This window comes from Geotrypetes seraphini, chromosome 8 (assembly GCF_902459505.1).
Source record: "Geotrypetes seraphini chromosome 8, aGeoSer1.1, whole genome shotgun sequence".
In the NCBI taxonomy this organism is placed as follows: domain Eukaryota; kingdom Metazoa; phylum Chordata; class Amphibia; order Gymnophiona; family Dermophiidae; genus Geotrypetes; species Geotrypetes seraphini.
Genome location: NC_047091.1, coordinates 61,484,042 through 61,772,399, shown reverse-complemented (window position 1 = coordinate 61,772,399; position 288,358 = coordinate 61,484,042). Strand labels below are relative to the sequence as shown.

The following is a 288,358-nucleotide window of genomic DNA, read 5'->3' as shown; positions in this document are numbered from 1 at the left end:
CCAATGAGTGTTCTAAGCCTCCTCTGGTGTTCCAGCTGCCTCACCAGGGACTTCAAGCCTCATTCTGGTGCTCCAATTGCTTCTTTCAGTGCATTCCAAGCCTCATTCTGGAGTTATCAGAGATTTTGACTACACTTCCAACTAATCCCATGGCAATTCCTTCCAAACCGGCGGGAATCCTGCAGGTTCTGTGCGATTCCCACAATCTCTATTCCAGTGCAGCTCTCTAATCCAGATTCACAGGACAGGCTCGATCCAGGCCTGGTTTTACCCCAGTTCATGCTGGGACTTGTAGTCTTGCTTTGTTTAGGGAATGCAATGGGGAAATCAGAACTACAAGCCCCTGCATGAAATGAGGTAAACCCTGGACTGGATCAACCTTGTTCTGTGAATCCGAATCCAGGTGGCAGCTTTCGCTAGAGGCCTTTATGTTCACTGCAAACTGTTCCTTGCCGTGCCATAGAATAGAAGCTGAGTGGGCATGACTAGGTATGGGGAAAACTGGCTTGTCTGCTGAATTTCTTTATGACCATGAGAGGGTCATTTTATCTTCTCAGGCCTCTGTTAACATAACAGTAGATGGATGATTCCATGCAGCAGAATGTCTTTTTCTTTCCCTCTCCCCTTTGGAAATTGCCTCAATCACGGAAATAGTTTGGGGAAATAAGTTTGATACAGAATAAATACTTTTACTTAAGAAACATTTACTTTAAGATATTAGTACCTGTTGACTTTTATTTAATTGAACAATGGAGATGTCTTAAGTTTTATCTGCTTAGTTTTTTGACTGGTAAGGATTTTATTACATCAGTGTATAAAATAGAAAAAAAACACACCTTACAGTTAAAAATAAGGACTCTCTTTGGCAGAGAGAAGAGAGTAAAAACAAAGCACTAAACAACAACAACAAAATAACCCAGCAAATAAATAAGTACAAGAGGTCTCCTCAGAAGGAGGAGAGGGGCCAGCTGTCCAGTCTGGCCCCGCCTTCAGCCTTGTTTAAAGCTCAATGAACAAGGAAAAGATCCGAGGCAGTAGGGCTCAGTTTTGGGTTCACATTTACACTTACAAGCCCCTATAAGCTTTACTTTTCCTATTGGACTTTCTCTTCCTTCTGTTTTCTTACTGCCCCCCCAACCCCTTTTCTATGGTTCGTTAGCTGCTTTTGTTCATTTATAATTAGTTCTGCCTCTCTGCACCCCAGCCCTTCCTTTGCTGCCAGCACATTAGGGTTTTTGTCATTGTTCCGATTCTGACAGGTGTGTAATTGGATGATTAATGTGGCTTCATTACCCTCTAATTGAACCAGTGATGTTCCAGCAGCTTGCCGCAGCGTCTCGTAAAGTTAGCACGTCTCCCTCTACCCGAGTCAGTGCATCTCTCTCTGCTCCTGCCGCCCTAGCCTTGCTTGTAGGGTTGTAGCTCTCGCTTGGTTTCTGCCACCCGGTGGGGATAAACCACGTCTCTTTGCATCTTCTATCCAAGCTGCTGTTTTAAAGAAACTGAAGCAGGTTGTAGGAAAAGCTGATGGGCCAATCCTCCGCAGTCCGGTCCTTTAACAAGTCGGTGGAAACAAGAGAAATCCACAAGAAAAGCATATTGTTCACCGTAGAGGGTCCAAAAGGTCACGGAAAAGCAACTTTGCCCATTTAATTGAAAGTTCAAGAAAACATTTCTTGTAAATTATTGATTAGATTGCCGTGCCAAGGCGTAATTCATTCCTAGAGTGAAAGGACATTTAGGGCCTGATTCTGTATATAGCGCCCAAAATATCGGTGCCAGCTAGAACGGTGCTTAGCGTGAATGTACAGCGCCATATGCATGTGGTAGCGCCTAAGATTATGTACTGACCGCTTTATGTACTGTTAAAAAAAACAAACTGTTTGTGGACGCTTATTTGTAGAGCCAATCCAGCTCAGGTTAAATTTGCTCCTTATGGAATAAGTGTTTTCTGTATTGGTTTTTGGAATTCACAAGCAGGCAGTTTTTGATCATCTATGTTGTGAATAGATTGTTGTAGGATTTTCTAGGCTGTGAATTGGTTGTTTGCTGAGAGTGAGTGAAGTCTTTTGTTTTAGGGCTAGATTCACAAAGCAAACCGATCGTGTACTGATCGGTTTGCGACCCCTTTACTATTAAATTTCCATCTGGCCTGATTCACTTACCTCTCCTGCGATCCGCTTCGAATCCGTGCATGCAAATGAGGTGAAACAAATGCAAAGTAGGCTGGGACGCGATTCACAACACCAAATTTCCGATACGACTGGGCTGGCCGATCACCTGAAGAAGCAACTGCTGGGGACTAGTCGAAAACGTCTTTCCGACTGGAAGCCCTGCTCTCTGCCCTGCAATCTCTCCTGCCTGCTCGCCCCGAATGCTGCCCTGCTCTGCCTCGATCTTCCCTGAATCTCTCCTGCCGCATCGCCGTTCTCCTGCCCTTCCCTGAAGCTCTCCTGCCGCATCGCCGTTCTCCTGCCCTTCCTCGCCCAGCAAGCCCACGGTTTTAACCCGCGGGTTTAAAGCGGGTTAAAACCACGAGGTCGCAGGGCTAAAAACTAACCAAAAAAAGTTTTCAAGTTAAAAAAAAAAAGGTCTCGGCTCAGACGGGCACACAAAGACCATCTATAGAACGATCTATAGAACCATCTATAGAACGATCCGTGCAGGCAGATGGGGGCGTTCCTCCGATTGCTCCCATCTGCATATTTTTCGTTCCTGAATTCATTGGACCTGCCCGGATTGGACCCGGATCGGGGCCCGATCGGGCAGGTTAGTGAATCCCAGCCTTAGTTAGGCGTGAATGTAAGTTAGTTAATTTAAAGTTTTGTGTTTATAATTATGTATGCAAACTGCTTAGATCATAGGCAGTATATAAATTTCTAAAATAAATAAATAATAACTAGTAGTAGTAGATTGTACAAGGTACGTGCATCTTTTATAGAATCTCGCTACGTGCCAGTGTGTCACATGACTTTTAGGTGCACTCATTTAGGCCATGGAAAGCCAGGCCTAAATCCCTGTGCCTAAATTGTGCATGCATCAGGCATATTGTATAACAGTGTGCCTAACTTTCAGAAATGCCCATGATCTACCTATGCCCCTCTCTTGACCATGCCCCCTTTTCAAATTCACACACTAGAGCTGCCACATACTTTTTATAGAATCGTGAATTCCGAGTTGTGTGTGTAACTTTCAATTATTTACTTAATCGATTTTCTATACTGTTCTCCCAGGGGAGCTCAGAATGGTTTATATGAATTTATTCAGGTATTCAAGCATTTTTCCCTCTGCCCTGGCAGGCTCACAGTCTATCTAATGGGGGGGATTAAGTGGCTTGCCCAGGCTCACAAGGAGCAGTGTGGGTTTGAACCCACAACCTCAGGGTGCTGAGGCTATAGCTTTAACTCCTGTGCCACGCTCTCCCCCTAATGCCAATTAGCATCCATTATTGATTTATTTAATTCATTTTCTATCCTGTTTTCTCCAAATTGCTCAGAACGGGTTACAGGTTAGGTTACGAGGATATGCCAACTCTTAGTGCCGATTAGGCCTGTTAAATAATTAAGCTGTGTGTCAAATTGGCTGTACTCACTGATTTGTGCGCACAATGTAAGGTGCCATATACAGAATTTTGAAGTTTGAGGGTCATTTATTTTAAAGGGAAACATATTTTATGTGGTAAAATACCTTCATGCACTTTGGAGTATTTTATTTATTTATTTATTTATTTAAAATATTTCTTAACTGCTCAATCCTATAGTTCTAGGCGGTGTACAAAAATTCAACATCCATAAAACACAACACATAAAGAATAAAAAGGGCCTACAATCTTCCTATCATAGCAATATCAGCAAAAATACTCCAACCCCCCAAAAAACTATTTTGCAAAAGCCTGAGGAATAAAAAGTAGTTTTAGGGCTCCTTTTACGAAGGTGCGCTAGCGTTTATAGCGCACGCTGTAGTGCGCACTAGCTGAAAAAATCCCGCCTGCTCAAGAGGAGGCGGTAGCGGCTAGCGCGCATTTAGGCCCTAACGTGCCTTTGTAAGAGGAGCCCTTAGTTTTAGTCATCTACACGTGGCTGTAAATGCCCTCATAAAACACCGACTGGTACAAAAATGCATGATTTGAAATGATGGTGCTTACTTTGGAGTGGAGCGTGCAAGCACACACGGGGAAAAAGATTCACATCCATTTCCTCTCTGAGCATGAAACCTAGGCACACAGGATTTTCTTCTCTCATGGCCAGAATTTATGGAGGTGGTGAGAGAATGATTGGGGAGGCTGAGGGGAGAAACATCGGCAGGTTGCTGAGAAAGGAACTGGGTAACAATTTCTCTGGTTTTATTCTTGCACTCACTTCCATCATATTAAGTCAAGTATTAGCACTGGGTTTATCAAGTAATGTTAGCTTTGCCCCCCCCCCCACCTCCCTTTACTCTGGCCCCTCCTGAATCCTTCTCATCCATTAGTGTGTATTAGCTCAGAAGCATAAATCAACCCAAGCTGCATTCCATCACAAGCTGCATGCTTCTATACTGAGTTATTTACAGTTTGTTGCTGGTATAAATCTTGAAAAATCCTATAAAAGTAAATACAGAAAGGAGGCAGCTCATGAAGGCTTTTTTTTTTCCCCTTCTTCTTTTTCTCTCAATGTTCCACCTTCATTTTCAGAGCTGTAAATTAGGTTTTCTCTAACTAAATGAATTGGCACGAAAAGGGAAAACTCGGTGACTTTCCAGAGTGTTCTCAATGAGAGGCTCTGGCGAAGAAGTCGGCCTCGAAATTCAAGAGTTAAGGAGGACTTTGAAGGTAAGGTCAGAATTTAGGAACCTCCAGCAATGGAATCTGATACTGTATCCTTTCCAAAATTCTGTTTTTTCCCCCCATAATACAGAGCAATGGCAATACTAAGCTCAGCATAAAACATGAGGAAACTTTTCATAGGGCAATCAGAACTAAGGGGAGAATTTATCAATGTGGGCTTCCTTTAGGGTGGGTTATGAGATGGATGACAGGAGCCTATGGGAGACTTATACAGGCTGTGAGACCTATTCCTATATTTTCCTATAGTCACGGGCTTGTGCAAACTGGTTTCAGTTCAGATGCTGAGATGCTAATGTGTGGCATGTGAGTGTGTAGATTTCTTGCTGTGAAGAGTTTCTCAAGGACACTAACCAGTGCTGGAAAAGACAATGAACAGTGCTGAAAGGAAAATGCAAGTCATCAAAAACGCTCCATCCGGGAACCTAAGAACTGATAACGTGATGCTGTACCCGTGTGAAGAATGGAAACTTCAATAAAAAGAAAGTTCTAGATGCTATGCCTGTCCAGGGCCCTCCAGGGAAGAATGGAGGTGTGGACTAGGAGAGGGAGTTAGATAGGCATTTGGATTATCCAATAGGGTGGTACATAATAGCCAGGGGAAGGTCTTACTAGAAAGAGATACTTTTTGTATAAAAACCCCCATGCTCTGGCAGTCTCTTTACAGAAACTACGCCATTCTTGCAGAAAGATGCCGGCACTGTTGGTATGGGGTATTTTCTCTCCATTGTATATGTCCAAACTGATTTATTTTATAATACTAATTACTAGAATAATAAAAAGTTATCTGTTTTGGAATATACAAATTAACATTTTTGGTTTTTATTTTTATATTTGGGGTTTTTTTTCTCTTCATCACGTCGGACACTCCCAATGAAGAAAAGTTAGCAGCCTTTCACTCCAGTTATTAGAAACATGATGGCAGATATGGCCAGATGGCCTACCCAGTTTGCCTTTCCACACCATCCATTATTTCCTCTTCTCCCTAAGAAATCCTATATGCTTGTCACACACTATCTTGAAGTCAGATGCTGTCTTAATCTCTACCACCTCCATTGGGAGACCATTACATTCATCTACTACCCTTTCTGTAAAAAAAAGCCACTCATTAGATTACTCCTGAGCTTTTCACCTCTTAACTTCATCCTATGCCTTCTCATTCCAGAGTTTTCCTTCATTTGAAAAGGATTCACTTCCTGTTCATTAATGCCAGGAAGATAAGGTATTTAAATATCTCTATCATGTACCCTCTCTCTCTCGCGTTTCTGCCAGAGGTCTCTAAGTCTGTTCCCATAAACTTTATGATAACCAATTTTGTAAAAGCCCTCTGGACAAGCTCCATCCTATTTCTATCTTTTTGAAGGTGCAGTCTCCAGAATTGCACACAGTATTCCAGATGGGACCTCTCCAGAGATTTATTATACCATGACATTATCACCTCCTTTTTTCTACTGTCCATTCCTCTCTCTATGCAACCAAGCATCCTCCTGGCTTTGACCGTCACCTTTTCTACCTGTTTTCCCACCTTAAGATCATCAGATATTTTTATTGTTAACCTCAGTTATTAGTAAGGTCTCCTTAAAAAAAAAAAAAAAAAATCTTTATTAATTTTCAAAACTAATACAAAGTGCCAGGAATTATATAGACATTAATTATCAACGTAAGCACTTAAATTCCAACAATAACAATGCAGAAGAAAAATATCCATCCCCTCCCATCCATCAATTTAATCAAGAATAAACAAAAAAGATTTCCCCCCCTCCACCCGCCCCATCCTGGATATGTATAAGTAAGGTCTCCTTGAACAAAATGGGACCTGTACTATAATAGCATGAGTTAGTTATAAAATAATCACTGGACAACAAATTTTTCCAAACGTTTTGCTTCCTTAAATCAAATTGGTGATTATGATAGACCCCTTCAAAATAAACATAAATATAATTTCCCACTGACTGTATCACGTAGAAAATTTGAGAAACATGATGGTATCTTTAATTGACTAGAAAATGCTTTAATGTGCAGTTTCTGATATGCTGTGAAAGTTTGCCATGGCTAAAAGTATTTTCCTACTTAGTATCTGGTGCATCTTGTTGCTGTGTCCAACAATAGTAATAGAAACATCCTATCGCTTCCTTTCTCTAAGAGATCTCAAGTGCCTATCCATGCCTTCTTGAATTCAGACACAGTCTCTGTCTCTATCACTTCCACCGGGAGACTGTTCCACACATTTACCATCCTTTCTGTAAAAAAGTTTTTCTTCAATTACCCCTGAGCCTATCACCTCTTAACTTCATCGTATGCCCTCTCATTACAGAGCTTCCTTTCAAATGAAAGAGACTCAACTCATGTGTATTTATATCACGTAGGTATTTAAACGTCTCTATCATATCTTCCATCTCCCGCCTTTCCTCCTAAGTATACAGATTGAGATCTTTAAGTCTGTCCCCATATGCCTTATGACAAAGACCACACACCAATTTAGTAGCCTTCCTCTGGACCGACTCCATCTTTTTTATATCTTTTTGAACGTGTGGCCTCCAGAATTGTATACAATATTCTAAATGAGGTCTCACCAAAGACTTATACAGAGGCATCAGTTCCTCTTTTTCCTACTGGCCATACCTCTCCCTATGTACCCTAGCATCCTTCTAGCTTTCGCCGTCAACTTTTCAACCTGTTTGGCCACTTTAAGATCATCACATACAATCACACTTAAGTCCCGCTCTTCTGTCATGCACATAAGTTCTTCACCCCCCTAAACTGTACTGTTCCCTCAGGTTTTTGCAGTCCAAATGTATGATCTTGTATTTCTTAGCATTAAATTTTAGCTGCCAAATTTCAGACCATTCTTCAAGCTTCATGTTATTCACACCTCCTGATTGTCTACTCTATTGCAGATTTTGGTATCATCTGCAAAGAGGCAAATCTTACACGACAGCCCTGCAGCAATATCGTTTATAAAAATGTTAAAAAGAACAGGTCCAAGAACAGAACCTTGAGGCACACCACTGGTAACATCTCTTGCCTCAGAACGATCTCCATTGATCTGTCACCTTCCACTCAAACAGTTCTTGACCCAGCCCGTCGCTTTGGGACCCATTCCTAGGGCACTCAGTTTATTTATTAGATGTCTGTCTGGAACGCTGTCAAAGGTTTTGCTAAAATCTAAATACACCACATCTAGCACACTCCCTCTATCCAATTTTCTGGTCACCCAGTCAAAGAAACTGATCTGATTTGTATGACAAGACCTACCTCTAGTGAATCCATGTTGCCTCCAGTCCTGTAATCCACAGGATTCCAGAAACTTCTCCATTCTCTGTTTTAAAAGCGTTTCCATTAATTTGCTTACCACAGAAGTCAGACTTACCGGCCTGTAATTCCTTACTTCTTCCTTACTTCCATTTTTGTGGAGATGGACCGCATCCACCCACCTCCAGTCCACTCCCCACTCTACAGACTCATTGAAAAGGTCAGTTAGGATGGAAGGAGTGAGATACCTGACTATGGGTGGTGGGGGTGGGGGGGGAGAGAGAGAGACCCCTACAAAGGGAGAGAAAGAGCCATAGAGACTCATAAAGAGAGAGACCCATGGGAAGAGAGAGAGAGAGAGAGAGAGAGAGAGGGAAGGAAGGAGAAAGATAAGCCATGGAGAGAGGGAGAGAGAAAGAGAAACCCATGGAGAGAAAGGGAGGGAGAGAGAGAGGTCCATGCAGGGAAGGAGATTCACAGAGAGAGAGAGTGAGAAAAAGACCCATGGAGGGAGAAAGAGAGATAGGCCCATGGGGGGGGGGGGAGAAATCTAGAGACCCACAGATAGAGAGGGAGGGAGAGAGAGAGATACCCAACCAGGGAGGGAGGGGGGAGAGAGACCCAAACAGGGAGAGAGAGACTCAATCAGAGAGAAGGGGAGAGAGAAAGAGACAACCAACAGGGAGAGAAAGACCCATACAGGGAGAGAACGAAAGAGTGAGAGACCCAGCCAGGGAGAGAGAGAGTGTGTGAGAGAGACAAACCTGACTGCGGAGGGAGGGAGCTAGGGAGGGAGAGAATGGGAGAGAGAGAGAGGGAGAGACAGACCTGACTGAAGAGGGAGAGAGAGAAAGAAACCTGACTGTGGTGGGAGAGAGAGTCCACACATTCACCAAGGTGATGGTGGTGGTAGCAACACATCTCCACAGGACAGGTTTACAAGTGCATTCATATTTGGATGACTGGCTGATCAGAGCTCTGTTGTTATTGAAAGGGGAACAAACAGTGACTCAAGTGGACCAGGTCTTGCAGAGCCTTGACTGGATAGTGAATTTTTGAAAGAGCCAACTAGTTCCATCCCAATAACTGGGAAAACTACTCAACAGGGCACAAGGCTGAGTCTATCTTCCAGAAGTATGTAGACAGAAGCTTTTCTCTCAGATAACAGACATGATGGTCAAGTCAGCTTCATCTGCTTGGCACTATCTCCAAGTACTAGGTTCCATGGAAGCCACTATAGATGTAGTCCCTTGGGTGGAAGCTCACATGCTTCCTCTCCAGACACATTACTATCGTAGTGGCCCCACAGATGGACTCCCTTCAAATGACTCTTTTGTGAACTCTGGAATTCCACCGCCATATGAATTGGTGGCTTTGTCTACAATCATTATTCATAGATGATGCTCAAAACAGATGTCAATTTGTTCAGCTGGGGAGGCCATTGCAACAGAAGCCCAGTCCATGGGTGGTGGTCCCAGAGAAATTGGTCCATCAACAGACTAGAGTTTTGGGACATTTGCTTGGTGTTACAGAAGTTGGAAAAGAGTTTGGAAGGACAGGCGGTCTGAGTCTTCTTGGACAATGCTACAATGGTGCGTATGTCAGTCATCAAGGAGGCACCAAGAGCACATAGCTGAACCTGGAAGCCCACTTATTGTTCCGGTAGGCAGAGCTACACTTACAGGTGATTTCTGCAGCACAAGTTGCAGGAGTGGACAATGTCCAGATTATCCCAGCAGGCAGACCTTAGACCCAAGAGAATGGATGTTATCTGCAGCAGCGTTCAAGTCCATTGTGCTTTGATGGGTTTGGCTAACTTTCAATGACTATGGTGAGGAACAAGAAGGCAGACCGTTTCTTCAGTTGAAGATCTGAGCCTGGAAGTGAAGTCCTAGGTACCCTAGTCCCACCATGGTCACAGAGTGGACTCTTGTACATGTTTCCCCCATGGCCCATGATAGGGTGAATTCTTCACAGAATATTAAACCACCCAGGGAGAGTGGTCCTTATAGCCCTGGATTGGCCACACAGGCCATAGTACGTGGATCTAGTACATCTTAAGAGGGACCAGGGTTCTCACACTGCAGGTACAGTCTGATCTTCAGTCTCAAGGCCCAGTGGTCATGGAAGATCTGAATCACTTTGGGCTTACAGCATGGTTCATGAGTGCACGGCATTAGAGTGCAAAGGTAGTCATTGCTACTCTGCAGAGCAAAGAAGCCTACAACGGTTTCTGCTTACTCTAAGACATGGGAGATATTTCAACACTGGTGCATGAAAGAAAAGGTAGAACTATTTAATGCTCTGATCGTGGTGGTGCTAACTTTCTTCCAAGCAGGTCTCGGCAAAGGCCTCACAGTGGCATCACTCAGGGTCCAAGTGGCAGGCCTCTCGTGCTTTAGAGCCTGTGGATGCAAAGCTTCCCTGGCTTCTCCTTCAAACATAGCCAGATTCCTAAAGGGGGCACTAAGGCACAAAGCAGCAGTAAAACAACCGTTTCCGTCGTGGAACCTTAATGTGGCCTCAAGCTCCATGAGCCTATTCAAGAGGAGTCTTTGTTGGATCATACTATCAAGGCCATTTTCCTCATAGCCATTATGTTAGTGAGACGAGTTGCAGAGTTGCATTCCTTGTCATGCAGGGAGCCCTTCCTCAAGATCAGTGAGGTGGGAGTTTCCTTGTTCATGGTCCCATCCTTTTTGCCGAAAATTGTTTTGATGTTTCATATCAATCAAGAGGTAAGATTATCAGTGTTCCAGACCATAGGGTCAAAGAAAAAGGATCAGATTCTGAGAAAGCTGAATGTGAGGAGAGTCCTCCTACGTTATCCTTATAGCCTATGAATCTTATTGTAATTTCAATGAATGCTCAGAATTCTTTTTGTAAACCGTAATGAATCCTTGCTGAAAATTGTGGGGTATAAGAAACTGTATGGTATGGTATGGCTATTAAGAGGTCACCAATGAGTTCCGACTGTTGGACCATCTATTTGTGTACACCAGTCAGGCTAGACGTGGGAGACTTGCATCTAAGGCTACCATTTCAAGATGGATATGGATGGCCATCTTGCCACCATACATTACTTGTGGCAAGCAATCCCTGGTCTCCTTAAAAGCACATTCCACAAGAAGCAAAGCCTCTTTGTGGGCGGAAGATGGACAATTTCACTCGGGGAGATTTGTAAGGCAGTGACTGGTCCACTCTGCAAATGTTCTCCAAGTTCTACAGAGTGGATGTGGCAGCACTGGAGGACATCATCTTTGGGTCCTCAGTGTTACGAGTAAGCACTGAGGACCCATCCTAGATTTCTGGAACTGCTTTTGTATGTCCCTACTGTCCAGAATGACACACCTATTACACTAGAAAAGAGATTAGGTTCTTACCTTGCTAATATCTTTTCTAGCAGATAGGTGTGTCATTCTGGAACACCGCCCGGTCAGTTATTTACTCTGCCTGCCTACTGTCTCAGTCAGGAAGGTTGAGTCAAAACTGATATTTCAATGTCAGTCAAACCTCAAGAGTATGACGAATGATTTATTACTATATACACATTTTGAGCTCCATAAATGTTTCTGATTGGTATTCTTCAATTGTTCGATTGTTCCACTAAAATGTTTAACATGTTGTTATACTTTACAAGCAGAACAGATCTATAGTTCAGGGAGGTCTCCCCATACCCCTCATTCTTATGTGTTCCTATATAGGTCTATTGCCTACTTTGGTACAAACTGAAGGGGGCAGCAGAGCCCTCTGAAGGAGGAGAAGCTGAAACCTGGAATGGATTCCTTCTGCATAGCTTGCAAGCATGAAGAATACATTACTGTCCAGAATAACACACCTATCTACTAGAAAAGATATTAGCAAGTTAAGAACCTAATCTCTTATTATTTTTGTATGCATTTTGAAAAATTTATACAAACAATATTAAGAGAAATTAAAGAAATGATTCATATTTTCTATCAAGCAAATAATACAATCATGAGTTAATAAAGAAAAATAACCCAGAATTTTTATTTGTTTTGCCTTTGAAGAATATTTTCGAAGCTTCTTTGAACTTTCTAAAGGGAGAATCAGCTCTTTACTTCCCTACTGCTTCCCTTAAAATGTTCCATTTGATTTTATTCAATCTCTGGGCCCCATGAGTTCATTTCACTCCAGTGAGGCCCACTGTTATTCAACTATGGCAGTTATTTTTTGTTACAATCAAGTTTCATTTTGCTTTGACTGTTTCCCTGACAATAGCCCTGAAAAAATCAACAAGCTAGTGGCTTCAAATGGTGCCATGACTGCTGTCTCCAAATTTACTGACTTTGCATTTATAGACAGGGTCCAGAAAACGATGGTCCTGATTCAAAAAATGTCACCTAGGGCCATCAATGTTTTAAGGCTTAAACTGCAGCATACTTTCAAATCAGGTTCAAAGTCTGTTTGATCCATCAGGATTGAAGGGCTTGGAAGCTATGCTGAAAGCCCAGAAGGATTCATTGGAGTTGAAGCACAAGAGCAAGACCATGAGCAAGGAACCCTTCCACTTGAAGAGCCACACAGAGTTGTTGACATTGGGTAAAATCTCAAAGGATATGGATCTTGGCACTGTGTGAAGGCAGTGAAGCATTAGATCCAATCTCTACTGGCAGTGGTGTGGTGGGGGTGGGGGCAGACCACCCCAGGCGCTGTCTTGGTGGAAGCCCCTCCATGCCACACTTGCACCCTCCCTTCCCCTGTATCTCTTTAAATCTTCACAACTTTTCCAGCCTGCTGCTCGCACCGGCCTGGCTCACCTCTGAAATCACTTCTGGGTCGCGGGGCTAGGAAGTGATGTCAGAGAGCTAGCCAACGCTGGCGTGAGCAGCATGCCGGAGAAGTGAAGATTTAAAGAGGTCCGGGCGAAGGGCGGGTGCAAGTGTGGTGGGGGTGCGGGAGGGGGGTGCCTAGAGGAACTCTTCTACCCTATTCATAAAATGGTCAAGACTTCTCTGCTTTGCAGGAGGAGCTGCAGTTTGGGCTTCTTCATTACCTCAGTGATTCTCAAAAAGGGGTAGCTGTGACCACACATCAGCTCTTGAATCAATAGTCCCATCAAACTGCTGTAAGTTATGCAGGAGTCCTTTGGTAACATTTCTGCCAGTAGGGGGAAGTTCTACAATATTTTACTTTCAAGTGTGAGGGACAAGCATGCCTAGTGAGTGAGTTCCATGCTGTACCACCACCCTGTGGCCAGGTGGTTTCAAAATCCCAACACTGCTACCAAATGTGAACAGGCTGACCAGTCATCACCTGTCACATCATCACTCCCAGGCTCCTCTGGTCTTTTTCTTTCCTCCTTCCAGTTCTTCTACACAGACATCACTGACACAATTCTAAAAACACGACCAGGTTCATCCAAATGCTTCCCTGGTCTCTCTGGCTGCCAAAGATTGCTCCAGCCTCAGCAAGTTCTTCTAGTTACCACCAGTTATTTCTTATCACTCTAGTCAGTACCAGTCATCCCTGGATATTGAAGACCCTAGGCCTTCACAGACAGACCACTCAATTCTCTTTATGCTGATACAAATAATATGAGTTTTAATAATCAATTAGCAATAGCTTACAGAAACAAATCACACAGCATACAGAATGATAGAGCATACACCAGGCTGGCCAGACTGATGGAGAACTTCCCATGAGTTCTGAATCCTTGGTTCAAGGAGCTTTCTTTTATATGATTCTGGCAGCTCTGGCCCACGTTGGTGCATGTTACATTTCACACTTTCATTGGTTAATCATATTTATTATTTCATATATTAAGCTATGGATTGGTTAATGTAATTGAGTGATTCTGTACCACGCCTTTTCTCATAAGCTTCTCCCTTACTTCCCCGTAAATGTCCTTTTAATATACCAAGTTCCTCTTTTGAGCACCTGGGCCTAATGGTTTTCCGGCTCTGTGGTTGGATTTTTTGTACACTTCTGTCCGTGGTTCGTCTTTCTTCTGGTGAAACTTTCATAAAGTTATCATGCTACTTCTATTTTTCATCAGAATTGTTTTTCTTTATATCTATACCCTCTGTTTCTAAGAAAAAGTAGAAGTGCCTTTCAAAGTTCACAGTGTCTTTCAGAGTTGACAATTTCTAGTCAGAGAGGCCATTTTGCTTTTTGAGCAAGCATTTTAGGTCTTAGCTGTACTGGCCTTGCTTTGGCCTGCTACTGCTGTGACAGGGAAATTCTCGGGGGTCTTCACCTGAGCTTACAGGACTTTTCCTCCCCCTCCTCAATATTCTGGTATCCAGCCCCTTTTGGTCACCATCGGTCCTCACTCTTGGGCCACTGCGGGTCACTGTGGTTGCCGGCCTCCTGGGATAGGCAAGTCAAGGAATGGAAGAGTAGCCTAACGATTAGAGCAGTGGGATGAGAAGCAGGGAAGTCCATTTCAAATCCATCAACAGCCCCTTACGATTTTGGGCAAGTCACTTAACCCTCCATTGCCTCTCTCTGAGGGAAAGAAAAATATTTACTAAGCCTGAATGTAGCTTTGCTTGAACTACAATGGAAAAACGTGTGAACCGATTCCAAAATCCCTTCTCCAATGTCATTTTCAATTGAGATTTACTGTTAAACAATGTCTGATGTAAACTTTTCAACTTTGCAGCTGCATTTTTCAGTTCCCTTTTGAAAGTTAAGTGTGAATGCAGCAGTTTTCCTTAGGGTCCTCTTCCAGGTAATAATTCATACATGGTCACTTTTGCCAAGTGGCCCTACCACAGTTACCTCTCATACCAAATCTTGTGTTCCACTAACAGGCCTAAACTACCTCCCCCCCTTCTCATTGACTCCAGAGCAGCTGTTTCACAAAACAGTCATTTATTTCATCTATAAACTTAGCTCCTTAACAGGTTGTGAACTATTTTTAACGGTCCAATACCAGTTTAACTGAAATCTCTCATTATTATTGTGTCACCACATTTTTTAGTATTCCTGATTATTATTAATATTTAATATCTATTTGTTCCTTATGGCCAGGCAGCACTGTTCCCTCTAAGCTGAGTGGGAGTCCAACAATTGCATTGCTGCCAGTGGGGGGTTGATGCTTCAATATTGACAGGGACAGGTAGGTTCCCTGAGGTCCTGCAGAAGTTGGCCATTCCCTTACTATTGAAAATATGGTAGAGAAACAGCACCCTCGCTGGCAGAGCTGTAAGTGAGAGGACTGCTGCTCAGCTTAGAGGAAGCAATGCTAGGCAGATGGAAGAATACCCTCACTGATATACTTTTGTCCAGCAAATGTGGAATTTCTATCCATAAAGATTCCATTTTATTTCCTGCATAAACTTACATTATTTACAGTATATGAGTATTTATGGATAGCTAATATGCCCCAGAATGAGTTCAATGTGATTTACAATTTAGAAGAGCCTGCTCTGGTCATGTCCAGGATTTACATTATTTCACTGGGGTTCATGACAGATATTTTGGTTTGTGTTTGTGTAGGCCAGTGTCTCTCAAACCGTGTGCCACAGCACCTTGGTGTGCCCCAAAGAGATTCCGGGTGTGTCATGAGAGATTCCAGAATTTTACTTTATTTTTAAAAATTCTCTTCATAAGTATACACTAGAATAGATGATATGTAGGCAAGAGTTTGTCAATGTTAAGAGTGTCTGTGTGCGTAAGGACACAACTTCCCAGACAAGTATCATTCTTTGACGTAAATGGTCCTTGAAAACTAACGGCAAGCAATTTTATTTTTATTTTGTATGCAGTAGTTATCCTAACTTGAGCAACAATGCAATCAAGGCTTTGTTACCGTTTGGATCTTCTTATCTTTGAGAACAGGGATGTTCAGCTCTGACAGAAATTAAATTGAAAAAAAAAAAAAAAAAGAACGAATGCAGATGGTGGATGATGAAATGTGTGTTTGCTTGTTGACTATCGAGCAGCGTTTTGAGTTAATTTGCACTCAAAAACAAGCACATCTATCGCATCGATTAGCAATTCTATTCTATCTACTTTAGTTTCACTATTGTTACAATTGCCCAAACATAGTTTAAAGAACTTTAAATAAATAACTCTCAAATTTAAATTTTTGTTGGTTTTGCAATTTTATCTGTTCAGCCAGAGCAACCGTATTCTAATCATTGATCCTCTACCACCTCTGTAAATCTTTGAGTGTGCAAAATTGCAAATCTGTGCTTTGGGCAGTGGCGTACCAAGGGGGGGCGGTGCGCTCCGGGTGCCAGCCCTAAGGGGGTGCTCCCGGCCTTGCCGTTCAGTCCCCCCCCACCCCCGAAGGACCGCTCGCCCCACTGACCTTCCTGCACCACCTGTGAAGCAGCCCGCAGCAGGATCGCAAAGTCAGCGTCAGCGATCCCTGCGCTGCTTAGGCGCTGCTTCCTGCGCCGCGATCCCGCCCCTCCTCTGATGTCAGAGGAGGGGCGGGACCGTGGCGCAGGAAGCAGCGCAGGGATCGCTGACGCTGACTTCGCGATCCTGCTGCGGCTGCTTCATAGGTGGTGCGGGGAGGCCAGGGGGGCGAGCGGTCCTTCGGGGTGGGTCGGGGCATCAGGCCTTCAGGGTGGGGCGGGCGGGCAGGCAGGCAGGCTTTCAAGGGGGAGGGGGTGAGAGGCAGGCAGGCAGGCCTTCAAGGGGGGACAGGCCTTCGGGGGGGTGCAGGCCTTCAAGGGGGGGCAGGCAGGCCTTCAGGGGGGGTGCAGGCCTTCGGGGGGGGTGTAGGCCTTTGGGGGGGTGCAGACCTTCAAGGGGGTGCAGGCCTTCAAGGGGGGGGACAGGCCTTCAAGGGGGGAAAGGCAGGCAGGCCTTCAAGGGGGGGAAAGGCAGGCAGGCAGGCCTTCAAGGGGGGACAGGCCTTCAAGGGGGGACAGGCCTACAAGGGGGGGACAGGCCCTCAAGGGGGTGGGACAGGCCTTCAAGGGGGGGACAGGTCTTCGGGGGGGTGCAGACCTTCAAGGGAGTGCAGGCCTTCGGGGGGGGGTGCAGGCCTTCAAGGGGGGACAGGCCTTCAAGGGGGGGAAAGGCAGGCAGGCAGGCCTTCAAGGGGGGACAGGCCTACAAGGGGGAGAAGCTACAAGGGGGTGGGACAGGCCTTCAAGTGGGGGACAGGCCTTCGGGGGGGGTGCAGACCTTCAAGGGAGTGCAGGCCTTCGGGGGGGGTGCAGGCCTTCAAGGGGGTGCAGGCCTTCAAGGGGGGACAGGCCTTCAAGGGGGGGAAAGGCAGGCAGGCAGGCCTTCAAGGGGGGACAGGCCTACAAGGGGGGGAGAAGCTACAAGGGGGTGGGACAGGCCTTCAAGTGGGGGACAGGCCTTCGGGGGGGTGCAGGCCTTCGGGGGGTGCAGACCTTCAAGGGGGGGGACAGGCAGGCAGGCCTTCAGGGGGGGCAGGCCTACAAGGGGATGGGACAGGCCTTCAAGGGGGGTGCAGGCCTTCAAGGGGGGACAGGCAGACCTTTAAGGGGGGACAGGCCTTTGGGGGGACCATGATTTAGAAGTACACGGAGGGAAGGGGGTATTCAAAGAGACGTGCATATGCCAAACTTTGGGGGGGGGGAAGAAATAATGGGTCTGAAAATAGAGGAGAGGGAGAGAGATGATGGACCATGGGATTTAGGGAGGGAATGAACCGAAAGGGAGAGAAATTGGACACAAGGGATGGTGTGGAGGAGGGATAGAGATACTGGATAGGAGGGTAATTAGGAAAAGGAAGGGAGAGATGGTGGACTCTGGGGTGGTGGGGAAGGAGGGAGAGATGCCGGATGAAAGGGTATTTAAGAAAAGGTGGATCTGTGGAGGGAGATGAAAAAAAGGAAAGATACCAGACTTCCTGGGAAGGGAAGGGAAATGGAAAGGGAGGACAGAGTTGGCAGATGGATGGTTAGCATGCAGAAAGAAGGAGACCCTGGCAAGCAAGTTATCAGAAGAAAACCAGAGCCTTGGACCAACAAGATTTGAAATATAACCAGACAACAAAAGGTAGAAAAATTAATTTTATTTTCTGTTTTGTGATTATAATATGTCAGATTTGAAATGTGTATCCTGCCAGAGCTGATGTTGGACTGCAAACGTGAGCTAGGATTTAACAGAGAGAGGAAAAGTCCTTTTTGTTTTTTATTTTATTTACACCACAGCGCCAGTGTGGTTAGGAGAAGCCAAAGGGGGTGAAAAAGCTATAAAACCCACCAGGAGTTTTGAAAAAAATCACCCAACTGGGCAGGAAAATCGAATTGAAAAACCAATTCAATAGGGCTGAATCGAATCAAAAAATTTTTTCCTGTATTAGTTTGCGCTACTGTCTTAGACTTTAGGACCTGGGATTGGGGAGAGATGGCATCCTCAGTACTTTATAATGCAAGTGAAACGAGGATTTGGTCAGACTTTTGAAGGGTCTGCAGAAAAAAAATATTGTATAGGCCAGGGACATGAGACAGCAGGAAATGGGAACTTTTCTTCCTTCTATTTTTGTGAATGGAAAGGCTGAGGATGTCAGAGAGTTCAGTTAAAATATGTGCTTTATAAGAAAATATAATAATGTGTTTTATAAAGTTTATAGCATAGCTGGCCTACCCAGTGAGGTGTTCCTAGTGGTGATGGTGGCAGTGTGTCAATGTGTTGAGAGGAAGAGGTGGTCTGGGAAATTCTGCTGAGCAAACTCCGGGCCCATTTCCACCCCCCAGTTAGTCCACTCCACTCAACTAGTTCACACACTGAGTGGGTCTTTGGGTGTTGTTTTGGGATCTCTTCCAGTGGTTTATCTCCTTTTGGTCCAAGGAAGGAAACTTTGTTATCCTTAGCATTGACCTACAGAATATGTTTGTAACAGCGCTGCTTGTGTGGCATTAGGCTATGTAGTGATCGAAAGAAAAAAACAGACCTTTGCACATTTTTGCACTATATGGTGGGTGTATGAGGAGATTCACATTTCCTGCACAGCTAAGTCCATGTGAAGTTACCTTGTGCTGTATTTGACATCTAGCAAGGTCTCTGTTTGAAAGGAAAGATCTAAACTTAAAAATGAAGTGGCCAGAAGTTATGGTAAAAGCAGATGGTGTAGCTGGTTTTAAGAAAGATTTGGACAAATTCCTGGAGGAAAAGTCCATAATCTGTTATTAAGACATGGGGGAAGTGTCTGCTTGCCCTGGATCGGTAGCATGGAATGTTGCTACTCTTTGGGTTTTGACCAGGTATTAGTGTCCTGGATTGGCTACCATGAGAATGGGCTACTGGGCATGATGGACCATTGGTCTGACCCAGTTAGGCTATTCTTATGTTATGTTCTCATCTGTAGGGGCCTTTGTTTTCACTTCTTATTTTAATGTACAGTGGTGCCTCGCATAACGGACGCCTCGCACAGCGAACGCTGCGCATAACGATCTTTTTGTCTTGCTCCCTATAACGAACTTCGTTTCACACAACGAAGTCGCCCGAGGGGCCCGGGGGGGGGCGGAACTACTCTCGCCGCTTCCTAATGTGAGCCGGGAACAGCAGCACCCTCCTGTCTGAATGCAGTGTTCCATCATCTCCCTCCACCTTACCTTAGATGCCGAGTTTTCCGGCTTTCTTTTTCGGCCAGCCACACACTTTCAAAGAGCAGCACATGCGCGCATGCTCTGTTGTTCAATCTTCTCCTCTGACGCAACCGGAAACCGGAAGTTGCAGGAGAGGAGAACATTGATCAACTCCAGCAGCTGCGCATGCACAGCTTTTTGAAAGCGTGCGGCTGGGTGAAAAAGAAAGCTGGCAAACTCTGCATATAAGGTGAGGTGGAGGGAGGGAAATGTAGGGCTGCAGAACGAATTATTTTGTTTTACATGTATTCTTATGGGAAAACAGGGCTGCAGAACGAATTATTTTGTTTTACATGTATTCTTATGGGAAAACGCGTTTCACACAACGAACGTTTCACATAACAAACTTGCTCCTGGAACGGATTAAGTTCGTTGTGTGAGGCACCACTGTATTTTTTTTCTGGGAACTTATCAGTGTTTTTTATAATGGGAACAAAAATGGAAGAGAATTAATGTGTGTGGGATGAGGGGGTAACTAATTTCTTCAGCTAAATAATTCAATCCACTTCAAACAGACATAGGAGAACTCACGCACCATTCACACACCCTCCAACCAAAAACGTCAAAAGAAAAAAACCGTTCGACAACCTCCTAGCCATTCGAGCTGCAACACTCGACCCCCAACTCTACAACCAATTGACATCGACCACAGACTGCAAAACCTTCAAAAAGAAATAAAAACCCTTCTATTCAAAAAACACATAAAACCGAACTAACACAATCAGAACTGTCCCAAGCATCACCTGCAACTACTCCATATGTACTTCTGATGTCATGACAATTCAGACATAATTTATGTTATGTTATGTTTGGAATATAAGAAAATTTTCACTGCCTGTTTCTATTCTGACCATTTATTCTGTTTCATGGTCATTACAAAAAATATTTTTTTACATAGGGGGGGTGTCAAAAAATGATGGGCCCCGGGTGCCACATACCCTAGGTACGCCACTGGCTTTGAGTGTGCATAATTAATTAAGTAATCTGTTGAATAAATTTTTTTATTTTTCTACATGCTTTTTCAATACTTTTTAATATATAAAAATGATAATCATTGCCAGCTGTCAAGGCCACTTATCTTATATTGGTGATTCTTACGGGCCCGTTTTGCCTCGCTTCTTCAGAGAATCAATCCAAAAGGCAAAAACTGGAACTATCCCAGTCTCCCTATATCATTGCAGTCAAATGCAGAGGAGAGAATCCACTTGTGTACGTTTAAGAACTTATTATATGAACTTTAAAATACTCTTCTCAGAGGATTTAAAAACACTGTCTCCTGCATGACTGCTGACGCATAATGGCAGCTCTCAGTGTCAACAGTCATACAGCATTTTTAAAATGGCCATTTTCAACTTTGCCTAACTACGTTAGCTGTGACTTTTGGAGAACGAGTAGCGATAGCAGAACTGGATCAAGAGGAAGGGGGTGTTAATCCCTCGAAACGGAGCCCCATTGGACGGATCTATCATATGCAGGTTACATAAATTTACTGCGGATTTTCTCTGGAGAAGTTAAGTACTACGCTCATTTTTTCTGTCCAGCTTGTGATTTTGTTTAGCTTTGATGAACTTTGGCTGCTGTATACCCTCGGGTGGGGGGCAGAAACAGCGTGCCAAATTATTTTCTTTTGTTATATTATTGTTTATTTAGTTTTTCACTTTTAGCACACTGGTTTGTGCACTAGTAATCACAAATTGCACATTTGGGGATGTCCTAGGATGTTTCACACGTAATATTGGGTTGGGTGTATGATTGTGATAGCTGTGCATTAGGGGCGGTGTTTCCCTGTTGCGGGCTGTGGGACTGAGGACTCCCCCGTTTACACAAAAAATTTATTAGGTGTGTTGGTCAGGGCTTTCTCTCCCCCTCACTCGTTTTGGGTCAGGGGAGACATTTTTTCTTCCTTTGTCTATTATTACAGTACTCCTCTATTGGGTTCTTGTTAAAAAAACTACCCAATATTCAGCATCAGTACCCAGATAACTATCTGGGCATGTTAAATAAGGATAGCAAAATAACAGAATATTTGTAGTATCTGGATAACTTCCAACAGCCACTCTATGCCTGGATATTCAACACCGGACTTTAGGCCCCATCTAGTGCTGTATAGTCAGGTATAATGTTAAACACTGCAGTCTACATGTTAAAGCAGGGGTAGGGAACTCCGGTCCTCGAGAGCCGTATTCCAGTCGGGTTTTCAGGATTTCGACAATGAATATGCATGAGATCTATTTGCATGCACTGCTTTCAATGCATATTCATTGGGGAAATCCTGAAAACCCGACTGGAATACGGCTCTCGAGGACCGGAGTTCCCTACCCCTGTGTTAAAGCAATGCTGACTGTAGAATTTAAAGATCAGGGAGGGGGAGAGACGGTTCTTCTTACTAGACTGAATAAGTTGACTATTGCTTGAGATTGCAGGACGACTCTTTGGATCTTCTGAGAGTTGGTGTTTGACTTGCCCTCTTTGGGAAATGTAATTCAGAGGGTGTTCGCTTGGCAACTAGTGGACTATTTAGAGAGAAACTGGATCTTCAACATTAAGGTGGGCTTCTGCCATTTTAACAGTCCTGAGACTTTGTTGCTGGCTGATGATAGGCCTTGGATAAGGGTTTGAGTTGTGTATTGGCATTATTGGATGTGTCGGCTGCTTTTTACACAATCAATCACCATATTTTGCTGAAGAGATTAGCTACAGCTGGTATTGGTGGCAATGTGCTGTGATGGTTTCATAGTAACATAGCAGAAAAAGACTCGAATGGTCCATCCAGTCTGCCCAACCTGATTGAATTTAAATTTTTTCTTCTTAGCTATTTCTGGGCAAGAATCCAAAGCTCTACCCGGTACTATGCTTGGGTTCCAACTGCCGAAATCTCCGTTAAAACCTACTCCATCCCATCTAAACCTCCCAGCCATTGAAGCCCTCTCCAGCCCATCCTCCCCCAAACTGCCATATACAGACACAGACCGTGCAAGTCTGCCCAGTACTGGCCTTAGTTCAATATTTAATATTATTTTCTGATTTAATATTATTTTCGGATTCTAGATCCTCTATGATCATCCCACGCTTCTTTGAACTCAGTCACCGTTTTCCTCTCCACCACCTCTCTTGGGAGCGCATTCCAGGCATCCACCACTCTCTCCGTAAAGTAGAATTTCCTAACATTGCTCTTGAATCTACCACCCCTCAACCTCAAATTATGTCCTCTGGTTTTACCATTTTCCTTTCTCTGGAAAAGATTTTGTTTTACGTTAATACCCTTCAAGTATTTGAACGTCTGAATCATATCTCCCCTGTCCCTCCTTTCCTCTAGGGCAGGGGTGCCCACACTTTTTGGGCTTGCGAGCTACTTTTAAAATGACCAAGTCTTTGGAAATTCCTGAAAATTCCTTACCTCCTCTTACAAGAGTGTATTACTTACCTGCTAAGCCCCAATTCAAAGAAGAAAACATGGAGGAACCCCGGGAGAGGTCATTGGACATTTCAGCAATATTGGAACAATCAGATAGAGAGTTGGCGGTTCCAGCTACTCTCTTGTTGTCTGTGGCTTTGGCTCCAGACAAGGATTGGATATTAAAACTTTTCTTTAAAAATAGGTCTAAAGACTTCCTGGGGCAACATATTCAGATTTTCCCTGATGTCTCCAGAGAGACTCAAAAAAGAAGGAAAGAATTTTTAATTTTAAAACCTGGAGTGACTCAAATAGGGGGTAGTTTTTTCTTGAGATATCCATGTAAATGTGTAGTTAGATATTTATCATTGAAATATATATTTACAGAGCCATCTCAATTGATTAGTTTTCTCTCAATGAAACGTCTTGAAAAAGGAATAACAACGTAATAACGCCTATGAGAAATTAGTTCCCCGCACTTTAGTTAGACAAGGATTTTTCTTGCTTAATTAATTTGAAGTATATAAGTTCTGCTCTTAATAATGGATCCAATAATATTGAGGACTAGTGTGAGAACAGCTAGATTGGTATTTCCTTGTAGCAAATATTAATTTTGGAATTATAGTTTAATATGTAGTTTGATCTCACTTTTCTGTACAAGATGTATATGCTTGGTAATATTGTAAAATGTTATAAATAAAAAAAAAAAAAAAATGACCAAGTCAAAATGATCTACCAACAATAAAATTTTAAAAAAACACAACGCACACTGTATGCATAGAATTGTTAATTATCATTCCTATTCCGGGGGTTTTTCAAAGAGGTCAAAGCAGATGACTCTATGCACTGTCACCTCAGTAACAACCATACAAAAATAGACAAATACCCACCCCCTCCCTTTTTACTAAACCACAATAGCAGTTTTTAGCGCAGGGAGTTGCGCTGAATGCCCAGCGCTGCTTTCGACGCTCATAGGCTCCCTGCACTAAAAACCGCCATTGCGGTTTAGTAAAAGGGGACCATATTGTAAAATATAGAGAGCAGATATAAATTCAGACACATTTTGATCACTAAATTTAAAATAAAATCATTTTTCCTACCTTGTCTGGTGATTTCATGAGTCTCTGGTTGCACTTTCTTCTTCTGACTGTGCATCCAATTTTTCTTCCCTTCTTTTAGCCTGTATGCTTCCTCTCCTCCTGACCTCATTCCCCCCCCAACATTTTCTTCCTCTCTCCCTACCCTCTCTTTCTTTCTCTCTTCATGCCCCCTTTCTTTTTTCTGTTTCTCTTCTTTCCTTCTGTCTCCCTGCCTGCCCTCTTTCTCCCTCCCTGCCCTCCCCCAAGCCACTGCCACTGCCGCTGCCATGGGATAACAGGCCCCCAAAGCCGCCCGCCGCCGGCCAAGCACTCCTTGCTTCGGGCCCACCAGCATTCCTCTCCCCGACGTCAATTCTGCCGTCGGAGAGGAAGTGCCGCTGGCCAGAACTTCCTCTCTGACGGCAGAATTGACGTCGGGGAGAGGAAGGCTGATTGGCCCAGGATCGACCTATTGGGAGAAATGCTGCCAGGTCCTGCCTTTGAGGAAACAGAAAGTAGGCAGGACCTGGCAGCAAGAAGAGCAAATCACAAGCTTCACTGACCTGTCTCCCACTTTAGCCCGCGAATGGGGCTCTAACATGTGCATGCCGGCTTCCCTTCTCTCCTCCCCCCCCCCCGGACATAACTTCTGGTTTCAGAGGGAAGAGAAGGGAAGCCGGTACAAGCACACGTTAGCCCCCAGAGCATAAGTTCTTCAAGCCGTTTTTTTTTTTTTAAAATGTTGAGCAGCGGAGGCAGCAGCAGAATTCAGGAGCAGGCCAGTCAGGAGTGGAAAAAAGAGAAGGGAAGAAGGGAACCCGCTCTGCGATCGACTGGGGTCGCCTGAGCGAGCGACCTGTCGATCGCGATCGACGAGTTGGGCACCCCTGCTCTAGGGTATACATATTCAGGGCTTCCAGTCTCTCCTCATATTATTTTCGTCGCCCTCCTCTGGACCGCTTCAAGTCTTCATACTTCCTTCGCCAGATATGGTCTCCAAAACTGAACACAATACTCCAAGTGGGGCCTTACCAATGACCTGTACAGGGGCATCTATCAGGCCAAGGGCAGGTAGTGAAGTTGAAAGGGCTGATCTCTTTGATTTAGCTTCTGGATTTGGTAAGCCACAGGGGTCCGTTTGTCCCCTTACCTATTGAACTTGCATTTGGTGCCCATGTGCAGGACTCTGTATGCAATAGGACTTCATTTCTATGTGTATATAGATTATAAGGTCTTTGTCTCCATGGCCTCTTGGTGGCGTTTGAATTGTATTTGTATTTATTTATTTATACCCCGCCTTTCCCAAGGCGGGTCACAATAGAGTACATACACAAACAGAATCACAATCAGTACAACCAATCGAACATGAATAAAACATAATAGTGATAATGTAACGCCTCCTAAAATTACAAAAAGGCTACCAGTGCCTCACATCAAAAAAAACTATAAATCAAGTCCTATATTTCATCTTACAGAAGAGGTATTTCTTCAACATTTTCTTAAAAGTACTCAAACATGTTTGCTGTCATAAATATCCCGGAAGCTTATTCCACTGCCGAGGACCCACACATGAAAATATGCTAGCTCTAGACACAGCTAGCCGCATCTGTTTCACTATCGGAATATTTATTTATTTATTTCGATTTTTATGCCGTCCTCCCAGTAGCTCAGAATGGCCTACAAGCAAACATTCACGGTGGAATATATTTGGACAGTACAAAGATTATACAGTAGTTCAAGTACGGAGATTATACAGCAATTTAAATACAGGTTAAGAAAGGACTATACAGTAATTTAAGTAGAGGTTCAGGATGGAGGTGGAGGGGAGAAGGAAGGGGGAGTTTAAGGGGTAGATCGCAGTTGTCATTTTAGTTGAAGAGGAGGGTCATTACTGCTTTCCGGAAGGAATATGTAGGTCATCGTGAGTCACCAAGTGCAACATGCGCTGTGGTTCGTATGGCATAATGCTATCCAACAAATGTTTTGGTGCCTTATTGTGTATACAAAGATGCACCATGACCAGTAATGGCCAGTAATTTATAAAGGATTTGATGATCTAATTTTAACCAATACAAAGATATATAGCATTCTGTCACATGATCACTCTTTCTTAATCGAAACAGAGTTCGAACAATCGCATTCTGGGCTACCTGAAGCGCACTCAGTGCTGATGCAGATAGACCCAGAAGCACAAATCGCAGTAGTCTAAGCATGATAATACCACACTCTGCAAAACAGTCCTAAACTTACAGGCTGACAAATATGGGCGCAAACTGTTCAACAGATGCAATTTAAAAAATACCTTTTTTTACCACTGCACATGCATGCCCCCGATCGTCAGACAAGAATCTAGTAAAACCCCTAAGTATTTTACCTCCATGGATACTGCAACAGTAGTGCCTAATAGGTCGATTTTATCAGGAAGAGCATATCCCAATGAACGAACAAAATGTATAACCTTCGTTTTCTGAACACTCAATTTCAATCTGTTACCATTCATCCAATGATTAATCTCTGCCATTAGATTAGACAAATCTCTGCCATGAGTTGGTGTATGATGACTACTGTATCTGGATTCAAGAAAGTGTGGGACAAGCGCATATGATCCATAAGGGAAAGGAAATGATAGCAGATGGTATGGATGAACAGACTTGATAGGACATATGTTTATGCCATCATTTCCTATATTTCTGTGTTTCTGTGATAAAGTGCAACACAAAACCAAAACAAAAAGGGAGACCTAATGATCCACAGAAAAAAACAATCCAAAGATAAAAACAACAGACTGTGGATATCTATGATATCCAGATTTTGTTTGCTATGCCAAGGAAATGACTGATGTCATTGGGTTTGTTAATGATAGGCTAACACAGTTGCCTGTTTGTCTTCAGGAGTTGTGACTTAAGCTGAATGTGTGGAAAACAGAGATTTTGTGGTTGACTGATAATGGGGAGGTGATCTGGAGTCCATGGATAGGAGTGGTCCTGGGACCTTTAAGGGGTCATAACCTTGATGATTCAATAGATTCTAGGCCATGTGGCCAGGGTAGTACAAGGTACTTTTTTGACATATGGATGGATTTGCCAGCTGCAACCTTAGCTCACAGAAGCCAACCTGATATTGGTGATTACAGCATTACATTCTTCATAATGCTGCTAGCGGGGTTGCTTCAGTGTGATATTCATTGCCTTCAGCTAGTGTAGACCACGGCGGCAAAGCTTTACCTGGGCACTGGGAGTAGGGTTACCAAATGGCTCCAGAAAAAGGAGGATGGATTAAGATATCCGGGTTTTACTTCCATTGCAAGCAATGGAAATAAGGAGGACAGATAAAGACATCTGGGGTTTATTTCCATTGAAAGAAATGGAAGTAAAACCCGGATATCTTAATCCGTCTTCCTTTTTCTGGAGCCATATGGTAACCCTACTTGGAAGGACAGATCATGCTACTCCTTTGGCTGCTGATTCAGTTTCAGTAATAGAGCCTGGACTAAGAATGCCATCAGTATAACGTTCTTTTGTTGACCTTTAAAATTTTGCTTGGCACAGTGCCCAGTTAATTTTCTAGCAAGATTTTCCTTTATGCATAGGACCCAACATTTTAAAATGATTGGGGGTGCTAAACCCAAGGGAAATTACCCCTCGCTGGACACAGTCAAATAGTTTGCTTGATATTGGGGGTGCTCAAGAACCCACAGCACCCACAGAGTCGGCTCCTATGCCCATATATGCCCAGTAGGGCGTTACTTACCAAAGTGAGAGGCAGTTGAATGTTCCTGGGGTAAAGATGATGTGGAAGAGCTGCCATCGTGATGATATTCATAGTCCAGGCTCCATTACTATGGAATGCAATCCTAGCTGTGCTAAGAGGTGAGCAGGAGGAGATGGCTAAGAGGTCCAAGAAAAGTGGTATGTTATATTGTTTCAATTGCTCTATTTCAAAGACTCAACATGCACGTGTTTCAACCTATCCAGCCTGCCTCTGGAGTCTATGAATAGTTATTTATTTAAACATTTATATACCATTTATAGTCTAAGTGGTTTACATTCAGATACTCAAGCAATTTTCCCTATCTGTCCTGGCAGGCTCACACTCTATCTAATGTACCTGGGGCAATGGGGGATTGAGTGACTTGCCCAGGGTCACAAGGAGCAGTGTGGGATTTGAACCCACAACCTCAGGGTGCTGAGGCTGTGGCTCTAACCACTGCACCACACACTATAATGAATACATATCTAATTAAAAACATATCCATAACATTCCAGTTTTTTATTCTTATTATTCTTTATTTTTGTCAACTTTCATCTGGGTTGGGGGGATTAGTTTAGGGGTTACTTTATTTCTTTAATAAAATGTTTGAACATAATAATGAGGGTAGGGAAGAGGGGAGGAGGGAATGGGGGATTGGAAAGGGGGGGAGTGGGATTGGGAACGTTTTAAGGTTTGAGATGGATAATATTGAAATATATTTTGGAGGAATACTAGAAATCTATATGAAATTATTTTGGTGAATTTAATTGTTATGAGAATATTATGTATTATATTTCTGTATATTTGTATACTTGTTTAATTCCTTCAACAAAATGTTACAAATTAAAAATATATCCATAGTCAATCATAAAAAAATATAAAAGTAATAACAAAACAGGTGATAAACATAAAATAAAATGAATATATCTAACTCACAAAAACGCATCATACTAAAAACCATTAAATAATAAAACCATTAAGACAAGAATCAATATAACTTATACATAAAACAAATGAACATAATGAAAAAGCATAAGCTAATAAAAATACCTATGAAATTTAGCATAGAAATTATAATATCCTAACCAAAATATAAAAACAAATATCTGTCACATAAAATGTCTGAAACATACCTTGCAGAGTCTAATCGAATCTAATTTAGTCTTCAGTTTATATACTGGTTCATCTCTTGTCAGAGCTCGACTCGGTTTACAAGAAGTCAAGAGACTAGAATATACCTAAAATAAGGAGAAATAAAAGATAATAAAAGCACAATATGTCTCAAGATAAACCACAATTCATACACAAAGACACTGTAAAGATTAATACAAATAACTATATATGTCAATCCCAACCATTGAGTAAATGTAAGTGTGTAATTCACCCGCTGCAGTGTGAAGCTTTGGTGATTTCATAAAACAGTAAATAGGTGTAATTATGACACTCGCGTAAGGAGGACAAAAATAACAAGTTGTTACGTATCCTAGGAGCCACCACGGGAGCGGACTGCTAGGCACGATGGACCACTGGTCTGACCCAGCAGTGGCAATTCTTATGTTCTTATGAATGTCAACTGCCCTTTCTTTTTTTTTTTTTTAAATCATGTTTATTGAGGTCAACCAGAGTAACAAAGGGCATACAAGAAATATAGAGGCAAACCAGAGCTGCTGTGAACAGTGCAATACAATATAATCAACCGCACCATCAGAGAACACAGTAATGGTGTAAGACTACAGTATGTGCATTCAAAAGACAAAAGAACCACAAAAGAGCCAAAAAAAGCCAAAATCAAAACAATGAGGAACCTATTACCCCGCCCCCCCTAGAGTACATCAAAAAGAACTGGTATAATAGCCAATAAATGTGTAGGGCTACACAGTGGCGTACCTAGGGTATGTGGCACCCGGGGCCCATCATTTTTTGACACATCCCCCCCCCCCACCCTCCATGTAAAAAATATTTTTTGTAATAACCATGAAACGGTATAAATGGTCAGAATAGAAACAGGGAGTGAAAATTTTCTTTTATTGAACCTTATATATGTAACCATTATTCCAAACATACCATAACATAACATAAATTATGTCTGAATTGTCATGACATCAGAAGTACGTATGGAGTAGTTGCAGGTGATGCTTGGGACAGTTCTGATTGTGTTAGTTCGGTTTTATGTGTTTTTTGAATAGAAGGGTTTTTATTTCTTTTTTGAAGTCTGTGATCGAGGTCAATAGGTTGTAGAGTTGGGGGTCGAGTGTTAGGAGGTTGTCGAAGTTTTTTTCTTTTGACGTTTTTGGTTGGAGGGTGTGTGAATGGTGTGCGAGTTCTCCTATGTCTGGTTGAGGTGGATTTAATTATTTAGCTGAAGAAATTAGTTACCCCCCCCATTCCACACACATTAATTCTCTTCCATTTTTGTTCCCATTATAAAAAACACTGATAAGTTCCCAGAAAAAAAATACATTAAAATAAGAAGTGAAAACAAAGGCCCCTACAGATGAGAACATAACATAAGAATAGCCTAACTGGGTCAGACCAATGGTCCATCATGCCCAGTAACCCATTCTCATGGAAGCCAATCCAGGACACTAGTACCTGGTCAAAACCCAAAGAGTAGCAACATTCCATGCTACCGATCCAGGGCAAGCAGACACTTCCCCCATGTCTTAATAACAGACTATGGACTTTTCCTCCAGGAATTTGTCCAAATCTTTCTTAAAACCAGCTAAGCTATCTGCTTTTACCATAACTTCTGGCCACTTCATTTTTAAGCTTAGATCTTTCCTTCCAAACAGAGACCTTGCTAGATGTCAAATACAACACAAGGGAACTTCACACGGACTTAGCTGTGCAGGAAATGTGAATCTCCTCATACACCCACCTATAGTGCAAAAATGTGCAAAGGTCTGTTTTTTTTCTTTCGATCACTAGATAGCCTAATGCCACACAAGCAGCACTGTTACAAAAGGTCAATGCTAAGGTTAACAAAGTTTCCTTCCTTGGACCACAAGGAGATACTGACAAACCACAGGAAGAGATCCCAAAACAACTACCTAGGCACAATACCCAAAGACCCACTCAGTGTGTGAACCAGTTGAGTGGAGTGGACTAACTGGGGGGTGGAAATGGGCCCGGAGTTTGCTCAGGAGAATTTCCCAGACCACCTCTTCCTCTCAACACATTGACACACTGCCACCACCACCACCACCACTAGGAACACCTCACTGGGTAGGCCAGCAATGCTTATAAACTTTATAAAACACATTATTATATTTTTTTTATAAAGCACATATTTTAACTGAACTCTCTGACATCCTCAGCCTTTCCATTCACAAAAATAGAAGGAAGAAAAGTTCCCTTTTCCTGCTGTCTCATGTCCCCGGCCTATACTATATTTTTCTTCTACAGACCCTTCAAAAGTCTGACCAAATCCTCATTTCACTTGCATTATAAAGTACTGAGGATGCCATCTCTCCCCAATCCCAGGTCCTAAAGTCTGAGACAGTAGCGCAAACTGCCTGATTCATGAAGAAAAATTTTGATTCAGCCTATTTAATTGGTTTTTCGATTCGATTTCCTGGTGGGTTTTATAACTTTTTCACCCCCTTTGGCCTCTCCTAACCACACTGGCGCTGTGGTGTAAATAAAATAAAGAAACAAAAGGACTTTTCCTCTCTCTGTTAAATCCTAGCTCACGTTTGCGGTCTAACACCAGCTCTGGCAGGATACACATTTCAAATCTGACATATTGTAATCACAAAACAGAAAATAAAATTAGTTTTTCTACCTTTTTGTTGTCTGGTTATTTTTCAGATCTTGTTGGTCCAAGGCTCTGGTTGTCTTCTGAAAACTTGCTTGCCAGGGTCTCCTTCTTTCTCCGTGCTAACCATCCATCTGCCATCTCTGTCCTCCCCTTCCATTTCCCTTCCCTCCCCCGGATGTCTGGCATCTTTCCTTTTTTTGTCTCCCTCCACAGATCCACCTTTTCTTAACTACCCTTTCATCCGGCATCTCTCCCTCCTTCCCCACCACCCCAAAGTCCACCATCTCTCCCTTTCTTTTCCTAATTACCCTCCTATCCAGTATCTCTATCCCTCCTCCACACCATCCCTTGTGTCCAATTTCTCTCCCTTTCTGTTCCTTCCCTCCCTAAATCCCATGTTCCATCATCTCTCTCGCTCTCCTCTATTTTCAGACCCATTATTTCTTCCCCCCCAAAGTCTGGCATATGCACATCTCTTTGAACACCCCCTTCCCTCTGTGTACTTCTACACCAGGGTCCCCCCCAAAGGCCTGTCCCCCCCTTGAAGGCCTGCACCCCCCTTGAAGGCCTGCACCCCCCCGAAGGCCTGCACCCCCCTTGAAGGCCTGCACCCCCTTGAAGGCCTGTCCTCCCCTTGAAGGCCTGTCCCACCCCCTTGTAGGCCTGTCCTCCCCTTAAAGGCCTGCCTGTCCCCCCCTTGAAGGCCTGCCTGCCTGTCCCCACCAAAAGCCTGTCTCCCTCCATGAAGGCATGTCTACCTCCCTTGAAGGCCTGCACCCCCCGAAGGCTTCATCCCCCCAGAAGGCCTGCACCCCCTGAAGGTTGCACCCCCCAGAAGGCCTGCATCCCCTTGAAGGCCTGTCCCCCCCTTGAAGGCCTGTCCCACCCCCTGTCCCCCCCTTAAAGGCCTGCCTGCCTGTCCCCCCCTTGAAGGCCTGCCTGCCTGTCCCCCCCCTGAAAGCCTGTCTCCCCCCATGAAGGCTTGTTCCTCCCCTTGAAGGCCTGCACCCCCCCCGAAGGCTGCACCCCTCCAGAAGGCCTGCACCTCCCCGAAGGCCTGCACCCCTCCCGAAGGCTGCACCCCTCCAGAAGGCCTGCACCTCCCCGAAGGCCTGCACCTCCTTGAAGGCATGTCCCCCCCTTGAAGGCCTGTTCCACCCCCTGTCCCCCCCCTTAAAGGCCTGCCTGCCTGTCCCCCCCCCAAAAAAAAGCCTGTTTCCCCCCAAAAAGCCTGTCTCCCCCCCATGAAGGCTTGTCCCCCCCTTTAAGGCCTGCATCTCCCCCTGAAGGCCTGCCTGCCCGCCCCACCCCGAAGGACCGCTCGCCCCCCCCCTCCCGCCCCCCATCCAGACGTCCGGTTCTTCCCCTCTGGCCTCCCCGCACCATTAAGAGTAGAAGCAGCCTGCAGCAAGATCGCGATGTCAGCGATCTTGAGCTGCTTGTGCTGTCCTCCGCCGCGGACCCGCCCCCTCCTCTGACGTCAGTGGAGGGGGCGGGACTGCGGCGGAGGACAGCATGAAGCAGCGCAAGATCGCTGACATCGCGATCTTGCTGCAGGCTGATTCGGTACTCTTAATGGTGTGGGGAGGCCAGAGAGGAAGAGCCAGATGTCGGGGGGGGGGGGTAACAGACACCGGAGCACCCCCTCAGGGCTCGCACCAGGGGCGGAGCGCCCCTCCCGCCCCCACCCTTGGTACGCCACTGGGGCTACAGAGCAGAACAAGCTTCTCAGGCTAGGAGAAAGGATGAAACACGGAGCTGCAGACATCTCCCATCCTCTCATAACATCCCAACCCTAAGAACAGCCCATGTCCCCCGTTTTACCCCCATGAATTTTTTATTTTAAAAACGTAATGCCTATCCCAAAGAATCCCCTTCTGAAGAGACAGCACCCACACCAATCGTCACAAACCAATCATACAGTCATTCATGCACCTCACATCCTCCCCAAACAAGCACCCCCTCCCTACCTCCCCTCCTCATGGCGAGAGACTAGAGGCAACTGCAAGAACACTCTCCATAAAGCCAGGTTTGCCTGAACCTCTGGACTGGTAGAATGTTTATGATAGCAAACCGTGCTAGCTCGGACATCTGATTGAGCCAGCAGGCCAAGGGAATAGCCCCCCTCTAATGACCATGTTCATGCCTGAATCACTGAAAAAAAGCTGTAGAGCCAGGAGAGTTATTTTTAGGCACAGTATTAAGTGCACATACACTGTGATTATCATAAGGATAGCCTTATTGGAACAGACCAATGGTCCATATAGCCCAGTATCCCGTCTTCACAGAGGCCAATCCAAGTCACAGGTACCTGACCAAAACCCAAATAGTAGGAGCATTCCATGCCACCGATTCAGGGTAAGCAGTGGCTTCTCTTATGTCTGTCTCAACAGCAGATTATGGACTTTTCCTCCAGGAACTTGTCCAAACCTTTTTTTAAAACCAACTACATTAACTGCTCTTACCACATCCAGAGCTTAACTATTCTCTGAGTGAAAAAATATTTCCTCCTATTGGATTGAAAAGTATTACTCTGTAACTTCATTGAATGTCCCCTAGTCTTTGTAAATCTTGATGCAGTAAAAAAATTGAATCCACTTGTACCCGTTCTACACCACTCAGGATTTTGTAGCCTTCAACCATATCTCCCCTCAGCCATCTCTTCCAAACTGAAGAGCCCTAACTTCTTTAGTCTTTCCTCGTTTGAGAGGAGTTCCATCTCCTTTATCATCTTGGTCGCTCTTCTTTGAACCTTTTCTAGTGCTGCGATATCTTTTTTGAGATAAGGGGACCAGAACTGAATGCAATACTCAAGGTGAGGTTGCACTATTGAGCAATACAGAGGCATTATAACATTCTTTACCTCCCCCCCCCCCCCTTTTACAAAACTGTAGTGGTAACAGCTCTTATGCTCTTAGGAATTCTATGAGCGTCAGAGCTGTTATTGCCGTGGCCGGCACTAAAAACCATGCTACATTTTGTAAAAGTGTGTGTGTGTGTGTGTGGGGGGGGGGGAAGGTTAGTCTTGTTTACCATCCATTTTCTAATAATACCTAGCGTCTTGTTTGCTTTTTTGGCCGCCACTGCATATTGGGTGGAAGGTTTCAGTGTATTGTCCACGATGCCATCCAGATCTTTTTCTTGAGTGCTGACCCCCATGGTAGACCCATAGGATCTGGTAACTATGATTTGGATTATTCTTCCCAATGTGCATCACTTTGCATTTGTCCACATTAAATTTCATCTGCCGTTTGGATGCCCAGTCTTCCAATTTCCTAAGGTCTTCCTGCAGTTTTTCACAGTCCATATGCGTTTTAACAACTTTGAACAGTTCAGTGTTAACTGCAAATTTAATCACCTCACTTGTAGTTCCAATATTGCGAATGCAAAGAACACTATAAATTAATCTTTTAAACCAACGTTGATGAGGAATTAGGGTAGGAATGTCAAAATGTCCTAAATTTAGTTGGGAATGATTTGAGTTCATTGGAACTCAACCATTTCTTTGTTTTCCTTTAAAATTTATTTGAAATAAGCAATATGTCTCCCCTTTTTAGTGGGCTTGTAAAGGATTGTTTTTTGGTTTTTTTTTTTGTATTATTTCTTGAATTGAAAATTTGTATGGAAACCTTTTTTTCCTTGATATCTTTATGATATTGTAAAAGTATTAAACTCAATAATAAAAAAAAACCAACGTGAGTTATCAATATATTGTGAGCTACCCCCCAAGATCACTGCCTATTCAAAGTGTTTGAAAAGACCGCACTTTATCAATAATATGCTGAGCAAAATGGGAAAGTGAAATCAAAGTAGACTCTGGCTGTGTGGAAGAGTAAGTTCATTGAACCATTTGCCGCTCGAATGACCCATCACATCAGTTGTAAAAATGTGTAAAAAATTTTTATAAACCAACTCACACATGGCCATATGAAGTCATATTTAACAAACGTATATATCCAGAGCAAGGTTTGGATAGGTTTGGATAGAGGACAAAGGGATTGAGGGGTACAGATAGGAGTAGAGGTAGGTTATAAGGATAGGATTAGAGGATTAGAGGTAAGTTACAAAATTAGTCTGGGACCACTGTTCAGGCGATAGGCCTGATGGGCCGCCGCGTGGGCGGACCGCTGGGCAGGATGGACCTCTGGTCTGTCCCAGCGGAGGCACCTTCTTATGTTCTTAAGTGTTTAATTTCCGCAGCATACAGCGAACAAAACACTGAATCCTATAGATACTATAGATCCTATAAATACTGTCCACATGACAATGGCATCTGAAACCGAATGACGCCTATCTTAGCTGGACCAATCACTGCTCCTGTTTGCTGCATTTCAAAATCAAAAACTGGATAAGAGCTTGCAAATAAAGATATAAAAAGGTAGTTAAAACAAATAAAATATATATTTATGCAACAATATATACCTTTAGAAACTTAGAGCTCCTAAATAGATTTGCATGTGCTGCCTCCTTGGTCTGCAAGTCTATCTCATGCATATTCATTATAGATATCCTGAAAACCTGACTGGCTGGATGTGCCTCAAGTACTGGGTTGAGAAGCATGACTATGTAAGCTATAGATATAAACAAATGAATAAATGAAAAACGATAAAATCAACACCATACAAGTGTTATACAATATAAAATTTACTGGAACATAATTAAAATAAATACTGTAGTCCAATTATCAAACCAAAAAAGCATGATAAAATTACATCTTAGAAAATGCCAATGTGTTTTTAGTTTCTTATAGTGTGTCAACAAATTATGTTCTTGATGAAATCTCAGGACCATTTCAATATATTAAGGCCCATATTCTCTATAGAGCGCCGATATTGGCGGCCGCCAATCGTGTGTCAATCACGCAACGGTGCTCTATAGAGAATTGCACTTCTGCGAAAGATAGGCCACAGAAATGTAGGCCAGCGTTTTCCAGGCCTACATTTCCGGCACGTCTCTGTGCCATTCATTGCATCTGTGTAGGCACTTAGGGCTCCTTTCACTAAGGTGCGCTAGCGTTTTTAGCGCACACAGGAAATTACCGCGCGCTACGCTTCTAGAACTAATGCCAGCTCAATGCTGGTGTTAAGGTCTAGGGTGCAGCAATGTAACACGCGTTATTCCACGCGTTAAAGCCCTAGCGCACCTTAGTAAAAGGAGCCCTTAGGCCCAAATTCTGTAACCAGTGCCTAAAGTTAGGCACCTATTTCGGAGGCGCCCAACTAGAAAGACGCCTATAAGAACATAAGAACATAAGAAGTTGCCTCCACTGGGTCAGACCAGAGGTCCATCTCGCCCAGTGGTCCGCACCCGCGGCGGCCCATCAGGTCCACGACCTGTGAAGTGGTTTCTGAACACCTCTACAACCTACCTCAAGTTCTATCTGTACCCCTCTATCCCCTTATCCTCCAGGAACCTATCCAAACCCTCCTTGAACCCTTGTACAGAGTTCTGGCCTATCACATCCTCTGGAAGTGCGTTCCATGTGTCCACCACCCTCTGGGTAAAAAAGAACTTCCTAGCATTTGTTCTAAACCTGTCCCCTTTCAATTTCTTCGAGTGACCCCTAGTGTTTGTGGCTCCCCACAGTTTGAAGAATCTGTCCTTATTTACTTTCTCTATGCCCTTTAGGATTTTGAAGGTTTCTATCATATCCCCTCTAAGTCTCCTCTTCTCCAGGGAGAACAGACCCAGCATTTTTAACCTGTCAGCGTATGAAAAATTTTCCATACCTTTTATCAGTTTAGTCGCCCTCCTCTGCACTCTCTCGAGTACCGCCATGTCCTTCTTGTGGTACGGCGCCCAGTACTGCACACAGTACTCCAGGTGCGGGCGCACCATTGCGCGATATAGCGGCATGATGACTTCTTTCGTCCTGGTTGTGATACCCTTTTTGATGATGCCCAGCATTCTGTTTGCTTTTTTTGAGGCTGTCGCACACTGCGCCGATGGTTTCAGTGATGTGTCTACCATCACCCCCAGGTCCCTTTCAAGGTTACTCACCCCTAGTAGTGTTCCCCCCATTTTGTAGCTGAACATCGGGTTCTTTTTCCCTACATGCATGACCTTGCATTTCTGTACGTTAAAACTCATTTGCCACTTGTTTGCCCAGTCTTCCAGTCTCGTTAGGTCCCTTTGCAGGTCTTCACAGTCTTCCGTGTTTCTAACCCTGCTGCAGAGTTTGGTGTCATCAGCAAATTTGATAACCTCACATTTTGTCCCCGTCTCCAGATCGTTTATAAATATATTGAACAGTAGAGGTCCCAGCACCGATCCCTGCGGAACTCTGCTCGTGACCCATTGCCAGTCTGAGTATTGGCCTTTTATTCCAACCCTCTGTTTCCTGCCTGCCAACCAGTGTTTGATCCATCGGTAGATATCCCCTTGCACCCCGTGATTCCACAGCTTTTTATGTAGCCGTTCGTGAGGTACCTTGTTGAAGGCTTTTTGGAAGTCAAGGTAAATGATGTCTATGGATTCCCCCTTATCCATCTGGCTGTTTATTCCCTCAAAGAAGTGCAGCAAGTTCGTGAGGCACGACCTTCCCTTGCAGAAGCCATGCTGGCTCGCCTTCAGTTGTCCATTGTTTTCTATGTGTTCGCAGATTGCATCCTTTACCATTGCTTCCATCATCTTTCCCGGAACCGAGGTCAAGCTCACAGGCCTGTAGTTTCCCGGGTCACCCCTTGATCCCTTCTTGAAGATGGGCGTGACATTTGCTATTTTCCAGTCTTCTGGGATCTCCCCAGTTTTTAGGGAGAGGTTACATATTTGTTGAAGTGTCTCTGCTATTTCGTTTCTCAGTTCTTTTAGTACCCTTGGGTGGATGCCGTCCGGGCCTGGAGATTTGTCGCTCTTTAGTCTGTCTATCTGTCTGAGGACATCCTCTTTACTTACCTCTAGTTGAATCAGTCTTTCGTCGTGTTCTCCGTTTATAAACACCTCGGGTTCTGGGATATTGGATGTGTCCTCTCTGGTGAAGACAGACGAGAAGAAATTGTTTAACCTGTCAGCTATCTCTTTTTCTTCCTTTATCGCTCCTTTCCTGTCTCCATCATCCAGTGGTCCCACTTCATCTCTGGCTGATTGTTTCCCTTTCACATACCTGAAGAAGGGTTTGAAGTTTCTTGCTTCTCCTGCCAGTCTTTCCTCATATTCTCTCTTTGCTTTCTTGACCTCTTGATGGCATTTTTTCTGGTGTCTTTTGTGTTCTTCCTGGTTTTCCTTTGTTGGTTCCTTTTTCCATTTCTTGAAGGATGATTTATTGTCGCTTATCGCCTTTTTAACTGCAGTTGTTATCCATGCTGGGTTTCTAGTTCGATTTTTTTTGCACCCTTTCCTAAACCTTGGGACGTACAGGTCTTGTGCCTCGAGCACTGTGCCTTTAAGCAGTGTCCAGGCTTCCTTTACGGTCTTCACCTTCCCTGAGCTGTTTCTGAGCTTTTTCCCTACCATTTTCCTCATGTCCTTGTAGTTTCCTTTTCTGAAGTTAAGTGCTGTCGTTGTGGTTCTTTTCACCTTTGGTGTTCCCATGTTTAATTTGTACTGGATCATGTTGTGATCGCTGTTCCCTAATGGTGCTAGTACTTCCTTTGCGGGTCCCTTTAGCCCGTTGAGGATTAGGTCTAGAGTGGCCTCCCCTCGCGTTGGTTCCGTGACTAGCTGCTCCATGAAACAGTCCCTTATCACCTCTAGGAATTTAGTTTCTCTCGTGCAATTTGAGTGTCCAATGTCCCAGTCTATTCCCGGATAGTTGAAGTCTCCCATAACCACCACCCTTCCACTTTTGCACTCCTGCCTCAGTTCGGCCTCCAGGTCCAGGTCGTTAGCTTCTGGCTGTCCTGGTGGGCGATAGTACAGTCCCAATTTGATGTCAGCTCCTTCCCCTCCTGTCAGTTTAACCCATAGTGACTCCAAACTGTCTGCCCTTGTTGTTTCTGTTCTGGATGAAGGAATGGAGTCCTTTATATACAGGGCTATTCCTCCCCCCTTCTTGTGTGCCCTGTCCCTCCTGTAGAGTTTGTACCCTTGCAGGGCCACGTCCCATTTGTTGTCCTCTGACCACCATGTCTCTGTGATTCCTATTATGTCTAGGTCCTTGTTTCTGGCTATAACTTCTAGCTCCCCCATTTTAGTCCTTAGGCTCCTAGCATTTGTGTATAGGCAATTTAAGTCCCAGTTTGTTACCTTTTCTTTAGGATCTACTCTTGATTTGTTGCTCCTGCTGGTCTCCTCACGGGCTGCCTGTGGTGTGTCTAACCCGTCCTCTGCCCGTTTCATAGTTCTTTGATAGCCCTCTGGTTTCGTCTGTTTCCTCCTAGTCGTGCTTATTTGCTCTAATTTCCTCTCAGGTCCCTGTACTGCATCTTTGGTTTTATGTCCAAAAAGTGTCCATTTTATCTCTGGTCCGCAAACGCCATTTCCTGTTTCAGTATCCTTGCTTGATACTGTGGCCCGGTGTGTCGAGGTCAGATCGACTATCGGCTTTCCCCTCGTCAGTTTAAAGTCATGTCTATGCAGGTCTGGATGTTACGTGCCAGCATCCTCGTCCCAGCCGTGCTCAAATGCAGTCCGTCTCTCCTGTAGAGCTTGTTTTTCCCCATGAAGGTTGACCAGTTTCGTACAAAGAGGAAACCCTCCTCCTCACACCATCGTCTCAGCCATCCATTTGTTGCTTGCAGCTCGGTCTGCCTCCTCGCATCTGCCCTTGGTACTGGCAGGATCTCAGAAAAGGCTATCTTCCCTGTCCTCAGCTTCAGCTTCCTCCCCAGGATCTTAAACTGCTCGGTCAGTGTAGTCATGTTGAAATTCCTTCTGCTGACGTCATTTGTTCCGACGTGGACAATCACTGCTGTTTCCTCCGTCTCAGCTCCCTCCATGATTCTCTCGATTCTGTCGGAGATGTCCTTTGTCCTCGCCCCTGGGAGACATGTCACTAGGCGATCCGCTCTGCCCCCTGCTATGTGACTGTCCACCTCTCTCAGGATTGAGTCTCCCACAACGATAGCAGATTTTCCTTTTCTCAGCTTCCTCCTGGGTCTCAGGTCTGTGTCGATGATTGGGTCCTCCAATCCTTCCTCCTCCTGAGTGGTTCCTCCGCAAGGTTCCTCTCCCTCAGCTCCTGGTGGGTCCTGTCGGCTCTTGGTGGCTCCTGGCGGGTCCTGTCCTCCATCCGTTTGTTCCCTTCTGAAGATCGGGTGATCCTGTGTCTCTACCATCCTGCAGGCCTCTTCGATGAATCTCTCGAGCTCTCTGACCTGTTCGTTGATGTGGATTTCTCTGGTGGTGTCTTCAGTTGGTTCAAAATCCCTTGGTTCCTCTATGGAGCGGAGTCCCTCTAGCTCCTGCACTTTGATCTGCAGTCTCCCGACCTCCTTCCTTAGGCTAGCCAGTTCCTGACATCGACCGCATATGTAGGCCTGCCTCCCGGAAGGGAGGTAGTCATACATGTGACAATCAATGCAGTATACTGGAAAGCTTCGCTGGCCTTCTGCTGCCTCCATTTTTCCTTCCTTGTGAATTTAAGTTGGTGCGCTGGAGTACGCCCGACGTGTATCTAGGTGGAGAGGTAGAGAGATAAGAAATAGTAAGTATAGAAGAAAGGGTAAGAAAATTTTATTTTATTTTATTTATTTTTTTTTTTTAGTTATTTAAGAAGATTGAAGATGGATTTTGCTGCTGAGCAGCCTGGACGCCTGGTTCCTTCTCTCGGCTCCTTCGCGAAGGCGGCCCTCGCTAAGGCGAGCACCTTTGCCGCTCGCCTTCGCCGCGCGCCGAACGGCCGCGCGCCGTTGGCTCTCCCTCTTTTAAGGGGGAGCCCGGGCTCCGAAGCGACCTCTGACGCGGTGGGGGTGGGCGGAGCTCTCTCTCGCCGCTGCCCCAGTTAGTTTCTGCCCCTCCTCGCTGGCTGTCTAACCCTGCTCTGCGTCCCGGCTTTCTCACCTCAGCTCTCCGATCCTACCTGCTTCTCCTGCTTCTCCTACAAGCAAGCAAAGACAAGGAGAAAAGGTTTGAACGCCGCCGCGGTCTGCCTCGTGGTCCTGGCTATCTAAATTGAATAACAATCTCAATTAAGCTTTTTAATCAGCACTAATTGAAACCTAGGCGCCTATTAAGAAAGCGCGATTCTGTAACAAGGCGCCTCTAAAAATTTAGGCAGCCTTCAAAAAAATAGGCGCTATGCATGGTAGGCGTGGGCATGGCTACGGGTTAGGCGCCTTGTTACAGAATCACTGCTCCTAAGCGTGCTTAAGCGCTCGCATGGGCACCTACGTTTTAGGTGTGCCTAGAGCTGGCCTATTTATTGGGCGCCTCCAAAATAGGTGCCGCTCAGCGTAGTTCGCTAAACAGCATCCAACTGTGCTTGAATCGCGCTGAACGGTGCCTATATCGGCACCTACATTTTGGGCGCTTCTTATAGAATTTGCCCTTTAAGGCTGCCTAATGGCATGCCCATAGTGGCGTTTGGTGGCCTATGTAGGTGCGATTCTGGCGTGTATTATTTAGGCAGCAGTAGGTGCTTTAATGGTGCCATTTTAAATGGCAATTATTACTTAACTTAAGCGCCAATAGGGGGCCTACCGCTTCCTAAATAGAGGCACTGTTTCTAGAATTTGGCTCTTAGTGAATATTTGTGCTCTTTTCTGGGCATGTGATATCCCCCAAAACTCTCTTTAGTGTCTCTAGGTGGGGTTTGCAGTGATCAGAATTAGAGAATGACACGGTGACAAAATTTATCACTGTCCACGTCCCCGCGGATAACCGTGGGAAACCATCTTCATGTCATTCTTTAAGGAGAGAGGGAAGAATCAGAGTATGAATGGCCACAACCACTGACCCTCAAGCTTTGCTTTGAAGAATGCTGGTGTAGAAGGACTGAGGTTGAAACAGACACTACAGAATGACAGTCTCTGGTATCCAGAGCAGATATTGTGATGTCATAATGCCTCATTCCACCAGTGCCTAAGAGCCAATCACATCAGTGATGTCACAATGGCTTCATTATCCTTGGCTCACATAAGAATCAGAGTATGAATGGCCACAACCACTGATCCGCAAGCTTTGCTTTGAAGAATGCTGGTGTAGAAGGACTGAGGCTGAAATAGACACTAGAAAATGACATGGAATTATTTCCCGCGGTTATCCGCGGGGACGGGGACGGTGATGAATTTTGTCACTGTGTCATTCTCTAATCAGAATCTGCCTGCTAGCTTTCCTTTCTTCCTCTTCCCCTTAAGGAAAATCAGCTGGTTTCCCTCCTGCAATGGTCAGCAGTTGTGGTAGAAGGGAGTACTAGATGGGTGTTTTTCCCTTTGCTCTTTTTATCCCTTAACAGTGGTAATGTTGCTTAGAGATCGTTCGCTTTGGACTAAAAAGAATGTTTGTAAGGCATAATCCGGAAGGTAATGGGGAGAGGCGGATAGGGAGGGCTGTGAGGGGAGGGGGGGTTGGGGGTTTGACTGGCAACCGTCAGCTAATGATAAATGACTTAATAACCCTTTTTTTTTTCTATATGTATGTTGTAACAGCAGAGTCCCCACTGCCTAATTCTGCTGCCTCGGCATCAGTCATCAATCATGCTGGGTGACAGGCGGCTGATCGCTGTACAGCAGGCATTGAATCATGACCCAACAACCAGGCGCGTATGTCCAATAAATGAATGCAGTCGGGATAAGAAGCCATCTGTGTCATTTGTTATAACTCTACCCAGCCAGCAAGACAAAAAAACATATAGAAGGGAGAGAGATAGTTAAAGATTAAGAGCAGAGGGCTAGTTTTTAGGTTGTTAGTACTCAGGTCCGACCTCTCTTTGAAGAAGACCTCGGTACCCACGCTCTGTGCATTGAGTAGGCTCTCAGGTTGGCGAGAAGAAGGAAAGGGGAGAATTTTGTTAAGAAAATCCCTGAGTACACCCAGCTGAGAGTGGTCCAGAGCACAGTGCCTTTCTACCGAGTTGAAAACATTTGACAGAGCAAACAAAAGAACTGTAATCCAACTGACACGTTATATTCTATACCAGTGTTTTTCAACCTTTTTACACCTATGGACCGGCAGAAATAAAAGAATTATTCTGTGGACTGGCATCGGTCCGTGGACCGGCGGTTGAGGAACACTGGGCTAAGTCGTGGGCCAGACCCCGCCCATCTCTACCCAATGTCCACTCCAGACCCCGCCCCCCATAATAGTACTAATTGCACCTTGCACGTCCCTTGCCTCATCTGGAAACCTTACCTCTGACGTTGCAACGTCAGAGAGAAGGCTTCCGGTTCAGGCGCAGGATGCCCGTAGGAGTCACTGCCCGTGGCTTTGTGCACTGAATCAGTTAGGAAGAGGGAGCTGGCTCGAAGATAACACCGCATCGATTGCACCGTGGACCGGCGGTTGAAGAACACTGTTTTGGGCCCGATGCATGTGCTGGCCCTGTGGACCGGCAGGAAATTTCTGTGGACTGGCACTGGTCCATGGACCAGTGGTTGAAGAACACTGTTCTATACTATACTACAGAGGACATTCTAGAAGCCAGTGGCATAGCTGGGACTCAGTGGGTCCTGGTTGGGAGGACTGAAATGAGCCCCCCACCACATATGCGTGCCCACTGGGTCCAGCGCTGCTCGGGTCTGGCAACTCCACCCATGCTCAACTACTTACGCACCTGCTGGGTCACCCACAGCACAGAGACAGTGCCAAAGGCTGCCTCTCTAGCCAGTGGGACCTTTCCTCTGCTGTCTCAGCCACAAGAAGTTAAAAAAAATGTCCAAAAATCAGGTGGAGAAAATGTCCATTTTTGAATCCACAAGATGTCTATCTTTTTTTTTTTTTTTTTTAAGAAAATGGCCCTGTTAGATGTTTTGTCCTGCTAGACGTCTAATATTTTTGCTATTATTGAAATAAAAAAAAATAAATAAAAAAGAAGTCCAAATTAAAAACATCCCAAACAATCCATAGGAGGAGCTAACAATTTTAATGGACTGGCCACACAGACATACCAGTGGGGCACCCTAGGGCAGTGTTTCTCAACTCGGTCCTGGTGTACCCCCTTGCCAGTCAGGTTTTCAGGATATCCACAATGAATATGCATAAACTTGATTTGCATAAACTTGATTTGCATGCACTGTTTCCATTATATGCTAATTTATTTCATAAATATTCATCGTGCATATCCTGAAAATCTGACTGGCAAGGGGGTATTCCATGATCGAGCTGAGAAGCACTGCCCTAGGGAACACTGATGTGAACTTCACATTAAGGTGCCAGGTACACATCTCACCATTGTAAGTAGACGTGACTGCTATACCTGATCGCGTCTACTCTAACCCGATTCTGTAACCGGCGTCTGTAAACATGGACGCTGGTTACAGAATTGGGGTTAGTGTAGGCCCAATTCTGTATAGGTCGCCCCTCCTGGGAGTCCTATACAGAATAAGAACATAAGAAATGCCTCTACTGGGTCAGACCTGAGGTCCATCGTGCCCAGCAGTCCGCTCACGCGGTCAGGGCCGCCATCAGAAATTTCTGGGCCCCTTACTGAGCAATCCTATTGCCCCCCCCCCCCCCCCGACGTCCCCTCCCCCTTCTTCCATGGGCCGAATACACACATACTTTTCTGCTAATGCTCCACCTAAGCCAGTCCCTTAAAATCTTCTCACGTCCATTGGGTGATTTGGTATAGAGGAGATATTCATAAAAAGAACGTCCGTCAAGAACTTTACTCATAGACTGTGCCATTTGCTTTAAATCATCTTCCATCATTAATCCAAATTGCACAATTCTTTCTCTGTCTTTGTCCTGAATGGCATCTGGCCACATTGCTGGATCCTTCCAGTCAACAAATTTATGAGCAGGCGCGGAGAACGCATTTTTAAACAAATGTAGTTTATCCTTGTACTCCTTATGTAATTTTAATCATCTATGGATATGTTTGTGTTTATTGTTCAAATGGTTTTATTTATTTTCCCAAATTTATTTTTGTTATACGCATTGAAAATATTTGATATTGCGTTTAAATCAAAATCTCAATAAACTTGAAACGAGTGCCCGTGAGATTGTGGAAGGGTTAAATACTCAAAACTTAGAAGAATAACAATTTACTTAAAGTTTTTGCTACGCCAGCTTTCTGGTATCTTTACATACAGTGGCGTACGTAGCATATGTAACACCCGGGGCCCATCATTTTTTGGCACCCCCCCCCCCATCTGTAAGAAAAACATGATTTTTAGTAACAAGCCACACGTCACACATGAGTACCTAGGAAAAGGCAGCATCTTACATATTGCAGTGAGCAGTACATCAATACACCCATTGTAAAACTAAACAAGCCAGACCAGCACAGATCAATCCTACACCGTCAATCCTAACAGAAAACCATGTCTTTCGAACACACAGAACACAGAAAACACCTTCGCCTAGTATGGAATATGTCATTACAAACTAACCCCTCACTCTTTTACAAAACTGTAGTGTGGATTTTAGCCACAGTGGTAACAGCCTTGGCGCTCATAGAATTCTGAGCATCAGAGCTACTACCACCACGGCTGGCGCTAAAAAACGCTCCACAGTTTTGTAAAAGGGGGATAAAATAGAAATACACAGTTTCAACGCTCTAGCTCAGAGGTGCCCAAACTTTTTGAGCTTGTGAGCTACTTTAAAATGACCAAGTCAAAATGATCTACCAACAATAAAATTAAAAAACACAAAGCATACTATACGCTGAGCAAATGTTAATTATCATTCCTATTCTGGGTTTTTTTCAAAGAGGTCAAGGCAGATGACTCTATGCATTGTCACCTCAGTAACAACCATACAGAAATAGACAAATATACCCCCCCATCCTTTTTATTAAACCACAATAGCAGTTTTTAGCGCAGGGAGCTGCGCTGAATGCCCAGCGCTGCTCTTGACGCTCATAGGCTCCCTGCGCTAAAAACCACTATTGCGGTTTAGTAAAAGGGGACCATATTGTAAAATATAGACAGCAGATATAAATTCAGAACTGTGCATAGTAAGTGAAGGGAAGTTTTCATCTCTGGGAATTTACCCAGTTAACTATTAAGTTATTTGGGCAAATTCCTTTGAAAACTGTGGTAATACTGCCTCCACTTTGCTAAATTTAAAATAAAATCATTTTTCCTACCTTATTGTCTGGTTTTTTCATGAGTCTCTGGTTGCACTTTCTTCTTCTGACTGTGCATCCAATCTTTCTTCCCTTCTTTCAGCCTGTATGCTTCCTCTCCTCCACACCTCATTCCCTCCCCCAACTTTTTCTTCCTCTCTTCATGCCCCCTTTCTTTTTTTCTGTTTCTCTTCTTTCCTTCTGTTTCCCTGCCTGCCCCCTTTCTTTCTTTCTCCCTGCCGTTCCCCAAGCCACTGCCACTGCCATCGGGGAACAGGACCCACCAATGGATAACAGGCCCCAAAGCCGACGCCAACGTCGACGCATGCTCTCCCTGCTTCGGGCCGATCAGTCTTCCTCTCCCCGACGTCAATTCTGCCGTCGGAGAGGAAGTTCCGCCCAGCCAGGCAGCGATTGGCTGGCCCAAACTTCCTCTCCGACTGCAGAATTGACGTCGGGGAGAGGAAGACTGATCGGCCCGATAGATTAAATCGCCAAGACAAAGTAAGTCCTGGGTGATCGACTCACTTTGCCTTGGCGAGCTACTGGCGCCCCTGCCTTAGAACACTGCCTAGGACCCTGCGGGAGCCCGGGCCCCCTGTCAGCTCCGGGCCCCTGAATGCAGGACTGGTAGTACTGCCCTGATGGCGGCCCTGCACGCGGTGGCCCAACAGGCCTCAGTGTCTAACTTGATTATTGCTGTAAAATGTCCAAGTGCTAAGCCCGCCTAATCCCACCCAAAACACACCTCTAACATGCCCTCTTAAGATTTAGACACACTGGAGACAAAACAACTAGAAAGACGTCTAAAAAAAAATCAGTTTTGAAAATGCCCACTTGGACATTTTGATTAGTACGACATCCAAGTGCCGGTTTATACCACCTTTTTTGAAAATGAGTCCCGTGGATGGGCATAATCAAAAGGGACATTTAAGTCCGTTTACGTCCATCTCATAAGTCGTCCAAAGTTAAAAAGAGCCTAAGACACATTTTCGAAAGATACGTCCAACTTTTTGTTACTTTCGAAAATCGTCTAATTATACGTCCTGCCGATCTGATCGTCCAAGCCACTAAATTGTCCATCTTTATACCACATTTCCGTCCAACTTTCCGTCTAAGTCCAAAACACCTAGAACAAGCCCTGTTGGACGTGGGAGGGGTCTGCAAAGTGATGGACTGAACACCCAGACATGCCACCTAAATAGTGGGGTACCTTACAATGCACTGCTGTGAACTTCACAAAAAGGGTACCATGGCTTCTCCTCACTACAGCTCCCTTATAGGTGATGGTGAGCCCCCCAAACCACCTCCAGAGTCCCCTAGACCCACTTATCTACCACCCCAATAGCCCTTATGGCTGCAGGAGCCACTTATATGCCAGTATAAAAGGGTTTTGGGGGTGTATAGGGCAGTTCACATGTTTTAAGTGTCAATGCAGTGATTACAGGGGCTTATGAGCATGGGTCCTCCTCTCCATAAGTCCCTAACCCAAGATGACTTAAGCTGCCTCTGGGCTGGACGACTAGGCTTTCCTATGCCAGGCGGTCAGGTGATGATGGTCTGGAGGCTGAAATTTAAAGTTGTGAATAAAATGTTTATGGGGGTGTGGGGGGGTGTTGGTGATCACTGGGGTAGTGTGTGGGGGGTCTGTGTTATGTGTTTGCAGTGCTTATCTGGTGACTTTAGGTGGGTTTTTGTGACTTAGACCATGTTTTACATGGTCTAAGTCACAACGTCCAAGTTCTGTTGATCTTGGGCTGTATAACTTTCGGTTATACATGCTGTACAACTAAGTCTAAGCCAGCCCATGTCCCGCTCAACTCCCACCCTCGACATGCCTCCCAAAATGTCCCATTTAGCTTTGGACGTTGAGTGGCACTATGAAGGCCTAAGTCGTTTAGAAATACATCCAAAACCCGTTTTTATTTTCGGCGCTTGGACGTTTTTGAGAAATGTTCGTCCAAGTGCCGACTTAGGCCGGTTTTTGGAAGTTTGTCTCTTTCGATTATGAGCCCCATAGTCTTTTGGGAGTTCTTGAAAACTTTTTTTATTTTCTAGGTTTGTTTTATGATAGCTTGTTCATTGATTGCATGTTTAAAAAATCTGGTATGCTCATTATCTTTTAATTGTAATCCACATTGAACTTAGTTTTAGGTATTTGCAGAATAGAAGAATAAAGTGTTACATTTCGTTATGTTATGGCTTCCAGAACCATCTTCTTTCACTTCTTATGTTGCTGGCATTAGTATGCAGCAAGACAGTTGTCTTCTTCCCAGCGCTGTTTAAGATCCTATCTAGGATCGATGCAGCGGGTCCACCACCTTCACACCAGCCAGGCAAGTTACCAAATAATCTTCATGCTCACTAGCCACCCAGCTATCTACATTCCTAATGATTGAATTGACAACCTCTATGACCAAGAAAACTCTTCCCTCTTGAGCATACAGCCCTGGAGATCACTTCCTCCTGCATCAAAGCCTATTTTGCATCTGGGACATGCTCTAAATAGATATATTGACCAGCAGGAAGAATACAAAGCTATCTCTTTACTGTTTTGCACAGGATATTCCAGCCATAGACTAGACTTGGCATCTCTGACATTCTTTCAACCCATTCTGATGATAGCAAAACCATGCACAGATATACTTTATTTTTTTTTCAATTTTAGTACAATTGTTTGCACAAAAGCAACCATCAAAAGTAGATACATATAAAGAATATTAAAAGTTGATTCTAGTCCACATTAAAATTCTGAAAGGATTTCAAAGGAGGTCAGTTGCAGTGATTCTCATAGACCTGTAGTGGCTTCACCAGAACTGGTTTCTTCTCATAAGGGCTGTCCATGGAGGCTCAAGGTTTTTCATCTTTATGCGTCCCTGCCTTAACTCCTTGACTCTGATGAGCAACGCTTGAGACTGTCACCTGCAATTCAAGACAGTTTAGTGGCAGCAAGAAAACCTAACACAAGATTGTCATATGCTTTCAGATGGAAGAGGTTTCCATCCTAGTTCTATACAAGTAGTCAAGACACTTTTTGGTATCCTCTAAATACTTCAATACCATACTTAAATACCGTTACCATTTCGACCAGCTGGGACCACAGATGTCCTCTACTGGAGTGCATCTCAGTGTACTTTCAGCATATTGTATCCTGACAGATTGAGCTCCCGTTTTCCAATATCCCATTGTTTCTAAATGAATGAAAGGCCTTCTCCATATTAATCCATCGATCTAGAAAAGTCTCCAGTCCTGTGGGACCTGTATGCCATACATTTATCTCATATAAAACTGCCATTTGAGCTAAGGAAATGCTGATCCCTGAAGAATCTAGCATGGAAAGATCTTTTCCTGCTATTAGTCACTTTGACAAGAGGGATGAGTGAACTTCAAGCATTGGTCATATGAGGAAGTGCTGAAATGTTCTCAGCCCAACCAACCAACTTCCTAAATTCTGAGCTGAAAAGAATGTTATCTTATGTTGTTAAGTGCCAATTTGCAGAAACGAAATTCTATGTTTTTACATTATTTCAGATCATTGATTGAACCTTATCCATGTCATTCTCTTCTTAGTTGGGCTGAGAACTTTTCAACAGCCCCTCATATGAGCCTGATATACAATTTCATCATAGTAAGGAAGTCTACAAATCTACCGTAAGCTCCTGTCAAAAGTAGTCACACCTTTTTATATTAATAAGGAAATGATAGTACTTAGCTTCTATCTTAAAACTCACAAGCACAAGAAGTATGAAAAGACTCTTCATACTCTAGACTATAAATGGACATGTGTTATCTTAAAGAAAAAGAATCTGTTTGAAAATCTACATAACTGTTCATCTTCTTCGACTGCAGCAGACTTGATAGTCCAATAGCAAAGGAGCTTACTGTAGAAGTGACATGTGTCTATCATGCGTAGACGTCTAAGTTCTGATTTTGCAAAACTGGGATTTGAATGCCTAAAACTGAAGAATGCCCAAGTAGCAAGGGGGCACTGTCTAGTTGTATCTGTGGATGTTATTTCCTCATTTCAGAAGTGACATGAATGTCTATGTCCCAAAAGATGAATATCAAGAGATAGACTTGCTACCTGATTTCAGAACAATGATTTTATTGAGTAGCACTCAACTGGAGGGGTTAAGGGATGATACCTTCTTCATTCCCCAGTGGATTGTGTTTTCACTTCCCTCTCCCTACTCCAGAAAGCTAAACTGGCAAGCAATACTGGGCTCTGTGACATCTTTGGAAGCAAAATAGACTTCTAGGGAACAGTTAACATTTTGCTGACTGCTACTGGCATTATTCACGGATATTCAATGACAGGTCATGTCCAGGCTTCAGCACTGAATATCCGGTTTATGCAGAGCCAGCTAACATAGAGCCAGCTAAATCGATATTCAGAACTTAAGTGGCTATGGGGTTAGTATATAAAGATAGGCCAGACTGGATCCTCCCAATGAGGTGGAATCTGAGTCTGGGAGGGAGGGTACAGTGCTTTTGCCTTGGCTGCTGACATGCCTGGTGGGTGTAAATGTGGAGCCTGCATGGGCCCATGTCTTAATAATACTGCCAGCTCTTATTGCTCTTTCTGTGATGGGACAGAGCTAAGTTTGGCCCCAGTGGGTCCTGATAACCTCTCAGAAGGGGATTATTGTGGCACTGCCAAACCTTCTCCTGGCCTGACTATGTCAGTTGCGGTTCCTGTAGCTTTGGTAAGAATGGCAGCCAACTAGCTCCCATCCTGCCAAAGTGTGACATGGAGAGAGGAGAGGAGCATATTTAAGGTGAGGGGGCAAGAGTTCAGGTGGAGCCCTTGAATGAGGACTTCCATCTTGAAGGGCCTTCAGAGACTGCCCAAGGCCTTTCCACTTCATAGAGCCCTTTCCCAAAAGGTCTTGAAGAGTTGGAGCTGCTGGAAGGTATTTTCCAAGGCATGAACCTCTTGGGCCTGCTATCAGATGAGTTGCTGGACAAATTGTCCTTTCTCCCACAGGTATACATGCTGATCATGGCAGTGCCAAGAAGGTGACTATTCTGTCAAAAGAGGCCCTGTGCTGAAGGATGCTGATGACAAGATGGTGGAGCAGCATCTCGAGCTGGTCTGCCTCTGTATGTGGATAGTACATGACTTGTGCTGTCTTGTGTTGTGCTTAGCGGTTGCTGGACACCTCAGGCATGGCTCGCTTAGAGTCAGGGACTACCTTTCTGGCAGATGTGCTTTATGATCTTGTCTGCTTATGCTTGGTGGTGTCCATGATAGTAGCTTGTAGGAGGCTGTGGTTGTGTCATTAGGCTGTGATGCAATCTCGAAGGTGTGTTTAAGCAGTCCTTTAAGCAGGAGGGAGGGACACTCCTCCCTTCTCTGTATGGCTTTGATCCCTCCCTAGGCTCCCAAAATCCACATCTTTTCTCATTTCCTCCCATTCCTTCTCCCTCTTCTCTCCAAGATAGCCCAGGGGAGTTTAAGAGGCTGGTTCTGTGTATGGGAACAGGTTATGATTGAGGTTGAGAAGGAAGGGTACTAGATGAGTTGTTGGGTTTATTTTTACCACTGCTTGAAGGTCTAATTGTAAAGTATCTGAATACGTGTGGGAAAGAGCAGTATATTTCATGATAAATGGAAATGGACCAAATCAACTTACACTTACAGGCCACGTGAAGTCCTCCTGTTTCTGGGTTCTATGCTTAAGGCAGGGCCTGTATGCATGCAATTGTTCAATTTACATGATCACTCACATTCTGTTGCTATAACCAGAACCAGAACATGCCGTTTAACCCATGCTTTATCAGAAAGGAAGTCTGTGGGGAGGAGGGCAACCTGGGAAGAGAGGGAAAAAGACCATGGATGGAGGTCCAGGAGGAAGGCATAAAATGTGATGCTAGGGTCCACCTTGGGGGTCAGCGCCCAAGGAAAAAAAATCTGAGGGTCATTGTAAACAATATACTGAAACATTTTGCCCAATGTGCGGTGGCGTCCAAAAAGGCAAACATGATGCTAGGAATTATTAGAAAAGGGATGGTAAAGAAAACTAAATGTTATAATGCCTCTGTAACGCTCCATGGTGTGACCTCAGCTTGAGTATTGTGTTCATTTCTGGTCGCCTTATCTCAAGAAAGATATAGTTGAACTAGAAAAGGTTCAAAAAAGAGCGACCAAGATGATAAAGGGGATGGAACTCCTCTCGAATGAGGAAAGACTAAAGGATGCTGGGCTAGATAGACCATTAGTCTGATGGTCTGACCACGTAAGGCTATCTTATGTTCTTTATTTGAATGAGGGCCCCCAAGTTTCTGTTTCCTTAAGGTCCAACATACGTAGTGTTAATTCAACCCTACTAATTGGAAAATACCACTGAGTTTGCCTGGAGGGGGGTAAAAATAATAATAATAATAATAATTTATTTTCTTATATACCGCCCCACCAGCAGTTCTGGGCGGTTCACAACAGTATGACTGAACATTTCAGTTAGTAATACAATTTCAAAAAAACAACTATCATAACTACTACATAGTTAAATACATAATTAGATAAAAATACATTTAAAATATAAAACATAATAAAAAGTACATTTGAAATGCAGAACCTAAAAAGTCTCAACAATCTTGTTTATCGAATAGATATGTTTTCAATAATTTCCTAAATATAGGATAAGAATTGGCTTGAACAGTCAACGGAATCATCCAGGAGTTCATCTTCCCCGCCCGATATTCTAATGTCCTGTCCAAAAAAGTCTTGTAACGGCAGGCCCTTGGGGTAGGGATGAGGAACATACCTGAATTTCTGGTAAATTTTAATGAAGTGAACAATTTCAAATAAAATACCAAATAAGAAGGTAATAAACCAAAAAGAGCCTTATAACAGATACACCCAAATTTAAAAAGCACTCTGGCCTCAAAAGGCAGCCAATGTAATCTAGCATAAAAAGGACTAACATGATCATACTTCTTGAAACCAAAAATCAAACGAACTGCTGTATTCTGAACTAATTGTAGTCTTAATAAAATCTTTTTGGGAAGCCCCATATAAACAATGTTACAATAATCCAAAGTGGACAATACTGTAGACTGAACCAACAACTGAAAGGACTCTAGATCGAAATACTTCTTGATGGTCCTCAATTTCCACAAAATAGCATTACTTTTTATAATTAATGAATCCGTATGCTTCTTAAAAGTTAAACTACGATCTAGAATTATTCCCAGGAGATAAGATGAAAGCCCTCTCTTTACTTTCTGCCCTAGATCTCTTTATCAGACTTGCAAAGCCTATTGATTTAGTGGGAAAGCAAGTAGGGTTGAGTGTGATAGATGATATACATTGTATTGGAATTTCGGCTGCAGCTCTTTCTCAGTTTACTGAGATTATGGTTCCTTAAGTAACCTCTATTGTAAAAAAAAGAGATCTGCAAACCCTGTGTTCATCTTTGGCAATTAGACAACTGGCTGAGTCGGTGATTGTTTCTATCACTGAAATTGTGAATGCTTCTTTGTGTGAGGGAGATTTTCCTGATGTATTAAAGATAGTCACAATGAAACCTGCAGTCTAGGAGTTATAGGCCTATTTCTACGTTACCTATGGTTGGGAAGGTGATAGAAAAAGTAGTGAGACAATTTGAAGACTTTCTGGAACTGTCTGGGAATTTGAATCACTGCCATCATGGTTTTTGAAAGAGACATAAGTTGGAAACATTGTTTCTTTCTACTATTGATGAAATTAGAAGGGGAATTGATGGAGATACAAATTATTGGCCCCCTTTTATGAAGCTGCATTAGGGATTTTTATCACCGGCCACTATGGTAAAAGCTCCAACAATCATAGAATTCATATGAGCATCAGAGCTTTTACTGCAGCGGTCTGCAATTTAAAAAAAACAAACCAACCTTATGCAGCTTGATAAAAGGGACCTTAATTTTGAGTGAGGTGTTTGAAGAGCTAAAAGTAGCATATCCTATGTATGCAGCTGGATAACTTTTTTCGTTCTGGTTGTAATACCCTGCTTGATTATACCTAGCATTCTATTCGCTCTCTTAGTGGCTGCTGCACACTGTGCCGTTGGCTTCATTGTCATGTCCACCATTACCCCCAAGTCCCTTTCTTGGGTACTTTCATTCAATAACATACCTCCCATCGTATAGTTGTACCTCGGGTTCCTGCTACCCACATGCAATACTTTACATTTCTCAACGTTGAACTTCATCTGCCATCTCGTCGTCCATTCCCCTAGTTTGTTCAAGTCCCTTTGCAATTCTTCGCAGTCCTCTTTAGTCCGAGCTCTACTAAATCGTTTGGTGTCGTCCGCAAATTTTATTATCTCACACTGGGTAAGACTTGGGTATTTTGCAGCGATAATTTATCCTGAGCTAGAACTGGTTTAGAAGCATCTAAGTGACAAAAAGGTACCCAAACTGACCAGATGACCTCTGGAGGAATTAAGTAATGACTCCCCCCCACACTCTCCCAGTGGTCACTAACCTCCTCACCCCCCCAAAAAAAAAACAATCTGAATGAAACAGTACATACCTGTCTCAAGCACAACAGCATCTGGTATGGGAAAGGATAGTAGAGCATCACACAGGTATCTTAAGTAGCCTTGTGGATGAGTTAATGAGTCATAGAGAGGATGACCCAGGCCCATAAGACACTGTTTCTAACCAGTACATTTATGGTGGAAACTATGAGGCCACAGAAACATCCAAGTTGAAAACGTCCAAATTGAGACCATTTGGACATGGGAGGGGCCAACATTATAATGGACTGGCCACATAGACATCCCAATAGAGCAGTGGGTCACCTTAGAGGGTGCCAGATATACATCTCACCATAATCCCCTTATAACTTCCCAAACTCCCTCCTAACCTACTTTACCCACCTATCTACCAACCCCAAAAGCCCTTATGGCTGCAGGTGGCACTTATATGGCAGTATAGTAGGATTTTGGTGGGCTTGGGTGGACTCACACTTTTCACCATAAATGTAGTGGTTAGAGTATCCTTTGGGCCTGGATCATCCTCTCTATGGCTACTTAAGACACCTTCGTGATGCTCTACTAACCAATCCAATCCTTACATTTATTTACCGAATCATCCCCAGATACTGGGGCTTGATTCGGTTTACATTATTGTTATAAAGCAAGGAACAGGACAGAAAAGGAGTCCAAGTTTATTGGCACTCAAAATACTAATTTAGTGTAATTATGTGCTCATCTAAGGCCTGCTGAAAAAGAAGAGTTTTCATGGCTTTCCTAAATAGATGAAGAGAGGTAACAGATCTGATTTCATAAGAAAGTGTAATATTCTCCATTTTTTCACTCTTCTCTTCGCCTCTTTCTCTCTCTTCCCTCTTCTCTCCTTTTCTCTTTCTTCCTTCTTTGCCTCCTCCTCAGGTTTTCTGTGGTCCTTCTGGACTCTTTGGTCTTTCAATATGTTTCTCTATGAGATGATTTGTATGGAATTCTTTTGGAAGTCTGATTGGTTCAGTTGAACCTTGCAGTTCATTTGTTACTTGTTGCCTTTTTTCCATTTGTTTTCCCATTTGGGCTCTTTGTGTTATGACTTTGAAAACTCAATAAAAATATTTGAAATCAAATAGTCGCAAAAATGTATGTAAAAGAACGGGAAATATATCCCATGGCCTTAACGCCTCTAACAGAAGGAAATGAGAGTTTCAGTGTTTGAGATAATCTTGATCCTGTAGGTTGTAGAGAATTAAATGAAACACCAACCGACGGTGTAAAAGTACAGTGTATCATTTTAAAAATTATGCTAGCGCATTTGAATTCAATTCTTTTTTTTTTTTAACTTTCTTTATTAATATTTTGAACTTGACAATGTATACATTTGAAAAATAAAAAAAAAACTGTATGAAAATACATTATTAACATCAGAATTATTACAATAAAGATTTTAAATCCCTTCTTAACCTATAACAGTAATGATGTATATTATACTATCAATATTATAAAATATTATGAAATTTATTCCTCTAAATAAATAATGCACCCCCCACCCCCCAACCCACCCTGGATGTGCAAAGGAATCTAACATAAAGAAAAAGGAATCACTTTAATTATAATGTGACAAAATTAGTTAATGGACCCCAAATCCCTTTAAAGGATTTAACAAACCCTAGACGTTCTGCTATAATCTTTTCATATTTCATATTTCATATTCAACCAGTGAAGTGCCCTCAACAAAGGTGAGACGTGTTCAAACTTTCTTTTTCCAAAAATCTGTTTGGCTGCCGTATTTTGGACCAGTTGCAACCTTTTCAAACTAACTTTACTTAAACCAGTGTACAAAGAGTGACAGTAGTCCAACTGAGCCAATATTATAGCCTGCACTAATGTAGCAAAGTGATGTTGATTAAAAAAAAAGTGCCGAACCCTTCTCAATATATGAAGACTAAAAAAACATTTAAAAAAAAAAATAAGTTGTTAACCTGAGATTGTAAAGAAAGTGAAGAGTCAACCATAAAGCCCAGAATTTTAGAAGAAAACTAATCTTTTCCATACCAGAGGCTGCAGTTCTAGAGACAGATATGTAGTGTTTTGTTCATATTTTTGAGGGGTGTCAGTCCACCCAAATCCTACTATACTCACTCGAGGAACGCAGAGAGAGGGGAGACATAACATAAGAACATAAGAACATAAGCGTTGCCTCTGCCGGGTCAGACCAGGGGTCCATCGTGCCCGGCAGTCCGCTCCCGCGGCGGCCCCCCCAGGTCCATGACCTGAAAGTGTTCCCTACCTAACTTAAAATACCCATACCCTGTTCACTCAATGTCCTGTAAGGTAAATCTCTATCTGTACCCTGTTATCCCTTTCGCTTCCAGGAAGTCGTCCAGTCCCTTTTTGAACCCCAGAATTGTACTCTGTCCTATCACCTCTCCGGGAAGCGCGTTCCAGGTGTCCACCACCCTCTGAGTGAAGAAGAACCTCCTTGCATTTGTTATGAATCTGTCTCCTCTCAGTTTTTCTGAATGACCTCTTGTTTTAGTTGTCCCTGCTAGTCTAAAAAATCTGTCCCTCTCCACCTTCTCTATGCCTTTCATGATTTTATAGGTTTCTATCATGTCCCCTCTCAGTCTCCGCTTCTCCAGGGTAAAGAGCCCCAGCCTGTCCAACCGTTCGGCATATGAAAGGTTCTCCATACCCTTTATCATCCTCGTTGCCCTCCTCTGGACCCTCTCGAGTATTGCCATGTCCTTTTTGAGGTATGGTGACCAGTATTGGACGCAGTATTCCAGATGTGGGCGCACCATTGCTCGATACAGTGGCAGGATAACTTCTTTTGTTCTGGTAGTGATACCTTTTTTGATAATGCCCAGCATTCTGTTCGCTTTTTTTGAGGCCGCTGCACATTGCGCCGCCTGCTTCATTGTGTTATCCACCAATACCCCCAGATCTTTTTCTTGGCTTCCTTCCCCGAGTACCCTCCCTCCCATCGTATAGCTGTACATGTAGTTCCCCTTCCCTATGTGCAAGACCTTACATTTCTCCACATTGAAGCTCATCTGCCATTTTTTTGCCCACTCACTCAGTTTGTTCAGGTCGCTCTGCAGTTCTTTGCATTCTTCAACTGTTCCGGCCCTGCTGGAGAGTTTTGTGTCATCCGCGAATTTGATAACTTCGCACTTTGTCCCCGTTTCTAGATCATTAATAAATATATTGAACAGCAATGGTCCCAGCACTGACCCTTGCGGAACACCACTTGTGACCCCTATCCAGTCAGAGTAGTGCCCCTTTACTCCTACCCTCTGTTTCCTGTCCGCCAGCCAATTTTTGATCCATCTGTACACGTTTCCTTCCACCCCGTGACTCCACAGCTTCTTCAGTAAGCGTTCATGGGGCACCTTGTCAAAGGCTTTTTGGAAATCCAGATATATAATGTCTACCGGGTCACCTTGGTCCAATTGCTTACTTATCCCCTCAAAGAAATGCAGTAGATTTGTCTGGCATGATCGGCCTTTACAGAAACCATGCTGACTCGATCTCATCAGATTATTTTTTTCTATATGCTCGTTGATACCTTCCCTGATCATTGATTCGACCATCTTCCCCGGAACAGAGGTTAAACTCACCGGTCTGTAGTTTCCCGGGTCGCCTCTCGATCCTTTTTTGAAGATCGGTGTAACATTCGCTATCCTCCAGTCCTCCGGGATTACCCCTGTTCTCAAGGACAGGTTGCAAATATGCTGCAGTAATTCTGCTGTTTCGTCTCTAAGCTCTTTTAGTATTCTCGGGTGGATCCCGTCTGGGCCCGGAGCTTTGTCCGTTCTTAATCTATCTATCTGCCTGAGAACGTCTTCGAGGCTTACCTCCATGCATGATAGTTTCCCCTCCTGATCTCCCCTGAAGATTTTTTCCGGTTCTGGCACACTGGATGTGTCCTCTATTGTAAAGACCGACGAGAAGAACTTGTTTAGCCTACCAGCCACCTCTTTTTCCTCTTTCACCACTCCCTTCCGGTCACCCTCGTCCAGGGGCCCCACCTCCTCCCTCGCTGGCTGTTTCCCTTTCACATATCGGAAAAATGGTTTGAAATTTTTTGCTTCCTTGGCTAGTCTCTCCTCATACTCTTTCTTGGCTTTCCTGACTACTCGGTGACATTCTTTTTGTTGCTTCCTGTGCTCTCTCCAGTTTCCTTCAGTTTTGTCCTTTTTCCACTTCCGAAATGATTTTTTCTTGTCTCCTATCACTTTCTTTACTTCACTGGTTATCCATGCAGGGTCCTTTGTCTGATTTTTCTTGGAACCTTTCCTAAATCTTGGTATATATAGGTTTTGTGCCTTGTTTACTGTGTCCTTGAATAGGGACCAGGCTTGCTCCACAGTCCGCGTTTCCTTGGAGCTGTTTCTGAGCTTTTTTCTCACCATTTGTCTCATGGCATCATAGTTCAAGTATCTCACGGGCCGCATCGAAGTGGAAGAAGATATCTTCCTTCTCAAGGGTCCCACGGCAACCAGGGAGCACCCGTGGAAAATCAGGGGAGGGAAACTGCACAGTGACACCAGGAAATTCTTTTTCACTGAAAGAATGGTTGACCGCTGGAATAGTCTTCCACTTCAGGTCACTAAGGCCAGCAGCGTGCCTGATTTTAAGGCCAAATGGGATAGACACGTGGGATCTATTCACTGAGTTAGGTGGGGGAGGGTCATTGTGGTGGGCAGACTAGATGTGCCGTGGCCCTTATCTGCCGTCTATTTCTATGTTTCTATACTTCCATATAACCATAAAGGCTATTGGGATGGAGGACAGGTGGGTATAGTAGGTTTGGGAGGAATTTTGATGGATCACCATAAATTGTAAGGGGGTTATGGTGAGATGTAAAATGCACAGCAGTGCCTTCTCAGGTGCCCCACTGCTCTACTGGGATATCTATGTATCCAGTCTTTTACAAAGCTGGCCCCTCCCATGGCTAAATGGTGCTGATGTGGACATTTCTAATGTGGATGTTTTTGTGGTCGAAAATGGCAAATAAAGTTAGACGTTCTGGCAGCCTAGATGTTTTGGCAGCCAAAACGTCCAGGTAGGGGATTTTCAAAAAATAAATTATTTGGATGTCCCATTTGAAAATGGCTGTTTCTCCACCTCTGACTTTGGACATTTTGCGGGAAATGTCAAAGTCGGACTTAGGCATCCTATTGAAAATAGCCCTCTTAGTCTTATAGGCGAGATACAAAATGTGAAAATAAAATAAATTCAACAGGAGACTCTCACTTTTGTGGGTCATCTCCCGCCCTTCCATTGGGGAGCCAAGAACTCTTGCTGAGCAGCTTTCTCCTCCCTCAGCAGCAGATACACATGGTCTCGCCACAAATGTTTCAAAATCTCATGGCCCGTGGCAGCAGGAGATGATGTTATATTAAGGTGTCTCCTATTGCTGGAGAGGGAGGCGGCTTGTTGGTGCTGCAGCAATGGAATTGGGGTGTGCCAGGGGAGGAGCCAGGAGGCGGGGTAGGACAGAGTGGGTTGGGGCTGAGGCATGTCCTAAAATCTTCCTCTCAAAAATTGGGCCTCCTTGGCCACTCTACTGAATTTCTAATGCCAACCAGTGGATTATAGACAAGGTTAACTACTGTACTATAATGTATTAAATGAAGATGTGCAAAATAATATTGTCTCACAGCATGCCAAAGTTAGTGTTTCTACAGTTATACTGCACTAAAATGTCTTAAATCCAGAGCATTTGCACCTGAATGCTACACCAGTGTGCCACATCCAGTCTATTTCTACTGGAATATGGCATTTTAGTTACTCAAATCCAGGATGTTACCTATGGAATTTAGAGATGTGGTTTCCACTTCACCCCATGTCAACTAAACAACCTCATCTAGTCTTGGTTTTACTCCATTCAGTGCATGGATTTACAATTCTGATTTTCTCATTAATTTCATTATGTAAATCAGAATTTCAAATCCATACTTGCAATGGGGCAAAACCAGGGATATTTAGTTAGCCTGGGGTGAGATGGTAACCCTATAGTTCAGTGTCTCTCAAACTTTTTTTTTAGCTCTGGCATACTAAACGGAGCAAATGTTTTTCATGGCACATTATAGTTGAAATTATAAAATTGAAAACCCAACAAAATTAAATTTGAGAGTTATTTATGTAAAGTTCTTTTAGCTATGCATGGGTAATTGAAACAAGTTTCAAGTTTATTAAATTTTACTATACCGACTATCAGCAAGTATCTAAAGTAGATAGAATAGAATTGCTAATCAATGCGATAAATGAGCTTGTTTTTGAGTGCAAATTGACTCAAAATGCGGCTCAATAATCGACAAGCAAACTTGCATTTCATCAACCACCATCTGCAGTCGTTCTCTTTTTTTCAATTTCTAAGTTAGGTTTGTAGGGTCATGAAATGATTAACTGTTGTTTAAAATATTGCTCTGGCCTACATAGCTGAAAACAGTGTACAATCTACTGACCTCATCTGCCTAAAATGTATGTCCCTACCTTACCACATTGTAAGCTAAATAGATTAGAGTTTGAGCCCTACCCTCCTGTACATGTAACATTTAGAACTGTAAGATTTAGATAAGCAGAGAAATGAGCTAGTTTCCTATAGGACTATAAGTTGTATCCCTGAACCTATCATAAGTGCTGGCTTAGGACCAATAATAATTGTAGAAAAGTTATAGAAGTAACAAATGAAAATTGTAGTTTTTGCCTATATTAGTTTGCGTATGCTTAGTGAAAAGGGCATAAAAGTCCATGCATTTCCTGATTCTAACACTCCAGTAGGCAGGCTGTTAACTGCACTAGAGTCCAGCATGCTGTAATAAACCTCTTGTACTTTCTTCACGCCTCTGACTTTGTGTGTCCAATGTGACCTTTCAGGTTAACTACGGTAATGCATAAAAAATAAAATTAAAATTACTTGCCATTAGTTGTCAAGGACAAGAACAAGAATGATGCTTCTCTGGCTGATTGTATCCTTATGTACACAGACACTCATAACATTGACAAACTCTTGCATATGCGACGAACATGTCATCTATTCTAGCGTATACTTATGAAGAGAATTTTTTTTTAAATAGAGTAAAATTCTGGAATCTCTTGTGGCACACCTGAAATCTCATCAGGGCACACCACTGTGCTGTGGCGCACAGTTTGAGAGACACTGCTATAGCATATGATAGTGTGCCAAATACAGGGCATTCACCACTGATACACCAAGCTGTCTTAGAACCAGCCAGAGTAGAACTATTTCTCTGTTACCCTTTCTGCCTCTAGAACAGGGGTGTCCAAGTCCCTCCTCGAGGGCCGCAATCCAGTTGGGTTTTCAGGATTTCCCCAAATGAATATGCATGGGATCTATTAGCATACAACGAAAGCAGTGCATGCAAATAGATGTCATGCATATTCATTGGGGAGATCCTGAAAACCCGACTGCATTGCGGCCCTCAAGGAGGGATTTTGACACCCCTGCTCTAGAATTAAGGGCTCTTTTTACAAAGGTGCGCTAAGCGTTGTAGCGTGCGTTAAATCTACGTGTGCGCTAAATGCTAACACGTGCGTTTTAGTCTATGGATGCGTTAGCGTTTAGCGCTCGCTAAAATAGCTAATGCGCCTTTGTAAGACAGGGTCTAAGTGTCTCCTGACATTGACTCTGAAGTTATCATTAGCTTTCCTTGCCCTATTGCATTTTATAAGTATAGGCCACAATGGGCCTCCGTGAGGGATTCACTGGCAGAAGATGAAGAGAATGCCTGAACGCATTATGAGGAAGTTCTTCTGCCCTCCTCCTTTTCCCTCAAACCACAGATGAACAGGAGTCATATTGATGTTTCTGCAGATCCAGCAGAATCCTGCCTGGCTGGGCGGAGAGAGGCCAGTGCCACAGGAAGGCAGCCTCACTGGAAGATGAATCACAGCGATGCGAGTGTTGTGAAACCAGAGGCAGGTGACAGATTGGCCACAGGTGAAAGATGTAGCTCAGGGAGCCATTAGGCTGCCTTTCCTCGGCTCCTCTTTAAAACTGCACTGAAAAATAGCAATAAATCTTGCATCGGACGGCCTTGCCCCGAGAGCACTGTTATCTACCTTTTCCAATCAAGGGCCTGATGCCCGATGAGTAATCAGTTTTCACTGGGTCTCAGATTAATTTTCTTTTGCTTTTTTTCCTCCCTCTGCGCTTCTATTTCATTTGCCGGTGTAACAGTCACCGCAGTCCCCTGTCTCCCCTCCTTCCCATCCATTTTTGCGTTCAGTAGTTGCTCCTGTTCTGCAGCTTTCTACTTTCTGCTTTTCTGCAAGCACCTTGTGAAAATTTGTTGTTTTTTTTACATTGGTTCCTCAGTAGATGGGGAGCTCTGTAGTTATGTTATGTGCAATCTTATATCCTGCCAAATCCTCATTAATTAGAGTTCTAGGCAGGTTACAGGCAGCATGTGATTACATGGAATTTCATATAGAGTTAAATGCTGCAAAGAATTATACATGCTACATAAAGTTATCCAACTGTTATCAAATTATCCATATAGTCTGAGGTAATGTATCATAAATAGCAGATGATCGTTAACATTGTCTTTGTTTTGGGTGATTTGTATTCAGTGACATAGTAAGTGGGGGGGGGGGGGTGGACCGCTCTGGGCACCATTGTGGTGGGGGCGCCAGCACCTCTAGCTTTTCACTGGCGTGAGCAGCAGCTCCAACCTACCACATGCGCCAGCCTCGGCACTCCCCTCTAAGGTTACTTCTGGGACCCGCGACTAGAAAGTGACATTGGAGGGAGAGCCGATGCTGGTGTGGGCAGCAAGTTAGAGATGCTGCTTGTGCCGGGGAAGTTAAACAGGTGCGGGGGAAGGGAAGGGGAGCGTGCACAGCGGGGGGGGGGGGGGGTGAGCAGCTGAAGGCAGAGAAGAGGGTGAGGGGGTGGGGGCGCCACCGTCCTGGGCACCTCCCACCTTCGCTACGCTAGTGCTTGTTATTAGTCTGAGTCTCTTTGGATCCTTGGTAGGGATTTCTTTTTTTTATTATTATTTTTCATTTATAAGATTTTCAATTTTACATAAAAGCATTGCTTTTGTTACTTGCTACAGATCTAGAAATTACATTCAACATAACATATAAAGGAAACATTAACTCACTCTTATTTAGTCCACAAAAATGAGGATCAGGAAAAGAAATAAACTTCCAATCAGAAATAACAAAAATTAACTTAAGGTCACGGCATTAGATTCCCGCACTACAGCCAGATGGTAGGTCATACATCACTAGTCATGGTTACCCGCCTTTCTTTTGATCCAATAAATTCTAAGAACATAAGAAGCGCCATCCCCGGATCAGACCTTCGGTCCATCAAGTCCGGTGATCCGCACACGCGGAGGCCCTGTCAGGTGTACACCTGGCGTAATTTTTAGTCACCCATATCCTTCTATGTCTCTCGTAAGGAGATGTGCATCTAGTTTGCTTTTGAATCCTAGGACGGTTGATTCTGCAATAATCTCCTCTGGGAGAGCATTCCAGGTGTCAACCACTCTCTGAGTGAAGCAGAACTTCCTGATATTAGTCCTGAACTTGTCCCCCCTTTGCTTCATTTCGTGTCCTCTTGTCCGTGTCAAATTGGACAATGTAAATAGTTTTTTCTGTTCTATTTTGTCGATTCCTTTCAGTATTTTGAAGGTCTCGATCATATCCCCTCGCAGTCTCCTTTTCTCAAGGGAGAACAATCCCAGTCTCTTAAGTCGATCCTCGTATTCCATATTCTCCATACCTTTTACTAGTTTTGTTGCTCGTCTCTGCACCCTCTCCAGCAGTTTTATATCCTTCTTTAGGTAGGGACACCAATGTTGGACACAGTATTCCAAGTGGGGTCTCACCATTGATCTATAAAGCGGCATTATGACCTTCTCCGATCTACTCGTGATTCCCTTCTTTATCATGCCTAACATTCTATTTGCTTTCTTTGCCGCTGCCGCACATTGTGCTGATGGTTTCAGGGTTCTATCTATCAGTACACCCAGGTCCTTTTCTTGTTCGCTCTTACCTAGAGTTGCAGCTGACATTCTATACTCGTGTTCCTTATTCTTACTGCCTAAATGCATCACTTTGCATTTCTCCACATTAAACTTCATCTGCCATTTCTCCGCCCATTTCTCTAACTGACCCAAATTTCTCTGGAGTTCCTCGCTATCCTTTTGCAATCTGATTGCCCGGCATAGCTTAGTGTCGTCTGCAAACTTGATGATCTCGCTGGATGTTCCTTCTTCTAGGTCATTTATATAGATATTAAATAAGATCGGCCCAAGTACCGAGCCCTGGGGTACACCGCTAGTCACTTTCTCCCAGTCGGAGAACTTCCCATTTATGCCCACTCTCTGTTTCCTGTTCTCCAGCCATTTGCCTATCCATCTTTGTATATCCCCCTCTATTCCATGGCTTTGTAGTTTCCTGAGAAGTCTTTTGTGTGGAACTTTGTCGAACGCTTTCTGAAAGTCTAAGTATATTATGTCCACCGGTTCTCCACTATCAATTTGTTCATTCACGGTCTCAAAAAATTGAAGTAAATTCATTAAACATGATTTCCCTTTCCTGAAGCCATGTTGACTTGCTTTTATCAAGTCGTGTGTATCTAAATGCTGGACGATGCTATCTTTAATCAGTGCTTCAACCATCTTTCCAGGGACAGACGTAAGGCTCACAGGTCTGTAGTTGCCCAGTTCTCCTCTCGATCCTTTTTTGAAAATTGGCGTGACGTTCGCTATCTTCCAGTCGTCCGGTATCTGTCCAGTTCTAATTGTCAGGTTGGCAAGTTTTTGCAACAACTCTCCGATTTCAACCTTCAATTCTTTTAAGACTCTCGGGTGAATTCCATCCGGTCCAGGGGATTTGTCACTTTTAAGTTTGTCGATCTGGTAGTATACCTGGTCCAAGTCCACTTCTACTGTGGTGAGGCTGTCCTCTATTACTCCATTGAACACTTCCACTGCATCTGGTATTGTTGCGGTGTCCTCCTTTGTAAGGACGGACGCAAAGAAGGAATTTAGTCTGTCTGCAATTTGTTTGTCTTCCTTGATGTACCCTTTTCTTCCCTGGTCGTCCAGCGGTCCCACCGCCTCTTTTGCGGGTTTTTTCCCTTTTACGTATTTAAAGAATGGCTTGAAGTTTTTGGCCTCTTGCGCTATTTTCTCCTCATAGTCCTTTTTGGCATCCCTCACTGCCTTGTGGCATTTCTTCTGAGCATCTTTATGTTTGTTCCAAGCTTCGGTCGTTTTCGTGCGTTTCCATTTATTGAAAGAGTCCTTCTTATCTTTTATGGCTTCCTTCACCTGTCTGGTAAGCCATGCCGGTTCTCCTTTGCCTTTAGTTCTCCTTTCTTTGGAAATCCGCGGAATGTAGAGATTTTGTGCTTCTGTGATAGTGTTTTGATTTTGTCCTTCTTCTTTTTGAGCCGTTGTTTTACCATGGCTCTCATGTGATCGTATTTTCCCTTTTTAAAGTTTAAGGTCGTGGTTAAGGTTGTGGTATGTTTCCCTTTCCCGATGTCAAGTTTAAAGTTGATCATGTTGTGATCGCTCGTCCCCAGCGGGACCGTAACTTCTACTTCTTTTGTCGGTCCCTTGAGGCCATTTAGGACCAAGTCCAAGGTGGCATTGCCTCTTGTCGGCTCCCTTACCATTTGTTCCAGGAAGCAATCCCCTAGCGCCTCCAGGAACTTGGCCTCCTTGCCGCAGTTGGAGGTTCCCAGGTTACAGTCTATCCCTGGGAAATTGAAGTCTCCCAAGATTATTACATTGTCAGTCTTGCATTCTTGTTTGATTTCCTCTATCATTTCTGAGTCAGTTTCCTCCGTCTGCCCTGGGGGTCGATAGTACAGGCCAATTTTTGTGTCTGCGCCATTTTGTCTAGGAATCCTGATCCAGAGGGACTCTGGTTTCTCTTTCTTTTCTGGCGTAGCCACTCCAACAGATTCGACTCCTTCCTGAACATATAGGGCAATGCCTCCACCTTTCTGCCCTACTCAATCTCTTCTGTATAGTTTGTATCCTTGTAGTACTGTGTCCCATTTGTTTTCTTCATTCCACCGTGTTTCTGTTATGCCAATGATATCCAGTTCATCGTGTCTTGCTATTGTCTCTAATTCTCCCATTTTGCTATTGTCTCTAATTCTCCCATTTAAGTTGTTTAGGCTGAAAGAAAAGAAAATTCTTATCTTGCCCTGATAGGGACTTCTTATAGAGCTATGTTTTTCGATTTTTGAAAAAACAGTGTATGCAGTATACTGTGGTTGTGTGAATGCCATGCCGGCAGATTTACGAGAAGAACCATCCTTGGAACGTTTCAAAACAAAACTGAAAACATTTTTCTTTAAAGACGCTTTCGAGCTTTAATGCAGCACCTTTCCTCTTAGCTTCTCTCCTCTTATGATTAATACTTACAGAAGGGTCCCATCCAATTGTTCTTCCTATTATTGTCTCTCTTTCCTATAAGCTATGCAGTTCTACCCCTTTACCTTAATGTACCAGTATGTCTTATAGTCCATGTCCCCAAGATTTTACTTTTTATTGTAGACTCATTTGTATTCTGCTTAGAAATACGATAGGCGGAATATAAAATTTTTAATAAAACTTGAAACTTGGAAGCGAGTTCCATACTTTTGCTGTTTGGTAGTTGAATGATTTGCTGTGAGATGTCTTGTATTTTATATCGTTCAGAGTTGGGAATGTTGGTCTGCAGATCTACCTAATAGTTCAGTAAATAGGGGAAGCGATTAGGGGCATCACCATTTAATGTTTTAAATGCTACACTGCAAAGTTTGAATTCTGTTTAATAGCATGCAGGGTGTAAAGTTCAAAAACCAGGAACCACATAGAATAATTACAAAGCAGTAATTAGGGTTACCATATGGCTCCAGAAAAAGGAGGACGGATTGAGACATCCGGGTTTTACTTAATTGGAAGTAAAACCTGGATATCTCAATCCGTCCTCCTTTTTCTGGAGCCATATGGTAACCCTAGTGGTAATGAATGGGCTGGATGGGACCTTGTGGTCATTATCTGCCATTATGTTCTATGCTTTTATGTGCACGATCTGTAGTTTGTAGTAGATAACATTCTCTGCTTTCCTCATGCTTTATTTATATTAAAAAAATCTAAATAGCACTTTACTACACCCATTTCATTCAAAGTGACATATGAAGACGAAACCATATAAAATCAACTGCATTAAATCGACTATTTAAAAATATGCTACAAGTTTGGGACAGTTTGTCCCATGGCGCCCGAAGTGCTCTTTTGAATTTCTGACGCTGGAGTGCTTGGAGGGGTGGGGGTGGGGGGTTCTGGGTGGGTTTTCGAGGTGGGTTGGTGTTTGGATTCCTGGTTGGGATCATTTCTCTCCGCGCAGACACCACACGGTAGACTCTTTCATCGTGTGTTTTGGTTTGTTTCTGGTTGTATCTGTTTCCAGAGTATGGTATACAGTGGTGCCTCACACAACGAACTTAATTCGTTCCAGGAGCAAGTTTGTTATGCGAAAAGTTCGTTATGTGAAACGCGTTTTCCCATAACAATACATGTTAAAAAAAATAATTCGTTCTGCAGCATAAAATATGCTAAGATGACATAAAAAAAGATAAATTTGTCAAAATGGTGAAAATGGTGGTCTTGCTGAGGCCAAACTCTTTGACGAGGTCACACTGTTTTACCCCACATTCACTCCTTCTAATTATTTCCCGTTTCATTTCAACAGAAATCACCTTCCTGCTTTTTTTAGAAGCCATGATATATAAAAAATATTGAGTTTATCTTAAAAGGACGACTGTATACAGTGAGAGAGGGCAGTTAAGCGCAGTGACTAACGACTGCCTGCAGTGCCTGCGCGGAAGGATGCAATACATCGGCAGCTCGGGCGACTTCGTTGTGTGAAACGAAGTTCGTTGTGTGAAACGAAGTTCGTTGTGTGAAACGAAGTTCGTTGTGTGAAGTTCGTTGTGTGAAGTTCGTTGTGTGAAACGAAGTTCGATGTGTGAATCAAGACATGAAGTTCGTTGTGTGCAGCGTTCGTTGTGCAAGGCGTTCGTTATGCGAGGCACCACTGTACTTTCTTTTGTATTTTTGCTTTTAAAATAAAAATAAAAACTTGAAAAAAAAAAAAAATACTGGGAAATAATGGGTCAATACTGGAAAAAAAATATATATATGCTACAAGAATGAATCAAGTTACCCATCTTACACCAGAATGACAACATGATATGGCTCTGAGATCTTGTAGGCATGTGTGACATTAGCCAAATGTCATCAAATGCTTTAGCAGGATGTTGCACACAGCGAACCCTGTTAATTGCATCTGGTAGAGAAAAGATACTGAGAAAGAAGTCTAAAGGACAATCAGAAGCTGGGGCGCATCAGACCAATATGCAAATGGAGATAAAACGTTCATTGGCAGCTGGTCAATGTATAAGGTGAAATTCATTCATGCCTGTTAATTTCCTTTCCTTGAGTCCTGCTAGACCAGTCCAGACCGATGGATTGTGTTCCCTTACCAGCAGATGGAGGTGGTTATACTGAACTATTCCAGAGACATCACTGGTATAAGAGCTGGCACAGCCTGGAACCTTTCAGTTTGCTACTGCCAACGCAGAACAGGATAAAATCTTCTGTAGGCCAAATTCCATGTCATTTGAATATCTGATTTCAGCAGGTCCAACAAGACTAGAAGATATTACATGTTTTAATCCTCAAGACTGAATCTAACCCCTTCTTTTACTAAGGTGCGCTAAGCGATTAGCGAGCGCAAATTGATTTAGCAGGAGGGAGGGCACACAGGAGATGTGTGGAGCTGACTTGTGGTGGCAGAGAAATAGCGGTGATGTCAGGTAGTGGCACAGTGTCAGGGAGAAGCAGAGCTGAGCTGTGGTGTCAGGAGGGAGGGGTAGACAGGAGACAAAGCAGAGTGGCGGAGTAGCCTGATGGTTTGTGTAGTGGACTGAGAACCTAGAGAACTGGGTTCAGTTCCCACTGTAACGTAATGGTTAGTGCAGTGGACTTGGGAGCTGGGTTTGATTCCCACTGCAGCTCCTTATGACCCCAGGCAAGTCACTTAATCCTTTATTGCCCCAGGTACAGAACTTAGATTGCGAGCCCTCTAGGGATAGAGAAGAAGTACCTGCATATAGTACATTTCCCCCTCCATATTCGTGGTAGTTAGGGGCAGAGCCGGCCCGCGAATATTACAAAAACGCAAATAATATTTGGGCCGGTTCTGCCCCTAATCCCCGCTTCTCCTGACTATTTTAAGCCCTGAAAGCCTCCTCTTAAGCCTTACCTGGTGGTCTAGCGGGTTTTCAGGCAGGAGCGATCTTCCCACGCTCCTGCCCCATGCAGATCGCTCACAGGAAATGGTTGCCTTGAGCTCCCGTATTCTCTCGAGCCATTTCCTGTGAGCGATCTGCAAGAGCATGGGAAGATTGCTCCTGCCCCGAAAACCCACTAAACCACCAGGTAAGGCTTAAGAGGAGGGGTGGGGGGAGCTTACAGGGCTTAAAATAGCAAAAAAAGTAAAAGGAATTTTAGGTTTAAAATCGCGAATAAGTGAATCCATAGATACGGAAACCGCAAATATGGAGAGGGAAGTGTATATGTAAACTGCTTTGATTGTACCCACAGAAAGGTGGTATATCAAATCCATGACTCTTTACCTATAGTAATCCACCTTGCAGCCTTGAGTTAAGAGTGGAATATAAGAATAGTAAAATCTGAGAATTTGTCTAGCCTCGAGATGGTTCATAGTTCTGAATATATTGTGTGACTCATCTTTGTTAAGTAATAAATTCATCTTCATTTTTACAAGGTCTTCAGAAGTGCCAGTATTAGCCAAGTGGTTTCAATGGTTAAAATACTTGTGTGGCACTGGCCTCCTCGTTAGACCCGTTTATTTAATTTTATCAATTTTTGTTTCCTTTTGCCAATTTTTCTTTTCACAAAGTGCTCTATATTAAATCAAATTGATTAAATAGCTGTATATAAAAGCTAAAAACTTATCTTATCGGGAAGGGACCTGTAATTCCGACATGTTTCGCCCGAAGGCTGTATCAAGAAAAGTCTCCCCTTCTGTATTTACTCTGCACCATCCCGATCTAAAGACCTTGTAAAAATGAAGATGAATTTATTACTAGTCATATGATACTGTTTGGGGGTTAAGGAATGAAGTGATTCCAGCATCTTAAAGTTGGCTGCAAGATAATACTCATCTTTGTTAAGAACATAAGAATAGCCTTACTGGGTCAGACTAATTGTTCATCTAGCCCAGTATCCCGTCTTCATGGAGGCCAATCCAAGTCACAAGTACCCAACAAAAGCCCAAATAGTAGCAGCATTCTATGCCACCGATCCAGGGCAAGGAGTGGCTTCTCCCATGTCTGTCTCAACAGCAGTTTATGGACTTTTCCTCCAGGAACTTGTCCAAACCTTGTTCTGAATATATTGTGTGACGACTTTGTTTATGGAGGCTTTTACTTGAGTAGGCTGGGCTACTAATTATACACATTTTTGATTTGTTTGTTTTGTTTATTTGTATATTTTGTAAGTTATATGATAATTGTGTTTGCATTTTGTAAACTGCTTAGGTTTAAGCAGGTTAGAAAACATTTGTAGATTTGATTTTGTGATGCTCTTTGTTATTTTTAAGAACTGTATATTTTCATGGTTTTGATATGTCCTTGTTAGATGTTTTATTTTGTTTTAAATTATGTATGTTCAAGTTTATCAAGTTTATTATGTAATTTGATTAATCGCCTAATCTACATTCTAGGCGATATACAAACAATAACGAGTGAATAAAAACTTGGGGTAGTTATTACATAGACAAATAAAATTACATAATTACAAAAACTTACAATCATGAAACATTAGGAAAACTATGTTTAAAGGGTTACATTCTGTATCAAATTTTATATTTCAGGATTACAACAATAGGGAGGGAATAAAAGCACAAATAAGAAAATAAAAGGTTAAGAAGGAATATAAAGTTATTTATTAATTAAAAGCATCATTGAAAAAGAAACTTTTAAGCTTAGTCTTGAAATTAACTAAGTTCTTTTCTTCTCTTATATAAATAGGAAGATTATTCCAGGATTGTGGGGCGGTCACTGAAAAAATAGTAAGCCGTCTAGTGTTAATAACTTTCAATGAAGGAATAGCCAATAGATGTTGATCCTGAGATCTAAGTGTTCTTGTAGTTATATAAGGAATTAGAACTCTAAAAATAAAAGCTGGGGTTTGAGACATTATTGATTTGAACGTAAGCAAACATATTTTATATAAAATGCGATGTGCAACAGGAAGCCAGTGGGATTCTTTAAGTAAAGGAGTGACGTGGTCGAATTTCTTTGCTTTATGAATTATTTTTATGGAAGCGTTTTGTATGATTTGAAGGCGTCTGATTTCTTTTTGGGATATGCCCATGAACAAAGCATTGCAATAATCTAGTTTGGAAATGATTAGGGAATGTATTAGGATATTTAAAGATTTTGCGCATAGGAATTTTGCAACAGAACGAATTTGACGCAATCTAAAAAAGGTAGATTTAACCACACATGTTTGTTTGTAATCCACCTTGAGTAAAGGCGAAATATAAATAATAAATTTATCTATTCAATTTTCTATACCATTCTCCCAGGAGAGCTCAGAACAGTTTATTAGTTTATTCAGGTACTCAAGCATTTTTCCCTGTCTGTCCCAGTAGCTCACAATCTATCTAATGTACCTGGGGCAATGGGGGGGATTAAGTGACTTGCCCAGGGTCACAAGGAGCAGCGTAGGTTTGAACCCACAACCCCAGGGTGCTGAGGCTGTAGCTTTAACCACTGCACCACACTCTTTATAGGATTCCCTGAGGGGGAGCCATGAAGTTGATGGATGCAAGAGAGAGCATTGATTGCTATCAGTGAAAATTAAGGAACAGTCTCCTACAAGAGGTGGTGGAGACAGAGACTGTGTCTGAATTCAAGAGGGCCTAGTATAGGCACGAGGGATCTCTCAGAGAGAGAAAGAGATAATGGTTACTGCGGATGGGCAGACTAGATGGACAATTTGGCCTTTATCTGCCTTCATGTGTCTATGTTTCTATAACAATAATGCTCTATGACCTCACAATGCCGGTGTAAAGAGTCTTAGCCAATAGGGAAAGGAGGAGATAATGGATGCTGCGGATGGGCCATTTGGCCTTTATTTGCCTTCATGTGTCTATGTTTCTATAACAATAATGCTCTATGACCTCACTATGCCGGTGTAAAGAGTCTTAGCCAATAGGGAAAGGAGGAGATAATGGATGCTCCGGATGGGCCATTTGGCCTTTATCTGCCTTCATGTGTCTATGTTTCTATAACAATAATGCTCTATGACCTTACAACGCTGGTGTAAAGAGTTTTAGCCAATAGGGAAAGAAGGAGATAGTGGATGCTGCGGATGGGCCATTTGGCCTTTATCTGCCCTTGTACATCAATATACTTTTCGTAACGCTCATAGTATGGAAACTTTATTGATGACCACCTTGGATGAACTCCACATTGGATTTGATCAAGATTGGATTTGATGGTCTTTCTAGATAACACTGCTACATTTTATACATTGAATCATGAAATTTTGGTTAGTCGGCTTTTTGAATGTGGGCTTCGAGGTACAGTGCTGCAGTGGTTTGACTCGTTTTTGAAGGGTAGGATGGAGGAAGTAAATGTGTGTGTGTGGGGGGGGAAGCCTCTCTAGATGCAGAGAAATGAATACAGTTGTTCCACTAGATTCTGCACTTTCTGCAGTATTATTTAATCTGCATCTTCTTTCTCTGTGTAAAGTGATGAACAGCAAGGCATCTCATATCAGGGTTATGATGGCGATTTACAATTTGTCTTTCTGATTGACGTTTGAATGATGTTTTGGAGGTTATTCAGAATTGGTTAACAGCAAATAAGTCGATGTTGAATGCTGCCAAAACCAAACTCATGATTGTATCAAAGAACGCAGAACTGAAATGCATTTTTCCACTGAAGTCAAATATCTTGGGTGATATTAGATCCTCAGTTGTCTTTCTGCTCTCATGTGCAAAATATACTGTAATCAGAAAGGTTTATATTAAGTTGTGAATGCTCAATAAGTTACAAATGTATTTATCAAAGTTTGAATTCAAACAAATGGTTCAATCTATTGCCCTAATGGGCTTAGATTATTATAACATCATAGTTTTGGGTATTTCATCATTCTGTGTCTAAACTCTGCAGGTGGCTCAGAATTCAGTAATCCGTCTGTTGTGTGGGATTCATTAATTTGAGCATGTAGATGCATATTATATCTCAACTAGTCTTTAAGCCCGTTACATTAACGGGTGCTAGAATAGATGTATGTGTCTGTCTTTCTTTCTTTCTTTTTCTCTCCTTGGCCACTTTCTATCTGTCTGTCTTTCTTTCTGTCCACCAACACCCCTTGCCTGCACCCCCTGTCCAGCAGTAGCCCTTCTCCCTTCCTTTTACCTCCCCCATGTCCTGCAGCACCCCTTCCCTGCTCCCCTTGTGCAGCAGCAGCCCTCCCTTCGTTTTAAGTCTTCCCCTGTCCAGCAGCACCCCTTCACTGCTCCCCCTGTCCAGCAGCAGCCCGTCTCCCTTCTTTTACCTCCCCCCTGTCTAGCAGCACCTCTCTTTTACCTCCCCCCATCTAGCAGCACCTCTTCCCTGCTCCCCCTGTCCAGCAGTAGGCCTCTCTTCCTGTTACCTCCCCCCCCTGTCTAACAATACCGCTTCCCTGCTCCCCCTGCCAAGCAGTAGGCCTCCCTTCCTGTTACCTCTCCCTCCTGTTCAGCAGCACCTCTTCCCTGCTCCCCCTGTCCAGCATCTGGCTTCCTGGTCATGCGTGTCTGCCCTCCTCTTAAAAACAGCCTGGTGAGGATTGCGGCCGGCTGTAGTGAACCTTGCAGGCCGCTCTCCACATCGGTAGCATGTTCCCTCTGATGTGATCCCCTGCGTCAGAGGGAACATGCTACCGAGGTGCAGAGTGGCCTGCGAGGTTTGCTACAGCCAGCCGCGATCCTCAATAGGCTGTTTAGAAGAGGAGGGAAGACAGAAGAGCAGCAGCGGGCCTTACAGTGCTCCCTGGTTGCTGTGGAGAGGTCTGCCGCTGCCTGGAGGAGCTGAAGAGCAGGGAGGCCCGCGCTTTACAGATTCTCTGCCAGCCACTGGCACAGCTAAGCGCGCATGCGCACTCCTGCCGGCCAGGGACCTACGGATCATGGATCACGCAGGTAGGAGTGCGCATGCGCACTTAGCGTTTTATTATTATAGATGTAGTGGCTGACAGTGGAATATTGGGTTAGGTACAAACTATTGTTGATGGTGTATTTGAGTTTGAATCAATTATAGCCTGTATATCTGCAGGACTGTATTGTGACAAATGTTCCATCTAGGTTACTGCGTTCTACCGGTCATTTTGGCCTGGTTATTCCATCTTATAAAATTTTTCAGCACGAGACATTAAGGAAAAGTGTTTTTTCTTGCGCTGGACCAATGAAATGGAACAAGTTTCCAGTGTATCTCCGACAGCAGAAAGATTTGTGCCAATTTAAGAAACTGTTGAAGTGATGTCTTTTAGGCCAGATGAAATATGCCTCTTAAGGTTGAGGACATTTGTGGTTTTGACTGGTTATCAGCTCACCTTCCTTCTGGAAAATCAATCATGATTAATTTTTTTTTTTTGTTAATGTCTGTTACAATGACAGTTTTGTGGTATGTGTATTTTTAAATTATGCATGTAATGTTGCAATCCGTTTTGTATAAAGGTGGAATATAAATAATAAACTATTTCCTCTACTTGCCACTCCTTAACGCTGGCTCTGCACTGGAAACCTTGATTACTTCCAGTGTAACAGTGCCTCATAGCTGATAAAGATGGTCTTCCATACAGTGGCATAGTAAGGGAGGAAGGGCAGACCACCCTGGGTGCCATCTTGGTGGGAGCGCTGGCACCTCTCCACCCCCCCCCCTTCCCCATGCCTCGCTTTCACTCTCTCTTCCCTGCTCCCATAACTCTTTAAATCTTCGCTAGCACAAGCAACTACTCTGGCTTGCTGCTCGTGCCGACCTGGCTTCCTCTGAAAACCCTTCCAGGTCGTGGGGCCAGGAACTGACATCAGAGGGACAATAAACACCGGTACGAGCAGCAAGCCGGAGAAACTGCTTGTGCTGATATAGATTTAGAGAGGTACAGGAATGGGAAGGGAGGGTATGAATGTGGCGAAGAAGGAGCTGGGGGGGGGGGGTCATAGAGGAGGGGTGCCACCACCCTCGACACTCCTATCTTCGCTACACCACTCGCTCTTCCTTCATCCAATCTTGTTGAGACCAATTACTATGTATTTGCTGCATCCTCCTTACTTCTTAATTGTTTCTTTTGCATGCCTTTGTCCTTAGCCAGGTGCAATGACTGGGACTTCTTTTGCAAACTATCAATGCTGCAGTCTTCTTGCTTGGCAATCTGCCTTGCCACATGCTGTTCTGTTTGTTGTCTGTGACCTACTGTTCCTTATGCACCTGTGACTTGCTGGGATTTTCCTAGCCCTGGCCTTTCCCAGATATCCCACACAAAACAGAGCCAGGCAACATAGTATCTCTGTCGAGTTCAAGAAGTGGATTAGCAGCCCAGCCCTGGCTGGAAAAGGTTAACGCTCTGTGTTATGTTTAGTTAAACCCGCTGTAATTTTTTTTTTTTTTTTTCCTGCATGACATTTTGTAAAATGATTACACAGCGGGGGTAATCATGTGCCTGTGATTGAATCAGGGTCGGGCACTGGAGACTAACTCCATGGCTAGTAGCCTGGCTCAACTCCCCTCATTAATCACTGTCAGGGGGATTATTGCATTAGAGACTGTTGTTTGCGCTTGCTCCACCTGCTCCATGTGCATAGGGTCCTGGCCACTGCTGCTGCTTTTTATTTGTTCCTCCTGATGAAAAAAAAATACTTTCTGCCTCTGCCAAATCCCCCGTCTCTGTTTCCCAACACATTTCGGAGTCTTTTTCATTTCTTTCCAGTTGGTTTCCAAAGCTCATGTTTGATTGAAGCCCCGTCTCCCGTCCTTCTTTGCGCAAGCCCACCTCTGCCGGTCTGTGAGTTGACACATTCGCACGTGGGAGAGAACATACGTTACTCTGCTCCATATGAAACACTTCACAGGTTTTTGCAAAGCTTGCAGGAGTGTCTTCCTTCACAGTTTTAACCCAGCTCATTGATTTCTGTAGTTGACAGAGGGGTCTCGGGATCATAGTGTCCAATCTCAAGGTGGCAAAACAATGTGTCAAGTTAATAGCCAAAGTCGGAAGTATGCTGGGCTGTACAGAGGGAACCATAACTGGCAGAAGGTAGGAGGTGATAATGCCCCTGTACAAGCCATTGGGGAGGCCCTACTTAGACTACCATGTTTAGTTTTAGAGGCCATATGTCACTAAGGTTATAAGACTTGAAGTGATTGTTGCAGTTGTCTGGGTCTTGCCATCTCTTGAGTATGTGGAGCTGACATTTTGGCCATTGTGCTATGGCTTTCTTCAGAATATGCTGTGAGGTCTGCAGTTTGCCTTTTTATATATAGTGGGTTCTCAAACCTTATTGGCTGAGGTTTGAGGTGGGTGGATTTCTCCGGAAGGAAGGAAACTTTGGCCGAAAATTGAGGCAAGGAAGTCCATTAGCCACAAATTTAAATTTTGATGGGAACGTTTGTTGGTCAAAAATTTGAAGTTTGGCATACTAACCAAATTTCCTGCCACAATTTTTCCTTGTATTCTCCATCCTTCCTGAGGAAACCACCCCCTCAAACTCCAGCTAATTAGAATTGAGAATGTGCTATGAAAGGGAAAGTGATATTAACAAGTGATTTCAATATGCCAGATGTTGATTGGACATGCAAAATCGCAAACTTGCACAAAGATATCAAAATAATGTAAATCAAAGTCAGACCTCCACTATATATATATGTTCAAATCACAATAGTTCCTCAGAATGCCACACACCATCCGGTGATCACTAGGTGCTAACTGAGGTTCATAGGCAAGTTGGCGAAAGACAAAGGCGCGCGCCGACAACTGAGCGCAAGATGGAGGCGCGCGCCGAAGAAAATTACAGTTTTTAGGGGCTCAGACGGGGGTTTTTGTTGGGGAGCCCCCCCCAGTTTACTTAATAGAGATCACGCCGGCGTTGTGAGGGGCTTGGGGGGTTGTAACCCTGCACATTTTACTGTAAACTTAACTTTTTCCCTAAAAACAGGGAAAAAGTGAAGTTTTCAGTAAAATGTGGGGGGTTACAACCCCCCCCACAACGCCCCCACAATACGGCGCGATCTCTATTAAGTAAAGTGGGGTTTCCCCCACACACCCCCGTCGGAGCCCCTAAAAACAGTAATTTTCTTCGGAGCGTGCCTCCGCGCTGCGCTCAATTGTTTGCGCGCGCCTTTGTCCTGGCGCACTTTTGACCTGACACCAGACATACTCTCCTCATTCATAAGTACCAGGTCTACTGTGGCCCCACTCCACATGGGAACCGTTCCATTACCAGCTGCTGAAACATATCTCCTTTCTTCTAGAGGACCCCGAAACAGGTATGCCCCAATCAACATCTCACAATAGTTCCTCAGAATGCCACACAATAAAGTAGTGTGGTAGCCGTCCTCACTGGAACATTTTTTTGTGAATATTGAACTAATGTGCAATTTCTTGTTATGTCTTGTAATAAGTTCTAAAAATTTATAAAGTGTCAGTGCATTATTTATAAAGCATAACGGTCTCTATAGTTCTATTTAGTGCATAGTAAATAACTTAGCTTTAAACCGGGTCTGCCTCATTTCCCGCCTTTTATTTAGGAGCTTCAACCCTGCCATTTTTTGCCATTTCTAATGGTATTCTTCAATGAACTTAGGTGTCAGTAGGGCGCCTGCCAGTACCTAAATCTGTGCACCAAATTTTAGAATTTCCCCCAATGTTACTACTACTACTGCTACTTATCATTTCTATAGTGTTTCCAGTCGCACATAGCACAGTACATTACATTAACTATGAAGAGACAATCCCTGCTCGATAGAGCTTGCAATCTAATCCGACAGCTCAATTGGGGTAGGGATCTAGAGAAGGAGTGACAAAACAGATATGGGTACTTTATAAGTGGGTTGGTGCAATGGCATAGCAAGGGGATGTAGGGGTGCGGTCCCTCCTCTCTGTCCCCCGCTCGCTCGCTCGCCCCCCTGCTTACCCCTCTCCTTGCTGCGCGCGTCCCTTGCCTTCCCCTGTACATTTTTGGCACTCTCTCTGACCTCACTTCCGGGACCTGCGCCTAGGAAGTGACGTCAAAGGGAGGGGCCGACACTGACATGGGCAGCATTCTGCTCACGCCATAAAAGTTTAAAAAAGATATGGGGAAAGAGAAGGGGGCGCGAGCCACAGCAGGGGGAGGGGGGCGCCACTCGCCCTTACCACGCCAGTGAGTTGGCGTTAGGAGTTAAAAGTAGCATTGAAAAAGTGGGCTTCTAGACTGGATATGAACACGGCCAGAAACGGAGCTTGATGTACCGACTCAGGCAGTCTATTCCAGGCATATGGTGCAGCAAAGCAGAGTCTAGAGTTGGCAGTAGAGGAGAAGGGTACATTTAGGAGAAACTTACCTGATGAGTGGAGTTCCCAGGAAGAGGGAGGGGAGTATAGGGGGAGATGAGAGAGAAGAGATCCTGAAGAGCCTCAGAGTGATTCACTTGCAATTCAACAAGAGGAGTTCATTTAGACCAAAACTAGTGTGACCACATGGCTCCAGAAAAAAGGGGACGGATTGAGACCAGTGGCGTACCAAGGGGGGCGAGAGGGGCTGTCCGCCCCGGGTGCCAGCCCTGAGGGGGTGCTCCCGGCCTTGCCGTTCAGTCCCTCCCCCCACCCCCGAAGGACCGCTCGCACCACTGACCTTCCCGCACCACCTGTGAAGCAGCGCCACCATTTTAGCCCCAGACACAGCAGATTTAGGTTTTGGTGTCTTCGCAGATTTTACCGGCATCCCAGGTGCCAGCAAGCTCGCAGATCTCAGGGCAGTACTCACAGTCCTAATAAAGGGTCCGGAGCAAACGAAGGTCACCAGACCGCATTATGTAGGAAGTTAAGCGGATTTTAGGGGGCTCAGGATCGGAGAGCTCAGGGAGACACGTCCTACCCAGGCAAACGCATCACATGACCACGATTCTTCCTCTTGATAAAGGGGCTGAACTGCTTGGGCGCTGCTTCCTGTGCCGCAGTCCCGCCCCTCCTCTGACGTCAGAGGAGGGGCGGGACCGCGGCGCAGGAAGCAGCGCCTAAGAAGCACAGGGATCGCGTTGCGATCCTGCTGCGGCTGCTTCATAGGTGGTGCAGGAAGGTCAGTGGGGCGAACGGTCCTTCGGGAGTGGTGGGGGGGACTGAACGGCAAGGCCGGGAGCATAGGTAGTGCTGCTTCATAGGTGGTGCGAGGAGGCCAGTGGGGCGAGCGGTCCTTCGGGGTGGGGCGGGCGGGCAGGCAGGCAGGCTTTCAAGGGGGAGGGGGGTGACAGGCAGGCAGGCAGGCAGGCCTTCAAGGGGGGGGACAGGCAGGCCTTCAAGGGGGGAGGCAGGCCTTCAAGGGGGGGGACAGGCCTTCGGGGGGGTGTGCAGACCTTCAAGAGGGAGGGACAGACCTTCAAGGGGGGGCAGGCAGGCCTTCAAGGGGGGGCAGGCAGCCTTCAAGGGGGGGACAGGTCTACAAGGGGGTTGGACAGGCCTACAAGGGGGTGGGACAGGCCTTCGGGGGGGTGCAGGCCTTCAGGGGGGTGCAGGACTTCGAGGGGTGCAGACCTTCAAGGGGGTGTAGGCCTTCAAGGGGGGGACAGGCCTTCAAGGGGGGGACAGGCCTTCAAGGGGGGGGACAGGCAGGCAGGCCTTCAAGGGGGGGACAGGCCTACAAGGGGGGGACAGGCCTACCAGGGGGTGGAACAGGCCTTCAAGGGGGGTGCAGGCCTTCAGGGGGGGTGCAGACCTTCAAGGGGATGCAGGCCTTCAAGGGGGGGACAGGCCTTCGGGGGGGTGCAGGCCTTCGGGGGGGTGCAGGCCTTTGGGGGGTGCAGACCTTCAAGGAGGTGCAGGCCTTCAAGGGGGGGACAGGCCTTCAAGGGGGGACAGGCAGGCAGGCCTACAAGGGGGGACAGGCCTACAAGGGGGAGACAGGCAGGCAGGCCTTCAAGGGGGGGGCAGGCCTACAAGGGGGTGGGACAGGCCTTCAAGGGGGGTGCAAGCCTTTAAGGGGGGACAGGCCTTTGGGGGGGACCCTGGTTTAGATGTACACGGAGGGAAGGGGGTGTTCAAAGAGACATGCATATGCCAAACTTTGGGGGGGGGGGGAGGAAGAAATAATGGGTCTGAAAATAGAGGAGAGGGAGAGAGATGATGGACCATGGTATTTAGGGAGGGAAGGAACAGAAAGGGAGGGAAATTGGACACAAGGGATGGTGTGGAGGAGTGATAGAGATACTGGATAGGAGGGTAATTGGGAAAAGAAAGGGAGAGATGGTGGACTCTGGGGTGGTGGGGAAGGAGGGAGAGATGCCAGATGAAAGGTTAGTTAAGAAAAGGTGGATCTGTGGAGGGAGATGAAAAAAAGGAAAGATACCAGACTTCCTGGGGAGGGAAAGGAAATGGAAAGGGAGGACAGAGTTGGCAGATGGATGGTTAGCATGCAGAAAGAAGAAAGAAGGAGACCCTGGCAAGCAAGTTATCAGAATAAAATCAGAGCCTTGGACCAACAAGATTTGAAATATAACCAGACAACAAAAGGTAGAAAAATTAATTTTATTTTCTGTTTTGTGATTATAATATGTCAGATTTGAAATGTGTATCCTGCCAGAGCTGGTGTTGGACTGCAAACGTGAGCTAGGATTTAACAGAGAGAGGAAAAGTCCTTTTTGTTTCTTTATTTTATTTACACCACAGCGCCAGTGCGGTTAGGAGAAGCCAAAGGGGGTGAAAAAGCTATAAAACCCACCAGGAGTTTTGAAAAAAATCACCCAACTGGGCAGGAAAATCGAATTGAAAATCCAATTCAATAGGCTGAATCGAATCAAAATTTTTTTTCCTGAATCTGGCAGCATTAGTTTGCGCTACTGTCTTAGACTTTAGGACCTGGGATTGGGTAGAGATTGCATCCTCAGTACTTTATAATGCAAGTGAAACGAGGATTTGGTCAGACTTTTGAAGGGTCTGCAGAAAAAAAATATTGTATAGGCCGGGGACATGAGACAGCAGGAAATGGGAACTTTTCTTCCTTCTATTTTTGTGAATGGAAAGGCTGAGGATGTCAGAGAGTTCAGTTAAAATATGTGCTTTATAAGAAAATATAATAACGTGTTTTATAAAGTTTATAGCATAGCTGGCCTACCCAGTGAGGTGTTCCTAGTGGTGGTGGTGGTGGTGGCAGTGTGTCAATGTGTTGAGAGGAAGAGGTGGTCTGGGAAATTCTGCTGAGCAAACTCCGGGCCCATTTCCACCCCCCAGTTAGTCCACTCCACTCAACTGGTTCACACACTGAGTGGGTCTTTGGGTGTTATTTTGGGATCTCTTCTAGTGGTTTATCAGTATCTCCTGGTCCAAGGAACGAAACTTTGTTATCCTTAGCATTGATCTACAGAATATGTTTGTAACAGTGCTGCTTGTGTGGCATTAGGCTATGTAGTGATCGAAAGAAAAAAACAGACCTTTGCACATTTATGCACTATATGGTGGGTGTATGAGGAGATTCACATTTCCTGCACAGCTAAGTCCATGTGAAGTTACCTTGTGCTGTATTTGACATCTAGCAAGGTCTCTGTTTGAAAGGAAAGATCTAAACTTAAAAATGAAGTGGCCAGAAGTTATGGTAAAAGCAGATAGTGTAGCTGGTTTTAAGAAAGATTTGGACAAATTCCTGGAGGAAAAGTCCATAATCTGTTATTAAGACATGGGGAAAGTGTCTGCTTGCCCTGGATCGGTAGCATGGAATGTTGCTACTCTTTGGGTTTTGACCAGGTATTAGTGTCCTGGATTGGCTACCATGAGAATGGGCTACTGGGCATGATGGACCATTGGTCTGACCCAGTTAGGCTATTCTTATGTTATGTTCTCATCTGTAGGGGCCTTTGTTTTCACTTCTTATTTTAATGTATTTTTTTTCTGGGAACTTATCAATGTTTTTTATAATGGGAACAAAAATGGAAGAGAATTAATGTGTGTGGGATGAGGGGGTAACTAATTTCTTCAGCTAAATGATTCAATCCACTTCAAACAGACATAGGAGAACTCACGCACCATTCACACACCCTCCAACCAAAAACGTCAAAAGAAAAAAACTGTTCGACAACCTCCTAGCCATTCGAGCTGCAACACTCGACCCCCAACCCTACAACCAATTGACATCGACCACATACTGCAAAACCTTCAAAAAGAAATAAAAACCCTTCTATTCAAAAAACACATAAAACCGAACTAACACAATCAGAACTGTCCCAAGCATCACCTGCAACTACTCCATATGTACTTCTGATGTCATGACAATTCAGACATAATTTATGTTATGTTATGTTTGGAATATAAGAAAATTTTCACTGCCTGTTTCTATTCTGACCATTTATTCCGTTTCATGGTCATTACAAAAAATATTTTTTTACATGGGGGGGGGGGGTGTCAAAAAACGATGGGCCCCGGGTGCCACATACCCTAGGTACGCCACTGATTGAGACATCCGGGTTTTACTTCCATTGAAAGCAACCAAGATGTCTCAATCTGTTCTCCTTACTTCCATTGCTTTCAATGGAAGTAAAACCCGGATGTCTCAATCCGTCCCCTTTTTTCTGGAGCCATATGGTCACAATAAGTCCAAAACATATCTAATCAGTCCTTATTACTAGTTTTTGCCTTCACAGAGTCACATGTGGCAACTGGCAATTTACCAGTGAAACTATAGCTATGATGCAATTCGACAGACTAGATTTCTCTCTATGTACCTCAATATATCAGCGTGGAATTTTTGTACCCTAGTTTTGACTGACATAAAATCATTTGAATGCCATAGTGAAAGGAAATTTCCTGTAAGAGAATATAGTAGCATCAATAAGCTATATTATGTTAAGTAAGCATTCAGTCAGAATAGCATGGAAATCTTACAGCCAATGATGTGAAGCTTTACTAAGACTAGCAATGAATATAAATGCTTTTGCCTTATATGCTAAGCATTTTCCATAGACAGAAAATGGGAGAAAACCCTTTTCTTCATAGGCTTCTTTAATGGTGCCATTTGTTTCAACCCTCCCCACCCCTAACTTGGCACCCCACCAATGGACGAGCTTTCTCATTACGAACAAAGTGGCCTTCTTTTCTTGTTTGGTCAAGTCCAATTAAGCAAGTTTTTCTTTTAGCATGAGCATGCCAGAGCCGACGTTTGTCTGTATGTGTATGCTGACCTTTCCTGCAGTGTATTTATATTGTCTGAGCTTGGAGGGCAAATGTATAGGTACTAACAAAACACACCAGGCTTTGGCGCAAAAGAGGAATAGTCTTTGTGACTGTTGTGAGGGAAAGTTAGCTGGGGTCTTGTCGGATGGTCAAAGAACATCTTGTAAATACTTAGTCTGTAGACCTGTATTCATTTGCTTCCAGTCAGAAATTCATGGCTTAATCAGTTCAAAACTGTTTATTTGAAGCCTTCTAGTGTCCATGCAAATGTTAATCTGTTCCATGCTCTGATGAATATTGATGCCACTGATAGAGTTTGAAACAGCAGGCAACACTGTTTATGCCCTCCCCCCCTCCCCCCCCACCCCCAGTAATGTAGCCAGACTTGATATTTTGAGTGGGTCTTCCCAAACTACCCCCACCACATAATTTATCCTGCATCTTGCCTCCTCTTCTTCTGCCCCTGGAACTAGCATTTGCCATCCCCCTCCTGCGACCTAGCGACTCCCCACCCCCAATGTACTCAGTTCCTGGGTGATGGAGCAACCTGCATCTGCTACTCACACCAACTCTCAGGCTTCTCGCTGCTGTGTCCCACCACAGAGAAACAAGGAAGTAACATCAGTGAGGGCGGGGCATGAATGACAGAAGTAACTCTGTGGGGTTGGCGCGGGAAGCAAATACATATCGCTTCTCCGGCCTGCAAAGTTGACAAGGGTTGGGAAGGAGGAGGTTTGGAAAGAGGGGGGAATTGCTGGGCTGTGCGCCAGTGAATGGGGGCACATGCCAGATCCAGGCGTGGGAGAAAAGTGGCCACTAAGTTTCAAGTTTAGTAAAATTTTTTATACCGCCTAATCAAACTTCAAGGCGGTTTACAAAGGTAAAATACATCCAAAATACATAAAATACAAAATCAAATGAAAATGTCATAACTAAAAAAATATATATATATGCTGTATATATATATATATCAGTGGTCTCAAACTCAAACCCTTTGCAGGGCCACATTTTGGATTTGTAGGTACTTGGAGGGCCTCAGCAAAAAATAGTTAATGTCTTATTAAAGAAATGACAATTTTGCATAAGGTAAAATCTCTATAGTTTAGAAATCTTTCCTTTTGGCTAAGTCTTAATAATAATATTGCAATTTATAGCTAAAGAGACATATGATCAAGCAACTGTTTTATTTTACTTTAGTGATTATGATAAATATACCGAGGGCCTCAAAATAGGACCTGGTGGGCCGCATGTGGCCCCCGGGCCGCAAGTTTGAGACCACTGATATATATATATATCTACATGACAGAGACAATAGGGAAGAGGAAAGAACTACAATGTATAGAGGAAAAGGAGGGAGAAGGAAGGAACGTAAGGGAGGGAAGGCATAACAACCAACAGTCGTTCAGAATAAAGTGCATTGAGAAACGATTAAAACGTCCTAAAAAGGACGATTATAGTCCAAAGGCATCTTTGAACAAGAATGTTTTTAAGTTGGAGGAACCAATTCCATCGTTTAATTTTATTTGAGGTTTGGGAGGTTCGTACATGTCCTAGACGAACTCGTCTCTTTTTTTAAAATTTGGGACCCATCTTTCCTCTAGAGCACAAAGTATGATTCTTAGGGCTCTTTTTACGAAGCTGCGGTAGCGGCTTCAGCGCGCGCAACTTTTCATCGTGCGCTAACCCCTGCGCTAGCCAAAAAACTACCGTGTCTTCGTAAAATGAGCCCTTAATGTTTTATATTGAAGCTTTGGAAACTTTCATTGCATTTCAACACCTGGTAGTTTGTGTCACCTTTCATTCTGGGGGAGGGGAGGGAATGGGAGGGATAATAGTAATTTATATGGAAATACTTGAATTATATATTTGCTTAATTCATTCATTACAATATTATAATTGAAATAAAAACAATGGTGGGTAGGAAGGGGGGAAAGGGAGGGGATGGGAATAGGGGAAAGGTATAGAGGTATGAAATAGGTAATAGTTTATTCAAGTTTCAAGTTTATTCATTATTTGATCAATCGCCTATCAATAATTACTAAGCGATGTACATAAAATATTAATATTGGGTAAACAAGAACAAAATTGAATAAAAAGATAAAAACTTTAAACATAGACAAAATACAACGGGAAACATTAGGATGGAAGGGAAAGAACTACATTTTCTGATAGAAAAGGAAGAACAATTAAGGGTAATATACAAAAGGTAAGGGAAAACAAGTTAGTTTATTGGGAGTAGAATACATAATTAAGCAGAATGGATTACTGCTATAAAGAGCAATTGGCTTTTCAATTAAACATCGAAAGCATCTTTAAAAAGAAAGCTCTTGAGTTGGCTTTTAAATTTATCAAAGTTTTTCTCCTGTCGTAAGTATAGCGGGAGGGAGTTCCAAGTTTGTGGTGCTGTAACTGTAAAAATGAATTGCCTTTGTGTATTGATCATTTTAAGGGTAGGAATAACCAATAAAAGTTGTTCGTTTGATCTTAAAGTTTTTTGAGAGGAGTATGGAATTAAAACTTTGTAAATAAATGAAGGGGTTTTATATAGCAATGATTTAAAGGTGAGTAAAGATAATTTATAAAGAATGCGGTGTGCCACAGGGAGCCAATGTGCTTTTAGAAGTAACGGGGTGACATGATCAAACTTTTTTGCCCCCGTAATTAATTTGATGGAAGTGTTTTGGATAATTTGTAATCTTCTGATTTCTTTTTGGGCCATTCCTTTAAATAAAGCATTGCAATAGTCGATTTTTGAGATAATTAATGAATTAATTAGTATATTTAAATATATGGAAATATATGGAAATATATTTTGGAGGAATGATAGAAATCTGTATGAAAAATTAGTATTGTGATATAATTGCAATGAATATCTTATTGTATTATATTATTGTATACTTATTTGATTCCTTCAATAAAAAGTTATAAATTAAGCTGATCTTAAAGGTATTTAAAGATGTCTCCTCTTACTGAATTGGCTTAAGTGGGCTTTAGCTGAGAATGGATAGGCCTGGGCCCACCTAGACCCACTTGTAGCTAGGCCACTGCCCCTCTCCCCCCAATCTTCACCTTCCTATCTCCAGGGATCCTGCTTCCAAAGCAGCAAAAAAATGAATAAATAAACTTTTAAAAAAAGAGCTAAAATTTATAAGTACAGCAGGGCATTTGAAGATCAGCTACATCTCTGGTGGTTATACCAGCATTATCAACTGGCCCCCTTTTTTCAAGATGGGCAAAGTCAGTTCTGGTTTTGCCCCATTGCATTTATGAACGTGTAGTTCCTGTTATCTTAGTCAGAACTAAACTGAGGGCGACAAGGAAGTTTAATAGTAAGATTGAATCAGCTGTGACTGAACAAATGGTATCCAGGGTTGGGTTACCATATGGCTTTAGAAAAAGGAGGACGGATTGAGACATCCAGGTTTTACTTCCATTACGTTCAGTGGAAGTAAAATACGGATGTCTCAATCCATCCTTCTTTTTCTGGAGCCATATGGTAACCCTAGTGCAGGGGTAGGTAATTCATGACCTCGAGAGCCGGAGCCAGGTCAGGTTTTCAGGATATCCACAATGAATATGTATGAGATGGATTTGCATGCACGGCCTCCTTGAGATGCAGATCTATCTCATGCATATTTATTGTGGATATCCTGAAAACCTGACCCAACTCCGGCTCTCGAGGGCCGGAATTGCCTACCCCTGCCCTAGTGACTCAACTCGTCACACACTATCTTACGCTCAATGATTTACATTTATTAATTGGCAAAGAGGGCCTCATTTTAATCAATTAGGATGTAGAATTTGTGTTTAGCTATGGTGTGACCTTGCAGATCACAGTCCCTTAACAGAAAATCGCAGCCCATGCCAGAGAGGCTATGGTGATATCGCTGTGTCAGCCAGTGGCTAGTGGCCATGAAGAGAAAGCCTGGCTAACAGAGACCTTCCACTTTCTCCATAGGTTTATCAGAATATTATTCCCTTTAGCTCTGCTGCAGCTGAAACAGCTGCTTTTCTGTTCTATTAATAGAATCTAGGTTCTGCACTGCTGACTTTGAATCCCACCCCCATACCACTGCTTCTCAGTCTGGCACCCAGCCCAGGAAAATTTGATAGCTACATTAACAAGTGTATATAACTAAAAGTATATGTGTGTATTTTACTCTGATGGAATCTCTATGTGTGCATGGCGTGGGTGTATTTATTTGTAAAATTTGGTATACAGTACCACAGTGTCTCAGGAGTATCAATGCAATCCACAGTAGTCCTAAGAAAAACTGGAACAGACACTGCCAAAACAAACCAAAAATGGGATACTATAGGAAGGGCATAGCACAACAATTATAGCCAGTTGCAATAAACAAAATAGTACCAATACTGAAAACAGAAAGTAATAAACAATAATAACCCAGAAAAGGCTCTTTTAAAAAGCTATCGGCCTATTTTACAAAAGCCACGTTAACGGCTGCTGTTCGGCAACAGCCCCGAAGCCCTTTAAATCTCTATGGGCTTCGGGCCGTCAGCGCAGCCGCTAGCGCAGCTTTCTAAAAGAGGCCGTATGTCTTTATTGAGGATTTGAATCTAATATAAGAAGGGTCAGCTTGCAGGGAAATGGGCAGTTGATTCCATAAATACGAGAGCTGAAGATCTAAACTAAACCTTAACGCTTATATATTGCATCTTCTCTATAGAGATGGAGCTCGGCACGGTTTACAAGAGTTTTAAAGAAAGGAAAATACAATAAGAATTGGTGATTATATAGGGAGCAGCGGAATTTACATTTTCAGATGTTTTTTCGAAATAATTGGAAGGAGAGGATTCACATATCAATTTCCTAAAAGAGGGAACAAAAGGAGATTGGCATCTAAAGATCATAAAATTCTTGTAGATTGGTATGGTATACAATTAAATAAATATAATGGTGACTGGTATAAAAGGACTTGTGTTCTAGAGCAGTGTTCTTCAACCACCGGTGCACAGAAATTTCCTGTCGGTCCACAGGTCCAGCACGTGCATCAGGCCCAAAACAGTGTTCTTCAACCGCCGGTCCACGGTGCGATCGATGCGGTGTTATCTTCGAGCCGGCTCCCTCTTCCTCATTGATTCAGTGCACAAAGCCATGGGCAGTGGCTCCTACGGGTATCCTGTGCCTGAACTGGAAGCCTTCTCTATGACGTTGCAACGTCAGAGGGAAGGCCTCCAGATGAGGCATGGGACGTGCAAGGTGAAATTAGTGCTATTATGGGGGGCGGGGTCTGGGGTGGAGATTGGGTAGAGATGGGCGGGGCCTGGCCCACGACTTTGCCCCATGTTCTTCAACCGCAGACCGATGCCGGTCCACAGAATAATTCTTTTATTTCTGCCGGTCCATAGGTGTAAAAAGGTTGAAAAACACTGTTCTAGAGAATGACACGGGGACACATTTTTCCCCATCCCCGCAAATTTTGTCGTTGTCCCTGTCCTTGCCCCATTCCTGTAAGCTCTGCCTTAACTGCACAAGCCTCAAACACATGATTTTAAAGCGTTCGAGGCTTGTACAGATGAGGACGGAACTTAGGCATTGGTGGAATGAGGCATTATGACATCACAGTCTGAGCTCTAGAATGTTGCTACTTATGATTTTAAATCGTTTGAGACTTGTGCAGATGAGGGCGGAGCTTGTAGGAATGGGGAAGGGACAGGAAAAGAACTCGCTGGGATGGGATGGGAAAATGAGTTCCCATGGGGACAGGGAAAAATTTGTCCCTGTGTTATTCTCTATTGTGTACCAAAAGGAGAATCTTATACTAGATTCTACTGGCAACTGGAAGCCAATAAGGGAGCCACATGGTTGGAATGGTTAACCATATAAAGGAATTTAATTGCTGTATTCTGGAGAGGCTGTAATAGTCAAATAGTATTTTGGGGAAGACCAGAAAAAAAATTACAATAATTCAGATGAATCATAACTAATAAATGTACAGATATATACAACAGTATACTGTACCTCCAAGTTTCCAAGTTTATTCAACATTTCATATACCACATTGGCAAAACATTTATGCGGCTTACATAAAGTGAAAATATTTAAAACTAAATTAAAATGAAATAAAATCAGAAAACAGAACTACATAATCAACAGTAAGGTAAGTAAAGGAAAAGGTTTCTAACTGACTATGTTGCAGAAGAGTTTTTTTTAACTACCAAGACCGCCATGTAAAGAACTTTCCTTTTAGGGAAGGAGAATCCCGCCTCCACTAATCCCCACTGATCTCCCAGTAATAGCATGCCTTAGTCCCACGGGATAGCGCATTTCACTATCTTCTCCAAGAAAGGAAGAATTGCAGCCATAATTCTGTAGAGGGGTATCCCAGAAAATGATGAATGAGAGTATTGGGAGATCTATGACCCTTGGCGCAGAGATCCACCGCCCAAGGCGGTGTGACCATGTCACACCATTACTGCAAAAAGCTCACTGGTTGCCAGTAACATATAGGATTACATATAAAATAGCTCTTCTAGTCTTTAAAACTATACAAACCAACGCTCCGGCATTTATAGATAGGCTTTTGATTCCACAGAGCTCTTCGAAAGTTCTTCGATCTACTTCACAGTCTACCCTTAATGTTCCTTCCTTGAAAATTATCGGAACACGCCGTGCTTCTATTTTTTCCGTAACTGCTCCAATGATTTGGAATTCTCTTCCTTTATATATAAGACTCGAACAAGATTTGCAGAAATTTAAGAGTAGTTTAAAGTGCCTTCTTTTTAAAGAAGCCTTTAACTGAAAATATAATGTCCAACCTAGATGTAATATCTTACGATTTCAGCCATTTTCAAATTAAGATTTTAATAGCTTTCTTATTCGACCCCACCTCCACCAACAAGCCTTTTCTTCTTACCCTCCTTATGTACTTCCCTTTTATGTACTTTTTCTTCAAAATTGTATTTCCTCCCCTCTTTCCTATTGTTTCCCGTGGCTTTAAAAAGCAAATCCCCCAAGTAAGTCTGGTAACGAATTATGTATATGTGATTTCTTTATAATCATATTTTTACCTTTTGTACAACGCTTTGTAATTTGATAAAGCGTTTAATCAAATAATATGAATAAACTTGAATAAAATAAACTTGAAGGCAGGGAGGGTGGAACATCAGTGTTATGTGGGTTTTTGGAAAGATGTCATGTTACTTTGCAGGGTCAAACATAAGTCTCCCTGATCCTCCTGGGCCTTTAAGGGTTGTATGTATGGGGTGGTGTGCATGTGGTGAGTCTGTTGGGTTTTGGGTGGTGAGTTCGAGAAATGCGAAGGTGCATTGCGGATGTGGGGGGGGGGGTCCAATATAGAAATTGGTTAATTGTAACTGGATTGTAGTTTGGCGCCGTAGATTCTTCTTGCAAACTGGCTGTTTCTTTCTTGTGGTTCATATCTGTATCGAGTATTTCACTTTTGTACTGTTGGCTGATTGTACACTCTATGTTGCAATTGATAATATATAAAATTGGGCCTTTATTGTAACTCTATAGTGACTTCTTCACCTGCAGCACATATCACATTGTATATACTCAATCTCTAAGCAGTATTCATTTTTTGATTGTATGGACTTTCGGACTGCATCCAGGCATAAGACTGCTGGTTGCTAAACTCTTCGTGAGCCCAATTTTTATTGAAGTTTATAAAAAGTAAAGCTACTGAAGAAAGTGTTTATATTTATATATTTTTTTTCATTTTTATCTTTTAGACTTTTTAAATTTATGAGTTTTTCTCTCTAATGTTGTTAATAGAAGAACTTCACTTAGCTTAGTAGTGATCAGTTCTTTATTCACCCCTCCCGACATGCATGCTTCAACAAGGAAACTTTTCTTCAGGGTCGAGGTAAACGTACGTGGGAGCTTGTAACAAAAACCCCCCCAGAACAACTGATTATGCGCTCCAGGTTTCAGATTAATCCTCACAAGGCTTTTAAATCGTTCAGGATTGGATTCCATTCGAATATGATTTGGAAGAGCATTCCAGAGTTGTAGATCCTTAACTGAAAAAAAATACGGTCTCGGATAGATGCGTATGCAATATGTCTGTTAGATAGAACTGTAAAAAGATTCTGCTGAAGAGAGCAAGGCATATGAGATTGTGAATACAGGATTAGATAGTTTTCTTTTTTTAAAATTAATCTTTACTCATTTTTAAAGCTCACAATAAGTGTAACATATAATACAATCATTTATACTTTAACATCACTTAATATATCGTCAAATTCTAACTCGCATCAAATAACCCCCTCTCTTATACCCAACAGTTATTTATAAGCAAAAGAAATCATAACATATTCCCCCCCCCACCCCACCCTGGACGTGTATGAACAAAAGGGAAAAAATTAATATTTATTCTATGCAGTAATTTCAATCTTTACAGTATCTTGTTAATGGCTCCCAAATAACCTGAAATTTTTTAAAATTTCCCTGCTGCATGGCAATTATCCTTTCCATTTTGAATATGTGACGCAAAGAGTTCCACCAAAAGCTATAATTCAGCCTCTCCCAATTTTTCCAGTTATTCGTAATCTGCTGTATGGAAACCCCTGTCATAATGAGTAGAAGCTTATTGTTATTAGAGGATATTTGGCTTTTAGCCCTCATTGACATACCAAACAATATGGTGTCATAGGATAATGCCACTGGATTATCTAACAAATTATTTATTTGACCCCATATCGATTTCCAAAAAGAAAGTATTAATAGACGATAGAATAACAAATGACCTAATGTCCCAGCTTCAAGATGACAGCATCTATTAGATTTAGAGCTATCTAACTTCTGTAACCGAACCGAGGTCCAAAATGCTCTATGTAACAGAAAAAAAAACCAATTAGAGAGTTTTCAATATAAGAAGAAGATCAATTAAGTCGTGTTTTGAAAACTAAAAGTAAGATCTTATATGTTAAATGATATTTGATGGGCACTCTCTAAAGTTAAAAGGGGAAAGATTCCATACAAATGTAAGGAAGTTCTTCTTCACCCAGAGAGTGGTAGAAATCTGGAACGCTCTTCCAGAGGTTGTTATAGAGGAAAGAACCCTCCAGGGGTTAGATAAGTTCCTGCTGAACCAGAACGTATGCAGGTAGGGCTATACTCAAATAGGGCACTGGTCTTTGACCAAGGGCCGCCGCGTGCGTGGACTTCTGGGCACGATGGACCACTGGTTGACTCAGCAGCGGCAATTCTTATGGGCAACCAGTGAGCTGATTTCAATAATGGGGCAACATGGTCAAATTTCTTTTTCTTCCAACCTCAACCAGTATGAACGCTGAACTGATACATTTGCTTATGTGGGTGTACGTATATGTGTGATTGCCCTGTCTAGCTGATTCTATAAATGGCGCCTAAGACCTAGGCGCCAAGGAACGTGGTGCATAGTACCTGTCAATCTTCAGTTAGGCACTGTTTATAGAATAGCGTCTACTACCAGCTAAAGTAGACTTAGGTGCCGGCACCTGAACCTTAGGCCTATTTATGCCAGGGTTTTCTTGACCTAAATACCGGCACCTAAGCTCACTTTAGGTTCCTACATGGAAAACACGCCCACGATCTACCTCTAACCATGCCTACTTTCTGGTAGGCGCCTTGGGCTGGGCACCTATCCGAAAGTGGTAGACGTCCACCAAGTTTGGCACCTACCACCTAATTAATTTTAATGTAAACCAATTATAAAGTGCTAATTGCTTGTTATCAGCGCTGATTCATCTTTTAAAAAAATTAACCCCCTCCCCCTTTTTATGAAGCCGTGTCAGGCTTTTTTTTATCGCCAGCTGCGGTGGTCCAGATTTTACAAGAGTAAAATCTGATAGCCATAAATATGCGTTCAGTTTTCCCCAGGCAGTTCTGTATGCAGTTGATGTGTTATCCAGATGATGGACGCCTGAGGATGGCTTTTAGTGCCGAAACACAGACTGTTTTGGGTCCCAACATTTCATGTCGTTTACAATGGAGGGCAGTTTACCAGCCTTTCCTGGATTTAAAAACAAACTCTTTTTTTTTTTTTTTAACATTTTCCTGTAATCATCCAGGTACTGTGTGCTTTTTTGTTCCACTGTTCTCTACATCCCTTGTGCTGTGGAATTTTTGTTTCCCCCTTTTTTTGTTTCATAGGGACACGTAGTTTCCATGCGTATAAAGAACTGAGAAATACTGAAATCCAATCATCCAACATTTTGCTAAAAAGCGAGAGTGCATGTCATTGAGAATCTGTCTGTCTGTCTGTCTATTCGGAAGTGAATGTTTGTGCATGTGGAAACCTAGGCTTATGAAGAACAGGAAAGCGAGGGAGCTGTCAGCAATGGAAAGAGCCATGGGGTATTGGGAGCCCAGGCCCCACTACATGAAGAGTGGAGGAAGTGGCAGCCAGAGACAGCAGCTGTTGCAGGGTGCTAGGGAGGGCAGGCCCAACCATCTGAATATTATAGGAAATGCCAGGAGCAGTGAAGGCCAGGTTTGCCACCTGAAAAATTTTAGGAACCAGCAGAAGCTGAATGGTTTTTAATACTGCACAAGTTATTCACTTGGATACTGGTTGTGTGAGATGAAATTAAAAAAAAAAAAAAAAACCCCAAAAAACAATCATATGAAGGAGCTACAGGATGAAGCAGGTGATGAAGAAGGAGAAAAAGGCAGGGAGTAAAAAATATATTGGAAGGGGAACATGGAGGGTCCAAAGAAGAGAGGGACAGGATGGAAATATTGGACAAAACAAGAGGTTTTAGGAAGGGAGAAGAGGGAATGTATGGCAACCTACACCAGTATTTCCCAATTGGTCCTGGAATACCCCCTTGCCAGTCAGATTTTCAGAATGCCCACAATGAATATGCATGAAAGAGATTTGCAAATAACGGAAGCACTATATGCAAATCAATTTCATGCATATTGATTGTGGATATCCTGAAAACCTGACTGGCAAGAGGATACTTCATCTTGTGAAACACTGCTCTGCATGCTACACCCAATCCTCTTCATCCAGGAACACTTCCCAGTTTTTCCAGTGCTTCCACATTCTTCTTGCATATCATCCATCTGGATCAGTAGCATTAGTTGAACTTGAGGGTTCACTTCAGAAGATGGGGGAGTAACTACAAGGGTACCCTTTGCTGCTGAGGTTATTTGTGCACAAAAAAACCCAATTCAGCTTTAAAGTGGAGTCACATTGCCTGAGAATTCCCTTGGAGCAGGGAAAAGAGAAATAAAAAGAGAGACAGAGGTTTATGCAGTGAAAGAGAAATCATAGCAACATAGTAAATGACAGCCGATAAAAGACCAAAGTGGCCTATCCAGTCTGCCCAGTACAGATTTGTCCTTTTGCTAAGTTGTGCATTTAAAATTTCTGATGAATATGATGAATTTTAATTTAATGACTATTTTATTGTATTATATTATTGTATATTTACTGATTTCTTCAATAAAATGTTATAAATGAAAATTTCTGAACAGAAACTAACACCATCTCCCCTTGTGCCCATGTCTTCCACATAATTTCTCCACCCTCTTCTCATATCAGTTACAGCCATGGCCTCCCCATGTTTTTAGAAGCCCAGATGCAATTACACGACTGCTGTCTTAAGATCGTAACGGCTGTGTTGTGGATTATCTCCATGAGTTTGGGAGTTCTGATATAATCTGCTGTTTAGGGTTGTAACTGCTGTGCCATCTTCTTGCCATTGTGGACTCTCTGTGCTTATACGCACCGTACTTTTGTGAAGCCTTCAATTGCACTTATCACGTTTTGTTTTTGATTACCACATAATAAATATATTTATGTCACACTGATTTAAATAACATATTGCCAAACCACACTTTCTGTGAACAAATCACACTACACAACTGTTTTCTTTATAAAATAGCTCAACGGGAATGCCCCATTGGGCCAGAAAACCTGGACTGGAGCAAAGCCTTTTCAGTTTCAGTTCCTTTCAACACCACATTGTCCTCTTTTTAAAATTATCACATGTTCTCTTCCTGTATTGCAAATTGTTACCACAGTCTCATGTTGCTCAACCATAATGATTATAGTTTGTGCTTTCTGATGTCACCATTGGACTCTACAATCATGTTGTTCAGTCGGCCCAACACAGGGCTGCGTTTCGCTGGATCAACGTCTTCAGGAGCCACGATTGCTTCAGGCTTTCACTGAGTTATTTCACCTCTTATCATAGTTCATTCTATCATATAACAACAGCAGCAGCATGCGGTTCAAAACCTCCTTAGCAACTCTCTCCTCCTCTGGTAATAAAAAAACAAAACATGATAAGTGCAATCGAAGGCTTCTTGAAGTTAGTAGGTATTCATTGTTGAGTTAGCTGAAGCCATTTTAAGTGATTTAAAGCCCTTGTTGTACTAATTGGTACTTTTGTGAAGGGGACAGATAAACAGGCAAAAATAAGGAGACAGAATTGAGGGTAAGAGGTTGAGCGACAGATGAGTAGGAAGGAAGCAGGAGGTGCTGATGGAGAACTGGATTCAGGTACAGTTACTTAGACCCTGTGCCCTCTGCAAAATAGTCTGATAAGCAAGCGAGCTAGCTGAGGTAATGTGCCAGCTCCTCCTTGCATCTGGACCACCTGCCCGTACCAGTCCATGCTCTGTCATTTTCAGAACCTGTGACCTTTCAGATTGGCATGCGTTACAAGAAGCGTCAACAGCTTGCAGTTGTGTCGAGGGCGGTCAAACTGGCTGGCTGTGCCGATCAAGAAGAAAGTAAATAAAAGCTAGTAGGCATTCGACTCTTGGTGTCAAAGCCAGCATCCATGCCAGTGCAAACAAAACTGATCCTGTGCTTGGGTCCTGTGAAGCACCCCAATGTATCGCAATTAAAAATAGAAAAAAAATTCCATCAGCTGGAGTGTGCACGAGAACAGGATGTCTGCTGCTGCTTAGGGGGTCACAGAGCTGTTAGGCCACGATTCTATATAAAGCACCAGCGGTCAAGCGCCTAGATCGGTGCGCCTAGCCGATCTAGGTGCCTGACTTAAATGGTCCAATTGTTGCTATTAATTGAACAGTACCATTAAAAACCAATCCCCACTCTGCCACCAAAGGAATCAGAATGAATTGAGGAGGTAATCAGAACAATGGAAGACCGGATGATGAAACATAAACTGAAATTACATAAACCCTGAAAAAACCAAGTTCTTTCTCGCAAACCCCTCAAACCTGAACGAGGAAAACATCATGATTAGGGGTAGCACCCTACTGCTACAGTCCACCATTAAAATTCTGGGAATGATGCTCGATCACAAGATGATCATGGAAACCCAAGTGGCTGCTGTAGTTGGCAAAGCCTTTGCAGCACTCTGGAAACTGCAATCCATTTGACTGTACTTGGACACCCTTCCCTTCCAAATCCTATGTCAAGCCCTAATTCCTCAGCCTGCTAGACCACTGTAATCTTATCTATCTCGCATACCCCAGAAACGCTACAATAGACTTCGAACAATTGAGAACACAGCTGTGCATCTTATCTTTGGACTAAGGAAAACCGACCATGTCATACCTTACTATAACAACTTGCACTGGCTCCCTATTGAGGCCCACTCACTGTTCAAACTGGGCTGCCTCATGTATAAAGCACTGTATGGCCTCCCATCAAACTACATGATGGAAGTATGTGAGTTCACCTCCCCGACCTGCCTTTTGCGATCCAACTCCATTTTTTCCTACCCCTCTCTGCAAGGAAGACCTAAAAGAGCTTACATCCCAGAACTGTTATCCCACCAAGCAGTTCACTTAAGCCGGGAATTACTCCCCATCATAGGGATCTCATCATCATAGTTGGATTTTAGGCAAAGACTAAAAACATATCTGTTCAATAAGCTTCTAGCAGAACACTAAAACATGTGCTGCCTTCGTATGTCAATCACGCTCTTCCCCAATGCTCCACTTGCAGATATATCAAATACTTACCATGTCCTACCCTCCCCCCTTTTTTTGTTACCTGTATTTGGGGATCTCTATCTATAACTCTAACTGTAACTCAGGCTGTTTACTTATTTGGTCTTTGTGTATTAATTACCATGATTGTATCTGACGCTGATTCTGTCTTGCCTCTAGGCTGTTTGTAGTTGTACCCTCCCTGATTAAATAATTTGTGTTAACTGCATCGAACTTCATGGTGTATCGCTGTATATAAATAAAATTTTATGTTTAAAAAATTAATTTTCAGGTAGGCGCCATGTAGGTGTCTACACTGAGGTGTTAACCCAAAAAGTAGGCATGGTTAGGGGTGAGGATTATATTAGGTGCTGGTAGGCACCTACCTTGGGTGCTGGTATTATAGGCTAAGAAAACCCTGGCCTAATATACTAGCTCTAAGCCATTGATGCCTACTAGCATCTAACTCGAGTTAGGCGTCACTAGGTGTGATTCTATAAATGATGCCTAACTTTGAATGACATCTCTCAATAAGTACTGGATTTGTAAAGTGTTAATATATTTTTTTAGTTCAAAAAGACGCCTCAGCCCCACCTCTCCACCACTGTAATAATTTTATACTGTGGGAAGTTTGTTGTGGCACTTCATCATTGGCTGTCAATTTGATTTCTTTTATGTTCATTTAGTTTTTCATTTTGTGCTGTTAATAAATATATTTCTTTTGCAATAAATACGTGTAAAAAGCTGTTCAATACTTATCTCAGCCAAACCCTGACTCCCGGGTTTGGCTGAGATAAGTATTGAACAGCTTTTTACACGTATTTATTGCAAAAGAAATATATTTATTAACAGCACAAAATGAAAAACTAAATGAACATAAAAGAAATCAAATTGACAGCCAATGATGAAGTGCCACAACAAACTTCCCACAGTATAAAATTATTACAGTGGTGGAGAGGTGGGGCTGAGGCGTCTTTTTAAACTAAAAAAATATATTAACACTTTACAAATCCAGTACTTATTGAGAGAAGTTATTATGAACATCTGGATTTGAAGATTATTGCCATTTAATATTGTAATTAACTTTGAATGACAGGCAGTAGATACCATTTCCTTAGGTGCCGTTTATGGAATCAGGCCCTTAACGTCCAAGTTTTAGGAACCATATTGGCCCTCAAAAACCCAGAATTCTTGGTAAGCTGTGGGGCATTCATACTAAAGAGCAGGGGTAGGGCACTCCAGTCCTTGAGAGCCGTATTCCAGTCAGGTTTTCAGGATTTCCCCAATGAATATGCATGAGATCTATTTGCATGCACTGCTTTCAATGCATATTCATTGGGGAAATCCTGAAAACCCGACTGGAATACGGCTCTCGAGGACTGGAGTTCCCTACCCCTGCTATAGAGATTGCACAAAGTGTCATGGCTCAGTTGTTGACCGGAATGTCACGATGTGAGCGTGTGACTCCAGTTTTAAAATTCTTCAATGGCTGCCAATCGAGGTGCGAATCAAATTTAAGATTTTGTGCCTTATCTTTAAAGTAATCTTACCTTTAACTATGGCTACTGCTTTTCATCATAGACCACTGCAATCTAAGGTCCTCAGATAGATTATTGCTTGACATGCCTTCTTTCAAGCACATTAGATTGGTTTTTTTTATTGTGGTGCTATGTTACCATGTTTTCCTGAAAATAAGCCCTAGTGTGTTTTTTGGACCCAAAATTAATATGACACTGTCTTATTTTCGGGGATGTCTTATATTTTTCATATACAATACTCATCTCTCCCTTCCTCTCCTCTACCCCAATTCTTCCTCTTTCCTTTCATCCCCCCCATCATATGCAGCATCATTCCTCCCCTCTCACCAATCCCCTTGTGTAGCAGAACCCCACTGACCCTCCCACCCTGAGACTGACATGCCTCCACTCCGAGGCCTCCTAAAGCAGCAGGGGTGGGAGTTGCTGAGTCGACGAGTCTCATTTTTTCAGCAAATCAGGCAGCACTAGTTTCAGGGATGGAGTCATGGAGTGTTGGGGACATTCGGGGGAGGGGGTGTCTTCGGGGGTCGATCTTAACTAGGGCTTATTTTGGGGTAGGGCTTTTATTAGGAGCATCATTAAAAATCATGCTAGGGCTTATTTTCGGGATAGGTCTTATTTTCGGGGAAAATGGTATATGTTGAAGGTGCCCGACTGTGGAACTCTCTTCCATTAGACTAACGTACTAATACAGGATTGTTACAGTTTAGGAAACAGTTTAAAACATACTTTTTTGAACAAGCTTATACGATATGAGATGTGTATTATTCTGGATCAGCAAACTTGAGATATGTTTTTGTTAGATCAGAGAATTTGAGTCATGTCAAATTAGGATTGAATTAAATGATATAGTTTTGTGTTTACTATTATTTTGTCTCTGTATTGTTACTATTGAGATATTATGTATGTTTTATCTTGGAACCCACCTAGAACAATTGGATGATATAGGTAATAAATATTTACAATAAAACAATACAATACAATGTCTTATATACCACAATTCTCTACAAGGAATCAACGTGATTTACAATAAGAGTTAGATCAAGTTCTTGAAGTTACATTTTTAAGCCCGACCTTGTGGTTCTTAGGGGGAAGAGGTGAAGGGTGGGAGTGGTTATTGAGAGAAGAGATATGTTTTAATTTTTTTTTTTTTCCTGAAGTCAAGGTAAGTGGTGGGTTATCTTAGGTATGTTGGCAGTTTGTTCCAGATAAGAGGTCCTTAGTATTCAAAAGTAGCCTTAAACATCTTTTGCCAAACTTGTTGAGGTGATGGGAAGGATAGTTTGAAGCGCTGCGATTCTTGTGAATTGAAGAAGGAGTGAATATAAGAACATAAGAATTGACGCTGCTGGGTCAGACCAGTGGTCCATCGTGTCCATCAGTCCGCTCCCATGGTGGCCCCCAGATCAAAGAGCAGTGCTCTAAATGAGTCCAGCCTCACCTGCGAACGTTCCAGTTCAGCAGGAACTTGTCTAATTTTGTCTTGAATCCCTGGAGGGTGTTTTCCCCTATAACAGACTCCGGAAGAGCGTTCCAGTTTTCTACCACTCTCTGGGTGAAGAAGAATTTCCTTACATTTGTATGGAATCTATCCCCTTTCAACTTTAGATAGTGTCCCCTCGTTCTCCCTACCTTGGAGAGGGTGAACAACCTGTCTTTATCTACTAAGTCTATTCCCTTCAGTATCTTGAATGTTTCGATTATGTCCCCTTTCAGTCTCCTCTTTTCAAGGGAGAAGTGGCCCAATTTCTCTAATCTCTCACTGTATGGCAACTCCTCCAGCCCCTTAACCATTTTAGTTGCTCTTCTCTGGACCCTTTCAAGTAGTACCTTGTCCTTCTTCATGTACGGTGATCAGTGCTGGATGCAGTATTTCAGGTGAGGGCGTACCATGGCCCGGTATAGCGGCATGATAACCTTCTCCGATCTGTTCATGATCCCCTTCTTAATCATTCCTAGCATCCTATTTGCCCTTTTTGTCGCCCAATTTCGCAGATGGCTTCATCGACCTGTCGACCAGCACTCCCAAGTCTCTTTCCTGGGGGGGGTCTCTCCAAATAACGCCCCGGACATCCTGTATTCGTGTATAAGATTTTTGTTACCAACATGCATCACCTTACACTTATCCACGTTGAACCTTATTTGCCATGTCGCAGCCCATTTCTCAAATGTGTTTATGTCACGCTGCAGATCTTCGCAATCCTCCTGCGTCTTCACTACTCTGAATAACTTAGTATCGTCTGCAAATTTAATCACCTCACTCATCGTACCAATGCCCAGGTCATTTGTAAAGATGTTGAAGAGCTTGGGTCCAAGCACCGAGCCCTGCGGCACCCCACTGGTAATGCTCTTCCATTTACCTCCCCTCTCGTTTCCTATGCTCCAGCCAGTTTTTAATCCACATGAGTATTTCACCCTCGATTCCATGGCTCGCAATTTTTCGAAGTAGTCGTTCATGTGGAACCTTGTCGAAAGCCTTCTGAAAATCTAGATATACAGTGTCGACTGGGTCACCCTTGTCTATCTGCCTGTTTACTCCCTCGAAGAAGTGCAGCAAGTTCGTCAAGCAAGATCTTCTTATGCTGAAGCCATGTGGGACTAATATCATAGGTTAGTCTCTCCAAGTTCTCACCATAGATTGCTTTATGAACCATGCAGACTATCTTGAATTGGATTCACTTTTTCATTGGTAGCCAGTGCAATTGTTCTAATAGCGGACTTGCCCTCTTGTTCTGATTCTTCCCTATAATTAGCCTGGCAGTTGTATTGTGTAATAGTTATAGTCTCTTGCATTCTTTTTCTGTAATGCCACAATAGTCTAGGTTGATATTAGGACAGATTGTGCTTCTGTCCTGAAACTGGCTTGGGTTAGGACCGGTCTTATTGTTCTCAGCTGTCTCATCGTAAAGAAGATTCTTTTCACTAGGGAGGTGATGTGTGTATTGAAGGTTAAAGTAAATAAATAAAATTAAGAATGTTCCATAGCTGCTGTTGTACATAAGCTTTCAGGGCCACCTAAATCCCCTCCCTAGATGTTTTCCTATCATTCCCATCAGTAGGAGATCTAAACCTTCACCTCGAAGACCACTCCTCCAACCAAGTAGAAAACCTCCTCTCATTTCTCAAAGCTCTTTCCTACCAGATTCCAGACTCCCAAGCTACATACAAAAGATTTCATCAACTAGATACAGTAGCCTACATGACCCAACAATCTATCGCACATGAAATCTACATCTCCAGTGGGGCATGGCATCGCTCCTTCTGGTCAGACCACTACATGCACACCTTCAACATAAACGACATAAGGCAAAACAAAAACAAGAAACCCAAAGATCGACCTACAAAACATTCCAAATTATTGACCCCCCCTGCCCCCACACACACATTCTGGTCCAAAACAGATTCCATGATCAAAGATTGCAATCCCAAAGAATTTATACCTCAATGGCGCTCGCTAAGGGAAGCATTTCTACATGAATTGGCCCCAGTACACACAAAGCATAGAATCAGCAGGTGAGCAGACAAGTAGTTCGACAATTAACTACTCCTACTCAAAAGGCAATGCAGACAACTCGAAAGAAAATGGAGAAAGAAGAACCAGGAGCACACAAAAACAGCATGGAGAAGCCTGATCAAACAATATAGGTTAAACTAAAGGAGAAACGAAAAGCGTTCTACTCCAAACAGATAGAGCTGGAAGTCCAAGACACAAAAAAACTATTCAAACTAAAAAGAGAGCTCACAGACACCAAACCATACTTGGCCACCACCGAAAGCCATCCCCCTCAGTCACCTAACTAGCAGAATTCTTCAAAAACAAGATCACAATTGCCAGGACCGCCTTCAATGGCACCTCAAGTCTCCTGGACGAGGTAACACTATGCCCTTCTGAAGTAGAGTCAGTTGCAGCAGACAAGACATGGACCGACTTTCCAACAATACAATGGTCAGATCTAAACCGACTCTACAAAAAATATAGCCAAGCAGCATGCAACCTCAACAACTGCCCTTCTAAAAACCTCCACTCCAAAATTCCGAATGCACCTCATGTAATGGGTACAATCACTGCTCACAGAAGGCCAATTCCCACAGGAACTCAGCGAGATTATCATCACCCCAATCATGAAAGACCTAAAGGGCGCAATAGAGCTCCCTTCCAACTACAGATCCATAACCTCAATTCCAATTTATGTCAAACTAATGGAAGGCCTAGTGGCTCAATACCTCACAAACTACCTAGAAGACCACAACCTACTTCACCCTTCACAATCTGGGTTCAGGACCAACTACAGTACAAAAACACTACTAGGATCTCTCCTGGACACAGCTGGACAGCACCTTAGCAAAGGCAAGAGGATGCTAGTCATACAATTTGATCTGTCCGCAGCATTTGACCTGGTAGGTCATGCCATCCTATTACAAATACTGGAAGCTACAGGAATCATGGGTAGGGTACACACATGGTTCCAGGGATTCCTGTAATCTAGAACCTACCAAGTCAAGATAAACAGAGAAAAATCAGAATCCTGGTCTAACCCCTGTGGTGAACCACAAGGGTCATCACTATCTCCAATGCTTTTCAACCTCTACTTTGCCTCCCTTAGTACCAGCCTGGACCATTTAGGCATTACACAGCTACACAGCTACACAGATGACATCACCATTCTTCTTCCTTAGGATCATCTAACTCCAATCATAACAGAAAATTTGCTAAAGACAATAGAAACAGTTGAAAAATGGATGAAAAACCACAAGCTAAAGCTGAACACAGACAAATTTCCTACTGCTCGAAAAAGACAAAACTCCAATCATAACAGAAATAGAAGTAAATTCCATCAAATACCCCATTCAATCCACCCTAAACCTACATAAGATGATGATAGACAGATGCTGTACCAAGCAACTTCAAATCAACAAAACCATAGAAAAATCATTCGCAGTCATGCTCAACCTGAAGCAAATTTGAATATTCTTTGACAGGGAACAATTGCAACTCCTAGTCCAATCCCTAGTCCTGGGTCTACTAGATTAGACTACTGTAATATCATTTACCTACCATGCCCTGTAGGTACAAAACATAGCCTTCAGACATATCTACTCACTAAGCAGATATGACTACATCTCTATTGTATACCTAGACTCACATTGGCTTCCAATGTAAGCATGAATATTATTCAAATTCTACTGTCTACCGTACTATTAAAAAATGGAGCTGCCCCCACCTACCTGAATGATCACCTCATCTGGAACAACTCAACAAGGCTAAGAAGGACTCAGACTCCATTTATTTACCCCCCTATCAAATCACACTGTGCAAGAAGATGCACAATGGCCTACTAGCAACTCAGGCAGCAAGACTTGATCACCACCTATCCAACTTACTGATAACAATGCTTGATTGCAAAACCCTCTGAAGGGAAATAAAAACCTTGCTATTCAAAAAATTTGTCAAGGCAAACTAATGCAGTACCTAACCCTGTATCTCTCCTGATAATGTCCAGGTTACATCTTTTGTAATCCGCCTAGAACTGCAAGGTGAAGGTGGAATATAAGTCACTAATGTAATGTAATCGGACCTCAGCATTTTATGCTGATAAGAATTGGTGCTGTGAGTTCTTAGGGGGACAGAATAGCTGCTTTTAGGTGGAAGACCCTGGTGCTGACCAGGAAGATGGGCACCTGTGTTGGGGATCAAATTTGAAAGGCACTCAAAATTTGGAGTTCCTACTGCTGCTGTCTATTTTCCAAGGGAAATTGACCTGATCTTTAGCACATGGGTGCAGTAATCTTAAATTTTGCCCTGAACACAGCATAGTATACCTGGAAAGTGCAAAGGGGTTGTTGAAGAGACTACAGACAGTACAGAATACTGCAGTTAGGGTGATCTTTTCGATCTCTATGACAGAATTACATCATATATTATCAAGTTACATTGTTTACCAATACACGCAAGGATAAATTTTAAGCTCTGTGTGACAGTTTTTAATATTTTATATGGTCAACGACTAGGATTTACCCGGACACATCCTCTTTATAGAGGCTTTTCAAAACCCGGCACTTTGTCCGGGTTTTGAAAAGCTTCCAGCTCGGGACATCGTTGAGAGGGTGTCTGCACTTGCGCGGATGCAAGGTGGCGATGTCATCACGTAACAGCCGTGCATGCGCAGACGCCCTTCCGACGCGGCTCCGAGCACTTTTTATGGGGTGAGGCTGGGGCAGAACGGGGCGTGATGTGGGCGGAATGGGGCAGGGCTGGGTGGAACTGGGCGGGCCTGGTAGGGGGCCATGGGTTTGGGTTTTACTAGCATAAAATCTGGTGACCCTGTCAAGGACCATCATATCTGCTGGAATTAGTCTCCTCATGTCTAGGTAGATCAGGACATGCTTTTTTGGAAGCAGTTTTATTTTCAGTTTCCCTCCGCAAAACAAATTAGCTCATTTATGCAACAGAATGCATATTTTTTTTATTATCAGGCACCTCTAATCTGGAAAAATTTACCGTTTTTAATTAGACCAAGGGCTCCTTTTACTAAGATGCGTTAGGGCATTAATGTGCGCAGAATTGCTGCACGCGCTAGACCTTAATGCCAGCATCAAGCTGGCGTTAGTTCTAGCCACATAGCGCGCGGTGTAGCGTGCAGTAATATCCTGCGTGGGCTAAAAACGCTAGCGCACCTTAGTAAAAGGAGCCCCAGGAGTTCATTATGCGGTTTTTTAAAGAAGCTTTTAAAACCATTTTTATTTAATAAATTTCTGTCTTGAAATTGATTATGATTCATGTTTATTATGCAACCTGGACTCTTTCCAACTATTCCGAAGACACCTGAAAACTTAGCTATTTTCTAAAATGTAAATTTCCGCTTCCCCCTACCACCAACTCCCACTGTACTTCCCTTTTAATATTTGTAAACCGTGTCAAGCTCTATATTTATAGAGAAGATGTGCTATATAAGTTTAGAGGGGCATAATCAAAAGGGACGTCTAAGTCCGTTTACGTCCATCTCGCAGGTCGTCCAAAGTTAAAAAGAGCCTAAGACACATTTTCAAAAGATACGTCCAACTTTTTTTGACTTTCGAAAATCGTCTAATTATACGTCCTGCCGATCTGATCGTCCAAGCCACTAAATCATCCATCTTTATACCACATTACCGTCCAACTTTCCGTCCAAGTCCAAAACGCCTAGAACAAGCCCTGTTGGACGTGGGAGGGGTCTGCAAAGTGATGGACTACACACCCAGACATGCCACCTAAATAGTGGGGTATCTTACAGGGCACTGCTGTGAACGTCACAAAAAGGGTGCCATGGCTTCCCCTCACTACAGCTCCTTTACAGGTTATGATGAGCCCCCCAAACCACCTCCAGAATCCCCTAGACTCACCTATCTACCATCCCTATAGCCCATATGGCTTCAGGAGCCACTTATATGCCAGTACAAAAGGGTTTTGTGGGTGTATAGGGCAGTGCACACGTTTCAGTATCAATGCAGTGATTACAGGGGCTTATGGGCATGGGTCCTCCGCTCTATGGGTCTCTAACCCACCCCCAATACGACTTAAGCTGCCTCTGGGCTGAACGACTAGGCTTTCCTATGCCAGGCATCCAGGTGATGAAGGTCTGGAGGCTGAAATTTAAAGTTGTGAATAAAATTTTTATGGGGGTGGGGGGCGGTTGGTGATCACTGGGGTAGTGTGTGGGGGTCTGTGTTATGTGTTTGCAGTGCTTATCTGGTGAGTTTAGGTGGGTGACTTAGACCATGTTTTAGATGGTCTAAGTCACAACGTCCAAGTTCCGTTGATCGTCGGGTGTATAACTTTCGGTTATACATGCTGTATGACTAAGTCTAAGCCAGCCCACGTCCTGCCCAACTCCCACCCTCGACACGCCTCCCGACACGCCCCATTTAGCTTTGGACGTTGAGCGGCACTATGAAGGCCTAGGTCATTTAGAAATACGTCCAAAACCCGGTTTTATTATCGGTGCTTGGACGTTTTTGAGAAATGTTCGTCCAAGTACCAACTGAGGCCGATTTTTGGATGTTTTTCTCTTTCGATTATGAGCCCCTTAAGGTTTAGTTTAGTTTATTTTAAGTTATATGGCAGTATACTATGGGGTTCTTTTACTAAGGCACGCTAGCCATTTTGACGCGCGTTAAATATTAGTGCATGCCAAACGCTAACGTGTCCATTACACGCTAATATTTAGCATGCGCTAAAACAGCTAGCGTGTCATAGTAAAAGAACCCCTATGTTTAACTGGGTCTGTTTCCAGTAGTTGAATAACATAACATAACAATATACTTGTATACTGCAGCTACCTCTCAGTTCCGTGCGGTTAACTGGACCTCAATAGTGAGCCACAATCCATTAGCTGAAATATTTATCAAACAAATATGTCTTCTTGTGACAGACTATAGGAAAATTATTCAAAAGGAAGGCAAAAGATGTCCCTCTTGGTATCCAGAGTGAGGTAGAGCCCTGGCTCATATTCACGGCTGTGAAGCAGGGCACCGCTAAGAACTGAAGAGAAATTCCTTTAAAAGATAACATAAGAAATCCCAATTGAGACAAATGCTTCTTTCTCCTGTGTTTATACTTTTGAGGCTCCAGTGGGGTCAGAAATGAAAGGGGAAATTAATATCCCAGATAACTAGCTGTGGGGCAGTCTTAATGACTGACCTCCGGGTGACCTAGGAGTCAGTGCACTGCAATTAATGTGGTCATCACAAGCCCTGATTCCATCCCTGCAGCCAAAACCAAAGCTCAGCCAGATTTCAGCTCTGACCATCAGTTGTTTTCACCCCTACAGCTAGTTCCTCCCTGCCACAAAGAATGAAGCAGTGGCGTACCAAGGTGTGTGTGTGTGTGGGGGGGGGGGGGAAGATCCGCTCCGAGTGCACGCTTCAAGGGGGTGCACAACCGGCCGGGTCTGGAACCTCCTGCGCTGCTCAAAACAGCATTTCAGCGCGGCTGCCGTACATATTTCAGAGAAGAGTCGGCAGCCGCGCTGAAGTACAGCAAGGTCCCGTGATGACTACTGCTGCCTCTGCTCAGGAAAAGATAAGTGACATTGGAGGAGGGTGGACCGGCAGCTGCAGTCACGCGGGACCTTGCCGCAACTCCCTGCGTCTGCTGGCCCAGTCCCCCTCACTTACCTCTTCCGGAGCAGAGGCAGCAGAAGTAGTCATCGCAGGACCTTGCTGATTTGGATGAAAAGGAGCATAGCATGGTGGTGGAAGGAAAAAAAGGGGGGCCGGGTGGTAAGGAAGGATGTGGAGGGTGAGAAAAGGGGTCAGGGTGGTATGGAAGGTTGTGGAGGGTGAGAAAGGGGGTCAGGGTGGTATGGAAGCATGGTGAAAGGTGAGAAAGGGGGTCAGGGTGTTATGAAGCGTGGTGGAGGGAGAGAGAAGGCAGATGCTGATGGAATTGCCGAGAAAGGGGAAAGAGACATATGGGGAAGGATACTGCATGGAATTGGATTGCTGGGAGAGAAAGGGGGCGGATGCTGATGGAATTGCAGGGAAAGAGACATGCGGGGGAAGGATACTGCATGGAATTGGATTGCTGGGAGAGAAAGGGGCAGATGCTGATGGAAGTGGGGGGAAGGGAGAGGAGAGAATGAAATGCCAGACCATGGGGGTGTGGGAGAGGGAAGGGGAGGAGAGGAGAGAAACGCCAGACCATTGGAGGAGGGAAGGGAAGAAGATGGATGCCAGAACAATGGAGGTGAAAGGAGAGATGGAAGGGGGAGACATAAAGTTTCTGGAAGGGGCATAGGAGAGAAGATGCCATATAGAAGGGGCAGAGAGAGGGTAGACAGGGGATGAAAGGAAGAGAGTGATAAGAAGATGAGGAAAGCAGAAACCAGAGAAGACAAGGTAGAAAAAAATTATATTTATTTATTTATGGTTTTTTGGGTTTTTTTGCTTTAGGGGAGATGCATTGCTGTTTCTGTGGTGTTGCATTGTATGCAGAGTCCAGTTTCTTGGTGCTTCAGTTTAACCTTTGTCTACGTATTTTTATTCTATCTCCCCATTTACAAAATTGTAGAGCGTTTTTTAGTGTTGACATCTGAGCTGTTACCACCATGGCTAAAAACTACACTACAGTTTTGTAAAAGGGGGAGGGGTTCGTTTGTGATTACATACTAGGCGAAGGTGTTTTCTGTGTTCTGTGTGTTTGAAAAGACATGGTTTTCTGTTAGGATTGACTGTGTAAGATTGATCTGTAGTAGTCTGGCTTGTTTAGTTTTACAATGGGTGTATTGATGTACTTCTCACTGCAATATGTAAGATGCTGCCTTTTCCTAGGTACACTCTTGTGTGATGTGTGGATTGTTACTAAAAATCATGTTTTTCATACAGATGGGGGGGGTGTAAAAAAAAATGATGGGCCCCGGGTGTCACATATGCTAGACCCGTGGTAGGGTTATCAGATTTTCGGGAGCGAAAATCTGGGCCCATGGCCCTGCCACCAGTCCCACCCCATTCCTCCTGAGTCATAGTAGCATAGCGAGGGAGGTTGACACCCAGGGTGGTGGCATCTGGCATTGCTACTTGGGCGCACTTCCCACTCTTCCCTGACGCATGGACACTCCCCCACTCTTCCCTGTTGCTTGGGCGCCTCCCACCCTCACATATTTCTTTAAATGTTCTCCAGTTCAAACAGCATCTTCTACCTGCTGCTCCTGTCAGCGTCGGCTCTCTTCTGATGTCACATCCTGGTCCCACGACCAGGACGTGACATCAGAAGTAAGCCGAGGATGGCGTTCGCAGCAGGTGGAAGATACTACTCGCACTGGCGAACATTTAAAGAGGTACGTGGGGACGGAGAGGAGGCGTGGCGCCGGTAAACCCCATGAAGACAGTGCCTGGGGCAGTCCGCATCCCCCGCACACTACACTACTGCATAAACCATAAGTAGACCTGCTTTTTCATTTCAATACAAAGACTCAATTATTCATATACATCAATCAACATACACACGCACGTAGGCCTGTGCACTCAGAAGTACACACAAACACCTGCATTCAGACATATACCCCTCTTTACTTGTACACACACACTCACTCTCAGATACATCTACTGTAAATACATCTATTGCAAATACATACGTGTGTACAGGTGTACATGTACACATGGAGGGGCATAATCAAAAGATACATCAAAGTCCGTTTTGTGCCTAAATCGCTAGTCGCCCAAGGTCAGCAGTGTCTAAAGTCCATGCCTGAAAAATACGTCCAAAATATTTCTTTTTTTTGAAAATCGTCTAATTATACGTCCAGCCATTTGATCGGCCAGACCGCTATCTTTATACCCCATTCTCGTCCAAAAATTTGTCCAATTAAAAAGTGCTTAGAACCAGACCTTTTGGACGTGGGAGGGGCCAGCAAAGTGATGGACTGGACACCCAGACATGGCAACACAGTAGTGGGGCACCTTACAGGGCACTGCTGCAAACTTCACAAAAAGGGTGCCATATAAACATCTCACCACAACTCCCTTATAGGTCATGGTGACTCCCCCCCAAACCTACTATAGCCACCTGCCTACCACCCCAATAGCCCTTATGGCTGCAGGTGCCACCTGTATGGCAGTACAGTAGGGTTTTGGGGGTGCACATTTTTCACCATGAATGCAGTGGTTAGTGGCTTATGGGCTGGTCATCCTCTCTATGGTTCACTAGCCCACTCCTCAGACTACTTAAGACACCTCTGTGCTTCTCTATGCCAGGTGCTGATGTTCTGGAGGCAGATATGTAAAGTTTTTTTTAATGATTTTTATGGTGGGGGGATCAGTGATCACTGGGGGAGTGTGTGGGGGTCAGTACCACGTCTCTACAGTCTGGTCACTTTGGATACTTTCTGGGCAATTAGACCTGGTTTTCAATCGCCTAAGTTGCTACGTATAAGTTATGTCTAGGCAACCTCAATTTTCAGTTATACTTGCAGTACGACTAAGTCTAGGTCAGCTCACGCCCAAATCCCGCCCTCACCACTCCTCCTAAAACGATCCTTTTAGCTCTGGGCATTCAGCAGCACTGAGAAGGCCAAAGTCGTTTTTAGATACATCTAAAACCCGATTCAATTACGGCACTTGGGCAACTTGTCTTACTGATCGTCCAAGTGCCGATTTAGGCCGGATTTTAGATGTATTTCCGTTTCAATTATGAGCCCCATACTGTATAGGATGAGGCAAAAAAAAAAAAAAAAAAAGTAAAATAAAAGTAATCCTCTTCTGTTTTTTCAGCAACCGCTTTGAATTTCAATGAGAAATTTTATGTACATTATTTAGTCATCATCCGCTATAATAAAACCCTTAGCGCGCATGCGCACTTCAAACTCTGTGGGTCCGTGATCCGTGGCACCGTGCCTGCACATGCGCAGTACACCGCTGAGCGCTGGCAGTTGGCTGCTGGGGTTGATGTGCTACATGCTGTAGGGGGCGTACGTATGTGCGTGCATGCATGCGTGTGTAGCGGGTGGGGGGAGTGGAGAGGAGGTTTCTGCTCTTCCAGTCTGCCTGCCACGTTATAGTGGGTGTGGTGTCCCCCTTCTTACTCGCACTGACATGAAAGAAGAGGCGATGAAAGGTAAAAAAACGGTGGTTTCTCTATCGGGGCGCACAGACAGAGTATGGGAACATGACCGTGGCTCTTCGGCGTTGTGAGGGGTGGTGCTGGATAGGGGGGAGGTAAAAAGAAGGGAGAAGGGCTACTGCTGGACAGGGGGAGCAGGGAAGGGGTGCTGCTGGACAGGGGGGAGGTAAAAGGAAGGGAGAAGGGCTACTGCTGGATAGGGAGAGCAGGGAAGGGGTGCTGCTGGACAGGGGGGGAGAGACAGAAAGAAAGAAAGAAAGCAAAGAAAGAAAGACAGACAAACAGCGGGCAGGGAGAGATTCAGAAAGAAAGACATACAGAAAGAAAGAAAGACAGACAAACAGCGGGCAGGGAGAGATTCAGAAAGAAAGACATACAGAAAGAAAGAAAGAAATGCCTAAGTCTACATATCTATTCTAGCACCTATTAATGTAACGGGCTAAAAAACTAATAGTTACATATTACTATTAAATAACATTACCTCCCTCCCACACACATTTACAAAACTGCAAAATGTTTTTTAGCGCTAGCTGGCTTGCTGAATGTTCTGTGCTGCTCCCGATGCTCATAGAGTTCCTATTAGCATAGGGAGCAGCGCAGAACATTCAGCATGCTGACCTGTGCTAAAAACTGTTTTCGCTGTTTTGTTAAAAGGGGGGGAGGGGTTAATGATCTTAACTAGGTTGATATTACTGACATTTTAGCGTTACTACCTTGCAATTTTTGCATGTTGAAAATGTTTGAGCTAAAACACAGTAGAATAATGTCATTCAAATGAGACAATTAACGTAGGCCTCTTTTTACAAAGTCACGGTAGTGATTTCCAGTCTGGCAAATGCCATAGGAATTACATGGACTTTGTCGCATTTGTCGCGGAGGAATTGCTTCGTAAAAGGAGCTCCTAGTGTCAGAATTTTGCAGTCTGTAAAAGCTGATAGGGCCAGATTCTGTATAGCATGCTTACATTAGGCACCGGTAGGACACCTAACTTCGGAATCTAGGCTCAACTCTTTTTTTTTTTTGGCTTAATTGGCGTGGTAATTGACTGTGCCAGTTTTCAGCCAATCAAAAAAATTAAATAAGCAATTAAGAGTTTGGTGCCGAACTCTTGGGACTCCTAGCAATGCCAAACGATGCCTACTTGAAAAGTAGACATCGCTAGGCATCCAAGATAGGCCAAGTGAAACCTGGCCTAATATACCGACGCCTACCTCTAGGATGCTTAGTGATACCTAAGCACGCCTAAGCGCCACTAGGCAGGATTCTATAGTGGTTGATTGACAACTGTGCTGAGCGGCACCTACAATGTAGGCATGATTAGGTGCTGTTTATAGAATCTGGCCCAGTGTAGGGTTACCAGATTTTCCGGAACGAAAATCTGGACTCATGGCTCCGCCCCCAGGACCACTCAGTTCTGCCCAAGTCATACCCCATTCCGCACCCCACCAGCCCCGTTTTCTCAACCTGTTCACTTCTAGGGAGGTCATCTGCGCATGCGCTGGTGTGACAGGCATGCGTAGATGCCATCCTGAAGTCACTCCTAAACCCAAAGTGCCAGGTTTTGAAAAGCTGTCTGGATGCCCGGACATGTCCTCTAAAAAGAGGACATGTCTGGGGAAATCCGTACGTCTAGTAACCCTAGCCCAGAGTTTCTACACTTATCAATGGATCCCAGTGGCAAAGTGTAGCAAGCTGTCCCATATCATCTGCAGTACTTCAGATAATGGCAATTTCACAGTGCCATTTGAATATTTTTGAATGCTTGAAAATCACTGGGCGGTCACGCTAAAAAGTCTGTCACTTCACCCTGCTCATAGATAATCTTATTCTTCACGTTGCAATTCCAAGTGCTGAAAAAACAGCAAGAAACTCTAGTGTTACTTTGTTTTTGACTTACCTTGTATATTCCAAGAGATGGAGCCTGTGCGCCTGGGTATTAGTCTTTCAAGTGTGACCCAAGACAGATTGTGACAGAAGAGCTGGAGGGGAGGGGGCACTGGAAGGCTCATGATCATTAGATAATTATTGTAAGGTCAACAGAAGGCATCAGAACCTACAATGAATATCCCTTCCTGTCTCTTCCCCATCTCTCGTCTCCCACAAACAGTTGGGTTCACAATAGAGAATTTTCAAATTTTTATCATTTAAAAAAAAAAAACAGAAAACAAGACAAACAACAACCAAAAAAAAATGTACAAGTTAACTTAGTTCCCATTCTGAGTGACAACATAAAAAAAGTTTCTATGTTTTTCAGTTCATATGTTCAACAGATCCACACAATATTTAGAGATTTTCAGGTGCTTTTAAACTTGGTCCATTCAACAAATACCAGGAAAGAAAGGGGTTTCCTTCCTGTTTTAAATACCACCAGGAAACAAGATCTTGTATCAGTCTGGGTGCAAAATTCAAGCCCCATATTTGCCAAAGTCCAGCTTTTCATTAATATGATTTCCAACTTTTTATTATTAAAATTCTCCCCCTAGTTCCAGGTTGGCATGATGCTTCTCTTCTGAACAGGTCAAGTCATAAAATTCCTCTATTATTTTTTAAATTTTTAGCCATGAAACTTTATGCTGGCACCGATTTCCCCCACAGAAGTGCGTACAGCTTTGCCACAACCATGGCCAGGGATTGGTGCTGGTGAATAGGGGAAGGAGGGAAGGGTGAGATTTGGTAGGGTGGGAGAGCTCCTTTTAATGCACGTGAATATATAGGGCTCCCTTAGTCATGATGTTCTCTTTGGGGGCCTGTGCCATTGTGGGTTGATGGGGGATGGCCCAGTTGGTAACGTCACAGCAGAACTCTGGGCGTGCCTGGCCAGGTCCGTGTGCAGGGATGGTCCTTGTCGCAGTCCAGCAGGGTCCAGGGGCATTTCAGGGGGACATGTACCGAGGCTGCACAATCCCATGCCCACAGCCCCGATGGGGTACTCTCCTGACACTGCTTGGAAGACTGAAAGACAGTATATGGAGGGGGGGGGGGGGGGAAAAAACAACCCATTAGTGAATTCATTGCTATAATTCTGCAGAATTCCATATCCTATTAAAAAAACTCAGCTGTGGAAATGATGTGAAAATATTGAAAAAAATATTATTAATACCATATCAAGAGCCCAGTATATTTCACTGGGGGGCTAACAAACAGGTCGTTTCCACCCCGGGTGAAAACGCAGGAACACAGGAGAATAAACTAGATTTAACAAATTTTCTTGATAATTCATTGGAAATAATAACAGAAAGGACAACTTTAATTGTGACATTTGCCTTGGAATTTGACCGAGACTTAATTCTACGTACCTTTTTCAGACACATAAATTACAATTTTCTTGGCTCAACTGTTAGACTTTTCCCTGATATTTCTAAGGAGACGCAGAAAAGAAGAAAGGACTTTTTGGTTTACAGACCCAAGGCTATAGCCTTAGGTGCATCTTTTAATTTGAAATTCCCTTCTAAATGCTGTATCTCACTTGGAGGGAAAAATTTCCTTTTTTTTGAGCCAAAACAACCATTGGAGTTTATTGTGGCTAAGGAGGGAGGGGGGGGGGGGTAGTTACTGGCTCAATAGCTGTACCATTAATCTAAACTGGCTGTCTGGGGTTAATATCTTGTCTCCTAATCTGTCCTAGTAAGATCTTGTATACTTTTTATTTTTCTTTCTTTGTTCTTGGATCCTTAAAATTGTTGACTAAATAGTAAGAATTTTTCCTTTTCTCTCTTCAGCCTTTTGAAAGACTGTAATTGCTAGTATCCAAATCTGTATGCAGGTGTATCTACTTGTCTATGCTTATTATAATTTCATTAATAATAAAATTTAACAAACCAGTGGCTTCAGCCATCCGTATTGGCTTTTTGAAGCAACGTGAACAGCATGCGTCTTTAGTCAGAGGTCGCAGTGAATAAAAGCAGCAATGCCCCTATCATTTCCTCCTCATCAGAAATCTATATGGCTAATGCCCTTCTTCCAGTTCTATCCTGAATCTAGACAAAATGTTTATCCTTTATTTGGTATCTTGATATTTGGCCCTTCTAAAGTGTACAATTAAAATCACTGGAGAAAAGAAATATAATCTTCAATATAGGACAGTAGAATAAAGGCAAGTCAAAGAAAAAATTAAAATACTAGATTACTATCAGATTAGTTTCTAACCCCTCCCCCCCTCCTTTTATGAAGCCACTTTAGGCTTTTTTTTTTTTATTGCGGGCTGCGGCGGTAAAAGCTCTGACGCTCATAGAATTCCTATGAGCGTCGGAGCTAATACTGCCGTGGCCGGCGATAAAAAAAAAAAAGCCTAACGCGGCTTCAAAAAAGGAGGGGGGAGGGACTCTAAGTTAGTATCAGATCAGTATCTCAGATTAACGTCTGCCTGCCGGGTATGGTGCATCCTCCACCGCAGGATGATCCACCGCTCCTGGAAATGCACAGGAAAACAGGAACACGTTGTAAGCATGGATTTAAATTTAGGAAATGAGGGAAAATTCTATAAACAGCGCCCTAATCGAGGATGCCTAATTGAATTCCACGAGGAACTTGTTTTGAATTGGTTTAATTGGCGTGGTAATTGACTGCGCCATTAAAAACTGACTTAAAACATTTTAAACAATGAATTTGTTTTGTGTGGAATGCCGTGTGGCACCCAGCGATGCCTAAATTGAGGTGCCTGGTGACACTTAATGAAACCTACTTGAAAAGTAGGTGTGGTTAGGGGGCGGAGAATAGGTGTGCTTGACTTAGGCATCGCTAGACATCTGTGTTAGGCACTAGTAAATTAGGCCAGGAACCCCTCCCACCCAAAAAAAATCATCCCATTCTGTCAGCACTGCCAGCTAACACTACAAGCTTGTAGGGCCCGCAGAGTGAAGACCGCCCCCTCCCCCCGACATTGATCGGAGCTCATGTCTCCTGCCGGCCACCAACACGGATTGCAGTCCAGAAGCCCCACTATCCCCCAGCCAAGATCGGAGGCTGAGACCCTAAAGAGGATGCCACCCCTGCTGCATCCTACGCAGTCCAGAAGTCCCACTATCCCCCAGCCAGGATCGGAGGCTGAGACCCTAAAGAGGATGCCACCCCCCCTGTATCCTATGCTGTCCAGAAGTCTCACTGTCCCCCAGCCAGGATCGGAGGCTGAGACCCTAAAGAGGATGCCACCCCCCCTGTATCCTATGCAGTCCAGAAGTCTCACTGTCCCCCAGCCAGGATCAGAGGCTGAGACCCTACAGAGGATGCCACCCTCCTGCATCCTACGCAGTCCAGAAGTCCCACTGTCCCCCAGCCAGGATCGGAGCCCTGGGACCCTGCAGAAAATGCCGCCCCCCTACATCCTGCCATTGAGAGTGTTCAGCCAAGCAGCAGAGGGGGATGACTCGGCATGGCTGTTTCAGCGCAGCTGCAATGAAATGACCCGCGATGAACTGGTCGCAATGAATTGTGGTTAAGGGTGGATTTGGGGCATGGCTTGACATAGGCAATGGTAAGCACCTAGCTTAAGTGCACTCATTTAGGTCAAGAAAACCCTGGCATAAATGGAGTGCGCCTAAGGTTTCAATGCCTACTGGTGCTCAAGACTGCTTAGGTGCAATTCTATAAATGGTACCAGGTGGATGATTGACAAATTGTGCTCCTCGGTGCCTAGACGTTAGGTGCAATGTATGTAATCAGGGCCTAAGTTTGCGCTAATCAGTTAGAACAGGGGTAGGGAACTCCGGTCCTCGAGAGCTGCATTCCAGTCGGGTTTTCAGGATTTCCCCAATGAATATGCATTGAAAGCAGTGCATGCAAATAGATCTCATGCATATTCATTGGGGAAATCCTGAAAACCTGACTGGAATACGGCTCTCGAGGACCAGAGTTCTCTACCCCTGAGTTAGAACATGATAATGTGGCTGTTCTAACTGATTCGCGCTGTCATTCTCCCCCTCCCCCCCCCCCCGACATACTCCCTACAAGAAAAATTAAGAAACATTTTCTAGTGCGCAGTTGGCATGTGCATAGTGGGCTTTCCGCCGCAGGAACCTCAGCACGTCTTGCAGTAAGCCCTTTTAAGTCGCAGTAAGCGAGCACCAGCGCTTACTACAGCTTAGTAAAAGGAGCCCTCTATCAGCTAGGAGAAAAATGCGCCTCTCATATTTTAATATTTTGCGTGGAACAGAAGGGAATGCATTTCTGTTTCAAATCTCCTGGCTCTTGCGGAGCCTTTTGAGCTTTCCATTAACGTTTTTATTTGCATATTTCTCATTTGTGACTGCTTATTTTGTATTGATGTAGGTCTGTCTTCAATATAGGACAGTGGAACAAAGACCCCGCACCGTGCCTTGAAATGAACAGGAAAATAAGAACATTTTCAACATGGATTTAAATTTAGGAAATGAAGGTTCACTGCGGAGTTCGAGAGAGAGAAAGTTTCAAAGAGAGGGGGGAGATACAGAAGAAAGCTTTTTGTCTCGTGGAAGCAAATTGAGCCAAATGAACTAAGGGAAGAGAGAGACGATCCATTGGCATTTTAGTCTCTCCCACATCCCCTTCTGTAAAACAACATTCAATGGGGGGGGAGGGGCAAGGTGGGAGCAGAACACGGAGTCACTACAGCCAAGGCTACGCCCTGAGTTTTGCATTAAAGAATCAGCTATTGTAACGCCGAGAAAAAGTGTCTTTAAAGGAGGAATGGGAGATGCGGGGAGGGCCAGAGGTGCCCGGAGGAAAGAGCCTGAAACCTGTTTGTGAGGCGGCAGCAGAGTTTCCAATGCAGTTTCAGGTATGGGACCGCTGAAGGCTGGCCGACCTGTGCCTAATAGCTCGCTGGCAGCGAGGAAATCCACGCACTCGGGCAGTCAGTCTGATTGGACACGCCGACGCTGACTGCGTACTTAACCGAACCGCTCTCGATTAGTGCTTCCAAGGGGTTCCAGACCCCTCATCTGTGGCTAATGTTCAGCACTCGCTCCCATTGATTTACTAATTTACAGCTGTTCATGCTCCTTAGCCACAGCTTAGGGGACTCTGGTGAGCCAAGCTTAGAGTGTATCTGACATGCGTAGCTAAGCAGCACTGCTTCCCTGACCTTCCTGAGATGAAGAGGGGTCTACAATCAGCTCCCATAATTCCCCACGGGCTGGGACTGCAGAGTCAAGGGATACGCACGACATTAGCCTTTCTGAAATGTTTCTGTGTAACATATCGTAGGATAGATGACAGACTTATATGTAGATAGTATTTCTCTTCAGAAACCACAGACACACAGATCTCGCAAACATTCTCTTTCTCCCTTTATTGTTTCCTAACCTTTTCAAACCCAAGGCACGCCCACAATAACAAATTACCTAGAGACACAATAGGCTCTGCAGAACAGGCACTGTGGACACGGAGAGGGCTCATATGGCCAAAGGCTGGGAATAAGATGAAGGTTGGAAAGATTCACAAGAGGAAATTCAGAAGGGTAGGGCCTGACGAAAACCAGGAATTTTTTGTTTCTGCCGAAACCAAATCTGTGACTGAAACTGGCGGCTTGGTTTTGGCAGTAACAGAAGCCAAAAACCAAACTGCCCCTGGATCTGGAGGCAGTTCCCCCCCTCCTGAGCTCGCTGCTGACCTCAGCAGTAGAGACTGGGAAAAGATGAGTAGAAAAATAAAATCACCAGACAACAAAGGTATGACAAGTGATTTTACTTTCAATTTAGTGATTGAAATGTGTCCGTTTTTATAATTTACATCTGCTGTCTATATTTTCAACTGTTCAGGAAGAAATGTATTTGTTTCTCTGTATGCAGAGTCTGGCATCTTATGGTTTCATTTGTGTGTATTAGGACTTTTAGTTTGTGGTCCTGTATTTATATAGGGTTATCTGTATTCTGGCCGTGTGACCAAGGCCAGGTGTTCTGGTAGGAATGAATGTTGTGAAGCATTATTGGTGTCATGGCCTCAAGTTGGAAGACATTTGTCGGCAGTTTGTCTGGGTTTTGGAAGGCCCCGAGCTTGGGGATGCGTCTGGAGGGCCTCTGCGCATGACGATGTGATGACATCACAAGCATGCGCTCATAAGCATGTTGTAATCATGTTGACATCCATGCATGCGCAGAGGTCCTCTAGATGAAGGCCAGAGCTCGGGGAAGGAGACACAAGGTTCGTATAGGGACGGACCTGGGGGTGGAATGGGGCAGGACCAGGGGCGGGATGGGGCAGAAAAGGGTGGAGCTGGGGGCAGAACAGGGCGGGGCCACATGTCATCTTTTTTAAAGAGGAAATCTGGTAACCCTAATTAGGCAGTGATGACTTTCCTTGACACACCTGCTCAGGTCTGAAGCCACATTGGTTGGGAAATGCTGCTCTACATCGCACAGTAGTTCATTCTCATTCTGTTGGCTCTGGTTAAGAACCGACTCTGTTTTAAGGGAACTTAATACCTGCAGCCACAATCAACAGGTACAAAATTTCTCTAGTTCCCAGTATATGACAGATGTTTGGGCAAAAAACGCTGAAATGAGCTACTAGTGCAAAGCTCTTTAATCTACCTTGAACTGGGTGTACCAGCAGGAGGTGCTGAAGTTGCACTGAGCTGTTAGGAAGAGTGAGGGAAGCCTTAGGGAGCAAAGAGAAGGAATGACATGAGAGGCTAAGAAAAGGAGGGATGCAGTAGGGCAGGGGTGTCAAATGTCAGTCTTTGAGGGCTGCAATCCAGTCAGGTTTTCAGGATTTCCCCAATGAATATACATGAGATCTATTAGCATACAATGAAAGCAGTGCATGCAAATAGATCTCATGCATATTCATTGGGGAAATCCTGAAAACCCGACTGGATTGCGGCCCTCGAGGACTGACATTTGACACCCCTGCATTAGGGAGCGATGTTAACAATCAAATGACAATTTCCTTTCAAGAGAAAAACACACAACAGGGAAGGTACTTACATCCCCTAGGATCAGTGATGAGGTCGGAGCTACATGTAGTGCCACTGTCCCTCCATGCCCATTGTCATCCCCATTGCACCCATGGCTCCTAGGAGGAAGAGAGACATCTGAGACCACACTCACAACAATAAGACTACATCACCCAGCAGTGTAGCGAGGGAAGGAGGTGCCTGGGATATTGGCACCTGGTATCGCTGCACAGTGCACCCTCACACACACTATTCCCCGCGGTGGCTCCCACCTTCCCACATACCTCTTCAAATCTTCACCAGCCTCAGCTCTCCCTCTGATGTCACTTCCTGGTCCCGTGACCTGGAAGTGACCTTAGAAGTCATTGCAGCTGATTCCCTGCCAATGAAGATCTGTAGATGTGGATGGGTGGAGAGGAAGAGAGGTGCCTGCAAGACAGCACCATGGGACAGCCCCCCTTGCTCTGCCACTGACATCACCAGCATCTTGCCCAGGCTAGTTATACACATCAAGCTCATGATCCCCCAAATTCTAGATATGGGGCACCAATCCAAAATGAACATGCAATTTAATTGGACAACAAATCGCTAAAGCAATAATTGGAGGCCAATAAACCAATTATTGACATTAATTGGCACCAATTAGGATTTGTGTGTACACTGGCTGCTATTCTATAATGCTGGGAGCCCAAATCTCACAGCATGCAATCCAAAAGGGGTAGTGGCCATGGGGAGCACGGGGGTTGGGTGGGGTCAGGGGCATTTTGAAAAGTTGGGCATAGTATTATAGAATAGGTGGGATCTGTACTCATTTGGGCGCCAGAATTTACACCAGATTTCGGCTGGTGTAAGGCTGGCGCCCAGAGTTGGGTGCAGAAATCTACACTGGCCCAGATTCTCTAAACAGTGCCATTGCTGGCAGCTACCTAAATGCAACTTCTGATTACATGCCAATCATGCGACAGCGCAGTTTAGGTAGGCGTTGGAAATGTAGGCCAGGTTTTTCAAGGCCTGCATTTCCGGTGCCTATCTTTGATGTGAATTGTGCCTATGTATGGTGCTTTATAGCTCCTAATGCCACTTCCGGCATTAGCCACGCCTACAGAGGCATTAGGCACTGTAAAGCACCTTTGTAGGTGCGATTCCGGTGCTGGTAGGTGCTTTGCTGGCATCTAAGGCTCATAATCAAAAAACATAGACGTCCAAAAAGAATCCTAAATCACCACTTGGATGTCCTAATCGCCAAGACTTCCAAGTGCTGATAATAAAGAACATCTTTCTGTACGTCTAGTGAGGTGTTCCAGCCTCTGTACATTCAGATTGCGAGATGGGCGTGGTGGAGGCGTATTATGGGCGGGCTTTGGACAGTCTCAAGAGCAGGTTAGACACGGACGTCGTGCAGCGATAATCAAACATTTTGCAAGACATCCTGGACGGAACTTATACATTTGGAACTAGACCTATTGTAGATGGGTCTAGGTGTCACAAAGGTGCCGAAACTGACTAGATGACCACTGCATGCATCACGGTAAGACAACCCCACATTCCCCTAGAGCTCACTGACTCCCTCACACCCACAAAGATCAGAATGCAAACGTATATACCTGTCTCCAGAACATCAGCCTGGTGAGTGTGCTAGTGAACCATAGAGAGGAGTAGCAAGTCCCATAAGACACTCTAACCACTACATTCATGGTGGAAAATGTGAGCCCACCAAACCCCTCCAAAACCCTATTCTACTGCCATATAGGTGCCCCCTGCAACCATAAGGGCTATTGGGGTTGTAGACAGATGGGTATAGTGGGTTTTAGGGGGTGCTCACCGTAACCTATAAGGGAGTTCTGGTGAGATGTTTACCTGGTACCCTTTATGAGAAGTTCACAGCAGTGCCCTCTATGGTGCCCCACTGATCTGTTGCCATATCTGGGTAGCCAGTCCATTACAAGACTGCCCCCTCCCAAGTCCAAATGGTCTTGTTCTGGGCGTTTGGGATTCGGCTGAAATTTTGGTTGAAAATGTAATATAAAGATTGGCGTCCTGACGGTCTGGGTGTCCCAATGGACTGGAAGTCCAGATAGAGGATTTTTGAGAAAAAAAAAATCATTTCTAGATGTTTGCCTTCTGAAAGTAGGCATTTTCTTACTGCCGACTTTGGACATCTAACGTCCTACGTTCAAATTGGACTTAGACGTATGTTTTGAAAATTCCCCTCTATGGGTCTATGTGCTATCTTTTTTAAAGAGTGTGCACCCTTTATAGTGCTGAGCACTGATCTTTCCCAGTGCTGTATTATTATAGAATTCCACCCCCCCCCCCCACTAGAAGATAGAAAACAGCAGCATCTGACAATGTAAAGAATATTTCATGGCTCTTCCTATTGGGGCAGAACTGAGTACAAGCTGTGAACTTCATTGAACTCCTGTCCACACCCAGTTGTCATGTATTTTTAAAATAATTTTCATGTATTCTTATCCACAAATGTTTCTAAATGTCTGCTACTTCGCTTCTAATAGAGCAGCATATTGGACCAATTAGTGCTTAGTTCTTCCACTTAAAAAGCCAGTAGAAGCAGTGGCGTAGCAAAGGTGAGAGATGCCCGGGGCAGTGTTGCCACTCCCCCTGCTCTCTTCTCTGCCATCCACTCCTTTCCTGCCCCCTCCTGCTGCGCGCCCCTTCCCTTCCCCCCCCTCACCTCTTTAACGTTCACGGTACGAGCAGCAACCCCAACCGATGGCTCGCGTTGGCTTTTCCTCTGACATCACTTCCTAGATGCAGGGTGCCTAACGCCACTCTGGGCGTAGCTAATGCTGGAAATGGCGTTAGGCGGCCTACAGTGCCTATGTAGGCTTGATTCAAGGCAAAGGCGCTGGAAATGTAGGCCTGGGAAACCCTGGCCTCCATTTCCTTCACCTATCTTTCCCGGAGGCGAGATTCTCTATATGGCGCTGTCGTATGATTGACATGCGATCGGCAGCGTATAGAGAATCTGGGCCTTACTGTTTTAGTCAGAAACTGGCATTGTGTTATTTCTGACCATTATGTGGTCCTGCTCAATTTTCCCCCAATTTAGAATGGGACTACAAGTCCCAGAATGCACATATTCGTTTATCACATACAACCTAGTATATTCTGGGACTTGCAGTGAGTCACTATTTTATAATCTTGCCCATCAGCATTTGACTGTTTGATCACTGCGATTTGTAAAGCTTTTGGGAAAACACCTGAGAGTAAGAAACTTCTAGAAAATTGGATCCAGCATCCCAAAGTGGGCCGTCTGTTAGAGAATGACATGGGGACAAATTTGTCCCTGTCCCCGTGGGATCTGTCCCCATCCCTGTCCCGTCCCCGGGGATGGAGATAGATACCTGGGGACAAATTTGTCCTCGTGTCATTCTCTAGCGTCTAGGTAAGTTAGTGAACTTAATTAGAGGTTAGATCAATGGAAGCTTGAGAGAGTGGAAGATAGCCTGTGGATTATGGAAGGAATCGCTTTAGTGGGGAAATTATGGGGGAAAAAAGTTTTTAATCTGTTCTAGCATTAATGCTTTTAGAAGGCAAAATTTCTGTGTTCTGTGATTTTTGTTGCACTTAAACAAATATTAATAACAAGAGTATAAATTGATTTTTATTTTTTATTTTTTTGGAGGGGGACTAATTTGATACATTTCTTGACTTGCTTTGAGAAGTTGCACTTCCTTTCTTAAGTCAAAACAATATATACCAATTTATTCATAAGGGATATGACGCAAGGACTTAAAGGAAGGGTAGCACTGTTCGCTGACGACGCCAAACTTTGCAACATAGTAGGCAAAAACTTATTACCTGATAAATATGACACACGAGCTACTGCTGCTGGAAAGATGGTCAACTACTTGGCAGCTAGGCTTCAATGCTAAAAAATGCAAGTTAATGCACCTGGGTAGGAGAAACCCGCGTAGAACTTACATCCTAAATGGTGAGACCTTGGTTAAGACCACGGCAGAACGCGATCTAGGGATGATCATTAGTGAGGACATGAAAGCTGCCAATCAAGTGAAGAAGGCTTCCTCCAGGGCAAGACAAATGATGGGTTGTATCCGTAGAGGTTTTGTCAGCAGGAGACCTGAAGTCATGCTGCCGTTATACAGATCCATGGTGAGGCCTCACTTGGAGTACTGTGTTCAGTTCTGGAGACCACACTACCGTAAGGACATACTGAGGATTGAGTCAGTTCAGCGAATAGCGACTAGGATGGTCTTGGGGCTCAAGGATCTCACGTATGAAGAAAGACTAAAAAAATTGCGGCTGTACTCACTTGAGGAGCGAAGAGAACGGGGAGACATGATTGAAACTTATAAGTACATCACGGGACGTATCGAGTCGGAAGATGATATCTTCTGTCTCATGGGACCTTCAACCACCAGAGGACATCCACTGAAAATCAGGGGAGGGAAATTTCATAGCGACTCCAGAAAGTACTTCTTCACCGAGAGAGTGGTGGATCAGTGGAATGGACTCCCACTGCAGGTGATTGAGGCCAGCAGCGTGACGGATTTTAAGAGGAAATGGGATACTCACGTGGGATCTCTAAGGGAGTAATCTCTGGGGGGCGGGCACTTGGAATCGGCAGACTTGGTGGGCTATAGCCCTTTTCTGCCGTCATTTTCTATGTTTCTATGTTTTTACCAGTACTCTTTTTTTTTTTTGACCCAATGAAGACAGAATAGCTTACAAAAGCTAGTCATCAAATGTATTAACCCAGGCTGCCCAGTGGTATAAATTAATATCTGAATTATTGAATAAAAAACCAAAAACTAGTCTTAAAGATATTTGGATTATTGAAACAAAGCAGCAAATTTCTGCATCTCAATGGCCACGAATTTGGAACTGGAAGATAAGATGTACAGCATCAGCATCTATGAGACAGCCTTGGTTTTTCTTGTTTCATAGATCTTTTTGGACCCCGGTTAGGTTGCAAAGGTTGGACAGTTCTAAATCTAATAGATGCTGACACTGTCATCTCGATATAGGGACACTGGATCATTTGTTACATTATTGTCCCTTGATACTCAAATTCTGGAAATCCATTTGGGGGTCAAATTATTATGATATTGGAAGTTCCACTATCACTATCATATGATATAATATTGTTTGGAACAATATTATTCCTCAAGAAACCAATTAATGCAAATCAGAATAAATTGCTCCTCATCATGACAGGAGTAGCCATGCAGCTGATTATGAAAAATTGGGGTAACTTAAATTATAGTTTCTGGTGGGAATCATTATGCCAGATTTATACGTTTGAAAACATTCACTTCTTTACAGAGGGGACACCATAGCAAATTTAAGGAAATTTGGGGCCCGTTAACAAAATATTGTAAGATATGAATGTGAATTATTAGCATTATTTCCCTTTGATTCATGAAAGATTGTTATACATATCCAGGAGGGTTGGGGGGGAAGGGCTAGGGTGGGGGAGGGGGAGGGGGTTAAATAGCTGTATATTATTTATTGGTATAGAGTACAGTATGTTATATTACTTGATTGATTGTTCATATGTTTGCACTATGTATTTGATTTTAAAAATGAGAACATAAGAAGTCGCCTCCACTGGGTCAGACCAGAGGTCCATCGTGCCCAGCGGTCCGCTCCCGCGACGGCCCATCAGGCCCATGACCTGTGAAGTGGTTTCTGACTATTTCTATAACCTACCTCTACTTCTATCTGTACCCCTCAATCCCCTTATCCTTTAGGAACCTATCTAGACCCTCCTTGAACCCCTGTAGCATGCTCTGGCCTATCACAACCTCTGGGAGCGCGTTCCATGAATAAAGAATATTTAAATAAGTAAATAAGACAGAATAGCTTACGAAAGATAGTCATCAAATGTATTAACCCCCTCCTTTTTCTAAGCTGTGGTGGAGTTTTCTACTGTGACCTGGAGCGATAAATGCTCCAATACTTATATAATTCCTATGAGCGTTGGAGCAGCATCGGAGCATTTAGCGCTCTGTGCCACGGTAGAAACCTTTACCGTGACTTGGTAAAAGAGGACCTAACCCCCTCAAACCCTCCTTTTACAAAACTGCAGAAGTGGTTTTTAGCGCAGGCCGGTGCACTGAATGTTCAGTGCTGCTCCCGACGCTCATAGGAACTCTAAGAGTGTCGGGAGCAGCGCAGGGCATTCAGCACGCCAACTGGCACTAAAAACTGCTTTCGTGGTTTTGGAAAAAGGGGGGGGATTAAGTTAGGTCAATAGCAAGGAATCGCTGTATACACATTAGAAACATAGAAACATAGAAAGATGACGGCAGAAAAGGGCTATAGCCCATCAAGTCTGCCCACTCTACTGACCCACCCCATTAAGTCTGAGTACTAATGACCTAGTTCCTTAACTCGACCCTCGTAAGGATCCTACTAGGGCATCCCATTTATTCTTAAAGTCAATAACGCTGGTGGCCTTGATCACCTGCTCTGGAAGCTTGTTCCAGTGATCTACAACCCTTTCTGTGAAGAAATACTTCCTTATGTCACTATCAAATTTCCCTCCTCTGAGTTTGAACGGATGCCCCCTTGTGACCGAGGGTCCCTTGAGAAAGAAGATGTCTTCTTCCACCTCGACACGTCTCGTGATGTATTTAAATGTCTCAATCATGTCCCCCCTCTCCCTGCGCTCCTCTAGAGTGTAGAGCTGCAATTTGTTTAGTCTTTCTTCGTACGAGAGACCCTTGAGCCCCGAGATCATCCTAGTGGCCATCCGCTGAACCGACTCAACTCTAAGCACGTCTTTACGGTAATGTGGCCTCCAGAATTGCACACAGTACTCCAGATGAGGTCTCACCATGGTTCTGTACAGTGGCATTATGACTTCAGATTTGCGGCTAACGAAGCTTCTATTGATACATCCCATAAGTTGCCTTGCTTTGGATGAGGCCTTCTCTACTTGTTTGGCGGCCTTCATGTCTGCACTGATGATTACTCCCAAGTCTCTTTCTTCTGAAGTCCTAGCTAGTGTTTTCTCCATGTTGACTTTTGTCTTTATGGTTCCTAGTGGGCTCATACGGCAGCCAAATTACTTTTTTTTTTAAGTTCAATATATTTTTTTAAATGATGGCAATTCCTAACATTCTATTTGTTTTCTTAGCTGCAGCTGCACACTGAGCTGAGGGTTTCACCGTATCCTCAACAATGACACCTAGATCCTTTTCCTGGGTGGTGACGCTTAATGTGGAACTCTGCATTGCATAGCTATGGTTTGGGTAATGAGAAGAGCAATCAAAATGGTAATGGGGATGATAGTGGGAGCAGAGGGGGAGGCAGGAGGAGAGTTGAGTTATGAAGGGGTAAGAGCGGGGTCAAGGGTACTTTCAGTTTAAACTTAGCCACACGGTGAAGAGCGGCATTTACGCCTTGGATCTGTTAAATTCTGAAAAATTAATTAAAAAAATGATAAAGGGTATGGAATGGCTCCCCTATGAAAAAAACATAAAATAGGTAAAAACTAATCCGTTTAGAGCAGTGGTCTCAAACTCAAATCCTTTGCAGGGCCACATTTTAGATTTGTAGGTACTTGGAGGGCCTCAGAAAAAAAATAGTTAATGTCTTATTAAAGAAATGACAATTTTGCATGAGGTAAAACTCATTATAGTTTATAAATCTTTCCTTTTGGCTAAGTCTTAATAATAATATTGTCATTTATAGCTAAAGAGACATATGATCAAGAAACTGTTTTATTTTACTTTTGTGATTAGGATAAACATACTGAGAGCCTCAAAATAGTACCTGGCGGGCCGCATGTGGCCCCCGGGCCGCAAGTTTGAGACCACTGGTTTAGAGGAAAGATGACTGAGAGAGGTCTATAAAATGAAGAGTGAGAGGAAATGAGTAACTAGGGAATGGTTGTTCACCTTTTCAAATATTATAAGGACTAGGGGCATGCCATGAAACTAAGGGCTCCTTTTACGAAGGTGCGCTAGCGGTTTTACCGCACGCACCAGATTAGCGCGCGCTAGCCAAAAACCTACCACCTGCTCAAAAGGGGGCGGTAGCAGCTAGCGCGCGAGGCAATTTAGCGCGCGTTAAGCCCCTAGCGCACCTTCGTAAAAGGAGCTCTAAGGAAGCACAATTAAAACAACACATAGGGGGTCCTTTAATGAAGCTGCGTTAGCAGCTTAATGGCATGCGACTTTTTAGCACGTGCTAACCCCCGCGCTAGCCGAAAAACTACCGCCTGCTCAAAAGGAGGTGGTAGCAGCTAGCGTGGCCGGCAAATTAGCGCATACTATTACGCGTGTTAAACCGCTAACGCGGCTTCATAAAAGGAGCCCATAGTCAATCTATGAAATTTGTTGTTGAAGGATGTGGTCAAGGTAGGTAGCATAGTTGAGTTAATGTTTTGCATTGTGACCTGATGTGATGCAACTTGTTTGTTAAAGGCAGAATATCAAATGCAATAAATCAAAATGGTTTAGGCAAGTTTGTTTACTCTTTTTAAAAAGGACTAAGGGGTATGCAATGAAGCTACACAATGGTAGGTTTTAAACAAACCAGAGAAAATATTTCTTCACACAATGTGTAATTAAACTCTGGAATTTGTTGCCAGAGAAAGTAGTAAAAGTAGTTAGCTTAGCAGGGTTTAAAAAAAGTTTGGATACCTTCCTAAAAAGAAAAATCCCCAAAAGCCATTATTAAGATGTACTTGAGGAAATCCATTGCTTATTGCTAGGATAAGCAGCATAAAATCTGTTTTACTTTTTGTGATCTATTTGTGACCTGGGTTAGATACTGTTGGAAACAGGATACTGGGCTTGATGGACCTTCGGTCTATCCCGGTATGGCAACTCATTAAATGGTTAATGTCCATGTAGACTTGGAAAAGCCATTACTAATCCCTGGGATTAAGCCACATTGGATCTTGTAGGGCACCTGTGGTTTGGACTGGCTTCTAGCAAAGACAGGATGTTGGGCTCAGTGGATCTCTGTTCTAACCTAGCACAGCACAGTTTATTAAAATATTCTTATGATGCGGGATTGCAGCTCACACTTGCCCAAAAGGACCAAGGAAACTTATTAAAAGTTTTAGGGTGCTGAGGCACTGGGTTCCAGAGATAACTATGATTTGTAGCCCATGGCTAAGAACTTGGTTGAGTTAAATAGGTGAAAAGCCCAGGCGTGCCCATAGTCCAGTAGAGACAGGTTCTTACTAAGCTTCAGAGGCAGATGCTGAGTCATTTAATCACACACACGCTGAGTCATTTAACCAGGATTTAACCAGCATTATTGCCTCCTAAGTTCTATTATATCACAGTTTTCTGAGGCTTTGGCTTACCTGGTGGGCGGATCCCCATGTGCTGCTGTCCATCCATGACGTACCCCCCCATAGGCTGCCCATCGGGGCTGTAAGGTGCTCCCTGCCCTTTAGAAGGAAAGACATAAGAACATCATGGGGAATTTCTGCCATAGCTATATTATGTATACGTAAAATATGTAGAGGTTTAGCGTATGGTAACACCATAGACATGGAAAATAAACCACCAAGCATGGCAACAAGTTTCTAGCAGAGCCAGACAAGGCACAAGTTTTCATTCCACTCCCTGATTGTTGTGTTACCTGTGCGATTTGATTGGTCGATCATTGGCTGTACAATACGTCTCCTGGCATTGATGAACCTGTTTCAGACAATAAGCACAAAAGTCCCATGTTAGATCCTAGATTATGCTCGTTTTTAAGAATGCAGAATGTTTTAATGCAGCAAACCAGCAGAACTTTTGTTTCTGAGAAGCCTGTGTGCTGTCAGCTTCAAGAGACTTGTGAGTAGCAGGACCCCCCCTTGTTTGAGACATATTTAATCATGAGAAACCAATTTGGTTTCGGACAACACAAAAATTTGGAACCAATTCTCTCAGTTCATGGAGAAAAGAACGTAATAGTTACTCTTAGGTCATATGTGAGTTTGAACTTTTACGTGGCAGCGTTTCAGCCAGGAGCACAGCACGAAATGAAGAGTCTGATTATTGCTTGTAAAACTGTCCTAGAGCACACATGTTGGCTGCCATTTAATGTGAAGGGCTTGTAAATATACTTCCTGTAACTAAAGACAAACCTATTTGGGATCCACATTTCATGTAGTGGTCTGTATTCCATATAAAGTTGAGCTTTAGCCTATGGGAGCATAAAAATGGCTGCCAGCTATTTATCCATAGTCTGAACCATTCCAAAGAGGATAATCCATCCAAAGGAACATCTGGTCAGCCTTGAACAATAGATAATTTACCTCCTGTCCACTACAACACCTGATCTGGGGAAGTCGAACACCCTCAAACCATCCAGTTATATGAGTATGATTGTTGCATGCAGAGCTGGTGACACATTCCAGTTGATATTCAGACTGGGGGGGGGGGGGGGAGGCAGGCCGGCTAACTCCCACGGATGGTGCTGACCATGGATACTCAATGCTAGGCTGTTTCTGGTGACCACCATTGGGAGCATTAGCTGATCAAATCCCTGACGCAGCCGTTTAGCGGCGAAACAAGGACCTTGTTGGAAGAGAGAACCAGCACGGACAGTGAGTGGTTTGTGACAGCCTAGTTGAACAACTTTGTGACGCGGAGGGTGAAAAGAAACAACGCTGAACATGTGGTGAATGCCATGGACTTGAGTTAACTGATAGCTTTTGTTTTCCTTTTCCAGTAGCCCTGTGCGAGATCAACATTTTTGTACGTGGAGTTTTTTTTTATGCCCAAGAGAACAAAACGAGCAGCTGAAATCAGTGTGGATTGCTGCCTTGTAATAGTATTTTGAGGCTTTTTTCCACGTTATTGTAATAAATGTGTCTCTGAGGTGAACCCACCACTGGCTAGTAACATTGTTGTTTTTTGCCAATTTTTTTGACGTTATTATGGTACTAATTCATTTAGTTTCTTGAGAGCCATTTAAATACCTGCCTGTCATAAAGGCAGAGGAGGTAAGTCTCTTTCAGCTCTGGAACCAGGGGACATAGGATGAAGGTGAAAGAGATAAACCCAGGAGTAATCTATTCTAAGGAAATACTTCTTAATGGAAAGGGTGATGGATACATGGAACAAACAGTCTCCTGGTGGAGATGGTATAGGTGAAGACTCTATCTGAATTCAAGAAAGCAAAGGTCAAGCGCATATAATTTGTACAGGAGAGATGAGCAGACTGGATAGGCCATATACCAGGGCTACTCAGTTCAGGTCCACAAGCAGGCCAGGTTTTCAAGATCTCCACAATGAATATTCATGAGAGATTTGCATGCACTGTCCTTTTAGTATTCAAATCACTCTCATGCATATTCATTGCAGATATCCTGAAACCTGGCCTGCCTGTGAATCTCAAGGAGCAGAATTGAGTAACCCTGCCGTATGGTCTTTATTTACCATTATTTTGTATGCTTCTATATTTAGAAATACAGAATATGGTAGGAACTAAAAACCATAAAGCCCATCTAGTCTACCTCATTTGAGTTCTGTTGTGTTGGTATAGGCCCAAACTGATGACTTTTCCTTTGTTCTTCACTACTAAAGACCTTCCACGATTATTCCAGGGCTGTTACTACTTTTGTCTCCATCAACTTCCTTGGGGAAGCTGTTCCGGTACATCCACCATCCTTTCTATGAAGAAATATTTTCCAACTTGCTGTCCCGCTTAACTTATACAAGAGCACAGCAGTTTACAATGAAAATAAACGGTAGACAGGAACGCCATTAACGGGATAGGAAAGAATGTTCATCTAGAATAGGGGTAGGCAATTCCGGTCCTCGAGAGCCACAGGCGGGTCAGGTTTTCAGGATATCCACAATGAATATATGTGAGATGGATTTGCATGCCCTGCCTCCTTGAGATGCCACTCTATCTCGTGCATATTTATTGTGGATATCCTGAAAACCTGACCTGCCTGTGGCTCTCGAGGACCGGAATTGCCTACCCCTGATCTAAAACAACAGGTAGCCAAGACAAGGTGCTTACTAGTCCCCCTGAGATAACACCCTAAATGCAATAGCAAAACAATGCAACCTCAATGACTGCTTAAATTGGTCTAATGAGCCCTCAGCTCACGAAGCCTTGAGGAGTGCTTTCCATAGGGTGAGTGCTTAATAGAAAAACACACCAACACGTGTGGCTTCCTGGCAGGCACGGGACAATGCCGGCACCACTAATGTGTAATCAAAGGCATGTATGGGTAAATCTCAATGCCCTCTATTCTTTTCTCATTTATTTGTAGTCCGCACTATTCTCACAAAAGATTCTAGGCAGATAAAAATAATGAAAAAAATATGATATCCATGCAAAATTATTCATTTACTAATCATTAAAAATAAAAAAAAAGTTTTCGAAAGATATCCATAAGAAGAAACGTTTCTTATGTGCGGTTGGAAGATCATTCCAAAGCTTTGTTCCTATAAACTCAAAAGACTTGTTCATCAAAGATTTCAGACGACCGTATGAACTTAAAGAATAGCCAAGCCTCAATCATTGTTTATACCGGGAGGTAGCTCTATTTATTGGGAAAATTATATACTTCATTAAACCTTCTGGTCCCATTCCTTGTAACAATTTATATATAAGTATAACCAAATGAAAATTTATTCTCTTCTCAATCTTCGGCCAATATAATTGATTCAGAAAAGGAGTAACCCGGTCAAAAAAAATATCAAACGCACAGCCTTATTTTGAAGCAATTGCAGCCTAGTTTTTTAATATGTGGTGGGTGGGGGGTGGGTTTTTTTTTTAAAAAGTGTTGGATATTTATAAAGATATGTGTATGGGGTTGAGGGAGATAATTCTTGTGGTGTGAAATTTGTAATAATTTCAAGTGGAAATGTGTATTATGAATTGAATTATTGTACACTTGTTTGAAAATTTATAATGAATAAAGAAATAAAAAAAACCAAAAAAAACAATATAAAGAATTACAGTAATCCAACTGAGGCAGTATGATAGCTCTTACCACCATTTGAAAACTCTCTAAAAATAAAACAGAACATGTGGCCCGTAACTGGCGCAAAACAAACAAACAAAAAAAGACTCTCTTTTCCAATCCATTTATTTGATTCTCAGATGTCAAACCACAATAGAAGCTCTCAATAAAAGATAGTTCTGAAACATGCTGCTCATCACAGGTCCTGGACAAAAGTACAGTGTTGTATGCACATTAACACATCTGTACTTAAGATATATACACCCAGGTAGGGGCCTGTGCACACATATAAAATTTTATGGGTTTCAGCATTTTGCGCTTTAGACCTCCAGGCAATATAAGCACTGCAGGATGTCATTATCGCTCTCAGATCTATAGGAGCTCGAAAGCTGCAACTTCCCTTCTCTCCTTTCCATTCCTCCTCCAGGGACTGGACTGAGGTTCACCCAGGAAATGCATGAAAAACAAATTTCCAGTTTCCTGGAGACTTGCTATGTCACATTTCACAGTGCTCTAAATCCAGCTACACACGAATGACCAGGGCAAGAGAGGTTCCCCCTGCATAAGAAGTACAGCAGGGTTAATTAGATCTGTTAACCAGTACTGCAGCTTTAAGACTTTGCCAGCATGTCCACCATAAAACTTTATCAACAGAGAATTATAACCCTATAAGAAGAAACCCCAAAACATGATTTAAGCACTTACCCCTCTTTTACGAAACCGCAATAGCAGTTTCTAGCGTGGGGAGCCGCGCTGAATGGCCTGCGCTGCTCCCGACGCTCATAGTAATTCAATGAGCATTGGGAGCAGCGCAGGCCATTCAGCGCGGCTCCCCGCGCTAGAAACTGCTATCGCAGTTTTGTAAAAGGAGGCCTTAGTTTATCCAGAAAGCAAAATGGAGAAATGGATGTATGAAAACGTTTTGAGGGGGGATGACTTTGAAATATATAACCAAAATACAAGCAAGCAATCAATGTAACTGTCATGAAAACTGCCGGATGTTAGTTAGTTGCATGTTTCAAGTTTTATTTAAAATTTGATATAAACGCGTATATAAAATTTCTAAGTGATTAACAATATAAAAATAGGCATCTTGAAACATAGAAACGACAGATATTAACCATAACGAACTTGGAGAGGGGTAAAAGGTAGAACTACAGTTTATCAAGAAAAAGCACATAGATGCAAAAACAAAAAACAAAAACAAACCAACCCATTAGGGACGGGTTTAAGAACAGCCAAAAATACGACTGTATTCAAACGTGGCAGGACAATGATTGTGATGAGCAGAGTTGATTTGTCAAGATGATCTTGTTATTTTTCAAAAGCGTCTAAGAAAGCTTTTGAGGGAGCTGTTCTTGATGTAAACTGGATTTTTGGCAGGTCATATGATAACTTTTTACAGAAGCAGCAGAATTTATTCAGAAATGGTCATATGAAGTTGTCATGGGATACATGGTCCAAAAAGAACATATCCATGTCTGGATAATTCTTATGTTGGCTTAGTAAAAGGTATCACAGTCTACAGTCTCCTGTTACTTTAAGTACAGGAAGCAGTGAAAACAAATGGCTGCTAATTGGTCCAATGTTTATGTAACACCAATCATCTCGCTCCCATTCTGGGTAGTAACAGTGAAGTTGGGGTGATTGCCACAAGGTGTTCAGTAGAGAATGACATGGGAACATATTTTTCCACGTCCCCGCGGGAACTCATATTCCTGTCCCGTCCCTGAGAGTTTTTTCCCCGTCCCTGCAAGCTCCGTCCTCATCTGCACAAGCCTCAAACACTTTAAAATCATAAGTGTTCGAGACTTGTGCAGTTAAGGCAGAACTTACAGGAATAGGGCAGGGACAGCGACAAAACTCACGGGGATGGGGGGGGGGGGGGGAAATTGAGTTCCTGCGGGAACGGGGAAAAATTTTTCCTCGTGTCATTCTCTAGTGTTCAGAACTCTCTTCGCAGAGCAGTGCTACGGTATGAGAATGAAAACTAATTTAAAGGCCTCCATGGCACTTTCTGTCTGCTATTACAAAGAGCAACCCAACAGTGAGCTGGAGTTGAAAAAAAAATCTTCCTCCATGATGAGGTACATTTTATATAAGTTCTATTTCAGAATACGCAGGAGGTAAATGAGCTATCCTGTGAGCTCTACCAAGCCCAGGTCATAGGTTGGGATAGATTCCTGCAGGCCTTATACTGGAATGAGAAGCAAAGGAAGAAAGCAGATGAATCTAGTGTATTAAATTGGAATCTTGTAGCTTAGATGAGCCCCTTACCAATTATTGACCTGTAGGATCGTGAGTCCTGTGTCCTGTGCTAGCTGCTTCTTCTGCTCTTCAGAAGGGTATGGGTGCTGCAAAATAGAAAGGATAAAAAGCAAGGGCATCAGGTAGAGAATTCTGCTGTATTCCCATGGTATGGAGAGTAAGACGTGACAAGAGCTAAACAAGGGAGGGCATGGGGAGAGTACACCAGTGGGGAGGAAGGATGAGAGAGGATCAGTACACCAGTGGGGAGGAAGGATGAGAGAAGATCAGTACAACAGTGGGAAGAAAGGATGAGAGAGCATCAGTACACCAATGAGGAGGAAGGATGAGAGAAGATCAGTACTCCAGTGGGGAATAAGGATGAGAGAGGATCAGTACACTAGTGGGGAGGAAGTAATGAGAGAGGATCAATACACCAGTGGGGAGGAAGGATGAAAGAAGATCAGTACACCAGTGGGAAGAAAGGATGAGAGAGGATCAATACACCAGTGAGGAGGAAGGATGAAAGACGATCAGTACACCAGTGGGAAGGAAGGATGAGAAAAGATCAGTACTCCAGTGAGGAAGAAGGATGAGAGAGGATCAATACACCAGTTGGGAGGAAGGATGAGAGAGGATCAGTACACCAGTGGGGAGGAAGGATGAGAGAAGATCAGTACTCCAGTGGGGAAGAAGAATGAGAGAGGATCAGTACACTAGTGGGAAGAAAGGTTGAGAGAAGATCAGTACACCAGTGGGAAGAAAGGATGAGAGAGGATCAGTACACCAGTGAGGAAGAAGGATGAGAGAGGATCAGTACACCAATGGGGAGGAAAGATGAGAGAGGATCAGTACACCAGTGGGAAGAAAGGATGAGAGAGGATCAGTACACCAGTGGGGAGGAAGGATGAGAGAGGAACAGTAAACCAGTGAGGAGGAAGGATGAGAGAAGATCAGTACTCCAGTGGGAAGAAAGGATGAGAGAGGATCAATACACCAGTGAGGAGGAAGGATGAAAGACGATCAGTACACCAGTGGGAAGGAAGGATGAGAAAAGATCAGTACTCCAGTGAGGAAGAAGGATGAGAGAGGATCAATACACCAGTTGGGAGGAAGGATGAGAGAGGATCAGTACACCAGTGGGGAGGAAGGATGAGAGAAGATCAGTACTCCAGTGGGGAAGAAGAATGAGAGAGGATCAGTACACTAGTGGGAAGAAAGGTTGAGAGAAGATCAGTACACCAGTGGGAAGAAAGGATGAGAGAGGATCAGTACACCAGTGAGGAAGAAGGATGAGAGAGGATCAGTACACCAATGGGGAGGAAAGATGAGAGAGGATCAGTACACCAGTGGGAAGAAAGGATGAGAGAGGATCAGTACACCAGTGGGGAGGAAGGATGAGAGAGGAACAGTAAACCAGTGAGGAGGAAGGATGAGAGAAGATCAGTACTCCAGTGGGAAGAAAGGATGAGAGAGGATCAATACACCAGTGAGGAGGAAGGATGAAAGACGATCAGTACACCAGTGGGAAGGAAGGATGAGAGAGGAACAGTAAACCAGTGAGGAGGAAGAATGAGAGAGGATCAGTACTCCAGTGGGGAAGAAGGATGAGAGAGGATCAATACACCAGTGAGGAGGAAGGATGAAAGAGGATCAGTACACCATGGGAAGGAAGGATGGGAGAGGATCAGTACACCATGGGAAGGAAGGATGAGAGAAGATCAGTACTCCAGTGGGGAAGAAGGATGAGAGAGCATCAGTACACCAATGAGGAGGAAGGATGAGAAAAGATCAGTACTCCAGTGAGGAAGAAGGATGAGAGAGGATCAATACACCAGTTGGGAGGAAGGATGAGAGAGGATCAGTACACCAGTGGGGAGGAAGGATGAAAGAAGATCAGTACTCCAGTGGGGAAGAAAGGATGAGAGAGGATCAATACACCAGTGAGGAGGAAGGATGAAAGACGATCAGTACACCAGTGGGAAGGAAGGATGAGAGAGGATCAGCTGTCTTCATGTACACAAGCTATTTTTTTGTGTAGCCCTGTTACAATCTTATAAATTTTCATGCTCTGTCATTGGATTCTCATAACCACGTCAGTCAAAAAAAAAAAAAAAAAAGATTCTTTGCAGGCTACAACATCTTTGTAATGGACACCACCTGTGGATAATTACACTGACCTAATTAAATGTTTTATAGCTAGTAAAAAAAATCTGCAGTCATGCTTCTCAGCAACTAGGCCTTTGGACAGAAAGATTCCTGGATTCAGTCTCCTGAAAGAAGTGGAAGGATTTTCCCATAAAGGGGTACATTTCTCCCTCCGTATTTGCGGTTTTCAATTATTTGCAGTTTTTACCTTGCTGGCTCCTACCCCCCAATTACGTCAGCTTGCATAGAGAAATCACTGATTCCAAGTGTTTACAGAGAAAATCGCTGATTCCCAGCACTTTCTTCACCGTGTTTTGCTTCTCCTTCAGGAACAGGCCAGGTCTCCCACAATGTTATTCGCAGTTTCACCATATTCAAGATGGTTTTTAATAGAAAACAGCAAATAACATATGAAAAAGTTATTTGCGGTTTTTCTGTATTCACGGATCTGTTAGTCCCCTATCACAGCGAATACGGAGGGAGAATTGTACATGTTTTTAACACGGAAGAAAGATTTTTTTTTTCATACAACGGAGTGAAGAATAGTGGGTAAACTGCCAGTGTTTTCATGGAGTCCCTCTAAAGTGCTTCTATATTGTTTTCTTTTCTGCTAGGCCTCTTTTGTTGCAGGTTTCCTCAGTTGGATTCTTAGTCATTTGCAACTAAACTTCATGGAATATTAGAAACCCAGGGATGATCTATTTCTCATTCTTTATCTTTTGTTCCTCACCATCAGGAGCAGGGTCAAACCAGTGCATCTAGTTCTACTCGTCATGTAAAATAAAAATGAAGCTACGACTCCCAGCATGCAGTAGGGTAAAATCAAACCTAGCTCAGCATAATCCCATTTTATGGACTCTGGAGACATCCAGCCACTCTGTTCTTTGAAGATTTCTAGAAGCATACTGGCAGTAGGCCTAAAAACAGTTTACATGGTTCTGTAGAAGTTCTGTAGTGCAGTTTCCAATCTCCCTAGGATTATCACCTTTTCCTAAGGAGATTGTGTTCTCTTGGAAAATGATTAAAATGTATATTTCCATAAGGTGAAGGAAAATAATTCTAACAGTTATTCAAAAGAAGAATTTCACTTCCAAACAGGAAAATAAAGCTTTTCTTTTTTGCTTTCAGATTCATAACAGATGGTCTAACATATAAAGCGTTTCTCTGTCTAAAAAGGACCTGGGGATTGTGGAACTGCCCTGCTGATAAGAGGCCAAAGCAGCATGGCCTCCTGGTTACTTATCTGACAGGCTCATGATGGATGAGGCTGGAGCCACGATTTCAGTCACATTGAGACCTCTTAAGACTCTCTCTCTTTTTTATTTTTTTTTTTGTTGACAGCATGGTGACAGATGAGGGCCTGTGCAGGCCTTCTCCCAGAAGTAGGCCTGGAGAGTAGGCCAAGGAGGAAATGGGGACTGGGCAGTTGCCAGGGGTTACCATGGCCTTGGCAGAAATTCAGACCTCAGTGGAATATCCAATTTTACGCTCGAAAAAGAGGTCAAATCACAGATACTTTTGTACTACTGGTAACCTAGTCCTATGTGTTCTTGGTGTGCACTCGTTACTGACATAAAACAAAACTTCTGAAAAGTTAAAGATCAACTAAACTGTTAACTTTTTTATTATTTAGTTGACTTAACAATGTTGTTTTTGTCTTATGCACACATCCCTTTAATGCTTTTCTAGTTTGAGTTTAAATATCCTTGAGCAGCAGGATGATGGCCTGTTGAGTTTAGAAGACCCTCGATACTCAAAACAGTGTAATATTTGTGCAGGCAGCAATGAGCATATTTTGACGAGTGTTACATCTTCATTAAGGCCTGTCTCATGATATATTTTTCTGTTGTATTGTGTCCTATTTAGTGTTTTTATTGGATTATATGTTTTAAGCTAAATTATATATTGGTTTGGGAGACAGTTTATAAATACTTTTATAAATAAATAAAAATTGATTGGAGATAAGACTACTAACCATCTACATTTTTTTCCTAACTGGAAAATTCAATCATAGTTTTTACCACTGTATATTCCAGGACTTATAGAACATTAGAACATAAGAATTACCATACTGGGACAGACTGAAGGTCCATCAAGCCCAGTATCCTGTTTCTAATAGTGGCCAAACCAGATCCCAAGTACCTGGCAGAAATCCAAAGAGTAGCAACATTCCAAAGCTGAGATTGTGATGTCATAATGCCTCATTCCACCAATGCCTAAGAGCCAACCTCATCAATGATGTCACAATGGTTTGATTATCCTATACTTGGTTCGCATAAGAACATAAGAGCTGCCATACTGGGACAGACTGAAGATCCATCAAATCCAGTATCCTGTTTCCAACAGTGGCCAACCCAGGTCCCAAGTACTTAGCTAGATCCCATGTAATAAAATAGATTATCCTAGAATTTCTGTATTAAAGCAGGAAATAAGACTCCAGGCATGTCGGGTTAAAGCAGTACTGGATTGTCATGTTGTGAAAAAATGAAGCTGGCTAGCAATCATATGAGAGATGTATGGGCTTTTCGTAAGAAGCTGGAAGAAGTCTGAGCCTGGGCTCACCTTGCCTATGCTTGTGGCAGCACATGCCTGTCTGCTATGGAATAGAGGGATTATATGTTATGACAGCTCTATGAATGCACCTTCCTCCCATTGGTTAGTCAGGCTCTTTCTGGTGGTTGATTGGTGGCTTCCAGGGGAAACTGCAAATTCCCCAGAACAACATTATTATTATTGCTATTATTATGTCTTCTTGAGTCATAAGGCATATGGGGACAGACTTAAAGATCTCAATCTGTATACTTTGGAGGAAAGGCGGGAGAGGGGAGATATGATCGAGACGTTTAAATCAAAAAAATTCAAACAATGTCACTCACCCGCAGTGGGCTACCACTCTAAGATCTAACATTAAGATCTAAAACAGGTGGAGAAAAAGCCTTAAAAACTTTTAGCACGCAGCAATCTTTGCTGGTGAGTGACATCGTTTGAATTTTTTGGTTTAATTGTCACTATGATAGTGTTCTTGAGAGACGTTTAAATACCTATGTGGTGTAAACGCGCATGAGTCAAGTCTCTTTCAATTGAAAGGAAGCTCTGGAATGAGAGGGCATAGGATGAAGTTAAGAGGAGATAGGCTCAGGAGTAATTAAGGAAATACTATTTTACAGAAAGGGTGGTAGATGTGTGGAATAGTCTCCCGGTAGAGGTGATGGTGACAGAGACTGTGTCTGATTTCAAGAAAGCCTAGGATAGTCACGTGGAATCGCTTAAAGAGAAGAAAAGATAATAGTTACTGCAGATGGGCAGATTGGATGGGCTATTTAGCCTTTATCTGCCATCATGTTTCTATGTTTATAATTGGCAGTGCATAAAGCAGATAGGCATATTCTGTTCTTGTGTTTCATCGACTCTTTCTGACCAACTGATATCCAACTAAGTGAGGTCCTTTGCAACTGCTTGACCTTCCTAGGCCTCATTTCCCTTCTGGTTTCCAGTTCATGACTTGTCTTGGTATGTATTGTACATCCATTCTTTGTAGATGCTCAAACCATCTAAATCACCCTTGAGGTAATATCTCACTAACTGGTGACTATTTAGTCATTGCCTATTGCTTCGGTTTTAATCTTATCTTGCCGCATGACATGCAGGATTCTTCATAAGCAATATGCATCAAAACCGTCTAGTCTGTCTATACATCTTTGTTCAAGTTAAATTCTTATTGGCCCAGATCTTACTCATTCTGTTCACGACTGATACTACATTACACATTTTAATTTCTTTTTCAGTGGTGTTGTACTCTGTTACTAGACTTCCAAAACAAGTAAATTCTGGCATTTTTCCTAGCCCATCTTCTTTTAATTGATTGCTGGGTTATCCGCTATGTTTAGAGCCATAAACTTAATCTGTTTGGAAAATATTCCAATCTGTTCACCAAAGTGTGTTATTCTGTCTTGAACAGAACTATCAACAAGGCCATACATAGGAGCCAATTTTTCAACATTATTGGGGGTGCATTGGAAATTACCGCTTCCTAGACACAGAAAAAGAGTGTGCTCGATATTGGGGGTGCTCCAGCACCCACAACACCCAGAGAAATGGCTCCTATGAACTTACACCCTAAATGGAGAAACATTAGCCACGACCTCAGCAGAACGAGATTTGGGAGTAATCATCAGTGCAGACATGAAGGCTGCCAAGCAGGTAGAGGAGGCCACATCCAAGGCAAGGCAAATGATGGGATGTATCAAAAGAAGTTTCGTCAGTCGGAAACCAGAAGTCATAATGCCGCTATACAGGACCATGGTAAGACCTCATCTGGAGTACTGTGTGCAGTTCTGGAGGCCACATTACCGTAAAGACGTGATTAGAATCGAGTCGGTTCAGCGGATGGCCACTAGGATGATCTTGGGGTTCAAGGGTCTCTCATACGAAGAGAGACTGAGCAGACTGCGGCTCTACACTCTAGAGGAACGCAGGGAGAGAGGAGACATGATTGAGACATTTAAATACATCACAGGACGGGTCGAGGTGGAAGATGTCTTCCTCTTGCCCAGGGGACCCTCGACCACAAGAGGGCATCCGCTTAAACTCAGAGGAGGAAAGTTTAATAGTGACACCAGGAAGTATTTTTTCACGGAAAGGGTGGTAGATCACTGGAATAAGCTTCCGGTGCAGGTGGTCGAGGCCACCGGCGTGCTTGACTTTAAAAGTAAATGGGACATGTACGTGGGATCCCTACATAGCACGAATCACTAGCATCTAGACTTATCGGGGTGGGTCAGTAGAGTGGGCAGACTTGATGGGCTATAGCCCTTTTCTGCCGTCATCTTTCTATGTTTCTATGAATAAATCAGTAATTGGCTTAACTGGAGAATTTCCTACAGGGAGATTGTTGCAACTTGAAAAAATGATCTTGCAAGGCCACATCATCTGCAGAATCGAAGTTCTCTAACTGCATGTTTTCAAGTCATGTGACTCCTGTATTTTTAATTCCTGCTGTATTTTGCATTAACCAGTCCATGGCTAGGCTGAATAACAATGGTGACAATACCCAACCATGATTGTCTCCAGTTACTATTTTAAACCAGATGGTCTCGTGGCTCAAAGCTCTATCATACGAAGAAAGGCTGAACGAATTGCGGCTATACTCTCTCGAAGAACGTAGGGAGAGAGGGGACATGATTGAGACGTTTAAGTATGTCACTGGTCACATCAAGATAGAAGATGATGTTTTCCTTCTTAGGGGACCCTCGGCCACAAGAGGACACCCGCTGAAAATAAAGGGCGGGAAGTTTCATGGCGACACCAGGAAGTACTTCTTCACTGAAAGAGTGGTGGACAGCTGGAATAAGCTCCCAGTTCAGGTGGTTGAGGCCAGCAGCGTGCCAGTTTTTAAGAACAGTTGGGATGCTCATGTTGGATCTCTACGAGGGAAAAGGTCATCAGAGAGCGATTAACTAGGGGGGTGGGTCAATGGAGTGGGCAGACTCGATGGGCCTTGGCCCTTTTCTGCCGTCACTTTCTATGTTTCTATGTTGTAGCCGTCTTCCTTCACTGTTCTCATACAGGTTTTCCATATCTTTGATGAACTTGGCAGGTGTTCCACATAATGTCATAATTCTTTGTTGATGCTTTTGAATGCAGTTTCAAAATCCATAACTCTTTGGGTCTTATACACAGGAATTTATTCTAACACTTTGCGTAGACCAACCATTTGTTGTATTTAGGCCCTGATTCTATAAATGGCGCCTGAAGTTAGGCATCTAAATCGGCAGCGCCTAACTTAAATTTTTTAATTGGTATAATTGGCACTAATTGAAAGAGCCATTAAAACTGATTTTAAAAACAATTTAATTAGCCTGTAGGTGCCTAACTTGATAGACGCCTACTGCCTTGCGGTGCCTACACAGCAAGTATTCATGGTTAGTGGTGGAGTTTGGGCATAGATTGAGTTAGGTGCTTGTAGACGTCTATTTTAGGCACTGCTACATTAAGCTACGAAAACCCTGGTTTAATATATCGGTGTCTAAGTTGATTTAGGCGCTGCTAGGTGTGATTCTACTAATGACGCCTAACTTTGATTGACATGGTAGGTGCTGCTTTTCTGGGCACCTACTGAGTTAGGGGCTGATTATAGAATCTGGCCCTTAATAAATCTCAATAAATAAATAAAATAAAACACATGAAAGGCAATTCTATAACTGGGTGCATGCAGTTATGCCTGACGTGCGCATAAATTGCGCCAGTTCATAGTCTTAAGCGTGCGAGACAGACGCGCGCTGACAAACGAGCGCTGACAATTCAACGCAAGAATTCAGCGCGCCAAAGAAAAACCTTCTTTTAAAGGGCTCCGACAGGGGGTGTGGGGGGGAACCCCCCTTTACTTAATAGGGATCGCGCTGGCATTGGGAGGGCTTTGGGGGGGTTGTAACCCCACATTATACTGTAAACTTAACTTTTTCTCTATTTTTACCCTGGCATAGTTTTAGTCCCCATATCACTGTATGCTTCTCAAGGGAGATGTGCATCTAATTTACCCTTACCCGTATCACTCTATGCCATTCTTAAGGAGATGTGCATCTAGTTTACCCTTCAAGCCTAGAACGGTGGATTCTGCAATTACTTCCTCTGGGAGAGCATTCCAGGTGTCCACCACTCGCTCCATGAAACAGAACTTCCTGATATTCGTCCTGGACCTGTCCCCCCTATGTATTATCCTATCATGTCATGGCCTAAAATGTACTGTCGGGCACTGCTCATCCTTACTAGGCTACTGACGGTCACCACTGATTTTCATCAGCTAGCCAGTTAGGCACATGGCCAGATAGAAGCATCTAAAAGGTTGGCCTATCTTTGGCCATTAGTCTTAACTGGCGAGCTGATAAAAATCAGCTTAGCTGGCTAAATGCGAGCCACTGACCTGTGCCCCGGATATTCAATGCCAGCGACCCCTGCATTGAATATCCGGGATCATCGGAAGCCTCCCACAGTTCAATATTGGGCCCTTTATTTTTTACTTCTGATGCTGATAACCAGAAACAAAAGATGCTTAGAGATAAGAATGGAATTTTGAAACTGTAACTTGGGATTAGCTGGAGAGGCAGAGATGAATGGGAGGCAAAGATCTGCGATGCTGGAACAGCAGCGGCAACAGGAGACCACCAAATAGCCAGAGAGAAGCAGCAGAATGAAAAAGCTTTCATGCACAAATACAAACACTAGCCTGATGTGGCCACATTTTGCTTTCCAGGTTGTGTCAGGGGCATGCTAGAGGGGAATACAGCAAAACTTACTTCCCTCTAGAGCGGGGGTCGGCAACCTTTATAAAGCAAAGAGACAATTTATCCTACAAATTAGAACCAAGATTTGCAAGAGTAGAAGAATTAAGCCTTTTTCTTATTTTTTTATAATTTGTAATTTCACTTTGATTATCTCCCTGCAATTTAGATCGTTCCTCTAAATTGAGGTCCATTAAGGAGTTATATCCATTAAGAATTGATTTTGCTTCCGGTAGGAATGTGAATATTTCTTGTTTTGCCTCTTTTTACATGATGGATTATGACTCTGTATTGCTTTAACAAATTGTATTACTTGTGAATAATATGATAATAAATAAAAATAAAATAAAAAAAAGATTTGCAAAGAGCCGCAATGGGTAGAGAAGGGAGTTTGAGGTATTCCAGGTCTCTCACGCTCTCTTCCCTCCACAGGGTCTAGCTTCTCTCCCCTCCAACCCCTCACACGTCTCTGCACCTCTCTTCCTTCCCTCCCTCCCTCCCCTGCCCGTCCCCCTCCTTCCAATCCATAGCCAAGGTTCTCTCCCATCTCCAAGCACCAACCCTTTAATCTCCCTCTCAACCCCACAATCCCCCCCTGCTCCTCCAACCTAAGGTCGCAATCACTCTAGCTCACATTCTACAATATTTTTCTATAAGTACAGATTAGACTTCTGTATTCTGATAATCACAGATTAAAAGTCCACTTGAGGTCCGATTCAATAAGGCCCTCGACTTATTATAATTCACTTCCTCATGAATTTCGACAGTTAGATTGTTCCAGAACATTGCGGCAAGCCAGAAAAATGCCCTATCCCTTGTGGTTGCCCAGTGCGCCTTGGAAAGATGTTTGCATCAAGAGCCTATAGACTCGTAAAGACCTCAGACACCTTGCGGGTCTATATAAGATTGTCCACTTGCTCAGGTTCAGAGGCTGAGAGTGCAAGATTAAAACTGCACCATCCTCCATTCAAAAAAAAAAAAAGGAAAAAGATTTAATGCAACAACTCGGTCAAGTCTAACTTTGCAATTAATGACAACCTACTTTTGCAGCTCAACGCCCATAGCTTTAAAACTTTTCCATTATTCCCAACAAGGGCATTAATTTTGTTAAGCTGAGCAGGAACAGCTTGCAGCTGTGAGCTCCTTCACTGCTGCCGGCTGAACCCTCTGGCGCCTGTGAAGGGGTTCAGGGTAATTGGCCAGAATTGATTACCCTTTACCAGCGTCTAATCTGTTTATAGCTTCTTCAATTAGTAACTAATTGGTCAGCGTTCATTAACTCAGCTTTTGTTTAACTAACCAGAGAGAGAACGGCAGTATCTCCTCTAATTACTTCTCAGCACCACTGGAGGCTGTTGGGAAGCTTTTGCTACCACAGTCCGCCTTGGTTTTCCCTTTTTTAAATACATTTATTTTGTTGATTTTTTAATTAGGAAGCAGGCTGGAAACAGTGTAGCAAGCATACAGGGGAAAAGTTATACATACGGGGGGAAAAAATAAAGCCCTTTCTTCCTATGGCTGCCAGCACCTGTCCTCTTCTGCTGATCCAAGGGGAGGGGATGAGGAGGGGGTGAATGTAAATCCTATATGCATTGGTCGCACAGGGAGGGTCTTCTTTCACAGACAGGGCAGCACAGTGTGCCAGCATTTCTCAGTAACTTGACACAAGCTCCTCAGCCACAATAGCCACCCTCTCCGGCGGGCACATAATGTTGCATGCAAATATATTTTCCCATAGATGCAAAATGGTGAAAAAAATCTTTTAGTATGTCAGGCCCTGAGTTGTCCAGTGGTTTTCTTTGTGATGTAACTTTTTGAAGACAGATGTTTGTATTATATCATATATAATGGGGTACACCCTGGTACTGACATAGCATGTAATTTTCATAGACTTAAGTTCATATGCGTGGCAGCGGCGAAAAGGGCAAACAGAATGCTAGGAATGATTAAGAAGGGGATCACAAACAGATCTGAAAAGGTTATCATGCCGTTATACCAGGCCATGGTACGCCCCCACCTGGAATACTGTGTCCAACACTGGTCGCAGTACATGAAAAAGTACATAGTACTACTCAAAAGGGTCCAGAGAAGAGCAACAAAAATGATTAAGGGACTAGGGGAGTTGCCGTACAATGAGAGGCTAAAGAAACTGGACCTCTTCTCCCTTGAAAAAAGAAGACTGAGAGGGGACATAATTGAAACATTCAAGATATTGAAGGGAATTCCATCTTTGGCATTAACTTAACATTCAATTTTTCTGCTTTCTTCTCAAAATCTACTTTTCCATGGCTTACCTTCCCTTCCTATCTCTCTCACCTTCCCTCCCCATTTCCACAGTCTGACATCTCTCTCCTTCCTTTCCCCTGGTCTGGCATCTGTCTCCTTCCCTTCTCCACATGCCCTGGCATCTCTGCCTCCCCCTCCATGGTCTGGCATCTCCTTTCCTTTCCCTCCCTCGGACTTGGCATCTCTCATTCCTCTCCTCTCCCTTGTCTTCCTTCTCCCTCCTTCCCTCTCTCTCCCCAATTGGGTGCAGGAGCAGCATTTTACCTCCCCCTTCCCCGTGCAGCACCAGCATTCCCTCCCTGTGCAGCAGCAGCAGTAGCATTCCCCCACCCACCCCCATGCAGCAGCATTTCCCACCCCCTTGCAGCAGCAACAGCAGCATTTCCCTCCCTGTGCAGCAGCATCCCCCCCTGTGCAGCAGCAGAAGCATTCCCCGTGCAGCAGCAGAATTTCTCTCCCCCCCTCCCCTTCTTCCTTCTATTCCCTTCCTTGGACACAATGATCGAGTGTCAGATCCCTTGCTGAAGTCTTTTTTCCATTCAAAGCCGTGGGTAGTGGCTCCTCGTGCAATGCACACCTACATCAGAAGCCTTCTCTCTGATGTAGGCGTGGATCATGTGAAGAGTCACCACCTGCGGCTTTGAACTGGAAAAAGAATAACAGAAAGGGAGCCGACACTTGATCATCGCGTCCAGACCATGGGTTGTAGAATAGTACCTGGGGGGCCGCGAGTTTGAGACCGCTGCTTTAAAGCCCGAGTAGAAAAGAGTTCATTGGCTTCTCATCTGGATATAGCCAGATTCTTGAAGGAGTCACTAAGGTTGCATCCTCTGGTAACACAACCTTTTCTGTCATGGAACTTTAATATTTATGTGGCCTTACTAAGGCTCCATATGAGCTTTTACAAGACGCATCTCTGCTAGATCTTACGGTTCAGACAGTTTTTCTAGTGGCTATTACTTCAGGAAGATGAGTCTTGGAGTTGTAGGTGCTTTCATGCAGAGGGCCATTCCTCAAGGCTACGGAAGCTGTGGTCTCTCTGCCTACAATTCCTTCCATTTTGCCAAAGTTAGTTTTGGCTATTCACATCAATCAAGAGGTCTGTGCCCACATTTCAGCCCACAAGTTTGAAGAAACAGGACAAAGTGTTGAAGTTACTAGATGTGAAGAGAGTTCTCCTCCATTATCTTGAAGTAACTAATGACTTTCGGCTCCCTGACCATCTTTTTGTCCAAACTAGTATGACCAGGCTGGGCAAGCCAGCATCTAAGGCATCTATTTCCAGGTGGATTTGCATGGCGATCTCATCAGCATATACTGGCTGTGGTAAACAGCTGCCAATATCTTTGAGAGCACTTTCTATGAGAAGTGTATCTTCTTCATAGGTGGAGGCCTGGGTGATCCCACCCAAGGAGATTTGCAGAGCAGTTATATGGTCCACACTTCATACCTTTACAAAGTTTTATAGAGTAGAAGTAGCAGTGCAAAAAAAAATGTTATGTTTGGGTCCTCAGTGTTAAGGGCAGGCTCATCTGTCCTGTCCTAGATTTAAGGGACTGCTTTGATACATTCCAATCATCAAGACTCTTAGGCTATGTGCACCAGAAGGGAAGATTGGGTTCTTACCTTGATAATCTTTTTGGTAACATGGCATATATCCTGACACCCCGCCCAGTTAGTGTAATCATTCACCTGTGTAATGTCTAGGAGAAGTATATCTATCCAGAACTTGAGATCTTCTCATGTAGGTCAGGTATTATGAGTACAATGCCATATTATCGTTACAAATGCAATTGAGAATACAAACTCCATAATTGTTAGTGCTGGTTGCACTCAGAAAGGTGGCTTGGTTGTTTCACTTTGTTTCAAATATGTTTTGATTAACATTGTTCATTATACTTGTTATAAAGCAGAACAGAAGTGTCATATCGGGAAAGTTCCCCCATACCCCTCCTTCTTATGTTTCCTCTTGTAGTGGTTATCAACTGTTTTGGTACAAACTGAAGAGAGGCAGTACAGCCCACTGAGAAAGGAGGTAAAGTTAACTCAATCATCAGGAAGGAAGTGCACGCCATAGAATTTAGGTGTTAAGCTTACAAAATAGGAGTGGAGTGTAAATCAGTTACATACGTGACACCAAATAAGTGCCAATTAATCCTGATTAATGCCAATTATTGGCACTTATTATGCATTAAGTGCCAATGTAGCACCAGTTAAATAATTAAGTTATAATTGGGGACGCAACTACATCCATCATTTAAAGAATGAAGTGGTCAGTATCTGAAGGAGGGAGAAGGCTACAGATCAAGCAGCTTTCTCCCTGCAACCAGTAACAAAATATAAAGGTTTCCCTCCATATTTGCGGGTTCAGCATTTGTGACTTTGGCTATTTGTGAATGCTGTTTGTAACAGATGAACTGAAGACATGGAGGCAGTTGCCAGTCACCCTGAGGAGGCAGAAGGCATCCTGTCCCCTGTAGTAGTTCCCTGAGACCAGCAGCCAGCCCTGCTGGCCCCCACAGGGGGATGCCAGCAGACCGCCAGCGCCACTCCTCCGCCACTGCACAACCCTGTGTAACCAGACCAACAGCCATCCCCAGAAGGCAGTGCCCCACCCCAGCTGCATGTACACTAATGAATCCACAGCACCTTCGCCTCAGGGAAACAGGAAGTTTGTGTCCTAAGAGGAGGACCACTGCAGCAAGCATGCGGTTGGAAAAGTCCTGCACTGCTCGCTGAGGACTGCCGATCCAGCGGCACACAACAGCGGCTACAGAGGAGGGAGCGACACTGACAGTCTAGTGGCCTCTCCTCCGTGAAAACCAGCGAGGCCAACCACTGATATTCGCCGGGGAGCTGTGGCAGGGGACAGAAAGATCTGGAGAAGAGCTAAGGTTATTCGTGAATCATGCTATTTACGAGGGGGTTGTGCCCCTAATCCCGTGAATGTGGAGAGAGACCTGTAATTTAGGTTTCAATAGAAATCAGTTAAGCAAAATACTACTGATGAAAAACCTGCTTGAAAATTAAGGAGAAGTCAAAATTTAGACTCTTTGCATCATTCCCCCAAACAGAGCGCAAAAGCGGTTGTATCACTGCACTCACTGACAGGTGCTGGAAGAGCCACGCTCGCATAATGTTGGTGGCAACTTTCGGGAAGATCCCTCGCTTCTTGTTTCGTTTCTTGTCCCTGTCCAGGTCGTCGTCATCTCCTGTGCTAGGCGAGGCCACACTGTTATCAAGGCAATCTCCTTGAAGATAAAATATGAAAAGAAAGAAAAACAAAAAGAACCAATGAACGGAGACTCGAGCAGCGTGACAGAGATGGCAATACGCTGATACCGAGCCGCATGCACACACACAAAAAAAAGTGGAGACTTCTATCCAGCAGTTATTAAAGGATGTCTGATTTTCAGTCTGCACAAACCCAGCTGATTTTTCAAACACAAGGGATCTGCACACGTTCTTTTCGAAAAGCAGCTCACAAGTACATTTGTATACTAAAATGACATTGGTATACTAAAATCCCCTGGAATCTATAAAGGTCACCCAGATGTGTGCGTGATCCTCAGTTGTGCGTGCAACGAAATTAGCTGTTAATGATAATTGACTGCTAACAAACAATTATTACTGACAATTGGCGCCAATTTGGCACTGTGCGTGCAGCTGCCTATGTGTGATTCTTCAGGGCGCTGCACCGCTTCAGCAGGCATCCGTCCTGGCACCTATGCTCTAATCTATAAAGAGTATTCATCCCAGAGTGCCCTTTACAGAATAGTGTTGAGTGCCAGTTTTTCTCATTGCCCAAACTTGGGTATTACTTACTTAATTGAGCCCAATAGGGTGCCCACATATATTTATAAAGCTTGCAGTCCTGAAGATACTCAGAAATGTGTTCGTCATGCATAATACAGCTATAATTAGGACCCCTGGCCACGCCCCCAAGCCCACCCAGTTTTGCCCTTGTCCTGCCCCCTTAACCTGTTCATGCGTCGGGACAGCATCCAAGCATGTGCGTGACATCACGCATTGCATCCACACATTCGCGGATGCCATCCCAACATCGGAAGCTTTTCAAAACCCGGATAAAGTGGCGGGTTTTGAAAAGCCATCTGGACCCTTGGACATGTCCACAAAAGGAAGACATCTGGTAACCCTAGCTATAATTCCACGGGAAGCCCACAGGCTCTAAGGCCTAGTTCCAGATTCTCCAAATAGCGCCGTGGCCGGCAGCTACCTTAAAAGCGGCCACCGATCGCATATCAGTCACAATGGCGCCGTTTGGAGAATCATGTCTCCGGCAAAGGTAGGTGCTGGAAATGTAGGCCTGGGTTTTCAAGGCCTACATTTCCGGTGCCAACCTTTGACCTGAATTGCGCCTCCAGAGGTGCCTACCGGTGCCTAACTTCCAGCATTAGCCACGCCTACAGTGGTGTTAGGCTCTGTAAAGCGTCTACGGAGGCATGATTCTGGTGCCCATTTTATAGGCGCTGGTAAATGCCTTGAAAATCAGTTTAAAATGTCTTTTAAACAGCGTTTTTCACTTAGCTTAGGTGCCGGTAGGGCGACTACTGTCGCTTAAAAAACCGGCACCATTTATAGAATATGGGCCTTAATGCCTGTCTGTCTTAATGCCTGTGGGTTATGAGATGGTTTTCAAAGGAAAATCTCATGGTAGCCTGTGCTATGGGAAATTTGTACCCCATGCACTTTGCAGATATAAAGTACAGGGGGCCTGGGATAGGCACGTGGGATCTCTCGGAGAGAGAAAGAGATAATTGTTACTGTGGATGGGCAGACTAGATGGGCCATTTGGCCTTTATCTGCTGTCATGTTTCTATGTTACACCTGCCCCGACATCGTCCCATTATTCAAAAAACCCATCTATTCAAAAAAATTTATACAGATGTCATAACCCTAACCTGGATTCCCCTCAGCATAACTCCCCCATCCTCCCCCCTTCACCAGTTACCCTTCTCTTCAAAGCCTCAAGCATGTCAACTGTTTCCCTAACTGTATATATACTGGAACTGCACTATCTCCTATTTGTACAGCATCCCGAATTGTAAACCCACAGGAATAGCCCAATCTTCCCTGCCGTATCCCATTCCCTAAACTGTACTGCACCATTCTTCTTGTAACTCTTCTGGCAAAGTCCAGAAGTCTCTTTGTAATTATCCTGGAAATGTCCAGTGGTATCTTTTGTAATCCACCCAGAACTGCAAGGTTGAGGCGGAATAGAAATCAGTAATGTAATGTAATTTCTCCATGGCGAAAAATATAATTCCATCACTTCCTCTCACTTTTTCTCCATCCACCTCTCTCATTTTTCCAAACTTCTCTTTACCAGCTCTTCTGCTTTGGGACTGTTCCCTTAGTTCCATCAAGGTGGCCAGAGTTGAATCTGGCACTCTGCACAGGTTCCACTTCATGTTTATATATCTCATTTTTATTAAGGCATGAAACTGGTCTACTTTATCTCTGTCTCTCTGTCTGGGGCAAGCTCATAAAAGTTGCCGTTGAAGCTTACTCCAGCTTTGATCCTCATCTGGTTTTCTGCCATTTATGGCACCCAGACCACAGGTGTCTGCCCAGCACTGGTCTTACTTCCCATTCTCTGAAGCTGCCATCAAAGCTAACTCAAGTCATGAGTAGGCTTAACAGACGTCTGGGAAAACCCGGACATGTCCTCTTTTTGAGGACTGTCCGGGCTTCCTGATGGACTTTTCAAAACCCGGCATTTGTCCAGGTTTTGGAAAGCTCCCATGAACTCCGGCCGCATATGGAGGGCCTCTGAGCATGCGTGGATCATGCCATACACGTCCGCACATGCTCCAGACCCTCCAGACACGACCAGAGCTCGTTGCAGAAGAGAGAAGGCTGTCTGGGGGTGGAACTGTGTGTGGCCAGAGGCAGAACTGGGCGGGGCTAGAGATGAAACCGGGCAGGGCTGGAGGCGGAATGGGGCGGAGTTATATGTCTGGGGGTTTCCTATGTAAAATATGGTAACCCTAGTCATGAGGCCATTTAACTTTAATTGGATTCCATCCTTTTTTTTTTATTTTAATAAAGTCACATACAAATTAAATACAACAGTCAGAACACGTACAAAACTTGTTCAAAACTAAAGATAAGCTAGTCATCCAGGGGGGTTCTGCACGGAGACTAAAGAACTCAACAAGACAATTCAAAAATCATCTCCCCGCTCCAATCCCACCCTCCCCAGCACTCCAGTGTCAAAATGTTCCATCCTTTTTCTATACAGTATAGTGATCATCTGTTGTTATTCACAGCATTCTTGAATTCTATCATTGTTCTTGTTTTCATCACATAACATTGTGCTTATTAACCGCGTAACCATAAGTTCAACGCGGTTTGCAAAAGATTATAAACAGTAAACATAATCTAGGAGACAGGAATAAGTTAATTAGCCAAGTCCTTAGAAAAGAGATAAGTCTTCAGCTGTGCTCTAAAATGTTTATAAGAATAAGCTGTAAGTAACAATGATCGAAATTCTTTGTCGTGGGAAGCTACCTGAAACGCTAACATGTGATTGAGAAATTTCTTACTTTTGCATCCATGTACAGAGGGAAAATTAAACAGAGCATGAGTTTTTCTGCTATGTCTGTATGAAGCTATGGAAAGTCTTTTAACCAAACAGAGAGGAGCTGTACCATATAAAGCAGTGGTTCCCAAACCTGTCCTGGGGGACCCCCAGCCACTCAGGTTTTCAAGATATCCCTAATGAATATGCATGAGAGAGATTTGCATATAATGGAAGTGACAGGTATGCAAATCTCTCTCATGCATATTCATTAGGGATATCTTGAAAACCTGACTGGCTGGGGGTTCCCCAGGACAGGGTTTGGGAACCACTGGCCTAAGCTATAAACTTTTTGCATTGTATTATCGGTTCCCTAACGCAGGATCAAAACGTGCCACGTCGGAACCTGCAAGCTAGGATAAATTTGCTATTGTGAAATTCTAATGATATGTGAATATAGTAGACCAGGAGTGTCAAAGTCCCTCCTCGAGGGCCGCAATCCAGTCAGGTTTTCAGGATTTCCTTAATGAATATGCATGAGAGAGATTTGGATATAATGGAAGTGACAGGTATGCAAATCTCTCTCATGCATATTCATTAGGGATATCTTGAAAACCTGACTGGCTGGGGGTCCCCCAGGACAGGTTTGGGAACCACTGATATAAAGCCTTATAAAGCTTAAACAGTACCCGGGCTTCCAGGTATCCTCCACACTTTCTGTGAAAAAGCATTTCCTGACATCGCGCTTACCTGTCCCACCCTGCAGCCTCATCTTTTGCCCCCTAGTTCTACTGCTTCCCCATCTCTGAAAAAGATTAGTTTGCACATTAATATCTTCTAAGTATTTAAATGTCTATATCAGTGGTTCTTAAACCTGTCCTGGGGGACCCCCAGCCAGTTGGGTTTCCAAGAAATCCCTAATTAGGGTGACCACTTTAGAGGACTATCCAGGCGTCCAGATGGATTTTAAAAACCTGGCGCTTTGTCCGGGTTTTGAAACCCGCTGAGCTCGGGACCGCGTCTGTAAGGCATCTGCGCATGCGTGGATGCAACGCGATAAGGTCGGGTGCATCATCACGTTGCATCAGGGTATGTTCAGATGCCCTCCAGTCAAGGCCTCGAAGAGATGGGTTTGTTTGGGGCCAGGGTTGGGGGGCAGAATGGGCCAGGGTGCAACAGGGCGGGGCAACACGTCCTCTTTTTTTAGGACAAAATCTGGCAACCCTATCCCTAATGAATATACATGAGGGAGATTTGCATATAATAGAGATGACAGGTATGCAAATCTGCCTCATGCATATTCATTACAGATATCTTGAAAACCTGACTGGCTGATGGTCCCCAAGACAGGCTTAAGAACCACTGGGCTATATCATATCCTCCCTTTCCTCTCTAGTGTATTCATATTGAGGTCTTCAAGTCTCTTCTCATACATCTTTTGGCACAAGCCCCTTATCATTTTTGTTGCCTTCTTCTGTCTCAAGTCTTTTGATGGGGCTCTTTTTTACGAGTTATGGCCTCCAGAACTGAACACAATACTCTAAATGGAGCATCACCAATGACTAAAACAAAAACACTTCCTTTTTTCTACTGGATATGTCTCTGCCTATGTAGCCTAGCATTCTTTTGGATACAGCCACCATCTTGTCACATTGTTTCGCTGCCTTGAGATCCCCCAGCTTTTTCAACAGAAGGTCCTTCACCCAGTCAGTGGCGTACCTAGCATATGTGGCACCTGGGGCCCATCATTTTTTGACACCCCCCCCCATCTGTATGAAAAACATGATTTTTAGTAACAATCCACATGTCACACAAGAGTGTACCTAGGAAAAGGCAGCATCTTACATACTGCAGTGAGCAATACGTCAATAAACCGATTGTAAAACTAAACAAGCCAGACTAGTACAGGTCAATCCTACACAATCAATCCTAACAGAAACCATGTCTTTTCGAACACAGAACACAGAAAACACCTTCGCCTAGTATGTAATCACAAATTAACCCCTCCCCCTTTTACAAAACTGTAGTGTGGTTTTTAGCCATGGTGGTAACAGTTCAGAAGCCAACGCTAAAAAACACTGTACAGTTTTGTAAATGGGGAGATAGAATAAAAATACGTAGACAAAGATTAAACTGAAGCACCAAGAAGCTGGACTCTGCATACAATGCAACATCACAGAAACAGCGATGCATCTCACCTAAAGAAAATAAATAAATAAATAAATATAATTTTTTTCTACCTTGTCTTCTCTGAATTCTGCTTTCCTCATCTTCTTGTCTTATGTTCTTATGTTCTCTCTTCCTTTCATCCACTGTCTACCCTCTGTCTGCCCCTTCTATATGGCATCTTCTCTCCTATTCACCTTCCAGAAACTTTATGCCCCCCTTCCATCTCTCCCACACCCCCATGGTCTGGCATTTCACTTTCTCCTCTCCCTTCCCCCCACTTCCATCAGCATCTGCCCCCTTTCTCACCCTTTCATACCACCCTGACCCCCTTTCTCTCCCTTCACCACCCTTCCTTACCACCCTGACCCCCTTTCTCACCCTTCACCACGCTTCCATACCACCCTGACCCCCTTTCTCACCCTTCACCACGCTTCCATACCACCCTGACCCCCTTTCTCTCCCTTCACCACCCTGACCCCTTTTATCTCCTTCCACCACCCTATTATGCTTCTTTCTCTCTCCATCGAAATCAGCAAGGTCCCGCAATGACGACTACTGCTGCCTCTGCTCCGGAAGAGGTAAGTGACGTTGGAGGGGGGCCGGCAGATGCAGGGAGTTGCGGCAAGGTCCCGCGATGACTGCGGCTGCTGGTTCACCCCCCTCCGACATCACTTATCTCTTCCGAAGCAGCGGCAGCAGTAGTCGTCATCGCGGGACCTTCGTGCACTTCAGTGTGGCTGCCGTATTTATGCTCGGCAGCTGAGCTGAGGTGCCGTTTTCAGCAGCGAACTTCCAGACCCGGCCGGCTGTGCACTCCCTTGGAGCGTGCACCCGGGGCGGAACGCCCCCCTGCCCCCCTTGGTACGACAGTACTCCCAGTCTAGGCTTATCAGACTCTCACCCCCTAGCAAATAACTCTTTTAGAGTTCTACACCCCATATATATACTTCAAAACATTAAAATATTCTCCTAATCTTTTTTAGATCCATTCTTAGTAGAACAAGATGAAACCTGGTCAGGGAAGACTTCTCTCTTTCCTCTCCAAACTTCTGTTTCATCTCAAGTACCCTCCTAACACTAGATAGGCCCCTAATGAGTGCTTCATTGTCCCTTGTGAGCAAAGTTGCCCACCCTCTCGCCCATTCCTGATGCTCACCCTCTGCCGTTCCTCTTCTTACATCCTTCTGCATACGCTTTTTCTTAATAAACACAAATTACAAGGGAACCGGTGTCAACAGCTGCTGTGCATTCATATCCTCCGGCAAGAGACAGGCTTAAAAGCCTGCCTGGAGGGGAGGTAAATTATGCATTAGAGAGATGGCATCTTGAAGCCAGCACGGCCTGGGAAGCCTAGATCCCCCTGCGCCTTCTCTTCCCCACTCTTGGCCCCTGCTTTCCCTCTACCAAGCAGTTTCATCTACCATGACTGAATTTTCCTAACAGGGCTCAGGAAGAGCTAAAGACAGTTGAGGAACAAAGACAAGAAAACAGAGGGAGACAGACATGAAAAGACAAGGAAGCATAAAGGAGAGACCTTAAACAGATCTTGGGGATGGGGGGTGGACAGAAGGAGAGGGGTGTATAACAGGTCTTCTGTTTTGTGATTCCTCAGCATTTTTGTTCCAAGGAAATCACAACAGCTGGATGTGAATGGCAGTGGAAGAAGCCTCATCTTTTGATGCAGTACTGGCGGCCAGATGAAGTGTCCCATAATGAGTTTTAATATTTCTCCAACTTTAGATGTCTTTGTACACCTGTACAAAAAAAATGTCCTGAACTCCCTTCCCCTCCCCCCAAACTTTAGCAATAATCTAGAAACACTAGATGTGAAGATTGGAGAAGCTAAAAAAGTTCCAGAGAAACCGCCATAGATGATCAAAACAGGGCCTAAAGCAAAGAGGATGTAAGACCTTCAAACGAGTTTAACCAAACAAGACAGCAGATAACAAGGACTGAGACACTTGACACACGGTGCAACCAAATACATTTTATAAGTAAACATTTTTCGTGTCTCAAATATATTCCAAAATGTAAAAAAAAAATAAAAAATGACTCTGAACATATTTATCAGCCAATTGCCAGGAGGACTAGGCCAGGAGCACATAATGCTCTCAGCTGTAGTCAGAGATTTTTTTTTTTTTTTAAGTCTTATGACATATTTAGGCATGCTTTTCAATTTTTATTTATTTATTTATTTATTTTTATAAAGCTCCACACCATAACAGCAGGGGGTGCTACAGGGCAGGACTGAGGTGCACTGGCAGTTCTGTGTGTCTCAGTAATGGAATAGCAGGGGGGGGGGGGGGTGCCGCAGGCTGGGACTAAGGTGCATTGGTAGAACTGGGGAAGGGGGATGGGGGGTGAGGGTGAACGTGTGAGTGAATGAAAGGCCTTTGAGGATTATTCTGGGCTTAGTCCACACCTCCTCCCCTGCTGCTTTGTGGAATTCCATGGTGAGGGTCAGGGAGGCTGGTGCACACCGCAGCAACAGCAGGAGCCCTGAGCGAGGGGAGGAGAGGGGAAAAATATGAATGAGAGGCCTTGTGGGATAGAAAGGTTGAAACACATAGCTCTAGATCTCATTGCCATTTGGCTATGTGTGCACCCTCTGGCTCTTCTGCAAGATCCAGCACACCGCCACTGACTGCTGTCACACTGTTCCTACACTCAGGCACAGAATGCTGACAGCTCTTACATACCCAGGCACTGAATGCTGACACCCCTTACATACTGGCATGAAATACTAACATACTTACACACATTCAGGCCCTGAATGCTGACACTTCTCACATGCTGGCATGAAATATTAACGTACTTACACACTCAGGCACTGAATGCTGACACTCTTCAAATGCTGTCACTTTTCTCTCAAACTGTGTGCCGCAAAGAGATTCTGGGAGTACCACGAGAGACTCCAAAATTTGACTTTATCTTTAAAAATTCCCGTCGTAAGTATACACTAGAATACATGATATGAATGTCACGTCTACAAGAGCCCGTCAATGTTATGTGTGCATAAGGATACAACCGCCCAGACAAGCATCATTCTTTCACGTGGTTGGTTCTTGAAAACTAACGGCAAGTAATTTTATTTTTATTTTTTATGCAGTAGTTATTCTAACTTGAGCAACAAAATAATCAAGGCTTTGTAAGCATTTGGATCTTCTTATCTTTGCCAACGTGGATGTTCAGCTCTGACAGAAATGAAATCAAAAAGAAGAGAACAACTGGATGATGAAATGTATGTTTGCTTATCGACTATCGAGCCGTGTTTTGAGTTAACCTGCACTTGAAAACAAGCACATCCACCACAATGATTAGCAAGTCTAAATACTTCAGTTTCACCTTTATTATAATTACCCATATATAGCTTAAAGAATTTAAAATAAACAACTCTCAAATTTAATTTTTTGTTGGTTTTGCAAATTTATAATTTCAGTCATAATGTGCTGTGAAAAATATTTGCTCCGCTTAGTGTGCCGAAGGTAAAAAAAAGTTTGAGAGACACTGCTCTAAGCTGAATGGGAGTCCTCCACCTATAGCCCTGCCGGTGGAGGGTGCTGTTTCACTATCACATTTTCAATAATTAGAGACGTGCAAGCTCTGCAAGACTCCAAGGAACTTGCTTGTCTCTAGTGATGGAAGTAAGGTTACCAGATTTTAGTTAAATAAAATCCGGACCCATAGCTCCGCCCCCCAGGCCCACCTAGTTCCACCCACATCACACCATAGGCCCCGCCCCACCCCCCGCAACCTGTTCTCTTCGGTAAGGAGGGCATCCACACATGCGCAGATGCCCTTCTGATGCGGTCCCAAAGAAGAGGTTTTTCAAAATCCACACAAAGTACTGGGCTTTGAAAAGCCGTCTGGACACCCTCTAAAAAGAGGACATATCCGGGTAAATCCAGACATCTGTTAACCCTAGATGGAAGACACAGTATTGAAACACAACTACTATTCCCCTTCCCCCCCCCCCTGGCAGTAGCGCAGTTTTGAAGGACTCCTGCCCAGCTTAGAGGGAACAGTGGCTGGCATAGAATACTAACGTACTTACTCACTCAGGTTCTGAATGCTCTGGCTGTGTGGATGTTTGAGCACTCTCAATATTGAGCAAACATCTGGACTACGTCCAGGGATAGGCAATTTCCATTGTGTTTAGCACCCACAATCAGTAGGCCAGTAGGAGAAAGGAGGTAATGATACCCCTGTATAATACTCTGGTGAGACCTCATTTAGAATATTGTGTACAATTCTGGAGGCCGCACCTTCAAAAAAGATGTACAAAGGATGGAGTCGGTCCAAAGGAAGGCTACTAAAATGGTGAATATAAGAACATAAGAATTGCCGCTGCTGGGTCAGACCAGTGGTCCCTAGTGCCCTAACTAAGACTAGCCCTACCTGTGTACATTCTGGTTTAGCAGGAACTTGTCTGACTTTGTCTTGAATCCCTGGAGGGTGTTTTCTCCTATAACAGCTTCAGGAAGAGCATTCCAGTTTTCTACCACTCTCTGGGTGAAGAAGAACTTCCTTACGTTTGTACGAAATCTATCCCCTTTTAACTTTAGAGAGTGCCCTCTCGTTCTCTTTACCTTGGAGAAGGTGAACAACCTGTCTTTATCGACAAAGTCTATTCCCTTCATTATCTTGAATGTTTCGATCATGTCCCCTCTCAGTCTCCTCTTTTGAAGGGAGAAGAGGCCCAGTTTCTCAAATCTCTCACTGTACGCCAACTCCTCCAGCCCCTTAACTATGCCGGGCAATCAGATCGCAGAAGGACAGTGAGGAGCTCCAGAGCGACTTGAATCAAGTGGAGAAGTGGACAGATAAATGGCAGATGAAGTTTAATGTGGAAAAATGCAAAGTGATGCATTTAGGCAGAAAAAACAAAGAACACAAGTATAGTATGTCAGGTGTAACTCTGGGAAAGTCCGAACAGGAAAAGGACCTGGGTGTACTGATAGATAGGACCCTGAAACCGTTGGCGCAATGTGCGGTGGCGGCAAAGAAAGCAAATAGAATGCTAGGCATGATAAAGAAGGGAATTACGAGTAGATCAGAGAAAGTTATAATACCGCTCTACAGAGCCATGGTCAGACCGCACCTGGAATACTGCGTCCAGCATTGGTCTCCATACCTAAAGAAGGATATAAAACTGCTAGAGAGGGTGCAGAGACGAGCAACGAAGCTAGTGAAAGGTATGGAGAACCTGGACTACGAGGAACGACTTAGGAGACTGGGGTTGTTCTCCCTTGAGAAGAGGAGACTGCGAGGAGATCTGATCGAGACTTTCAAAATACTGAAAGGATTCGACAAAATAGAGCAGGGGAAGCAGTTATTTACAATGTCCGATTGACACGGACAAGAGGATATAAACTGAAGCTGAGGGGGGACAGGTCCAGGACGAATATCAGGAAGTTCTGTTTCACGCAGCGAGTGGTGGACACCTGGAATGCTCTCCCAGAGGAAGTAATTGCAGAATCCACCGTTCTAGGATTTAAGGGTAAACTAGATGCACATCTCCTTAAGAGTGGCATAGAGTGATACGGGTAAGGGTAAATTAGATGCACATCTCCCTTGAGAAGCATACGATGATATGGGGACTAAAACTAGGCCAGGGTACACTTGGTGGGGCCTCCGCGGGTGCGGATCACCGGACTTGATGGACCCAGGGTCTGATCCGGAGATGGCAATTCTTATGTTCTTATGTTTTTAACCATTTTAGCTGCTCTTCTCTGGACTCTTTCGAGTAGTACCGTGTCCTTCTTCATGTATGGCGACCAGTGCTGAACACAGTATTCCAGGTGAGGGTGTACCATGGCCCGGTACAGCGGCATGATAACCTTCTCCGTGGTCTTAGTCATAAAGCATATGGGGGACAGACTTAAAGATATCAATCTGTATACTTTGGAGGAAAGGCGGGAGAGGGGAGATATGATAGAGACATTTAAATGCCTACATGACGTAAATCAAATCTTAATAACTTTAAGATGAGGCTAAAGCCATTTCTCTTCCTTAAGGCCTTTGAGACCTAACTGTCCTTTTAAGGGAAATTGAGCGAAAATACTATTGAGTTTAACAGCAGCCCTCCCTCTTGTTTTCTCCTTAATTGTTCTCTTTTACTTTGCCTAATGTAGTTCTTGCCTTTTAACTTTTGTCTTTGTTTTTAAAAGTTTTTATAGTTACAGTTTGGTGACGTATTGTCACCTCAAACTTGTATTTTAGTTAAAGTTTGTTCTCTGTTTTTACAAATTTGTACACTGCCTAGAAGGCTGATTGTGCAGTATAAGAAATTTTAAATAAACTTGAAACTTGAAACGCGCATGAGTCGAGTCTCTTTCATTTGAAAGGAAACCCTGCAATGAGAGGGCATAGGATGAAGTTAAGAGGTGATAGGCTCCGGAGTAATCTAAGAAAATACTTTTTTATAGAAAGGGTGGTAGATGCATGGAACAGTCTCCCAGAAGAGGTGGTGGAGACAGAGACAGAGACTGTGTCTGAATTCAAGAAAGCGTGGGATAGGCACAGGGGATCTCTTAGAGAGAGAAAGAGATAATAGTTACTGTGTATGGACAGACTGGATGGGCCATTGGGCCTTTATCTGTCATCATGTTTCTATGTTTCCATATCCATAAAGCTCTATGACCTCACAATGCAAGTGGTAAGTGCCTTTGACTTTAACAATAATGCTCTATGACCCCACAATGCAGGTGTAAAGAGCCTTAGCCAATAGGGAGAGGAGGAGATAGTGGATGCTGTGGATGGGCCATTTGGCCTTTATCTGCCATGATGTTTCTATGTTTCTATTCTAAAAAGTTGGCTTCCATATGATACCAACAATTCTTATACATGGGCACTGAGTACTGGCATCCATACAGATGTTCCTGAATTCTAGAACTTCTCATGGATCCATCCTAGGTATTATCACTACCACCCTGAGACAGGTCACTTATAAGTAGCTGATTTTGTCTAGGTTTCTCTGAATCACTTGGAAAAGCCTGCTCAGATAAAATATAACAGGTAGTAGGGTTTGGTTCTCACTTTTGAGTGTGGTGTGCTCTGTCATCTGCTATTGCTGTCTGTTGGAGCCCTGTCAAGGCATGATCTAGAACAATGTTAACCCCAGCCATTGTGCAGCCAGTCTTCATCAGATATACCAGAACGAAAGAACTTATCCTGCCACTGTATCGGGCGATGGTGCGTCTGCATCTTGAGTACTGTATCCAATACTGGTCACCGTACCTTAAGAAGGATATGGCGTTACTCGAGAGAGTTCAGAGGAGAGCTACACATCTGATTAAAGGGATGGAAAACCTTTCATACACTGAGAGATTGGAGAAACTGGGACTCTTTTCCCTGGAGAAGAGGAGACTTAAAGGGGATATGATAGAGACTTATAAAATCATGAGGGGCATAGAGAGAGTAGAGAGGAACAGATTCTTCAAACTTTCAAAAAATAAAAGAACAAGAGGGCATTCAGAAAAGTTGAAAGGAGACAGATTCAAAACGAATGCTAGGAAGTTCTTCTTTACCCAACGTGTGGTGGACACCTGGAATGCGCTTCCAGAGGATGTAATAGGGCAGAGTACGGTATTGGGGTTTAAGAAAGGATTGGACAATTTCCTGCTGGAAAAGGGTATAGAGGGGTATAGATAGAGGATAGAGGATTACTGCACAGGTCCTGGACCTGTTGGGCCACCTGGGCACGATGGACCCCAGGTCTGACCCAGCGGAGGCATTACCAGTGGCGTACCTAGGGTATGTGGCACCCGGGGCCCATCATTTTTTGACACCCCCCCCCCATGTAAAAAAATATTTTTTGTAATGACCATGAAACGGAATAAATGGTCAGAATAGAAACAGGCAGTGAAAATTTTCTTATATTCCAAACATAACATAACATAAATTATGTCTGAATTGTCATGACATCAGAAGTACAAGTAAGTACAAGTAAGTAGAGGCAAGGATCATCTTTAAGTTCGTCTGCCTCTGTTTCAAAACTCTAACAGGATCTTCCCCAATCTACTTGTCTGAGCACCTTGAAATAGCAGGCCCCTCTCGCACACGAAACGCCCACCTATTCACCTTTCCCTCCCTAAAAGGCTGCCTCTACAAAAGATTAATTGATAGAACCCTAGCATTCCAAGCGGGCAAATGGAACAATTGCCTTACTGCCCTCATTTCCAACTCCCCGCCCTACCACCTGTTCAGGAAGTCACTAAAAACCTACCTCTTCGACAAATTCCGCTAACGCTGCCTTCCCCCCTTCCCTGCACCCTCCTGACCTCGATATGCCTCCATGCCCTCCGACTACGCCCCCCTCCCAAGCCACTATGGCCTCTCTTACTCAATCTCTGTCTTATCTAATTGCCCTGCCTTATCATTGCCTCTCATTTAACATCACCGTAAATGTATCACCGCTATAACATGTAACATCGCTGTATACGCACAGCCTCCTCTTTAGTATATGCCTTTTTACTACTGCTATTCATGTAACATCTCTGTAAATGTAACAACACTATAATATGTATCATCGCTGTAAATGTACAGTCTCTTCCATTGTTAACCGCATTGAACTTCCATGGTATTGCGGTATACAAGAATAAAGTTATTATTATTATTATTATTATTACATATGGAGTAGTTGCAGGTGATGCTTGGGACAGTTCTGATTGTGTTAGTTCGGTTTTATGTGTTTTTTTTTTAATAGAAGGGTTTTTATTTCTTTTTGAAGGTTTTGCAGTATGTGGTCGATGTCAATTGGTTGTAGGGTTGGGGGTCGAGTGTTGCAGCTCGAATGGCTAGGAGGTTGTCGAACAGTTTTTTTCTTTTGACGTTTTTGGTTGGAGGGTGTGTGAATGGTGCGTGAGTTCTCCTATGTCTGTTTGAAGTGGATTGAATTATTTAGCTGAAGAAATTAGTTACCCCCTCATCCCACACACATTAATTCTCTTCCATTTTTGTTCCCATTATAAAAAACACTGATAAGTTCCCAGAAAAAAAATACATTAAAATAAAAAGTGAAAACAAAGGCCCCTACAGATGAGAACATAACATAAGAATAGCCTAACTGGGTCAGACCAATGGTCCATCATGCCCAGTAGCCAATTCTCATGGTAGCCAATCCAGGACACTAATACCTAGTCAAAACCCAAAGAGTAGCAACATTCCATGCTACCGATCCAGGGCAAGCAGACACTTTCCCCATGTCTTAATAACAGATTATGGACTTTTCCTCCAGGAATTTGTCCAAATCTTTCTTAAAACCAGCTACACTATCTGCTTTTACCATAACTTCTGGTCACTTCATTTTTAAGTTTAGATCTTTCCTTTCAAACAGAGACCTTGCTAGATGTCAAATACAGCACAAGGTAACTTCACATGGACTTAGCTGTGCAGGAAATGTGAATCTCCTCATACACCCACCATATAGTGCAAAAATGTGCAAAGGTCTGTTTTTTTTCTTTCGATCACTACATAGCCTAATGCCACACAAGCAGCGCTGTTACAAACATATTCTGTAGGTCAATGCTAAGGATAACAAAGTTTCCTTCCTTGGACCAGGAGATACTGATAAACCACTAGAAGAGATCCCAAAACAACACCCAAAGACCCACTCAGTGTGTGAACCAGTTGAGTGGAGTGGACTAACTGGGGGGTGGAAATGGGCCTGGAGTTTGCTCAGCAGAATTTCCCAGACCACCTCTTCCTCTCAACACATTGACACGCTGCCACCACCACCACTAGGAACACCTCACTGGGTAGGCCAGCTATGCTATAAACTTTATAAAACACGTTATTATATTTTCTTATAAAGCACATATTTTAACTGAACTCTCTGACATCCTCAGCCTTTCCATTCACAAAAATAGAAGGAAGAAAAGTTCCCATTTCCTGCTGTCTCATGTCCCCGGCCTATACAATATTTTTTTTCTGCAGACCCTTCAAAAGTCTGACCAAATCCTCATTTCACTTGCATTATAAAGTACTGAGGATGCAATCTCTACCCAATCCCAGGTCCTAAAGTCTAAGACAGTAGCGCAAACTAATGCTGTCAGATTCAGGAAAAAAAATTTTGATTCGATTCAGCCTATTGAATTGGTTTTTCAATTCGATTTTCCTGCCCAGTTGGGTGATTTTTTTCAAAACTCCTGGTGGGTTTTATAGCTTTTTCATCCCCTTTGGCTTCTCCTAACCACACTGGCGCTGTGGTGTAAATAAAATAAAGAAACAAAAAGGACTTTTCCTCTCTCTGTTAAATCCTAGCTCACGTTTGCAGTCCAACACCAGCTCTGGCAGGATACACATTTCAAATCTGACATATTATAATCACAAAACAGAAAATAAAATTAATTTTTCTACCTTTTGTTGTCTGGTTATATTTCAAATCTTGTTGGTCCAAGGCTCTGGTTTTCTTCTGATAACTTGCTTGCCAGGGTCTCCTTCTTTCTTCTTTCTGCATGCTAACCATCCATCTGCCAACTCTGTCCTCCCTTTCCATTTCCTTTCCCTCCCCAGGAAGTCTGGTATCTTTCCTTTTTTTCATCTCCCTCCACAGATCCACCTTTTCTTAACTACCCTTTCATCCGGCATCTCTCCCTCCTTCCCCACCACCCCAGAGTCCACCATCTCTCCCTTTCTTTTCCTAATTACCCTCCTATCCAGTGAAGCAGCCGCAGCAGGATCGCAACGCGATCCCTGTGCTTCTTAGGCGCTGCTTCCTGCGCCGCGGTCCCGCCCCTCCTCTGACATCAGAGGAGGGGCGGGACCGCGGCACAGGAAGCAGCGCCCAAGCAGTTCAGGGATCGCTGACGCTGCGGGCTGCTTCACAGGTAGTGCAGGAAGGTCAGTGGGGCGAGCGGTCCTTCGGGAGTGGGGGGGGACTGAACGGCAAGGCCGGGAGTACCCCCTCAGGGCTGGCACCCGGGGCGGACCGCCCCTCCCGCCCCCCCCCTTGGTACGCCACTGGGCATTGCTTATGTTCTTATGAGTCACCACTGCCTGATACTCAGATCCAGACCAGCACCTGGGCTCAGCTCACTGCAACAAGAGACCAGTGGTGAATCTTACACACATACAAGGGCTCCTTCCTCACACTCGCCTCTCCTTCCTAACTACAGCATGAGTCCTACAGCAGACCTGGGCAGTGGTGTAGCGAGGGTGAGAGGCGTCACACCCCTGCTCTCTTCCCCACTCCCCCACCCCATCCGCTCCTTTCCCACCACCTCCTGCCACACGCGCATGCCTCTTCCCTTCCCTCGTATCTATTTAACGTTCCCGGAGCAAGCAGTAACTCCAACCTGCTGTTGGCGCCAGCTCTTCCTCTGATGTCACTTTTTAGGCACGGGTCCAGGAAGTGACGTCAGAGGAAGAGACAATGCTGGCATGAGCAGCAGGTTGGGGGTTGCTGCTGGCGCCGCGAACATTAAAGAGGTATGAGGGAAGGGGCGTGAGCGCATGGTAGTGGGGAGATGGGGAAGGAGTGCCTCCACCAAGATGACATCCAGGGTGGACAACACCACTGAACCTGGGCATAGTACGGCCCTCGGGCTACATCCGGCCGTTTGACTGACCCTGACTGGCCCGCATGAGATCAATGGCAAATCAGGAATCAAACGTACTAATTCTACATCATACACGCAATACAACTGTTGGTGTTTATATTGTGCCTGTTTCACATTTTCATAGCCTAATTGTAACATCTACCAGGAGCAGATATCGAAACCATTCAATTTTCAGCTTTTTATAAGGAGATAAAATGAATGTGGAGCAGAATTGAGTTCAGCCCTCCAAAACAGTCCCAGTTTCTCATGTGGCCCTTTGGGAAATTTAATTGCCCACCCCTGTCCTAGAGTGTGAGAATTTCTGAGCAGGAGCAGGGTACACTTAGCTGGGCCCTGCTTTGGACAACACACACACTGCACACAACTCCATTTCCTCTCCCCCCTCTCGAAACTCTCTCTTTGAATCCTTCCAGCCTCTTTCTTTTCCTAAGAGTCTGGTGCAGAGGTTAAAGCTACAGCCTCAGCACCTTGAGGTTGTGGTTTCAAACCCACGCTGCTCTTTGTGACCCTGGGCAAGTCGCTTAATCCCCCTATTGCCCCAGGTACATTAGATAGATTGTGAGCCCACCAGGACAGACAGGGAAAAATTCTTGAGTACCTGAATAAATTCATATAAACCATTCTGAGCTCCCCTGGGAGAACAGTATAGAAAATTGAATAAATAGTGTGAAGAGTTTTAGATTCTGATAACCAGAGCTGGTATTGTGACATCATAATGCCTCATTCCACCAATGCCTAAGAGCCAACCTCATCAGTGATGTCACAATGACTTCATTGTCCTATACTTGGTTCATTTTTAGAAACATAGAACATGACGGCAGAAAAGGGCCACGGCCCATCTAGTCTGCCCACACTAATGGCCCACCCCCTAACTACCTCCTTTTACTACGTTAAAGCTACAGCCTCAGCACCCTGAGGTTGTGGGTTCAAACCCATGCTGCTCCTTGTGACCCTGGGCAAGTCACTTAATCCCCCCATTGCCCCAGGTGATTGTGAGCCCACCGGGACAGACAGGGAAAACTGCTTGAGTACGTGAATAAATGCATGTAAACCATTCTGAGCTCCCCTGGGAGAACGGTATAGAAAATTGAATAAATAAATAATTATTCCATTCTTCAGAGTTCCTAGACAGAATGATTATTCCCTATAGCCCAGCATGAGAACTAAGATCAAACTCTCAAAATCTCTTACTAGTCCTTTTACTAAGGTGCAGTAACCGATTTAACACTCGCTAAAAATTAGCGGGAACTACCGTATTTTCACGCAGATAACGCGCACCCGTGTAAAACGCGCACACGGGTATAGTGCGCAGAAACCACGATTTTATGTACAAAAACTTTTGTATACCGCGCTCACGGGTATACCGCGCATGCAGCCCGACTGTCCTTTCGCCCGCCCCGACTCTCCTCTGGCCACCCCGACTCTCCTTTCGCCCTCCCCGACTCTCCGTGCGCTGTCCCGACTATCCATCGGGTTGGGCCCATGTGCCTCAGGCCGCGCCCCCAGGTGGGACCTAAGGCTCCAGGGCCTATTCTGATTGGCCCACGCGCCTTAGGCCCCACCAGTAGGCGGAGCTTTGGGACGGATGGGCCAATCCGGCCTCATTCTGTTGTTGGCTGCCTGCCGGACAGGCGGGTTTGGATCCCGTCTGTCCGGCCAACTACCAAAGGTACGGGGAAGGGGGGTGGGGGTGTCGTGGGGGTCGGCCAGGGGGGTCGCGGGTCGGCTGGGGGGGCGGTCGGAGGTTCTTGGGGGGGGCGGTCGTTGGAGGGAGGGGGGTTTGCGTCGAGGGCAGGAGGGCCTGGGATCCCTCCTGCCCGTAATGTAGTGCGGGGTGGGGGTAGGGGGTCGCCATGGCCAGGAGGGTTTGGGTCCCTCCTGGCCCGATATTGTCGGGGAGTTGGGGAGTCGGCCGGGCAAGAGGGCTTGGGCTCCCTCTTGCTCCGATCGTGGATGCGGGTGCGGGTGGGAGTGCGTGCGAGTGGTCGTTCGGGGTGGGGGTGCGAGCGGTCCTGCTGGGGGGGGTGAATCGGGCATCGGGCGGGGTGAGAACTATGTAAAAAAAATTTTGTATACCGCGCTCACGCGTATAACGCGCGAGGGGTATGCACGGTAGGTAAAAACGCGTATAACGCGCGCGTTATATGCGTGAAAATACGGTAAATGCCAACACGTGCTAATGCATCCATATTTGCGATGAATCATCTTTAGTGAAATTTAAATCCAGCCTATTCAGGGACGCCTTCAGTCTATAAACATTTTATACAATTTTCCATACAGAATGAAGACTGCTTCCCCTTCCTATTGTATTTTTCCATTTCATATCTTTTTTTATTTTATTAAACATTGTTATAGTATCTTGTTTTAATTCATAAAGTTCTTTTGCGTGTATATTTAATCTCTCTCCTTGTTTATTTACTTGTGGAACAACTGAATTCCCAAGTTTTACTACTAAGTCCCACAAAGCATCCATAGTAACTTCAGGTGGTTTAGTTAACGTTGAAAATGTTACAAGCGGTGAGAGGAAACTTTCAGCTCCCAGGCATACTTCTTGACTGCCTCGGGCCATCTCCGATGATGATCCCTCCTCAGGCGGTCACACCAGGGGAAGCAAAATCTCCTCGGGGACCTCCCATGGCTCAATCACCACTTCCTTGGACGTGTTGAGCTTACGCGGAGAGCTTGCGCTCTGAGGTTGTGGGGGCGGTAATCTGCTGTTGGGGCTCAAGGTGGCATCAAGTCCAGGGAGACCAACCATAGCGTCTCCTGCAGGTGATTCCCCGACATCTCCGGTTCCCTCTGTAGGCGTCGCAGCATTTCTTCAATAGAGCCAATTGGGGGTACGGCAGAATGTCGGGAGGCATTACCAGCGCTTCTCCCTCTCCGTTTCGGCATGGTGGAAAGGAAAATATTTTGAGTGAAGGTAAAATCCACGGCGTCTAACTCATCAGTGAGCTGTAGCGGCCATTTTGGATCTCCTCAGCCGCCACAAAGCTTCCTCCTAAACATTGTATTTCTCCCCTACATACCAGATTTAGATTTTTATATTTCTATGTAAGCCGCTTTGGCTTTGATAAAGCGGGACATAAGACTTTTAATAAACTTGGAAAGAATGCCCTGAGCACTAGGGATTAAATTCACTACATAGCCCCTAAATTTGGGCACTGAAAGAAATCTGCAAGGAGTACTATTCTATAAAGCAGGGGTCCCCAAAGTACAGTGCGCGGGCCACATCTGGCCCGCGATTTCATTTTATCTGGCCCGCAGAATAATCGTGTGGAAGTGCACCAATTGGACTAATTTTCCAATGAGAATCCGCAAAAACAAACCACGGGGTGTTGATAGATTTCAAATACATTAATTAAAATTGTGTTGAAAATATATTGATATTCCATATTATGTTAATATTAATATTATTCACAAGTTTATTTAATACTGAATTGTACTTGTATACTTCGCGGTATTTCTTCGTACTTGTTCAGCCTCAATCGACAGTGTCAATTTGCGGCGTTGTAGGTAGCTCTGGCGCTGTGACTAAATTGAATCTAGTCATTACGGTTAATTGTCCATAAGAATACTTGCAGTGGTTTAGTGTAATATTCAATTTGTAATTGCATAAATTTATATTTAAAGGTGTGTATTCCATCATTCACATTAATGGCTTAATTATAATTTGTGATAAAAATAGGAGAATTTGCTGGTAGTGTTCGTCGTCATTAATATACGATAATTTAATCTCACATACTCTGTAATTAGTTTATAAAATTTTCTGCTTTCAATAAAACTCATATATCTAGAGTTATTTATATACCGTATTTTCACTCATATACCGTGCACCCGTGTAAAACGTGCACACGGGTATAGCGCGCGGGAAACTGTAATTTGTGTAAAGAAATTTTTATATACCGTGCACACCCGTATACCACGCATGCCGCCCCGACTCTCCCATTGCCGCCCGACTCTCCTTTCGCCCGCCCCGACTCTCCTCTGGCCGCCCCGACTCTCCTTTCGCCCGCCCCGACTCTCCTTTTGCCCGCCCCGACTCTCCTCTGGCCACCCCGACTCTCCTTTCGCCCGCCCCAACTCTCCTCTGGCCGCCCCGACTCTCCTTTCGCCCGCCCCGACTCTCCTCTCCCCCTTGAAGTCCTGTCCCCACCCTGAAAGCCTGTTGCTCCCCCCCGACGTCCGATTCACCCCCCCGCAGGAGCGCTCACACCCCCACCCCGAAGGACCGCTCGCACTCGCACTCGCACCTGCACCCGTACCCCCACCCCGAAGGACCGCTCGCACCCCCACAGCCTCCCCCCCCATCATGGAGAAGCTCCTACCGTTGTCCTGCTGCTTCCTCTGCCGGCGGTCCCGGCCCTTCTGTGAGCCCTGCGTCTGCGCTGCTTCCTCTTCCGGCGGTCCCACCCTTTCTCTGCACGGTTTGTAAAATCATGTATAACGCGCGCGTTATATGCGTGAAAATACGGTATATATATATTTTTTTTTTACTAGGGCCCGCTGATAAGTGCTGAAGTACCCAATGTGGACCTCAAGCGAAAATTTTGAAGACCCCTGCTATAAAGGTACTCCAAGTTGCACGTCTTTTATCAAGTAGCACTAAGTGCCAGGATCAGTGCCCGACTGAAACTAGTTGAAAGCCTGGCATGTAAGTTATGACGCAAATCCCCCAAAATTAAGGTTACCAGACATCCGGATATGTCTGCTTTTTAGAGGACTGTCCGGGCATCCGGACGGCTTTTCAAAACTCAGCACTTTGTCTGGGTTTTGAAAAGCTTTGAGCTCGGGGCCGCATCTGGAGAGCATCTGAGCATGCGCAAATGCAACTTGGTGATGCCACACACATGCCCGTATACATGTGACATCATCAGGTCACATCCGCGCATACGCAGATTCCCTCCAGATGCGGCCCAAAGAGACAAAGTTTGTGTGGGGCTAGGGTTGGGGGATGGAACGAGGCAGGGCTGTGGGCGGGATGGGGGTGGGGGATGGAACGGGGCCGGGTTGAGGCCATGTGTCTTCTTTGTGCCCAGCAAAAATCTGGTAACCCTACCCCAAAAAACTATAATACGGCACTCAGATTTAGTGAACGCCCCGATCTGCCTGTACCCCTCCCTTGGCCATGCCTCTGTCGCCTTGAGCTTCTATAGGTTTGTGCGACTCACAAATGGAAGATTAGATTAGATTTGCACACAAATCTTTATAGAACAGTGCAAAGCAAGATGCATGCGCAAATAGTAACTGGAGCCAATTAACTGCAATAATTGGTCATTAGCCCCCAACTATTTACTAGTTAATGGCACGTTAAGATGTGTGCGCAACTTGGGTGTGCAATTTTGGGCTCTATCTGGAATATTCTATATAGTCTGCCTAAAGTTAGGTGCCTATCTTGATTGATTAATAGGCTTAATTGGCCCTTGACGCCTTACAATTGGCTTTAATTGGACTTAATTGAAAGTTAGGTGCCTAACTAAAAAAACACGATTCTATAAATAGTAGGTGCCTAGTCCATACAGAAGGCAGGATTCACTAACCTGCCAGATCGGGCCCGATTCGGGCCCAATCCGGGCAGGTCCGACTAATTCAGTAAACTATAACATGCAGATGAGAGTGGTCGAAGGAACGCCTCCATCTGCAGGCATGGATCGCACTATAGCGATCCCCGCGCATGCACAGACCATCTGTAGATGGTCTGTGCATGCGCGGGACCTCCATGCCGTCGGAGTTGGTTTTTTTTTTTTTGGGGGGGGGGTTTCTTATTCTTCTTAGCGCAGCCAGGGCCACAAGAAAGCCTACAAAAATGCTATTGCAGGACCTCAGGGCCGGCAATATATTTTTTTGGGGGGGGCGATCGAGGAACTTTTGGGAGCCATGGTTTTAATACGCTTAAGCCCGCGGGTTAAAACCACGGGCTTGCAGTGCGGGGAAGGGTGGGAGAGTTGGGGCAGGCAGGCACGTTCGGGGCTGACAGGGCAGAGAGCAGGGCTGCAGATGGCAGGGCAGTTGCCAAGGGCTTCAGCGACTGGTTCTGAGCAGTCGCTTTTTTTACGAACACAGTCGGATAGGAAAAAAGTTTAGTGAATCGCGTCCCTGTCCACATTTGCATGGCCTTGCCCTCATTTGCAGGGGTGGATCGGAGGATGGTCGGAAGACAGGTAAGTGAATCAGGCCGGGGTTGCTAAGGGGTCGCAAAACGATCGGTGCACGATCGGTTTGCTTTGTGAATCTAGCCCAGAGTGTCTAACTTTTATAGAATCAAGCTTAGCGCTGTGCAAGTTGGCACCGACTTTATAGGCAGACTATATAGAATCTGGCCTCATACGTAGAGTCCTGGGGTGGACGTAGATAAAGGGGTGACAGGTCAATTGCGCGCAAGACAATCGCGCGCGGACAAAAACGCTCAGACAACTCAGGACAAAGTCAATAGCGCGAGAGACAATTGAGCGCAAGGATGTTGTCTTCGCGCTCAGTTGTCTTCGCGCTCAATTGACTAGCGCTCACTTGTCTTGCGCTCAGTTGTCCGTGCCTCTTTGTCCGCGCGAAATTGTCTATGAACCAGATAAAGGGAAGGCAATGGGACTTGATATGCTGCCTTTCTGTGGTTACAATCAAAGCAGTTTACATACTATATATAGGTGACTTAATCTGAGTGTTGGAAGGAGCTGTGGTTGAAGAACCCTGTCAAGAAGGGGAGTGTGTGGCTCAGTGGTTAACGCTACAGCCTCAGCACCCTGGGGTTGTGGGTTCAAACCTACGCTGCGCCTTGTGACCCTGGGCAAGTCACTTAATCCCCCCATTGCCCCAGGTACATTAGATAGATTGTGAGCCCACCAGGACAGACAGGGAAAAATGCTTGGGTACCTGAATAAATTTATGTAAACCGTTCTGAGCTCCCTTGGGAGAACGGTATAGAAAATTAAATAAATGAAATCTTGTGTGGCAATAAAGATAGCTAACACAACAACAAGAATGTGGGCGGGGCCTGTAGTAGATGGGTGTGGAATTCCGGGATGGCCTGTTCTAGATCGTGGGTGGGGTGTCTGGTCCCTGGTTCACAGAAGACTGTAGTACTGGAACTTCTTACCCATTTACTGGACTTACTCGTTTGATACGGAAGGCTTTCACGCTGAGGTTGCTGCATACAAATTGTGTTTTTCTCAAAACAAACATGTGTGACATGTTGGCTTTCTAACAATCGAAGACTCCTGAGCAGTGGCGTAGTAAGGGGAGAGGGGCAAGGGGAGCGGTCTGCCCCAGGCGCCATGTTCCCATTCCTCCCCTCCACGCAGGCGCCTCCTTCCATTCCCCCGTGCCTCTAGTTGAAATTGTTGTTTGCGGCGGTCAACAACGTGCTCATCGCAACCCCATCAGCTCTCCCGTTGATGTAACTTCCAGGTGCTGCGCATAGGAAGTCACGTCAGAGGGAGAGCTGACGGGGTTGCGAGGAGCACGTTGTTGACCGCCGGGAGCAACTTCAACTCGAGAAGGGGCGTCAAAGTCCCTCCTGGAGGGCTGCAATCCAGTCGGTTTTCCTCAATGAATATGCATGAGATTTATTAGCATAGAATGAAAGCTTGGAAACATCCCTCCCTTTTAAAACCACAGAACTCTGGAACAACCTCTCATCCCCGCTCAGAAATTCAAGCTCCTTCCAATCCTTCCGCAAACACTTGAAAACTTGGCTCTTTTCAAAAATCTAATCACCTCCCGTTCTCCAGTATCCTGCCCCTCTCTATCTCCTTAGTCCCTCTCCTATACCCCCTCATTGTAGTTCCTTTCCTCTTAACTCTGTAAATCGTACCGAGCTCTGTGCTGCGGTGATGGCGCGGTATACAAACCCAAGGTTTAGTTTAGTTTAGTTTTAGCTCATGCATATTTATTGGGGAAATCCTGAAAACCCGACTGGAATGTGGCCCTCCAGGAGGGACTTTGACATCCCTGAACTAGAGGTAGGGGAAGGGAACGGGGGGTGGGCGTGAGTGTCAGGCGGGATTAGGGAAAGAGCAGGAGGGTGGAGACGAGGGTGGTGGAGGGGAACCACTGCCCCGGACGCCGCGCTACGCCGCTGCTCCTGAGGAAGGTACTTTTTAAAGTACCGAAACGCTAACAGTGTCATCTTTTTATTTGTTAATAAAGATCCCTTATGGAAACATCTCATTTTCTCCCAGTTTGTTTGTTGCCTTTGTATTTGCGTGGGGACCCTGTCGCTTTCTACGTTTAGAAACAAAGATAGCTAACCATCACCATACTGACTTCTCCTTTCTCCTGCACTTGTATATAGAAGGAGCTGGACCATTGTGATAGGTTGGTATGAATTTCCTTCCCCTTGCATCTTGTGTTGTAAAATTTGGAAGAAGAACTGGTAGGACTGTCCTCATCTGCACAAGCCTCAAACACTTTAAAATCATAAGTGTTCGAGGCTTGTGCGGTTAAGGCAGAGCTGACAGGGACAGGGACAGTAGCAAAACTTGTGGGACGGGACAGGGAAATTGAGTTCCTGCAGGGATGGGGAAAATTTGTCCCCATGTCATTCTCTAAACTGCACCACTCTAGAAATCAAAATGTAGTAAAAGCGAGCCAAGTAAAAGGTAATCGAGCCATTGTGACATCACTGATGAGGTTGGCTCTTAGGCATTGGTGGAATGAGGCATTATGATGTCACAATACCAGCTCTGGTCTGGTTATCAGAGGCTGAAACTTTTCACACTATTTAGTTATTCAATTTTCTATACTGTTCTCCCAAGTAGAGAATGACATGGGGACAAATTTTTCCCCGTCCCTGCGGGAACTCATTTTCCCGTCCCGTCTCTCGAGTTCTCTTCCTGTCCCTGCCCCATTCCTGCAAGCACCGTCCTCATCTGCACAAGCCTCAAACACTTTAAAATCATAAGTGTTTGAGGCTTGTGTGGTTAAGGCAGAGCTTACAGGAATGGGACAGAGACAAAACTCATAGGGACGGGACGGTGAAATTGAGTTTGTGTGGGGACGAGGACAAATTTGTCCCTGTGTCGTTCTCTACACCATAACTCACTCCAAACAAAATCAAGCTTTTCCAGTTCCCAGTGACTGCTCCTCCCATGTTTTCTTTATTTGTATTCTCGGCATTTCCTGCGAGTTTCCTGTGGTCTAAGCACTTTCCCTGGACTCTCCTTTACCTCTTCTAGTCCCTGCACTCTGCGCTTTTATTTCCATCTGGTATTTTGAGCCCCCTGCACCGCCAGGAGTCTTTTCAGCGGCATAGAGAAACGTGAGGAAATAGATCTCTGGACAGAACGCATTCCTTACAGCATAACAACCAAACCCCACGTGCTGGTTGCTGGAATGCCCACTGGCTATAACTCACCTTGTTCGCTGGAGTTGTCGCCACTCTGGGATGCAATTCCACCACTGGACGGTCCGGGAGTGCCTGAGTGAGTCGATCCAGTTTCATCGTGGTCACGAATCCATGAGTTGTTCTGAGAAGAGAGAGAGAGGAAGTGGTGAGGGACTGACAGCCATTACTCAAGAACGAAACCCGTATTGAATGCATTTCTTCCAAACGTTGCATCATCGCTGCTTTTCATCCCTCATATCATCCCTTCTTTCTCTGGTCCTCTTTTGCCCCTACAATATTGGCGCTATAGAGCTCCACCTCAAGAAAGTAAGCAAGGATTCCCCTACAGGCCCCATGCAGCCTTTGGCGCTCTCTGCCTATTTTCTTGTGCTTTTTTCAACTTTCTCTTTCTTCTTTGTTTTCACACTCATCAGCATGCCTGATGAGAAATTTATTTCTACTCTTTCAGTGAAAGGAAAGTTTTGGTAAGCCATTGCATTCCTAACTCCATATTTACAGCAAAATATTTCTTTGCCAGTTCTATCTGATGTAATAAGAGAGGAAGAGGAGGGACACATGGAAACATTTCTCTGCTTTGCCTTTATTTGCTTGTTTTGATCTTTTCCAGTAAAGCACAGATTTCAGAAATTGAGGTTGCTGGTCTCTGCTTCTGGTTTATATCGCACTTGGATTTCCCTGCCCCTTTCCAGGAGACAGCTCTAATGCCGAAACACGTCACTCTTAATTAAAGATGTAAAAGCAACATTCTGTAAAAGGGTGTATCTGCTGGAGTTAGGGGACATGCAAAATAATTTGCCTCTTGCCTCATTACTTGCGCTTAAGAACCTACAGCCCTCCACGCCATTCGTACTGCTCTCATCAGCCCACTTGGTCATCTCTTAGCAGACATCCCTGATTCACAGGGAAACTGCTGACTAGCCCCATCCCTGGGTCTTTGTTAACGCTCTCTCCTCTTTCATCTCCCTCTGATTTCATCTTTTCAGTGGCATAGTAAGGGGAGTGAGGGGAGCGCGGTCCGCCCTGGGTGCCAAGTTAGTAGGGGCTCCAGCACCCTTCCTCTCAACCCCCACCTCTTCCCATTCCTCCCCTCGCCACGCGCATGCTCCTTTCCCTTGTATACTTCTCCCTCCGTAGTCACGGTTTCAGCACTCGTGGTTTCGCTTATTCCCGATTTTTTTGCATGCTGACTCCTCCCCCCAAAATTACGCCATGAGTTAAGTACTGTACCAATAAAAAGTTTGGCACTTATCAGCTTTCACCCTGAAATCGCTGCTTCCCAGCTTTCACAATCGCTGCTTCCCAGCATGCACAGAGAAAAACACAGCTTCCCAGCATGCCCAGGAAAAAATCACTGCTTCCCAGCTTCCCAGCATACACAGAGAAAAAATGCAGCTTCCAAGCGTGCACAGAGAAAAACGCAGCTTCCCAGTTTTCACAATTGCTGCTTCCCAGCTTTCACCCTAAAAATTGCTGCTTGTTTGTTATTCGCGACTTCAATATATTAACAGTGGCTGTTCCCAAAAATCCGTGAATAACATATAAAAAGTTATTTGCGTTTTTTCTGTATTTGCGGGTCTGTTAATCCCCTATCACCACGAATAAGGAGGGAGAAGTGCACCTCTAATTGTTCACCACCATGAGCATCAACATGCTCACAACCCCGTCGTCTCTCCCGCCGATGTCACTTCTGGGGGCCAGGCATAGGAAGTGATGTCAGAGGGAGAGCCGACAGGATCACGAGGAGCACATTGAAGTTCTTGTTGCTCACGGCGGTGAACTAGAGGGTAGAGGGGCGGGCATGCAGCAGGGGGAATCGGGGAAGGAGCGGGGGAAGGGTGGAAATGAGGGTGGGGAGGGGCGTCACTGCCCCGGATGCCTCTCACCCTCACCACGCCACTGCATCTATTTTTCCCACTCTATTCTTTCAACTATTTGTCCTTCTCTGTCTTTCATCAAACCATGTTCATGCACTGCCAAGATGAATAAAAAGGAACGACAGATAAACAGATGAAATCGAATGTCCCAAGAAAAACCATGCCATGCTGAGCCACAGTATCCTCACCAGTTCAGAGCAAAGGTGTCAAGACCCATTAGATCAGTGGTTCTTAAGCCTGTCCTGGGGGATCCGTCAGCCAGTCAGGTTTTCAAGATACAGTACTCACCCGAAATTCGCGGGGGGTTCCATTCCAGGACCCCCCCGCGAATTTTGAAAAACCGCGACTATGGTTTTTCAGTTGATCAAAGGCAGGAGAGGGCAGCTGGGGCGGCGGCGGGTGCTTAAATTGGACTTATGAAGCCAGGCACATTTTCCGAATGCCTCTTCCTGGTACTAAAGTCATGGTTACACCAATCAGGAGCTGCTTTGATACGCCAGACTTTAGTACCAGGAAGAGGTGGTCGGAAAATACTGCAAATTACTAAGTCATAGAAACATAGAAACATAGAAATAGACGGCAGATAAGGGCCACGGCCCATCTAGTCTGCCCACCCTAATGACCCTCCCCTACCTTTGCCTAGTGAATAGAGCCCACGTGTCGATCCCATTTGGCCTTAAAATCAGGCACGCTGCTGGCCTCAATCACCTGCAGTGGAAGACTATTCCAGCGATCAACCACCCTTTCAGTGAAAAAGAATTTCCTGGTGTCACCTCGTAGTTTCCCGCCTCTGATTTTCCACGGATGCCCTCTTGTTGCCGTGGGTCCCTTGAAAAAGAAGATATCTTCTTCCGCTACGATGCGGCCTGTGAGATACTTGAACGTCTCGATCATGTCCCCCCTCTCTCTGCGCTCCTCAAGCGAGTATAGCCGCAGTTTGTCTAACCTCTCTTCGTACGGGAGATCTTTGAGTCCCGAGACCATCCGGGTGGCCAGTCTCTGAACCGACTCCAATCTCAGCACATCTTTGCGATAATGTGGTCTCCAGAATTGCACACAGTATTCCAGGTGGGGCCTCACCATGGATCTATACAATGGCATAATGACTTCCGGCTTACGGCTGACGAAACCCCTGCGAATGCAACCTAGGATCTGTCATGCCTTGGATGAGGCCTGCTCTACCTGGCTGGCAGCCTTCATGTCCTCACTGACGATCACCCCCAAGTCCCGTTCTGCAACCGTTCTTGTTAGGATCTCACCATTAAGAGTATAAGTCTTGTATGGATTGTGGTTGCCTAGGTGCATGACTTTGCATTTTTTGGCATTGAAGCTGAGTTGCCAGGTCCTAGACCAGCGCTCCAGTAGGAGTAGGTCGTGCATCATGTTGTCGGGCATTGAATCTTCGTCCGTTGTGCATTTTCCCACTACATTACTTAGTTTGGCGTCATCGGCGAATAATGCTATTTTACCTCGAAGCCCTTCTGCCAAGTCTCTTATAAAGATGTTGAATAGGGTCGGTCCCAAGACCGAACCCTGTGGCACTCCACTGATCACCTCCGTCATTTCTGAGGGGGTGCCATTCACCACTACCCTTTGAAGCCTACCACCAAGCCAGTTCCTAACCCATTTCGTCAATGTGTCACCTAATCCTATAGAACTCATCTTGTTCAGCAACCTGCGGTGTGGTACGCTATCGAATGCTTTGCTAAAGTCCAGGTACACGATGTCCAGGGACTCCCCAACATCCAGCTTCCCCGTCACCCAGTCAAAGAAGCTGATCAGGTTGGATTGACATGATCTTCCCTTAGTAAATCCATGTTGACGGGGGTCCCGTAGATTTTCCTCATCCAGGATCTTATCCAATTGTCGTTTGATCAGAGTTTCCATAAGTTTGCTCACTATAGATGTTAGACTCACTGGTCTGTAGTTTGCTGTCTCCATCTTTGAGCCTTTCTTGTGGAGTGGAATGACGTTAGCCGTCCTCCAGTCCAACGGGACGCTTCCCGTACTAAGGGAGAGGTTGAAGAGTGCCGACAGTGGCTCTGCCAAGACATCACTCAACTCCCTAAGCACCCTGGGGTGTAGGTTGTCAGGCCCCATTGCCTTGTTAACCTTGAGTTTTGACAGCTCATCGTAGACACTGCTAGGCGTGAATTCGAAGTTACTAAATGGGTCAACTGAGTCTGCCCTTGTCTGTAGTTGAGGGCCAAGCCCCGGCGCTTCACGGGTGAAGACTGAGCTGAAGTATTCATTTAATAGCTGGGCTTTTTCGGAATCCTTTTCCACATAGTCTCCGTTTGGTTTCCTTAGACGTACAATCCCGCCAGAGTTTTTACTTCTATCACTGATATACCTGAAGAAGGATTTATCTCTCTTCTGGATGTTCTTTGCCAGAGACTCCTCCATGTGAAATTTAGCCTCTCTGACTGCTGTTTTGACTGCTTTTGACTTGGTCAGGTAGTCTGCCCTAGAGTCTTGTTTCCCCGATTGTTTGTAAGAGATGAAAGCTTTTTTCTTTTCCTTGATGAGGTCTGAGATCTCCGCAGTGAACCATTGCGGCTTGTTGTTTCTTCGCCGCTTACTTACTAATTTAACATAGCGGTTTGTCGCTTCTTGTATGGTGGCTTTAAAAGTCGACCACATTTCTTCCACGCTATCGGTTTTTGCTTGGCTTTGTAGCGCCTGGTGAACAAAGGAACCCATGTCTTGGAAGTTTGTGTCCTTGAATTTGAGGACCTTGGTCAGCGTGTTAGATTTAGTGAAACCTTTCCTAAGATTGAACCATACCATGTTGTGGTCACTGGAGGCCAATGTGTCGCCCACCGAGACCTCTGTGACACTTTCTCCGTTGGTAAGTAATAGGTCCAGTATTGCCTGATCCCTTGTTGGGTCTAACACCAGTTGCTTCAGACCAGCTCCTTTCATAGAGTTTAATAGCCTCCTGTTGCTGCCAGAATCGGAGGTTAGTGTATCCCAATCCACATCAGGCATGTTGAAGTCACCTAACAATACTGTGTCTCCCCGCAAGGTGATATTTTCTATATCCCCGATTATTTCCATATCCAGTCCGCGATTTGCGAACCGTGAATTTGCGGGGGTTTACGGTATTCCTAATGAATATACATGAGGCAGATTTGCATATAACAGAAGTGACAGGCATAGGGTCCTAGATGTCGTAGGATACCAGATGTCCAGACAAAGGGGGTGGTAAAAGAGGAAAAAGAGATGGCTGACAAGTTAAATGAGTTCTTCACGTCAGTCTTCACGAGGGAGGACACAACCAACATTCCAGAGCCAGAAGAGATCGTAAATGGAGATCAGGAAGATAAGCTGGCCCAACTAGAGGTAAGCCAAGAGGATGTCCTCAGGCAGATAGACAGGCTAAAGAGCGACAAATCACCAGGTCCAGACGGCTTTCACCCAAGGGTACTCAAGGAACTGAGGAACGAAATAGCAGAGCCACTTCGACAAATATGCAACCTATCCTTAAAAACTGGAGAGATCCCAGAGGACTGGAAAATAGCAAATGTCACGCCAATCTTCAAGAAGGGTTCGAGGGGCGACCCGGGAAACTACAGGCCAGTGAGCTTGACCTCGGTCCCGGGAAAGATGATGGAAGCGCTGATCAAGGACAGCATCTGTGAACACATCGAAACCAATGGACAGCTTAAATCAAGTCAGCATGGCTTCTGCAAGGGTAGGTCATGCCTCACTAACTTATTACACTTCTTTGAAGGGGTGAACAGACAGGTGGATAAAGGGGAACCCATAGACATCATTTACCTTGACTTCCAAAAGGCCTTCGACAAGGTACCACACGAAAGACTGCTTAAGAAACTATGGAACCACAGGGTACAAGGGGAGGTCCACCGATGGATCAAAAACTGGCTGGCAGGCAGGAAACAGAGGGTTGGAGTGAAGGGTGACTATTCAGATTGGAAATGGGTCACGAGCGGGGTGCCGCAGGGGTCGGTGTTGGGACCGCTCCTTTTCAATATATTTATAAATGACCTGGAGGCAGGAACAAAATGTGAGGTCATTAAATTTGCAGACGACACCAAACTATACAGCAGGGTTGAAACAACGGAAGACTGCGAAAATCTCCAAAAGGATCTGACGACACTGGAAGAGTGGGCCAAAAAGTGGCAAATGAGCTTTAACATAGGGAAGTGTAAGGTCATGCATGTAGGAAAAAAGAACCCGATGTTCAGCTACAAAATGTGGGGATCACTGCTGGGGGTAAGTAACCTTGAAAGAGACCTGGGAGTAATGGTGGACACAACACTGAAAGCATCGGCACAATGCGCCACAGCCTCAAAGCAAACAAAATGCTTGGAATCATTAAGAAGGGCATCACGGCCAGGACGAAGGAAGTTATCCTGCCACTTTATCGCGCAATGGTGCGCCCACATCTGGAGTACTGTGTCCAGTATTGGTCACCGCACCTCAAGAAAGACATGGCAGTACTCGAGGGAGTCCAGAGAAGAGCAACTAAGCTAATAAAGGGTATGGAAAACCTCTCATATACTGACAGGCTAAAAAAGCTGGGGCTATTCTCCCTTGAGAAGCGGAGACTTAGAGGAGACATGATAGAAACCTTCAAGATCCTGAAGGGCATAGAAAAAGTGGACAGGGACAGATTTTTCAGATTATGGGGAAGCACAAGTACAAGGGGGCACTCGGAGAAATTGAAAGGGGGACAGATTTAGAACAAACGCTAGGAAGTACTTTTTCACCCAGAGGGTGATGGATATGTGGAACGCACTTCCAGAAGCTGTGATAGGCCAGAACAAGTTACATGGCTTCAAAGAAGGTTTGGATAGGTTCCTAGAGAACAAGGGAATTGAGGGGTACAGATAAGGATTAAGGATAGGGATAGGAGTAGAGATAGGTTATAAAAATAGTCAAGGACCACTGCTCAGGCAATCGGCCTGATGGGCCGCCGCGGGAGCGGGCTGCTGGGCGCGATGGACCTCTGGTCTGACTCAGCGGAGGCAGCTTCTTATGTTCTTATGTTCTTATCATAGTTCATTTTATCAAATAACAATAGCACGAGGTTCAAAAGTTTTGCAGTGTGATTTGTTTAGAGTGTGTGGTTTGGTAACATGTTATTTAAATCAGGGTGATATAAATATATTTATTATGTGGTAATAAAGAATAAAAAATGATAAGTCCAATAAAAGGCATATTTATTAGGGATATTTTGAAAACCCAACTGGCTGAGGGTCCCCTAGGACAGGCTTAAAAACCGCAGCATTAGATGACACCAACCAGAACCAGAGTATTGCAAAAACAGAGAGATATTTCACTGCACTATTCCTATGGGCACATTTAGAACTGGGCAGTGTAATGCAGTATTCCTCTGGGAATGCTCTGGATTTGGCACACTTCCTGAAGAATTCCCAGGGGTCCTCTCTCTCTGCAGTTAAAGAGGGCTCATGTTGTTTCACAGAACGGACAGTTTTCCTTTTGGTACAAGGAGACGGGGCAAGGGCAGCACTGGCAGACAAAACAGGGGGATTTCATTATGAAAACCCTGCATGTGTGATTTATGGCCAGAGCCCTGAATTTTCAAAGGGAATCTCCACAGAGAGCTAACCATGAGCTTAAAAGTTGCATCCATAAATTCTGAACCTTTAAGTTTGATGCGTAAATTCAAAACACATCCTCACAGAATGCCTCTTTTTTTTTTAACTTAGCCCAAATTAGACATGTTAAGGATGATGTTCAAAGCAATTGAACTGGCCAGAAACAGCTCCTGGCTAGTTACCCCTCCCACCCCTTAACAAAACTATGATAGCAGTTTTTAGAGCCGGCCTACGCTAAAAACCGTTATCGCGGTTTCGTAAAAGGGGGATGGGGGGGGGGGTGAATCACTTGTTAGGGGCCTATCTGCTGATATTCAGCGGCAGTTAACTTGTTTGTGCTATTGAATATCACCACAGAATAGTACATGAAAAGCCAGCTATTTTGTGCACAGTCCGGGTACAGTGTCGGCACTTATGAGGCAAAATGCTGCTATGTACCAGTTAACCTCCTACGATTAACAGTTAAATTGTACTGTATAAAAATCAGTCTTATCTTTATGTAGTGTCGTTTATGCGGTTAACTGATGAATATCGCTCTTAATTGCCAACAAGATAGGGGTCATTCGCTTATTACATAACACTATTTTTATAGGCTTTGTACCCCTCCCCTCCTCCCTGTCACAGCCACCTCCCCCTAAAAATGACATAATGCCAGGCGAACATTCCCCCCCCCCTTTTCAAATATGTGGTGGAATAAAATATAGGCCCTCTTTTACAAAGGCACGCTAAGCGTTTTAGCGCGGACTTAGCGCACGCTAAATCAACGTGTGCGCTAACCGCTAATGCGTCCATAGAATACCATGCACGCGTTAGCGTTTAACGCATGTTTAGTGCGTGCTAATATTTAGCGCGCGATAAAAAGCTTAGCGCACCTTTGTAAAAGAGGGGGACAGTACAACATTTGACTTTTGTTCACCTCCCCGTAAAGCTTTCCCTTATTAGAAACCAAATAACAATTTCAATCTGCACACATTTACAGCGGAGGACGTTCACGTTTCACTTTCAGCAAAGAATTCGTAAATTACTGATGCTTACAAGTGTTTAAGAAATGATTTAAGTAGGCCCGAATTGTTAGGAAGTAGCGCACGATATTTGCAAAGTGTTTAAACGTACTGTCATACATCGTGTGAATTTACAAACCAGCAAGAATGCCTTATACGTTACGTAATGCATCTTTTATCCCCCCTCCCTGTAACACTGTGTCACACCACAGTTGACCCCCTTCCTCCTCCCCCCCCCCAGCATTAAGCAATTAGTGAACAGCCTGCCCCAATGCTCAAAAGCTTGCCTTGCAAGTAAGACTGGTTGTAGCCAATCTTACTTGCAAGGCATTTCATCTCTGATGCTCAAAATGGTTCTTGGGGGTTCTTCATTTCTTTATTTATTTCATTTTCTATCCCGTTTTCCCCAAAAAGCTCTGAACAGGTTACAGGTTAACACACGCGATCTGTCATCAAAAAAGGCAAGTGCTGCTAGGTGCTCGGACAGAAACCATAGACGTCTGGAAAATGGTCATGAGCGCCTTGACTGCAACGGTTTTATTCAGAAATGTGCCAGGGAATGGGATGTTTCAGTGTGGCCGTTTTATGATGACCATTTACGAATGGGCCATTTCTAGGGTTGCCAGACTTTCCAGTCGGAAAACCGGGCCCCCAGGCCTGCCCAGTCCCACCCATCCCCAAGTTTCAAGTTTATTTAAGCTTGATATACCGCTTTAATTACCAAAGTGATGTACATTGTACAAAATTTACAATAAAAGAAAAAATTTAAAATATAAGTAACATGGAGAAAGACAACATAAAATACAACAAATAACTGGTAATGGGATACATTCCCTAAAAATAAAAGGAGGGGGGATGGGAAAACCCAAAGGGAGAGGGGAATTATCTGAAATGTGCCCATTCTCTGAGTCTCCCATTCCAGCCTGTAATGCCCTAATTCCGCCCCCAGTCCCGCCCTTGCCCCGCCCCCACTGCCTGCTCTTGTCGGACAGGAGGAAGTCCGCGCACGCGAAGACTTCCTCCCTGCTCAACGCGAATTGAGGAGGCTTTCCAAAACCCGGACAAAGTGCCGGGTTTTGAAAAGCCATCCGGACCGCTGGACATGTCCGGGGAAATCCAGACGTCTGGTAACCCTAGCCATTTCATCGCGCTGAGTCGGCCCCCAACCAGATCACCTGAATGTGCAATTCGTGAGGAGTCTGACAGATGCTGCCCCGAGTCTGTCCCACTGTGCTGAGTCTCCCTCCACCCAGCTTACTTGAAGAGCCGAGGAGTCTGACAGATGCTGTCCCCATGCAGTCTCGGATAACTTTATTGTAGCACCGGTGGGGGGGGAGTGAGAGGGGCATTTCCCCCCCTCTTTCAAACCTTTAAACAATTGGGCCTGAAGTAGAGTTACCAGATTTTCTGGAACTAAAATCCGGGCCTGCAGCCCCACCCCCCAGGCCCGCCTAGTTCTGCCAGGCCTGCCCGTTCTGTCCCCCAGACCCGCCCCCTCAACCTGTTCACTTGTCGGCAGGGCATCTGCTCATGTGCTGGTGTGGCACGCATGCACATAACATCACCACGTTGCATCCATGCAAGTGCAGACGCTGTTCCGACATTGCTCCCAGCTGGAAGCTTTTCAAAACCCGGACAAAGTGCCGGGTTTTGAAAAGACATCCGGGCGCCCGGACATGTCCTCTAAAACAGTGTTTTTCAACCTTTTTACACCTATGGACCGGCAGAAATAAAAGAATTATTCTGTGGACCGGCATCGGTCTGTGGACTGGCGGTTGAAGAACACGGTGCAAAGTTGTGGGCTAGGCCCCGCCCATCTCTACCTAATCTCCACCCCAGACCCGTCCCCATAATAGTACTAATTTCACCTTGCATGTCCCATGCCTCATCTGGAGGCCTTCCCTCTGACGTTGCAACGTCAGAGAGAAGGCTTCCAGTTCATGCACAGGATGCCCGTAGGAGCCACTGCCCATGGTTTTTGTGCACTGAATCAGTGAGGAAGAGGGAGCCGGCTCGAAGATAACACCGCATCGATCGCACCGTGGACCGGCGGTTGAAGAACACTGTTTTGGGCCTGATGCACGTGCTGGCCCTGTGGACCGGCAGGAAATTTCTGTGGACCGGCACTGGTCCGTGGACCGGTGGTTGAAGAACACTGCTCTAAAAGGAGGACATAGCCGGGGGTAACCCTAGCCTGAAGCTTCAGTGGGGGGAGGGGGGTGGGTGAAGGAGGCAATGCCCCCCTCTTTCACCAGTACAATTAAGCATGAAGCACCAGTGGTAGTGGTGGTGGGGGCAATGAAGCCTACCCTAGAAGCCTTCTTTCACCTTTCCAATTGGAAATTAAGCACCAGTGGGGAGGGCAAGCCTTATTTCATATGCTCCCTCTTTCGCCACAACATTTATCCGATGGAACAGGAGCTTCAGCAAGGTAAGCGCTCGCCAGTGATGAAATGACTACGGTGAAACGGTCATGCACAATTGGGTGCGCTGAAATGGCCACGATGAATGGGTCATGACGAAAGAGCCCATATAAGATCTCAAGTCTCGCCGATGACCTTCCGGAAAACGCTGAAGGCCCATCTCTTCACATGAACAGTGCTAAACGATCAGCCTACCCCCTGTTCTCCTCCTCTCTCCTTCCCTTTCCCGCCCCTTCTTGTCCTCCTCCTCATCCCCTCCTCTTTCCTTTTCTCACTCTCCTGTCTCTTCTACGAATGCCTTTGTCCTGTAATTTTTGGTGAATGTCATCTGTAACCCGTCCTGAGCCCCCGGGAGAACGGAATAGAAATCGAATTAAATAAATAAACCGGCTGCACTGAAACGGCCGTGCTAAATTTTCCTGCACCCCTTTTAACAATTGTGTTAGCAGCTGCCGAAAATCCTACGCAAATACGTTACAGGAACTCATTAGTATTAAAATGAGCACTCCTTGTAATGCACAGGCCTCGTACTCGTACGCCTTGTAATGCAATTTGACCTCGTACTGGGTCAAACTGCAGGGCTGGAGCTGCCGGTAGTTGTTTGTGCGCCTCTTGTGTGAGTGTATGTCCCGCCCTTATAGTAAGAACGCGGCTGTTAGAAGTGGGACACACACATAATAGACGCACAACAGCTACGTCCATATCGGGTGTTTAATACAAACAAAAAAAAAAACAATTTAATAAACTGCTCGCGAGCTCCGGCGATCAGGAGCTGTACTGGGCCTGCTCAGCAGAGCTGTGCCTACCGCTGGGCTCTTCTGTGCAGGCGCCAGGCACAGTTCTTCCCCCCTTTTACCAGGCTACTCAGCCCAAATAGACTGCATTTAATTTGCATGCTAGTTGTGCATAGCCCAGCAAAATAAAATCACTCCCAAACCAGTATATTTGACCGGGTTGCCGAAGCTCTGTGCATCCTGCCCATAGCTGGCTGTAGAAACCCAAATATTCAATGCCAGTGCTTGGACGTGGATCAGCATTGAATATCTGAGACTAAGACTGGCAACAGCTAAAACAAATGCTCACTGCTGCTGGCTGAATATCGACCTCATTATAAACTTACTTATATAGTTTTCAGCAGCTGAAAACCCACTTCAGTGCTTATGAGCATCTTATGCAGAGAACTTTTTATTTTATCCACAATACATCTTTTGAAAATTCAGCCCACTATCTGACCAATCGCCGGACAAAACAGTACCCCTTTTGGGTTTGTAGATTCACGGTCTGACTCAAAAAAGCAGCAGGGTGCCTCTGACTTGGAGCCCTGTCTCCACAAACTTTGTGATCACTCTGCGTCCGATATTCTGAAAGCCCTGGTGACTAAGCCGCAGCCATTGCTGAAACTGGAAGAATGGACTTTGAACCTCTGAACAACTGCTTATGTTTTGCAGAGAAAAGGCCTCACTGCCAACAAAAGACTTTCCTCTGGCAGAGTTAGTAACTCAAACAGAGCAAAAGCTAATTTCCCACAGGTTAATTGTCCTCATTCAGAAAAAAAAAGTGCATTTCATAATCCAGCCCCTCAGCAAATTCCATGCAAAGAGCTCCAGAATTTGGCAGTATAAAACCTTTGCTTGGTGGTAGAAAACTGAATCAACTTTGCCACCATATATCCCATCCAGAATCTTAGACTTATAAAAGCTTTTTTCTTATCAAAGTCTGGAGTCTTATTTTCAAGGAAAGGCATGCAATAAAATGGAGACAGCAGTGTATATCTGAAGAAGCGAATATCTGTGAATGGTTGTGTGTGTGTGTGACTTAGGTGATAATTCTATAAACTAGTGCTGCAAAGAGGTGTGCCTAGCACTAATTCTATAATGGCCTAAAGCACTTATAGAATATTACCGCAAAGCTGCATTGTTAGTGCTAGTTAACTGGGAAACAGCATCTCCGTCTCAGTTAACTACTGCTGAAACTTCGTAACAAATTTTAACTTTTTCCTGGGGCATGAAGAAAATGAGGATTATTTTATAGAATTTGACCTCCTGTGTATGAAAATAGCCTCAGTTTTCTCCTATCACGTCTAGTTTTTGAGCAAATCGCAAATATTTATAGCACGAGAAGTCATAATGTAACGCATTGCGCCGATTTAAGAGTTTCTCTAAATATTATTTTCTAGAATTGTTTTGCTGTTGAAGTGCGTTTATACACGAGATTAGGAGCGTCTCTAATTAATGTCCAACAATAGTCAGCCAGCATTGATGAATTCCATCTGCCCAATCGTTTCTCCATTGTAGCAATGTCCTGGTGAAACCTTTCCCCGTGCTCATCACAAACACTACCGAGATTATCTGGGGGAAAAAATCCAGATGCGAGTGGAGAAAATGAATTTATAGTGACATATTGCATTTGAGATCATAGAATGCTTTAAGCATCGTCTCCACCATTTGGACATAGTCTGGCGCCTTCCTATTCCCCAGAAAATTTCTGATTACATTCTTCAGTGCTATCCATGCACTTTTCTCACGTCCTTGCAAGACTTCAAAGTGCCTGTCACTCAATAATTCTCTTACTTGTGGCCCCACAAAAATGCCTTCGTTTAACTTCTGAGCACTTAGGAAAGGACATTTTTCATGTAAATAGTGAAATCCTTCACCTTCCTTGTTCATAGCCTTAACAAAGTTTTTCATAAGTCCTCTTCTAGGACTTATGAAAAACTTTGTTAAGGCTATGAACAAGGAAGGTGAAGGATTTCACTATTTACATGAAAAATGTCCTTTCCTAAGTGCTCAGAAGTTAAACGAAGGCATTTTTGTGGGGCCACAAATAAGAGAAGAGGTGGCAGTAGCACTTGTTTTGGATCGACAAGAGGATGATGATTTACAATTTTTCTTCCAGTAGGATCCAAATTATTATGAAGTGGCCAGTCTTTAATGAAATAATGAGATCCTCTGCCTCGGCTATCCCACTCTCAGATAAACAGCAGTACTTTGAGTAGCCCAACTGTAGACCAAGTAACAATGTGATGACCTTCAGATCAGCACAAATCTGCCACTTGTACTCGCTGTACTTGATATGATCTAAGAGGAGCTGCAAATTTTCCTTCATGTAGACAGCGTGAACAATAGGAATAGATGGATATATGTTTCTGTTGTGCAAAAGCACTGCCTTCAGACATAGCTTTGGCGCATCAATGAACAAGCGCCATTCATTAGAGTCATGACTTTGACCAAACACTTGGAATAATTCATTTACGTCATGACAAAATGTCAATAAGTCTGTTATAGAGAGGTGTTCCACAAGGACCTTGTGACGATTTTGGTACAAGGAGATGTTGGTCTCAGGTGCCAAGAGATTCCACTGACAAAGCCTGGAGCCTAAGAGTTTGGCTTGTCTCTTAGATAAAGAAAGATCTCAAATGAGGCCATTTAATTCTGCCTGAGTTTTTAAGTGAGGCTCACCTGAACTTGAAATCAAGAACTCAGGATCATTTTCGGATTCCAGTTCCATACAGTCATCAGCACATGCTTCAGAGCCTTCTTCCAAATCCAAGGTGGTTCCAAGTTGCAGGTGGTTTCGGAATTGGAAGATTATCATCATGAAGCACAGGTCGTATTGCAGATTCAAGATTAGGATATTGAATTTGACTCTTTGCTTTCGAAGAAAATCCAGATACTTGTTAAGCAGAAATAACAATTTGTGGAATGGTCCTTCTGTTCCCTTCAAACCATTGGAACAGCAAATGGCATCGATGGACGAACACCTGTAGCCATGCTCCAAGGTTGACAACACACGTGAGGTGCCCAAACCTTATCTTGATCTCCAATTTTGCAGCCAAAATAGAGTACATAGGCTTTTCTTATGAGTGGAGTCATATTTCTCTTCTGAGACTTAACCGTAAACTCCCCACAGACGTAACAGAAGATGTCAGGGTGGTTCGCACACTTTCTTGACATTATACTAACAAAACAGCAAAAACGTTTCAAAAGCAACAACTTGATAACTAAGAAGCAAAACCCTGATACAAAATCAACGATTTAATCTCAACTGTGCTGATGAAGCTTGAAAATTGCTGCTGATGCAATACAGCACATTTCTGATGATGCAATAGGCCTACAGAGAACTGCATATTCGAGCTTCACCTCCTCACCCATAATAATTTAATAATTATATAACACATTATTACATCATTAAAATTAATACTTTAGCTTAAAAATTTAATCTGAGGCAAACTGTTTTAATATTTCAGAGATTGTTATAACATTTACTCCAAGCATTAGAAAATATTGTGAAAATGTTAATTTTTGCATTATATTGTTCTTTTGATAAAAATCAGAGGGTTATACCGAAAAATTAAGGTCAGTTTTGAATTCAGCGACCCCAAATCACCATAGAACACCCACTACAATTCATGCCTCAAAACCTCTGTTGCACAGTGAATATTGATCCCAACAGATGTTTGCCTCTAAGCCAGTGGTTTCCAAACCTGATCCTAGAGGCACCCCAGCCAGTCAGGTTTTTGGGATACCCACAATGAATATTCATGAAAGAGAATTGCAGGAAGTACGTGAAAATTTCTCTCATGAGTATTCATAGGGTTACCAGATGTCTGTATTTCTCCAGTCATGTCTTCCTTTTGAGGACATGTCCGGGGATCCGGATGGCTTTTCAAAACCCGGCACTATGTCCAGGTTATAAAAAGCATCAGGCAACGAACGACATCGACACGACATTCACACATGACATCAACGCGTCACACCAGCACATGTGCGAATGCCGTCCAACGTCGCTCGTTGCTCATGTAAGTCGAGGTTGGCGGAGCTGGGGGCAGGGTCCGTATTTTCTGTTTGGAAAAGCTGGTAACCCTAAGTATTCATTGTGGATATCCTGAAAACCTGACTAGCTGAGGTGGTGGAGAGTAAAACTGTGACTGAGTTCAAAGAAGCGTGGGATGAACACAGAAGATTTAGAATCAGAAAATAATATTAAATATTGAACTAGGCCAGTTACTGGGCAGACTTGCACGTTCTGTGTCTGTGTATGGCCGTTTGGTGGAGGATGGGCTGGGGAGGGCTTCAATGGCTGGGAGGGTGTAGATGGGCTGGAGTAAGTCTTAACAGAGATTTTGGCAGTTGGAACCCAAGCACAGTACCGGGTAAAGCTTTGGATTCTTGCCCAGAAATAGCTAAGAAGAAAAAATAAAAAATAAAAAAAAATTTAAATTGAATCAGGTTGGGCAGACTGGATGGACCATTCGGGTCTTTATCTGTCGTCATCTACTATGTTACTATGTTACTATGAGGTGCCAGCAGGGACATCGCTCTAAGCCTCAAGAGATAAACAAAAGGGACAACATTGACTGGCACTGTGGTCACAGTGTTTCTGTGACATTTTTGGGTATTTTTGGTGTTTACGGTTTTGCCTTAATGCAGGGGTGGGGAACAAGGGTCACAATCCAGTCGGGTTTTCAGGATTTCTCCAATGAATATGCATGAGATCTATTTGCGTGCACTGCCTCCCTTGTATGCAAATTGATCTTATGTGTAAAACCCAACTGGATTCTGGCCCTTGTTCCCCAACCTTGCCTTAATGCATGCAAGAAACTGTACTGTTGATTACCACAGAGCTGCCCAGTTACTTATACCCAAGAGGAAGATTTTAGGCTAGTCCTGGATTTCTGAATGTCCCATTGTGGATAGGGTTACCATGGTATATAAACTGTTATTATTATTATTATTATATGTCCAGAAAAACCTGGACATGTCCTGTTTTGAGAGGCGTTTGTCCGGGTTTTGGAAAGCCCCTACGAGCTCCGGCCGCATCTGAAGGGCTTCTGAGCATGCACGGATGATGTCACACGCATACGCACATGCTCCAGGCCTTCCAGGCGCGGCCGGAGCTCGTAGCAGAGAGAAGCCACATGCATGTGATGTCATCGTGTAACACCTGCAGATGCCCTCCCGACGTGGCTCCGAGCATGAGAACAGGTTGAGGGGGCAGGGTTGGAGTGGAACGGGGCGTTACTCGGACAAAACAGGGTGGGGCTGGGTAGAACTGGGCAGGCCTGGGGGCGGGGCCATGGGTCTGGATTTTACAGGAGTAGAATCTGGCAACCCTATGTTGCAATGCTTATGAATGAAATGTTTCCTGGTATGTATCATTTGTAAATAGTCCTTTTATTCAACAACATTATGTATATTGTAGCACTGTAGCTTTAAGTGTGACTTCTTTGGTAGTATAACTGTGCACTGCAGTAATTTTTTTTTGTTGTTTTTGGAACTTTAATTTATAACATTTTATTGAAGAAATCAATAAATATACAATAATAAAATACAATAAAATAGTCATTATATTAAAATTCATCATATTATTTTCCATCAAATGTCTTTCATTTCTTCAAAATATATTTCCAAATTACCCATTGCATCTCCCCCTATTTCCTAACCCCCTTCCCTTTCCCCCATTCACCTCAACCCCCTATCCTCCCTTCCCTACCCCCCAAAATTATGTGTAAACCTTTTATTAATGAAATAAAATAACCCCAAAATTAACCCCTCCCCCAAGCCCAATGAAAGTTGATAAAAATAAAGAATAATAAAAGTAAAGAACTGGAATTTTAGATAAATAATCATAGCTTCAATGTAAATCATTAAGAATTAACCTTCTTGCCTTAGTTGAAAGATTCTGAATATATGGATCCCAAATTTCCATAAACATACAAATTTTCCTAGCTGAACACCTAACTTCCTAAGTCTCAAATAACAATAGATGATGAAACTGGTTCCTCCAATTCCAAAAACTAGGTGCTTCTTTTGATAATCAAAATCGCATAATACATTTATGTCCTATTATACATGCCTTTTGAAATAAGAGACACTTGTTTTTACCAAAAAACCCACAAGCCGCAGCTTTTCCAAAAATTACTCCCCTTGATGAATCAACAACCGAACTACCCCATAAAGAGCCTAAAAATAACAGGATGGCAGACCAGAATGACCTAACTAAAGGGCATGACCAAAAAGCATGAGTTAAAGTACCAGGATCCTTATTACACTTAATACAAATTGCGGTATTAATTAAACCGGCATGAAAAGCTTGAATTTGTGAAAAATAAGCGCTATGTAAGACTCTAAATGAACATTCCCTCCAAATAGAACCTGTAATAATTTTTGGTATTCTATTAATAGCTTTTGTAAAATCCAAAAGTGAAATTTGACTTCCCAATTCCTCACTCCAACTCTGTAAAATTTTTCCATATGTACGATCAGATGTACGAATTTAATGACAAATTAGCACTGTGAGTGGCTAGTAGCCACAAATGTAGCCATCAGTAGTCATCAGGTGAGAGTTGCTGGGGAAGAGCATCCCACATCAAACTGAGAAAACAGAACAGGAAAGCTGTCTTTCTGAGGGTCTGGGAAGGAGTTTGGATGAAGCAATAAAGAAGGTTTCTTAGCTAGCCCCTTCCCTGCATTGCCTCGGGGTACATTAAAAATGTAGCACTTTGCTATAGGCAAACAAATCATCTGCCTGCATTCTCAGAGCCGGCACAGATGGGCAGAGAGTAGGAGAGTGCCGGAGGAATAAGGGGTTGCCTTTGACAGGGCAGGAATGTAGCACATGGCAGATGGAAGGCAGGCGATGAAAGTACATGGTCTCTCCCTCTCTGATTTTATGATGTAGGAAAGAAGCATCCTGAAAAAAAAAAAAGATACAACAGAGCACTGGAAGCAGCAGGTGGGGGTTGAGGGGTGGAAATGAATTATCTCCTACTTGCAAAACAGTAACACTGCGGGCGCCAAACTCGAGTGAGGTTTCTTTTTCCTTGATCCTGAGTAGAGGGGAAAAGGGCAAGAATATAGGGATAATATATATTTTTTAATGAAGTAAGATTTTTCCAGTGAAAATCATGAGAAAGCTGAGGCCCCTTGTATCTGGATTCTTGGCAGTTTGTAAATCTGATATTTTTTTTTCTTCTTCTTGCGACAATTACTTTCAGTAAGGGCATACTTTGATCACAGTGCGTTTCACGCGCTCACTCTATCTCTCTTCACAACCAGATTAGACTATCGTAACATCACTTTCCTTGGGACATCATCTAAACAAGCCCTTAGGAATCTCCAAATGCTGCAAACTACTGCTATGTGTTTGTTGTGTAACTTAAGGAAATTAGATCATATCAGCTTTGTCAGTAGTGTAGCGAGAGTGGGAGGTGGACGGGGCAATGATGCCCCTCCCCCACCCTCTTCTCTGCTCCCCCTACCCCCATTTGCTCCTTCCTCAACCCCTCCTGCCCACACCCCTTCTCTTCCCCCATAATTCCAACATTTGGGGTGCGAGTAGCAACCCCATCTTGCTGCTCGCACCAGCGTCGGCTCTTCCTAGGTGTGGGTCCAGGAAATGATGTCAAAGGAAGAGCCGACACTAGCATGAGCAGCAGGATGGGGTTCCTGCTCGCATCCCGACCGTTAAAGAGGTATGGGGGAAGGGGCATGCACACGGTAGTGTGTGTGGGGGGAACATAAGAACATAAGAACTGCCATCACCGGATCAGACCTTCGGTCCATCAAGTCCGGCGATCCGCACACGCGGAGGCCCCGCCAGGTGTACACCTGGCGTAATTTATAGTCCACCATATCTTTATATGCCTCTCTTAAGGAGATATGCATCTAGTTTGCTCTTGAAGCCTAGGACGGTCGATTCCGCAATAATCTCCTCTGGGAGGGCATTCCAGGTGTCAACCACTCTCTGAGTGAAGCAGAACTTCCTGATATTAGTCCTGAACCTGTCCCCCCTCAGCTTCATTCCATGTCCTCTAGTCCGTGTCAAATTGGACAGTGTAAATAATCTTCTCTGCTCTATTTTGTCGATTCCTTTCAGTATTTTGAAGGTCTCGATCATATCCCCACGCATTCTCCTTTTCTCAAGGGAGAACAATCCCAGTGTTATAAGTCTATCCTCATATTCCAGTCTCTCCATACCCTTCACCAGTTTTGTTGCTCGTCTCTGCACCCTCTCCAGCAGTTTTATATCCTTCTTTAGGTAGGGAAGGCAGGGAAAGAGTGAGGGGAGGCGGAGAGGAGAACGGGTGCTGGCACCCCTATCAAGATGGTGCTTGGAGCAGACCACCCTTCCCCCCTAACTATGCCACTAAGCCTTGTCCTAAAGCAGCACCACTGGTTGCCCGTTGAATTCAACGTTAAACACTTCATGTGACTTTTGTCTTTTTACAAGACAAAGAAGCTATTCTCTGCCTTTTCTTCAGAGCCGAGAATGTTGAACTTTTTGGTAGTAAAATAGCTGTTTTCCCTGATGTCTCTAAGTGGACGCAATCCCAGTGGAAAAAAAATTTCTTATGTTACGCCAATCTGTATTGAGTTTAGGAGCTACCTTTCAGCTGCGCTTTCCCTGTAAATGTTGTTTTAATTATCAAGCTAGTAGATATGTTTTTTATGAACCAGATCAATTACAATTTTTCTTGGAGGGCAAAGCTGCTTCAATAGCCCCAGAGATACCTACTGATATCACTGTCCAGACCGATTACTGTAGTATGGTATACAACTGATTTTGCTCTGTATTTATGAGTATATTGATATGTTTCTCTTTTCTTTGAAATTCAACTACCTTTGATGGTGCTTGACTCTCTCTACCTTAGTTGTAGACTACCTTCATAGTATATTTATGTTAATATTATATGTATTATCAGAAATGCAAGAATTCTATAAACATGTACATAAATCCTGGGAACGCCCCTGACCCCCCATGCTCCTCCCCTCACCTTTGGTGTTGCATGCGAGATAAGTTAGGTGCATTGGTTATAGAATAGGGGCCTAGAACAGATCCATGCTTAATAACTAATGGCTGCCAATTAGCACTTGTTAATGCCATTAACAAGTGCATTAAGTACATTAGCTAGATTGTGAGCCCGCCGGGACAGACAGGGAAAAATGCTTGAGTACCTGAATAAATTAATGTAAACCGTTCTGAACTCCCCTGGGAGAATGGTATAGAAAATTGAATAAATTTTAAAAAAAAATTGTTATTTTTCCTTATCAAAGGTGTTTTCTTTGATGTTAAATAAAGATTTAAAAAAAAAAAAAAGAATTCTACGATAAAAACAAAAGACTGTGGAAGTAGATGTTCTGTAAGATGATTTATTATTTGCTCTTCACAATAAAAACATAAAAATGCAAATAAAAGTCTGAGTATAAGTACATGTATAATTGTCCAACCGGACCCTACACGGTCCATGTTTCGGCAAACCTGCCTTCCTCAGGGATCCGGATGATATAGGGCAGTGTTTTTCAACCTTTTTACACCTATGGACCGGCAGAAATAAAAGAATTATTCTGCGGACCGGCATCGGTCTGTGGACTGGCGGTTGAAGAACACGGTGCAAAGTCGTGGGCCAGGCCCCGCCCATCTCTACCTAATCTCCACCCCAGACCCGTCCCCATAATAGTACTAATTTCACCTTGCACGTCCCATGCCTCATCTGGAGGCCTTCCCTCTGCGTTGCAACATCAGAGAGAAGGCTTCCAGTTCATGCACAGGATGCCCGTAGGAGCCACTGCCCATGGTTTTTGTGCACTGAATCAATGAGGAAGAGGGAGCCGGCTCGAAGATAACACCGCATCGATCGCACCGTGGACCGGCGGTTGAAGAACACTGTTTTGGGCCTGATGCACGTGCTGGCCCTGTGGACCGGCAGGAAATTTCTGTGGACCGGCACTGGTCCGTGGACCGGTGGTTGAAGAACACTGATATAGGGTACACAGATGAAAGGATGGACTGAAAGCAGGGTACGGGTCTTTGAGCAGAAAAATGAAAATGGCTTTGAGACAAGAAGACTGGCGCGTAAAACCGCCCGTTGAATTCTGCCTTACTGTCAAGCTTCTGTTGCTAACTTTTAAGGCATTCCGCTTATTTGCCATTTCTTAAATTCCCTATTCACCCGCTTGCATACATAGATCTCCCCAGGGCCACCGGCTGGTTTTACCAGGTCCCTGTTCAGCCTAACTTGAGAATACTCAACGCTATCGGCCTCTTTTACAAAGCCGCGTTAGCAGCTGCCGCGCGGCAACAGCCCTGAAGCCCTTTAAATCTCTGTGGGCTTCAGGGCTGTTAGTGCGGCTTTGTAAAAGAGGCCATATAAGGTTCATAATACTTATCATTTCTACAGCGCTGCTAACATAAGAACATAAGAACATAAGCAATGCCTCCGCTGGGTCAGACCTGAGGTCCATCGTGCCCAGCAGTCCGCTCACGCGGTGGCCCAACAGGTCCAGGACCTGTGCAGTAATCCTCTATTTATACCCTTCTATCCCCTTTTCCAGCAGGAAATTGTCCAATCCTTTCTTGAACCCCAGTATCGTACTCTGCCCTATTATGCTCTCTGGAAGTGCATTCCAGGTGTCCACCACACGCTGGGTAAAGAAGAACTTCCTACTAGCATTTGTTTTGAATCTGTCCCCTTTCAACTTCTCCGAATGCCCTCTTGTTCTTTTATTTTTCGAAAGTTTGAAGAATCTGTCCCTCTCTACTCTCTCTATGCCCTTCATGATCTTGTAAGTCTCTATCATATCCCCTCTAAGTCTCCTCTTCTCCAGGGAAAAGAGACCCAGCTTCTCCAATCTCTCATCCCTTTTATCAGACGTGTTGCTCTCCTCTGAACCCTCTCGAGTAATGCCATATCCTTCCTAAGGTACGGTGACCAATATTGGACGCAGTACTCCAGATGCGGACGCACCATCGCTCGATACAACGGCAGGATAACTTCTTTCGTTCTGGTAGTAACACCCTTCTTGATTATACCTAGCATTCTATTCGCTCTCCTAGCGGCCGCTGCACACTAAACCACATTATCCACCATGACAGTGCACTCAGATACAAAAGTAGGGCACAGCAGGAGAGCACAATTTTATTTGCCTTGAGCACAAAATCTAGTCGCAGCTTTGCTGCAACTATTAGAACTAGTGGTGTAGGAAGGGTGGGAGGCACCAGGGCAGTGGTACTCCTTGTGCCCCCTCTCTGCCCCTCCCCCGCTCCTTCGCCACTCCCCCGCTCCATCCGTGCCTCCCCCCCGTCACACTCATGCCACCTCCCCCTGTACCTCTTTAAATCTTTGCCAGTGGGAGCAGTTTCTCCGGCCTGCGGCTCACACCGGCATTGGCTTTCCCTCTGATGTCACTTCCTGGCCCCGTGACCCAGAAGTGATTTCAGAGAGGCAGCAGGCTGGAGAAGTTGCTTGCGCGAACAAAGATTTAAAGAAGTACAGGGGCATGAATGAGCATGGCATGGTGGGCAGAGAGACGCTGGTGCCCCCACCAAGATGATGTCCGGGGCACTCTGCCCCTCCCATCCCATACTACACCACTGACTAGAGCTTGTCTCTCTTACATCCTTCTCTCCTTCTATTCCATCATGCAGGTACTTTTTTCCCCTGTATTTAACAGAAGCATTCCCAGAGGTAGGAGTGAGATTGGGATTGAAACTAGAGAATGACACGGGGACAAATTTTTCCCTGTCCCTGCAGGAACTCATTTTCCCGTCCACAGCGAGTTCTTTTCCTATCCCTGCCCCATTCCCGCAAGCTCCGCCCTCATCTGCCCAAGCCTCAAACACTTTAAAATCATAAGTAGCAACATTCTAGAGCTCAGATTGTGATGTCATAATGCCTCATTCCACGAATGCCTAAGCTTTGTCCTCATCTGCACAAGCCTCAAACACTTTAAAATCTTAAGTAGCAACTTTCTAGAGCTCAGATTGTGATGTCATAATGCCTCATTCCACCAATGACTAAGCTCCATCCTCATCCGCACAAGCCTCAAACACTTTAAAATCATAAGTGTTCGAGGCTTGTGCGTTTACAGGAATGGGACAGGGACAGCGACAAAACTCGCGGGGACGGGACGGGGATAATGAGCTCCTGCGGGGACGGGGACAAATTTATCCCCGTGTCATTCTCTAACTGAAACATGTACTTTTGGTCAGAAATAGCATCTCCCGAGCAAAGAGATGTAACTCTCTGCAGGCGCTTTTTCCTTGGACCATTTTTAAAGTGAATATTGGTAAAAAGGCTGGGTGATAAGCACCCAAGGATTCTGCGGCTGTGCATGCACTATCAACATTACCCTCGTAGGACATACATACTATATTGGGAGCACACTATATAGAAAGCACTGGGAGTGCAATTTTAGAACAGAAGCCCTCAAGTCTCTGTGGCTTCAGCTACACTCCACCAGCCCGGAGCATCTTTCTACAATCTCAGCATTTCACCCATCTGTAGCAATCTCTGTGGCATCAGCAGAGCCACAGCATGTGAGGGCTGTCAGCAAACCTCCTCTCACGTGGGATTTTTGGCACTATTTATTGAGATGTTTATTTCACTGTTTGGATTTGCTATTTTGTTTTCCTCCAAACTAGCCCAAAGCGGATTACAAAACCAGGCATAACATCAAATTAGCTAGGATCCAGAGTGTATTTCGCTTCCTTTCCCCTGGCAGACGTCAGTGTGCCTGACACTCGCTGCTTATGGGGGTGGGCTAAGGAATAAGGCTATATTGCGAGCCGTTTTAAGCATTATTTGCACAGAAGGTTTAAAAATATAAATACAACATAAAACAATTGAACCAAAGCCCCAAAACTTCATTTTTCATTACAATATGGATCCTTACCCATTAAGTCATAGGCTTAGCTTGCCTTAAAATATATTTGCGTAATTTATAAATATGAGAGAATGAATGCGGAATGTATGGGGTTTAGTAGTTCATTTAATAAAGTGTGGAAACCATTGACTACATTTGTTACCTCGCAATAAGGGTCATATAGCTCTCCTAGATTTCCTTACACATCCAGGGTGGGTGGGTGGGGGCAGGGAAATGTATTTTGAGGATTAAAATTACTTAATTATAATATTGTAATCACATCATATGTCATATTTTATTAATAATTGGGACGAGGGTGGGAGAAAATGATTGTTTTATGTATTATTTGTGTAGTTAATAGTGCATTTTATGCAGTATTTTATGTTCAATTAATTGCATTGCACTGTCAAAGTTTGAAAATCAATAAAGATTTAAAAAAAAAAAAAAAAATATATATATATATATATATATATACAAGAGGACATAGGCAAGGGTTCCTGCGGTCGCAGCCGCAGCTGCATGAAGGAGCTAAAAGTCATGTAGCAGGCAGTCTGAGGAATCTTCCTTTGACCTTAGGCACAGATGGGAGGGGGGGGGACTTGGACCCAGGCCAGAAAAGGGAAAACAACTGTGCCAGCGCATTTTCATGTGCACACCAGCAGCGCCGCACAGCTGGAACTCCAGCAGCAGAATGCTTGGATCAAACAGTAGAGGTTTGCTGAGCTGCAGGACAAAGTCAGGTGAGACCCCCCCGAACAACTTGGGCCTATTCCTCAGCATCCTGGGCACCATGCATTATCAGATCAGGACCCGGCAGATGGGACACGGAGGAGATGCTTTTGTAATTGGCCATCTATAAAAAAAAAATTCCCTAAATGGTGCCTATTTTATCAAGGCAGGTGGGAATGTGTATGTGTATTCGGCATGCACCCACATAGTTTAGCAACTGTGCCAAATTCTGCCCCCAGGGATGCCTACATGTAGTCTGCATAAAGTATGTGTGTTTTTGTTGGCATCCATACTTGTTGTACGTTAAGGTCACCAGCTGGATCCAGATTCACCTAACAGAATTGATCCAGTCATGGGTTTACCCCCACTGCATGCAGGGACTTGTAGTCTTGCTTGTTGGGGGAATTTTTTTTTTTCACTCAGAGAAGCTCTGGAACGCGTTGCCAGAGATTGTGGTAAGAGCGGATAATGTAGCTGGTTTTAAGAAAGGTTTGGACAAGTTCCTGGAGGAAAAGTCCATAGTCTGTTATTGAGAAAGACATAGGGGAAGCCACTGCTTTCCCTGGATCAGTAGCATGGAATGTTGTTACTGCTTCAGATTCTGGAATTTTTTGTTACTTTTTGGGATTCCGGAATCTTGCCGTTCTTTAGGATTCTGAATGGAATGTTGCTACTCCTTGGGTTTTGGCCAAGTACTAGTGACCTGGATTGGCCACCATGAAAATGGGCTACTGAGCTTCGTGGACCATTGGTCCCCAGTCATCTCTTCTTCAACCTATTTAGCCTTTCTTCTATCATTTTGCTCTCCTTCTCTGTATCTTTCCAGACCGTGTCCTTTGGCAGTGCCACACCACACAGCATGGCTGCCTTCCAGCCTGATGTGAGTCCGTGAAAACAACAGTCTTTATTTTTCCACAAAGCAGAGCAATCACATTTTGGCCTGCTCTCCACAGCCCATCTTTTTTTCCAATTTTGGTGCTTTCCCTTGCGGTAAGTGGGACCTTTTTTCCTCAGTTTTTTAAAATTTCGATTTCCTTTTTAGTTTCTTAGTGCTTTTGTGAACAGTGTAAGTTTTCGGCCCTCTTAGGTCTGAGCGCCCCATTGGATACCTTTTATGTTTAACCCCCCAAAATTGAGCAGTTGAATTGTGCTTTGCCCTGATGCTTCTTAAAACTCCTACAAGGCCGCCAGTTGTCATCTACAGTATGTTCTAGAACATAAAAGCGAACACAAAAAGTTGAGAGGCCTAGAGCGAGAAACCTTTTGGCGTTTTTAAGTCCAGCCCATTGACATCAGCATTGGGCCTCATGAGATTATAAGGGCATACCCCACTGGATTTTCTAAAGTTTCAAATGACTGAGTAAACACTGAAGCCCCTGTCTTTAGTTCTTCTATTTGTTATCCCTATTTTCTCTTATTCCTCCTCCCCCCACCCAATCTGCTATAATAGCCGCTCATCAGGAACTATGGTCAATGACAGCCTCTTCCATTATGTCCTGTAGGCCAAAATTAATGCGCTAGCTTGAAGGATGGTGCCTTCTGAGCTAGCAGGGTTGTCTTTTTTGCTTCCCAAGATACTGGGCTAGAATGATCCTACTAGGAACTCTTTGGAAATGAAGTTCCAGGCAGAACAGACAAGAAGATATATTCAGAAGGGGGATGGCAGGAGGGCAATCATGAATGTCATTCTTTCACAGCCTGGACGTTGCATTATTGTAGATCTGCTATGCTCCATTTGATAGTGTCCTGTTTTGACTGGTTTTACTGTAACATGTTGTATCTTGGTTTGACTAAGATGAAGTGTAAATCTCTGCAGCTATTATTGAATTCAGCAGCAAGATTGATAACTGGTATCCCAAAGACAGATCATATCACTCCAATTTTGAAATATTTGCACTGGCTTCCAGTCCAACAGAGGATTTACCACAAAGTGCTTTCAACAGTTCATGAAATGTTATACTGGTCTGCACTGGTACGTTTCCTAAATCTTCGGTAAATCTACCAATCACCCCCGTAAATTGAGATCTGAGGGTGGGATGCAGCTGATTAATGTCAAGAAAATAGAATCCATTATGTAAAAACAAAGAATTTCATGTTTTCTATAGTTGGTGTAAAACTTTTGAACTCACTTCCTGGGGTTTTGAGATTGTGTGGCAATCATATGTGGATTAAGAAACAGCTAAAAAACGCAATTATTTGTAGATGATTCGGGTGATGTTTAAAGGGAGATCATCGTCATATCTGAGGTTATGTCATGTCCTCTAGGGTTGAGAGATGCTGAAGATGTCAAGAATAGTACATTAATGCAGTAATCTTACCAGATATCTTCTGCTTGTAATACATTTTTTGTAATTCTTTTGTAATCCACCTTGAACCGCAAGGCAATGGCAGAATAAAAATCTCTAATGTAATGTAATCTTAGGACCAGTTATTGTTTGTTTTTGTGAATTGTTGTTTGCTTTAACATTATGTATGTTCCCTGTGTCCAACGCCTAGATAGTCATAGGTGTACCAAGTTTGGTTGAAATCTCTCCATGTGTTTATGGATTAGACAGTAATATCTGTCATTTTCAATAATTTTTACATGTCACCCCTTCCCACCCCCACAGTATTTTCCCCCAGATAGTAAGTCATGTGTACCAAGTTTGGTTGAAATCTCTCCATGGTGGAATATAAGGCGTTAAACAGAATTTTGGATGGATTGAAGAGGAGAGATGGTTGAGTAGACCTGAGAAATGCAAATTGCAGTCGTCTACGTGAGAGGTGATAAGAGTGTGGATCTGGGTTTTTGGTTGTATGTTCAGAAAGGAGAGCCTGAATTTTGGTAATATTATAGAGGAAGGATCTTGCTTACTTGAGGTTCACCCCTCCTAAGTCAACCAGCAGATAAGTGATTTTGTCCGTTGCTTTGCTAGTATATGTATTCATTGTGAATGTCTTTCAGCTGACTGTGCCAACCTCTATCATGCAGATAAAGTCCATATATTAAATATACAGTAAGATTTGTTCAACATGAAGCAGCTAGCTGACATAGAATTGGCCTACAAAACCTTCCTTGAGTCTCCAGCCATGATGGAAGAGAGACAAGTGAACTTTGCAAAGCTACTGCCTTTTCCCTGAGTTAGCAGCATTTGAGCTCAAATGACATTAAGAGACTGAACTTCACAGAGTGTCAAGAACCAGCTGCTGGAAAACAAAAGGATCAGCGATAGGGGGGCCTGGCAGACTGAAAGCTATGAGGATGCCTACACTCAAATGTAACAGGGAATTAATCCCTCCTATGAGCCCTGGCAGATAGAGTTGGGGAGAAGGATATGTCACAGTTTGATTGAAAAGAATCGGGGACAAATGTTTTGAAGAACAAGACAGAACGATTTCAGACTCCCCTTTGCCTTATTGCAGTGTCTCGCAAACTTCTGGAAGCCGTGGCACACTAAACCCTGTGCCCGCGGCAGGAGGGCATCCGGAAATGCGTGGAAGTCAGCGCGATGACATCATGTGCGTGTGTGATGTCATCATGTTGGCTTCCACGCACTTGCGAAGGCCCTCCAGATGAGGCCCTGAGCCGCCAGAGGAGGGGGGGAGGCTACAAGAGGAGAGACGCACAGAGAGGCACATCCTGTAGGCAGTCAGCTGGCGCCTCTCCTCCATGCCGGCATCTCGCGGCACACCCGGAATCTTGCCACGGCGCACAGTTTGCGATACACTGTTCTACTGTGTCAAATGAATCTGCGGCCCTTGTCATCTACTGCATTGCTGTGGTCTGTTATTTGGGGGGGCTCACGGATCATAAAGGAGGGTGGCCTTACAATTATGCATGTATTATAAGGAATCTACACACTACGGTGGGAGTACACTATGGAATGTGTATATTGCACTAGAAACATACTGTATGAAATGTACATCACATGCACAATATGGCACCAGGCTACATGATAAGCAAGCTTCCTCCGTACGTGACAAACAGGACCCTCTGCTCCCAGGATGAAATACACCTCAAAGCGCCCCCCTGGTCGTGGCCATCAACTGCAAACGGCCAAACAACATTCCTACTCCCACTTCATACCAAACCACTGGAATCAACTGCCCTCGCAGATCAGATCCCTTGAAGGACTCCTGAATTTGAGGAAAGCAGTAAAAACATACCTCGTCGCCTAACTCCCCTGCATATGGCCAAAAAGGTTGAGAAGGTGACAGCGAGATCTAGAAGGATGCTTGGGTGCAAAGGGAGAGGAATGGCCAGTAGGAATACAGAGGTACCGATACCCCTGGCGAGACCTCATTTAGAATATTGTGTATAATTCTGGAGACCGCACTGTCAAAAAGATATAAAAAGGATGGAGTCGGTCCAGAAGAAGTTGGTCTTTATCAAAAGGCATATGGGGACAGACTTAAAGATCTCAATATGTATACTTTAGGGGAAAGGGGAGATATGATAGAGACGTTTAAATATATATATGTGGTGTAAATGCACATAAGTCAAGTTTCTTTCATTTGATAGGAAGCTCTGGAATGAAAAGGCATAGGATGAAGTTAAGAGGTGATAGGTTCTGGCGTACACTTCTCCCTCCGTATTTGCTGTGATAGGGGATTAACAGACCCGCGAATAACTCTTTCATATGTTATTTGCTGTTTTCTATTAAAAACCATGGTGAATACGGTGAAACCGCAAATATCACGGTGGGAGACCTGGCCTGTTCCTGAAGGAGAGGCAAAACACGGTGAAGAAAGTGCTGGGAATCTTCGATTTTTTTCTGTAAACGCTTGGAATCGACAATTTCTATATGCAAGCTGACGTAATTGGGGGTGGGGGGAGTGGGGGGAGGAGCCAGCAAGCTAAAAACCGTGAATAATCGATACCACGATTGCTGAAACCGCAAATACGGAGGGAGAAGTGTAATCTAAGGAAATACTTTTTTTTTTTACAGAAAGGGTGGTAGATGCATGGAACAGTCTACCGGAAGAGGTGGTGGAGTCAGAGACTATGTCTGAATTCAAAAGGGCCTGGCATAGGCATGTGAGATCTCTTGGAGCAAGAAAGAGAAAATGGTTACCGTGGATGGGCCGACTGGATGGGCCATTTGGCCTTTGTCTGCCATCATGTTTCTGTGTTTCTATATTGGGACTAGATCCTCAGTATATGTTGCATTAGGATACAAACTTTTATTGAACATCTTGCACTGTAACTATGGCAAATTGTAACCAATTAAACATATATTATGTATGTTAACCTGTAACCCCATTCTGAGCTCGTTGGGGAGATCAGGATAGAAAATGAATTAAATAGATATATGAAATGTACATATTACAATGGGAGTACATAAGAACATAAAAATTGCCATACTGGGACAGACCGAAGGTCTATCAAGCCTAGTATCTAGTTTCCAACAGCGGCCAACCTAGGTCGGAAGTACCTAGCTAGATCCCAAGTAGTAAAACAGATTTTATGCTGCTTATCCTAGGAATAAGCAGTGGATTTCCCCAAGCCTCAATAACAGCCTATCTACTTCTCTTTCAGGAAATTATCAAAAACTATTTTAAACCCTGCTAAGCTAACTGATTTCACCACATTCTCTGGCAACAAATTCCAGAGTTTAATTACAAATATTGTGTGAGAAATCTGGTTTCATTTTATTCTACTACTTAGTAGCTTCATCACATGTCCCCTAGTCCTCGTATTTTTAAAAGCGTAAACAAGTGATTCACATCTACCCTTTCCACTCCACTCAGTATTTTATAGACCTCTATCATATCACCCCTGAGCTGTCTCATCTCCAAGCTGAAGAGCCCTAGCCGCTTTAGCCTTTCCTCATCAGAAAGTCGCCCCAAACCTTTTATCAATTTTGTCGCCCTTCTCTGCACTTTTCTAATCCTGCTATATCTTTTTTGAGATATGGCGACCTGCACACTATTCGAGGTATGGCTGTACTATAAAGCAGTGTTTTTCAACCTTTTTACATCCGTAGACCGGCAGAAATAAAATAATTATTTTGTGGACCGGCAAACTAATAGGAATAAAATTTAAAAACCCCATTTCCGCCCCATCTCCGTGAGCTTGGTCACCTCAGTAACTATAGAAAAATAGACAAATATAGTGCAAAATATAGACAGCAGATATAAATTCTCAAAACTGACACGTTTTGATCACTAAATTGAAAAGAAAATCATTTTTCCTACCTTTGCTGTCTGGTGATTTCATGAGTCTCTGGTTGCGTTTCTTTCTGTCTGTGTATCCTTTCTTTCTTTTCTTTCTTTCTGCACTCAAGCCCAAGAATTGTCCCTTTCTATTCCCTCCTTCTTTCCTTCCTATGTCCTTAGTGCCCCCAGTGCCTCCTTCCCATGTCCTTAGTGCCCCTTCCTGTCTTTAATAATAATAATAACAGTTTATATACCACAGGACCGCGAAGTTCTATGTGGTTTACAATGCTTAGAAATGTTACAGATTGAATGGAATAAACAAAGTACAGACTTAGCGATTGGCTAGTACAGAACATCCTCTCTGACGTCAGAATTGACCTTAATTATGCTGACCCTTCGTGGACCGGCAGAAATTTCCTGCGGACCGGCACCAGTCCGTGGAGCGGCGGTTGAAGAACAGTGCTATAGAGCATTTCAACATTTTCATCTTTGTTTTCCATTCCTTTCCTGATAATTCCTAACATTCTATTTGCTTTCTTAGCAGCCACCGCACATTGAGCTGAAGGTTTCAACATATCCTCAGTGATGACACACGGATCCTTTTCCTGGGCAGTGACTCCTAACTTGGAACCCAGCATCACGTAGCTATAGTTTGGGTTCCTCTTTTCCACATGCATTACTTTGCACTTGCTCACATTAAACATCATCTGCCATTTTGATGCCCAGTCTTCCACTATCACAAGGCGCTCTTGCATTTTTCCACAGTCCTCGTACGATTTAACAACTTTGAACAACTTTGTGTTATCAGCAAATTTAATTATCTCACTAGTTTTTCTCATCTCTTGATCATTGATAAATATATTAAAAAGCAGCGGTCTCAGCATAGGCCCCTAGGAACCCCACTATTTACTCTTCTCCATTCAGAATATTGACCATTTAAACCTACTCTCTGTTTTCTGTCTTTCAACCAGTTCTTAATCCTTAATAGGACATTTCCTCAGAAGTCTTTCATGAGGTAACCTTGTCAAATGCCTTTTGAAAATCCAAATACACAATATCAACCGGTTCACCTTTATCCACATGTTCATTCACCCCTTCAAAGAAATGCAGTAGATTGATGAGGCAAGATTTCCCTTGACTATATCCATGTGGGCACTGGAAACATACTATATGAGTATGTAATGTACACACTACAGTGGGAGTGCTCTATGGAACATGTATATTACACTGGAAATGTACTATATGGAATGTATGCACTACAGTGGGAGTACTCTATGGAACACGTATACTGCACTGGAAATGTACTATATGGAATGCACATATTACAATTGAAGTACTCTATGGAACGTATATATTACACTGGAAATGTACTATATGGAATGTACGCACTACAGTGGGAGTACTCTATGGAACACGTATATTGCACTGGAAAAGTACTATATGGAATGCACATATTACAATTGAAGTACTCTATAGAACATATATATTATACTGGAAATGTACTATATGGAATGTACGCACTACAGTGGGAGTACTCTATGGAACATGTATACTGCACTGGAAACATACTATACGAGTATGTAATGTACACACTACAGTGGGAGTGCTCTATGGAACGTGTATATTACACTGGAAATGTACTATATGGAAGGTATGCACTACAGTGGGAATACTCTCTGGAACATGTATACTGCACTGGAAATGTACTATATGGAATGTACACACTACAGTGGGAGTACTCTATGGAACATGTATACTGCACTGGAAACATACTATACGAGTATGTAATGTACACACTACAGTGGGAGTGCTCTATGGAACGTGTATATTACACTGGAAATGAACTATATGGAAGGTATGCACTACAGTGGGAATACTCTGGAACATGTATACTGCACTGGAAATGTACTATATGGAATGCACATATTACAATTGAAGTACTCTATAGAACATATATATTATACTGGAAATGTACTATATGGAATGTACGCACTACAGTGGGAGTACTCTATGGAACACGTATATTGCACTGGAAAAGTACTATATGGAATGCACATATTACAATTGAAGTACTCTATGGAACGTGTATATTACACTGGAAATGTACTATATGGAATGTACACACTACAGTGGGAATACTCTATGGAACACGTATACTGCACTGGAAATGTACTATATGGAATGCACATATTACAATTGAAGTACTCTATGGAACGTATATATTACACTGGAAATGTACTATATGGAATGTACGCACTACAGTGGGAGTACTCTATGGAACACGTATATTGCACTGGAAAAGTACTATATGGAATGCACATATTACAATTGAAGTACTCTATGGAACGTGTATATTACACTGGAAATGTACTATATGGAATGTACACACTACAGTGGGAGTACTCTATGGAACATGTATACTGCACTGGAAATGTACTATATGGAATGCACATATTACAATTGAAGTACTCTATAGAACGTATATATTATACTGGAAATGTACTATATGGAATGTACGCACTACAGTGGGAGTACTCTATGGAACATATATACTGCACTGGAAATGTGGAATGAACATAATGCATGTGGAGTGCATTACATAAGGCATTAACAGGGCACCTGGAAGGAGTCTCTTCTATGAAGGACCATACACACTGATATCCTTTAAAAGCTGTGGTTAAGCCACAGCCTCATCACCCTGTGGTTGTGGGTTCAAACTAGAGAATGACACGGTGACAAAATTCATCACCGTTCCCGTCCCCGCAGATAACCGCGGGAAATAATCCCATGTCATTTTTTAGTATCTAGTTCAGCCTCAGTCCTTCTACACCAGCATTCTTCACAGCAAAGCTTGTGGGTCAGTGGTTGTGGCCATTCATACTCTGATTCTTATGTGAGCCAAGGATAATGAAGCCATTGTGACATCACTGATATGATTGTCTCTTAGGCACTGGTGGAATGAGGCATTATGACATCACAATATCTGCTCTGGATACCAGAGACTGTCATTCTGTACTGTCTATCTCAACCTCAGTCCTTCTACACCAGCATTCTTCAAAGCAAGGCTTGGGGGTCAGTGGTTGTGGCCATTCATACTCTGATTCTTCCCTCTCTCCTTAAAGAATGACATGAAGATGGTTTACCGCGGTTATCCATGGGGTCGGGGACGGTGATGAATTTTGTCACCGTGTCATTCTCACTTCAAACACACACTGCTCCTTGTGACCCTGGGCAAATTGCTTAATCCCCCCATTGCCCCAGGTACATTAGATAGATTGTGAGCCCGCCAGGACAGACAGGGAAAAATGCTTCAGTACCTGAATAAACTCATATAAACCGTTCTGAGCTCTCCTGGGAGAATGGTGTAAAAAATTGAATACATAAATAAATAAAATAATACTGTATATGGACTTGGGTGAATCTCTTCATAAAATCAATTAATAGGTCCTAATAAACAAATAAATGAATAAGAACTAGCATAGTTAGTTGCAAGCACTTATGCCAGCCATACAGCGAGTGTAAATGGTCACGCCTACATGTTGTTGATACCTACATACAGTGGCATAGTAAGGGGGGCGGGGGGCAATCTGCCTCAGGCACCATCATGGTGAGGGTTTCGGCACCTCTCCACCCCTCCATGCCATGCTCGCGCCCTCCCTTCCCCCATCCCAGCACCTCTTTAATTCTTCGCCAGCACGAGCAACTTCGCCGGCCTGCTGCTCATGCCAGCCTGGCTCCCCTCTGAAATCGCTTCTGGATTATGGTGCCAGTAAGTGGCATCAGAAAGAAAGCCAACACTGGTGCCAGCAGCAGGCAGAGAAGTTGCTTGCTCTGGCGAAGATTGAAAGAGGTACAGGGAAAGGAGGGCACGAGTGTGGTGTGGGGGGCAGGGAAGGAGAGAGGAGGCAATGGGGAGAGCGCCACTGCCCCAAGCACACCCTACCCTTGCTACGCCACTCCCTAAATAAGTATTATGTAAGTCACATGTGAACGTTTGAGCCCCACCCAAGTCTGCTCAAGCTCCGCTCATGCATATACAGTAATCCCCCTAAATTCATGGGGGTTCCGTTCCAAGAACCCCTGCGAATTTTGAAAAACCGTGAATGCGGTTTATCGTCTATCAAAAGGCAGGGGAGGCAGGAGAGGGCAGCTGGAGTGCCGGTGGGTGAAGAAAATCACTCGCGGTCTGCTCCGACCGCCTCGTCCTACAGTAAAGTCGGGCTACACCAATCAGGAGCTGCTTTGGCACGTAGCTCCTGATTGGTGTAGCCCGACTTTACTACAGGAAGAGGAGGTTGGAGCAGACCGTGAATGAGCGAGTCCGCAAACTGCAAATTCGCGGGGGGAACACTGTACTCACATTGCAGATGTGTGCTACGTAAGAGTTTACAAGACAGTGCTTAGGTGGAATTCTGGCATTTACAGATTTACGTGAGCACATCTGTGGGTAAACCCAGTATTTAAAAAATATGTATAATGAGTGCCTAAGTGTTAGTTCCAAACTTATAGAACTGCTCCCTGACACTTCAGGAGGCAGAGCCAAAAGCCTCTCACCTGGTCTGAGAGACTTGTACATGAGCCGGTGAAATCTTCTAGGTCTGACTTTGAGCCTCCGTCCCTGTCATCAATCACCAGGTCAATGGGCATCTTCCCTTTCAGACAGGTGATGTAGCGATGACAGAAATTATCGCACAGGTCATGCACCTGAAAAGCAGTAAATAAAATTCCAATTCTAAGAATTAAAAGTTATACAGAATTTACTAAAATACAGGAATTATATTTTAAATCGGTGTTTGGTAGTTAAGGCTGATATTTTGGTGGGTAAGAAAGTGCCTGCCTCTTCAAGTTAAAAAAAAAAAAAAAAAGAGGCCTGCATCTTGCTTTGTCCGAGTTTCATTCCAGATTTGGGTTCTGGCATTTTGGAATGGACATGTTACTGTCTGAATCTGCTGGAACAGTGGGTGTCAGGTCAAAACCGCGGAAGACAAAGGTGCGCGCCGACAACTGAGCGCAGCGCAGAGGTGTGCGCCGAAGAAAATAACTGTTTTTAGGGGCTCCGACGGGGGTGTGTGTGTGGGAACCCCCCACTTTACTTTATACAGATTGCGCCACGTTGTGGGGGCGTTGTGGGGGCGTTGTGGGGGGTTGTAACCCCCCACATTTTACTGAAAACTTCACTTTTTCCCTAAAAACAGGGGAAAAGTTAAGTTTACAGTATAATGAGGGGGTTACAACCCCCCAAACCACCCACAACGCCGCCGCGATCTGTATTAAGTAAAGTGGGGGGGCTCCCCAACAAAACCCCCCGTCGGAGCCCCTAAAAACTGTCATTTTCTTCAGCGCGCGCCTCCGTCTTGCGCTCAGTTGTCGGCGCGCGCCTTTGTCTTCCGCGGTTTTGTCTATGAACCGGAACAGTGCCCAGGGTCAGGGCACAGGTTAGAACCTGTGGTGACACCTACTGATTGATGAAAGAACAGCATCAAATGGGACTCCAAGAGAGCTGCACCTTTCCCTTTCAACCACAGGGGACGCTGCAGCTTGTGCCCCCATGAATAGGGTGAAAAAAATAAAGGACAGCTTGCTAGAAACTGCATGTGATGATTCCCTGATACAATCTAGGTAACAAAAAAGGAGAAAAGTATGGATAATATTTAAGAAAAAAAAAACCCCCAATGATTTGTGATCTTTGTTTCTCCCTAAAATCATTTTAAAGGGAACCTTCCAATTATTCAGAAAATCTTTTATTGGACAGGTAAAGGATGTGACACATTGATGTCACATGCTTGCGAGCATGCGTGTGATGTCACCGCATCGCATCTGCACATGTGCAGATGCCTCCCAGATGCGGCCCTGATATCAACGCTTTTCAAAACCCGGACAAAGTGCTGGGTTTTGATAAGTCATCTGGACACCTAGACAGTCCTCTACAAAGAGGACATGTCCAGATAAATCTGGACATCTGATAACCCTAGTCCTATGCCAGTATTCTTCAATGCAAGGCTTGAGGGTCAGTGGCTGAGCCCATTCATATTCTGTTCTTATGTGAGCCAAGTCTAGGATAATGAACCAATTGTGACATCACCAATGAGGTTGGTTCTTAGGCATTGGTGGAATGTGGCATTATGATATCACAATATCTGCTCTGGATACCAGAGACTGTCATTCTGTAGTGTCTATCTCAACCTCAGCCCTTCTACATCAGCATTCTTCAAGGCCAGGCTTGAGGTTCAGTGGCCCATTCATACTCCTGATTCTTATGTGAGCAAAGTATAGGATAATGAACCCATTGTGACATCACCGATGAGGTTGGCTCTTAGGCATTGGTGGAATGTGGCATTATGATATCACAATATCTGCTCGGGATACCAGAGACTGTCATTCTTTAGTGTCTATCTCAACCTCAGTCCTTCTACACCAGCATTCTTCAATGCAAGGCTTGCGGGTCAGTGGCTGAGCCCATTCATACTCTGATTCTTCCCTTTCTCCTTAAAGAATGACATGGGGATGGTTTCCCGCAGTTAACTGCGGGGACGGAGACAAACTCTGTCACCGTGTCATTCTATCACTTGGAAACAGTATAAAAAATGATGGACTGCATCTCCCCCGGCTGTTCTGCTTACAAGTGTCAGAGTAATTGATGTTCGAGATTTTGGATGCTCCCGGCATTCTCTGGTGCTCTCATGGTCTCTCTGTGCTTTGCTTATCGTGTCTATCATCCATCATTTCACTGTCTTGTTTCTTTGGTACCCACCTGCACATTCTGCCCACAGTTACTAAGAATATATTAACACCTACTCTGTGTTTCAGTCTGACATTTTGCTTCTCTTTCTTTCATTTGCTTTTTCTCCATTCATCATTCTCACCTTCCTCCTTGATCCATCTCACAAGCTACCAAAGCTAGCATGGTTCAAACAAAAAAACACAGCCTAAATCAGGGGTGTCAAAGTCCCTCCAGTCAAGTTCTCAGGATTTCCCCAATGAATATGCATGAGATCTGTTTGCATGCACTGCTTTCATTGTATGCTAATAGATCTCATGCATATTCATTGGGGAAATCCTGAAAACCCGACTGGATTGCGGCCCTCGAGGAGGGATTTTGACATCCCTGGCCTAAATAATCTCTAATAAGATAACAGCAAGTAATAAAAGATAAAAACAAAATGACCCCACCTAACAAAAATTATACATAATAAACTCTACCTATCAAGCATACTCAGGTACTTTAGCTATATCCGGTCTTTGAGGGCCGCAATCCAGTCGGGTTTTCTGGATTTCCCCAATGAATATGCATTGAAAGCAGTACATGCACATAGATCTCATGCATATTCATTGGGAAAATCCTGAAAACCCGACTGGATTCTGGCCCTTGAGGACCGTAGTTGCCCACCCCTGAGCTAGATTGTGAGCCTTTGGGACAGACAGGGAAGTTCTAAGTACCTGTATTTTATTGTAAACCGCTTAGATCTGTAATATGCTTACGCGGTATATCAAATGTTATTAAAACATACACATAAAACATTGCTACCTCAGAAGTACTGGCTGGTTGGGTCCCGCCCCAAATCTTATGAGGTGGGAACAAAGCAGAGGAGCCACGGAAAGAACAGATGAGAAAGTGAGATGCTCCCTCAGACTCTGAAACCAGTTGGTTTCACTTTGTGATGCTCCTGAGGTCGCTCTGGGCTAAACAGGCAGCTCTTGTATGTCCCTCCACTGAGACCTGTTGCTTAATTTGGCTTCACTGAAGGCAACCTGTGTGGATTATGGGCTAGATTCACTAAACCTTCCGATCGTGGCCCGACCAGTTTGCAATCATTCCCTAACTCCGACCCGATTCACTAACCTTCTGTCCGATCAATCTCCCACCCGATCCGATCCGCCCATGCAAATGAGGGGAAATGGCATGCATAAGTAGGAAGCCATCGATTCACTAAGCAGAAGCAGAAACACCGATTGGGTTTGCCGATCCGAAATGAAGCGACCGCTGAGGACCAGTCGCTTACTGTCCTTGCCGGCTCTCCTGCCCTGAAATCCCAGTATTGAGGTTACAACCCCATATAAAACCACCATCAAAATAAAAAAATAAAACTGTAAAACTACTATACATATGCGTAAGAACACCCTTTTTATATATTCTGCAAAAAGCGCAGTGCGAGCCCGTGGTTTTAACCCGCGGGTTTAAAGCGTGTTCTGTTCCATAATCTGGCTGCACAAAAATTGAAATCGTTCCTTTTAAAATGTCCACTCATAGGGCCAGCAAGTAAATCGCAACCCCCCCCTCGTCCTTTATTTTGAGCTCGCTTGTGCGAAGAGCAGACGCATGCAAACAAATTGCATCTACAACCAACAAGGATAATCTGCGCCTGCTCCTCGATTGCTCTACAGCAGTCCGTGGGATTGCTGTGGGGTGTGCGTCCGATCAGATCGTTTGCACGCAGAATCTGTAGTGAATCGGTCGCTCGGCAAAACTCGGCCAAGAATCACCCAACAACGATCCAGATCGGTGAGTTTAGTGAATCTAGGCCTTTGTATCTGGCAAACAGCAAGAGGCCTTGATGTGCTTGTTCTCACCACTTGGCCTTAACTCACGAGCTCTGACCTGATTCTTATAAGGTAGTCTACTGTAGCAGATATACAAGACAGTGGTTTGCGAGCATAATTCGTTCCAGAAGCATGCACGTAATCCAAAGCGCTCATATATCACAGTGAATTTCCCCATAGGAAATAATGGAAACTTGGACGATTTGTTCCACATCCCGAAAACTTTAATAGAAAATACAGTGACGTACATACTTGTATTGCAAGATCTCACTCCTTTCGAACGGTCTCGACACCGCGGGTGAATTGGGCCTGATGTTTTTATTACGTTCAGCCGCGCTCAGCGTGAGATGCGCGTATGGTGTGAGCGCTTGAGCTGCGGGTGCATGTATTACGTTCCGATGCGATGCGCATAGATTGTGCGAATTTGACGCGACGCCCGTATATGTGCTTGAACTGCAAGACAACGCTGGTTTATCAAGTTAAAATTTAAGAGAATGTTTTGCTCGTCTTGCAAAAAACTCGTAAACCACGTTACTCGCCATCCAAGATCTGACTGTATATCCTGCACTTTATTTAAATACAGTCCTTTCATTTAAAAGATAACACATTTTTTTTTGCGGGACCTTAGTTTTCTTCAGCGTCTACAACGGAAATTATGCTGCAGGAAAAATTTGTGCTTGCTTCAAAAATGCAAACCATAGGAAACAAAAGTCTCACCTACCTTTTGCACTAGTTTCTTGGCCTTGTAGGTTTTAGGGGTGTTTTTCCCCCCTTGCAGAAGTCACAGGAAATTAAATCCTTGGAGGGAAATGCGCAATTTCAAAATCGTGTTGCAAACTAACCTTTGAGCTTTATATTCTTAAAAACCGCCTTTCATCTCTGTGTGTCTTCAGTTGTAAAACACTGCATAACTCTGGCCTTTTTTTTTTTTCATTATCAAAGCCCCTCTTGACAAAGGACACCTCTCCTGCCCCCCCCCCTGCCCCCCCCCCAGGCCTCAGTAATCCCCTTTGATGCCCAGCAGGCACACTGCGGGAATCAAAGGGTTAATTACCACATTAGCAAGGGGATTATCTGGTTAAAAACCCGCTGGAGTTATTGTGCCCCTAATGAGCTCATTACCTTATCAAACTGACTAGTTTCTAAAGGAGACTTTTATCCTTGTGCCCTCCCAATATTCCAGGGGCACCCCTGCCACCAGAGGAATGCTTCAGGGGCTCTCCTGCTGTTTCTTGATTCTGCAGCACAGGCAATGCACTGCGATAATCATTCCTCTATTCTACAGGCAGAGAGGGTGATAAGCGCTATGGTTGGTACTGGGATAGAATAAGCTTCTGTTCTACTCTACAGCGCAGAAGCTGTGAGAAATGTGTTGATCAGAGCCTTGGACAGTGGCGTAGTAAGGAAGGGTTGGTCCACCCCTAGTGCCGTTTTGCTCGGGGCGCCAGCACCACTCCTCCCCCTGCCACTCATGCGCCGCTTCCCTTTCCCCGTACCTTTTTAATTTCGGCGCGAGCTGCCACCAACCTGCTGCCCGTGTCAGCTTCGGCGCTCTCTCCGACGTCACTTCTGTGACACGCGCCCGGGAAACGATGACAGAAAGAGCGCCAAAGCCGTCGGTGGCTGCTCACGCTGAAGTTACAAAAGGTACGGGGAAGGGGCAGGCACGTGCAGCGGGGTGGGAGCTGGGGAAGAGGGCGGGGAGGGGTGCCACCGCTCACCCTCGCTATGCCACTGGTAGCGCTACTGTAGAGCACAAATTCTGTGGAAAGAGTTCCCCTGCACTAGGAACTGTGACGCGGTCGGGCCCTGAAGTCTTCAGTTGTGGTTGAAATGCTCTTCAAGTCTTTTCCACTTGGATAGCACGTGAAGGGCCAAATTCTACATATGGCACCACAAAAATCAACATCGACTAGCTCAAGAAGGGGTTAAAAACTGTACTGTTTGCAAGAACTTTTGTAGTGGGGAAGGGACACTATTCAAACCGCTGTAAGGACAATCAATTTATTAAAATATCCACAAATTCCAAAATTGAAATTACAAGTACACATATATATCAGTGCAAGATGTGGCAGTCATTTAATAAGTCCTTTAAAATGAAATATATACTGGATCCAAGTCCTTCAGATTGTAATGTACACTGGACCCCAACACAGTCCGTGTTTCGGCCAAAAGGCCTTCCTCGGGGGTGTAAAGAATAGCCCAGTAGATGGTGCCAGATTTCAAGAAAAAACAAGTAGGAAACTGAACTTACTGTGCACGCTAACCAAATCCTATTGCCTGGCACAAATCTACAAAAAAAATCCCACAGTCTTTAAAAATGCTGCATCAACTCGGGAGTCGCTGCTGAGTGCTCCTGATTTGAATCAACGTTTTTAAAGATTGTGGGGATTTTTTTTTTGTAAATTTGGCGCCATCTACTGGTCTATTCTTTACACCCCTGAGGAAGGTCTTTTGGCCGAAACATGGACCGTGTTGGGGTTCAGTGGATATTTTAATAAATTGACTGTCCTTACAGTGGTTTGAATAGCATCCCTTCCCCCGCTTCATTTGTTCTCTACATTTACACATGGAGTTGTACTTTTCCTTTGGGTTGTTTTGATGCAAGAGTTTTTGTAACATGAACAGATTTAGTTAGTTACCTCTTTGTTCAGTTTCTGGTAGAAGGTTTAATATTCATGAATTTTTTTTTTTAGGTAGTTTGTTGTGTCACTTTTTGCTTTTATGTGTTTTTAGTGATTTTGGTGCGTTATTTGGGAGAGACAATGTTGCTATTGGCTCTAGTGAATTTGATGTCAGTGTTTTGCTGTATTGATCTGTTTATTGTATGTTTTATGCTTTTTGTGATTTTATTATGTGTGTTATGATGTTATTCGCATAGAATTGTTGGATATGCGGACTATAAATTTTTAAATAGATACAAGGATCAAATCGCAAATTTATGGAAGAGAACCATGTATGTTATGAGACTGTTGAGATTAGTGAAATCTTAGTTTTTTGGACATCATTTTGCATTGTTCAGATGTTGATACTATCACAACTTGATTATTGTAATTCTTTGTATTTGAACTTAAACTCAAAAATGCTTTTAAAAAAAATGCAGCTGATTCAAAATACTGCAGTTAGATTGATAAGAACATAAGAATAGCCTTACTGGGTCACACCAACAGTCCATGTAGCCCATTCTCACAGTGGCCAATCCAGGTCACTAGTACCTGGCCAAAACCCAAAGAGTAGCAACATTCCAGCATCTCAAAGAATAGCAAGATTCTGGAACCCCAATGAGAGCAACATTCCAGAGCTGAGATTGTGATGTCATAATGCCTCATTCCACAGTGCCTGAGAGCCAACCTCATCAGTGATGCTACAATGGCTTGATTGTCCTATACTTGGCTCACGTAAGAACATAAGAATAGCCTTACTGGGTCAGACCAAAAGTCCATCAAGCCTAGTAGCCCGTTTTCATGGTAGCCAATCCAGGTCATTAGTACCTGGCCGAAACCCAAAGATTTCTTTGCACCTGGGGCAATGAAGGGTTAGGTGACTTTAACAGAGTCATAAGGAACAGCAGTGGGATTTGAACCCAGTTCCCCATGTTCTCAGGCCACCACACTAACCACTAGGACAGTGGTCCCCAACCCTGTCCTGGAGGACAACCAGGCCAATCAGGTTTTCAGTCTAGTCCTAATGAATATGCATAACAGAGATTTACATAAAATGGAAGTGACAGGCATGCAAATCTGATCCATGTGGCGGTGGCAAAAAGGGCGAATAGAATGCTAGGAATGATTAAGAAGGGGATCACGAACAGATCGGAGAAGGTTATCATGCCGCTGTACCAGGCCATGGTATGCCAGCACTGGTCGCAGTACATGAAGAAGGACACAGGGTCCAGAGAAGGGTCCAGAGAAGAGCGACTAAAATGGTTAAGGGGCTGGAGGAGTTGCCGTACAGTGAGAGATTAGAGAAACTGGGCCTCTTCTCCCTTGAAAAGAGGAGACTGAGAGGGGACATGATCGAAACATTCAAGATAATGAAGGGAATAGACTTTGTCGATAAAGACAGGTTGTTCACCCTCTTCAAGGTAGAGAGAACGAGAATGCACTCTCTAAAGTTAAAAGGGGATAGATTCCGTACAAACCTAAGGAAGTTCTTCTTCACCCAGAGAGTGGTAGAAAACTGGAATGCTCTTCCGGAGGCTGTTATAGGGGAAAACACCCTCCAGGGATTCAAGACAAAGTTAGACAAGTTCCTGCTGAACCAGAACGTACGCAGGTAAGGCTAGTCTCAGTTAGGGCACTGGTCTTTGATCTAGGGGCCACTAAAGGAGCGTACTGCTGGGCACGAAGGATCACTGGTCTGACCCAGCAGCGGCAATTCTTATATTCTTATGCATATTCATTAGGGCTATCCTGAAAACCTAATTGGCCTGGTGGACATATGGCGCTAGACGCCCAAAGTCGGCAGTGGGAAAATGCCCATTTTTGAAAATTATGTATAGAATTCTTTTTTTTTTCAAATTGTCTATCTGATCGTCCAGGCTATTGTTCATCCAGACCGCAAGGACGTCTATCTTTATACCACATTTTCGACTGAAATTTCGTCCAAGTCCCAAACGCCCAGAAAAAGACCATTTCGATGTGGGAGGGGCCAATCTTGTAATGGACTGGCCACCCAGACATGGCAACAGAGCAGTGGGGCACTGCTGTGAATGTCACAAAAAGTGTGTCAAATTAACATCTCATCAGAACTAACATAAGAACATAAGAAGCGCCATCTCCGGATCAGACCTTCGGTCCATCAAGTCCGGCGATCCGCACACGCGGAGGCCCTGCTAGGTATACACCTGGCTTATTTTATAGCCAAGTACTCAAACCTCTGTATTAGGCAAAAACGTCCTCATATGAAAACCAATCCAACTCACATACAAGAGGACTAAAACTAAAGTTAATCCTTGCTGGTTATACTGCTCTCAGAGACCTGTGCTGTCCTCACATAATGTTCGGGACCATATTCACAGGTAAAAGGTATCTTTCATCGAGACAGTATTTTATATGTAAACACCACAATGCGAGCTCATATAAAGTGCTGAGTGCAATAAATAAGTGACTTTAAAACAGGTATCAAAAAAACTTTTTGCACTTATCTTATCTTTTGAAGAGCTGGCTTGTAGTTCAGTTCTTAATAATTCATAACATGGCTAAACGCCCTACGGGACCCGTTTCGCCACTATTAAAGGGCTTCTTCAGGGGTCGTGTATTTTAAATAAGAACGTGCTACAATGTTACCGTTAGTGCCATTTTTGTGCTAACGGTAACATTGTAGCACGTTCTTATTTAAAATACACGACCCCTGAAGAAGCCCTTTAATAGTGGCGAAACGGGTCCCATAGGGCGTTTAGCCATGTTATGAATTATTAAGAACTGAACTACAAGCCAGCTCTTCAAAAGATAAGATAAGTGCAAAAAGTTTTTTTGATACCTGTTTTAAAGTCACTTATTTATTGCACTCAGCACTTTATATGAGCTCGCATTGTGGTGTTTACATATAAAATACTGTCTCGATGAAAGATACCTTTTATCTGTGAATATGGTCCCGAACATTATGTGAGGACAGCACAGGTCTCTGAGAGCAGTATAACCAGCAAGGATTAACTTTAGTTTTAGTCCTCTTGTATGTGAGTTGGATTTATTTTATAGCCAACCATATCTTTATATGCCTCTCTCAAGGAGATATGCATCTAGTTTGCTTTTGAAGCCTAGGACTGTCGATTCCGCAATAATCTCCCCTGGGAGAGTATTCCAGATGTCAACCACTCTCTGTGTGAAGCAGAACTTCCTGATATTAGTCCTAAACTTGCCCCCCCTTAGCTTCATTTCATGTCCTCTTGTCCGTGTCAAATTGGACAATGTAAATAATCTTCTCTGCTCTATTTTGTCGATTCCTTTCAGTATTTTGAAGGTCTCGATCATATCCCTTACAGGTTATGATGAGCCCCACAAAACACCCCCCCAAAACCACTATACCCACCTGTCTACAACACCAATAACCCTTATGGCACATATATGTCAGTATAGTAAGGTTTGGGGGATTTTTTTGTGGGCTCACATTTTCCACCATGAATGTAGAGGTTAGAGTGGCTTATGGGCCTGGATTCTCCTCTCTATGGTTCACTAGCCCACCCCCAGGCTACTTAAGACACCTGTGTGCAGCTCTACTAGGCTTTCCTATACCAGGTGCTGATGTTCTGGAGAAAGATATGTATGTTTTTACTCTAACCTTTGGAGTGTGAGGGGGGTCAGTGACCATCCCCCCTCTCTCCCACTGCCAAGTGAACCCGTCCCCCTGCAGTGGAAGAGATGCCCACTCTCTCCTGCTGCCAAGTGAACCCCCACCCCAGCAGCGGAAGAGATGCCTATTCTTTCCTACTGCATCACAACAACACCCGCCTCTGACCCCTCTCCTCCATATCTTTAATTAGATGGCTGACCAGAGGGATGCCTACTCCCCACCGGCCAGCTGGACTGCCTTTTCCAAAATGGGCCTTCCACTCTCCGGTGCATCCTAGGATGCACTGGGGAGGGGCCTGGGGTTCTGATTGGCTCAGGTTGTTTAAGGCCCCTCCCCTTATACAACCAGGGCCAATCAGAGCCTTAGGCCCCTCCCCGGATGCATCAGGAAGGGACCTAAGGCTCTTATTGACCCGGATGCCCCATAGGAGGTGCCTTATGTGTCTGAGCCAATCAGAGCCTTAGGCTCCTTCCTGGGATGCACCGGGGAGGGGAAGACCCATTTTGAAAGAGGCGGGCCAGCTGGTTGGAGGGAGTAGGCATCCCTCCAGTCAGCTATCTAATTAAAGGTACAGGGGAGAGGGGTCGGAAGCAGGGGGGGTGTTGTGATGCCGCAGGAGAGAATGGGGTGTTCACTTGGCAGTGGGAGAGAGTGGGCATCTTTCCCGCTGCAGGGGGTGTTCACTTGACAGTGGGAGAGAGTGAGCATCTCTCTCGCTGCTGAGGGGACTTTTTCGCTTGGCAGTGGAAGAGAGTGAGCATCTCTCCCACTGCAGGGGGAGGAGTGTTGTGTGGCAGTGGGAGAGAATGGGCATCTCTCCTGCTGCTGAGGGGGGGGGGGGGGGTTCGCTTCTTAAAACGGCTTTCCTAGCAATCTCCGATACTGCCATGCCTGGGTTTTAAACAGTGTTGTCACTGTACCGGCACCCCTGGACCAGTCCTTGATTTTTTTCACCCAAAGACTTTACCGCTCTTGGAGAATGATTCGGCGAATTTTTAAGAATCCACCAGAGTGCTCATTTTAATGTTGAAGAGCCCATTTGCATGTCAGTGTCGGAGATTGCTAGAAACCTCACTAAAAACAGAAATAAGCCGTTTTGATAATCCGCCGCTAAAATGCATGTAGGCTAAACCGTCGGAAAACAGTTTAGCGACGGCGTTAAACTTTTGAGAATCTGGGCCTAAATGTCTCTGGGTGCTGCAGTTTGTTTCTCCCTCCCTCCATTTTGTATGGAAGTAGGTCTTTGGAAGGCATTATATGCTCCCACTTTTCAGAACTGGTGAATTCTTTGGGGAGGGAAAGGTGGGGGGGGGGGCACAAGAGGGAGCAAAGTTGACACTTTTTCAAAATCAATGCATGGGTTAAGGCAATCTAGAATGCCTATAAAACCTCAGAATTAAACTAACTACAAAAGTTTAAACAGAAAATAATTTCCATATGCTTAGCTTTGCCTTGCTCTGTGCTGATAGGCTCTGGTTCTAAACCAGGCTCCAAATGCACACGTCACACTTGGGTTGCTATAAGGTTCCAGAAAAAGGGGGATGGATTGAGATATCCAGATTTTACCTCCATTGCTTTCAAAAGAAGTAAAAGCCATATGTCTCAATCCATCCTCCTTTCTCTGGAGCCCTATGGTAACCCTACGTCATACTGTGTTCATCAGCATCACTGCAGAATAGGGGAAGAAATCTGAGACATGCCATACCTTTTCTAATTCCAAGAGGTGAAACCTTAGTACCTGGATTGCCTGAATCATCTGAAATAAAGGAAATAATGTTGTAAGAGCACAAACTTCAGTGAGAATGCGTCAAGCCAGAGAAGGTCTGATCTGCCTGAGTATACGGCACAGATAAGTGTCAGAAATGCATTGATTTGTGCTATGAGAGAATGATCAAATAACACAAGTCCAAAAAAGTTTGGCCAGCTCTTGTTTAAAATATTTTTCCTGCTTTTCGGGCGTCTTTCGTGTTCGTTTGATCTCTGTTTGGCTTATTCTTATTGTGCACCATCTCGGGTGAATTTCTTCCACAAGGGGGTATTAAATCCTAATATAAAAATAAATAAATAAAATATTCATTTTTGGCCCGCACAGAAATCCAGTTTTGCTGGAGTAAAATGGTTAATTATATCAATGGGCTATTAGAAGGTCCAAGCCCCATAAAGTGTATTATGTGTATTGACCAACTATTTGATGCACTGACAGCTTGGTGGGGGGAGGGCAGGTGATGACCAAGGAAATAAATAGTTTTTGCAGAAGATTTTTTTTTTTTTTTTGCTGGGACGGAAGGGAATGTATTTTAAGTACATAGAGATCAGAAGAGCCCCCAGCGATCACGCACTAGAAAAATTAGATGATTCGATTCTTAAACTAGCCTCCTCTTTTACTAAGGTGCACCAGCCGATTAGCGTACACCAGGGGTGCCCACACTTTTTTGACTCGCGAGCTACTTTTAAAATGACCAAGTCAAAATGATCTACCAACAATAAAATTTAAAAAAAAAACACAACGCACACTGTACGCATAGAATTGTTAATTATCATTCCTATTCCGGGGTTTTTTCAAAGAGGTCAAAGCAGATGACTCTATGCACTGTCACCTCAGTAACAACCATACAAAAGTAGACAAATACCCACCCCCTCCCTTTTTATTAAACCAGCTTTTTACAATAGCAGTTTTTAGCGCAGGGAGCTGCGCTGAATGCCCAGCACTGCTCTGGACGCACATAGGCTCCCTGCGCTAAAAACCACTATTGTGGTTTAGTAAAAGGGGACCATATTGTAAAATATAGACAGCAGATATAAATTCAGACACATTTTGATCATTACATTTAAAATAAAATCATTTTTCCTACCTTGTCTGGTGATTTCATGAGTCTCTGGTTGCACTTTCTTCTTCTGACTGTACATCCAATCTTTCTTTCAGCCTGTATGCTTCCTCTCCTCCAAACCTCATTCCCTCCCCCAACTTTTTCTTCCTCTCTCCCTGACCTTTCTTTCTTTCTCTCTTCATGCCCCCTTTCTTTTTTTCTGTTTCTCTTCTTTCCTTCTGTCTCCCTGCCTGCCCCCTTTCTTTCTTTCTGCCTGCCCTTCCCCAAGCAACTGCCACTGCCGCTGCCATCGGGGAACGGGACCCAAACACCACCAATGGATAACAGGCCCCGAGGCCGACGCCGCACCATGCTCTCTCTGCTTCGGCCGATCAATCTTCCTCTCCCCGATGTCAATTCTGCCGTCGGAGAGGAAGTTCCGCCCAGCCAGGCAGTGATTGGCTGGCCCGAACTTCCTCTCCGACAGCAGAATTGACGTCGGGGAGAGGAAGATTGATCGGCTCGATAGATCGCCAAGGCAAAGTGAGTCCTGGGATCGACTCACTTTGCCTTGGCGAGCTACCAGTCGATCGCGATCGACCTATTGGGCACCCCTGGCGTACACTAAACGCTAAAGTGTCCATAGACTAACATGCACGTGCTAATGTTTAGCGCGAGCTAATTTGATTAGCGCACTTTAGTAAAAGACACACCCCCCCCAAAATTTGAAACAATAAGAGCATTCTGAAGTATGCCTTGCTTTTTAAACAGACCTCATACCCTGTTAGAGAGGTGGTATCACCTCGTGCAAGAAGCTTAATGTTAGATCAGTAACAAGATCCAAGAACTGCGGGATTTATCAGTATCTTAGGTCTGTAGATTTGGGTCACTAGTGTGTGTGTGTGTGTGGGGGGGGGGATATTGGGAATTGTTAGCCTTACTCCAGCACAGAAGCCACCTGGGGTAGAGTCTCTTTCTTGTTTCTGGTTGTTGGATGGGGATTTCAAGGGGAGGGGAGGGGGGAAAAGACAAAACAGTTCATACTATGGGGCATTTTGACTGTTTGCAGTTTGCTCCTGGAGCACATCACGCACTGTTTTCGGGTTATGTGGAACAGTTGTCATTTGCTGTTATATTATTAATAAACATGAATATTAAAAAAAAATAAATGAAATATTCATTTTTATGTACTGTATGAACATAAGTAAAAAATAGGAGAGGTGAGGATGATTGTACAAACAAAATTTTCAGGGCTGAGAAGTCAAAGCAAAGAACATAAGAACATAAAATACATGCAGTCATACATATGCAAATGATTTGTGCACACTTTAAATTTTCGGGTACCCAAACAAACCGAATGCTCGTTCAAAAATGCATTCTCCAATTGCCTTCAATTAGACTGTCTGCTGATATAGAGAAGTGCTGTATACACAGGGCCTGGCCTGGCTCAGTATTAGGCAACTTTACAAGGAATCTTTCAACAGTCAGTAAAAACTCTTAGTCTGACATTCTTCACTCCCTCTCGCTTTCCACAAACTGCCTAAATGTGCAGGCTCCTTTCATGGCTTGTTTTTTTTATAAAGTATGTAAGTGATTTTCACCATAAGACGGTCACCCAATTTGGTTTCCTTAATTTATAACCCTCCACAGGCAGTCAGGGCCTCAGGACCAGGGCGGAACTTAGGGAGGGGCCCCAATATTCACCATAAGGTTATACCAGGGTTCTTCAAAAAGTTTCCGTACTTTCATATTTTTGCGGGCTGAACCAAAAAACATTCTTTTCTGATGGCATTAAGAAATTAGTGGGACGCTGGGAAAAATGTATCGTAAAACAGGGGGATTATGCGGCAAAGTGATGCTATTTGCTTTTCAGATATTTAATAAATAGTGTGTAAAAAAAATAAAAGTGTGGAAACTTTTTGAAGATCCCTTGTATCTACTTTAGCTGCAGACAAGCCTGTGGCCCTTCATTATCTGGGGGGGGGGGGGGGGCCAGGGCAAGGGCAATTGCGCTGTTTTCACTACCGCGCCTAACGTCAGCCCTGCTCAACGGAGGGCTTTGATAAGGAAAAGAGCTATTCCAATACTTGTATATAGTGATGTTTAAAACCTTTATGATGTTTTTTAAGACAGTACATGCTCTGAGAGCAAAGACAAATTTAACAAATAGCACATGCATTCATTTCTAATACATATATAAAATCTCTCTCCCCCCCTCCCCCCCCTTCAGTACACACAGATTTCCAGATCCTGCGAGCTTTTGGGAAAACATACAATTTGGAAGAAAAATAGTTGCTGGATGCCAGAAAATGAAACAAAACAATAATGTGTGTCTCATGGAGAAAATCTACGATGACAGAAACGAAATCAAGAACAGAGAGAAAAAAAAAATGCTTTCTGTTTCTTACCAAATTATCCAGTTCTGGATTTGAGGAGAATAAAGGTTTCTCTGTCCTGACCTGAAGGAGACAGTTGTATTGGGGTGGGGAAAAGAGAAAGAAATGTACAATAAAAGGCAAGTTGGAAGTTAAAGTCTGCTTTTCTCATTTCTCCTATAAACCTGAAAAGAAAGGCCGCACTCTCCCCAGAGCCCAGAGGTTTTTTTTTTCTCTCTCTGTCATTTAGACTTTACATTTCTGGACAGTTTCCTCGTCCTTTTTACCTATTTTTATCCACTTCCATTTTGGTTTATTCCTCGCCCCTTAACATTCTTGAGAATCCACAAATATTTTCTTAGGAAAGCATTACGCGCTCTTAATTTCTGCCTATCAAATACTCCCAAAATCTGATTTTCCTGTCTTCAGCCCCCTCTCCCGAAGCAGAGCCCAAGGGGAGAGGGGGGTGACGGGGGAAGCTGCCGGTACCACGGTACGACTGGGGATAGGTGGCAGAGTGAAACACAAATTCCTGACAAACTCCGACTGACCTGCTTGGCAAAGACGGCGATGTCCTCGTTGAAAGAGTCCGAGGAGCAGACGTCGCCCCCGGGATAGGAGCCCGAGCTGTCCCGAGGGGAGCAGGTCGCCAGCTCGCATTTTTCAAACACCAGCGCCAGCAAAGGGAAAAGAGGGTGCCTGCCGTGAAGAAAACACCCGTTATACACAGTAGGAAGAGTTGATATGGCAGCAAAACGAGTCTACAAATAGCTCTTCTCTAAATAAGCTATCCCTGGAGCCCTGTCGCTGAATATATTAAAAAAGAATGATATAGATCATAAGTCTGTTATATGACTTCTTAAATGTTTATACGCCCTACCCTGTCTGCATCCTTATTACAGTCCTCTTACTTCATTTTGCATAATTGGACGCCTGAAAAGCTGTGTAAACTTCCACATGCATCCACTGATATTTTCTGGTCATGCAATAATATCTTTATAGGTACCCTATCTCATATGATATTTCACTGTGAGAATTTATCACAATACTGGTCTCAAATATGGAATGTTATCTCTAAGGTATTCTCCTGATCTGTTCCTTTGTCGTACGATATTATTATATTGAGATCATCAAATCCCAAAATTGATATTACCCCCAATAGCACCAGATTATTTAATCTTATGATAGCCTTAGCTCTGCACATTATTGTTCTTCACTGGAAAAGTATCATATCACGAATGGTGGAATAACTCATGTGCGTATATACAGGAAGTATGAAGAGATTTCAGCATTACAACAAAATCACTATCATCCTTTATTAGAAACTGGAAAATCCTAGATACACAGAGGGGCATAATTGAAAGGGACATCTAAGTCCGTTTACATCCATCTCACAAGTCGTCCAAAGTAAAAAAATACAGCTTAAGACACATTTTTGAAAGATACGTCCAACTTTTTTTCGTTTCGAAAATCATCTAATTATACGTCCTGCCGATCTGATCGTCCAAGCCACTAAATTGTCTATCTTTATACCACATTTCCTCCAGCTTTCCGTCCAAGTCCAAAACGCCTAGAACAAGCCTTGTTGGACGTGGGAGGGGTCTGCAAAGTGATGGACTACACACCCAGATATGGCACCTAAATAGTGGGGTACCTTACAGGGTATTGCTGTGAACTTCACAAAAAGGGTGCCATGTCTTCTCCTCACTACAGCTCTCTTATAGGTCATGGTGAGCCTCCCAAACCACCTCCAAAATCCCCTAGACCCACTTATCTACCACCCCAATAGCCCTTATGGCTACAGGAGCCACTTATAAGAACATAAGAACATAAGAAGTGTGTCTGCTGGGTCAGACCAGAAGTCCATCATGCCCAGCAGTCCGCTCATGCGGGGGCCCACCAGGTCCAGGACCTGTATAGTAACCCTCTATCTATACCCTTCTATCCCCTTTTCCTTCAGTTTTGCAGTAGTCGAGTTTTGCTATTATTAGTGAATGGATTAGTATTTTAATGGAATTAGGGCTCAAGAATTTGCATATCGACCTGATAAGACGCAGTTTGAAAAAGCAGTTTTTAACAGTGAGAGAAATATGATCATGGTAGAGCAGTTTGTCGTCGATTACTACTCCCAGGATTTTGACTGTAGGGACTAGATTTAGTGGAGTGTTATTGAGGATAAACGAGTTTATCAGAGTTATATCTTTTCTCCAAGTAAATAGCATAGATTTAGTCTTTTTTATGTTAAGAGCCAATTTGTTTGTATTAAGCCAGGTTTGTATTGTTTCCAGTTTATGATTAATGGATATAATTTCGTTATTGTTTTTTGGATCCAAGGGGTGTATAAGTTGTATGTCGTCAGCATAAGAGAATGGAGTGAAACCTATGGATTGACAGATGCTTAACAGTGAGGAAAGGAATATATTAAACAAGAGAGGAGACAAAATGGATCCTTGAGGGATTCCGAAAGTAGAGGAATAAGTCGTGGACGTTTCGTTATTAAACTTAACGGAAGAAGTGCGATTAGCGAGATATGAAGTTAGCCAAGTTAGGACTTTCTCTGTTATGCCTATTGATTCTAACCTTTGTAACAGTAAATCATGGTCTATGGTATCAAAGGCTGCCGAGATATCTAATGAAAAAAGAATGACAGATTTGTGATGGTCTAAGTGATATTGAATGTTTGAAGTTAATCCTATTAATGAATATTCTGTATTGTGAAATTTTCGAAATCCGGTTTGGTTGGGGTGTAGTGCGTTAGTACTTTCTATAAAGTCAGAGAGCTGATTAAATATGAATTTCTCTGTTAATTTTGCCAAAAATGGTAAGTTAGCTATCGGCCGATAGTTTGTAGGTTCATTTATGCTAATTTTGTGATCTTTAAGGATAGGAGTAATAATTGCAGTTTTCCAGAGGGGAGGCATTTGACACGTTCATGTTTGGTGCCTGAACTTCAGACCAGCCATCAGAAAACCTTACAATTAACCCCCCTCTTTTCCAAAGGTGCGCTATGCTTTTTAGCGGGCGCTAATCAAGCGCTAAACGCTAACGTGTGCATGTTATCCTATGGACGCATTAGCGGTTAGCGCACGCGTTGTTTTACTAAGGTGCGCTAGAAACGCTTAGCCCACCTTAGCACAAGAGGGCCTCAGTAATATATTAGGGATTTAACCACAACAATTTTAGCAAAGACATTTCCTCTGTTGTTTTCCTTTGTCGCCAAATGAAACGGGCAGGGTTTCGTTCACCAATGACAGGTTTGGCAGTGAGAGGAGGGTGACCTGCATATAAAGCCCCCCTCCCCCAACCCAAGGTTCTTACTGAATCCAAATGGTCTACCCCCCCCCCCTCCAGGCTACTTGAATCCCTGGTGGCCTAGAGGGAGTCCATTGGGGCAGGAGCAGTGGCATAGTAAGGAGGGGTGAGGGGGGTGGTCTGCCCCGGGCACAGTCTTGGTAAGGGCGCCAGCACCTGTCCACCTCTCCGCCCCCCTGCTCCTTCCTGCCCCCCTTGCCACGTGCGAGCGCCTCTTCCCTTCCCTCGTACCTCTTTAATTTTTCCTGCACGAGCAGCATTGTGAACTTGCTATTCACATCAGTGTCGCCTCTCTCTGACGTCACTTTCGGGCCCCGCACCTAGGAAGTGCCGTCAGAGGGGTAGCTGACATGACGCGGGCAGCAAGTTCGTGAGGATGCTCGCACCTGGAAAATTAAAAAGGGAAGGGGGGCACGTGCACAGCAGGGGGGCTCGGGAAGGAGCGGGTTGAGGCGGTGAAGAGGGCGGGGGAGGGGCGCCACTCACCCTCACTATGCCACTGGGCAGGAGCAATGCCCATTCACTCTGTGGAAATAAACACCAACTTGTGCTCAGTTTAACAATTGTTTATTAATAAATCGATATATGAGGGCATATAAGTCTTAACAGACATAGTATGTTCTAAATTCTGGACAAAAGCCAGCCTCTTATATAGGGAATTTGGCATCTTAAACACAAAGGGATCACATGAATACATAAAAATAGATTCATTAATACAGGTGCATAGGTTCGTTTTCTCTTCCATGATACTCTCCTTCACCCCTTTGGCCATCCCAACTCCTGCCTATGGCTAGAGTTGCATCCAATATGGTGGCCGCAACCTTTCACCGTAGTCTTGTGGTACCACTAGAGGTCTTGGTAGTACTGAAAGGTTATAGCTGCCATATTGGATGTGGCTTTAGCCATGGGCGGGAGTGAATGGTCATCACTTCTGCCTCAGTGGACCCCTGCTAGACCACCAGGAGTCAAGTACTACTACAACTACTACTATCAATTATTTCTAGAGCGCTACCAGATGTACGCAGAGTCACAAAGGAGACAGTCCCTGCTCAAATGAGCTTACGATCTAAACAATCAAGACAGATATAATTGTTCTTCTAATTTGCTTTTATGCCGTATTTCACATTAACATACAGGAAGTATATCTATTTGATTCAGAAAAAGGGACCTTATTTGATTCCCATACATTTATATAATACAGAAACATCCAAGTGCTTGTGTTGGTTCTGGAGAAAATCAGATTATCAGTGGGCTGGTATACCTTTTACCAGTTCCAGTGGGAAAAAAAGGAAGCAATAGGGAATCAAATTAGGAGAAATAAGACATAACTTCATGCACTTTTCAGTCAAATTATTTCTTAAATATCACAAAATTTCTCTACATGACATATTCTACACCAAACACGTTCACTAGTTTCCATTCTACCCCTCGTAATCATACATTTCATTAAAGCCAGCTAAAATTCTCTGAAATCACATTTACAGATTAATCACTTGCTAATGAAAGCCCTCAACTGAAATTCTGAGCAGGAAATACATTTTCATATAAATAGTGACACACTGACATAAGAACATAAGAACTGCCGCTGCTGGGTCAGACGAGTGGTCCGTCGTGCCCAGCGGTCCGCTCACATGGCGGCCCTCTGGTCAAAGACCAGCGCCCTAACTGAGACTAGCCCTCCCTGCGTACGTTCCGGTTCAGCAGGAACTTGTCTAACCTCAGCTTTGAGTAGAGCCTGGCCAAAACCGAACTTGAGCCTGAAATTGGCCACTCGGTTTCGGCAGAAACTGAAAATGAAACTTTCCTCCCCCACTCCATTGCCCCGACCATAAAAGCTCCCTCCCCTGCGGTGAACCCCCTGCGATCACTCTCCCTTGCTCCCCCTTCTCGCCTGACCACCTACGGACCCTCCGCAGACCTGCCTTAGTGAAGACCTGGTGGTCTAGTGACCTCTTCGGGGACAGGAACGAACTCCACTCGTTCCGGCCCCGTGTTGCTGCTCCGATCCAGAGGTCCCAGCAGCCACTTCCTGACTGGAACCATCAAAAGCAGAGGACTTGCTCCTGCTGTATTGGTTCCACTCACAAAATGACCTGGGTAGGGAGTGGGGAAGGTGGGGGATTAAAATTACTTGGAGTCACCTTTGATAGCAAATTCAATTATCACCTTCATATTAGTACAATGGTCCAGCGTTGCTCTTACTGGCTGCGCATGATCAGAGCCCTATCCAAATTGCTAGAACCAGCCTTTTTGAATATTTTGAATCATTCCCTTGTGATCTCTTGTATAGATTATTGCAATGCCCTTTATAAAGGCATAACAAAAAAAGAAATTAGAAGACTCCAGAAAGTACAGAATACTGCAGTAAAAAAAAAAAATCATATTTAATGCAAAAAAACTTGACCATGTTACTCCCTTTTTACATAAAGCTCACTGGTTACCAGTAGAACACAGAATCACCTATAAAATACTTATGTTAACTTTCAAAATCCGACAAAATAACCAACCAGAATTCATTAATAATCTTCTTATCCCATATAACCCTTCTAGGACCCTTCGGTCGTCAGCCCAAAATCTTCTCTCTGTTCCGTCACTAAAGTACATAAACACAAAGCGATCTTCCATTTTTTTTCAGTGACTACTCCTCTTTGGAATAGTATCCCAGCTTATTTACGCGAAGAATCACTTCTTAATCAATTCAGGGCAAAGCTAAAGACATTTCTTTTCATTGATGCCTTTGAGATTTAACTGCCCTTTTAAGGGCAACCTAGAATGATTTTATTTCTACTTCCCCTCCTATTGTTTTTCCCCTAAATTGTTATCTTTTATCTTCAAAATTGTAGTTCTTGCCTATTTTCCTCTTGTTCCCATTCGTTATGGTTTTATGTCTACAAAAGTCTTTGACCTCCCCTGTCTTCTTTAATTTGTATTTTAGCTATTGTATGCTTTTATGATTTTGTGCACTGCCTAAAAGGCTGATTAGTCGGTATAAGAAATTTGAAATAAACTTTTGGTAGAGGGGGAGGGAGACCTGGGGAGGGGGCTCTGAAAATTTTTGTTTTGTGTCATCTCCCATGATGCCAAAAGGAGAACCCCCAAACACAACATAAAACAAAAAATATCTAATTGCCCATCCTTATAAAATATAACATCTCTATAACTTCCCCCTCTCCAACTCTTGTCCTACATAAGAGAGAGAACTTCCAAAATAAGCCAGAGGGAGAACAGACTATTTCAGGCGGTCGCAAGGTGAAAACGAATCCCAAAGAATCCAATAGAGTTGACCCTAATTACACAAAATATGCAAGTATACATCTGCTATAATGTTATAAAAATGCTATAACAATTTTCTAATTCCCTTCCACCCCCAGCCAGAACACCGAGATCACAATCACATAATCTCTTAACGCTTCCCTCCCTCCATATTATTAGCACTACACGGAAAACAAACTTCTCCGCCACCGCCCCTTCTCTTTGGAACTCATTACCCCCGGAACTACGGGATGAACCCATGCGAGATCGTTTCAAAGGAAAACTAAAAAAAACGTTTCTTTTTAAAGATGCGTTCAACCTCTAATGCGCTTCCTTTATGAAACATTATCTTCGTTTCTGCTTTGGTTATCAGATGGGATCCCCCTTCCTTTTCTAGTTCCCCTATATGGCTCTTTCGGTATATCAAATTTTTATTCGTGTTTAGGGGCCTTTCGGTCCGTTTTTACCTAGTATGTAATTGTTGTCAGTCTTGTAGTTTTTTTATAGAAATGTATGTTTTACTTGTTAAATTTTTGTTTAAATGTTAATTTTAAATCTTGTTCAACGCTTTGTAGTTTCGAAAAAGCGTTTAATCAAAAATCTGAATAAACAATAAATAAACAATTAAACTTGAAACTTGGATTCACATCTATGTACAGAAGACCAGTGTCTTCATAAGCATGTGTATAACCCACACTTAGCCATAAACATAAAAACATAAGAATAGCCATACTGGGTCAGGCTAATGGTCCATCTAGCCCAGTAGCCCGCCTTCCCGGTGGCCAAGCAACATTCCAAACAGGTCACATCATAGCAAAAACATAAACTCACACAATTAAGGCAATTCATTCTGCTGGCAAGTTTAGAAGTACTGTTATCGCTTGCTTAATCCGCACTGGTAACTGACCCTCTCATTCTAGAATCTTGCGCACACAACTTTTACGCTTATCCCTGGATTCTGTGTGCATTGCCGATTTGCGTGTGCATCTTAAATATTTAACAAGCCAATCAGCACCAATAATTGCCAATAAGCAACTAGTGGCACTAATCATTTTCTAAGTGTACGGCTCTCAAAAGGGGGCGTGGCCTGGGGAGGAGCATGAGCAGGTCATGGGCATTCCTAAAAGTTAGGCGCACTGTTACGGATCCACCCGATCCACACACAACTTATGCGCAGGTATTTTTGCCTGGTTTTCATTGGCATAAATGCTTGCACCTAAATGTTAATTGCACAGACAGGTGTTACACATCTTTCTATAAACCACGCCAGTGGCGTGCGGTGAGGATTTTCAGGGGACTACTTTTTGCTTGATGCAGTTTGATTTGTTGAGTATACGATCATTACATTTGAGGATTTATTTTCAAGGTAAAGAATCGTTTGATCGGTCCATTGTATACAACAAATCCAATTGGTCTCCATCAGGACCAGTTGATCCTACTCTAATTGTTTTCAAACAAATGGTTTTGAATGAGATTGATCAAATTAATTTTACTTTTAAAAATAACAATTTGACAAAAATTCAACGAAACGCATTACAAAATTTACATAAAAACAACGAAATAGTAATAAAAAATGCGGACAAGGGGGGAGCTATAGTTATCATGAACAGGTCAGACTATATTGAAGAAGCACTTTCACAATTAGGTAAATCTTCAACATATAAAGAAATACGCCTTGATCCAACAACAAGATTAAAGACTTTGATTTCTAAAATCACTAAAACAGCTTTAATCAAAGGTTTTTTAACCAAACGTGAACATAGATTCATCAATGTGGTTCATCCCACTATTCCAGTACTGTATTTGCTACCCAAGATTCATAAGAATCTTGAAAAACCACCAGGGAGACCTATCATCTCAGCGAAGGGTTCGTTACTGGAATCTGTGTCATCCTATGTTGATAAATTTCTAAGGGAACATGTGGAAAATCATTTTTCTTACATAAAAGACACTACGCATTTTTTGAACATCTTGAAGAATTTGACGGATTGTGTATTAGATCAAGAACTATATTTGATGGTCACTCTTGATATCAGTGCCCTTTATACATCCATTCCTCAATTGGAGGCTATTGAAGTAATCAGATGTGTTCTAGATTCTAGACCATGTCCTCAATTTGTACCTACAGATTTTTTAATACAATTGACAAGGATAGCAATGCAGGAAAATTATTTTTCATTTTTAGATAAACTTTATGTACAGTTATCAGGAGTCGCAATGGGTTCCACTTTTGCCCCGTCAATAGCGTGTATTTTCATGAATAATTTTGAAAATGAATGGATTATATCGTCTCCCTTCAGTGATAGAATAAAATCTTGGCATAGATTTATAGACGATATTTTTCTTTTGTGGTCAGGTTCTGTGGACGAATTCATTTCTTTTTTCAATTGGTTAAATACATGTAATGACAACATTCAATTTACATATACATATTCATATCACAATATTAATTTTTTAGATGTGAATATTAGTCAAACAAGGGAAGGTTTTTCAACAAAAGTGTACCACAAAAGCACAGATCGCAATACTCTGTTACACTCCTCTAGTTGCCATCCGTATGGCTGTAAAACTAGTGTACCTTATTCCCAATTTTTAAGATACAAACGTATATGCAGTACGAATGAAGATTTTAAATTACAATCTAAGTCTTTGAAAGAAAAATTTTTGGTGAGAGGTTACAAGAAGAAAAACTTAAATACAGCATACAAGAGAGCAAGATTCAGTAATAGAGATTTGCTTTTAAATCCGGTTCTTAAAACTTCAGACCGTGAAGACATTTGTACTTTTGTTTCTCAGTATACTAATGCCAGTCCTAGAATTTCGTATGTCATCAAAAAACATTGGAAAATAATGCAAACAATTAATATTTTCAGAAAAACCAATTTGAGAAGTGCATATTCTCGTGGAAAGAACTTAAAAGAATTATTGAGTCCATCAGAACTTAAACCTATCACATTGAAACAGCCCATATTGAAAGGACATTATAAATGTGGACAGTGTGCAAACTGTGAAATTATGATACAATCAGACAGTTTCACAAATCCACGCGACAGAAAACAATATCATGTCAATTTTTTCAGCAATTGTAACAGTACACACATTGTCTATCTTCTATTATGCCCTTGTGGCAAAATCTACGTAGGTAAGACCATCAGAAGTCTAAAGATAAGATTAAATGAACATCGTTCAAATTTAAAACGTATGAAGACAGAAGCACCCTTGGTAACTCATTGCATTGAATTCCAACATAAATTCCATCAATTAAAATGCTGGGTGATAGATCAAGTCATGAAGTCATCTAGAGGTGGTGATCGTGACAGATTACTTATGAGACGGGAGCAACAGTGGATTTCAAAATTACATTCATTGGAACCCGATGGACTTAACAATCAAATAGACTGGCATGTTTTCTTTTGATGTGTTTATTTTTGAATACATACATTTTTGAATACAGATATTTTTGATTTCAACTGTTCTTTAAGAAATTGTAACATATATGTTATCAACTTTTGAATGTTTGACACATTTATATTTTGATAGAAAGGTTTGCATTTCATTACTTAATACGAATACACTGACGCTAGTGAATTCTGTAGTATATTTCTTTGAATTTTTGATAGACAGGTTTTGTTTTACATCATTTAAACACACACATGATTAGGAGCAGTTTATATTTTTGCTGGGAGTTATCGAGCACGTCATCTATATTGATGTCATCTAAGATACGATTGGTTAAAGAAATCTCAGAATTTAAATACAAACGCCATTTTCAGTCACAAGACACATTGATGTCATCTGAGATATGATTGGCTAGAAAAGTCTTAGCGTTCTATTCAAATACAAGCGCCATTTTAGAAACAAGTTTGTGTCGATAAAGCAAGCGGCAGCTTTCAGTAATGGCAAGTATTACTTTATTTTTAAACATTATTAAAGCGAAATGTTTATCATAGAAGCGCAACAGCAGTCAGCTAGGATTATGCCATTCTTTCTGGATGTTACTGATGGCTGTTCAAACATTTTTAGCGTTTTAAACTCCAGCGTCAGTTCAGCTGATAGTTTCATGTTGTCAGTTTCATGTTGATGCATTCGCTTTGTAAAACAGTTTTGGTAGCATTAAATAATTGTTACCGAGTTTGGTAAAATATGTTACTTATACATCTTTGATATGTTGAGTTGTAAAAGCTTTAGCATTCAATCTGAATATGAGCGCCATTTTAATTACGGTGCTGTTTGGAGACATTCTTTAAATTTTTAAACATTTACATTATTCTTGAATAATCCAATGATTTGTCAATTATAGTATAAATATAATGTGTTCTTTCTTTCTTTCTCTTCTTCTCTTGTTTAAGAGTTTTGAGCACCATTGAACATCACACTAGCACTATTCTAAGCTCTACTATTACCCTTGAAGAAGCCCTATCAGTGCGAAACGGGCTGGGCCTCCGTCGGGTTGTTGAGATAAGTGCTTTTTCAGTATTTCACATTTAAAGAATGATGAATATCATGTGAATACTTGATTCATAAGATGCTAGTCTGTACACATGCTCATTTATGAGAAGAAAGAAAATATAGTAAAAATTAATTATGAGGATAAAAGCATACACAAAAAAATGGTATTTAAAATATTTAAAATAATATAAAATAATCAAGGGTTTTTGACCAGTGATGATACTCACCCCGAAAAAGTTGTGACTTCATTGATCACATTCTAGGGGTATTTTGAGGTCTTTTTCCCCTTGTTTACAAATAAAACACATTATATCTTACAAGTGTTCCTATATACATTCTTTACAGACAGGTGTTACACATCTTTCTATAAACCACGCCAGTGGCGTGCGGTGAGGATTTTCAGGGGACTACTTTTTGCTTGATGCAGTTTGATTTGTTGAGTAGGCAGCCTGCTCAACCAGTCAAACTGCCTCAAACAAAAAGTAAACAAACAAACAAAAAGCAGGGCTTTTGGGCTGGCGATTCTTCAAACCCTCCTGATGGCCCTGACAGTTCTGATCTGAATTTGATTGGCTGAGCAGCATCTGCCTGTTGCCTACTCAACCAATAAAATTCAGAGCAGTGCCCTCAGGGCCTTTAGGGGGTGGGATGAATCCTCTGAAGGCCCCGACCACACGCTACTACTGAACCTAACTCCAGAAGTGGTTTATAGAATCATGCAAATCGTTGACCTTTTCAGTGCTGGTTTTCTAGGCGACATATATACAGGTACAGTATATACTCTCAGTAGGTATTAGTCCTTAAAAGCTAGTATTTGTCATAAGAACATAAGAAGTTGCCTCCGCTGGGTCAGACTAGAGGTCCATCTCGCCCAGCAGTCCGCTCCCGCGGCGGCCCATCAGGTCCATGACCTGTAAGGTGATCCTTGTCTAAAACCCTTTAATCCCCTTTATCCTTCTATCTATACCCTTTCATAATCCTATCCCTACCTCTATCCGTATCCCTCAATCCCTGTGTCCTTTAGGAATTTATCCAATCCTTCTTTGAAACCCCGTAGTGTACTTTGTCCTATTACAACCCCCGGAAGCGCATTCCAGGTGCCCACCACCCTCTGAGTGAAAAAGAATTTCCTAACATTGGTTCTAAACCTGTCCCCCTGTTGTTGTGTGTTTTTTAAAACTGTATTTTAGTCAGTAGATGGTTTTAACATTTTTGTACACCACCTAGAAGGTTTGATTAGGCGGTATAAGAAATTTTAAATAAACTTGAAACTTGATTCTATAACCACTAAGGGGAGCGTGGACATGGGAGGGGCCAGACAAGTCTAGGGTGCGCCCAGCAATTACGCACTAAGATTATAGAATACCGACAGCTATATGTGCAACTATCACCAGGGCCGGGCGTGGGAGGGGGCGGCAAACAGGGCAGCTGCCCTGGGCGCCACAGCTCCAGTGGGCAAGGTTACCAGACGTCTGGGAAAACCCGGGCATGTCCTCTTATTAGAGGACTGTCTGGGTGCCCAGAGGGATTTCCAGAACCTGGCAGTTTGTCCGGGTTTTGGAAGTCTCCGAGCTGGGGCCCACGTCTGGAGGGCCCCTGTGCGTGCACGGACATCAATGTGATGATGTCACACCTATGCGCTTCGACGTCCGCGCATGTGCGGAGGCCCTTCAGACGCGGCCCCGGGCTCGGGGAGGGTCGCGGGGGATGTGGGCCTGGGGGTGGAAAGAGGCGGAGCTGGAGGCAGAATGGGCCAGGACTGGGGGGCGGAACGCAGTGAAGCCCGGTGTCCGTTCTCTTTTTAAAAAGGAAATCTGGCAACCCTAGCAGTGGACCCCTGTGGGCCGGGATGTCCTTCTCTTCTCCCCACCAGGTTCCAAAGCCCCTCTCACCTGTAAAAATGCAAGGAGGTCGTTGGATGTGGCAGTGATTTTCTATCACCGCCCTTGGCCTCTTCAGGGCTGTTCCTCTGCCATGGTTCAGTGAAGCGGAAGCAGGAAGTTGCATCAGAGGGGCGGATTACAGCAAAGAAAGAGCGCTGAGGAGGCTGTGAGCAACGCTGCTACTATTACTACTAATAATAATCATTTCTATGATGTTACTAGACATACACAGCTCTATACATCAAAACACTAGAGAATAGCTGCCATGGTGGCAACCTCCTTGCATTTTTACAGGTGAGGGGGCTTTGGAGAAGGGAAGGACATCCTGGCCCATGGGGGCCCCCTGAAGCAGCTGATATTTAGAAGAAGGGAGAGATGCTGGATGGGAGGGCATTTGGTGGTGGTGGTGGGGGGGAGGGGGACATCAGGGGAGGGGACAGGGAGGAGAGAAATCAGGGACCCTCTCCTTAATTTCTGCCCTGGGCCTCAGCATGTCTAATACCGGCCCAGACTGTGAACATTTAGTCGTGGGCAATTAAACCAGCCATTGACTTAGTGTAAGTGGCCGCACCTAAGTTTATGGTGCGTAACTGTCAACTACTATTTTATAATGGCAATTACCGGTACATGCCTAATTGCCAACACAGAATTCATGCTTAGCTCACTGCGTCCCAGTGCTTAATTTTAGAGAATTGCTCCATGAAAGCCCATGTAAGGGATCTGATTGACCCATTAGCTCAGCCGGAAGCTATTGAAGAATGACTGCCTGTTGGGTCAGTACTGAATGTGGCATCTTCACATTACGGTATTCAGTTCTGTAGGGAGCGGATAGCGTAGCTGGTTTTAAGAAAGGTTCGGACAATTTCCTGGTGGAGAAGTCCATAGTCTGTTCTTGAGAAAGACATGGGGGAAGCCACTGCTTGCCCTGGTTCGGTAGCATGGAATGTTATTACTACTTCAGATTCCGGAATCTTTTATTATTACTTTTTGGGATTCCGGAATCTTCCTGTTCTTTAGGATTCTGAATGGAATGTTGCTTCTCCTTGGGTTTTGGCCAGGCACTAGTGACCTGGATTGGCCACCGTGAGAACGGGCTACTGGGCTTGATTGCCATTCTTCTGTTCTTATGCATCAGTGATCCAAATACCGAGCTTAGAGAAGCTGAAGGAGAGGTCAAAATGCGCCATAAAAGCCAAGAGCCATTAGAAGAGCTCTTATGATAGCATGTAATCTGCCTAGAACCCACATGATAGAGGAAATATAAATAAGTAACAGCTGCTTGATTCAAACTAGGCTCTTCCGCACCCCTTGATCAGGCCTTGGGAGAGAAAAGAGGGCAGAGGTGGGAGAGATCCCATTACAGACAACCCCAGAGAGAGAGAAAGAAAGATGTCAACAGGGGTCCTTCCTCTATGCAATTGTAACTGAAAGTGAACTGGGCAGACTCAGTGGCGTAGCGAGAGAGGTTGGCGCAGTGAGAGAGGTTGGCGCCCGGGGGACCAGGACGTGATGTCAGAAGGCAGCGGAGGCCAGTGTGAGCAGCAGGTGGACGATGCTGCTCGCTTTGATGATAATGTCAAGAGGTTCGTCGGGGATGGGGGGTGGGAATTCAAGTGGCAGGGAAGAGTAGTGAAGCACCCACGCAGCAATGCCAGGTGCCAGCACCCTGGGAGCCAGCTTCCCTCGCTATGCCACTCCATTTACTGTACATGCAAAGGTTACTGCAGTTTAAATAAAGCGCCCTTTAGTCTGAGCGGTTCTGCAAAGTTGAGGTTAAAGCAGTGGTTCTCAACCTTTCTTCTTTCCTGATACACCTGACAGACAATATTCACATGTGTGACACACTGAACACTATTATTTGCAGCTGAACAAAGAAAACTCCCTGTATATCATTTAATTGTTGCTAACAACAGATGTAAGGGAAATACAGACATAAGAGTGCTGTCTGCCAGGGCTAGAGTTACCATATTTTTCTCTGGGAAACCCTTGACACATGCTCCGCGCGCGCCCCCCCCCCCCCCCTCCTCTCAGCCACACCTCCCACAAAGCCTCCTCCTTTCCGGACGAGCTCCAGCCATGTCTGGAGGGCCTGGAGCATGCACAGATGTGATGTCATCTGTGCATGCTCAGAGGCCCTCCAGGTGCAGCTGAGCTCAACGGGGCTGTCCAAAACCCGGACAAATGCCGGGTTATGGAAAGTTTGTCCCGGAACCCAGACAGTCCTCTAAAAACAGGACTTTCCCATACATCTGGTAACCCTAGCCAGCGTGGAAGAGAGGAATGAGCTGGGGCCAGATAATAGAAACAGAATACTTATGGAGATTTCCAAATATCTGACTTCCTGGTTCCCCACTCTCCCCAATCTGCAGCACACATAGTTGTTAAGAAAAGCAAAAGCATGCTGTTTGTCAAATTTTTGGTAAAACACCATCCCGCTGTTGGTGGCACACTAGGGTTACCAAATGGCTCCAGAAAAAGGAGGAAGAATTCGGACATCTGGGTTTTTCTTCCATTGATTTCAGTTAGGGTTGCCATATTTAAGAACAGAGAAACCGGGATGCTTGGCCCTGCCCCATTTTCCCCCAGCCTGGCCCCATTCCACCTCCAGCCCCGCCCCCAAAAGCCTTGTCTCTTTTTTCTGACCTCCAGGCCACGTCTGGATGCGTGTGACATCATCTGTGCAATTCATGTTGAAGGCCTTCCAGACGCAGCCGGAGCTCAGGGCTTTCCAAAACCCAGACCAACTGCTGGGCTTTAGAAAGTTCGGACATCTGGCAGCCCTACTTCCAATGGAAGTAAAATCCAGCGACCTCAATCTGTCCTCCTTACTTCCATTGCTTTCCATGGAAGTAAAACACGGATGTCTCAATCCATTCTCCTTTTTCTGGAGCCTACAACACACCAGTCCAACACACTGGCTGAGAATCACTGGTTTAATAAATGCAGAAAAAATAGGCTCAAAACTTAACTTACAAAACAAATATAAATACATGTACAAAAAAAGTTCTGAAGGGAAATGATAAGATTAAAAAATATGGTAGTTAGGTGATTACATTTTGTTTGTGGTTTGTCTCTCTCAAGTCCTCTTTATTATCCACAGGCTCCAGGACTATTTCCTAAACGTTTTCTTGTTCATACATACACACATTCACTGATTTTCTTTTTCTTAACTTTGGGGTTGATGCTCAAAACCGTGCAGTGAAACTGTGCACAGATGGGCCCACAATGAATCCGTAATGCAAAAAACTAGCTCAGCAATGCTCAAATCTTTAAGCCAGGAAGTGGAGGAAGAACTGTGCCTGACACAAAGTTTTGCGGTAAGTGCACCTCTTGTGAGAATGCCCTGTATCGCTCCATGGTGCAACCTCATTTGGAGTATTTGCGTTCAATTCTGGTCTCCTTATCTCAAGAACGATATAGCGATCAAGGTAATAAAGGGGATGGAACTCCTCTCGTGTGAGGAAAGCCTAAAAAAGTTAGGGCTCTTCAGCTTGGAAAAGAGACGGCTGAGGGGAGATATGACTGAAGTCTACAAAATCCTGAATGGAGTAGAACAGGGACAGGTGGATCGATTTTTCACTCCATCAGAAATTACAAAGATTAGGGGACACTCGACGAAGTTACAGGGAAATATTTTTAAAAGCAATAGGAGGAAATTTTTTTTCACTCGGAGAATATTTAAGCTCTGGATCGCGTTGCCAGAGGTTGTGGTGAGAGCGGATAGCGTAGCTGGTTTTAAGAAAGGTTTGGACAATTTCCTGGAGGACAAGTCCATAGTCTGTTATTGAGAAAGACATGGGGGAAGACACTGCTTGCCCTGGATGGGTAGCATAGAATGTTGATACTCTTTGGGGTTCCAGAATCTTTTGCTACTCTTTGGGATTCCAGAATCTTGCTATTCTTTAGGATTCTGAATGGAATGTTGCTGCTCTTTGGGTTTTGGCCAGGAACTAGTGACCTAGATTGGCCACCATGAGAATGGGCTACTGGGCTTGATGGACCATTGGCTTGACCCAGTAAGGCTATTCTTTATGTTCTTTTATATCCAGGCAAAAAAATGAAAATTCCAGCACACATCACTTCATCGCTTTTTCTTCAGCATCTAAATATGAGCCTCAGATATATCACTAGCACAATAAATTTTTGCGAGGTTCATATTTAGGCGCAGAAGAACAGACGCAGATGTGTGCTTCTATTTTTGGGTTTGCACAGACATGCACACATGTTTGCTGCTTCTTGTCTGTCCTTAAAACTCGCAGGAGCCTCCTTCCGCTTGTTAAAGAAGACAAACCCAGCAATTTGATGTGAAAAATGAACGAAAAATCCTCTCCTCAAAATCTTCTACTCTGCCCCTGACCTGGTGAAAACGTTTCAGTGTTAAAGCCATCGTTGCCTTCTGTGCATTCCAATGCTCCCGTCTGTGCGTTGCATAGGGATACTAACTGGCCCCATTATCGCATATGCCGATAAATTTGCACGTTGACACTGGTGCTCAAACCTTTAAGCATTCAGGCCCTGATTCTATAAATGAGGCCTAAGGTTCGGCACCTAGAACTGCGCACTTAGCCAATCTAATCCCCACTTTAACAAAGCCGCGTTAGGCTTTTTTTTTTTTTTTTAATTGCCGGCCGCGACAGTATTAGCTCCGACGCTCGGAGCTAATACCGCCACAGCCGTCGATTAAAAAAAAAAAGCCTAATGCGGTTTTGTAAAAGGAGCCCTAAATCCCTAACTTATTATTCTTAAATTTGATATGATTTATTGTTCGTGATATACCGCTTTGACATCAGTATTAAGCAGTTTACAATACTATAATTCACTAATCTACAAAGACTGGCTTAATTGGCACTGGTAATTGAAAGTACGACTCTCAGATCTACCTCTCCGCACCAGATATCTCTACTGAAACCCAGACTAGAGTCTCAGCCTGCCTGGATGTCTCACTGCCATCTAAAACAGACTATGGCTAAGCTGCTTATCTTCCCACCGAAAACCCACCTCCCCGCTTCCCCCATTCTCTGTCTCTGTGGCCAACACTCTCATCCTCCCTGTCTTGTCTGCTTGCGATCTCGGGGTCATCTTTAACTCCTCTCCTTCACCGCCCAAATACAACATATCGCTAAAACCTGCCTCTTCTTCCTCTGTAATATTACCAAAATCTGACCCTTCCTCACTGAGCACATTACCAATACCTTTATTCACCTCGCGCCTAGACTACTGCAACTCACTGCTCTCAGGCCTTCCTCTTAGCCCCTCCAGTCTGTCCAGCATGCCTCATATTCCGGGAGAGCCACTATAATCACATCATCCCTCTCTTAAAGTCACTTCATTGGCTTACCATCCATTTCTGAATACAATTCAAACTCCTCTTCCTGACCTACAAATGCACTCACTCAGCTGCTCCTATCTCTCTTCACTTATCTCCCCCTATGTTCCTCCCTACCACCCTGAGCTCCGCTCAGTTGGTAAATCCCTGCTGTCTGTGCCCTTTTCTTCCTCCGCCAACTCCAGACTCTGTCCCTTCTACCCCGCTGCGCCATATGCTTGGAACAAAACTGCCCGAATCCCTACGGCGGGCTACATCTCTGACAGTGTTCGAGGCCCGGTTAAAAGCCCACCTCTTCGAAACTGCTTTCAACTCCTAGCTCCGCTCACCTTGGATTCTGCATCCTTAACCCTATATGTCTTGTCTGTCCAAGTTAAATTGTGAGCTTTTCTGAGTAGGGACCGTCTATTAAATGTCAAAATGTACAGCACTGTGTACGCTTTTCAGCTCTATATAAGTGATAAATAGTAGTAATAGTATTAGTAAAAACAATTAAAAAACATTTAATTAGCTGGTGTGTGCCTAACTCAGTAGGCGCCTACCACTTCAAGGTAAGCGTCTACCTCGAGGTGCCTACCAGCAAGTGGGCGTGGTTAGGGGGCGGATTCGGGGTGGATTTTGGGCATGGTTTGACATAGGCGTGCTCATTTAGGCCAAGAAAACCCCTGCCTACACGGCAATGTGCCGAAGGATTCAATGCTTACCGGCACCTAAAAACGTAGATGCGATTCCATAAAAGCGCCTAGCGGATGATTGACAATTGCTCTTAGAGTTAGGCCCGATTATATATATGTTACCTAAAAAAAAAATCAGTGCTTAGTGTGACGCTAAGTGCGATTTCATAAAATCTAGGTGCCCATTATAGAATCGTACTTAGGTGGCGCTAAACATTCTAACGTTAAGGGGCACCTTAAGTATCCCAGGGTTTTCTTGGCCTACATGTCTGCGCCTAAGTTAGGCTCGCAACGTCTCCTAACTCAAAAACAGGCACCTAACTCAAAAGCATACCCACAGGCCGCCCCTAACTATGCCCACTTTTAACTAAGTGCTTTGCATTAGACGCCTGTTGTAGAATCACGCTTACCAAATTTGGCACCTAATTTTCAATTAACTTCAATTAGTGCCAATTAAGAGGTGTTAGTACTAATTATAGGTGTCAGTTTAGTCTATTATTCAATTAAGTTAGGCACACTGATGTAAGCACCTAACTTTAGACACACTTTATAGAATTTGGGGGTCATTGCGTAATACGAGGGGACGCTGAAAATTTCTCAGCCCAACCCACAAGGTTGGGGCAGTCTCCATCACAGTCTATCTGCTTAGGCTGGTGATTTTCTACTTTTTTTTGGTTCCGTCAGAAAAATATGGAACGAAAAAAGTGGAAAATCGCTGGACTAAGGGCTCCTTTTATCGAGGTGCGGTGGCCAGTTAACGCGCAGAATACCGCGTGTTCAACCGCCTGCTGCGCTAGTTGCTAACGCCTCCATTGACAAGGCGTTATTTTTTAGGCTTGCCGCGGGGGTTAGCGCGTGATGAAATGTCCGACACGCTAACCCCCGTAGCGCGCCTTGGTAAAAGGAGCCCTAAGCGTGTAGTCCTCGACGGAGACCTTTCCAGCTTTGTTGGTTGAGCAGAGAACCTTTCGGCGGTCCCTCGTAATATGCCCGCAAACCCGGCACTTGTTAACGCTGGCGCTAGTTTGTTTGTGTTTTCTTTCAATTTAAATTTTTATTAATATTTGCCGTCAACCTCACATCTCCATTCGGCATCCTAGGGAACAGTCTAAACAATGTTCTATTTTGAGCATCAGCGCAAACATAATTTTCTAACGTCTTTATGAGCGTGCCCAGAAATTCCTGGAGACGTTCAGGCTTTTTTTTTTTTCTACTTTAGTGTTTTGGTTTTAGCCAGAAACCATTTTCATATTGTAAGTAGCTCTTTCATCCTATTAAAGCTGCCTTTACATACAGATAATAGGAATAAATGACATTATTAATTTTGTAAATATACACTTCCCCCTCCGCATTATAGGGGAACGGCAAGGCAACGAATAGAGAAAAACCATGGATAACTGAAACTGCGGACCCCGAAACTTGAGTACCTCCATCCAGTGGCACAGTGAGGGTGAGAGACACACGGAGCGGTGGCACCCCTCCCTCGTCTCTGCCCACCCCCCCCCGCTCCTTCCCCTATTCTCCCTGCCGCGCGCACCCCCTTTTCCCACCGCTGCGAGCACAAGAACGTCAACGTGCTGTTCGCGACCCCCCGTGGGCTCTCCCTCTGATGTCACATCTTATGTGCGGCACCCAGAAGTGACGTCAGCGGGCGAAACGAGGTCGCGAGGAGCACTTTGCGGCGGTGAAAAACTACAGGTACGGGGAAGGGAAGAGGGGGGGGCGCGCGTGTGGTGAGGGGAGGAGTGGTAAGAGGCGGGGGAGGGGCGGAGAGGAGGAGGGGTGCCAGTGCCCGCACCAACATGGTTGACGGGGCAGACTGCATCTCACCCCACCCCCACCCCCCCCTTAGTATGCCACTGCCTCTATCGCTGTTTTCTGATTTGGAATGTCGCATAGCATTTCTACAAAATATACCATAGGAAAAGATACGATTTACTTTTGGAAAGCAGTTCAGGAATCAATTAAGGGAAGCAGGAAACCCCTGTGACTACTGCTGGTCTATCTCTGCTATTCTGCTGTGTTGTTTGATTCTTACCCATAGATCTCATCTTTTTCTCTCTTCAGACTGTCATTGTTTCCAAGTCCCGGGGGCATTGTCGGCCTGTGTACTGCTCCAGCAGATCCGTATGGAGAGCTTTGGCTGAGAGCGTGGTGCTGGAGAGTCCTGCCGGCATGAGGATCCCCGAAGCCGGGAACAGGCATTCCATCCATCCCAGGGTAATGCAACAACTCATCATACTGGACGCAGGAGAGAGAGAGAGAGAGAGGAAAATCGCTCAGAGTTCAGAGGAAGGAAACCTCACCCCCTCCAGAACCTTACATCACCAGTCAGCATCACGGCAATCACATGCTTACTAGTATTCACAGGGAGAGAGGAATCCTGGCGTGATATCCACCAATATACACCCGGTGATAGGGAGAGAGGTGGAGTTAATATCCACCAATGTAACACAGTGACAGGGAAAGTGACCTGAGGTTATATCCACTAATATAACACAATGACAGGGAGAGTGAGCTAAGGTTATACCCACAATACACACCCAATAATAGAGAGAGAGAGAGGTCAGGTTATATCCACCAATACACACCTGATGATAGGGAAAGGGAGCTGAGGTCATGACAGGGAGAGTGGCCTGAGGTTATATCCACTAATACATACCCGATGATGGGGAGACAGAGTGGGGATTATATCCACCAATATAGCACAAGGACAGGGAGTGTGGACTGAGGTTGTATCCACAATACACACCTGATGATGGGGAGACAGAGCTGGGGCTATACGAAAGGCCGCTGAAAAGACCTGAGCCCAACCAAGAAGAGAATGATGTAGAGCAGTGTTTTGCAAACTTTCCGGCCGGGAGCACACTAAATCCAGTGCCCCGGCCAGAAGGCACCCTGGTAGTCAATGCGATGACATCACACGCATGGTGACATCATCACGTCAACTGCCGCACATGTGCGGAGGCCCGTCTCGCCTCGACCCCCGCCGGTGGAGGGATCCGGGAGATGCGGAGAGAAGAGGAGAGACCCCGGCCAGGAGGAGGGTCATCTGCGCTGACTGACTTCCTACAGGACCTGTAGGCAGGCAGCCGGCATGGATGACTCTCCTCCTCGCCAGTGTGTCGCGCCACACCAGAAATCTTAGGAGGCACACCGGTGCGCTAGGGCACACAATTTGCAAAACTCTGATGTAGAGCCATGAAACGTACAAGTTATTCTACACTTTTCTTGACGCTTTTCGTTTCAGTGAGACAAATGCATCTAGTAAATGGGCACAAGTATGGGGAAACTGAGCTATTGTGACATCACCAATGAGCTTGGCTATTAGGCATTGGTGGAATGAGGCATTATGACATCACAATAGGCGGGACCGCTGAAAAGTTCTCAGCCCAACCTAGAAGAGAAAGATGTGGAGCCATGAAATTTACAAATTATTCCACACTTTTCTTGACAATGATATGAAATGAAACAAAAAGTGTCAAGAAAAGTGTGGAATAACTTGTAAGTTTCATGGCTCCACATCATTCTCTTCTTGGTTGGGCTGAGAACTTTTCATCAGCCCCTCATATCTACCAATATAAATGCAACAGAGATGCCATATTACCCACTTCCAAACTGGAGATTTTGGCCCAGTCCTGGTTTTGAACTTACATCCCAATGCAATATGGGATTTGTAGTGCCTGATCCTGCCCATTAAAATCAATACTGCAAGAACCATAATGCATCAGGATGGAATGGTCAGACTCCGCCTCTTGCCCCATCCTAACTCCACCCCTGACTGTCACAGCCTTACCTGAAATAACGCTGTGACAGTCACAGCTAATGCTCGGAGGCACTGTCCAATTAAATACCTCAGAATATCAACAGCAGAGCCAGCCAAGGTCATTCGATCATGGAGGAGTCTCTCCTGCCTAGTTAAATCATTTTGAATATCTACCACTGAAAGTAAGAACTTATAATTAAAACAATACAAACTTATCGTTCAAGCTTCAGAATAGAACTTAGAGCCAATTTCCATGCCAAATTCTGGGCACGAGGACTTACACCAACTGAAAGATCCCTGGAATTCAATAATACTTGCACACCCCTGACCCAACCATGCCACTCCCATTGTCCCGTCGATTTATGAGTTGCACACTAAAAGATTTGCAGATAGATCTTTATGGAATAGCTCCTAGCAAGATGCATGGGCAAATCCAAATTGTTGCCAACTAATGCCAACAATTGATTGTTACCACCCAATTGTTGACGCTGATTGGCTCATTAGTCAATTTATTTACATGCACATCTCAGAATATGATTACAATTTTGCATGTGGAAATTTGTACACCATAGATAGAATCTGGAGGAAACTATATTGTTAGTCTAATAAAAAAAAAGAAACCATCAACGTGTTTTTTTTTTGTTTAAGAACATAAGAATAACCATACTGAGACAAACCCAGTATCCTGTTTCCAGCAGTGGCCAACCCAAGTCACAAGTACCTGGCTGAAACCCAAAGGGCTCCTTTTACTAAGGTGCGCTAGCGTTTTTAGCGCACGCAGGATATTACCGCATGGCTCAATGCTGGTGTTAAGGTCTAGTGCGCGGGGCAATTCAGCACGCGCTATTCCACGTGTTAATGCCCTAACGCAGCTTAGTAAAAGGAGCCCAAAGTGTAGCAACATTCCAGAGCTAAGATTGTGATGTCATAATGCCTCAATCCACCAATGCCTAGGAACCAACCTCATCAGTGATGTCACAATGGCTTGATTATCCTATACTTAACTCAAATAAGAACATAAGAGCTACCATACTGGGACTGACTGAAGGTCCATTAAGCCCAGTATCCTGCTTCCAACAGTGGCCAATCCAGATCACAAACCCCTCGCAAGATTTCAAATAGTAAAATATATTTATGCTGTTTATTCTAGGAATTAGCAGTGGATTTTTCCACATCCTTCTTAATAATGGCTTATGGATTTCTTTTTGAGGAAGTTATCCAAATCTTTTTTTAGACCCTGCTAAGCTAACTGCTTTCACCACATTCTCTAGCATGGAAATCCAGAGTTTAATTGGACATTGAGTAAGAAATATTTTCTCCTATTTGTTTTAAATCTACTGCTTAATATTTTCAATACATGCCCCCTAGTCTTAGAATTTTTGGAGAGAATAAACAAGTGACTTATATCTACCTACTCCACTCTGATCAGTATTTTATAGACCTCTATCTTATCTCCCCTGTGCCATCTCTTCTCCAGGTTGAAGAGCCCTGGCCACTTTAGCCTTTCCTCATAGGGAAGTCATTCCATCCCTTTTACAATTATTGGCGCTCTTGTCTGTATCTTTTCTAATTCCACTATATCTTTCTTGAGAGAAAGCACAACAATTGAGGGCTATTCAATCTTCTTTAAGATCTTAAAGTTAGAGAACTGTTGCTCAAGGAATGTTATTGCCTTTCTTGGATTATTGTAAGTTTTGATATAGAGCAATCTCAGTACAGTAACATAGTAACATAGTAGATGATGGCAGATAAAGACCCGAATGGTCCATCCAGTCTGCCCAACCTGATTCAATTTAATTTTTTTTTCTTCTTCTTAGCTATTTTTGGGCAAGGATCCAAAGCTCTGCCCGGTACTGTGCTTAGGTTCCAACTACTGAAGTCTCTGTCAAAGCTCACTCCAGTCCATCTACACCAGGGGTGTCAAAGTCCCTCCTCGAGGGCCGCAATCCAATCAGGTTTTCAGGATTTCCCCAATGCATATGCATGAGATCTATTAGCATACAATGAAAGCAGTGCATGCAAATAGATATTCATTGGGGAAATCCTGAAAACCCGACTGGATTGTAACCCTCGAGGAGGGACTTTGACACCCCTGATCTACACCCTCCCAGCCATTGAAGCCCTCCCCAGCACATCCTCCCACATACGGCCATATACAGACACAGACCGTGCAAGTCTGCCCAGTACTGGCCTTAGTTCTTTACTATTTACTATTATTTTCTGATTCTAGATCCTCTATGTTCATCCCATGTTTTTTTTTAACTCCGTCACCGTTTTCTTCTCCACCACCTCTCTCGGGAGCGCATTCCAGGCATCCACCACCCTCTCCGTAAAGAAGAATTTCCTTACTTTGCTCTTGAGTCTACCACCCCCTCAACCTCAAATTATGTCCTCTGGTTTTACCATTTTCCTTTCCCTGGAAAATATTTTGTTCTACGTTAATACCTTTCAAGTATTTGAACGTCTGAATCGTATCTCCCCTGTCCCTCCTTTCCTCTAAGGGCTTCCAGTCTCTCCTCACACGTCTTTTGTCGCAAACCTCCTGTCATTTTCATCACCCTCCTCTGGACCGCTTCAAGCCTTTTTGTGTCCTTCGCCAGACACGGTCTCCAAAACTGAACACAATACTCCAAGTGGGACCTCACCAACGATCTGTACAGGGGCATCAAAGCTACAGCGACACCTTCATTGGTTGCCGGTACAATCATTGACAGAACAAAATTCAGATGAATTGGTAAAGGATTGTGTACTATGAAATAACTACAGCCAATCATGTTCTGCACAAAATCTGACTTGGGCTTTCCTAAGTTTGAAAGAGGTTAGAATGAAAAAATGTTTGGAACAATTTTTTAGGTCTTTAAGTACAAAGATATGGAATTCCTTGACTGTTCAAATTAGAAGATCTAGCTCTTATTTACAGTTTTGTTTTGGGGAAATCTAAAAACATAATTGCTTAAACAATATGCTATAGCTGAAGTCTGATAATCCTCACTTTCCGTGAACTTATTTCAGACACCACCCGTAGCTCTGAACTTTGGAATCTTCTACCATCACACCTCAGGTTACAGTCATCTTTAGACAAATTTAAGAAAGATCTCAAAACATTCGTCTTCTCTGATGCCTACGCCTAATTGGCCATTTCTATCAATATCTCACTCCCTTGTCGCTATTTTTCCTGCAGGTCTCTACCTTCACATTTATCTTACCCCACTTTCTATAAAACATTGTAGTTCTCCCCCTCTTTTCCCGCTTTCATGTTGTGTCTCGCACACCTCCTCCCACTGTTTTTTTTTATTGTAATCTGTAAGACATTTTTTGATAGTCTGGATATCAAGCTCTATATAAACTTGGAAATTTGGAACTTGGAAAGTTGAAATATACTCCATTTTTAGGAGGTTCTCATTTACTGCTATCTGTGTTGAATCTTAACAGAAGAACATGAAATATAAGATTTTTTAAATAATATACGGTAGTATAGTTTAGGAAAAGATATGGGGAGCAGGTGTTGGGTCGAATATAGGACTTCATATACTCATTTATCCAAAGTCGAAGGGCCAAAGAAAATCACCAAAATGTTCCACAGTGAAACCGGAGAAAGCAAGTGAAAAAAACAAAACCTGTGGAGTCGATGATCGTGATGTGAAAGTTTATTAAAAAGTCTTCACAATTAAAAGTGATGCAGATCAATTATAAATCTAACCTATTCTCGCACTGTATAATGTTCACTTGCAGTTACATTTCATATTCACATTAAGATCTTGCAATCCCATTTATATCGCTATCACCTTATTCGGCCTTCACATGTTGAGGAGAATCAGGTCCTGTTTTCAGCAGCAGCATTTTTCTGTTCTTGTTCAATCTATTATCCTTTCTCGGTTAGAATATTGTAACTCAGTCTATCTAAGTTTAACCAAGAATAGCCCACAAAGGCTCCAGTTAATTCTGAACACTGCGGCCAAGTTGATTTTTAGCAAGAGTAAATTGTTTCTATATTCAAGAGGGCCTGGGATAGGCATGTGGGATCTCTCGGAGAGAGAAAGAGATAATGGCTACTGCGGATGGGCAGACTAGATGGGCCACTTGACCTTTATCTGCCATCATGTTTCTATGTTTCATTGGCTTCTGATATTTTCCAGGATACACTTTAAATGTGCCTGTTTAACTTTTAATATTCTATTGGGCATATGCTCTCTACTTGTATCTCTTTCCTGGAACTCTCAAAGACTGGGTCTGGTCAGGACTATGCAAAAACTTAAACTGTCTTTTTCTTCCCTTAAAGGTATTGTTTTTATGGTTCATAGTCTGTCGCACGCGAGACACCAGCGCGCCGACAATCCAGCGCTGACAATTCGGCGCAAGAAAGAAGTGCGCTACGGAAAAACTTAATTTTAAAGAGCTCCGAAGCAGGGTGTGATTGGGGAACCCCCCCCCACACTTTACTGCATAGTGTTCGCGCTGCTGTTGGGGGGGGGGGGGGGGTTGGAACCCTGCTTTATAGAGAAAACGGAACTTTTTCTGATTTTTTTCAGGAAAAGTTCTGTTTTCTCTATATTGTGGGGGGGTTGCACCCCCCACACACCCCCAACAGCAGCACGAACACGATTCAGTAAAGTGGGGGGGGGGGATTCCTGTCGGAGCTCTTTAAAATTAAGTTTTCCCGTGGCGCGCTTCTTTCTTGCGCCAAATTGTCAGCGCTGGCTTGTCGACGCACTGGTGTCTGCGTGCGATTATCCCGTCACTGTTTTTATTGATAAACTAGGGAAATCCTATTCATTTAAACTAAGGGCTCCTTTGACTAAGCCGCGTTAGGGCATTAACGCACGGAATAGCGTGTGCTAAATAGCCGAGCATGCTAGACGCTAACCTCAGCATTGAGCTGGCGTTAGTTCTAGCCACGTAGCGCGTGCTAAAATGCTGCAAACTCTAAAAACGCTAACGCAGCTTAGTAAAAGGGGCCCTATCAGAAATATGGAACAATATTCTCCGAAGCTTAAGAGAATTATGGTCACTTCAATCGTTTCGCAAAAACTTAAAAACTTGGCTATTTTCAAAATTGTACGTTCTGTTTATTTCTTTAACTTTTTAATTTGCTGTACACCGAGTTGAGCTTTATTATATGAAGATGACTCGGTCTATAAATTCAAGTTTTAGTTTAGTTTATTCATTATTCTAATTTTTTGTACATTTATTTATTTACATTCTTTTATAGGACCCCAGCAGATGGTCTTTTATGACCGAAACACGGATCGTGTCAGGTCCACACCACAATACCTTTACTGTGTCCTATATGGATTTATAATTGATCTGCATCACTTTTAATTGTGAAGACTTTTTAATAAACTTTCATATGAAGATCATCGACTCCACAGGTTTGGGTTTTTTTTTGCTTGGTTTCTCCAAACTAGAAGGATCGTGGATTGGGCAAACTGGATGGACCAATTGAATCTTTTTCTGCTGTCATTGATGGCAGATGTTATATATCACCCCCCAAAAAACACAAGTTAAGTGGAATTCAACAATGGAACAATACAAAACTCATCCACCATGAGACGTGCCAGGTACACATTCAATTTAATCTAGATGTGAAATATTCATGATTGGCACAGGCTTATTCAAAAATTTAGGAGGTGGAAAAAGCCTCAGAACCCAACCGTTGCCAACCAGAGAGATGGCTAAAGGTATGGAAGGTAGCAAACCTCATTGGAATAAAAAAAACCTCCTCCATTTGTGAAAAAGCTGTGCGGTACAATGGATAACAACAAGATTGAAACACAAACTACTTATCTTGTGTGGAGGATCAGGATCTCCTTGAGTGCAAGAGGACGCAGTTTTTTTGTGCTCCTATAAAGAGGATTGATCGGCAACTTTTATACCCTGAGGCAGCATGAATTGTGAAACAGTGGCCACCGTTGGTATGCCAATCCTCCGCACAAGATAACTAGTTTCTGTTTCTATCCTGTCATCCATTGCACTGCACAGAGCTTTTTCATAAACGGAAGAGGCTTTTTAGGCCAGTGAGGTACGCTACCTTCCATACCTTTAGCCATATCTCTGGTTGGCAAGGGTTGGGCTCTGAGGCTTTTTCCTCCTCCTAATCTTTTGAATAAGCCTGTGCCAGTCACGAATATTTCGCAACTAGATTAATGTGAATGTGTACCTGGCACGTCTCAAGATGTTATAAATCAACCAGTATACGCATCTTGACTAAGAGAAGGAGCTCAGGTTGTATCCATCAACATATACACACTCATCGGGAAAGAAATTCCGGAACTATAAGCATCAATATACACACAGCATCAAAGAAGGAGAGATGAGAGTTGGGTTGTATCTAGGTTTACCAGACATCTTGGCATACCAAGACATTCAACATTGTATTATAAACATGACACATTGTAATAATTGATGTTTTCACCTGTTAACTGTCCTGATTACCTATTAAGTATGCTCAACCTGCAACCTATTCTGAGCTCGTTGGAGAAAATGGGATAGAAAGCCAGATTTACCCAGACATGTCCTCTTTTTAGAGGACTGTCCAAGTGTCCAGACGGCTTTCACCCTTGTACAATTTGTCTTTCCTGTCCCCCACCTACCTCTGGCTCCACTGAAATGTAATCTTTGGGCCAGCCAGCTTCAGCAGCGAGGTGAGCCTGCTGCTGTCAGCCTACCCCTGGAAGCTGCCTTTCTGGAGCGTCTCACTTTCGTGGGAACAGGAAGTCGCTCTATAGAGGTGGCTTCTGGGGTAGGCCAATGAAAGCAGGCTCACCTCGCTGCTGCAGCCGGCCGGCCCGAAGATTACATTTCAGTGGAGCCGGAGGTAGGTGGGAGACAGGGAAGAGATAGAAGCACCATCCTGTGTGTGTGTGTGGGGGGGGGGAGGGGGGAAGGGGAGGGAGAGAAAGAGAGAGAAGCACCCATGGGAAGAGGGTTGGAGGGAGCGAGAAAGAAAAACACCCACGGGGTTAGAGGAAGGGAAAGAGAAGCATTGAAAACACTGATCATTTTACTACAGGACTTATACTGAAGAAGAATTTTTCTGTATTGCTTTTCAAACAACAATTTTTTGTACCACTTTGTACCATGCAATATGTGTTTACTATCTTTGTTGTATGTTCACTTACAAAATTTCAATAAAATAATTGAACTTAAGAAGATGGAAACGGGGGCTAAGAAATGGGTTAAAGGTGAGGTAAGGCAGGGGCAAGACTGGTGAAAGGTGGGGGGTTGGGGTGGGTGGGGCAAGACTGATGGGAGGCGGGCCCAGGGTGGGGTCAGGGGTGAGATGGGTTTAGGCTCATGTGTCCTTTTCTTTTGACGTCACAAATATGGTAACCCTAGTTGTATCCACCATTGTATACTTTGGAACGGAGAAGGAGATAGATTAGATGGTTGAATCCTCATTTTCAATGAGCACAGATAAACTAAACTAAGCTAAACCTTAGGTTTGTATACCGCGCCATCTCCACAAGCGTAGAGCTTGGCATGATTTACAGAGTTAGGAAGAAAGGAACTCCAATGAAGGGTTATAGGAAAGGAACAAGAAGAAAGAGAGGGACAAGGGTCCCAGAGAGCAGGAGGTGTTAGATTTTTGAAAAGAGCCAAGTTTTCAGGTGTTTGCGGAAGAATTGGAGGGAGTTTGAATTTATGAGCGGGGATGTGAGGTTGTTCCAGAGTTCTGTGGTTCTAAAGGGGAGGGATGTTCCTAGTTTTCCTGCACGAGATATACCTTTTGTAGAAGGGAATGATAGTTTCAGTTTTTGGGAAGATCTGGTGGAGTTAGGGTTAGAGGAGTTCCAAAGGAGTGGAATAACGGGAGGAAGGATGCCGTGTAGAATCTTGAAGGCTAAACAGGCACATTTAAAGAGGACTCTGGAGTGTACTGGAAGCCAGTGGAGCTTGGACAGGAGCGGAGAGACGTGGTCGAACTTGCCTTTTGCGAAAATAAGCTTAGCTGCGATGTTCTGAATAAGCTGAAGTCTATGGAGGTTTTTCTTAGTTAGGCTTATAAAGATGGAGTTGCAATAATCCAGTCTAGAGAGGATGGTGGATTGAACAAGGACGGCGAAGTGAGAATGATGAAAGCAGGATCTCACTTTCCTCAGCATATGAAGGCTAAAGAAGCATTTTTTTACCAAGGAGTTGAGGTGATCATTGAAGGAGAGAGAGGAGTCTATGATGATGCCCAGGATTTTGCTTGAAAACTCGAGCTGAAGAGTGGGGCCGGAGGATAAAGGGATGGAGGTGGGTAAATGATCTAATATTGGGCCGAGCCAAAGTAATTTTGTTTTGGACTCATTCAGTTTCATTTGTACAGATTGGGCCCAGGATTGGAGGTTCATTATACATGCGGATATGTTCTCAGCGAGGTTAGTGAGGTTCGAGTCTGTCTCGAGGAGGATGAGGATGTCGTCAGCATAGGTGTAGAGAGTTTCTAGGGGGCATAGGTGGAGGAGTTTCAGAGAGGACATGTAGATGTTGAAAAGGATAGGAGAAAGGGGTGAGCCTTGCGGGACTCCACATATCAGCTTCCAGGGGGAGGATGAGGTGCCGTTTATGTTAACGGTGTAGGAGCGGAAACGTAGGAATTTCGAGAACCAATCTAGGACTATAGAGCTTGTGCCTATTTCGGAGAGTTGGAAGATTAGGATATCATGATGGACGACGTCGAAAGCTGCAGAGAGGTCGAATTGTAAAAGAACAGCGAATTTATTGCGGGAATGGAGTTGTTGCACCTTGGAGATTAGTGAGGCCAATAGGGATTCGATGCTGAAGTTGGGTCTGAAGCCGAATTGGTGGGGTAGGAGAATAGAGAATCTTTCTAGGTAGGATGAGAGTTGAGTGGATATGATAGATTCTAATATCTTGGTTAGGAGAGGGATGTTTGCTATTGGGCGGTAATTGGATGGTATGGAGGGGTCAAGGTCGGTCTTTTTCAGTAGGGGGGGTCAGTGCAATATGTCCCATTTCGGAGGAGAAAAGGCCCGATGTTAGGGCAGAGTTTATAAGTTTGGTGAGGGAAGTGATGGCCTGTGTAGAGATATTCTCAAATAGGTAGGAGGGGAAAGGATCCAAGGTACACTTGCAAGTTTTTAGTTTGAGGCAGAATTTGGAGACTTGCGATTCGGAAACAAGCTCAAAGACGGTCCAGGATCTGTCATCTGGAATGGGATTGGAGACAGGTAGGGTAGGGTTGAAGTCAGTAGAGGTCAGGGAGTTGTAGGAGACTTTAGGAGGGAAGGAGCATCTTAGGGTGGTAACCTTTTCATTGAAGAATTTTGCTAGGGCATCGGCTGATAGAGACGAGGGGAGCAAGGATGGGTCCTTTTTTGTAGTTAAGGAATGCCAAATGTTAAACAACGCACTGATCTGGTTGTTGGATCTGGAGATCTTATCTCCAAAGAAGTTCTTCCTGGCTTTTTTTAGTGTTGAATTGTAGAGTTTGATATTGACCCTCCAGGTCTGTCTATCTGAAGAGGATTTAGATTTTTTCCATTTGCGCTCCAGAGCGCGACATTTCTGTTTCAGTTCTCTGTGAAGCGGTAGGTACCAGGGGGCCTTTCGGGGGTAGGAGATGGTTTTAGTGGATATTGGAGCAAGGGAATGGTAGATGGATTCAGAGAGGGAGATCCAGTTGCGCCAGTAGGATTCGGAGTCTGTAGGCTTAGGATTGGAGGAGAGTTGGTTGAGGAATTTGGACCAGAATAGATCGCTCAAAGTTTTTTTGCGGAAAGTTATGGAATGGGAGGAGCGGAATGGGGATTCAAGGTGTGACATGAAAATGGGGAGACAGGTAGCCCCTAAGAAGTGGTCAGACCAAGGGACTTGTTCCCAACGAGTGTCATCGGTTGAAGTTTTGAAGGCGGTAAGATCGAGGAATGTGGTGAAGTCTAGTGTGTGCCCCTTTTCATGGGTTAGAGAAGAGGTAGGTGAGGGGAAACCTAGAGAGGTAAGGAAATTGTTAAATTCAATCGTGTCCTTGCTGGTGGTATCGTCAAGGTGGAGATTAATATCATCAACGATCAATAGTCTTTGAAATTTAAGGAAGGCATTTGTTATGGCCTCAAAGACGAGATTGGAGGAGTTGATCCAAGGGGTAGGTGGGTGGTATAGTAACAATATGCCCAATGGGTGAGTGCGGAGTTCATCATTGACTGAGGCAAGCATATATTCTAGAGAGGCGTGAGTGCCCTTCTCGAGGAGCTGGACGTCAAAGAAAGATTTATAGAGGAGTGCCAGTCCTCCTCCTTTTCGATTGGATCTGGGAGAGAAGAGACCTTGATAACCGGGGGGGAGGAATTCGTTTTGTGTGAATAGATCGTCTTTGGCGATCCATGATTCCGTGATGCACAGGAATCCAGGGTCGAGCTCGTCTAGAAGGTCCTTCAAGATTTGGGTCTTGTTACATGCAGATCTGGCATTGCAATAAAGTGTTGGGACTGGGGTAAGAGAGTCAGAGGCAGCGTTGGGAAGATTGGCAGGGGGCAAAGGCTTTAGTGAATCCTGGTTGACTTTTCGGGGGGTTTTCTTAAAAGGGGGATTTCTGGTGCGTATCAGTGTGGGGATTCTGAGGCCAGGACAGATGTTATTGGTGTTTGCGGGGTCGAGTAGGTTGGGAGAGGGAGGTTTCAGACAGAGGGAAGTATAGAGAGGTGAGCTGAGTAGGAGGAGAAGGAACCAGAAGGATGGATGTTTTGGGGGTAATGGGTCTACTACTTTTGCAGTTGTGTGGCTTGTTAGAAAATTTAATAACACACAGAGGGAAATATGGGTGGTGGATTTAATCTTGGACTTATAAAGAACCAGGCCTTTAATGGAGGAAGCAACTATCTCGCCAGTCATACACACTCTCACTATAGCCTTATAGTGGAATATGTTTATCCACTCCTACCCTAACTGAGATCATTTTCAAGCAGCATTCTAACCTCATGTACAACTTTCTTCAAATTAGTCCCCTTATTTTCAAACTTCTTTATCCCTATCTTATCTATATGCTCCATCTTTGTTTACACGCTATGCTGTCTATCAAAATGTTTTAGCACGCATTGGCATTGACATTGTGATGTAACACAGCAAGGTGGTCCTACAATACTCGAGGCACTGACCATCAATCAGATATCCAGAATAGAACTGATGCAGTTCACAATTGCAATACTGCTGGTTTTCTCTTGGACTTTCAGATGGTAAAACCCAGACCTGAACTAATCACCAAGTTCACTGAATTAGAGTTCCATCGTCATTAGTCCCATGTTTTATTAAATAAATAAATGTAAGATTTTGAACTACAAGGAGCAGAGATGGATTTATGATATACAAACTGTTTCTCCATATGGATTGAATGAAAAACTGGAGTGGGTGTCCCTGGTGTAATATGATTGGATGAGTTTCCTGCATTTTGATAGGATGTTGTTTAGTTCTCATTTCTTATTGGCCTCAGATGCTTTTAAATATATGACGCCAGACACCACAGCCATGTTCAAATGTAGTATGTTGTGGAATCATCGGCATGGAAGAGTTTGCTGAATAATACATAAGAAAGATTTTTGTACATACGTTTTGGACTATGTACAAAGGACCGCTGAAGAGTTTTCAGCTCAACCAAGAAGAGAATGATGCGGAGCCATGAAACTTACAAGTTTATTCCACACTTTTCTTGACACTTTTCATTTCAATGACATGAAATGAAATGAAAAGTGTCAAGAAAAGTGTGGAATAACTTGTAAGTTTCATGGCTCCGCATCATTCTCTTCTTGGTTGAGCTGAGAACTTTTCAGCGGCCCCTCGTAGATGGTCTTTTTAAGATCACCGGCTTAAGAATATTTACTTGTTTCAGAAGGAGCATCTCTGATGCGTCCTTTCTGGCGAAACATAGCGTTATGTAAGAAGCAGACTCTATACACTTCAATAATGAATGTTAAGGATTCAAACTCACCCCCTCTTTACTAAAGCGTAGCGCGGGGATATAGCGCCGACAGTGGCGGTAACTGCTCCATCAGAGCAGTTACCGCCACTGCAGGCGCTAAAAGCCTTGCTATGCATTAGTAAAGGAGGGGGTCAGATAAGTCCTGAAAAGTTTTCAATTGGTAATTTGCAAATATAATGCAAGCTGGAATCATACTTTTTTTTTTTTCTATAAAACACGGATCCAATGACGATGTGACATTGATCCAGTAAACTTGGTGATTGGTTCAGGTCTGGGTTTTACCATCTGAAGCTCCAGGAGAAAAATAGTAGTATTATAATAGTGAACGACATCATTTCTATTGTGGACATTGCAATATCGTATTTTCAAAGCACGTACACACACAAAGTACCACAGAAACCTATGATATTATGTGGGTCTAAGTGCTTTGAAAATGAGCCCCTATGTCATTCTTCGTATGGTAATTTAAATATTTTTACTGCTGTAATTGTCTATTGCAGTTTATTGCACACTGTGTGTCGCGGCGAGATTCCAGGTGTGCCGTGAGACACTGGGGAGGAGGCGAGCCCTTGGCGCCAGCTGACTGCCTACAGGAAATGCCTCTCGTGGTGAGAGGCACATCCTGTAGGCGGTCAGACAGCGCCGGCGTCTCTCCTCCTCTCACACTCCCACCCCCACTGGCATTGTAACAGCACGCTCAGGGTCCCATCTGGGGGGTCTCCACATATGCGTGGGCATCAACATGATTATATCACACATGCACGTGACATCATCACATCGATGTCTGCGCCCTCCAGACGCAGCCCCGAGTTTAAAAAAAGCTCAAAAAAGCTTGTGAGATATTTGTCTATTGCTTAGGTTTGACTTATTTTTGCTATACAGAGCTTTGGATTTTTGCCCAGAAATAGCTAAGAAGAAGAAAAAAAAGCAAACCGAATGTTGGGTATTATTAAGAAGGGTATTACAACAAGGACGAAGGAAGTCATCCTGCCGCTATATCGCACGATGGTGCGCCCGCATCTGGAATACTGTGTCCAGTATTGGTCACCGCACCTCCAGAAAGACATGGCGATACTTGAGAGGGTTCAGAGAAGAGCGACGAAAATGATAAAAGGTATGGAGAACCTTTCATACGCAGACAGGTTAGAAAGGCTGGGGCTCTTCTCCCTGGAAAAGCGGAGACTCAGAGGAGACATGATAGAGACCTTCAAGATCATGAAGGGCATAGAGAAGGTAGAAAGGGACAGATTCTTTAGCCTACTGGGAACCACTAGAACAAGGGGGCACTCAGAAAAATTGAAAGGGGACAGGTTTAGAACCAATGCTAGGAAATTCTTTTTCACTCAGAGGGTGGTGGACACCCGGAATGCGCTTCCGGAGGTTGTGATAGGACAGAGTACACTACCGGGTTTCAAGGAAGGATTGGATAAGTTCCTGAAAGATAAGGGGATTGAGGGATACAGAAAGAGGTAGAGATAGGCTATGATAGGGCATAGAAAGAAGGACAGGGGGCTTAAATGATTTAAACAAGGATCACCTTACAGGTCATGGACCTGATGGGCCGCCGCGGGAGCGGGCTGCTGGGCGTGATGGACCTCTGGTCTGATCCAGTGGAGGCAACTTCTTATGTTCTCATATTCTTATGAATCAGGTTGGGCAGACTGGATGGACCATTCAGGTCTTTATCTGCCATCATCTGCTATGTTACTATGTTACTACCTTGAGTGAATTCCTTCAAAACGGCAATAAATAAATTCTAATACATAAGAAGCATAAAATAAGATGACAAGACCTGGAATGGTCTGCCAGTGGAGGTGGTGAAGGGAGGAACTTTAACGGACTGTGGGTCCACTTGGGACTGATATGGAAGACAGGGGGTAAGAAAGAGGTTGAAAGTTCAGATATGAGATGTGGGGTGAGGAGTTGGGTTTGGACCAAGTGTGGAAATTTACCTTCTCATCTACCATTAAGTGGAAGAATTGGAACTGGGAAGGCTTGATGGGCAAAAGATTTTCTGCTATCATTCACTATGTTCTTATGTTCACCAATCGACTTGTAGTGACTGGGAGACAGAGAGAGCTGGGCTTATAATCACCAAGAGATACATAGTACTCCTGAGGAAATTCTGAGATCTGTGCTAGAGAATTTGTCTCTGCGGGAAATCTTCCCGTGTCATCCTTTATCTGAACCTCAGTCCTTCTACACCAGCATTCTACAATGTAAGGCTTGAGGGTCAGTGGCTGAGCCCATTCATACTCTGATTCTTATGTGAGCCAAGTACAAGATAATGAACACACTGTGACATCACTGATGAGGTTGGCTCTTATTGGTGGAATGAGACATTATGATATCACAATATCTGCTCTGGATACCAGAGACTGTCATTCTTTAGTGTCTATCTCAACCTCAGTCATACTCTGATTCTTCCTTCTCTTTAAAGATTGACATGGGGATGGTTTCACAGGTGGGACAGGGACAAATTCTGTCCACATGTCATTCTCTACAGCATAATTTGTGCAGAATTTTCCACCTGAACAGAATTCTGCACTTGTGCAGAATTTTTTGCAGGTACCAGCATCGGTGGATCTCCTCAGTCCCTCTTTCTCCTCCCCTGCTGACTAAGGTGTATCATTCTTAAACAAAGATATACTTATAAAATAAATCAAAGCAGTATTTATAAAAATCCTTTAACCTTTTTCCTCTCGTAACTTCCCAGTTCCCATCAAGATATTGTAGTTCCCCCTGACCCTTTTACCCTTTTATCCTACTGTATCGATGTTTTTGTTATGTTAACCCTTACATTTATGTGATTTTTATAGAATTTTATGCAAATTTCTTCTTTTCTCTTTTGGTTTTTTTTTCTCTCCACTTTTTTGTAAACCGCTTAGTTTTTGATAAGCAGCACATCAAAACCTTAATAAACTTGAAACTTGGATTTGGGCCTGGGAAGAAAAAAAGGAGAGATGGCGATATTGTTTGAGGACGAAGAAATTTGGGATAGACAGAATTAGGGGACTTGCTGGGAGTAAAAGAAAGACAGAAGTGCGGTTGGAGTGAGAGGAAACTAAGGAGGTTGGAGCCCGAGGAAGGAACAGTCAGAAGGAGATTTCAGGTCTTATGCTGAGGGAATTCTGGAAAAAAAAAAAAAACAACTCCCCAGAACATTACAATTAAGCTATACAGAATTGGAAAAGAATTTTAAAATGTTGTGCATAGAATTGTAAATATTTTGCGCAGAATTTCCTCACGAGTAACACAATGACTAGGAGAGTGGAAGCTGCACTTACGCAGTGACGGAGGGAAAGAGGGATGGGGTCATCATCACCACTATGCACACAGGGACGGAATTATAATCACTAATCTCCACAGTGGGACTGGGGGAAAGAGCTGGCTTAAACTCACTAATATACACACAGTTACTGGGAGCGAGCGAGCTTTAGAGCCGCAAAAATAAAATAATGAAAAATATTATTCGTCTGAATACAAATACCACATGCAATTATGAGCACTGAGCTTTAACAAAACAAATAACAAGAGAAGCAACATGAAATCCAAGATCAAGGGCTCCTTTTACAAAACCGCACTAGTGTTTTTATCGCATGCACCAGATTAGCGCGCGCTAGCCGGAAACCTACCGCCTGCTCAAAAGGAGGCGGTAGCGGCTAGTGCGTGCGGCAATTTAGTGCGTGCTATTCTGCGCGTTAAGGCCCTAGTGCGGCTTTGTAAAAGGAGTCCCAAGCGTTTAGAGCCCTAGATTATTTCTATTCAGATTTAAATCACTATTCGGCCGAATAAGAATTATGTATTTGGAGCCAAATCAAATCGAATATTCGGTACAGTTCTAGACACCCTTTTATGAAGCCGCGTTAGGCTTTCTTTTAACACCGGCCGTGGTGGCATTAGCTCTGACACGCATAGGAATTCTATCAGCGTTGGAGCTTTTACACATAGGGCATGATTTTATAATCATATGAAGAAAGGCTAAAACAGTTTGGGCTCTTCAGCTTGGAAAAGAGACGGCTGAGGGGAGATATGATTGAACATAAGAACATAAGAACATAAGCAGTGCCTCCACCAGGTCAGATCATAGGTCCATCCTGCCCGGCAGCCCGGAAGTCTACAAAATCCTGAGTGGAGTAGAACGGGTACAAGTGGATCGATTTTTCACTCCGTCAAAAATGACAAAGACTAGGGGGCACTCGATGAAGTTACAGGGAAATAATTTTAAAACCGATAGGAGGAAATATTTTTTTCACTCAGAGAATAATTAAGCTCTAGAACGCGTTGCCAGAGGTTGTGGTAGGAGCAGATAACATAGCTGGTTTTAAGAAAGATTTGGACAAGTTCCTGGAGGAAAAGTCCATAGTCTGTTATTAAGACATGGGGGAAGCCACTGCTTGCCCTGGATCGGTAGACTGGAATGTTGTTACTACTTCAGATTCCGGAATCTTTGTTACTCTTTGGGAATCTGGAATCTTGCTATTCTTTAGGATTCTGAATGGAATGTTGCTACTCCTTGGGTTTTTGTCAGGTACTAGTGACCTGGATTGGCCACTGTGAGAACGGCCTACTGGGCTTGTTGGACCATTGGTCTGACCCAGTAAGACTATTCTTATGTTCTTATCAGTGCCTAGGTTAGATGCCGCTAGACACCCTAATCGCAGACGCCTAGCGATGCCAAACACAAATTTGCACGCAACTTAATTGAATTTTAATGGGTTCGACGGCGTGGTAATTGACCACGCCATTAAAAACCCATTTTTAAAAAGCAATTATTTTTTAATGACAATTAAGGTTGTGTGCGGATATCGGTGTGGTACCTAGCGATGCCTAAACCGAGGCACCCTATGATGCCTGATGATGCCTACCTAAAAAAGTAGGTGTGGTTAGGGGCGGAGAATAGGCGTGGTAAACTTAAGCATCACTAGGTGTGCAAGTGAGGTGCCAGTGAACGCCTAGCGATGTCTAAGTCTGCCTAGGTGCCGCCAGGCGTGATTCTCTAAAGGATGCTTAGCAGTTGATTAATAATTGCGCAGATTGGCGCCTACAAATTAGGCAGGGTTAGACGCCAAGTGTGGAATCAGGCCCATAGTGACTGGAGAGAGAGAGCCGGGGTTGTAATCATTCACACACACATACAGGCTGATCTGAAGAAGAAGGGTTAATTTTGGAAAGCTAATCAAATAAATGTATTAAGTTAGTCCAATAAAAAGGTATCACCTTTTTTAATTTCTATATATTGCATTCAAAAGTGGACTAACACGGCTGCCACACCATTTTACTCCGTCTGATGCCTGAAAGCGTGGTAAGCTCTGCTCACAGCTTTGCATCAGGTTGTGCATACATTTTTGTGCACAGAGCTTAGAAATCCATGCAGGAGAGATTTCTGTGAAGGTTGGGGGTGGGGGTGGGGGAACAGAGCCTGCTAGTCTGGTATCATTAAAATCCCATGGTAATGAAGGCATTAGCTTACTCTGGAATGCACAGAAATGTGCACAGGCCCTGAAGCCTGAATGCAAGGTTTTCCTTTAATGTTGGGAATTTAAGGTGTCAGATGGTGTAACGTGACCTGCGTTACCACAGGTTGTTGTGTGCCACCATGATTTACTGTTATTCTTCTTCTTGCACCCTTACATCTCCCAGATGAGGTAGGTGAACCAGAAATTCCTCCCATCCCCTTATTAATAAAATTATAGTAGGCTGAGCTGACCCCACCTCTTGACCCTCGACCCCTCTCGACCCCCCGAAGTACCTACCAAGACCAGAGAGAGAAAGAGAAATCTTTACTTCCTCCCAGGGGACTGAATATTGTGTGACCATAGCTAGCACTTGAGAAGAACATACAATAAGCTATTTTGGGTCAGAACAAAGGTCCATTAAGTTCAGCATCTGTCTCTGGCAGTAGTGAGCCAGGAAGTACCTTAGAGATCCCAAAACACAGATCCATTTCTTGCAGTTCCCTCCCAGGAACGAGTGGTAGTCTTCTGAGATCTGTTTGGCTAATAATTATTTATGGAATTCTCCTCTAGGAATTTGTCCAAACCCCTCTTAAACCCATCTGTGATAGACGCCTCAACCACATCCTCTGGCAGCAAATTCCACAGCCTGATTGTTGAGTGAAAATATACTTTCTCTAATTTGTTTTAAATCTGCTGTTACTTTCATCAAGTTTCCCCTAGTCCTGGTACAGTCTGAAGGCAGAAATAACTGTTCCGTATTTACCTGCTCTGCTCCGCTCATCTTTTGTACTAAACTAAACAGATAATAATATTGCTAAACATAAGAACATAAGAATTTTATAAACCTCTCTCTCATATCCCCTCTCAGATGTTTCTTCATTTATTCACCAAAATTTAGCAATGATTGGTCCATTCACGCTCAGCTGTCAGTAGACGGACCAATCCTCATTCAGTGTTGAACACTGAATGACAATTGGCTCAAAATTAACACACAGTAACCACAAAACCTTTATATTAACAGAGGAATTCTATATATGGCGCTGAACATTAGAAGCTAATTGCTTGCCAAATTCTCAGCGTGGAGAAGTGTTCTAATGCATGCAAGGCACTGAAATTGTACAGAAATGTCCAATCTGCTGTAAACACACTTATGAAGACCAAAGAAGGAGTGGGGAAGGGACTGAACACATCAACCTTAAGAAACAAATACAATTTTATTATAAGCAAAAATAACATAAAATCATATCATATATATAAAACCAAGCCTTATAAAAAGTCCAAGTCTTGTGAATTTTGTAGACCCAACACGGTCCGTGTTTCGGCTTCTGTGGAGAAGCCTTCCTCAGGGGACTGCCCAGTAGATGGCGCTCAATGGAAAACTCTTCAAATGACAAGGCTTAAAGGCTGGATGGAAGAGGGCATATTAACCACCAAAAAACGCCGTGGAAACTTGCACACTGCATCAAAGTGAGTCTACAAAATTCAAAAAGGTGGACTTATTATGAGGCTTGGCTTTACATATATGATATGATTTTATGTTAATTTTTTGCTTATAATAAAATTGTATTTGGTTTACCTAGTTTATTTGCAGAGGGAGGGGGCGGGGGGGGTCCTTCCTTTTTGGATTATTTTGTTGCTAACACACTTATGAACCTATTGACAGGGGTTGCCGTACAACAAATTATGAAAAATTGGGATCGACTGAATTATCATTTCTGGTGGAATTCACTATGCCATGTTTTTAAAATGGAAAGGTTACTAGCCATACAGCGGGGGCATTCCCAGAAATTTAAGGATGTTTGGGAGCCATTAACAACTTATTGTGCAGAATGAAGAGTATTTTTCCATTTGTATACACACGTCCAGGGTAGGGAGGGTGGGTGGGGATATTTGATGTTTTCTTATGTTCAAGAACAATGGTTATGTATAAAGAGGGGGAGGGATATAAGATGTGAAGTATACGTTATTGGAAATATTAAGTGAGGCTAAAGTGTAAAGTGATTGTAATGTATTTTGCACTTATTGAAAGTTTTAAAATGAATAAAGATATTAAAAAAAAAAAAAAGAATAGTGTCTAAGGGCGTGTGGCCATGAGAAAGACAGGGTGGCTCAGGAGTGTTTCCTTAAAATGCATGCAGTGTTTTAGAATAATGTAGGTCTATGCCAGGGGTGTCCAACCTGCGGCCCGAGGGCCGCAGCGGCCCCGTGAAGTATTTTGTGCGGCCCCGGTCAAGGGCGATACAGTGTTTTCCTCTGCTGCCCCCGGGAGCTTACCGTCTTGCCGGCTCCCTCCTCTGTCTTGCTGCAGCGTTTGCGCGGCCCCAGAAAATTTTTTTTTCAGCCAATGCGGCCCAGGGAAGCCAAAAGGTTGGACACCCCCTGCTATACCCAACCTGCTCACTGGGATTTATGTTTCCTTAGTCTTAGAATGCTTAGATGAGTATGCCATTTGTTTTTTCAGCAGCATTTTGCAGTTTTGGTTCAGGTGTGTGGCGCAGTGGTTGGATCTACAGCCTCAGCACCCTGGGGTTGTGGGTTCAAACCCCACGCTGCTCCTTGTGACCCTGGGCAAGTCACTTAATCCTCCATAGCCCCAGGTACGTTAGATAGATTGTGAGCTCACCGGGACAGAGAGGAAAAATGCTTGAGTACCTGGTTGTAAAAAACCGCTTAGATAACCTTGATAGGCGGTATATAAAATCCTAATAAACTTGAAGGCAAACTTGAATTATTTTGTCAATTGGATTATGCTAATTCCCTCTACGTCTGTCTGAATAAATGCAACCTGAAAAGATTGCATCTCATTCAGAATACTGCGGCAAAATCGATATTTGGTAAGAATAAATACGATCATGTGACCCTTTTATTTAGGGTACTTCATTGGTTTCCCGTGTTATGGAGAATTCAATTCAAACGTGGGATTTTTTCCCCCCTATAATTCTTGTCTTTTTCAATTCCTGTTTACCGTCCCATTCAAGAAATATTCCGAAATATAAACTTGGCTTCCCATCAGTTAAGAGAGTCAAAACCATATCCCGTTTTTTGCAAATCTTTTGCTTTTTTATCGGCAACAATTTGGAATGAGCTTCCTTTTATTTATTTCAAAAATCTCTGGTTGATTCTTCTGTTCCAAGATAATTTTTAGAGTAGAAATTATCTTACTCTCTAGCTGAATTTAGGAAATTCTGTTATCCGAGTCGAGGCCTTCTTGCAAGGGATGAATCGGTATATTAAGCTAAGGATTGGATTGGATACCTGGTTTCAGTTGATGGGCCTCCTCACGCCCAAAGTTGAGCACGGATCCCGGTGCAACGTGCTGTTCTGTAAGGTACGCCAATCCCGGAAAACCCGTTATAGAATATCATTCAGCACTGATTTTTTTTCCGAAGCCGAATTTTGCACATTGTTTACTGAATCCAGCCCTAATAGGGTTGTTCCCAGTAGCTTCCTATTTACTTAAACAGGGGGCATAAACAGCGCTATGTGATCGGCTGCATTGACATGGAGCAACTAATCCCCCATGTTAAATGGTAAAGCACAGTTCCTGCGCATTCTCCGCACTGTTATGCTCTAGGGCCCCAATTCTATAAATGCCGCCCAAAGTTAGGCACTGGTAAATCGGTGCGCCTAGCTGATTTAGGCATCTAACTTAATTGTTTAAATGATATAATCAGCGCCTAGAATTGGCGATTAACAACTCGCAATTAACCTTAATTGGACTCAATTGGACAGTAGGTGCCTACCACTTTCAGGTAGGCGCCTAGCAGTCTAGGATGATTCATCATGGACGATTCAGCGCAGCCAGCTCAGCGCAGCCATTTCATCGTGGCTGTTTCAGCGCTAAATCAGCCATAATGCAGGGTCCCTGTCCATCTGTACCTCTCTCTTCCGCTGTCTCCAGTCCAGCGTGTCTCCTCATGAGGTCCTCCACCACCAATCCCTCAGCTCAATGTCTCTCCCAAGAAATGCCGGCAAACACGCCCCGAATTGCAAGCACTCAACCCTCCCCTTCTCTTCCCGTTCCGCGTGATTCAACATTTGGGAGGTGATGCCTGCCCACCTCTCGCCCCCAAATGCAATGCCCCCCCCCCAATAAAAATTCAACCCCCCCCCCTCTCTTCTCCCTGTGCCCCATCCCCTCTCAGAATGGCACTCTGCCACAGCTTTTCTTCTCCATTACCCATCCTCTCTCGGAATGGGATGATTCATCGTGGCCAGTTCATGGCGGCTACGAGGAAACATCCTGGGATGAACTGGCCGTGATGAATCATCCCATTCCGGCCCCTAGTCCAAGGTGCCTATCAAAAAGTAGGCGTAGCTAAGGGGCAGATCATGGGTGTGTTTGTCATGGGGGTGCCTGTTTTGGACTTAGGTGCCCCCATTTAGGCCAAGAAAACCCTGGCATAAATAGGGTGCACTTAAATTTAGGATTCCTACCAGCACCTAAGCCCACTATAGGTACCTCTAAGTGTGATTCTATAAAGTTTGCCCAAATTTTCTAGAATTGCGCTTAGCCCTGCACTACTTTGGGGCCTAACGTTTAGGTGCCATTTACAAAATTTCCCCATAGATGTTAATGTGGAAATTATTTTGTGCTAACTGCTATGGTGTTGCATTAATTGTTTTTAAGAACATAACAACATAAGAATTGTCATACAGGGACAGACCAAAGGTCCATGAAGCTCAGTATCCTGTTTCCAACAGTGGCCAAGCATGGTCCCAGATACCTAGCTAGATCCCAAGTAGTAAAACAGATTTTATGCTGCTTATTTTAGGAATAAGCAGTGGATTTCCCCATGCCATCTCAATAACGGCCTATGGACTTCTCTTTTAGGAAGTTATCCAAACCTTTTTTAAACCCCGCTAAGCTAACTTGTTTCACCACATTCTCCGGCAACAAATTCCAGAGTTTAATTACACGTTATGTGAAGAAATATTTTATCTGATTTGTTTTAAATCTACTACATAGTAGCTTCATCACATGCCCCTAGTCCCTAGTATTTTTGGAAAGAGTAAACAAGTGATTCACATCTACCCTTTCCACTCCACTTAGTATTTTATAGACCTCTATCATATCACCCCCGAGCTGTCTCTTCTCCAAGCTGAAGAGCCCTAGCCACTTTAGCCTTTCCTCATTTTCGTCACCCTTTTCTGTACCTCTAATTCCAATATATCTTTCTTGAGATACGTCAACCAAAACTGCACATAGTATTCGAGATGCGGCGGTACCATAGAGTGATACAAGGGCATTATATCATTGTCATCTTTATTTTCCATTCCTTTCTTGATAATTCCTAACATTCTATTTGCTTTCTTAGCAGCTGCCACTGCACATTGAGCTGAGGGATTCAACGTATCCTCAACAATGACACTTAGATCCTTTTCCTGGGCAGTGACTCCTAACGTGGAACCCTGCATCACATATCTATAGTTTGGGTTCCTCTTTCCCACATGCATCACTTTGCACTTGTTCACTTATACACTTTTTTGTAACATTGCAATGATTTGCAAGTTTCTCCTCTTCTTTTCTCAAAACCCTACCTTATGTTTTTCCCATATTTGTTTCTTTCCTATCTCATATTATATTTCTCACCTCCCTTCCCCATTGGCACTGTAAGTCTTGTATGTTAAATCCATGTCTCATATATTGTACCTCCCTGAATGTTTAAAACTTTTATTTTTTTGTACACCGCTTAAAAGTAAGATTAAGCGATTAATCAAATTTTAAATAAAACTTGAAAAATTTGATTACTTTATTTGCTGGATGTAGAATTTTGTTTCACACATATATTAGCGAACTTCACTGACTCTCAGGGCACAATTGACAGCTTATTACTGTCCCACTGTGTTATGGAATGAGCGTCTGGGTGCGTCGCTATTGAAATTAAACTATGGAGTATTCCATAAAACGTTAAAGCCCTAGTTTTTCCCAAGGTAGGCTCCGAGTTAGAAAGGCTTCTAAGAGTTGGATGGGAAAAGAAGATATGAGGAGAATGTTTTAATTGTGATTTTACTGTTTGTAGTAAATGGCCTTGGTCGCTTCTTTGAAATGGGTAAGTGTTATATAAAGATTTTATAAATGATAGAGAGGCAAAGCTGGGGTTATGTATCAAACAATAAACACATAGTGACCTATGGTCCAGTGATCACGAGATAATGTGGTTTAATATAAGAGCAAAGGCAGCAAGAGGTCACAGAAAGGTCAGGGTCCTGGATTTCAAGGTGCTAATTTTCATAAGAGGGGGTGAATCTTACAGAGGCACTTGGAGGGTGGCAGAGAGGAACATAGCTGAACTGTAGGAAGCAATTTTAAGGTTACAGATATTTATTTTAGGAAAGTACAGAAAGATAAGAGAAAAACAGTACAATATATTTTTGAAAACAGGTGAGGGTAATGGCAAAATTATTAGCATTGATAAGATATAAAGAATCTCAAAAAGAGGACAAAGGAAAGAATATCTGGAAAAGCCAAGGGCAGCAGGGAAGGAAGTCAGGACAGCAAAGGTATGAAAGGAGGCAAACATGGATGTGACAAAAAAAAAAAAAAAAAACAAAGTGGTAAGCAATATTATTTTTTTATAGTGAAGGGAGAAAGATCAGAGACTGTGAAACTGTGGTAAAAAGGAGGAACGTATGGAAGTTGATAAGGGAAAAGCAGAAATTCTGAACAAAGGGGAAAGGGAATGGAACATGTATACCACCTTTTTGTGATTACACATTCCAAGTGGTGGGCAATGGAGGATCAAGTGACTTGCCCAGGGTTACAAGGAGCAGTGCTGGGATTTGATCCCACAACCTCAGGGTGCAGAGGGAGTAGTCCTACTACTAGGCCACCCCTCACCTTTTTGTATTTCTTTGGTTTTAAAGTTAGAAAAAGTCCTCAGCTGGCAGCAGTACATTTCGAAAAACAGGTAGATACCACTTTGGTTGCAGCAAATAACATTTGGATGGAAGTAGATGAACTGAAATCACAAAGGACGGGATGATCCTAACATATCAAGGGAACTCGGAAAGGCTTTGGTAGCTCCACTGAGCGTTCTGTTCAGTCACCTTTTGCAGGCAGTAGCAGACTCAGAGGAACAGAGAAAGACAGACATTGTTCCTAATTATAAAAAAATAATGATGAAGAAGAGATTGGTAACTACCAGCCATGAGTTTAACCTCAGCTGGATATAAATGAATGAAGTTTCCAAAGTTGTGCTTCAATCAGGAATTAGCATGTGGAGGGGTCATTTATTAAGAGGGTGCCTAGTTTGAGGGCAAGTGGGTGCCTATTGGGCTGATGTTCAAAACCAAATGCGGGTACTGGAGGCGATAAGCGCCAGATTAACACCAGCGTAAGTGAGCGCAGAATGCTCAGAGGGCTCTAGCATGGGAGACAACATGCGCACAAAAAAAAAACCCAGTGCAAATAGCATGCGAATGTCATCAAACGAATGCTGATGAGGTCATTTCCTGTTCCCTCCCAATGCTCAGAAAATAGTGCACCAGACAAGTTGTCCTTACCACTGAAACATAACGTCAGTTTGGAGCAGGCATTAGGGTGTTTGAAGAGAGGATTCACAATGATTCTGTCCGTAAAATCTGCCATTTTTTAATTCCCCTCCCCCCCTTTCACGAAGCCGCGTTAGGCTTTTTATCACTGGCCGCTGCGGTTTTAACTACAATGCTCAAAGAATTCCTGTGAGTGTTGGAACTAATACCATCGTGGATGGCGAGAAAAAAGCCTAATGCGGCTTCATAAAAAAGGGGGGAGGGAGGGTTGTAATTTAGAAGCAAGTTCCTAAACTTGGACAATGGCAGTGAGACAAATGTGTGCAAGTGAAAGTAGACATTGGACGCCTGTTTCCAGCTTAAACTTGGAAGTTAAAAAAAAATGGGAAAGCTTATATTTAAAGTCACAGAAAACAGGTGCCAAAGTGTGCTTTGAATTCGGGTTTGCTGCGTGCATGGACGCAAAAGCAGAGCTTATTGAACAACTCTCCTGCACGTACAAAAGTCACATTCCTCTCCCTTATCTTCCCAATGCTCAATGCTAACAGCTTGCATTATAATTTGCATCCATTAGCGTTGAGCGTTTGGAAGTTATTTTTTAGGGCTATTCTGGTGATATTTTTACTGGGGCTGTTCTGCACAACGTTAGAGTTTTGAGCGTCGGCCTATATTTGTCTTTACAAAATACTATTGCAAGTGGCAGAAATCGCAGCTACACTGCAGCTGCTAATGTTTACATCTGCTCTTGAGCAGCTGGAATTGCCCACACCTAGTTTAAGTGTAAAATTAGTGCTTCACTCAAATTCTGCCCCTGCACACATCTACCGGCAAAATATATGCCCATCAGGTCAATTTGGGTACTTTTACAATGGCCTGCACTTTTATATTTTATATTATATGTAGTTACATATACATGGGCTAAAACAAACAGAAAAGTGTAAAAACTGACATGCACCAAACCTGGCTTAATTTTACTATTTCCCTCTCAAACACTTGTGCCGTTAACCAGATGAGTGTGAAAACAGGCACGCATCAGCCCTGGCTCAATTGTGATCTTTCCCTCTCAAACACTCGTGCCGTTAACCAGATGAGTGTGAAAACAGGCACGCATCAACCCTGGCTCAACTGTGATCTTTTCCTCTTAAACACTCGTGCCGTTAACCAGATGAGTGTGAAAACAGGCACGCATCAGCCCTGGTTCAGTTGCGATCTTTCCCTTTCAAACACTCGTGCCGTTAACCAGATGAGTGTGAAAACAGGCACGCATCAGCCCTGGCTCAGTTGCAATCTTTCCCTCTCAAACACTCGTGCCGTTAACCAGATGAGTGTGAAAACAGGCACGCTTCAGCCCTGGCTCAATTGCGATCTTTCCCTCTCAAACACTCGTGCCGTTAACCAGATGAGTGTGAAAACAGGCACGCATCAGCCCTGGCTCAATTGCGATCTTTCCCTCTCAAACACTCGTGCCGTTAACCAGATGAGTGTGAAAACAGGCACACATCAGCCCTGGTTCAGTTGCGATCTTTCCCTTTCAAACACTCGTGCCGTTAACCAGATGAGTGTGAAAACAGGCACGCATCAGCCCTGGCTCAATTGCGATCTTTCCCTCTCAAACACTCGTGCCGTTAACCAGATGAGTGTGAAAACAGGCATGCATCAGCCCTGGTTCAGTTGCGATCTTTCCCTTTCAAACACTCGTGCCGTTAACCAGATGAGTGTGAAAACAGGCACGCATCAGCCCTGGCTCAATTGCGATCTTTCCCTCTCAAACACTTGTGCCGTTAACCAGATGAGTGTGAAAACAGGCACGCATCAGCCCTGGCTCAATTGCGATCTTTCCCTCTCAAACACTCGTGCCGTTAACCAGATGAGTGTGAAAACAGGCACGCATCAACCCTGGCTCAACTGTGATCTTTTCCTCTTAAACACTCGTGCCGTTAACCAGATGAGTGTGAAAACAGGCACGCATCAGCCCTGGCTCAATTGCGATCTTTCCCTCTCAAACACTCGTGCCGTTAACCAGATGAGTGTGAAAACAGGCATGCATCAGCCCTGGTTCAGTTGCGATCTTTCCCTTTCAAACACTCGTGCCGTTAACCAGATGAGTGTGAAAACAGGCACGCATCAGCCCTGGCTCAGTTGCAATCTTTCCCTCTCAAACACTCGTACCATTAACCAGATGAGTGTGAAAACAGGCATGCATCAGCCCTGGCTCAATTGCGATCTTTCCCTCTCAAACACTTATGCCATTAACCAGATGAGTGTGAAAACAGGCACGCATCAGCCCTGGCTCAACTGTGATCTTTTCCTCTCAAACACTCGTGCCGTTAACCAGATGAGTGTGAAAACAGGCATGCACCAGACCTGGCATAACTGTAGTCTTTCCCTCTCAAACACTGGTGCTATTGCTCAATGACATGAGTGTTTGAGAGGGAAATACTACAATTGAGCCAGGTGGTCCGGTGCATTCCTGTTTTCACACTCATTTGGTTATTTTAGCCCCTGAAGCAGCCATTTTGCGAAACTTGGCCCAGTTAGGCTCTATGTTAAAAATCCTCCACTCTTGCAACATATACATGAAAATGACTTTTTTAAGTTATTCCCTTAGTATGACTTGTATATTTTTATGTTTTATTTAGAAGATATTTTAATTATTATGTTTATTGCTTGATATAAACTGTTTTGGGTTGAACTTCTTTTTTATTGAAAGTAGTAAACAAGTAGCGGAATAGAGAAGCAGCCTAATGTTAACAATAGCAGACTGAAAACCAAGGAAGCTTAGTTCAAAACCCAATGAGGCTCTTTATGACCTTGGGCAAGTCACTTAAACCCTCCATTGCATCAGGTACAAACTTAGGGGTATGTTTACTAAAAGGACTTGCAGGTAACATGGATTATAGCACATGTTTACTACAAAACTAACGCTATTCTTTTAGGGGGAATGTTTTATGAAGGTCATAACTGCAAGGTTTTAACATGGGAGCAGTTAGCAATGCCTGTGTAGGAAGTGCTGCATGATCCAGCATTAACTGCGCTATTTTTCCATTAGTATGCAGTAACGAGGATGCGCCATGATTATGTTTCCATGCCCCCATGCCACACCTACATCACTCCGTCTCCCAGAAAAATCCCCTAATGCGCATGCTAACGGTTATGTTACAACAGAACACCTTAACACCCTCATGCAATAACCCTGTTATGCCGCATTAAGGAATCTGCTGACGGAAAATGTGGTGAAAGCAGTTAGCTTAGCAGAACTTAAAAAAGGTTTGGTTAATTTCCTGCATGAAAAGTCTGTACGCCATTCTTAAGATGGACTTGGGAAAAAGCATCGTTTATGTCTAGGATAAGTACCATAAAATCTGTTTTACTCTTTTGGGATCTTGTCATGGACTTGTGACCTGGATTGGCCACTAGTGGAAACAGGATATTGGACTTGATGGACCTCAGTCTGTCCCAGTACAGCAATGCTTATGTTCTTAATACACTTTAGGAAACATACCGCATAGATTGTAAGACCTCAAGGGACAGGAAAACATCTCTTCTATCTTAATGTAACTTGCCTTGAGATACAACTGAAAAAGATGTGACCTACTGTATATTCAAATAAATAAAAATATAACGACATAGCATAAAAGGAAGCATGGTATAGTTATGTTGTGTGCTACGGATTAGCGAATCCAAGGCAGCATGGTCTTACCAGAGAACGAGGTCACTGAAAAAACCTGCTGAATTTCTTTGATTGCTGGATGCGGTATAGCTGGATTTCAGGAAGGCCTTTGCAACTACTTTATACAAGAGCCAAATAAATGAGCTGGCTGTAAAGTGGGTTAAAAATTAGATAGCCAACAGAAGATGAGGATAAATGGAGTTTGATCCAAAGAGAAGGGGGATTAGCAGTGGGGTGCCTGGCGGACGAGTACTGGGTCCAGTTTTGTTGAATAGTTTTTAAAATGTAGGGAAAGTTTGCCTTTCTGTGCATGATACAAAGATCTGAAGCAAGGAGGACACTCCAAGTGAAGTGGAAACTGTGGAGTGATCTAAACATTCCACATTTTTGAAGCTGATTTCAATTCTAAACTCCAACTCACTGTCAGATACCTATACCCACTGTATCATTCCTTCTGCTTAGAACTCCCCAACCCTGAGATCTCCTGTCTGTCTGTCCAAATTAGATTGTAAGCTCTTCCGAGCAGGGACCATCTATTGAATATTAAATATACAGCGCTGCATACGCCTTTCAGTGCTATAGAAATGATAAATAGTCATAGTAGCAGTAGTCAAGACTTTAACAACTAAAGTTCGATCCGGAGGGTTTAGAGCAGGGGTAGGGAACTCCGGTCCTCGAGAGCCGTATTCCAGTCGGGTTTTCAGGATTTCCCCAATGAATATGCATTGAAAGCAGTGCATGCAAATAGATCTCATGCATATTCATTGGGGAAATCCTGAAAACCCGACTGGGATACAGCTCTTGAGGACTGGAGTTCTCTACCCCTGATTTAGAGTTATGCTTTTGAAGTACAAAAATGCGAAAGAACCGTAACCGGTGAGGATGAGATATTGCCATGCACTCGATAGAACAGCTTGCCAAAGAAGTGGCAGAAACTCTAGCAATATTAGGCTGTACAGGGAGAGCCATAGCGGGAAAGAAAACTGTTAAAAGTTCTGTCTCTTGGGACCTCATCTAGAGTTTCTAGTTCTGGAGGACATTCAGAGGTAGTTTTGAGAATGGCCCCCTAAATCATATCAAGCGAGACATATTTTAAGAGGAGAAAGACGAGGATATAATAGAGACATTCAGAGACTTCTAAGATATTAGTAGAGCAAAGTCTGCTTTTTCAGTGAAAAGAAAGCTCTAGAACAGGGACATCAAAGTCTCTCCTCGAGGGCCGCAATCCAGTCGGGTTTTTAGGGTTTCCCCAATGAATATGCATGCGATCTATTTGCATGCGCTGCTTTCATTGTATGCTAATAGATCTCATGCCATATTCATTGAGGAAATCCTGAAAACCCAACTGGATTGCGGCCCTCGAGGAGGGACTTTGAGATCTCTGCTCTAGAACAAAGGGTCATGAAATGACGGTTCAGGGTGGGTAACATCAGAAAATGATTCTCCATCAAAACAGTTGTGAATACGTGGAATAGCTTCCCTGTGGAGACAGTGGAGGGCAAAGAGTGGCAGATTTTGAGAAAACCTTGGGACGAGCACAAAGACTTGAGAATGTGAAGGCATGGCTGAGATCAGGTAGGCTTTGCGATCTGAACGGGCGACTGCTCTGAGAACGGATGGCCTAAGTAAATCCCGCAGATAAGGTGATGATTTCTCATTTCCATTCACTCTGGGACTTTCCGTGTCTGCTATAGAAATATGAAATATGTGTTTCAGAGCTGGCCCCACCAACCTGCCCTTCCCCTTCCTACAGTATACCTTTCTTATATAAATACATTCATGCGCAAGTTTTTAATTCAATTGGATTTTTCGCCAATTAGGTAAATTAATTCCTTATACCTTTAATCAATAAAGGCTGACCTTTTTAAATTAGTTCCACCTTAGTGCATTCCTATTATTTTACAATTGGAGAGGTAATTTTAAAACCCTTTTGCCACCCAAATTTGGCCTAGGTGTTCTTCACTGAAGCAAGCCTAGAGAAATGACCTGTTTTAGAAGCAGAGACCATGTTCTATGTTTTTATTGCACTTTAGAACAATCAACTAATAACATCCGTAACTAGAGTTCTCCTTCCATATTTACAGCCCCACTATCAATCCTTCACTGAATCACACTATCCCTTTAAATGTTTTATTGAGCTCTTATCTGATGTGACCAGCCTGTAAGCTCAAACTGGGTACTGTCCATTATATTTCTCTGTACAGAGCTGTGTACCTCTCTTGGGTACTAAACAAATCGTGATAATAATGTTAATATTGTAGCATTCTCTATATAGTCTTGCATTCTCTATATGTAATCTTTTTTTCCTTTTTCCACAACCATGGAAGCCCCCCCTCTCTGTATGTATGTATATATACATACATTCAAGAGAAGCCCCCTCTCTCTCTCTCTGTATGGGGGCTTCTCTTGAGTATACATATATATATATGTGTGTGTGTGTGTATAAGAGAGTTTGAGTGTAATACACACACACACTCAAGAGTGAACGAGAAGAGAGCTGGGTGTGTGTATATATATATATATATATATAATATATAGGAGAGAAGAGAGCATGAGTGTAATAGTATATATTATACACACACACACAACTCAAGAGTGAACGAAAAGAGAGCTGGGTGTATATATATATATATATATATGTATATATATATAAAAGAGGTATATATATATATATAGAGGTATATATATATATATATAGAAGAGAGCATGAGTGTAATAGTATATATTATACACACACACAACTCAAGAGTGAACGAGAAGAGAGCTGGGGGTTATATCCACTTTTATACACACACTAAAAGAAAGAATCTGGGGTTATATCAAACCAAGAAACATATAGTGACAAGGGGAAAGAACTGGGGTAATGATATTCACAGTATACACACAGTGAGAAACAGAGATCTAGATTATATCCACCATTGTCCACAATCTGACAGGGAGAGGGAACCTGGGATTGTAAGCAATAAACACAGTGTCAGGGTAAGAAAGCCTAGGGTAATATTCACTATTATGAAAACACTGCTAGAAAGAAAGAGAGTGGATTATATCCTCCAATATATTTGGAGAGACAGGGGAAGAGAACTGGGCCATATCTACCCAGAGATAGGGAAAGAAAACTAACTGGGCTTATAATCACCAAGATACCCACACTAACAGGGAGTGAAAGCCTGGAGTTATATCCGCCACAGGGAAGGAGAAAGCTGAGGCTATATCCAGAGGGGCACGAAAAGAAAGACGGAGAAATCTGGGCATCTCTCAAGAACTTGGGGAGTGCAGTTTTTTTGTTGTCTAATAGAACAAACTAGTCCGAGCTCCTTGCTGGAGCTAAAGGGGACCTCATTGTTTCGTGGGCTTTTGGAACATCTACTCATGCGCTATTTTGAATTCTTAAGTTAGTGTTAGTTTTTTTTCTCTCTCTCTCTCCTGTTGTATAATGAATTTTATTTCTGCAGACTTTGGGACAATCAGAATTGTTGAAGTTATGCTTTTCTCCTGAAAGCGCAGTTTTTCTCAACTACTTGATTTTGGAATTTAAAATTTAAAAAAATAAATAATAGCCCACTAAAGATTTTCTCTGGAATTACTTTCAAAGTATAATACCCGTATATCTGATTTAAAAATTCCACGCTGGAAAAAAAAAAGAGGCCTAAAATGGGACAGCTACAGAATTTATGATGTCAAAAAAAACCGAGGTGAGAGGATGTTTCAGGGTCTAACTCCCAGCTGTGATTAAATCATCCTGATTATTTGTCCTCATAACCTTTAAATCGTCTCAGTACTAATTTTGCTTCAAGTAAAGAGTTTGGTTTTACCTTAAAAACAGGAAAGCACACGACTGTCTTCTGCACGTGAGCTCTGGGACCTGTATAATTTATTAAACTTTTACTTTTCTCCCACTTAAAATGCGAACTTAAAGAGCTGTTGACACAGGAGGGTGATTCTTGTTGAAGCAACCTCCGACCGGCTCAGTTCACACTTTTGCAATTCAGATCAAGCTGCATTAAGTTAAAAAAAAAAAAATAAACCACCTAGAGAGTTTAATCTAGCAATTTTCTTCTCCATTAATTTGTTAGGAATATCCTAACCAGTGTGCTTTGCTTTTTAAAAAGGTTTTGAAATCAAGCGGGGAGTTTCTGTTGCTTCAGTAAACAGGAAAGCTTTCTTTGAGACACTTTTTAACATCTTTTTAGAATCCGCCTCGGGCGATTCGAGGATCCCATCGCACCGCTAAAGCCATTTGCGATTTAAGTGTCACTTTCTCAGAAAGTTGGCTATTTTATTTTTCAAAAGCCTACTGTGTTTATTGTCCTCAAATGTTAAATTGTTGTGATACATATTCAAATTTTCTAAAAAGACGAGAATTAATTATTTTTACTTTATTTTTTTTTTTTTTTATAAAATTTCTTTAGGCCTACTGAGGCGCCTGTCTTATTGGGAAACCCACTTTCTTTGCCATTAAAATCCTTTGCTTACACTTTTAAAAATATGCATTGATGTATAAACGCTCAGTTCTTTTTCTTTTAAAGTAAAGAAAAAATTGCTTTGGAAAAAGTATATTCCAGGCGTTCCTGGAATCTGTGAGTTAATCCATTTTTTTATTTAAGCCTAGACTAGTGTTTTGGGTGTTTTTGTTTTTTGTTTTTAATATCGGAGTACTACTCTGCCGATCCCTTTTTAATCTGCAGAAGATGCATCAAGAGAAACCCCTCCGTGAATATACATATGTATCTGGTCATGGGAAGTTGACTGTCCAGAAATTAAACGACTTCAAACATACCCCCAGAACAGGCATATAAAGTTTGGTGAGTTCAACCGCATTAAAACCCCCCAAGGGCTTAAGCCATGCTGCCTGACCTTCCTAAACTTAAAGAGATCCTAGGTGAAAATGAATCCACTAAAAGGAAAACTTCAGAGCTCTGCCATTTTTGCTAACATCAAAATAAATGATATATTGAAAGAACAAACGAAGCATCAGAACTTCCAGCATGCAGAGGCTTAAAAATGCATTCAGAGGCTTAAAAATCAAGATGTTAAAATACATGCCTAGCGCTTCAAGCCTTGTAAACTCTGGGAAGGTAATGGATAGGGTGCCTATGTTCAGCTGCCCTTTGCTATGGGTGTGTAAGGCGGCTATATACAGAAAGGGCACGGGTTAAGAAAAAAAATAGAAAAAAGAATGGGATGGTAAACACACAGGAAGCAAATGCCAGAACAATTTTTTTTCCAGTTCCCATTAACCATTGAAAAAAACCCCAAAACTTTAAAAAGTTGAGACTGCTACAAATATGTGGCATTTGGAGAAAACAAAAGAATCCCCCCCCCCCCCCCCGATTTACCAAGAAAGGCAAAGTTAAAAAAAAAGCCAGCAAATAAATACAACGAACAGGAACATACATGGAGGCTCCATCAACGAACGCTCAATTAACCCCTGGGAGAGTTTGCAAAATAGAAAGCAAATGCAATGCCTCCCCCCCCTTGCTCATCCTCCCGGGCGGCGGGCAGCGCTGCCTCCTCTAGCCGCCAGCCGGAGCATGCAAGACGGATGCAGCAGCCAGAGGTGGGGGGGACAATGCAAGACCTACCCTTTGTGCCATCAGAAGCCTGCTGCTTAAGATTCGATCCACTGTGGGCTTTTGTTTTTCCTTTTGCAAAGGGGGGGGGGGGAGTGGAAGAAAGCCCCCAGCTTCGACTCTTTTAGAGAAGAGACCAGAACATCAACTGTAAACAATTAAATTCAGTCTATTTTGGGGGGCTGGGGGGGTGGGGGGAGAGGTAGGAGGTGGATTTTGTAGCTTGCAAAAAAAAAAAAAAAAAAAAAGGCAGGAAACCCCCCTCAGCTGAGTGCTAGCGAGCGGCTAATGCAGAGAAGCCAGAGGCATGAGGAGCGAAAGCTGCTGTTTCTCGGGGTGGATTCCGGATCCTCTGCCTTTTGGCCGCCCGGGCTGTCCATCAAACGTTTCAGATGTGTCAAAATCCAAATGACTGATGACCTTAAAACCTGGTGGTTGGGTGTGTGGGGAGGGAAGGAGGGGTTGGGGGCTGCTGGACCAGACCCCCAAACACCCTCTTGTCCTTCTTCTAAAGCCTGGACATCTCTTCCCTCCCCCCACCTTTCACTGCATTTTCTTCCCAGTCGTGGAGCTCCCCTAACACCGGTCTTCCAAGGAAGGAGGAAAAAAAAAATCCTTTCTATAAGATGGGCTTTAATTCACAGTTCCAGCCAAGGCATCGCTCAGCATAAAAGCAGGACGATTGGGTGCCGGTGGAATTTTTTTGCTCCCCTCCCCTCTCCTCTCCCCAGTTTTTTGGTTTGTTTGCTTTCTGGAGAAGGTCTTGCAAAAAGGCTTCACAAGTGAAAGAGTCAGCAGTGGCTGATGGTGGTGGTGGTTTCCGATGCAGCCAGTCTCTTTAAGACGCTTGGATCTTTCTATGAGTGTATGTATAGGAGATGCTCTCTCTTCTCTCTCTCCCTCTCGGAGCTTCACAGCCCAAAGCTATGAGCACATCCGGAAGTACGAGGGCTCTTTTTAACTCTTTCTATGCTGCCCGGCAAACTGGAGCTCTGAGGGAGATTAGCTTCGGCCAACAATCTTTGCTGGAGGGGTGGGGGGGGGGGGGGAACAGTTCACAGGCGCCGGGGCCGTCCTTCCTCATCTCAGTTTTAGCTAGTGTGACAGAATCTCCAGCACTTTTTTTTTTTTAAAGAGAGATGGAAAAGGGGGGGAGGGGGAGGGTTAGGGTAAAGAACTACATTTTTTTCAAAGAAATTGGAAAAATTAATTTTGTGAAAAAATTTAAATGGATTATTATTATTTTTTTTTTCTGTGAAAAAAATTTCGACCACGTTTCAATTGTTTTGATTTGCATTTGAAAAAAAAAACCCACCCAGATTAGATCAAAGTACTGTTTGTCTGACTGGTGTAACTTTTGTATTTTTGTTTGTGTGTGTTTTTTTTTTTTTTTTTTTTTTACAGTGGCCCTTTAATAATCCACGTAGGTTAGGACATCCTCCTGTCCTATTTTCACTCTGTTGGGATGCCTTTGATTCATTTCGACTTCTTTCTGCTTTAATTATTATTATTATTGCTGCTGTTTCGCTTGTTTTACATCTGCCACTTCACCTTATTTCCATATAAAAGGGTCATTATAACAGGCTGCAATGCGCTTGGTTCTTACACTGCAACTGCATTATTTCTCTCTTCGCGTAATTAAACGACAGATACTCTTTTGCATATTCCCCCCTCCCCTTCTTACTGCAGCCTTTAATTCGGGGGGGATGGGGGGGAGACACCTTAAGCATGCTCCCCTTCAGTTCCACAATATCCCTGGGAGCAGGACACGGTAAGAACAATGTGTCAAGCAACCTCAAAAGGGGGGGAAGGATCCTATTTGTTCAGGCAGAGCGTGACGTCATTTGTCTTCTGAGATTTCAGTCCCGCAAGATAGATCAAACCAGGCTCCTTTGCATAGTTTGGGGAGGAGGAGGGGGGGGGGGGTTGGTGACTCTCAACTCTGAGGCAAAACTTTTTCCCATAAATGCCTTCAGTTTTTTTTATACACACAGCAATTCTATAGCTTAGGTGCTAACATTTACGTGTATACATGTTTGCAAATACACCTAGAACTGCCCCAAATCTGCCTAAGCACTATTCTGTAAATATACACATAATGTATGTATAATTTCCAAGGGGGGGGGGGTGTACATGGATGGAGCATA

At 43.8% G+C, this 288,358-nt stretch overlaps 1 protein-coding gene across 1 annotated transcript; it reads right to left on the bottom strand.

Moving 5' to 3' along the window:
* Nucleotides 1-114,849: 114,849 nt before the first annotated feature.
* MEIS3 (Meis homeobox 3) lies at nt 114,850-286,383 on the bottom strand. The gene is made up of 13 exons (XM_033957346.1): nt 286,224-286,383; nt 250,374-250,576; nt 229,991-230,138; nt 229,473-229,523; nt 225,963-226,013; nt 213,983-214,132; nt 178,042-178,153; nt 151,524-151,669; nt 136,738-136,814; nt 131,130-131,188; nt 130,849-130,935; nt 121,570-121,657; nt 114,850-115,621 (listed from the first exon to the last, which is right to left on the bottom strand). The coding sequence occupies exons 1-12, from the start codon at nt 286,233-286,235 to the stop codon at nt 121,599-121,601; spliced, it is 1,155 nt and encodes a 384-aa protein (XP_033813237.1). The 5' UTR covers nt 286,236-286,383; the 3' UTR covers nt 114,850-115,621; nt 121,570-121,598.
* Between the last annotated feature and the right edge of the window lie 1,975 nt (nt 286,384-288,358).

What these genes read in the sequence shown, in the direction of transcription:
- MEIS3 (XM_033957346.1), bottom strand. An exon ending in GTACAAGTCTCTCAGACCAG is followed by an intron (nt 178,154 to 213,982) that starts GTGAGAGGCTTT and finishes CTCTCTTCTCAG; the next exon opens with AACAACTCATGGATTCGTGA. An exon ending in GGCTCTTCCAGCACCTGTCA is followed by an intron (nt 136,815 to 151,523) that starts GTGAGTGCAGTG and finishes TCTATTTTGCAG; the next exon opens with CACCCATACCCTTCTGAAGA.